We start from the raw sequence: 216489 nt of genomic DNA, 5'->3' as shown, positions 1-216489 counted from the left end.
GAACTGAACTGAACTGAAAAAATGCCAATGAAGACCACGTCCTTGGCCATGCCTCAAAAAAGTCAAAGGGCAACGACAAAACACTGAAACTTGACAACAATGACACATACATTGTTTAACTGACCCTGAGGAAAAACAATCTTTGGGGACCACACCCCATCTCCAACGTGCAGGCGGCCATTTTGAATCTAGTTTTAGAGATATCCAAAATCTCATATTTTTTCTATTTAAAAAAACCCAAAAACTTTTAGTACAGTTTTTGCAAAAACACTGTCTCCCATAACATATTTCCTTGTTGTACAATTATAAATACACTCGAGACAAAAATACAAAAGAACAAAAAAAAAAAGAAGAAATAAATAAATAAAAAATGAATAAGAACAACAGAATTAAATACCTGCAGTTATTAAAAGAATAATAGTAATTATATACTATATCTATACACACACACACACACACACACACTTTTTATCAAGGCACACATTTGCAGTACACACTCCAAAAAGTGCCATCATTGGGTCCATTGGAAGCTGAGTTTTGAGGATCAGTGTTAGTCTCAATATCCTAATGCTAGCTTGTGTGTGTAATTGCATGTGTGAGAGAGTGGTTTAACAGCACAAATCAGCTCACCTTTAAAGATGCCTTATGTAACTTTTTCATCCCACTTATCTATATGATGGCATGATTTTTGCCTGGAACATTCCTCAGTATTAGGGCTGTAGTCGACTAAAGGAGTAGGGAGTTAGTGCAAAGTGAACTATTGAAAGAAAAATGCAGAAATGTGTGTGTGTGTGCGTGTGCAGCAGTAGATCTCCCTCAGTCAGCGCTGTGACCATAGACTGAGAGAAAACTCTTTCCACAAACGGAGCACCGGAGCGAGGCTTTGGTTTAATGGGACTAAATGCAGCTAGAACACTTCACGTTTGTTTTTACTGAGTTCACGCGCTCAAAGAGGTAGACAGAGCTGTGATGTTCCATGTGGACCTTTGTTGGCAGAAAAACAGCCCATTGTCTTTTACCTGCACCAGCCAGGTGAGGGAAGGGGAGGATCCACGTCCACAGAACAGGATCACGACATAGGATCAGGACATAAGATCAGGACATAGGATCAGGACATAGGATCAGGACATAGGATCAGGACATAGGATCAGGACATAGGATCGGGGCACAGGATCAGGACATAGGATCAGGACATAGGATCAGGATCAGGACAGAGGATTAGGATCAGAACATAGGATCAGAACATAAGATCAGGACATAGGATCAGGGCACAGGATCAGGACATAGGACCAGGACATAGGATCAGGACATAGGATCAGGACACTGGATCAGGACATAGGATCAGGATCAGGACATAGGACCAGGACATAGGATCAGGACATAGGATCAGGACACTGGATCAGGACATAGGATCAGGATCAGGACATACTATCAGGGCATAGGATCATCAATGTCTAATTATCTATCAGTCTATGTTATGTTCATGTCTTTCTTCCTCCATTAGGCCTCCTGAGGTCATTCTGGGATGTCTTTTTGATGAGGCTGTGGATGTGTGGAGCCTGGGGACCATGATGGCCAGTTTACTGTTTGGGTTCCAGTTGTTCCCTAACACCTGTGAATATGATGTAGTAAGTCACTAGAGCCAAATGTAGATGTACAGGTGGGACATATTAACAAAAATGAATATCTTGATTTTTTTTAATTTTTTTTTTATTATCGATAACAATAACAATATATAACAATATATTTTAACAATAGATCAGGACAGTGCTAAAATGTGCCTCTAAATGTCTTGGTTGAGGTATATAATGTTTTATAAATATGTGAGTCTGGTCACAGGTGAATCTTCCTGTTTTCAAATGGGCGTGATTGACAGGTGGATTAGCCAATCAGGGGATAAAGGCCATTTTTAATACTTTTAATGATGCAAAATTAGAATATATATATCATTTATATCTCCAAAACAGCAGTTATGTTATGACTTATTTTTGAATATATCTCCCACCTCTATGTCGACAGTAAATCATGTTATATTAATGTTTACAATCCTAACATGTCTTTCTCTTATAAAGATGAGAGTCATTATCAAACTCCTCGGCGCACCATCCGGAGTCTACCTCGATCGCGGGATGTACACAAGCGATTTCTTCATTGAAGAAGGACGTTCCTGGAAATTTATAGTAACTAACATTTGTTCTTGTTAGACCCAAAAATAGAATCACATCATCACATGTAAAACAATATATTTGGACATCACTTAACTTTCAAAATCTTTTTAGACTTATGAAGGAATGTTTGAGGAATACGCCACAGAACGGTTTGGTTCTCTTCATGAGATTGTGGAGGTATGTAATAAAATGCAACCTGCAAATGAAACCTGTAAATGTCAATACTCATCTGTCGATGACTTGTTTCTAGACACAGTATAAGTTGTCTGACATGGAGGAGTTAGACGCACCGACAGTCCTGCTCCGTCAGATGCTGGAACCCAATGGACACAGCCGAATTACTCCTGCTGAAATCCTCCAGGATCCATTTATCTGTGGCCAAAGGTAAGTTCATAAAGTCAACTGAAACACCTTCAAATAAGTACACCTTAACAACACAGGAAAAGCAAGTTTATTTGTACAGCACAAAGCAACATCATCCAGAGTGTTTTACAGAAGACTTTGGTGAGCAGGCTTTGGTAGTTTAATAAGAGAAGAATCAAGTAACCAAGTAAACCACAGAAGTCTATTTACTCATATATGGGGCTGTTAAAATGTGTCTTTAAACTAATTTATTCAATCTGCAAGTAAACTACTGAAATATAATGTGATTAAATCTGTTTTTTTCTATAGTGTGGAAAGTGTGGTGAGGAGGACGTCTCCCGAGGTCATCATGGTCAGTCCAGCTCGACCTGAAAACACATATACTCTGGAGCAAGACGAGCAGCAGAGTGACAGGTGAGGCTTTGGTCTCTTATTCATTTGTGACACAGTGGCAGAGTGGTTAGCACTCAAGCCTCACAGTAAGAAGGTTCAACACGTAGGGCTTTCTGAGTGGAGTTGCATGTTTTTTGCTGTGTCTTGGTGGGTTGCCTCCGTGCAATCTGGCTTCACCACAAAACATGTACAAGATCTGGAGATAGGGCCACTGCTCCTGACAGGCTGCTACAGCGACCATTAAGTCTGGGTCAAATTTTCCTCTGTGGCAGATGAAATGTGTCTTAACCTTCAATGTAAAGTTCATGTTGGTGTTAGGACAGTGACAAGCCAGTTATGATCATGTTAAAACCTGTTCTGTACATTAAGTTCATGTCTAACATAATTTATGTTGTCCACAGTGTTATAAGTGGGTGTGTACCATTCTTTGACTCGGAGGACGTCGTATCAGGGAGTGTAACCTCAGAAGAGAGTGAAACCACACCTGAACCCACAGTCCTGAAGAGGTCGTCAGAAAATGCTGCTCTTCAGGATGTCGGCCACCAGCACTGTAACATGTGAATTTATACCTAAATAATTATAATTAATTAGTGTTACAAAATATGATCTGCAAGACCTTGACACCTGTCAATCTATGTTCTTTCAGCTCTACAAAGAAGAGGAGGAGGTGGAAAAACAAAGTGTCTCCGCTCTGCACAGGACCACCAACATCAAGTAAGACTCTCTTAGCTTTAGCATCACTGACTATGTTCACATGCACATCTGATCAGTATCTGATTTATGGAGGTATCAGATTACAGAAATTTTACAAAAAGAAGTGTAAAAAAAACAAAAATGAAGAGTTATTTCAAAATTACCTGTACTTTCAAATTACTCTAAAAAAAAAACATTGATTAACTACCACATATCATCAGTTTTTGATAATCAGTTTTCTCTTGGCCATATAAACAAAAACAAAAAATCTGATCTAAATATTGGCTTTTCTGATTTTACTGGCCATTTAATGTACCCACAGTTTACATTTCATTAATCCAATAACTCAGATAATGATGAGTTGTGCATGTAAACAAAGCCTCTGACAGCATGATGGGTTTGCTCATATATGTTTCTGTTTTAGGTCGTCCTGCCTGGCCAGAGAAGAGCCGTTTGCAAAAGATCTTCGCCTGGTTTAAACGGCTCAACTGCTTCTCCAGTAGGACAGAGGAGTAAGCCGTGTACTCCTCTGTTCAACCTTTTTCTCTTTTTTTAAATTGGCTTTAAAATTTGGAAACAAAAACAGTGAACAAAAACATGAGAGGGGGGTTTGAAGAACAAGGTGGCCATCAAAACTGACTGTAGTTTGCCCTGGTACAATGCAGGATACAGTCTGTAGGTGGTCACTTTGTTGAATCCCCCTTGTGGTCAATACAAGAATAAAATAGAGGGTTAGATAAAAACAACAGCAAAGGAAAAACTGTAGAAACCAACCCCAAAGCAAAGTGCACCCTGATCATTATCCCCAGTTAAAAGAGACATGTCCCAAACACAAGTGGGACTGTGTCTATTGTTTGGCTGGAGCTGATGCCGCCTGTCCGTCCAGGGAGTGGATCCCTCCTTCTGTGGCTCTCCCTGAGGTTTCTCTCTGAGTTTTTCCTCACCCTGAAGGAGGGTCTAAGGACAGGGGACAGGGGACACTGTAAATGACCACGATAGAATGATTCGGGCTTGGTGACGACTTAATTGGAATCTCAATTATTGGCACTTGTGCTAAGGGATTTCTCCAATTAGTAGTTACTATTTAATTAATTCTTAATTAAGTAGTAACTACTTAGTTTATATTTAATTAATGTGTTAATTAAGTAGTTACTTAGTCTGAATCATTCTTAATTAATTATTTGATCACCATGAATCAAGTCTTTTTTCATCATTCATTCATTTTAATAAAAATAATTTTCTCAAAAATCTATGTGTTGTTGTTAATGTAGCTGCTTTTGTATGTGACTCTTGGTTGCTATGCCGACAAGTTGATGTGATGTTTTATTGGTCAGTCACTGGTCTGTTTTGGATACTGGCTCTGTTGAGTTGAGACTGCTGCTGTTTTGCTTTTGTTTTAACCTGAGTTATGGCGTACACTAGTCCTTTTGTTAAGAAAATAAACAACCACCGAAGCTTAAACTAGAGGATATATATATGTGACATTAGATTAAAATGTATTGAAAATCACACATTTGACTTGTGGCTGTACCCGATTTCTCTCTGTGTAGTAGAACATTACAGATATATTGTAAAAGCAGCAGGTCAAAACCACTAAAGCATCATCATTGTTAAATCCTTACGAAATATAAAATGTAAAGCTTTGAGCACGTAACTGTGTATTCGGATGTGTGATTAATACATAGAATTTTAAACTTCCCTGCACCTCCACCACGTCCAGCTTTGCTCTTAGCAGACCACCTGTACATCCAGACCATCAGAACATCCAGACCACCAGCACATCCAGACCACCAGAACATCCAGGCCATCAGAACATCCAGACCACCAGAACATCCAGACCACCAGAACATCCAGGCCATTAGAACATCGAGGCCACCTGTATATCCAGACCATCAGAACATCCAGACCACCAGAACATCCAGACCACCAGCACACCCAGACCACCAGAACATCCGGACCACCAGAACATCCGGACCATCAGAACATCCAGACCACCAGAACATCCAGACCACCAGCGCATTCAGACCACCAGAACATCCAGACCACCAGAACATCCAGACCACCAGCGCATTCAGACCACCAGAACATCCAGGCCATCAGAACATCCAGACCACCAGAACATCCAGGCCATCAGAACATCCAGACCACCAGAATATCTAGACCACCAGAACATCCAGACCACCAGAACATCCAGGCCATCAGAACATCCAGACCACCAGAACATCCAGGCCATCAGAACATCCAGACCGTCAGAACATCCAGACCACCAGAACATCCAGACCACCAGCACATCCAGACCATCAGAACATCCGGACCATCACAACATCCAGACCATCAGAAAATCCAGACCACCAGCACATCCGGGTCCACAAGTCACAATGACTGCAGACTCTCCAGATGGAGCTCAGCCTTGGCACAGTCTTCTCATACAAGGGCCTTAAAGAATAGAACACGCTCCAAACAGACTGAAACTCCTGAGATCTGAAGGACTTCTCTTATGTTTATATTTTACAGATTCAGCATTATCAACACTCATTTGCATGCGGTAGCTTGTACAGTCATTTTTGACATCACATTTGAGTACTTTTAAATGTGTAAATGTGTGATGTTTTAAATGAAAGAATGGGAGAGTGCATGGTTTGATTATAAATGGACGGATGCTTGGATGTATTTTAATTGTTTGTAACCTGCCTGGGGACTGCAGATGGAAATTAGTGGTGTAAAGCATCTTTTCTTTCATCAGCTGAGTTTAGTGACTAAACCAATCACACTGTCTCTTATACCCCACCCCCAAGACCCCGGCTCCCGTCTCTCCCTCCCTCACTCTCTTCTTTTAGTCCTCCAGGCACTGTCCAGTTTAGCAGCCCTCTCCACTGCAGTCTAGTGGAGGGACTGTGTCCTAGTTCCAGTGGAGTCCTTTTTTGCTCCACTCCTTGCATGCTGGAGTAGACTTCTTTCGTTGTGGCGTGGACTCCTTTTGTTCTGGGGAGGAGACTCCACATTCACCAGGCTGAGGCTGTCTGTGAAGAAAAAGAGTCACACTACTATTAGTCATATTACATAGTTAGTGTATATTACAAAATATCAAAGTACTTCTACAACAGTTCTGGTGCCACCCAAGCTCCTCAAGTTGTTGTTTAAAGCTTTAAAATAGTACAATATGGCACTAAAAATGTAGATATCTCTATGGAGGCAAGTAGATGATGCCACCAGGCCAAGTAACACTCACAGCTCAGACTTCACAAGATGAATTCAAATTACTTAAAGTAGTGAGAGGAGCTCAGACTCAGTTCTATATCTTTTTTCTATATTGTTACTGGACAGAAACCTTTAACTCTGCTGTATCTGAGCCACTACCTTATTTTTAAAGCTCCGCATTACGCAAAATGCACTCTTAAGTCATGATCTTTAAGCCTCATTGAAAACATATCTGGAGTTGTGTTTTGTTTCATTCACACATGTTTGAGAAATCCTTTATTATTATTATTCTGTCTAGATCTCCAAAGCTCAAAATGCTCAGTTCCACCTTGTGATGTCATGAAATGGTACTTTTCAAGTTAAGAGCTACCTTTTACCTTTTGGTAAATACAGACTGAAAATTCCGGGGCTGAAATGATCCAAATGGTTCTAGTGAAGGTGGATGGACTTTGAAAACCCAGTGGAGCACTTCCTGTATTACTACATGACATCACTAAACGCTACATCAACCCTTTTTATTACTAGATTGTGTATATGATGTTTGAATAGCATTATCCACTGTGCCTAGTCCTTTTGGGCAGTTTTAATGTAAACTAGATATATTTGTAGCTTTGTGGTTAAAATGTATAAAAATATCTCAAACAGTAACTGTCAATTAAACCCAGGTGTTTCTGATTAGAAAACACCGGTGAGCAGAGTTTGAAGTGTGAATACAATCAGACCAATCACACTGTCATGTGTCCCAGACCCCACCCCTCCTTCCCCCTCACTCTCTTCTTTAGTCCTCCAGGCACTGCCCAGTTTAACAGCTCTATTTGAAATATGGTTGTGGGCGGATTTTAGGTGTCATGTCCCACATTAAACATGTGCGACTGTGTGAAACAAAACAGAACTCCAGTATATTTTTGATGAGGAAACAACATTATAGCATCAGAAAATAGCGTAATATATGTATATGGATGTGTGCTAAATTGTATATAAAATAAACCAATATTAAATCATATTAATAATGTTGAGGCCTTCGGGAACAGGGACCAGCTCCTCAGGGAGATAGGGGCCCTCGGGAGCAATGACTGGCCCCACACAGTCTATTACAGTTCAAGCTCTCCTTACAGAACAGCAGCAGGGCTTCTTCAAGAGGTCTGCAGGCCAAAAGGAAAAGGATGAATGGTTAGAAATGCAGATTACAATGACCAGGCATGTTCCATCGCAACAAAAGCATGTCTTGCTTTGCCTGGAATGTTCCACAGTATGTGTGTGTAATGTTAATGTCCAAGTTCAGCCACAAGATGCCAGCACAGAACCAACACGTCTTCCACCAAAATGCATTGGTTTCTAGGATACTGGAGTCAGCGCAGGAGACGTCGCTTCGAGCGCAACTTCATCAAAACAGTCTGCAGCGTCTCAGATCATCCCTGTCAAAAAAGTCTGAGGGGTCAAATTTATATTTTGCATTTTGTTGCCAAAGCGATGCCTCAAAAACCCATATTATTCCATTTTAGTGCATCTGCACTTTGGTCTTTTGATTTTGTTTAGTGACATGTACGGCCCAAAGCCGCAATAAAATTGACACAAGCGGCAAGTTAGTGCCACCCACAGGGAGCACTGGGACGGCCGAGGGCAAAGCGCAGCCTGCGAGGCCTGTTTGATGCCGCTTGCAGGTTTAATTATTTTTATTTCTTCTTTTTTTTTCTGTTAGGCCCAAGCCCCTACAGGGCGTAGGGCCTATTGTATGAAAGTACAATTGTTCCAAAAAGTTTGAAAGCGCAAATGTTGATTTGTACACTGGAAAATACTTTTTTTTTTTTCACTTACAAATTTCGTTTTATGCTCACAACTTTTACACGTACAAATCTGAAAATTACGCTCTCACAAGTTTTGAGACATTCGTTATGCCAAGTTGTTGCTTTGCCCAATGAGTCAATGTTGGCGATGACATTTTAGCAAGAACAAATATGCATATCCCATACCTATGGCATGGGTTGTTAGCATACTGGAGTCAGGGCAGGGGGTGCGCATGCACTCATCATTGCGGAAGCTATAGGCCATACGCCCTGTAGAGGCTCGGGCCTAAAAACATGAAGATGTGCCCAAATTTTTGACGTGTATCATAATGACTAATAATAATTGCATGTGTTGTAACTGTAATTGACAGAACTGAGGTAGACCTGAATGACCTTTGCATTTGACGCACCGTGCTGCAAAATTTTATTATATGTAAAATCACATCCAGTTTGATCTTTAGCAAATTGTTAAGTAAATAGCCAGTAGGTTTCATAGCACATTAATTTGCATCTGAGCAGCACCTTATAAATCACATGACCTGGCATTTAGAGGCACATCTCTAAAAAGTTAAGAACCAAACAGAAACACCATGCTTTTCAACTTCATCCTCTTTCTCCTGCAACTGGCCTGGTCTGCACAACTTGGCAAGTATGTATATATTCAGCGACACGTGGATTGGTACACAGCTCAGAAATATCACCGGACGTTCCATCTCGATCTTGCACCTATTAGTAATGAGAAAGACACTAGTCTCCTCCAACAACTTGCTGGCTTCTCTACTAACCAAATCTGGCATGTTTGATGCTAGTGTTTCTAGGAGGTTCGTGGGAATGTTGCTCCATGTGGTGAAGATGGCTTCATGGAGGGCATCCACTGTCTGGAACTGGTGTCCATTTTTGTAAACGTCCCTTGCCATCCAACCCCAAATGTTCTCAATTGGATTTAGATCAGGGGAACATGCAGGATGGTTCAAAAGGGTGATGTTATTTCTCTGGAAGAAGTCCTTTGTCAGGGGGTGTTGTGAACTGCAGCATTGTCCTGTTGAAAAACCCAGTGATTACCACACAGACGATGGCCTTCAGTCATGAGGGATTCCCCCTGCAACATCTCCACAGCCAGCTGCCGTTTGACGCCTCTGCACAACCTGAAGCTCCATTGTTCCACTGAAGCAAAAAGAGCCCCAGATCATGATGGCGTCCCCTCCACTGTGCCATGTAGAAAACGTCTCAGGTGGGATCTCCTTGTCATGCCAGTAGCTATGACATTCAGACATTTGCAACACCGAAACATAATAAAATAGCGGTCACACACTACTACATGGGGGGAAAAAAAACAAATTTAAAAATCCCCGTTTGTTTAATTGAAGTCTTGCGTCAGAGATGTATTAGATTGCGATCAAAATGAAGCTACAGCCTACACAAACAGGACCAGCAAAAAATGTTCACTGTTTAATTTATACATTTATTCCTCTCATTCTAGACAAATAAAAGGCTAATTTTGAGCATAAAAACTGTGTCAACAAATTTACCAAGTATTGTGCAGCTTTGGCCACAAGATGCCAGCACAGAACCAACAAATCCTCCAAAATGCAGTCTGTCTTTCTTCTTTTTTTCACCCACTTTGACTCAAATCCAATAGTTCAGTTTAGACCACTTAGTTCTTGAAGAATTTGATCATTTCATTTATACCAGTCTCCAATCTTTGCTCTACTTATTGTTAAACCAATAGTATTAATGCTATTTATATTAATTCTTTCAATCTAAGGCAACTTCCTGCGTTGTCATGGCAATCAAGAAAATCAAATTCAAATTTCTGGTAAAGGGTGCACCACCTGCTTGTTTCTTTGGACACATTATTGCTCTGATTAGAATGCTCCCCAGTATGACAGCAAACCTAACTATCTCCATAGAGACAAACAGCTGATGCCTCCAAGTCACATCTGTGGAGAGGCAGCCCTGCTCAGTTTTTAACTGAATTTTTTAGCACTTTAAAAAAAGCCATAATTTATAATGTTAAGATAGCTGAGTTTTTATACTATGTAGCTTTCCAGGAGACAAGCATGTAGCGGACTTCCCACCAGAAAAGTTACATAATGCCCTTTTAAGTAAACTGTACAAAAAATATTTACATTTGTATAACCCTTAAAAAAACATAATTCCAAATCACAGTTCTTCTCTTTATTGACAGATTTCCAGACATTTTTTCAGGGTACTCTTCTGATCAGCTCCATGTTGTTTTTCATCTTCATCTTCTGGAGACACAGTTTCTCTCGTCAGCTTCAATATGTCACTTCTGATCATCACCTCACATCACTTCTTCATTCTTCATTGCAGGACGAAATCTTGCCCCTCCAAACCAGTCACCATGGAAAAAGAAAGAGAAACAGTGGTAAGACACTGAGTAAATATTCAAAGCAGCTTCTATGAAATTATTATTATCTTCTTACCTAATTTTTGTGATCAGTTCTTGCACTTCACCTTCTGGAGACGTGTTTTTTTTCTCGTCACCCTCATAAGATCACAGGACCACAGCTGGTGTAACCCAGGTTAACATAGACTCTCAAAGTAAAAGCTTGTTGATTAAAAACAGAAATAAATACTTTTGATAAAAAGACAATAAATATGTGATATGGGTACAATTAATTTAAAAAAGTCTAAAATGTTTTATTTCATGCAGATATACGTTAAAAGGTTTAAAAAATGTGAATTAATTTGTCTTTGGACTTTTATTTTGAAACTCACGTAGCATGTGAACCACGTGACTAGCAGGAGCCAACGGATTGTTTTGGGTTTTTCCTATGCTAGACGAGGGAGATACACAGACAGCACATGCAGAGCTGCTGCAGAAAGGAGAGGAGAGCCAAAAAATTGTTTAAAGTTGAGAAAAGTGATATTTCTAAACTAAAGACTTGAGAAGAGAATATTTTGTTTTTCAACCTGTCCCTGTGTGGAAACGGTTTGATTTTTGTGATGAACGGGACTTGGTGAGTTTAAAATAAATGTATTTTATTTTATTTTATTTTGTGCAATGTAATCATCTTATCAAGAGAATGTGATGCAAAAGCAGTGAATTCATAGATTACTAGTGAGTCACGGTGCATTTAAAGCTAAAAAGTGATCAACTTTGCAAGTTCATTGCCCAGGCTTGTCCCCGTCGTGTCCGCCATTTTGGCGACCGCGTGTTATTAACAAGAATCAATTAAGACCGCTGATGATAATTTTCTGTATTGTAACACAATCCTAGCAATGTATTTTGTGTACTTATGCATATTTTATGTTGTCTATGATAGGCTTTTAAAGTATGGTTTGAAAGAATCCAGCTAAATATGAACTTTGAGAACCACGTTTGAGAACCACGTGTGTGAAACAAGATGGCGAGCCTCCCACGGACCTTCTGAACTGCATGCGCCAGGAGCCACGTGCTTTCTACTGGACGCTATATAGTTTTCATCAGAACTGGTAGGATTTACCCAAACTCCTGAACAAAGGACATTGGATTAATAGATAGAAAAAGAGACTTTATTCTGTGCAACACAGGGTGATTCAGTCTTTTGCTGAATTCATTTTAGTTTTGTACAATTTTACTTTTTTTATTTGATTGAAGAACGTTTGTAAAAGGTTATTTTACAATTACGGTTATTCTTTTGGTTGTAAACAATGTAACAAAAATGGTTCAAACTAAAAGGGTAATGTTGAACAGAACTGAAAAGAACTAGAGATGATTTAAATTAGAGTTAAATCAACCACAAGAAAATAGATAAGAGAACTTGATCTAAAACTAGAACTAAAGGTTGCAACCGATTAATTTAGAAACTCAAAACTGAAAGAATCTTTAAATCAAAAGAAAGCATTAAAGTGAATTACTTATTTTTACCAACTGTTCAATAAGAAGCCGGCAATTTAAATTTATTTCTCTGGTCTGTGGTTCTTATAACTCAGGTTCTTCCAACAGTTGCTCCAGTAGTCGTACCTAACTGAAGTTCATTGGTCCATAGAAGAGTATTGCATACACTTACCTGATATTCCCCTGTAGTTAACACTTTGAGGTGCTACACTGGCCCCTCCAAACCAGTCACCATGGAAAAAGAAAGGGAAGCAGTGGTAAGACACTGAGTAAATATTCAAAAGCGGCTTCTATGGAATTATTATTATCTTACCTAATTTTTGTGATCAGTTCTTGCACTTCATCTTCTGGAGACGTGTTTTTTTTCTCGTCACCCTCATAAGATCACAGGACCACAGCTGGCCCCTCCAAACCAGTCACCATGGAAAAATCGAAACGGAGACAGTGTTAAGACATTAAGTACAAAAAAACAGCTTCAATGGAATCATCATTTTCCTACCTTATGTTTGTTTGATTATCAAAGTCAAATACTTTTTAAGTTCAGATGAATTAGAATAAAACACCTAAATCTAATTATAGATACAAACACAGTACTTAATTAACCAAATAAAAAACAAAAACATGTACATAATGTCTCAAACAAAACAACAAAAAGGGAGAAACGGGGACTGTCCCACCGACCCACGAGTCGGTGAACACACCCAGACCTCGAGATACAATCATTTAGAACAGTGAGAATGACTATTTCTGAACAGCCTCCAGTCAGACTGTTTACAAAGATTTAGAATTAACTAGAAAAAAACAACAAAAAAACAAAAAGAGGAGAAACATGAACTGTCCCACTGACCGGTGAGTTAGTGAACAAACCCACATCTCCAGATACAATCATTCACATTCACAGTACAAGTCAGTATACGTACAATCTCCAAAAAGACTGTTTACAAATGCTTACAGTAAAATATCTATTGGATTTGAAATGGTGCATTACCATCAGACAGTACAGTTTGTCCATGTATTTTTATTATTCATCCACAATTATGTGTGGAGTCAACATTTCCTCTGTATTTTAACTCATCACGTGTATTAGGTATTAGTTATCTGCACAATATTTGCGCTTACACTTTGTATAAAGGTTAATATTGTGTGTGGATTACTACCTGCTCAAAGAAAAATAGACTGTTAGAATACCCCAAAGTCACATTGGTAATACAATGTAATATGACAACTACTACTGTCACTACAACAACTTTTTTTTTTGTTTTTTGGGTATTTTTTGTATCACACAAATACTAATTAGTCCTTAGTAGTTGTACTATAAAGCACACTGTCACCTCTAACCCTCCTATGCCCAGAAAAGCACACATTTAAAGTAAATGCAAGGTGTACTATGCAGGACATTCTGTCAAACTTTAATATTTAAATTTTGTGAATCAACTAGTACCCACTTTTTCAATACAAAATAACCTGAGGCCCAGTCACATAATACATGTTATGTGTGCCCATGGGCTCTGTCCCTATGTTTAAGAATCGCTCAATGAGATCACAGCCAATCACAAAACATATTTTGTCATCAGGGTTTCTTAAGTTTTTATGAAATCCTATATAATAATCCTTGCATTTCTTTATTACTTAAAAACTAACGTTTCACCTCTGACCCTCCTATGCCCAGAAAGATGTACTATGCAGGAATTTCGGTAAAACTGCAATACTCAGATTCAATTCAGAATAGTAGTTACACAACTCAGTAATTTAAGGTGTTTGTTGTTTTATGAAATCCTACATAATATTCCTTAACTTCAATCTACTTCTTTTAAAAATCAATCAAGAAATAAATGGGATGGTGGGCCTGGTGGAAAGTGGTTAATGTCGCTGCATTGAGTCAAGCTCTGAATCTCAGAGGCTGAGTTCAGTCCTCATCTGACTCAGTCTTGGAGTCTTGAAGCTAAACCAGAACCACTCTCACCTCTGACCCTCCTATGCCCAGAAAGTACAAGAAGTGCTATGCAGGAATTTCGGTAAAACTGCAATACTCAGATTCAATTCAGAATAGTAATTACACTAAACTCAACAAGAAGAGGTTATGTTTTTATCATAAATGTTTGTTGTTTAATGAAATCCTACATAGCATTTCTTAAATTCAAACTACTCCCTTTTAAAATCAATAAATCAAGAAATAAATCAAGAAATCAATCAAGAAATAAATTGGATTTTGGGCGTGGCTGAAGGTGGTAAATGCCGCCGCAGTGAGCCAAGCTCTGAGTCTCAGAGGCTGAGTTCAGTCCTCGTCCGACTCGGAGTCTTGGTGGAGGTGCCAGTAGAACCTGAAGCCTCCGGACGTCCTAGCAGAGGTGGAGGGGCGAGGCTCGGGGGAGGAAGCTGGGTCGGAGGAGGAGAGGTGCGGCCGCTTGGAGCAGGGGCCTTCACTGTCTTCATCTCTGCTGCGCTTGCATCCGCCGAGGGGAGCAAAGTCCAGAGCGGGACCCGCAGAAGGAGAGCAGGAGGAGAAGCGCAGCCGCTTGGAGCAGGGGTCTTCTTCGTCTTCATCCCTGTCGCGCTTGCGTCTGCTGAGGGGAATGACGTCCAGATCAGAAACCACAGGAGGAGGGCAAGGAGCAGGAGGAGAGCAGGGTGCTCGCTGCTGAGGAGAGGGGGTCGGGGCACGACCCTCTGGCTCCACAGCTTGAGCAGGAAGCTCCCTCCCATTCACAGGCCACAACTCCAAGGCTCTGAGGAGATGACGCTCCATTTCGGCCACTTCTTCGTCTTCGTCCTTCTCCTCCTCTTCCTCTTCAGAGAGACTCTCGGAGTCAGTCGTTCCAGTCCTCTTCATCAGGCGACCCAGGGTCGTCACTGAAATCCTCTTCATCAGACGACCCAAGTGCAAGCCTATAATCACCTAGGTCGTCCTCGTCCGAGGAGTAGAGGTCTGGACGCTCCTCCTCCAGAAGGTCTGGACGGTCCAGAGGGTCCTCAGGCTATGCAACAGGTTTGACAATGTTAAACACCCTTTAAATTGTAGCTAGAGTAAGTCTACCACAGGACTACTACCACAGGCTCTAATGACTACTACAACTACTACTACTACTACTACTACTACTCACGGCTATACTGCTGGTGTAATGCGTAACAAATGTAGTCTATGTGTGCAATGTTTCATTTTTTTCAGATAATAATCATTTTATATTTAATCCAATTACATAATTATCATGATCTTATATTGCAATAACTTCATTGCGCAGTGGGAGAAAGGAGGGAGCTCAGAACCAGTCTTTATAACCTCCCTATACCACCTAATGACCTGTGCTTCCTAACACGTCGCTGTCTACGTCTATGGCTACTATGCACATTTTGCACATCAGGAGTGGCAAGATTGGGCCCCTTGTCTTACTCTGATAAGATTTTGGATCTCCTAGGCCAGCCCAAAAGATTTAAAAGTGGTGCACATCTTTTGATATAATTACAAAAATTCCAAATATTATATAATAGCCCGTGTCTTCAGAGTCAACAGACATTAAGTGTGTGGCAGTAACAACTCTCAGGGGGTTCAAGACTACAGAAAGTTTGGGACTCATAATCTCTTTGGGCGGTGCTATGTGTTTTCTTAAAGTGCTTAGAGTCTGGCCTTTCCTCCTTTGCACAGTCAGCTACATAGACATTCATACTAATTAGCCTAACTATATGGTATGTTAAAGCCATCTAAAACAAACCCCACAGAGAAGGCTCAAATTTAAACAAAACAACAGCGTTGCTATGGAGATAAAACATAGCAACGCTAAACTTTCTATTTTATAACGGCTGACCGGCACCATTTTGTTTCACAAAAATTCACTCCCGTCCTAATGAATTTCGACGCCCACAAAATAAAACACACCTGATTTCCCATAAATGTGACAATTCTTGATTTAGTACTGAAGTAGTAACTGAAATCTTCCAGTAAAAGTCTCAACTTATCAAATGTAGCTGTCAATTTTCATAAACTTTGAAAACTACATTATGTTAGCAGCTATGTAGCATGTGGATACAACTGTTCTTAACTCATTAAGTATTTGGGCTATTTTGTTAATAGTTATCATAATGGATCAAAATTGATCATAACTGATCATAATTTAATGATATTTGATTTTACCTCCAGGGAGGAGATCCAAGACTCCATGGTGTGGCGGGTGTAGCGGCGTGCCAGGGCGGAGTAGCGAGCCATAGCGATGAGTTTTCACACTTTCAAAAGAAAAAAAGTGATATCAGAGAGTTAGACATGTCTTTGTAAGTATGTTCTCTTTTTGAGTATAAATGCACGTACTTGAAGGTGATTTTTGATGTTTTATATTTAGTTTTAATATCTGCTAGACTTGAGAAACAAATTGAATTAATGAAATTGGACATCAAGACCATGAAAAACAGAATATGGGGGGAGGGGGGGATTTATTTTTGACACTGCGTGGAATTATATCCTTATGAGTGAAAGGTTTAATTTGAGATAGTCTCGCGCTGTCGCCATTTCGTGTTCGTTGCCGCGAAGATGCATTTCAAATTTCAATTTGGATTTTAACATGGTGGGCTGGATTTTGGACTTCTTAATTGGGAGATCACAGAGGGTAAAGGTGAATGGGTGCCTCTGATGTCTTAAATTCTTCTACAGGATCTCCTCAGGGTTGTGTGCTCTCACCACTTTTATATATTTTGTATACAAATGGCTGTCGCAGTAATTATGTAAATCGACATATATTGAAATTTGCAGACGACTCTGTCATCAGTCTTTTGCATGGTGACGAAAAGGACCATGGCCCAGTTGTTGAGGACATGGTACAGTGGTGTGACAACTCTTTTTTAAAACTAAATGTCAGTAAGACTAAAGATATGTCTATTGACTTTAGCAGACAGGTCACAACTCCCAGAGCGACTGTTATCAAAGGTCAAGAGGTAGAGCTAGTGGAAAATTATAAGTACCTGGGAACCTTGATTGACCACAAACTGAACTTTAATGATAACACAGACATGCTGTGCAAGAGAGGTCAGCAGCATCTGTTCTGCCTCAGAAAACTGTCGTACTTCCAGGTGGACAGGACTTTGATGACTTTGTTCTATAAATCTTGTGTTGAGTCTGTTTTAACTTTTTATATGTTGTGTTGGTATGGGAATCTGAATATCAAAGCTAAAAAATCACTCAGTAGAATTGTACATTTGAGTGAGAAAATCTTGGGGCCCAGCAGACTTCTGTCTGAGCTGTTCTCCAGACAGGTGAGAAGGAAGGCTCTGAGCATCTTGTCTGATGATGCTCATCCTCTTCATGATGAGTTTAGTTTTCTTCCTTCTGGCTCTAGGCTCAGGTTTCCTTCAGTGAGGAGTAATAGGTACAAGAACTCTTTTATTCCTGCGGCCATTTTGCTTTTAAATGCTGCTCAGGGTAGAAACCCATTTTAATCTTACTTACCGCTGTGTATTTTTCCTGTTCTATGGATAGACAAATATGTACTGGTTTTTCTTGTGTCCTTTCAATGTTTTTATATTGTTTTTCTCTCTATTGTAAAACTAATTGCCCCATGGGGGACACAAATAAAGTGAAGTGAAGAGTCCCAATTTGCCAAATGCACCATTCGAACAGTACATCTAACGGTGCATTTGGCTAATTGGTACACGGCCTCAGTCTCTGCAATCCACGCAAATGTAGTGTTGCACGGGTCAGGTTTTATTTTTCAACCGCGGGTCCAGCAATTTGGCATTCAAAGACACGGCCCGTGCGACGGCATTTTTTTCAACCGACCCACTTTGCGTCAAAGGTTGTGTGAGTGCCTGGATGCTTCAGATTGATGTAACCGAAGGGTCTGAACAATAAAACATTTGAACAAATGTTAACAAAAACTGGATTTGAGATTACGTCTTCCCTTCGCGCGCGCCCTCTCTCTTCCCTTCGCGCGCGCCCTCTCTCTTCCCTCACGCGCGCCCTCTCTCTTCTCTCGCGCGCGCCGGATCAGATGTGGAGAAAGGCAGACACAGGTACAGCTCTAGAGGACAGTGGTGTTTTATTCTTGTTCAATGCTACACGGGCATGTTCTCTGTATGTTAAGCTGCATGTTTTATTACAGTCTGACTCAAATTCATGGAAAAATGAGCTTAAAGAGGAACTGACTTTTGACGCGCTGTGCACGGACACGCGCGGTCAGCAGCTAATAAACGTTAAACTCTGACCGGTTCTTCAACAAATATTACGTAAAGCAGCTGTTTTAAATTAGGTTTGTGGAATATATTTTATGGGGAAACAATCCATATGAATAAATAGGTTGAAGGATTTAATAAATACTTCTCATGCAAGAGAATAAAAGTGGTCAATACAATTCATTTAAAAAATTTTTAAACTGCAATTAATAGTGTACATGTTTTTTTTTTAAATATGATTAATTATGTGTAAAATGTATATCATTTTGCCAATTTCAACCCCCCCCCTGTTTAATTTACAGGAGCCCATTCCGCACCCCACAGCTGGTCAGTTCTCAGGAGGTAAGTGTCACAGTTATGGCAAAACATTGGTTTCCTCTAATGCATTCCAGAGAGTGCATCATATCAAAAATATTTCAGCAACAAAAAGCCCTTAAGTGTACCAATTGTTAAAACTGGTGTACCCAACTTTATTTTCTCATAAGTACCTTTTGTTTTCCTTCCCAGTTTTTTTGTAAAACTTAAAAAATAAAATAAAATAAAATAAAAATCTGACATCTACATGTCCATCTAATAATTTTAGCTTTTTTAAACTTGTAAGAAAGTGTTCAGTGATTTGCTGTATTATTCTTTGAGCTGAGAAATTATAATATTTATTTAATTATAATAAATAATACGCCTAAAATTACACTCTGTTACAAAGTACACACATTTAAAAATCTTCTCAAAATTGTACAATAACTTCAAACTATTCAATCCGTGTGTGTATTAGTACTTGGATCCTTTCAACTCCTGATTTTAAGAAAATGTTTACAAAAATTACATTGAAACTACCACAATTTCACACAATTTGAGAAAGTATTCCAATTAAAAACTAAACAAATATTGTTTGGGACATGTAACTAACAGTTTAAATTAAATTTGATGCTTTTTTTCCCCTCTTTTTTTGCAGGCTTCAATGGACACCTCTGCACGGAGACTGTGTTAAAATTGCTGATGATTCTCCTCGGCGACCCCGTTGAACAAATGATAAAGGAACAGGATCAGGTATGATAACAGAATATGTAGGAGAATAAAATCTTTGTCTTGTTTTATATTGTCTGAAGCTCCTCGTCTTCTAAAATATAAAGCTGGTTATGAAGTTCCAATGTGTGATAAAAGCTCTTCTGTTTATTTAATTAATAGAGCTTTTATTTTGACATATTATTCCATTTGTTTTATTATTTCAGGCAAAATAATATATCCCTTGAGAATATAAGATTTCACAACCTTCATCAGAAAATTACATAGTACAACTTTAAAATGTTTGATCTAGATTTGAATAATTATAGCTGGTATTTAAGGCAGTAGTAACAATGTTTGCATTTTGTAAAACCAACTTCACTAGAACTTTCAATTACCCACCAGCTCAATTTTAACTACTGGGATTCTACATTGGCATTCTACATTGTAGTGACATCACATGAACCCTACCATGGAATTGGTTGTTGTATTTGATGAATATAGGTTATTTCTTGTCAATGTTGAACCTGATGATTTCCATTAGTGACTAGACCGAAGAACTCCTTGTATTATAACAAAAGTCTTAATTTTAGCAATATTAATTTTAACTGCCCACCATCTGCATTACTGTCATGTTGTTATCCCATAGATTATTTCACATGAGCGCAACCCATTTGCTGTTTAGCTGTCAGATTGCAGATTTATTGACCTTTATGGTTATTTTGTGTGATTACTGAGTTTATCGACGAGAAGCAAACTGGTTCAAAAAAAAGGGTAAAAGTGAAATTAATTCAACACTATTCAACATTTATGCATCCTAAGTAGATTTCTCCATGTCTCCAACCTCCCCCTGGTCGTGGAACACTGGACCAGCTCTATACTCTCCATCGGGTCCTCGAGGGCTTATGGGAGTATGCCCAACCAGTCCACATGTGTTTTGTGGATCTGGAGAAGGCATTCGACCGTGTCCCTCGTGGTGTCCTTTGGGGGGTGCTCTGGGAGTATGGGGTCCGGGGCTCTTTGCTAAGGGCTGTCCGGTCCCTGTATGACCGGAGCAGGAGCTGTGTTCGCATTGCCGGCAGTAAGTCAGACCTGTTCCCGGTGCATGTTGGACTCCGCCAGGGCTGCCCTTTGTCACCGGTTCTGTTCATTATATTTATGGACAGAATTTCTAGGCGCAGCCAGGGACCGGAGGGGGCCTGGTTTGGGAACCACAGGATTTCATCTCTGCTGTTTGCAGATGATGTTGTCCTGATGGCTTCTTCGAGCCAGGACCTGCAGCAGGCACTGGGGCGGTTTGCAGCCGAGTGTGAAGTGGCTGGGATGAGAATCAGCTCCTCCAAATCTGAGGCCATGGTTCTCGACCGGAAAAAGGTGGTTTGCTCTCTCCGGGTGGGTGGTGAGTCTCTGCCCCAAGTGGAGGAGTTAAAGTATCCCGGGGTCTTGTTCATGAGTGAGGGAAGGATGGAGCGTGAGATTGACAGGCGGATCGGTGCAGCGTCTGCAGTGATGCGGTCGCTGTATCGGTCCGTTGTGGTAAAGAAGGAGCTGAGCCGGAAGGCGAAGCTCTCGATTTACCGGTCAATCTACGTTCCTACCCTCACCTATGGTCATGAGCTCTGGGTAATGACCGAAAGGACAAGATCGCGGATACAAGTGGCTGAAATGGGCTTCCTCCGCAGAGTGGCCGGGCGCACCCTTAGGGATAGGGTGAGGAGCTCGGTCACACGGGAGGAGCTCGGAGTAGAGCCGCTGCTCCTACACGTTGAGAGGAACCAGCTGAGGTGGCTCGGGCATCTGCTCAGGATGCCTCCTGGACGCCTCCCTAGGGAGGTGTTCTGGGCATGTCCCACCGGGAGGAGGCCCCGGGGAAGACCCAGGACACGCTGGAGGGACTATGTCTCTCGGCTGGCCTGGGAACGCCTTGGGGTCCCACCAGAGGAGCTGGAGGACGTGTCCGGGGTGAGGGAAGTCTGGGAGTCCCTGCTTAGACTGCTGCCCCCGCGACCCGGCCCCGGATAAGCGGAAGAAAATGGATGGATGGATGGAAGTAGATTTCTCACAAACTGTAAATCTGTTCTAGTAATCTGAAATTATAATTCAAGAATTTGAACGCAACCGAGCTTGGGACCGAACACAAATATCGAACCTTGCAAATGTTCGTAGAGCTACATTATCAAAAACAATACAAAAAGGCTCTGGAACAATAAACTGCTGGGTCACTCTTGTAAATACATCTGTCAAACTTCAGAGTCAGAAAATGTTTTGATTAATGCAAAGTTCTGCATTTACCTTTTTCAGAAAATGTCAATGGATGGAAAAAAAAAGATGCTAATTAATGAACTTAATGTTCCTTTAAATTGTCTACTAACACTTGGGATAAATTTTACAGTAGCGATGCAGCAGATTAATATTGGATCATTCCACAGCTTTTTTTAGATTGTTACTAATGTAGCTTGGTCATTGGGCGTGGCTTGCTGGACATGGTTTGATTTACTATTGTAAATTCTTTGGATGCAGTTTGAGGCTGACCATAAAAATTAGATTATGTGTGAATTATATTTTGTGCTAATACTCACCTTTTGCAGGTACAGCAAGATGATGACGACGACCAGGTGACTATGGCGGTCATTATAACACCTTCAGACATCAAAATAATTCTGGAAGGTGAAGCAGTCATGACGAACCTCCAGTCAGCGATTAAAGGGGTCGTCATGCTGTTTGGACTCATCTACGCCCTAAACATGAGGTATCTTAAGTGCGAACGCACATACGAATTTGTTCAAAAAGTGCTTCTGGGACTGGAATCAAAAAGAATAAAGTACACCAACTCGGTGTCTTGCTGCATAGCGAGTAGCTGTAAAATTGTAGAAAGCAAATGAGCTGTTTGTTCAAAGTTACACAAAATGTAACAGTAAATTTGTTTGTTCGAAGTTACATTTTGTTTAACTTCGAACATTTACAGTTACAGTTTGTGTAACTAAATTTGTTGGCTTGAAGTTGCACAATAAGCAAATGTTATGTTTTTTGTTGCGGCTAGCTGTGTTAATTTTGAGCATGCAAGTGTTAGTAAATACATAACACATTGATAATTTAACTTTTTATTAAGAATATAGGACAACAATATTGAGGATGGAAATGTTTTATAAAGGACTTTAATTGTTTAAAATTTGCTCAGTTAATGTTGCCCATTAAGGTAACATGATTTTCATCTTGAACCAATTCTTAGTTGTTCATAATGATATTACATTGGTCTAACTCATTCTAAGACTTTTTAGATGTAAATCGGTTACGATATAAATTGTAAGTTGAACCAATGAACCTCATTAATTGATTAAATGTACATTCATTTAATTTAGAATTTTAAGTTGTATAAATGCATTACAATTATGTTCATTTAATTTTATATTTTTAAATTGGCCCATAAATGCCAATTCATTTTTTTTTTTTTTTTATTGACCCAATTCAATTTTAAACATTGAACCAATTTATTTTCTATTAACTATTATAAATTAAACAAATTTAGTTTGACCAATTTAATATGTATCATTATGAACAGTTAAGATTATTTAGATGTAAATGATTATGATATAAATTATAGGTTAAACCAGTGTTTTACTTTTTTCAGTGTAGGAGTGAAAATGATGGCATTTTTAATGCCCTGAACCTTGTCATTAAAGACTATTGCAAACTTACTGCACGTAGATGTATAAATTTGTTCTAACAGTAGTGCAGCTGGAGGATTTATTAATCTGTTTACCGTCGCAAACAGGACATGAGTTTTTACTGCAAGGGTCAGTAAGGTCAGAAAATACCTCTCCCTTATGTTTTTTATATATATATATATATATATATATATATATATATATATATATACACGTGTGTGTGGGTGTGCATTTAACTTTTCTTTCACCCTGGGGACAAGCAGATGGCACAACTGGCCCAGTTACGAGCCAGATCTGTGGAGACGTGACCCCATTCTTAACAAAACGTTTTTTCAAGGTATTTTTTGTTAGCAATAAAATGTCCATAGTTATATAACTCCATAAAGGATAAGCATAAATCACTCACATTGTGTAGATTTTTGAAGGTCTTCAGAGGGTTTACTGTTATCCTCCACATCAGTACAGTGACTGAGGGCTTCCAACAGCGTCTACAAAAAAATGCATTACAAAATCTATTATATGTGATATGGTTCAGAGGAAAAATTCTTGAAAGTGAAAAATAGTGTGAACAGAGAAAAGAGTATTTACCTTCAGAGTCACGGGTTGGGTTGATGTCTGGGATGTTCCCCACACAGCGTCTCTTTAGAGAATCTGGAGAAAGTACAATCACCAGTCCTACAGAAAAAAGAGCATTATTAGCAAGATTATATATTTTTTTCATTTGATAAAAACATGAAGTGCTGAGGATGGAAGTGACATTTGCCTAAAGGGAAGTGTAATTATAATTTATGTTTAAACTGATTTTGAATCTTAGCTTTAAAACCTGGGTCCGATGTGCACTGACTTTATTTTGAAAAGATGGGAGAACTGATTTTCAAACCACTAAGGGAGGAAATGGGGATTTAAAATGTTACCATGACTTGAATTTGCTACAGCTCTCATAAACCCTGGACCTAAACTCTCTTGTGGAAGAGGCAAGTTCAGTATACATTCTTATACTTACAATACTAACATACTTTATAGAGGGGAAACAAAACTTTACTGTTAAAGTTGGGGTACTCATCTTTAAGCCATTTTTGTTTGTTTACTCTTTAGATTCTCAGTCTTTGAGAATGATTCTAAAAACTCTACACAAACAAATATTGATCATGAATTAACAAAGAAGTGCTTAGAAACCTACTGTCAGAGTTGGAGTTGCTGGACATGGCTGCAGTTTCATGACGTCTCTTCTCATCCTGTGGTCTGGGGAATGAACCACAGACTGCTCTGAGCAGGTGGGATCATCAGGAGCAGGGTTTGGCTCCTCACAGCAGGAGGGGCCCACAGGGGTAGAGACTCTGTCTCTTACCAGAGTCTCTTACCATACTTAAGGTCAGAGTCATGGTGGAGGTCACTGGACTCGGCCTCAGTCTCATGACGTCTTTTCCTTCTCACTGTGGAGACTTTAGACTGGACCACAGACTACACTGAGCGTACGGGGCTCTCAGGACCAGGGGCTGGCTCCTCACAGCGGGAGGGGCCCGCAGGTGTAGAGACTGGCCCCACACAAAGTCTCTTAATGTACCTAGAAAAGGAAGCACTGATTAGTTATTCTGATTACAGTTTTATTAAAAGGTTTTTGTTATCTAGGCGTGTTCTAATCAAACAAAACAAAAAGCATGCCATAGAGATGTTATTGCCCTGCCTGAAATATTAACAGTTCTCTTTTAAATTTATCCCACGGTAATACATACTCTAAACCAGTGGTTCTTAACCTGGGTTCGATCGAACCCTAGGTGTTCGGCGGAGGTCAAGACACGCACCCGACTCATACGATTAGCAGACTGAGAGCGTCTCCAGACGTTGGCCCAATTCAACAAATGTACCCTTTGATGTGTCCATCGAAGTACCTGCCCAACTTAAATGAGCCGTTTGAACACTGCTCACACCTCACAGACCCAGCTCACAGTCCTGCGTAAAGACACAGCCCTGATTTTCAGACGCTGTGCGCAGGAGCTGGAGGATCAGGAGGACGTAACTTTCGCTCGTCCCTCATGACACGCTAAAAAGCTTGTCTGTAGATGTATAATGAAAATCCTGATAGGAAATCGCCACAGAAATCTATTTGATGTAGTAACAATTTTATTATATCTGAGATAGATCTGCTCTTGTCTCCGCAATGACGTATCACGTGTAACACATCAGACATGTCGCCCAAAAGTAGAGCCACAAGCGAGTGTTAAAAAGCTCTCCAAAGACTTTTGTTTTGGCTCATCTTCAAAGGAGAAAAGTCCCACTGAGGAGCCAGAAGAGGAGACTACAACCTCCAAGAAAAAGGAAGTTAAATTTAAGAGACAATACCAGGAGTCCTACTTAAATCTGGGTTTGTCGCCACAGGTGACTCATGCGCAGAGTCCACTCTGCGTAACATGCGGAAAAAGCAAATGAGGCAATGAAACCTTCAAAACTGCTTTGGCACATGGAGACTAAGTACCTGGGATTAAAAGATAAGCCTTTAGAATTTTTTTGAAAGAAACTGTGGAGCAGACTAGACATAATCACACTGCGGGTGTCATTGTCTCTCATCACTCCTCGATGGGACCACCTCATCCCAAAGACACAAGTGCAGGGCTCCCACTGATGCAGCGGTTTGGTGAGTTGTATTTTTTATGCACTTAACTTATTTTGCCATATTTATCTGCCACGTGTAGAAGGCTTGTCCGTGAAAATAAAACCTACATTATTCTGTTGCATTATTATAATTATATACTATGTTATCTTCATTTTAGATGTCAAAAAGTATTTGCGGCTCCCAGTGTTTTATTTTCCCTGGAAACTGGGTCCAAATGGCTCTGCGTGTTAAAGGCCGACCCTGTAGCGTGATGGAAATTAGGTGATGGGTGTGTGTTAAAATGTTAAAAATAATAAATAGCATAAATACAATAAGTTCATTGTTGAAATACATAAGGTTCAAAATTTAAATAATTTCAGTGTGGTAGAATTAAAAAAGGTCATGTCTTTGTAAAAAGGTATATATGTAATTTGTTATGATTTCATGCATTTTATTGGTTTTATTCTTTGAACACAGTGATGTTAATGCACGATTCATTTTGTGCACCAGTAAAACATCCATATGTCTTGAATTTGAAAAAAAAATATATATATATATATATTTCAATAAACAAGGGTTCGGTGAATGTGCATATGAAACCGGTGGGGTTCAATACCTCCAACAAGGTTAAGAACAACTGGTCTAAATCATCAGCTTTAATGTGGTCTCTGTATTGGTCTGTTGTGGTGAAGAAGAAGGAGCTGAGTTGAAAAGCAAAGCTCTCATTTACCGGTCAATCTACGCTCCTACCCTCACCTGTGGTCATGAGCTCTGGGAAATGACCGAAAGGACAAGATCGCGGATACAAGTGGCCGAAATGGGTTTCCTTCACATGGTGGCTAGGCGCACCCTTAGGGATAGGTTGAGGAGCTCAGTCACACCTGCAGAGCTCGGAGTAGAACCACTGCTCCTCCATGTTGAGAGGAGCAGCTGAGGCTCCTGGACACTTCCCTAGGGAGGTGTTCTAGGACTGGACTATGTCTCTCGGATGGCCTGGGAATGGCTTGGGGTTCCACTGGAGGAGCTCGCGGAAGGGTCCGGGGTGAGGGAAGTCTGGGAGTTCCTGCTTAGACTGCTGCCCCCTGCGACCCGGCCCCAGATAAGAGGAAGAAAATGAATGGATGGATGTCTAATAATTAGATATTAACTATAAGCCGTTTAAACCGTTCTTTCTTACTACACTGTTTTTATTTTAAAATATAAAGTAAGCAACCTGTGTTGAAACCATTAAACATATCTGGTGTACAAAACAAGATTATATATTGAATTCAAAGCATTTTAACTCATATAGTTGCGGTTTGGTTGGTAATATTAAAGGAACTATAGGTCTACGTAAGCATGCATCCTGTTTGTGTCCCCACATACAAGGTAAACATGTTCAAAACAAATAAAGCTCTGATAACAACTGCAATATAGACTTATTCTTAATTACAAAAACACTGAACATGATGGGGCCAATTTGTTGTTCTCAAGACAATTATCCAGTCACAAAGCAGAATGAGCCTCACATGAGCCTTTCATTTGTGTTGCCAGTTTCAATGATAAAATCCAGTTGATTAAAGCCTAAAATGCCTCTCTCTGATCTGAATGGTCACTACCTAAACCCCAGCACCTGCAGCCAGTCACGAATCAGTGCTAGTGCAGCCTCAGAATGAATTCTGAGCTTTCGCAGGAGTGTTTCAGTTTTATGCAGCTAAAACCTGGAACTGTCTTCCTGAAGATGTGAGACAGACCTCTACTTTGACAATGTTTGAATCCAGCCTCAAAACAGTTCTGTTTAGCTGTGCACTGAAAGGGTTTTATTCTGCACTCTTCTCTTTTAATGTTCATTTTATGATTATTTATGTTTTGATTTATTTTTGTACTGTGATAATGCAATTAATGTCTTTCTTATTCTGTAAAACACTTTGAATTACTTTGAGTACGAATGCTGTTACACAAATAAACTTGCCTTGCTACATGAGACATGTCCTGTCCATAGACTGAGGAAAACTGCAGGTTTAGGCACTGTCACCCCAGGTCCAGTTGTGATTGTAGCACTTTTTAAAGAGCGCTGGCTACATACAGTTTGTTAAAGTGAATACATATTTTTGTATTAATTTCATTTAACTTTATACTACTCCTACTCCTACTGCTAGCACTAGTACTAGAACCACTACTATAAAAACTAAAAAGACAAGACAAATTAACTTAGTGAGCTCTTTATGTTACAGTTTACAGTACATTTACAATACAATCTCCTCTTCAAATTTTTTCACAGGAACACATCCAAAAACATTACTCCAACTTTCCCACATTAAATACATCCATCTTATTTCACTTAAGAGACTTCACTACAGCAAGAGCCCAGGCAAACTCATAACAACCCGCCCATCAATAATGATAATCTTTACAACATTCAGTACATGAAACCATCTGCTGTTTGGCACTTAAATATACAAAAAAAGGCTGGAGAGAGGTTTAAAGGAGCAGCACTATGTGTGGCTCTGCGGAAGGGATTTGAGCAGCAGACAGGACTACGACACAGATTAGCGCTCCACATACATCTGACGTCTGCTATATCGTGATCGTCATCCTTATCAAGATCATTCTAAAGCTGTTCAGGAAAGGTTCATTTCTGTCCTGTGAATGTGACTTTTTAGAATAAATACTTGCTCAAATGAAATCTAGATTGATACTAGTTTTAGTATCTGTCTTTCAATACTTTTGGGAACCCTGCTGTAGATTGAAGTAAAAAACAGTTATAACCAGAGGTGTAGATGGGCCTGTATCCAATGGGGGCGACCAAAGCTGAGCAGAGACCAAAGGTGCATCTACTCTGGGAAATGCCCTTATTAATGGTTCAATAACTTAAAATGAATTTTGCTCCTAAAGTTTAAGATTGTGGTATGTTCATAAACCATCTAAAGAATCACTCCTAAACTGCATTTTGCATGCTCCGCTCTGCCTCTTGTGAATACATTCTGCATTCATTTGAAATGCTCGGAAATTTGCTTGATTAATGTAACATTTACTTTATTTCTTTAAAAACTGTCAAAACAAATAAAAACAAATAAATATAAATCTTAGAAACACGTAATTTTCAAGTAATTCTATATTTACATGGTTGCTAATTTACACAGCATTTTGTGCTAAAAATAATACCTCTTTGTTCATTATATTATTACTTAAATTTGCATTCAAAATTCAATTTTCATTTGGAAATTCCTGAAGGCCCAAGAGTGGAGTTTAGTCATCGCAAAATTTCCATTTGATACATTTTTAAGTATTTGGATTTTGATCTCCAGTAAATTAAAACATTGATAAACTGTAATGCCCTATAAACCCTTTATATTTCTACATATTTCAATGACAAATACATTTATCAGTGATAAATGGGTTAGTCATTACCTATAAAAAAACAAAAACAAAAAAAAGTATCTTTTCCGTCAAGATATTTTTTACACTTCTCTCCATCTGTGATGTGCAGTACTGAGTAACCAGGAGCGAGGCGGAGCTAGTGACAGACGTCTCTGTGGTAACACTGATGTCATCTTCTCCAAATGTGTGCAACTCCGCTCTCGAACAGGAAGTCTACAGGAAGTAAGGTGAGTAGCTCAGCGCTGATTGGCTTCTGAGTCAGGTTCCTGTTTTGTGATTGGCCAGCCAGCATGGCACCTCTCCACACCTGGACAGAAAGAACAAAAAAGTACTCAGCGTTAATAATAATTACTGTAAACTAATGGGACAGGTATGCAGGGGACAATAGTGAAATTTGGTGTCATGATTATCATGGCCAAAATAATTGGATTAACAATTATATCATAATAATTACCGGTATTATAGTTGCTGACAGTTTTTGGGATATTAATCATTATAATTGTATTATTATAACAGTTGTTTAAATTTGGAACCTGTTCATAATATTTGTATAATCCCTCAGTTGCCCAGGTCTGATCCATAGCAAAAGAAAAATAAAAACTGGACAAAGCATTGTAGGAGTGAAAATGTTTCCCTGCTCATCCAAGCAGTTTCTTCAGTTCTGGTCAGATTACTGGTGGACACTGTCTTACAGAAGCTAACTACACTCAAAAGACCTATTGTTTACAGTTCATTCATTCATTCTTTCTTTCTTATTTTTCTTTTGCTATCACTGTTCTAGCACTGTACTCTGTTATAAGTGAAAACAATCTCTTCTTGATCATTGGATCAAGAAGAGATCATCACGAGAAGTAGGTTTATTCTGCACACTGGTGACATAATGGCCATGATCTTTGTTGGTGATTCTAACAATTATATAAAATGTCCCACGAACGATTACTGTCAACCCTTTTTATCATGATAAATGATATTACTGTAACGATTACTGTTTATTGTCCCATCCCTAGGGGAGGCAACCTGTCTAATGCCAGACTGATACGTGTAGCAAGTAATTATCTAGGATGGCTTCCAAGAGAAGAGGAAGGACTTAAACACTTTGAAGTCTGCTGTGGTTCAGTAAGTACATTTTCCATTCATTTTTCCTTGTCAAAAAATGAAAATATTAAGATTCCAAAGGCATCACAGAGGCTAATCAGCTACGTAGTAACTAACACATTAGTTTTAAGTCCAAAAAGCATGTTTAAAACTCAAGATTCTGCAAAATGCTTTAATAAGTTCACGGTTTATAAAGTTTCAGAAACACACTTTAAATAAAACTATAGGACTTGTAGTTATTGAAAAAAATGAATGCGAAATGTACTTCCAGAGTGTGAATTCTGAAAACTCTTATAAAACTATTATAGCTCTGACCTCTCCCTGACCTTTGACCTTTCACTGGGCTGATGTAAATAGTGTGATTTCCCAATTTGAATCAGAACTGAATTTGCACCAGAATTCAATAGACGTGTGCCAAGTTGCTTTAACTCACTTGCAGAGAGTAAAATTATGAAAATATACAAACTGAAATGACAAACAGTTATGGCTCTGTCCTCTCTCTGACCTGTGACCTCTCTGGGCTCATCCAGTTATGTAAACAGTTATAGTTCTGACCTCTCTCTGAGCGGGGGCTGGCTGCTGAGGAAGCTGAGCTGCTGCTCCAGACGACACACTCTGAAGGCCAAGTAACAGGAGGACAACACCAGGACCAGCACACTGCACCAGGACAGAAATTTACACAAAGACCACCAGAGGGCAGCACAGGTTCACAATAATCTCTTCTGAATCTCTACAGGCTGTTTTAAGAGATGTGTTACTGTTCAGTTTGTGGGGTATTGTGTTTTATAGATAAATATATAATCAAATACATGTGCTGAGGTTCACTCACAGCAGGACGAAGAGCTTGAGGAGCTGGTATTCTGTGTGGCCTAGTTCAGGCACTGGTTCAGTCAGGAGGATCTTCTCTGGCTCCAGGCTGCTGTCTGCGAACACAAAATATAAAAGGAAATATTTAGAATAAATGGATAAACATTTACATTTCAACTACAGGTACAGGTAAAATGTGTGTGTGTACAAAATAACAATTCTAAGGAAACTTGTGTGAAAAATATCCTCTTTATATAGATATTTGATTGGGATATACACTGCCTGGCCAAAAAAAGTCGCCACCTGGATTTAACTAAGCAAATAAGTTGGGGTTACTGCAGTTGGTCAGGTCTAGGTTCAGCAACAGTCTGTGCTCAAAGAATGACGTCAGCTGACACCTGAATATACTGAATGACCAGGTTATTCCATCAATGGATTTTTTCTTCCCTGATGGCACGGGCATATTCCAAGATGACAATGCCAGGATTCATCAGGCTCAAATTGTGACAGAGTTGGTTCAGGAGCATGAGACATCATTTTCACACATGGATTGTCCACCACAGAGTCCAGACCTTAACCCCATCAAGAATCTTTGGGATGTGCTGGAGAAGACTTTGTGCAGCGTCAGACTCTAACATCATCAATGCAAGAGGTGAAAAATTAATGCAACACTGGATGGAAATAAATCTTGTGACGTTGCAGAAGTGAAATCGAAACAATGCCACAGTGAATGTATGACGTAATCAAAGATACAGGAGGAACAACCAAATATTAGACACTGTGATCGTTTTTTGGTGGCAACTTTTTTTTGGCCAAGCAGTGTATGTGTATGAGTTCAAATTCAGTTCACAGAACAAATCAAGGGTTTAAACGCAGCAAAGGACTATGTAGCTCTCTCCGATTTGTTAGCAAGCTACAGCAGCAAAATATTGTGTGACCGATTGTATTCTAATGTAATGGTATTATTGAGATTATGATTCTACTTATATTTGCAGTACAAAGTACTGCCTAGGATCACTTGGGTCAATGCAGAATAAGGTTTGAGGGCAAAAAAGAATTGGCCTAAGGGCCAAATTTGGCTCCCAGGCCAAGCTTTTAATGTAATTTTTAACAATATTTGAGACAATTTTTTTTCCAGAATATCACATTTTCACATCTGTAAAATAATGTAATGTTATAATTCCTATATGATACGTGTACAGACCAGTAAGTGTATGCGTGCTGAAGACAGTGGGAGCGGGGCTTAGTCCTGGAGCAGAGTTTCCCAAAAGATCTGGCAGTGAAGATGATACATTTGACAGAGACGGCTCCCTCCTCCATTTGAGCACCTCCGGAAACTCATCCTGCACAAAACACAAAACATTTTATACTGTACTGTATATGGTAGCCACCTCAAATGATACAAAAAGAGGGACATGTTTTTGAGTGTGACATGGAGGGATGAACACAGGAAATTAAAGCACATAGATTTTTTTGTTTTTATCAATCGTAACAGAGTGAGTTTGGAATAGCAAAAGGGGACAAAATTTTGCAATCCAGAATGCCAGTAAACCCAGAAAGTCTTGATTTCTTTGCCAAAAAATATCAGGTTTTTAATGTAAATTTCACTTTTTATACACTTCATGAAGCTTCAATAAAAAGTGGCATTTACCTAACATTACAATTTTAACATGTGATTTGGTTGAACTGATAAACTGCACTCATTGAAATAGTATATTTCTTAAGGTTTTTGAGCCCTTTCACAACACAAACACATGTCTGGCGTAGAGTGATGATGCAAGCAGAGTATTTGGCTGTTTCCTGGAGACCATTACTGTGGTGACCGCCTTTGCCGCTCTCATTATGTAAGCGTCGGTTTTATTAAGACACAAAAACACCCTCTATCTTCTTCTGCTGCTTGTCCATAGTTTAGTCACCCTCTCGCAACAGAAACATCCTTTAAATGAGCTTTATTATTAGATTTTACATTACAGTGATGTTGGGTTTTACGTTGTTTTTACACTGCGACTACTTAGGTTGATGTAAAAGAGCATTCGCTCTGAGATGATCTCATCCCATCTCATTTTGGACCACAGTAAATGGCCGATCCAAGAGCGCTTGAAACAGGAGGTCTCAGAGCAGCTCCACCAGCACTCTGGAGCGGGGTGAGTGTCGTGAGAATGAGGCAGCAGAGCTGCTGTTTGTCATGTTCAACTGACAATGGAACAACTTAAAATCAGTTGTCTCCTCCTGGGTCTGTCTGCGCAGGTGATCCTGGGTCTGTCTGCGCAGGTGAGACTGTCATAACTTCTCATAGAACTCCACAGATCCACAGATGTGTGAAAACCACCTTAGTCAAGATTCAGTCAAATATTTTAGTTTTAGTCAATGAAAATGTCACGCTCATTTCATCAAGTAAATCCATAATAGTTTTAGTCAACAAAATAATGTATTTTTAATTTAAAAGATAAATGGTATTGCATTGATTCACGGGATACGTACAGGTGTGTTCCTTGGATGTTGAGTTTGTTTATGATGTAGTTTAGGCTCTGGGACAGAAATGAGTCCATTCACTCCTTCCATTTATTTATGTTCAGTTTTTATTATTTGACAAAAATGTCAATACGTTTAGTCAACTAAAATATCAACTTTAAGATGTAGTTTTTGTCATTATGATCCCAGGCAAAACAATAACATCACAATAGAGACAAACAGGTACCGGATCCCCCTACCAGAAAAATTACACAGTGCACCTTTAAGATCTTATTTGGTATGACTTCTTGGCACGTGCGGATCACTGAGGGTGTTACCAATAATACTAATATTCAGGGTTTCAGCAGTATACTATTATATGCAGAATTTGTGTGTTAAAATTTGCATTTAATTTTAATCTTTTGATTAAACTGATTTTTGTCAAGTTAGGTAATAGTTAATAATTTTAGTTTTTGCCCACTTTTAATTCATGTGATGATATGATGAAAATGTTATGCTAATTTAGTCATCTAAACCTACATTAATTTTAGCAAACCCGTTCATGTGGAATGTTGCAATTTGAAAGATTGCTGATTATGTAAAAAAAAAAAAAAAAGTATTTATATTTGACTCATGCTTGAAATAAAATGAAACATTCAATCAGGGTGAGTTTGTTAATGGTCTTCTTTGGGACAGAAAAGTGGAACTGTTTCCACATGTTCCTTTCATTTATTGTTTCTCATCAAAAATATCTTTTAGTCGACAAAAATATCTACTTTTGTTCATGGTTTTAGTCGATGAAAATGTCTGTAGTTTTAGTAATAGTTCTGATCATTATGATTGGTTTTGATTTAGTTTTTATGTAGTTTAGTGAAATTTCAGTTTTTTGCAGTAGGATTGAATAGTATATTTTTACCATTGACAATGAACTGGGCTCCTCCAGATACTGCTTCAGACTCAGACTCTTCCCGTTCACCTGAAAAACACATAAACACACGTGCCATTTAAACATCTGTGCAGTCATCAGATAATATTTACATTCTGTGTCATCACTAGAAGGTTTAAAAATGTTATGAAAATTAAATATACTCAGATGACTATCCAGTCTATTTCAGAATTATGAAAAATTAGCAAATAGCGATTATCAATAAAAACTATATAATTTAAATGGGAAAAAGTCCTAAATGATGTTGCATAACAGGAAGCTGAAACCCATAAATATGTATCATGTAATTAAGTTAAAAATACATAACAGTAAGTTCCATATTTAAACAACTAGATGTATACTCAGTGAACAGCATAGAAAAGAACAGCATGGCTATTATGATACATTGCAATTACATCATGCTGGAAGGTTCTGCATGTATAACTATGGCGGAATGTTGCGCAGTTACCATGGTGACACAATTCACACATTAGCAAACATGTTAGTTTTAAGATTTGAAACTCAAGAAAAAACACTTTTTCAAGAGCCTGTGATCAATGTGAGTGTTCATGGTTTTTTTCATGTTTAAGAGTTTGATTTTCAATGAAAGGTGAGCGTGACTGAAAAACTGTTGGCTAATGCTAGCTAGCTTGTGACTATAATGTAATTTGAGGAAGGTCTTCTTTACTACTACAAAATCAACTCACCTGTTGTAACTCCTACTAGATTGTGTTAAAACAAAGCTCAGATTAAAGTCTAACTGTAGTAAGAGAGCTTCAGACAAACCAGTGCCCCCCAGTTAGCATCAATAGTATCAATAGGTTTTCCCTGCACAATCTGGTGGTATAATGGTGATTTATCATTTCGATTATAGATATTTTAGCATATTGTCCAGTCCCTGTGTCTGACCTGGAGGTGAGTGCAGATCCGCCTGAGCACGTCGTACACACTGTCTCTGGAGAGCAGCGACACGAACACGTACTGAAACACAACACACATACACAGAAATGTATAAAAGACAAACTGTTACCATCAGCAGTGGGAACTGTGAACAATATACAAATATAATAAATTGTTTACAAAACGTTCTGTTTCCCATATAACAGTTGTCATTTCTCATAATCACAGAAAACTCAGACAGAACACATTTTGGTGAAGGCCACATTTCTCATTTCTTCACAACAGCCTCCTTCAAACAGGAGAGCAGGACATACCCACTCCGGGAGGATTTTAAATGAGTATTAGACTTTACATTTGATTCTGCATTGAATTTTGCTGTACGCTTAACCCGACTGTACAATAAAGATGTACAGAGTGATTCCTGCACCTGTTCTTCACACAACAGAACAGAAACTGACAGATCAGCATTTACAACTTAAAGGTGCACTGCAAAACTTTTTCTGGTGTAGGGTCTGTCTGCCACGTCTGCTCGTCTCCATGAAGGTGTTATTGCTTTGCCTGGAATGATCCACAGTATGACATTAAACTTCTCTATCTCCATGGAAACAAGCAGGTGACACCACCAGGCAGATGTGTGGCGATGTGTCACCACTCACAGATTTCAAGTTTTTCAAGGGATTTTTCTAGCTATAAAGGCACTGTGATTTTGGGTGCAAATCTATGTCCTTTGAAGGCATGTTCCACAGTATAACATTAAACATGTCTCAAGTCAGATCTGTGGAGAGGTGAGCCCACTCACAGTAAGAATGCAATATTTTTGGAGAAATAAAAACACCAATAACTAAATTAATTCAAAATAGATGCATTTTATGAAATGAAAATACAACTCTCTGTATCACAAATGCATTTTATGAAAATTCAGGCAAACCAAATACACCTCCATGGAGACAAGCAGATGGCACAACCTTCACCAGAAAAAGTACATAGTGCACCTTTAAAAAAATACGGTATGTAAAGTATAGAACAAAGTTTAGAACGGAGCACCCACAGGAAACCTACGCAGACAGAAAAAACATGCAAACTCCAGGCAGAGAATCCCCAAGTGGGAATTGAAGCTGGGAGCTCAAGAACTGACCTTCTGACCCGTATCTATGGTGATGGCGAGACCATTGGGAACCAGTCCTGCAGTTTTGTGTTTCTTCACCAAACGAACAGACACCACAGGGATACAAACCTTCAATACACAGAAATACAAAAGGTTAATAATAATAATAATAATAATAATAATACATTAGTCTTATATAGCACTTTTCCAGACTTTTTTTTAAGATCACTTTACAATTTGGGAAAAGAAGAAACATCATGATGAATATTTGATCTGATTGGTCAAAGCGTCACAACAAGATGAAAAAAAGAATAAAAAGCACAAACATCCTTCACTCCACAAATGCAAAAAGCGCTTACCTACTGTCTTTTGGCTAAAATAGGCTGAAGTACACCTGTCTGCGTGGCCATGTTTGTTTTTGTTTGTTTGGGCGATTAATATTTGGTTTCCGCACAAACCTCAGTGCTGCCGTGTGTTTGGTCTGAATCACTAGTGGATTGGACCATTGCAGCAGTGAGATCTGGACCAGATTCTCATGAGTTTGTGAACTCACAAATATCAAGATAATTAATCTTGCAATGTTGACTTTTTTCATCCACTGTAGAAATCTATTTTAAATCTATTTATTTTCATTATGTGGCCACAGATCTGGACTCTGGACTAAAGTTGGACAAACAGAAGTCTAGACGCAACACAAACATTTGAACCTCTTCATGCTGAGCATGGAGAGGATACATATGTTTAGGTGGAGGTCAACCACACTATGTGGAGGTGATAAATGTACAAACAAACCAATGACTTCAGGAGTCAGGTGGTGCAATGGTTTAGTCACGGTTTCAACTTTGTTTAGATCTATATTTGTCCTGATTTAGACCTGGTTTTGTCCTGGTTTACACCCAGTTCAGTATAGAACTTGTTTAAACCAGGGTTGATTGTTTTAAATATTACTTGCCCTAATTTAGTATTGATTTGGTGCTGAATTAGTATCTTCATTTCAGGTTTACATCTGTTTTGGCCATCATTAAATCGTTGTTTAGCTCTTATAGAGTCCTGATACAAGCCTGGTTCAGCCTTGGTTTATGTAATGTAGTTCCACTAGAGTCCTGGTTAAATCCTGGTTAGTCACATTCACTTTTAATTCTGGTTAAGTCCTGGTTAAGATCTGGTTTGGTTCTGTATTAGACTTGCTTTAGTCCAGACCAGGGGTGTCAAACACATGTTCACTGAGGGCCACATCAGCAAAATGGCTGCTCTCAAAGGGCCAGATGTAAAATAAATCGAACTATTTTTTTTAACTTGTAAATTAACTGTTTCTGTATTTATTACTTATTCAATTACAAATATTGCATATGCACTTGCCTAGATGTAAAAATACGGCTGTGTAACTGTGTATGTCCTGATAAATTGAGATTTTAAGACCATCACACCGATTTATCCTATCGAGGGCCACATAAAATGATGTGGAGGGCCACATTTGGCCCGCGGGTCACCAACACGGTGCCCGCGGGCACCCGGTCGCCCGCAAGGACCACATGAGTCGCCCGCGGGCCTGTTCCAAAAATAGCACATCTCATAGAGAGCTGCGTCTAAAAATTAATTTTGTTCTGTTGCTATTATTTTTTTAATCACACTTGTATGTATATAGATTTAAAAAATACTATCTTAAAAATACTTTAAGCCTTAAAGTATTTTTAAGATAGTATTTTTTAAATCTATATACATACAAGTGTGATACTGCCCATAGGTAAATATTGTGCGCGTTAACCTTAAAGTTTAAGGTTAACGCGCACAATATTTACCTATGGGCAGTAAAGTAGAGCTTGTGGGATGTGGAGAGTAAGCTAGCGGGCGCTGTATGCACTTTCGTACCCCAAAAACATGGCAGAAAAAAGAAAGAAAACGTATCTCTTTCACAGTGAATGGGAAGAGGAGTTCTTTTTTACGACTGTAAAAGAAACCTGCGTGTGTCTGATTTGCGGGACGACCGTGGCGACAGCAAAACGGCACAATGTGGAGAGACATTTCAATACGTGTCACAAAAGCTACCATGATAAATATCCACCTGCAAGCGCCCTACGGGCAGAAAAAGCCCGTGAGCTAAAGACCGCTCTGGGTAAGCAACAGTCTTTTTTTACGAGGCCGGCCAAAAACTCACAAAAAGCAACCGAAGCCTCGTTTAGAGCTACACATTTTCTGATCAAGAAAAAAAAGGCATTTACAGATGGAGAAGTTGTCAAAGAAGCGATGTTATTAATTGCTAACACTGTATTTAAAGACGAGAAAAATGGAAGCGACCTAATCTCCACTCTTTCCGACGTCCAACTGGGGGCATCTACGATGGCAAGACGAGTATCAGCTATGTCCAGTAACTTGGTCGATCAGTTGGAGCAGGATCTGGCGAAGTGCAAGTGGTTTAGCCTCCAGTGCGATGAGTCCGTGGACAGCAGCAGTACAGCGCAGTTATTGGTTTTTATCCGGATGGTGTTTAATGATTTCTCCACAAAAGAAGAACTCCTGACACTACTGCCCTTAAAGACAACTACGAGAGGAGTTGACATTTATAACACGGTGAAGGAGTTTTTCGTGCAGAAAAAGGTGCCATTGGAAAAGCTGGTAGCGGTGACAACAGACGGGGCTCCTGCTATGGTCGGCCGACAGACAGGTTTCATCGCTCACTGTAAACGTGACCCAGACTTCCCCAAATTTCTGCATTACCATTGCATCATTCACCAGCAGGCGTTGTGTGCGAAAGTGATCGGCTTTGGGCACGTGATGACTCCCGTTGTGAAAATCATAAACAACATCCGCTCCAAAGCAAAGCAGCACAGGATTTTCAAGGTACTATTAGAGGAGATGTCAGCAGAATATGGGGACCTACTGCTACACACAGAAATCAGATGGCTCAGCAGAGGACGAGTTTTGCATCGTTTTTTGTCTCTTTTGCGTGAAATCAAAGAGTTCATGCAGTCCAAAGGCGAAGATGTCTCACTGCTAGAGGACACAGAGTGGACACTTGACCTTGCATTTTTGGTGGACATTACTGGGAAACTAAACCTCCTGAACTGCCAGCTGCAAGGCAAAGGTAAGACTGTTGTCGATATGATAAGTGCTTTAAATGCATTTAAAGCCAAAATGAATGCATTCTCTGCAGATTTACAGAGAAAAAAAGTTCTGCACTTTCCCTCTGTGCAGTCAGTGCTGAAAGACAATGCTTCTGCATCTGAGACATTTGAAAAAGTGGCAGAAAAGTACATTGAAGTAATAAACAGACTTGGGCAAGAGTTTGAGAATAGGTTTTGTGACCTTCATCAGCTTGAACCATGTGTGTTCTTCATTTCCAACCCTTTCATGAATGGGGACACCACATGCTTTGCTGAGCAGTTAAGTGCAACGTTCAACTTGGATGCTGGACAGGTGGAGATTGAAATTATAACATTGCAAAATGATCTCCATCTCAAAGCCTACCAGGCTGCACCAAACTTTTGGCGCCTTGTTGACACAGAGAAGTACAGTGGAGTATGCACAGCAGCCATGAAGGTTGCCAGCCTGTTTGGCTCAACCTATCTCTGTGAATCAGCATTTTCTGACATGAACTTCATCAAAAACAAACACAGAACACGCCTCACTGATGCACATCTGAGAGACTCACTCACAGTTGCAGTGTCAAGTTACACACCAGATTACAACACACTGGTGAACAGCATGCAATGCCAGTCTTCCCACTAACCAAGGACGGATACCAGATGTAGTCAGTGACAACATGGTAGTGCCATGGCAAAGTTGAATTAAAATATTGAAGAATTGTGTTCAATTTAAAAGTGTGTTCATGACATTTAAAAGTTATAATTTTGTTAAACATAACACAGACTTGGCCATTAGTTCAAAATGTGAAATAAAAAATGTATTACATATTTAAAAATATGTAAGTTGATTTTGTTTAACATTACATAATTGTTAACTTTTTGAAACATGTTGCAACATAGTTCATGATTTGTTAACAGGGCATGTCAGTGGCTTGTGCAAATGGGATATTTTTTGCTAAAATGTAGTGATGTAAGTGATCATCTGAAAATGTAACAAATACTGTGATTAATAGAGATAAAGTGTTGAATATTGATATCTGTTTCCCACCTTGTTGTCATTTTTGATAATCATTGTTAGAAATCATTAACATGATCAGTGTCTTTACATAGGTGAGTATTACTAATCATTATAAATAATGTATAACTAAAGGCAAACTGAGCAAATTTGTTATTTCAGAAGAGCGTATCAAACTGGTAGCCCTTCGTATGATTCAGTAACCGTGAAGTAGCTCTCAGTTTCAAAAAGGTTGGTGACTCTAGACCTTACTTAGAGTGTGTGTTCACACTTGTCCTGGTTTAATCCGGGTTTAGTCTGGGTTTGAGTTTGATTTGGGTTTAGTATTAATTACTTGGTGTGGTCCAGTTCTAGTCCTGGTTTAGACTAGTAAAGATTCTAATCCTAGTTTAGTTTTTTTAATGTGGTGTGTATGTGTTAAAATGTGTTAATTCCCTTTTTACCGCCTTAAAAAAATAAATAAAATAAAAATAAATAAATAAATAAATATATATATATATATATATATATATATATATATATATATATATATATATATATATATATATATATATATATATATATATATATATATATATATATATATATATATATATATATATATAATTTTTTGTTTTACTGTGGTCCAAAGTAATTTAGACATTCTGAATATTCTAATTATTCACAGTGATGAGCGCTTTCCACAACTTTCAGAGACCAGAGTGGAGTTGGACAATTGAACACTATAATTAGATTCAGACAGTACATTGCTGACTTATATATATGTACTGGTCTAGAGCAACAAACAAAGGTTACTGATATACAAGGGAAAAATTGGGTGCAGGGCAGTTCCTGGTTTATCCCTGGTTAAGATGAATGTTCCCAGTGCTATTAAAATAACTAAAAGTGCTAAATGTCCAAATATACTGTTACTTATACTGTACATCTATGCATTTTTAATAGACAAACTAAGAAATTACTTCAGTAAATGAATAAGATCCTCAGGTTTTGACCTCTCACCTTGATGTCTTTTCCAAACAGATTTGCATAAAAACACAGCCAGTGTCTAGAGATATACAGACGTCCCTGAAGGAGGATGTCCCGCAGCAAGGCACAAGAGTAAACTGGAAAAAAATATGTAAAAATGAATACATTTATTAACGTTTGGGTTTTAGATGTAAAATTTGGGCACTAGATGGATTTAATCATTTAAAGGTGCACTATGTAACTTTTCTGGTTAGGGCCCACCACCTGCTTATTGCTATGCCTGGAATGTTCCACAGTATAGCATTTATGCGATTATATTATTGCTCAAAAGTACATAAAAAAAATGCATTATAGTGGGTAAAATCACCTCTCCATGTATCTGCCCTCTGGAACATACTATATTACTATACTATAGTAATAACATCTCCATGGAGACAAGCAGTAGGCGTAGGCTACCCTCCACCAGAAAAGTTACACAGGGCACATTTAATAGTTCAGTTTTTTTACGGGGCATTTATTGTGAAAATATATTTGTGTAGTAATAGTTGTAGTAGTAACAGGGATATTTGTAGCAGTAGTAATAGTTATAGTACTAGTAAGAGTACTACTAGTAGTAAAAGCAGCAGTAGTAAAACTAGCATAACTAGCAGTAGTAGCAGAAGTAGAGGTAATAGCAGTATTTGTAGAATTAGGAAATATTCTTAGGAAAATTTCCATCCATCCATCCATGGATGGATGGATGGATGGATGGATAGAAATAGTTATTATAGTATTATTCGTAGTAATAGTAATAGCAGCAGTAGTAGAATAGAATACCTTTCATGAGGATCTCCTCTTTGGGAACAGTCTGGAAAAGCTTGTGATACTGAGAGTTGTATTTACTGACCGTCTGTAACACAAAAAGTAACATCTAGTCATGTGATTAAGCAAAACATCATAACACATTTTAAACACGTTTAAATAAGTTTATTTCACAGATATACCTGTCTATATGCAATAAAGTCAAGGCTTTCAAAGACAGTTTTATTTATAAAACTGTATTTTTGAAACAAATAAAAAATAAATAGCTTGTTTCTCCCAAGAGCTGAACCAATCCAGTTCAAACCCACCTGAATAATCCCTTAAGGTTATATTACAGTAAGTGAACTTTGTTTCAAGGAGGTTTTATTTAAGACCCCAGTGTGGGGCATAAGAGGCTTGTGTTAGCAGTAGCATTAGCCTAACACTGTTTATGAATGTGGCAGATTAACAAAAACCTTGCAGTGTTCAACAGATTTGGCCCAATCACAAAGCAGCATTTGGAGGGTGAGTGCTGTGACTATGGAAACCTGGGTTCAGTCATTTAAGGCAAGCACTACTCGGATCAGATAAGAAGATAATCAAAGAGGCCAGACCAGATGAACAATACTGTGTGACAAATGGGGATGTTAATTTTATTTGGTTAATTGATTAACTGATTATTCTGAAATAAAAATAATACAGAATACAATGATTTGCAAATCTTTTTCAACCTATTTTGAACTGAATAAACACAATATGATATTAATGTTCAAACTGATAAACTTCTGCAACACGTTCCAGTAAAGCTGGGACAGGGGCAACAAAAGAATGGGATAATTGCGGAATGCTCAAAATAAACCTGTTTGGAACATTCCACAGGTGAACAGGTTAAATGGATATAAAAGGAGCATCCCCAAATGGCTCAGTCATTCACAAGCAAGGATGGGGCGAGGTTCACCACTTTGTGAACAACTGCGTGAGCAAATAGTCCAATAGTCTAAGAACAACATTTCTCAACATACAATTGCAAGGAATTTATGGATTTCATCATGTACGGTCCATAATATCATCAAAAGATTCAGAAAAACTGGAGAAATCTCTGCATGTAAATGGCAAAACCAACATTGAATGCCCCTGACCTTTGACCCCTCAGGTGGTACTGTAATAAAAACAGACATGAAAGTGTAAAGGATATTACCACATGGGCTCAGGAACGCTTCAGGAAACCATTGTCAGTTAACACAGTTCGTCGCTACATCTCCAAGTGCAGGTTAAAACTGTACCATGCAAAGCGAAAGCCACATATCAACAACACCCAGAAACACCGCCGGCTTTTCTGGGCCCAATCTCACCTGAGATGGACTGATGCAAAGTGGAAAAGTGTGCTGTGGTCTGACGATTCCACATTTCAGATTGTTTTTGGAAATCATGGACGTCGTGTCCTGTGGGCCAAAGAGGAAAAGGACCATCTGGATTGTTATCGATTCAAAGGCCAGCGTCTGTGATGGTTTGGGGGGTGTGTTAGTGCCCATGGGTAACTTGCACATCTGTGAAGGCTCCATTAATGCTGAAAGGTACATACAGGTTTTGTAGCAACATAGGCTGCCATCCAAGCAATGTCTTTTTCAGGGACGTCCCTGCTTATTTCAGCAAGACAATGCCAAACCACATTCTGCACGTGTTACAACAGCGTGGCTTCGTAGTAAAAGAGTGTGGGTACTAGACTGACCTGCCTGCAGTCCAGACCTGTCTCTCATTGAAAATGTGCAGCGCATTATGAAGCACAAAATACGACAACAGAGACCCCAGACTGCTGAGCAGCTGAAGTTGTACATTCAGCAAGAATGGGAAAGGATTCCTCCTGCAAAGCTTCAACAATTAGTGTCCTCAGTTTCCAAACTCTTATTGATTGTTGTTAAAAGGAAAGGTGATATAACACAGTGGTAAACATGCCCCTGTCTCTGCTTTATTGGAACGTGTTGCAGACATCAAATTGAAAATGAGTGAATATTTGAATCAGTTTGAACATTAAATATCATGTCTTTGTAGTTTATTCAGTTCAATATAGGTTGAAAAGGATTTGCAAATCATTGGATGCTGTATTTTTAGGTTTTACAAGACATGCCAAGTTCATTGGAATTGGGGTTGTAGAAGCTAAACTAAAGGTGCACTACAGGTGGGGGCTGCTTGTCTCCATGGAGATGTTTAGAACTACTGTAGCAATATTGTAGTCCAATTGTAGAGCTGGTTTAGCCCTAATTTACCTGGTTTAGATGTGATGGTACTTAAAAGGCAGGATATTTTCTGAAGTGGTCCTTGGCGTGAATTGTTTGAGAATCACGGACCTGGCACCTGTTTTATTGCTTCAAAACCACAGTATGTTACTTGTTTCCATAGAAATGTTGTTCCTATGGCTATAAAATTCCACAGTATGGCATAAAACATATCTATCACCAGGGAGAATGTTCCAAAGTTTGGTTTTAACTTTATATTTCTGTGGAATCAGGCAGGTGACATGTCAGCTCCAGAAACTTACTGTAGCTTTAATTGTGATACCTGTATCAAACACTGATCTGGTCTAAATAACAAACAGCTCTGTCCACCCGTCTCTGTTTGACTTCCTGTTCCTGTCTGCAGCAACAAAGACCAGCTCAGGACCAGGCTTCAGTGTTTGAACTATTTGGGTCAAAAACAAACTCGCAGAGGCTCACAGCGTTGTTATGAAGTCCTGGCCCACTAAACACTGCTTCAAACTGGATATAAAACGTTGGAAGGAGCAAGGGGACTGTTGTTTAAATAACCATTGCACAAGGTTTATATGCAACTGATAATTAAACATGGAAAAACAGAAGCAGTTCATTTTAAACAGTTTGCAGTGGCCCAAAGTTTTTCCTCACTTACCTTATGCATTCAGAGCATCTTAATTATTCACCACACTGAGTTTATAGGCACTTTTCACAACTTTCAGTGACCAGACCAGTGTTTTGCTGCCATGGTAATGCTCCTCTGAAAATAACTAAACCTACCTTTTCATACAAAAATCTTGTTCTAAAATGATTGGGATTCTTGTATTAATTTAGCAGTTCATTAAATTTCCTCTCTCAAATATTAATGCTTTTGGAGTTGTAGAGAGTGCACTGTGAACAGAATTCTACTTTTTAAACATAGTAATTGCAATTGCTACACTTTATTTACATAAACTAAAACTCTTACCATGTTACTGAGCTACTGTAACTCATTTCCTGGTGGATCAATACAGCTTAAAGTCTAAAATACTTTTTGCCTTTGCTCCTGTTTATTCACTTATCTCAGTTTTTCCGCTTATTCCTCTGCAGTAACGTAGACTTAATATGCCCTCTGTTACCATACTTTAAAGTTACACACTAAAGACCTTTCACACCAGCTCCTCACTGTCTGCTCCTTTATTTACTTCTGGCCCTAAAAGTGGTGTTCTGGCTGACCCTCAAGTTTAAGACAAAAATATATTTGAACAGTACCTTGCATTTTACCTATAAAGATACATTCTGAACTTTTCTTCCCAACACGTTACTTGTTTTCACTGAACTGGGTCAGAGGGCGTTTATGTGGAGACCAGACAGACTGAGGAAACTTGTGCATTGGGTTTACACAGACTTTAAAGGGCTCCTGCTGACATGTTATGGTCCATTTGAACACTGAGGGAGGCCTGTTATTGTGCACGAGGAGCTAGCATCACGTTTAGCCTGATACAAGTGTATGTGTTCCAGTATGGATAAAGGTGCACCATGTAACTTTTCATGGTTGACTCCATGATGTTAATTTTTTTTGCCTGGAATGTTCCACAGTATGGCATCAGAGTTATGCATCATACATTTACTTAATTTACTTAATTACAGGTGTTTTTATTGCTCCAAAATACCTTGCCTTTGCACACATCTGTGCTGTAACTTGGCCCTGTGGCATCTGCTTGTCTCCATGGAAATAGATACGTTTTATGTTATACTATGGAACATTCCAGGAAAACCAAAAACATCAAGAAAAGTTACATAGTGCACCTTTAATATAGATTACAATTAGTTTAGAGACATACTGAAAATAGTAACATTCATGAGACCAATACTCCGGGAAAAGGGCTGGTACTCCTTACCACAATGATATACAAAAAACACTCAGTATTATGTAATTTTCAACACAAAGGAATAGTTTCTTTAATATTACCATCTGCTCTTTAGTTTTAATAAATATGAAGACTATAGAGAGAGTACTGCATTTTCCGGACTATAAGTTGCACTTTTTTCATAGTTGTCCGGGGGTGTGACTTACACTCAGATGAGACTTATATGTGAAATTATTAAAATATATAATTTCCTTTAATTTCTTTTTTTTTTTGAAATTATAAAAATATATAATTTCAAATATTTGTTATTGTCACAGTGGCACACTCTAGGCTTGTGTACGAGTATGACAGCCACACAGAAGCGATGCTTCATCTACCTTGGTTGGTGGAGTTGTTTAGGAGTGACACAGAGGATGACGAATTCAGTAGATTTAGTGATTTGGAGTGAGATCCAGAGTAAACTTGTTAGCTTGTTTTTTATGCTTTAGTTCTCTGGTTAACTGTTAATATCTTACGTTAACACAACAGACACGTATTAAGTTCTGTCTATGCTTCATGTAGCTGAATAAATATAAATGTGTTACATTAGAGTGCTGTACTGATATTCAGTCTGTTGTTCTCTATTTAATTGTTATTATTATAACTTGCATTTGAAGATAAAATATCTGTTCTTGGTCTCAGATTTTGTATAATAAATTTCCCCCAAAAATGCGAGTGACGTATAGTCTGGAAAATACAGCATGTGTTTTTACATACCGAGCCTCTATAGCACTTCTTCACATCTTCGTATGAGAGATCATCGATGAACTGCAACCTGGAGGAGGAAGGAAGCAGGAGGAAAAACACACATTTTACTCAAGATTCAGCCATTTTTAATGGAGTCCTCAGGAAATCCTTTGTCAGTGGAAGCATGTGGTTTGGAGCAGAGGTCACACTTTGGAATATGAATATTTTTTAATGAATCAAAATTTGTGATAATATGAAGTAAAACAATTGTGGTATAAATTATAATATATTATTGGATTGCCTAGAATGTTCCATAGTATGGCATTAAATTTATCTTTCATTTATTCAATTTTAGGTGTTTTTATTGCTAAAAACATAGCTTGAAAATTCGATTTTTAAAGTGAGGGACTACCCGTACTCATTTTTCCCATATATTTGAGCAAAAGTCTTGCCCCAGTAAAGATATTTTATAAGCAGCTCTTGAGGTCAAAATATGTCTGCTGCGTGCTGTCTGTATCTAATTATGAAGTGCTTAACTGTCAGAAAATCAGGAAGTTCACATTAGCAGGTTAGTTGTTGTTTGCTTTGCCACGGAGGCAAAACTGCTCTGGTCTCTGAGAGTTGTGAAGGTGCTTATGAACTCATTGTGGTGAATAATTATGCTCAGAATGCATAAGATAAGAGAGGAATAAATGGACTACTACAAGTCATTTAAAACTAACTAAATCTGTTTATTCACACTTTTAAGACAGTAAAAATCAGGTCTTTAGTCATACTCTGGAACATTCTAGACAAAGCAATTACATACATCTCCATGGAAACAAGCACAAAAGTTACCATACCATATATTTTCCAGGACTTGGGGGCAGCGTGAGAACCTGTCTGCACTGATGTGAGTGTAAAGTGTTTTGTTGGAGTTTGTGGATTTAACCCGAGGCCTCACTCTGCTCCACTGAATTAAGCCTCTGAGATTTTCCCATCATCCATTGCACCTCTCCTGCTGCTGCGGCGCAAAAAACGTGAGACCCACACACGTGCAACCTATTCTGATTATGTACAGAGGGCGAGAGAGAAAGAAGGAGAAGGAGAGAGAGGGAAAAGAGAGAAGAAAGGGGGAGTCAGGGGAGAGAAAAAGAGAAGAAGGGGGGAGATAGAAAGAAAGTAGAGGGAGGCAGAAGGGGAGAGAAAGAGAGAGAGTACAAAGGAGAGGGGAGAAAGGAATAGAAGGTGAATGGGGAGGGGGTTCTGTGTTCATACCTATTAACTAACAAAGACACAGAAGTCTTGATCACGGTTCAGTTCTGGCTTAGATCTATATATTTTTTTGTTATAAACTCATAGTACTAGTACAAATGTATTTACCAAGTGTATTTTGTCCTGCTTTGCTAACTAAAAACATTCAAACTATAAATTTGATTTGATTGCAAGTAATCTTTCATCCCAAGTGAAAACAACTCAGAGCCTAGTTTAGTCTGGTCTGTTCATGGTCTGGTTCTGACAACTGAACTTGTCCAGGTTTAATCTAAGCTTCCTATTTTAGTCGTGGTTTAGTTCTGGTTTAGTTTGGGTTTAATCCTGCCCTGGCCCAGTCTAAGTCTTTATAATGTCCAACCTGTATATATACAGGCTACAGGCTGTGCATTGTCTGTGTTACTTTGAAGAGCTGCCAAAAGCGATTCACACAAACTAATGAGGAGAGACTCAGCACCAAATATGGCCACATTCAAATGAAACACCCCAAACCACTTCCTATCAAAGACTGTAGCTTTAGAGTGGGCTGTAAAAGAAAAGTTCACTTCTGTCAACTGGACAGAAAGTTATTAGAGTGAAGACATTTCTGGATGAGCTGTCAAACGTCTTCACTCTAATAATTTTCTGTCCAGTTGACAGAATTGAATTTTTCTTTCACTATGGATCATACCTGGACGCCTGAGGGATTACACAGATTACATCTTTAGAGTGAATTAACAACATGACATATGAACTAGGACTGCAAGTTTAACCACAATCTAATGATTCATTTAAGTTGCAAAAAACAACGAGCACAGAGCAACAAACTATTCAGATTATCTCAGATTACTTATTATTTACAAAAGCTGTTGACCCTGTAGTTTCCACCTCTACAGAAATGTTCTGAAATACACTGGATTGGAGACACTTGAGAATATGTCAGCTTTATTTCAAATGTTAATGCTCCTAGACAATGTATGTTACACTGTCAAATTAATCTTGAATCCTGTCTGCACAGGTGAGCAACCAGTGTGTACAGTCCTCACAGTCCAGCCACAGGTGAAAGAAAAGACACCAGGTATAGAGGAGTGTGCATATTGATGGGGCTCTGTTCCCTTGAGGCACGTTGTCATAGAAATAAGTTTGGCAATCAGCTGATGGACTCTCACATGGTGTTTGGGGTTAATGACACATGGTGTATGTGAACAAAGCCAAACCAAAAGTAAAGTAAACAGATTTAAATCTAGTGTGCACTGGGGGGTGCTCCACAGAACCACAAACATGTGAAAACCACCATAAAAGTGGAATCTCAAACATTAATGATCACAATAGAGGTCCCTCATATTTTGTGTATGTTGTATATTGTTGTAGTTCTCTCACCTTAAAGGCAGGGGGCAGTGTGGATCATCGTCCCGGAGCGGCTCGACTTCATGTGGGGGAGGTGCACTGAGGTCCTCACTCGGCTCCAAAGACTCTGTCATCTTCACAATCTGCAGAAACAATCAAACTAATCATGAAACTCACCAATGTAAATGCACTCTCTCCCCTGCCATTTCAACTACGGAAATGCACAACTCCATCCATCCATTTTCTTCTGCTTATCTGGGGCCGGGTCACGGGAGCAGCAGTCCAAGCAGGGACTCCCAGACTTCCCTCACCCCAGACACGTCCTGCAGATCCTCCGGTGGGACGCCAAGGCGTTGCCAGGCCAGTCGAGAGACATAGCCCCTCTAGCGTGTCCTGGGTCTTCCACAGGGCCTTCTCCTGATGGGACATGCCTGAAACACCTCCTTAGGGAGGCATCCAGGAGGCATCCTGAACAGATGCCCGAGCCATCTCAGCTGGCTCCTCTCGACGTCTGGCTGAGCCCCTGACAGAGGGCAGAAAACAGGTATTTGAAGCTGCTGGTGCCTCTGGAGTCCTGCGAACATCAAGGTGTAGGTTCCTCCAGAAGATTGCCACCTTTAACCAATGCTCACAAGCAGAAGTGGGCCCAGAAATACATGAATACATGTTCACTGATGAGAGTCATGCAACCCTGGATGGTCCAGATGGATGGAATAATGGATGGTTGGTGGATGGCCACCATGTCCCAACAAGGCTGCAACTTCAGCAAGGAGGTGGCACAGTAATGTTTTGGGCCAGAATCATGGGGAGAGAGCTGGTCGGCCCCTTTATGGTCCCTGAAGGTGTGAAAATGACGTCTGTAAAATATGTGGACTTTTTGAAAAAATACTGTTATCATTGGGAGGTTTGTTCAATAACATTCAAATTGTACTCTAAAGGTGAAAATCATGATGACTGTCATTATATTGACAATTTGGCAGAGAAAAATATCATTTGTATAATCATTTGGAATGCAGTGAACAGTTACAAGTGTTACAAGTTAATAGAAAGTATAATCATCATTAATTGATTAACTAAACTAAAACAAAAATTGTATAGAATTTTAATTTATGATCGAAAATGAAATATACAATATACATGCTATAATGTCGTTTCCTCATCAAAAACATATCTACAGTGGTGTTTTGTTTAATTCGTACACGATTAACAAACAAATCCTGAATATTTAGTGGCATTCTTCTCTCAGACAGAATACACTGATCCACCTTGTGATGTCATTTGGCAATACAGGAAGTATTCCAGTCTAAACTCCATACAATGTATAATAATAACACATAACACTTGTATAGTGCTTTTCATGACACTCAAAGATGCTTCACACAGGTCAAGACAAAACACAAATAAAAGAAACAGATGAAAAAAAGCAGATGCAATTATGTGGAGGCACTTTTGAACAGGTGAGTTTTCAGAGCTTTTTGAAGATACTGAGTGGATGAGTCTCTGATGTGTTTGAGCAGAGAGGTCCAGAGGGTGGAGGCAGTTTTCACTAGAATCATTTGGATAATTTGAGTCCTGCATTTTCCAATCTCTACTAAAGAAAAGTTAAAAGGTAGCTGTTAAATTGAAAACTGCCACTTCATGACATCACAAAGGTGAACAGAGCATTTGAAGCTTTAAGGATGCAGACAGCCTGATAATGCAGGATTACTCATGTGTGAATGAAACAAAACACATCTCCAGGTATGTTTTTGATGAGGTAACACAAATCTAACATGGCTAAAAGCTCACAAGAGTCAATTCTGTGTAAAATAGGCACTTTAATATAGTAAAATATAGTAAAGTTAAATACATTTTGGGCAGCCCTGCTCTAGTCACAGTGTAATTAGACAGGTAGCAAACATACTGTATATTATCAAATGATCAATGGCCAATGGAAATAACTAATGCAAATTCTAACCAATAAAACTACATTTATATTCCTGACATCTCGCAACTTCTCCCCAAAAAACTGACAGAGGTCCCTGAAATGGATTCAAGCGTTTGACGTCCAAAAATCCCCCACGGAGTCCGGAGACACTCGAACGCATCTAAACCAAATCTATGTCACGTGACCTTTTTCTCCTCCTGTCACCATGGAAACGCTGTCAAAGACCCTCCTCTGATGAAAACTATAAAGATGAGTGCAGCTTTGGAGATGGATTCAGAGGAGATAAGAAAGAGAAGGAGAGAGAAAGAAAGAGGGACAGAGAGGGAAATAGAGAGGGTCAGACAGAGAGCAAAAGAGAGAGGGAGGAAGAGAGAGAAACTAAGAGAGATATGACAATTTACAGGGTTGTAGTCTCCACAGTATACAGATATACATCTTATTTTACAGTATTTTAGAGCTTAGATATGGCAGTAAATACTATATTAAATTTAAATAATGAATTTTGTACTTTTATTTTGTAATTAAAGCTATCTTCTTCTTCTGAAAGCTCACACTTCACTGTGATTGGTTAAAACCACCTGTCACTCACTCAGAGCAAGATCAAGGTAGAACAATAGGAGCAGTGTGTGGGGAAACGTGTCTGAAGCACTGAATCCCAATTGATACTTTGCAGTTCATCAACCTTTCCTGGGGGGGTGATGCTAACTGTAAGCACTGCTCTATCTGAGGCTTGTTAGACTTTAATCTGAGCTTTATTTAAATACAATCTGACCAGAAAAGCTAACTTAGCTGGAACTACAACAGGTGAGCTGATTTGTGCATTTAAACGAGTGTCTCTCAAATAGCATTGCAGTAACAAGCTAGCATTAGTCAACAGTTCATCACTCTCACTTTTTTTTGTTGAAAATCAAACTCATAAACAGGACCATGAACGCTTCACAGGCTCCTGAAAATGTGCTGTTTAAATGCATTTTGTATTTTTTTTTCTTTTCAGACAATCCAGAAACCTTTTTTGGCAGTGTTTGCACTGCACACTATAGTGCATTATGTCTCTGGCTAACATTCTGCCAATACACATATATGTAGAACACCCCCAGCGTGAGTCACTGCAAAGTATCAATATGACGAGATCACCAAAGAAAAAAAAAAGAATGAAATCATCCATTTCTATTGCCCTATGGCCTTTGCCATAGTCTTCTCTTTAAAGATGCCCTATGGTGGGTACATCACTTGCTTGTCTCTATGAAGTTTTTTCTTTGCCTGGAAGGTTCCACAGTCTGGCATTAAACTAATTTATCTTGGATTTATTCAATACATGTGTTTTACTGACAAAAATTATGCATACTAACTGTGTGAGTGGGACTGCCCCTTTACAGATCTGACCTGTAACTTGGCCTGGTAGTGTCACCTACTTGTCCTCAGGAAGCTAGATACGTTTAATGCCATACTGTGAAACATTTAAGGTAAAGCATTAACATTTCCACTGCAAAGGCTGCAATTTCTGAAGTACCATAATTTTCTCCACAAACAAAATATCCTGACTTATTCAGCATAAAAACAACTGACCCTGTAGTTTAGAGTAAAATATGTTCTGAAATGGGATTCTTTAGTTTGTCAATTCATATTTCAGTCTTTGTCAGTTCTCTGGACCTGTTTAAAATGTGAACTTTGAAGGCAATCCTATTATTAAAAAGTCTTTGCAATTAGATATTTTGTTAAATCATTGAGCCATACATAGAGCACCTTTAACTGGGAAACACTGGAACCTGTTTATCTCAGTGTGATCCTGTGGAAGCTGCTGTTTGTAGATTAGTTTAGATGGAGGTGAAGGCCACTGGAGCTGCTGTGTCTATAACAGTAAAGTGAGTTTATAGTCCAGCAGCAGACGTCACCAGCCAAACCACATTTAGCTTTAGCCGCGTGCTCCTGTCTGTTTAGTCAGACACGGCCTCTCTTCCTCTGTTTACACAATGTCCAACCAGGGCCCTGCAAGTTTAGAGAGAAAATCCAAAACATAAATCATCAAATCACAGTTATTTAGATCAGGGATGTTCAAACTATGGCCTGGGGACCCAATGCAGCCCTCAGGCCAGTTTTTCTTGGCCCTCAGGCTTTCTGATGAATGGGCCCCACATGTTAAAATCGAATCAAAATCTCAATGCGTGTAAAAAATAACCATTAAAGAAGGAGAGAAAGAGAAAAAGAGACAGAGAGAGAGAGAGAGAACAGGGAGCGGTGCGACTAGTCTAATCTGTAAAGTCCCTGCAGTGAGTCCAGAGGGAGAGCAGATTTAATAACAGTCCACTGAGAGGAAACCAGCATCTATGGAAACACTGAGGAATAACTGTGAGGCAACAGGGGCTAGACCAGGACTAAACCAGGACTAGACCAGGACTAAACCAGAGACTAGACCAGGACTAAACCAGGATTAGACCACAACTAAACCAGAGACTAGACCAGGACTAAACCAGGATTAGACCACAACTAAACCAGAGACTAGACAAAGACTAAACAGGACTAACTCAAGATGACAATTAAAAAATACTGAAACTGAACCTTGAGATGGACCAATATGTTTTTTTTGCAGATTGTTTAAAAACCAGAGCAGCTAATGGATGATATTTTTTGGGGGTAAATTGTTATAGATTCACAAATTAAATGCTTTAAAATTGCAACAAACAAAATCTAATTCACTGCAAACTCATATGAAACATTTTGTGCAGTACCATCTTCACAGTAAAGTATTCAAATAATATCTTTCAAACATTGACGTATCGGTTGGTGATTTAAGGCCGATTACTGATATGCTAAATAGTGTAAATATGTGGGCGCAACCATGAATGGCTGAATCACCTCCAGAGAAAGGTGAGCCCAGCTGTATGGAGTGTTCAAACCCAGATCCTGTCACATGACCCTGTGGTACATGTGGTCAGATGTTTCCTGATGGTTAAACCGTCAGACAGTCAGATCCAATGCAAATCACAGGGAAATACAGTGGAACTCTTAAATAATGACACAGCTCACAGGGTTATAGGGTCATGGGGGGAGTAGGGGACAGGTCAGCGTGATCTGCAGCCGGACACAGTGCAGAAACACAACCTTAGATTTGTGTAAAAACATATTAAAATATATCATGTTTTCACCTGTTTGTTAGTATTAAAAGTATGAATCATTGTTTCACATTTTATTCATTGTAAACCGTAATATTGATCTAAAATGGCTTGATGGTAGGAACAGGCCCATCGATTTCCTATTTAAAACTGCACAACTGTGATGCTGCCAACTATTAATACAGAAAAGGTATTAAACACAGGAAAAAGGAAGAGTAAACACAGAATTCACTCTCAAATCTTCAGCTAATCCTATCCCTACCTTCTCTTCTCTGCTGTTGGACATTTAATTTGTTGTTATTTAAATAAAAAAATAAGTCAATTAACACAAAGTTTCATGGACCAAGACGCCACCGAGCCACTGAGAACTCAAGCTTTGAATGGAGAACAATGTGGGATTACTCAAACATGCACGAATCAATCAAAATACAACTCTGAGTAAACTATAACATGGATAGAGGCTCATAACATCAATTTTACAGAATATATCCCCTTTAAAATGGTCTATGGTCTTTAAAAATGCACTATATAGCTTTTCTTGTGTAGGGTGTGCCAACTGCTCGTCTCCATGGAGATGTCATTGCTTTGGCTAGAATGTTCCACGAACACAGACTGTATGGTATTTTAGTCATGAATAAATGTGAAAATAGATATGTTTACTGCCATATGGTGGAACATTCCAGGAAATAACCCCTGACACACACATATACATCACAACTGATAAGGAAATGTTACATAATGCAGCTTAATAATCAGATTTTTAAAGAGCCATGTGTTATAGCTATATTTCTTTTTTTTATACAGAAACACATGCCATAAAAAACTCACAGAATGCATCATGTATCATCAATGCATGTATCATGATGAGGTTACATAATTTGCCCATTTTTTCTTTGTCCTCATCTCACTTTGATGCACATAAACCAGAGGAATTTTATCCCATTAACATCGAGCGCTTTATCCAGGACACGGCAGCACGTTTGGAGTTAAGGCTCTGTTCAGAGATTTAGCTGCAGAGAGCTGGTCCACTGTGGCTAAACGTGCACAACATCCCGAGTGAGGGAAAGAGAGAGGGAGAGAAGAGAGGGGCGGAGAGAGGGAGGAGAGAAGGGGGAGAGGGAGAAAGAGGAGAGAAACTAATGAGGGAGAAAAACAGGAGTAAGGAGGAGGACAGAAAAGAGAGGAAGAGAGAAGGAGAGAAGCAGAGAGGACAGAGAGGGATAAGGAGAAACAATGAACAAGAGAGTGGAGAGAGCCAGAGAGGAGGAAGAATGAAAGAGAGAGAATGAGAGAAGGACAAGAGGAGAGAGAAGCAGAGAGAGAGAGAGAGGAAAGAGAGAGGAGAGGTGTAGGGGGAAGCGCTCTGAATGAGGTGTTTTGTTTTGGACCAGAGCAGAGCAGAGGAGCACATGGAGGCAAAGTGACGGTGGGACGTCCCAAACGGGAACAGTTTAAACAGTTGAGAGTCTATTCAGAGGAGCTGGAGCGAGAGGGGCCAGTGTACAGCCAGTGCGCACCAGAACACAAAAGAGAGACAATAAGACCAGGTCTAGTCTAGATCAGGGCTGCGGTCCACTGAAGAAATTCTTGGTCCTGTCGATCTGTCACGATAACACATTTTGAAGTGCGATATATTGCTGAAGTAAATAGAGATGATAAACTATAATATTTTAACTAAACCATGAAGCAGATTTATCCCCCAAAAGTGATTCTAAATGTACAATGTTGTTAAAAACATGAACTGCAGTAAATAAATGACAATGCAACAGTTAAGTAGTTAGTCTGTATCTATAATGAGTCATAGAAGTTCACAATTCAACCTTCTACAGCACAAATCTCACCACAGTACAGAAAAATAACTAAATATGTCCCACTAGTGCAAAAAAAAAAAAAAGTCCCTAAAATGATTGATCCATCTGTCATACATTGAACAACAAGTCAACATAGTAATTATCAAGACAGTCATACAAAACTATGAAATATCTCTATGTATTTGACCCAAAGTGCACTCACAAGACTACACCTGCACGGGAGTTCATACAGAAACAACTATATAGACTGGAAAAAGTACTAGGACGCAATACATGTATGTATATATATATATATATATATATATATATATATATATATATATATTTTTTTTTTTAAAGTAAGATTAAACTCATGATTCATAATTTTAATCTGTTTATATATATATATATATATATATATATATAAACAGATTAAAATTATGAATCATGAGTTTAATCTTACTTAAAAAAAAATAAATAAATAAATATATATATATATATATATATATATATATATATATATATATATATATATATATATATATATATATATATATATATATAAACAGATTAAAATTATGAATCATGAGTTTAATCTTACTTTTTTTTTTTTTTTACAAATAAAAACACCAATTCTTCAGGTTATTCTTATTGCATGACACTTTATTCTTATTGCACAAATTTTATTATTTAAATGACTTTTTATTCTTATTCTTAAATTCTATCCCCGTGGTTGTGGCATCTTGTAACTAAGAGAATTTCCCTTCGGGGATCAATAAAAGTGATTCTGATTCTGATATATAGACTGGAAAAAGTACTAGGACGCAATACATGTATGTATATATATATATATATATATTTTTTTTTTTTTAAAGTAAGATTAAACTCATGATTCATAATTTTAATCTGTTTATATATATATATATATATATAAACAGATTAAAATTATGAATCATGAGTTTAATCTTACTTAAAAAAAAAAATAAATAAATATATATATATATATATATATATATATATATATATATATATATATATATATATATATATATATATATATATATATATATATATATATATATAAACAGATTAAAATTATGAATCATGAGTTTAATCTTACTTTTTTTTTTTTTTTTACAAATAAAAACACCAATTCTTCAGGTTATTCTTATTGCATGACACTTTATTCTTATTGCACAAATTTTATTATTTAAATGACTTTTTATTCTTATTCTTAAATTCTATCCCCGTGGTTGTGGCATCTTGTAACTAAGAGAATTTCCCTTCGGGGATCAATAAAAGTGATTCTGATTCTGATTCTGATTCTGATTAATCACTCAGTCACGAGCTTTCTTTTCCTTTCTGCCGCTGCCCCATTTAAACCCTTATAATCGAAATAAAATGATTAGTCGAATAAGACAATATCAACCGATTAATCAACTAAACGACTAAAGGCCAACAGCCCTATTATTGTCATCAAATGTGTCTTATACGCATGATAATAATGTAATAACTACTCTGAAGGAAGCCCATGTTTTGCCCTGATAATTGCTCTGTGCTCCTCCAAATCTCTGCACAGCAAAGTGGGACCAATCTCATATACCAACATGTTTTTTAGTTAAGACATCCCTTGTTTTGCTAAGCATTATGAAACATACTCCTCCACACTGTATCATGTTACTTTCGTATTTTTGGTCATGGTATAACACCATGAAAAGTTCAGACATTCCATTCCTATAGATTTACTCTGACATTCAAGACATCTACGCCTATGCAAAATTACACTATTATAGTGAGTAATCATTTTTACATTCACTTAATCTCAACCAACATTTGACCATTTTTTTCTTGCGAGATCTTGCAGCACGAGATCTCATCCTGTTCCTAGAATTTGTGGGAATACGGTATAGTAATAGCAGTAGTGGAAGAAGTACTTTTGTTATTAGTTTTGTTGAAGTGAAAGTACAGATAGCAGAACAAAAAAATACTCAAATAAAAGTAATACATGAAAAAATCGAATTAAGTACAAGTATTTAAGTACCTGTTTAAAATGTACTTAAAGAGTAAAAAGTTAAAGTATTTTTGCAGATTTTGAGATCTAATAAAGCTTCAAATACAGTGATTTTGATAAAGATTTGTGCTGAATTTTGTTCAACAGAAACTACTGAATTGATTGTTGTTTTTTCCTCACTGTTTTTGTCTGTATATTTTTGTTTGCTCAGATTACAAATGCATTAAAAATAAACCTCCAGCCTTTTCAGCAGGTCTTAGGCAATAATAAAAAAATACTTTTACTTTTTAGCCTGTGCAAAAATGTAGTAGAGTAGAAAGTACAGCTCTCAAATGTAGTAAAGTAAAAATAAAAAGTATCCACTTTAAATCTACTAAAGTAAAGTACAGACACCTAAGCTTTATACTCAAGAACTTTACTACTTTTACTTCCTTACATTCCACCAGTAATAGTAATATTTGCCTTGTACTTTCAAAATTTCCAAACCTATATTTCAGCATAGATTTTAGAGATTCTGTTTCACAATCAAAGAATGAGACTCGTCACAGTGATGAGACTAGAAGAGCACACAGAGAAGTTTGGACTGTACAACAACTATTACTACAAATACAAGCACTCCCACTAAAAGTACTGCTATTACAAGGTTACTACTATCGACTGGGTTGTAAAAAGCAGCAGTGCGTCAAATGAATTACTGTATATGTCTCTTCTAAGCAGCACACACGTTCACTGCAAAAATATAGTTAAATAAACACATTTACCTGAGAATTGCGCTGTGTCTTTAAGCAGGACACATGAAGCCTGATGCACTACACCTTATCTCACAAACATCCACATAAACGTCAACAATAAACAACAACGTTAAACCACAAAAAATATACAGATAATTAACATTTCATTTAAGACAGAAGTGTACATTTGGATTTGTGTTATTGTGCAGAGCCAGTGAAATGCGCTTTGCCTTTGCATTTATGACACCGTTAGCTTATCCACTGCACACACGCGGCGAACATCTAACTTATATTTCGGGATATGTCGTTACTTACTCGGGTTTAAGGAGTCTTTCTTTAGCTCCGCGGATCCACAGCGGGTCTTGGAGAAGGTACGTCCCAGGTGAGAGCATGCAAACCCCGGGTAGGAGGTGATCTGTCCCCGTGAAGAGCCGTCAGCTGCAGCCGCGGAGGAGAAGGTCGAGTTTGAGAAACGTAGCACACACAAACGGAAGTGCAAGTAAAATACAGGAAGTATACTTTCAAAATAAAAGCGCAAAATGTTAAATCCAATATTTCTGACAGTTTATTATTGTAAAATGCATGTTTTATGTTAATTAATGTTCATTATTTCCAGAAAAAATAACAAAAAATAACATTAAGACTGTTAAATTAGCATTTTGTTGAACTACTTTTTTAGCACCGTTCTTCTGTCCATTATGTAGCCTATATTTTGTATTTATATTCAAAGTGGATTTTATTAACATTTTATTTTATGGATTTTTATGGACAATGGCAATAAAACTCTTTTTGTAATTCTGACAATGGTGCATAAACACTGTATAATGTACTAATAATATAAGTTAAATCAGCCACAAAAACAGTGATCGACAGGTATAAAAAATATATATAATTATTTGTAGATTTGTATTAAAGTACAGTGCATTTATGGAGAAATCTTAACTTATAATTGTATCAGTAGACATTATAGTAGGAATTGGATGGTACAATTAGAAACATTATAATAAAAGATTTGGTATTTGACCTTACCTTAATCACAAACTTCAACATTGTTTCATAGCTTCTGACTTGCTTGCAGATTTGACCTTCACCATTTGTAGTTATTTTCTTTCTATATTTCTTAACACATTTAGACTGGCCAAATGTATCTAATATAAAGGTTGTCTTATCCATTTCACAATTTAATCAATAATGTGGTGCCTCTGCCTGTGCTTTTAACTGTCAAACACACATTCGACAGGTATTGAATCAATTTCCTTAGCATTATTCTTTAACATTTGTTGTGTAAAAGTCATTGTTGTAACATCTGTTCCTCTGAGATAAAAAAAAAAAGGGAGGAGGAACAACCCGCTGCTTCCTGTAGATTTTAACTTAAAAATCTCATCTCATCGAGGTCAGTTTGCACAAGATGTTCTGAACTCTGGCTTAGAAACACTTTACCCAAAATCAATAGACAAGAGGAACTGCTTTTGCCAGTGCAGTAGTCGATGTTGTACTTCACTACAGCGCCCCTCTGTGGTTAAACACTATTGTGTGTAGACAAACTTTCAAAGAACTAGATGAGACATTTTGCACTGAACTTCAAGTGGATCGGATTTAAGTTTATGGAACACTTTGTTGTCTCCATAAGGAATTTGGTTGGTTTGGTTGTCTACATTTGACCCGTCCTTCAATAGTGCTGGGGCAACATGTCAGGCAGAGCAGGGACCCATTTTCAGATCTTGAGCTAGTCTTGGTTAGGACTACCTAAACTGGAGGATTTGACCTATTGTTCATATTTTGATTCTCTCGCATCACAACAAAGTCTTGGTTTGAATCAAAGGTTGCATGTTCTCTCTGTGTCTGGGTGGATTTCCTTTGGGTGCTCTGGTTTCCTCCATATAACCAGAAGGCCTACTCATGAACACAAAACATGCTGAAGATCTGGAGACGAGTCCCCGGGCGCTGCACTGCGGTCACTGCTCCAGACAATGCCACTGATAATGCAGAGGTCACACTACTCCACAAGGACAAAAGTCTAAGTTCAAGCATGAGTTTAGTTGACTTAAACTATGACATTAAACCAAAATACCACATAGACAACAAGAAATAAGGAACAAGGAAATACAGTCTATGTAAAATAGACCTGATTTTATCTCTCTAGTTATAAAGTAATTATTGTCAAATATTTATACCAACTGAAATATTAAGGTACTAGGGTACCACCTTCAAGAATTCAATTAGATTTGGGTGGAACCAGGCCACAATAACCTCTCTCTAGGACTAAACAGAGGCTCGAATGGGTGATTTTATTGCAAAAACATGCATTTTTACTGAGCAGGCTTGCCTTTCCACAGCTTTAACCCAGTGGTTCTCAAATCTTTCCAGGAACCATCAGAACTAAACCAGGACTAAAAGGTCCTAAACTTCTTTGCAGTACTTCTAGGTGAAAACAAAATATTAACCAGGATAAGGATCAACTAAAGCTGAGAAAGATTCAGTACCCAACCACATGTACCACAGTTTGAGAACCACTGATCTAACTTAGAACAGAGCCTGATAGCTGTACCTAAGATTAATGCCTTACAGTGAAACATTCCAGGCAAAGCAATAGTATCTCCAAGGAGACAGGGACGGGGGATGTTTACCAGGAGTTACATTGTGCACCTTTAACTCTAAATTGACGTTGTGGTATTGAGCAAGACATTTCACACACATTGCCTCCAGTGTCTGTGCAGAATATAACTCACGCTGTGCATTCAAAAAGGTAGTTCATTGAAACTGGGCATCTATAAATTAAGTCCAACATTTGCACTAGTTGCAGGGTTTTTATTACATTTATACAATACACAAGTTGCACTACAGTTTTTAATTTATTTTTTTATTTTGTGTCAGATACCCTTCCTGTTACAGCCTGTAAAAATAATGTGGGTGAAATGTCTTGCCTATGGACTAAGGCTGAACGATTTTGGGAAAAAAATCTATTGCATTTTTTTTTTTGGACGAGCATTGCGATTGTGATTAGATTTATGTTTTAATTATAGGATTCTGTTCAAAGTTCACATTTTAAACACGTCAAAAAGACTGCATTATGAACTGACAAATTAATACAAGAATCACATTTCAGAACATGTTTGTACAGAAACTACAGGGTTAGCACTTTTTATGTAGCATAAGACAGAAGATTTTGTTGTTTGTGGAGGAAATGGTACTTTGCAGCCTTTGTGATTCGCTAATTGTGTCCATTATATTTGTGATTTCAATAACATTACGATTAATCTTGCAGCCCTACTGCACATCAGTAGTAATTATAAATCACTTGTTATAGGCATCAACTCCACAGAGCGTTTAATTAAAAGGTAGTAAATTATGACACAAGATGGAGGCACCAGCTACAGGTTTAATATCAGATCAACAACAGTAGAAAAACAGAGGCTACCAGACAAAATCAAAGAGTAGGAAATCCAAACAGCATCCAACAGGCTTAAAATTATTCAAATGTACATATATACACGCATACTCCACTCTCTCTCTCTTTCATTCATAAAACAGGTACACCACGACCACACAGCGAAAGGAGGCTTCTGATTGGCCAGTCCTCCTCCATCCACAGTGTTTCAATTATTTATTTATTTACTTCCGGGTCGCATGGAGGTCAAAAGGTCGCTGCTACTGCTCAGGTTGAGTCAAATGCCAGCACCGAAATGTGAATCTTGCTTTATTCATTCAAGTCTTTGAGAAAAAAAAACAAAATGGCGGCTTCATGACAGCACCAGGGTTGTTCTTATTGGTGTAAAGTCTATAATTGTCCGACCCGGAGCAGAGGGTACAGTGAGAACAGTAGGTTTGTTGGTAGGTCCACCTTAAAAAGTCTGAAGCCATTTTAAAATTGAGAGAAAGACTGGGCGTCCTGGTGGAGGAATCAAACCTATACCGCCGAGCTGAGGTCACGTGATCCAGTCACATGGTACGAGGGGCAGGAGGTCAGCCAATCAGGTAGGCCTAAGGGAGGAGACATGTCATTAATAATTGAGTAAACGATATTCTGAAAGTTAACATGGGCGGCACCATAGTCATTGAACAGCAAGTTCTATAGGGACTACAGAGCCGTTTTAAAGCCTTCAGAGAATCAGTGCTGTGTTGAATTGTTGGTCACCTGAACATAGAACATTTTATACAAAATCAACACTACTTTATGTCATATTTTAACAACAAATCTTTTCTAAAATTCTCCATTGAAATGAATAAGATTCCCATTTAACCAGAAGTGCCACCACAAAGAAAGTGCGGTTTAGTCACATTTAGAGGCGAAAGAGAGCGGTGCAAAGATTATTATGCAGAAAAGATTATTTGTTCTACATTTTAAGTCAAGTATGTTGAGAGAAGAGAAATGAGATTAAAATAAATCTTAGTAAGTTAAAAAGTAAAAAAAAAAAAACACAAGCTAGGCAAGGATCCAAACTAGATACGAAAACTATGTACTAAAATGGTTACTAAAACTGGATACTAAACCAGGAGCAAAAGCAAATATAAAGCAAAGCAAAATTCAGTGCTCGAGTCTGAGAATCAGTCTCGTACTGTTCATACGCTAAAGACTTTTAGCTGGATAAGTCTGTAATAAAGTTTGACGATAAAGAAGGGTTAAAATTTAGAGTTTAGACTTGAGGGACAAAAGAGCAACACTTTTGCAGCAGGTTACCCAATTTCCACATGAGGGCACTATAAACCACTATAACGAGCAAGAGTGAAAGGGAAGACTGCATGCTGTTGAACTGCCAAACTACTAAATGTTGATTCATATATTTTCCAGTAGATGGAAGTAACAGTTTGTTCATAGCATTGTAAAATTAATCTTTTAATCAATTTTCTTTTTGTTTTTGTAAGTACCAGTCGGACTAAACTGGAAACTGCAAACTGTATCCAAACCAGGTCTAAACCAGGACAGGTCCCAACTGCATAAAATCAGAAGTTCATCTTACCGGTCTCACCTCCGGGGAGGTGGATACATGGACGGAGCAGACGCTTGTTGACTGGCGACAATGGCTGAAGACGAGAGGCCTGAGGAAAGAAAAAACACTTAGTCAACAAACATGTACCATCTAATCTACTCTTCTATCACTCCCACTAACTCCATGTCCTGTTTTCACTACATGAATCTCTCAAACTTCAGCATCCTTCTACCCAAATATTCACACTTGATGGTACTTGAGTTCACACTGACCCTCTGTACCATATATTCACTCTCCTCTGTACATGTTCAAACTAGAAACGTTATCTAAAAAATTCTCTCTCTTTTATAATTCTATCCATGCTGACTTTAAGCAGGTATTTATAGGTAAAAAATATGCATGTATGTGATTGTAGAAATCTCAAAAATAACTTTTGGCTGAGCAGTGTCCATAGTCCACATCAGGTAGGCATCAGAGTCCTCTGATATACAAATTGCGGAATGCCCTTTTGACATGATAATTTTATTGTCCCTACCTGAGGCGTATGGCAGCTCATACTGTCCGGAGATCAGAGGGTACCCCAGGTGATGTGAGGGGATGATTCGCTGTGAGGGGGAGGACCTGGGTTGCCTGTCTCCCTCCCGGTCCCTGTCCCGTTCGTGGGGGGGTGGTTTGTCGGGGATAGAGGGGGACTTGCTCTTATATTGGCTGGCGTGCTGTTGCAGGAGGTCCAGAGCTTTGGCCTCTCCAGGGGGCTTCACGTTGGGACTGGAGCGTGGAGCTTTCTCGCCCTCCTCGCCCTTTGCTCCATACGGGAACGAGTAACCGGGAGGCAGGTACGAGCCTAAATATGGACAAAAAATACAGTAAACATGTTTAGCCTCAAGTCATGACAAAAGTAGACCACCACAACTTCAACCCTCAGAGTCTCAAATCATGATGGACAATTGGCTTTGTGCAGACTGGTGGATGGCTAGCTCACTTTTTTTTAAAGGTTTTCAATAAAAGTTAGCATTAGCTTTAAAACACAGTGAGCTAGCTAACGTGTTGCTGTGCAGAGCCTATTCATAGGTAAGGGTGGTGTTTTTTTTTTATATGATTAAACCAGAAAACATAATTTCAATATAACTTATTTTATCCCCAAAAGGCAATTTAAGGAGAATTTGAAAAAAAATATATATTAAGTTGAGACAATTATTGACATATTTTACAATAACCGAAACTGTCAGAAAATGCAGAGGAGAGAGAGCGAATATGAGGCTACATTTGCAAGCAAACAGGAGATCTAGAAAAAAAACCTATGTATGTAAAGAAGACATGAAGTTAGTTTGTGTGAGAGAGACACTGGTTATAAACCCAAACCAAAGCCTAGGTTCACCTTTGGCACACTCTATTCACCCACTGGCTCTCACCTGGATAGTTCTGCATCATGACAGAGGGCATGCCCCTGTATCCAGGATGGCTGGGATCATAGGCCTGGCTGTAGTAGGGTCCGTGCATGTAGGGCATGTACTGGTGCTGGGACAGAGGCGAAGAGAACTGCATGTGTGGAGCTCGGGGCTCTTTTCCAGACGCCCGCAGCTCCTCAGGGCCAACGGTCCGACTCTCCCCATCTTTAGGCTCCTCTTTTGGGCATCCCTCTTTGCCACGGGGCCTCTCCTCTTTGGACTTCCTGTCCCGTTCCTCTTTCCACCGCTCTTCCTCCTGGGGTTTGGGGGCGTCAGAGTATTTGTTTGGGTAAACGTAGGGCCACAGCCGAGAGTCTGGCTCCTAAAAAGTCCATAAACAAGACAACAGCTGAGTGTGGGAGAAATACAAGCCAATAAGACAAATGTTAAATTTGTTAATAACTGAATAATTACACTCCACTGTGTCAATAATAATTTAACGCAATCCCAGCATGCACCTTCAAACCTCATATTGGCAGCGGCTGAGAATTTCCATAGACACTAACAGCGTCGGCCGAAATTAACAGGCTTTATTGAAGTTTCAGAGTTGGTGGATTATTGTTGCACACTTTTGTTGGATTTACAAAGCTCCAAATTGACGACAGTAGCGGATTTCTGCAGCTAAACAAGCCATACATTAAATAAGCTATGAATGCATTTTTACATCTATATTGTTTTTTTATTTGGTTTTATTTGAATGAGTCAACCATAGTCTATTCAAAAGTGTAAGCTTGTGTGTCGATTTGCATTATAGTCTATTAATTAAGCAGAGAGTACTTTGAAGAGAAAAAAGAGATCCCAAATGTTTTTTGATAAACACTGCTAATTTGCTTAACATTAATTGACTGCTCAGAAATGTTGATTGTAGAAAATAAAATCACAAACTAGAGTTAAATACTTGTTTTTGTGTGTTTATTACACTGACATGAGTGATTTAGCTGCTAATAGGCTACATCTGCACATTATTTAGGACACATCTTTTCTTATTCATAAATTTTCCTATATCAATATCATTAAACGTTATAGGTACAGGGCTTTATAATAAAGTATATTTTTCATAAACATTTCCAGGGACCCTTTTTGATGATATAAGAAGGTGAAAAGTAAACCAGATGTCTAAATATTGCAGTTAAAGTGAAATCTGCACAATCTATACTTAAGCCAGGCAAGGATCACTAATGTTTAATTTGATTAGTTTTAAGATGAATCATTGTCTACCACTTAATTTAATAACAAAAAAACTCCAAAAGTGACAAATTCACCACAATATGGCTTCCCTGTCAAATGTATGTGGGCACAGGAGCTCAATACAGCAAACCTGTACTTACCTGTCTGTACCACAGAGCCGGCTCCACCCCCGCAGTGCGTCCTGGCTCGGCTCCCTGTTTGCCCTCTTCTTTCCCATGATGTCCTGCTTCGCTCAGTTTCATCTTTAAACCCTCCTGCTGCTGCTGGGGTCCACTCTGTGGCTTCTGCTCCTCCGCTTTAGCCATGATGACCGACTTCCCCTGTTCTCCACTCTCCTTACCTTTCCCTCCTTTAGCTCCCAAATCTGTCAAACTCGGAGCTCGAGACAGAGTGGGCGGGACTGTGGCTTTCACTTCCTGTTTTATGTCAGTTTTTTTCCCATCTTGCCGTTGTCGCTCATCATATTGTTGTCGATAGGCGGGGTTAGCGGCCGCGTTGGGGCTCTGTGATGCTAGGAGGTGGTAAGCTTGCTCAGGTGAGTAGGAATACGGCGGGACGTAGTACTGGTTGTAATACAATGGCTGTGCGTACATGTTTGATCTTTGCTGGATTACAGACTGTTGTTGAGGTCCTGTTTCATTTCCTTTCCTGTCATCTTGTGGCTCAGTTTTTAATTTCACCTCCTCTCCCTCCAGATCTTCCTCCTTTTTTATCTTAACTGCCCCCTCTCCATGTGCTGGATTGGCCTGATTTCCCGGGCTAGGGTTAGGGTAGTTTGGCGAATAGTACGCCTCGTAATTTGGATAGTACGGCGAATCTTTTGAGGGATTTTGTGGCGGAAATAACGTCTTTTTTGCAGCTTCTCTCGCACTTTGGTCAGGTTCAGTTTTAACCGTTTTAACCCCTTCCTTACCCTCCCCATCTTCTCCGGCATCTGAAATGTCCGAATACGCCGGGCTTCCTGTTTTAACCGACGCGTTATCTGCACCGTTTTGATTTAAATGCAGTGGATTTGGCGGTGCTCCCGGTTCACTGCGACTAGACACACCTATTGACGGACTTGGGGCATTATCAGAAAAACTATAAACTTTATCTGCCTCTGCTTTGATGCTAGCTAACCGACTTTGGTGCGTTTCCGATGAGCCGTTGAGCAAGGCATCTTCCGCATACGGACTCTTCCCATCTTCCGGTCTTTTCGCTTTGGGACTATCCCCTTCCTTTCCTTCTCTCTTTTTCTTATCCTTCTTTTTCTTATCTTTTGCTAAGGCTGGGCTAGTCGCGGGGTCAACAGGTTTAGGTTGTGCGCTTTTGAGCTGAGGGCTTTTGGGGATGGACTGTACCACTGTACCCATTGCAGGGGAGGAAGCTTGGAGGTTGTAGTTTGCCGGTGCGCCTTGCGGAGGAGCTGCTGAGACCGTAGAAGCGGGACGTCCCGGTTTGACGCTTTTTAATTTGTCATTCTTCCCCGCAGTGGCCATTTTCTTTGCTTTTCTATCGTCCATTCCATCATTACTAGCGTCATCTGTCAAGCACCCTCCCTCCTCTCCTCCATCTGTACCATCCGGCTCAACCTCCCCCGCTTTCTTCTTGCCCTTTTTTGCCGAAGGGGAGGGGGCATCGAACCCTCGGCCTTTTGGGGTGGCAGAGCGCGCTGGAGAGATGGCGGCCCCGTTACACGAAACATTATCAGGATGGAGGGAGGAATCGTCTCCGTATTCGCTGTCTGCGTCCTGGTCTAGCCTCACGTCCTGGTCGTTGTGGGCGCGGGCCTGATGGTACTTAAGTCCGTTTATGTGCTTGTATTTCTTATTGCAGTTCGGATGAGGGCAGTCGATGAGCACAGGGGAGGGACAGGTCCGGTCTACTGCCTCAGATTTACCTACAAGAGAAAAACAGTGATTTCATTGCTTTTGACATGACTTGACAATAGACTGTATTGACTGTCGCTTGTATTATGTTTTTATATACGATTATTTGCCATCGTCAAAAGCAAAAGGGAAAGGGTTTTAAACTTAAGACTTGTTGCACTGGCAAATACTCAACATTTTACAGCATCAAAGGGTGCAGAAGAACAGACTGAGAAATGAACAGACTGTAATATTAAAATTTGAAGTTTTAAATAGCTTTGTTAAAATGAAAACAAAACAATAAATGCAATATGCGCAGCCATGCTTGTGTCAAATATACGTTGGGACAGCTGTGGCTATAGAAGTATGGAGAGTGGGAGGAATGGAGGTCTGGAAAACAATTATACAAAAAACAATGCAATCAAATTTTTTAGTTCTGCATAACATTCTTGGTTGACTAAAAGGGGGGCGTGGCAAAAGCTCTCAAAACTATTACGCATCTCTGTCTGACACCAACTAAGTACAAGGAAACAATTTATTTATATAAAGACAGATTAAACTTGTGAATCAAGAGCTTAATCTGCTTTTTTCATATAAACACAAAAAATACCAAATCTTCTGCTAACTCATTCACTCATGAACTTATCTTGTCAGCGGTTGTCCCATATAAATCCTCAAAATCTAAATAAAATGTTAGTCGAGTAATACAAATTCTGGTCGACTTAAGACACAACCGCTTAATGGACTAAAAGATTACAGCTCTGACCTGTGGAGTTGGTCCTCATCCTCTTGGAACCCTTGGTGTCCTCTGAGCTGGACGTGGGCTCCATGTCTGAGGCAGGTTTGGTTTTTCTCTTAGCAGCGGAGGGGCTAGCTTTAGCATCCTCTGCCCCGGGCGTCTGGCTGCCTCTTCGGCCTTTGCTGTTGGCTGCGGCTCCTCTGGTTTTGCTGTTGCCGCTGGCTTTGCCGTCGGACGAATTACTGTTGTCATTTAGAGGAGTGTTGCTGCCCGGGCGCATCCTTTTGCCCCGACCACGACCCGTCCGCATCTCCACGTCACTGGTTGGAGAGTCACAGAACCTGGAGGAGCAGAAAGGTGAAGGTTTAGAATGATATAACGATAAAACATAATACACATAATGTACATAATGCAAAGTCCAATTTTATGAGTGTTGCTCAAAAATTTCACCTGGATAATTTATAAAATACTAGTCTTTGATACGTTATTTTAAGCAGTAACATATGAAATACCAAGGCTACGGTGTATAAAAAGTAGGGCAAGAGAAATATAGTTGATTAATTATTGATAAACCCTACAGTTACAATTTGTGTTTTTAAGATGAGATTCTTCAGGAATATGGACATAAGAGCCAGACTTGAGTTACATCAGAGACACAAACTCCCTTAGATTCAACACTTTATATCTAAAAGCAATAACATATTGGTCAACCAGAGAAACAGTTAACATTGTTTTTAACAGTTTGTTTTGTCAGACAAGAATCTTATCAGTCAGGCTGGTTTCTACCTTGGAGGGGCCCAATCATGTCGGGTGCAGTCCAGCAGAGTTCCCACGTATGTCTTATTTCTCCAGGTGACGTTCACGACCAACATACCTGAATTTAGAAAAGTACAGTAGATAAGACAGTGTCAGATATGTGGCTACAAAACACAATCTACCATCACTAGCGGTGGGAACAATAATATTTTTTAAAATGCATCATCGATTCTAATAAAACAACTCTGAATCAAAGCAGACATGGAATTTTAAGTTTGATTGAAGTCTGAGTCTGCAGAGAAGCTAAATAGATGGCATGAAGCACCGCTAACATTTTCTCTGTAGTAGATGTGCTATTATAACACCAATATTATTTCTCACCTCTAGCTAATCTAATCCCTGACAGAGACAATGTAATTGGTCTTTTAAATAAAGTAACTGAGTTAAATAAGTGTTTGCTTCAGCCTGCAGCTCTGCACATTTATAAATGTAGCCCCCAATTTGATTTGAATAGTAAAATGCATAGTAAAACGTACATAAAAGACCGGCTTGTGAGCGTCAGAAGCGTAATCGGATTGAATCGGGAAACATCCATAGATTCGCACCCCTAGCTATTATGATTTAACAAACTTAAAAAACTGCAAATCAAGTCAGATCTTGTCAAATATCAAGTTGAACAAATTTATATAAAAATTGTGCATTGTCTTGTCGCAGAAGGATGAATGGTGGTCAAAAAGAAGGAATGATCCTTTTCTCCATTTCAGTGCAGTCAAATAAAGAAAATGTCTTATTTGAACCTATGAAATGAAATGTGTTTTAGATTAAATCTGAGGTGGGATGTACACTAAAATTTAGATTTTTGGAGATATGCAAAAATAGATTTAGAGATCAACCAACTTTTTTTCCCCATTGCTGATACTGATGGCAGATATGTAAGATTTTTTATTATTTCCCCAAATGGTATGTAATTTACATTGCAACAAACTTTTACAACTATGTGCAATTGATAAAATTTCAAGTTTGAAATTTTAATATCGTGACAACATGCATCTCTACTGTGTCTCTTACCGTCCTCTGTCTCCTGCCACACGATGCCCTCCAGGTTGACGCTGGTCCCTGGTTCACATGGGCCCAAACACTCAGGTTCTGTGGCTAAAGCAGCGTCGGCCGTGTTCACTGCCACAGAACGTGATCGCACCATGATCTGCTCACAAGGAGACGAGATGTCGCTGTTACCCACCGCCGCCAGCAGGTGGAGCGGAGGGGGCGCGGGCGTGGAGGCCGGAGACTCCATCTGAGGAAGAAGAGACAGATTTTAAAAGGAGGAATTAGGCATTTTTATCAGTCTAGCCTGTTCCTATCGCTCATAAACCCTTTGGCACATGACTACTGTTCACATGCATACATTTTTTGGACCACTAGCACAGCTTTAGAACGGCTTGAGAACAGTTTTTCAGACACAAGTCAAGCAGAGTGGACCAATCAGCTCTCATCCTCAAGTAAGAAGGAGCAATGTAAGGCGGTATGACCCATGTCTGCAAAAGATAAAATGGATTCTAATTAGGAAGACAACGTGTAGCTGCCTGATTTGAACTCCTACAGAGGCTCCAGCTTTTTCAATCACAACATAACAACATATGCAACTAATATTATGGGAACTTCAGTGTGAGTAGTGACCAGCTACTAATTTTACATTTACATTGCTCCAATCTTTCACCAGTACCCAAAGTCCAGATAATTTGATGCAACACAAACAAATGCTTCATAATGCAACAAACAAATAAAGTGTTCACATGACTGAGTAAATGTTCATTTCAAGTCATAACAACAGTAGAGTATATGGTCTTAAAATCACACCCAAGAAGCCCGATTTGAAGCTGGGTGTAACCTGATGCTGACTGGACTGTCTGCACCTGTGTACTCTCCTTGTCACCTCCTCTCCCTCAGTCTCTTCAATCCTTTTCTCCCATCTGTCTTCCACTCCTCCTCCATCTCTCTCTCCCTTCCCCTCTCTGCCTTCTAACCCAAATCTCTCCTCCCCATCTCCTCCCGCTCTTCCTTCGTTATCTCTTCCTCCTCTCTCCTCCACCTCCCCCCCTCTCTCCCTCTTTTTGCAGATTGTTTTTCTCCAGTCTGATTTGAGGGGCTGGTCCCATAGGAACTGTAACCAAGGATAACCACACCCCTTTTTGAGCCCACTACACACAAGACAAAACCAAAATTATGACAAATTGAAAATATTTATTTCTACGATTAAACGTTGCTGAGTGAATAAAATAACACAACACAACAATGCACCATTTCTCAGTATAATCTTTGAGCATTTTTTTTAAATATAAATTATAAGAAAGTCTAGAAAACATCTGGCATCAACAATTTGGTTTAATCATTGTAATGAAAAATGCAACTGGAATGGTTATGATTACAACCGAAAAGCTGCAAATATTTCTGAGTTTTCTAATCTTTACATAGGCACTCATATGTGAAATCTGCAAAAAACTTCTGTCGGGTGTACACCGACGGCAAGTGCAGTTCAGGACTCACGGGTCAAACTGTTAAATACGCTCTGCAGTTCCCATAGTTGGTGTAACAGGCAGTCTGCAAGTAACCCACTCAAAGTACATGTCGGACCTGCCTCACAGTTAGTATAAATCTGGTGTTACACCTTTACAAACATGTTCTGAAATATGTAGTACATTTGTTGAAGCAGGAAAGTTCCACTGGAATTTGGAAAGTACAGACAGAAAAGCCCCACACTGCCTGGGAATCCAAATGGAAATCCAAAAAGGAATCTTCTTTTGTGAGGGTGAATGGATAACACTGTACACCATGGTCTGATTAGACTTATATAATTAAGTTTAGCCGCCTATCATTCTTAAAACATTCACTGTGAACCAAATTTAGTTTGCAAAACAAAACACTTTCACAATGCAATTAATCCACGTTTAGATATTTGTCCACGATTATCAGCCCATCAAAATGCAGTTACTTACTTTGCTCTAGGCATTAATGATTTAGAAAAATATCCAATTGTTTTTCTTCTGACAGACATTGCAACTTTGCTTCGATTTGCGATTTATGTTTTAATAATATTCTGTTCAAAGTTCTCATTATAAACGCGTTCAGAAAAACAAATATGGACCAAACAACCAATACAAGAATCACACTTCAGAACATTTGTACAGATCTAAATTACAAGGATAATGTTTATGTCGAATACGACAAGATATTTAGTTGTTGGTGGAGGAAATTATGGGAATTGCAGCCAGTTGCATCTATTCAAATTGCATTTCATTTCAACTGCAATTAGTCTTGCAGCCATTTGAGATCTCATTTTCAGGGAGAGTCCTGGCACCAGAGAGGAGCCTACTGTACTTTTTTGCGATAGGAGCAACAGGGGCAGACACTGAGAGAACACCCAAACTCCACACATAAAGGCTCCACTGCCTTTTAACTGAACAAAAATGAGAAGAAGAAAAACAAATAGCAAAACGAATCACAATTAGAGATTTTCCACTATTATTGAGCACACTAATTCATAAAGGAATTAGTTAACATCTATACAAAAATACAAGTTAAACCAAAAATCTGCAGTACCTCATTCTCATGTTGCTCCCCTCGCCACAGACCAGCCCCTGCTCCTGTCTGCTATGCCAAACCCAAACTCACTCCACATGAACCTAGCAGTGTGTGTGTTAGGCATGAGTGTGTGAAAACTGCTTCCTGGTTCAGTGGCTGCTGTCATGTCAATAGGAGAAACAAACCCCGAGCCTCTGATGTTTCATGTAAAATGAAAAAAAAAAAAAAAAAACTAAACAAAAACATGGTGGTTGCCTGGAATGCTGGGAAATCCCCTTCAGATCTGTTACTTGTGTTGCTGCAGAGAAGCGGGTCTTGTTCTGGTTACTGCGCTGTGATTGGCTAAAATGTGTGGTCTGGGAAACACCTTTGGATCCAGAATAGTAGTGATTACAGAAACCATGGTAGTTTCAGTCCCATATGTAGCCAAAACTGGGTCATTCTAAAAAAAAAACCTTTGCAATAAAAATTTTATATTAACATAATTATAGGAAAGTGCTGATACAAATTAGTACTCATAACAAAAACAAAAAACCCAAAAAATCTGACTCTCTTGATGACTAAGCAATCCTATTTTCCAATTTAATTGAATTATCCATGCATGCATGTTTCAGTTTTGGCGATCTCTCCCAGATCCTATTTGAACAGTCAGCTGCTAGTGCATTGCTCCGCCCACAAGCCATCCTCCCAACACAATTCTCCATAAATATACAAAAGCATGATACAAAACTGTAGCAACTTAACAATCCTGATGTGATGTGCAATACTTTCATTAGTGGGATGCACACCGACTAATGTGACAGTGCTCTGAAGGGGGACTTAACACAGGGAGCAAAGCGAGAGGTGACTTAGAGAGTCAAAAATCAAAGTGAAACTTATGTTAATGTGGCGTTTTCTGTGAATATAAAATTTTCAAAACAATAAAAAGGTAACAGTGATCTAAATATATGCAATTCATACCCCATCGAAATAAGATCCTCCTTCTTTAAAAAAGCAAAGTTATACTGTTGTACTTATGAATGGCAAGAATATGATAACTGAGTGAAATAAGTCTGAAATATTGTTATTCCTTTTCTTCAAAGATTCTGTGTCCACATGGATAGTTAAAGACTCACTGTGCAATATTTCAGACAAAAACTTGGCTGAAATAAAGACATTCAACTCATTTCTAGGTGTATTTTTTTTGCACAAAAAAACAAAAACATGCTCCCTTACAGACGCTTGTCTGTGGTGCAGTGTATACTTAATTTGATTTTGTGAAAATATTAACATTTACTTCTATGGAAAAGAGAAAGTCTATGAAGTTTTCTTCTCAAGGTTTGAAGACGGTAGTCAATGGCATCTCGAAAAGTCTTTTGCACCACTATGATTACAGAAAAACATGAACCCCCTGCCTCTCTCCGCCCCTCTCTCCGCCCCTCTGTCTCTCCCTCTGTCTCTCCCTCTGTCTCTCCCTCTGTCTCTCCCTCTGTCTCTCCCTCTGTCTCTCCCTCTGTCTCTCCCTCTGTCTCTCCCTCTGTCTCTCCCTCTGTCTCTCCCTCTGTCTCTCCCTCTGTCTCTCCCTCTGTCTCTCCCTCTGTCTCTCCCTCTGTCTCTCCCTCTGTCTCTCCCTCTGTCTGACGTCTGTGTGATCCCGGTCACTCCTCTGTTACAACCACAGCCAAACACTTTCAGGAATCTCAGAAATGAACAACAGCCCCCTTCCCTCTGTGTCTCTTGCTCTTTCCCTCTTTCTCCTTATAGTAGATGTTCTAAAATCTAAAACTCCTGTTAAATGTTTTTGTGGTTCTTTCTGAAGAGTCTCCTTGACAGAAAATGCCTAATAGGGATGTCCCAATCCAGTTTTTTTTATATTTGCAATTCCTGATACCAATCAGATACTGACTTCTCATTTTGTATTATTTTTATTGACACAATTTAGGCTGTGTGTTTATAAATAAGTATTCCAGTTGAATAAAATGATTACCAGTTACAAAAAGGCCTACTTAAAAATACCTTAATAATTAGGGATTATATTGTAAAGAAATGTTCAGAACATAGTGACAGAGACATTAGGTGATGTTTTTTCTCACTGTTTCTTATTTATGTTTGAGGCCTGTAAAAAGAGAAGAAGCCTGCCAGAAGCACATGGCTACTTGGCATATGTAAACACGTTAGCACATTTGGATTTTCTCCTCAGCCTGATTTGCCCAAAGTTTCATTTAAAGACTCTGTGAAAACATCGCAGAGGTAAAACAAATACTCTCTCTCTCAGTGATAATGTTTTAGCTGTTTTAGAGCCTCCTCAGCCTGTGTTTAAGCTGCTCTGGGCGTTTGCTGCAGGGTTAGCAGTGACAGCTGCGTGCAGAGAACGCTATACGCTGCATTGGTCTGATCTATTTACCAAATCCAAGTTGATACTCTAAAAGTGCCAATATCAGACCGGGACATTCCTAACATTTAAACATCCCGAATGCTTCTGATCACATATCACAGAACAGTCACTGCCACACTCAGACAGGAGCATGGCTGAATAACAGGCCAATAAAGGAGTGCTGCTAAAACTCCAAAATATAGTGCAACGCTTCAAAGTGTCCCTGTGGAAACAAATGAAACTTTTGTCCTACCGCACTAAAGAACACCCCAGTAGATTTAGTTATTAAATAATACAAGAAACGCTACACATGTGACCGAACCTAACGTGCTGTATTGATATAATTCACTATACCCACATTTAGCACTACTGCCCTATTTTACATAAATGAAAGTTAGGTCATTAACATCATTTTTTGGGCCTTGCTATGAATTTTTAAATCTCAATATTTCTATCCATTTGCAAAAATTTACCACAGCAGCAAGGCAATAATGGATATTGGAATCAGATTAAAAAAACTAAAAATAAAATCTGGCCATCACTACTGTCCAGTAAAACCCATCTTCAGGTATGTTTTTGCTGAGGAGCCTAAAAGCCAAGTTCTCCATTAAGACTTTTAAAGATTACATCTGTCTCTCTATGTCTTACCTTGTCCACTTTCTTCAGACTTCGACAGTCCCCGTTGTCAACCTCATCTTGCTCCGTCGTCATGGATACGGCCGTTCCCATTCCAGACTCCAGTGCCATGTTTCCAAGCTGCTCCGGCCCGGATAACTCCACAGTCTGCTGCTGTAAAGACTCCTTATCAGAGTTCGACACCACTACCTCCATTTTGTCCTTTTTAGATTTCCCTGTGACCCCGTCCTTCTCCTTTTTGACGGGTGGAAGTGTCCGGGATGCTTTGGACTTGTCAGTTCCTTTAGTGGGGGTTGTGTTAGGGGTAGAGGGTGCCGTTTCCCCTGGAGAACGTCCCTGCACCTCCTTCTTTGCTCCGTCTGATACTGGAGCGGGAGGTTTGACGGTCTCCTTGGGATTCTTGCGTTTTGATTTAGATTTACTTTCTTTTCCCTGAGCTGCAGACACAGGACTCACAAACTTGATATTGTCTGGTAGAGCAGCCACAGCACTGGGAGGGGCGCCCATGGCTCCTCCGTCTTTACTGCTTGACATCTCTAGCTTGTCTTTTTCCAGATCTGCGTCTAAGTCGATGATCAGATTGCCGACGCCGATGTCCCACTCATCTCCGCTGTCGTAGGTGTCCACCGCGCTGGAGTCCACTTTGCCGCCTGCACAGCCTCCGCTCACAGACATCGTCCCACCGGAGGGGCTCAGGGGGCAGGGCTTGTCCCGCCGCAGGAGGCCTTCTCAGGGCAGGTCCCCGCTCCTCCGCCCTGCTCCCCACATCTCCACCTGCACACAGAAAATAAAGCACAGAGTTAGAGAGGGCCTGTCATGATAATTACTATGTCATTTTATGGGTCAATATGTGAAAGATGGAACAATATATTTTGGTACTCAATATTTATCGCATGTAGGGCTGTCATAGTAACCGCATTCTGCTGTCAATCACAGCGCACAAGGGCTCAAGGTCACTAGCGTCCCTTCGGCCAGGGGGGTCTCAAGCAGAAGAGTGAGTGTTCAGGCTTTATGTGTTACTTACTGGAGGAGCGGCAGACTTGAATGCAAATCCACTCATCGAGCAGCAATAAAACAATGTGAAGCACTGGATAACCTGCGCTCTGCCCACAAGCTCCTCCCACATGAGTTTATGCAAGACAGCAATAGAATAGAATAATATCCTCGTAGCTCGTCTCTAAAAGTATGTTTAGTGAAGAAAAGTGGCACATGCTCATCTCTGTCACTCATGCATGCTTGTTCTTTTATATTGCTATTTTTCAAGTACAACCCCAATTTACATGTATTCTGGGCCTATGTGTTACACCATATACACCACAGTGCAAGGTTACCACAAGAGAAATTCTTTAACTGCGACAGCCCTAAGTGTGTGTACAATTTCTTCACAAAAATAGGGATGTTTTAGCAATTTTTTATGGAATAAGGTAATATTTGAGCAGTAGACCAACTTCTATAGCTTATTATTATGCATTTATGCATTTTAATGATATTAAAAAATTGTTTTACTGGGATTATCTCACTTTGTGTCAGTGGCTTAAAGAAACTTCAATATTATCGTTGATCACAATATTTCTCTGTAGCAATCTAGAAAGCTTCGAAACACTTTATTGTGACAGTCCAAGTATCACCACTGGACTGCATAATTAATGGCAATTGAATCAAAATGTGCAATCATATCCCTGATAGTAACCAGAACAAATATGCATACCACCATCAGTGCTTCCCATTAATATGGGACTGTGTTGGTCCTGAACAGTCTGAAAATAACCTGGACATTGTTGCTCATTGTATTATCTACTACACTGTGCAAACAGGACTGCTTAAAAGATTAAATACAGGCAATACATGAAAACTGAACCACGTTCTCAGGGCTCCAGATCTACGTTAGTCTGAAGCCGGTACACTGCTGTGCCTAAGATTTTCATTTGACATGATTTGAAAACTTGCTGCTTATTGAAGTAATTTAAGGACAATATATTACAATGGCTTAAACAAAAAGGGCTAAATAAATAACTTGGTCGATTCATACTCTATATTACACACTTATTAAAAAATTTAATAAAATAAATAAATACATATTATATAAAAGGTTTTATCTATTCAAAGTTGTTTATTTAATCAAATAACATTAAGAATTTACCTTGTCCAAGTAAAAAAAAAAAAAAAAACTTTTTAATTAGTAAAAACCCTATGAAATACATTCTGACTTCAAAAACTAATCAGAGTCTGTGCTTTTAAGGATCTTGAAGTAGTACATTACTTTGAATTTCAGTAGTCGATCCTTGATGTGTTTTGCCGTCTAGTTTTATTTTTATTTACACCTGGCATATCGGCTGCTTCATTTAAGTAACACAGTGTGGAGGATCTGCAGGTTTGATGCTGCTCTTTAAAGGTCACCACCGTGCAAGTTCACAACTATCCAAAAAGCCAAACTGATGATCTCTGAGGTGCATACTGCTCTGCACCAGAGTGTGACCTGAGCTTCCGCCGCTCGGACGGGCTCTAGCAGTCTGTGCAGAGGTGAGTGAATTAACACTTCTTTATTTTTAGATGCCAATCAAAATGATCATTTAAGTGTGTGTCCTCATTATAAATATGGATTCAATAATATAACAGGACATACAAGAAGGATGTGATGAAGAAAAATTGGTCACACACTAGAACCCTGGGTCTGCTAAAATAAATGCTTTGTGAAAAATAAATATTTCAGAACAAGAAAGCGTCTTTCTTCTGTGAAAACAGAAAAAGGTAATGACAGTATGAAGGTTGTAATAGATTTCTTTTGCCTAAGTGGATTCTGATGGTGCATATGGCAGCTTATATTATTAAATTTAAGATTAATATTAAATCAGTCACTGGGTCTACATGTCTTATCACTATCCTGTTGTGAACTCTGTATTTACAATGAAAGTTGATTAAGGCTAACAAACCCACCACTAGAGACCCCTTAGGACACTTATCATATGAATGAAGTGGAGGTGACCTTTGACCCTCCTAAGAAAGAGAGGGTTGTTGGAGAAGCCCTGAGAGTGAATGGGAGAAGAGGGGGCTAGTGAAAAACGGATGATAATTACGTGCTCTGGTTAACACCACAGGAAGCTAACAAGAAATACATGAATTTGTACAAGGGCTAACATTAGCATACACATTAGCATGAAACAGGGGGAAACTGCTACTGACACAAGGGCAGGGCTGTGTGCAAGAAGTGGGGTAGACTTTCTGAAGATAGAAGTAAGGCTCAACAACAAAAATGACAAAGTCTTGATGTCATTTAATGTCCTTGTAAATACAACAAAATACATAGAACATCTGAGACGCATGAGAATCTTCTGTTAATTTAGCTGCACAATGGAGCACAACAATTTGAAGTCCCCTCTGGTTCCAGAAGTACAATTTCTATTATTTTTCCCCATAAACTTTTCGAAAACTTCAGTTATTAAGAGTTCAAAGAGATCATGGGGGCTAACCACTTACGTGCTAACTAATATCTATAACATTGTTGTTTTAAGTCCAAAAAGTACATTTAAAATGCAAGATTCTGCTAAATGTTTTAATAATGGTAGAGGTTTATCAAGTTTCAGAAACTGATTGTAAATAAAATTATAGGTCTTGAGGTCATTAGTTCCCATGTAGATGATTAAGTTTTCACATTTTTAATATATATTTTTTTCAGAAGATCTAAGAAAAATGAATGGGAAATTTAGTTCCGAAACTGGGGGCGGGTTATCATTGTTGAGCTCCATATTTAATTTGGCACAATTATCAAATCACGGAGGCTCCAACTATTTAGATAATGGAATGAACAGAATAGAGATTATTAGGATATCAGTTCATATTTAGGTCTTCTCTCAAATGTTAAGACTTCCTGAAGTACTTTACAATGTGTACAGAATTTTACTTTTTAAACATATTCACAATTGCAATGTCATGTAAGCAAATTTGATATTTTAACCAAATATCAGTTTATATTTTAGCTCTCAGTAAATGTTAAAGGGCCAAACGCTTTTACTTAATCAGTCCTTCGGCAAATCTTTTCCATGATGGCAAAATACATTTCCAATCCACATTCACACAAACAAAGCCTTCTAGGAGCTTGCACCCTGCTGCCAAACTCTTTACATCACAAAACACAACAAAGCCGCTCCAGCACAGCTCCAATTTAACTTGTAAATGGTGTGGTTTTCTACACTACACTGAAAAGTGAGAGGCTGCTACTTTGCCAGCGATGCTTAAGATTGACTTCAACTAACAAATATAACAAAAAAAAGGTCTAAGTTATATTATTTACACATACATATACAGGGGCTGATATGTAGGGCTGATTTAGATGATTTTCACCAAATTATGTACTTTTAATTAAAGACAATCTCACCTACAGTCTACTTTTACCACAAAACTTCGACAGAGCAGTGTAGTCACATTTTGAGCAGTTTTCTTTTTGCTTTTAAGTGTTCAAATAAAGCTTTGTGTGTACTCTTTAGGCAGCAGAACAGCCAAAACAAAATATCGACCTGAGCTGAAAATTTAAGGCCGATTCGCTAAGAAGTGCAAATATCGGACCAATATATCGGTTGGTTGATATACTAGTCTGTCTCTTAACAACATTGATAATTTTTGTGCTAGTCAGCCCTAAATTGTACCCTAATTTCTCCAACAAAGTCTGCTCTGTTATCTAGCAGGGTCTTTAGGCCAGAAAAGCTCTCCAAAATTACAACACTGACAAACTATAAACTCTATCACCACTAATAATGAAAAGCACAGTAAGATTGTAAAAGATATGACGATGTGTCATTTGGGAACATTCAGAGAAAAGGCCTTTAATCTAAGCAAATGTCTGATTGGCTTCAGGCTGCGCAGGGATTTCCACTCTGACACAAAGAGTCCCTCTGAGACCAGAATTGGATCTAAATCCTGAGGCCATGTTTTATAATGTGTCAATAATGAAATGGTTTGTTTGAGTGATCAGTGTTTGACCGAGGAGAAGAAGTCCAGTCAGTGAGAAGAGGCTTTCCGAGTACAACCAGATCTAAATCAACACAATATAAGGGCTAATTTAGGGCTAAACATAGTTGGAAATCAGACTATGACAGATCTAAGATGAGACTAAACCAGGTATTAGAAAGCTTCAAATACAGCTGAGCAGTTTGGGAAAATTTTCTTACAAACATTGCTATTATCTTTGTGATTTATGTAGGACTAATTTAGGAAAATATTAGGATTGAATAGGATTCTCTCAGATTTCTCTCAAAGTTCACATTTGAAAACACATCCAGACAAATTGACAAAAAGACTAAAACACAAAGTGACAAAAATCACTTCACAAGAATCAGCCTCACCTGTTTAAGTACTACAGTGACAGCACAAGAGAAACAGGATGACAAAAAAGTAAATTAGAGATTGCAAAATAAACCAGACACATGAAATAAAGACAATTTCATCAAAGCACGGAAATAAAAAAAATCAAAGTGTTACACCGAGCTCTTTACTTTTAAACTGTCAGGAGCCAAGACATGCTGCTGCCAAGTAAAATGATCTTTGACATTTTCCCCTTTCTTCTGGACCACTACTGCGCCGTATTATCCAATCAGAAATCCCAACAGACAAATCATCATCCAATCAAAAGGCAGAATGGCTTGATGGTGTTGAAGAGGCTGACAGTCCAGATGGAGAGATCAGAGGGGGTACTTTAATCCTAGGCTAATAAAAAAAACACTTGTGAAAAACACTAGACTTTCACTGAGGATTACACTTATTTCATTAAACAAGGAACAACACAGTATCACTATAATTTCTAGCTTCCAATTTGGAAAATGCGCTAGTGCCTATACATACACATGCTGCCATACAGTATTTTGTATATATATAAAAAAATAAAAATAATCACACTGGCTGAACCAACAACTTAAAAGATCCATTATTTCACAACATTTATCTAGCCACAGCAGAAATCAGAGGCGTAACATTACACATTCTTATAAGAGGAACAGACCGTAAAATAAACCACAAATGTTTTTGACAGTTTCAGTATTACAATCTAGGGTTATAAATGCATTAAAAAAAACACACATAAAATAGGGCATACGTGGACCTTTATGGAGTAATTTTAGAATGGCTTTATCAGAACTAGTGTAAAATAGGATTATATTGCTTTAGATTGTATTGTATAAGTATCTGAGCCTTTTCCTTGGCATTCAGATTTGATCATTTTTGTATTGTGACAACACTAGCACAAACCATGTAATTAAAAAAAAGACATAAAAAGTTGGGAGTTCCAGTGTAGAAAGTCGTTAAGGAACATTTTGCACATAAAATTGCACCATTTCCTCTCTAATTAGAGTGTGACTAAAACATGACTTTGAGCAGAGGTGGGTGAGGTGCCATAAATGACTTCCTCAATATTCACATGATATTTTAACACTGCATCTGGACTGTGCTGAAAGGCGTCTGTAAATGTCTGAGGTTCAAATATACACCTGTAGTGTCCCATCAGCAGAACCATGAGCTCTCGTAATGCCTTCTTCGCCCTGCATCATTGAGTGCTCATTCTCGAGTTGTTCTTGTTAAAATGACAGAGTGGATCAGCATCTCTCCTCTGTGCTCAGCTAACCCTAATGCCACAGTTAATCAGAGGCAGGACGTCCCACGGCAGCAGTCTCTTTATATGGAAATGAGAGGAGCAGAGCCAGCTCTTTACCAACAGGACAGAGACAAATCTGACCCAGAGCTGATGGAAACTTGGACCAAGGTGCTTCACAACTCAACACAGACCAAACAGGAGGGGAGAGGGAGGGAGCAAAGGGGGGTCTGGGGTCATCAAGGATCAGTTTGTGTCTTTTTAATGGAGAGATCTACAGCCAGTCCTCTGTCAGTAAAAGCATGTGGTTTGGCATGTGTCAGTACGGGCGCATACACAAAATTATGGGCTCAAACACCAAGCCAACAATAAAATTATTAGACCAGGGCTCCAGATTGCGACCAAATGTCTGTGTGAGTATTTTTTTTTTCAAGCACTCGCACATGTGCAACTTGATTTATTTAGATATTTATTTGAGTACAAATTTACTGAAGTTAAATCATTTTCCTCATATATTCAACCATCTTTTTGTTCAAATAAAAAAGAAGCTCATAAGCGACACCGAGCTGCTCTGCTCACTTCCTCAGTGACTTTTTTTAGTCAGACTAGTAGACTAGTTTTCAGAGTGTAGTGAAAAGAACGCACATAGTAACCTTTGTAAACTCACTTTACGCTGTGTCTTCGCAGAGGACAGGGGCAGGGACGGTAGTTTCAGTGAGAAAAGTGAATCTAAGGCACCGAGTGTGTTAGCATGAGGCACTGACTGCACATATACAGGGTTGACACGAGGCCTGTCCTGATAATTACGATTTATCAAGTTATTGTTCAATACATTAAAGCTAGAACAATATATTTTGGAGCTCAATATTTATCGTGGGAAATTTTTCCTTGCAAAAGTGGGCAGATTTTTGTCATTTTTGTTATAATATGATAAGATCTGAGCAATACAGGGTTGAATAAGTCACTTTTATGGCTAACTAATGGTTCATTCTGCTATTTATGATAATGTTCATTTAAAATGGTTTACTGGGATTATCCTGCTTTGTTTTAATCCTGTCAGCAGCAGAAAGTAATTTCAATATTACCGTATATCGCAACATTTACGTACAGCAATATATTGTGCTTCAAAATGTGTTATTGTAACAGGCCTAGTTGTCACCTGTACTACTATTCACTATAATCTGAATGAGAGGGGGCATTGAGAGAAATATGAACAATTCTTATTAAAGTCTATAGTAAAGTGCATGTTTTTTTCAAGCCAGATCTGTTTTACAGATGACTTGCTTCTTGCTTCCTGCTCATAAAAAAAGGATAAACATGAATACATTCAGTCTATAATATTAACTAGAAAAAGCGTGATGAAAGCCCAGTGAATCTAATGACAAACTATTCAATTGCAAATTCACAGTCTGTAAGTTAACATGCCAATAAGCTTACCAAGAGAGAGCCATTCATACCCTATGAAAGCCAACCAGTAACCACTCCGTCACTGGGAAGGTTGTCAATCCAATTGTATAATCATATTGTCATAAAAGTAAAATTTGCACCATTTTAATTTTCCTTTCATTCATAATTGGTATACGATTTCCTGGCGACCTTTAAACAATCTTGCTGACACGGTTCTGGCCCATTAGCTCCGCACTCTTTGGACCGTTGGCCTTAAACCAGCGGAGACTCGAGTTACTCTTCTGTCTGGAATCTGTCCCGGCTGCCAACTGCCTTGTACAGCCAAGGTCCTTTTTGTGGATCTGAAGCTCCGATACAGCTATAATAAAGTTGTGAAACAGTGTGTAGCTAGTATTAAATCACAGCTTCATGGTGTTAGAGCCGCCCGTAAGTGTCTCGGTTATGTGTATTTTTACAAGGGAATAGTTGATAATTTGACAGAAGGTTTTCATTCATGTGTTGGGTCAAATCAGGAAACAGCGGAAAGCAGAGAAGGGATTTCAAAACTATTCATATGAAGTAAAATCTCAAGCAATTTCCTTTTGAGGTTTATATAAGAAGTTATGCACTTTTAGTACTACAAGAGCATTCACTAAAACAGAAATAAACCAGAATTTGACAAGGACTAAGCCACAAGTGAAACATTATAAGGGCTAAGCATGATGTGAACTAAAACTAATCAGAAAGGACCCAGGACAAAAATAGAACGGAAACAAGATGAACCAAGACTTAGGGACTAAACCACTTCTAAACAAGCAGTACATCTCAACTGAACAATGGTTTCACTTTTAAAACCGCACAAACCCTACAGTTAGTCACCATCGTGATTAGACACTACCAATATAAATTAAACTATCTAAACAACACCACCTGTTTGTCAAATGTTATCCCTTTACCTAGAATGTTCCACAGTAAGACATTAAACTTCTATGCATGGTGACCAGAAGGTGGCACTACCAGTCCAACTTACAGGTCAGGCCAGTGGAGAGGCAACCCCACAAACAGTGAGAACACAACTTAAGGTTGTTTTGCGCAAAAGAAAAATGGAATGCAAATAAATATAACATTTTCAAGGAGATGAGCAGCTTACCCTCTTGAATAAAAGTTACGCAATGGATTTTTAACGTCATCGTTCAAAAAAGATTCTATTTCATAAAACTAGTCAGACTCAAGGAAACTGTGTTGTTTAGTCATTGAGTCAAGATTTTGTTATGGTTTTCTTCACAATGATGGTAACGCAAAAATTTCATTGTGACAGTCCTATCCAGCAATCAGGCACAATTTTGTATCATCTCTAAAGTCAAATGCAGCTTTCCATAAACTAAATGAGAGAATAAGGCATATACATTTCAGCTCACCGTGAACTTTGACCCAAACTAAGCCAAAACAAGTGTTGGTGATGCAGAAGGAGCAGAGCTGACGACAGAATGAGACAGACTGACCCAGAGCCAGAGGTCGTGTTTACACTGGACTCCACTGACATCAGGCCAAGAACACAACAACAGCAGCTCCAGTAACAGCAGAGTGCAGAGTACTGGATGAGTGAACACAAAACAGTGAGATAATTGGCTTATTTCACAGATAGTTTTGGTTTGAATCATCCACTCAGTCTGAACCAATGTGATAATGATCAAAGGAAATTTTAGTCTTAATCGTGGATCCCCATTTATTCTTATCTTCCTGGGGTCCATATAAAACAAGACAATCACATCTGAAATACACAAATAGTTGATTAATTACATGTACACACATTTTGTTAAATCAGATAACATTTACTGTTAAGCCACAATGCTTCAAATTTCATGTTTTTTGTATTGAATATTTTCTATATCATCTGCATCCTTAAAGAGCACCTGCCTCACAATACCTGACCCAATCCACTAACCTTTTGTTTTTGTGGTACATGAATAGTAATTCACATTTTAATGTATTGCTCTATTTCTGTACAGTTTGCAATTTTTGCTCCACTTGAAAATAATTTATTTAAAATAACTGAAATATAAATGTATCACAAAAGGACAAAAACACCAAACAAGGAATGTACTGGGACAAAACTAGATTTAAACTAGCACAGAACCTATTCAAGTGCCAAATAATAACAATGGTGTGTTATTGTCTCGTAGTTCAATCATTTTGTATTCAATCTATATTTAAAATGCACAGCAATAATCCTTTCAAACATGTTTAAAACATGAAAAACTGAGAAAGCTACCACTTACAAGTAATTTTAATTGTATGTATTCATAGCACTGCTTTGCCTGAAATACACATAAACATCATCATTACTTGTCAGTTTAAAAACCTACAAACTCAGTAGTGCTATAGTCAACAAATCTGTGACATGCCTTGCTGATCAATTAGTCAACTAAAAAGGGACAGAGGCGTGAACAGCTGGAACAGCGTGAAAAGCTCTAACAATTCATCATTCTCATTTCCACTAGCACGGTTCACTTGGGGCCACCTTGGTGTGGAACAGTTGGGTAGGCACCCCCGGGCAAAGAGCGTTTCCATTACAATCAGCCAAGGCCGCTTTTGGGCGTGACACAGGTCTAGCAAGACACATCCAGAGACGTGACGTAGGCCAGTGCCACCAGGCGCAGGACAGCTTTAAAAACACCGGTGCTACAGGAGCATCAACACAGATTAACAGAGGCAAAACAATGAGTTTGCGGGGGTTTGGACTGGATATGCATCCACGCAGTCACTGGAGGACCCGCAGTATGCCAGTAGCAGTGTATGTAACATTTCTCACATAATAAATGAAATGCATGCAAAAAACTGACAATAAACCAAAATTTGTTTAGTGTTTACGCTAGCTTTAGCCTCATCTTACAGCACCAAAAACTTGGACTAAATGTCTTTTGTGATTCTCTGAGATCAGCCTTATGAGAGTATAATTCAGGTATAATTTAGATTTTATTTTAAGTTAATATTAGTTCTGCTGAAGTGTCGTCACTTATTCACATAGCAGAGCCCTGGACCCACAGCCGAACCTGGAGCATAGAAACACAACTTGGCTGGAGTTGCTGCTGGTTCTCCAAAGCCTGGAACCGGCTCTCGGGGGCGTGACTAGCACTGCCCCCTTTGGGGCTAGTACCTCCAGCGGTCCGCTTTGGACCCTCATCACCATAGGCCCCATACCGGCCCTATGGAAATGAGGCTTATGATCTGATCAAATATCTGACCCCAAATTTATATGCAGATAGGCAGATTAAACTCATGATTCACTCTCAGATCTTCTGCTGGCTCATTCCAGGCCTCATCTTTTCTGCTGTTTAATTGCCTAACCAACTTCAGTATTTGAGCCCGAAATAAGTCACTAAATCACAGCCTTTGTACAGAAGCAGTGGAGCAGGACTTCCAGTGTGAAACTACAGCACCTGAGAGCAGCTGCAGGAGTCGGGGGGGCCAGACCCAGGAAGGAAGTGAAAGTCCAGCCACAAAACACTAATGCTTTTGGATTTGGGTTTCTCTGTTGAAATCAAAGGGGATGTTCTCCATCTGTAGATCAAGAGTTTCAGTAGAAAGACACCTGAAATAATCTGTAACTGTCACAGTCAAATATGGAAACAAATCCATCCGCTTTAAGTAAGAAAAAAAACAACAACAGTGAAAACTGAAGTGAAACTGTCTCAGAGTTGAACCTGTCAGAACTCAAGATGGGTTCTTAGATAAACAAAGTGTACAGTAATTAGGTGTGTGATGTTAGAAAAAGCAACTATTTGATGTTGTGATGCTTGGTCATGGTGTTAGTAATCGTTAAATCATAATGTTTCTTCTTAATCGTTGAACTCAAATTAGATTAGAAAAAAATAATAATCTGTAGAAAATTGAATGTGCCTTTGTAATGGACCATAGACAGCAGTTTGAGCAGTTTCTGATGTGTTGCCTTTCACTGGCAGTTTATGATCTGTGAGTTCAGGTTCAGTCTGAAGGTGAGACGAGCGGCCGCCAAATACCAGTTTAACCCCGACTGCATCACAACACCAGGGCTATCTAAAGAAAAGGACCAGACCAGAGAGTCTGTGGCTTTATATCCAAAAGGTAAAGAGCTGGGCAGACAGGTTCTGCAGAGGAACAAAATCATTATAAAAGCTATTCAACTTGATGCTTCCAGTGAAAGGGTCAACATTGTGTAAATAAAATAAAATCATGCTGTTCTGTGTGGTAGATAATGTAACTGACCTTTGTCTCATAGGTCATAGAGTTCAGACGCTCCTCTCTGACCACTGACTTTCCACTGTGGAATGAGTCTGCAGCACTTTCTCAGTGGAATTCAGGCACTATGATTAAATAACACATTGAACAAGAGAAATCAATAATAAAGGACAAATGGTTTCAAAAGCATGTGATAGAGCGGAATAAGAAGGTTGCAGGTTCGACTCCTAAGCCTAGACAACCTGGAGCTCGAGAAGACTCCCTGAGTGCTGTACTGCAGCAGCTCACTACACCTAGCAGGTTGTTCCAACGGCACAGATTTCAGGGTTTCCCATTGATTTCCTTCAGTCTGTGGTAGCACATACACTTTCTATATTAATAATGCTGTTTCATACGATTTGTGGAATGTAAAATGCACTTATTGCCTACATTTCATATTTAAGCAGTCTTTTTTTAATAGTACATTAATGACAACATAATAAGCAAAAAAGTGAGATTTTCTCATGCCAATGTATAGGTCAGGTTCTTTTTAGACTATGGGGGAAAAAATTTGGACGATGAGGGCCACCATAGTCTCCTCCGTCAATGGAAAACACTGGATTTAAATCAACCGTTCAAATCCATTAAAATAAATAAAATCCATTGAATGAATTTCCCTCACGTGGGGACTAATACAAGTATAAAAAAGCAAATGGAAAAAAATACTATAAATTATCCATGAAGTCAGGAAATCCAGTAGAAAAACTGGAATTTTGTAACTACTTAGAATTTGTGGGGACTTAAAGTACTTTTATTTATGATAGGACTTAAAAGAAATCACATTTTAAACTATGACAAAAAATGCAAGCATTCCAGGCTCTAACAATGAAAATATGCAGACAATCAAAAGAGGTATCAGTAAGATTAAGAAGGCAAAGCAGCTTGCACCAAAGACATGACTACATCCATATGAATGTAGCATCATTTTTCTCTTATGTTTTAGCAAATCACTTTTTACTAAACAAGGGGATTCCCTCTCTGAAATAATGCTTTTTCCACATGCCAAAAACAGAGTAAGGCCCAACACCCCTCCGACAAGTATATACCCTTTGAAATAACACAATCCTATAATTCACGTATGAAGTGATATGATTACAATGAAAAGGGCCCATTTCTGCTTGTCCTAAATATCCTCTTCGGTTTTAGGTGAGCGGGTCATTTTTGGCACAAGAGCTCCATGAATTAGCTCAGAGCTAACTGTGGCTCAGGCGCCACAATTTTTATAATGCACAAAAAATTAAAACACAAATAAACATTTGACGAAGAACTACTGTAGAAAAACATGCCACATTTAAAGTACGAGCGGTAATATTGAGAAAAACACACCTAAAAACAGCGAGCAGTGCTAAAATAAGCGAACGGTTAGTAGCGGTGGTTGCTCTCGGCCCTGTGTCCTTTAGCCGAATGCTAACAAACAAGCTAATACCATCTGAACCACTCGATGTCTACTCAATGCAATAACAGCGACATGCAAAGAAGCAGGTGTTGTGCACAGAAATACCCATAGATTGTGTAACAGTGTGAAATACTCGCGTATTTGTGACATTTTATCACCCAGACACCGAGGCCCGTCGTGGCCCGCTATACAGCTAACGAGTTCCATTATCGGACGCTGTGTTGCTCTCTAGATTTCACAATTCCCTCTACAACTTTGTCACAGTTCTGGACACAATACAGCCATTATACGTGACTATCTGGCATTGTGAAACACATAGCGACATGATAATTGTTATGTAGTATTTACCGCATGACTATTTTTTATTAACGAAGATCTAGCAGCCCATTTGCAAAGTGATAATACTTGTCTCCAACGCAGCGCCACCAACCGCTCCAGGCAAGCCATGAATGAACCCATTATCGGACACGATCGTGGGATTTTCACATTGTACGCCACTTTTATGCAAATATAAAACATTTTTTTACATGTACTTACTCACTACGCCAAAAAGGTCAATTCGCACTTCGCACTTGCAAAAAAGACAGATACAGAAATAAAATGTTACAAATATTTTCCCAAATCACAGCCGTAAAGCCAGATTTTACACGTTAGAAGATGTTTTTGTTCAAACACATATCAACTCAACCAAAGGGATGTTTTGTCAGTAATACAGGATATATACCGTTATTTATACAAAGACAGAACTTGAATGGATTTCGCTGCAATAAAGTGATGTTATTCTTCATCAAAATGTGAGACAATTCATGAAAACATTCTAAACATTTCTAGAATCTGTGTTTTAGTAAAATAATACTGGAATAAAACGCTAGCTTGACCAGACGTTAATTCTAACTATTACCTTGAACAAAATCTAAGGTAAATGTATTACAATGAGAGAAAAACTGAAATAAGATGTGATTTAGTAGAAAAAACTAAGTAGACTGAGTTTTTTCTGCAATAGTTCAATAAAATACGGTTGTTTAATAAAAGAAAATATTAGTTTAAACGTTGGGGCCAGTTACTATGGTTACTATGGAATGATGTTGTTACGTTAAGATCCAAAAGGCTAAATGACATAATTCACAGTTTTAGATTAAATATAGACCAGAAGTCAAAACATCTTTAAAATTATAGTTATTTTAGTCATCAGTCACCGGTATTGCTCAGTAACAGTTAAATTATGTAACTGGTCATTCATTGAGGTCTTTCCCCCACTCAAGTTAAGCAAGAGTTCAGAGTTTTTTGCGCTACTACAGAGAGGTAGTTAGGCACAAAAGTACACTTAATAAATGCATATTTAGTCATTTACATTGTCTTACTATTAACCAAAACAAGTCACATAATTGAAATCAGTGTTATAATGGATAATTTCATGTTTAGGAGCTATACAAGACCAAAATAAATCAAAGTTCAAGCAGAAGTTAGCCTTGTTTCAATGCTATAGAATTGGATATAAAAATACCCGGATTTACAGTATGTTGTGTTGTTTGTTGTACTGCACTTGTTTGCTTCAAGTAGTCACTAAATGGCCACCAACTATCTTCCACAGTGATACAACTAGATATTTAAACGTATCCAGTCGGTTGTAGTGGTTAAATGTAATGAATTATAATGTCTTTACGCCCCCTTGTCCGATAATGGAAGCATATCCCTTAGCTCCCCGGTCTCTGCAGACAAAGGCAACACTAGCCTGCTAAGCTAACCCGCGTTTGAAAAACATACAGCTCCTAATCCACTAAGAATAGCAACCATACCTCGGCTACTTACCCCGTTAGAAATCCCTATCCGACCAACATTCATGTGCACTCCATAGGTTATAATAATCCAGGTAAAAACTGTTTATAAAAAGATCCAGAAGAGGAGAGTTGAACGGTGCAAGCTGCAAGTCAACGTGCTCCCAGTTCACTAGAGCGCAGCCATCATCGCCATCACACGGTCGGATCTACGGGAAAACTGGCAAAACAAGCGACAAACATCAAATCCCCGCGTCCATTCACCGCCTCCGGGTTCAACTACAGCGCGTATTAGTGTGTCAAAACTGGAGGTAGCATCCCATGAGTTGTTAAAAGAGCGATATCCTTGTTTGGAGAGGCGCAGACGGCTACATGGACAGACAAACAGGGAGATCCGTGAAGGCTAAATGGCGAGCAAAACCCGGAGACTGGAGTTATGGAGTCACTGGATCCGGAGTCAGGAGCGCACTGGACTGGAGTCAGACGGAGGAAGCAGAGGGAGGAAAGAAACAGGGGTCTGCTCTTACATCACAGCGAGGGGACGGGTCAGGTCAGTTTATCTGGGAGTGGGAAGCTTCTGTGATGGAGCCTACGGGATCTGAATTAGCATAATAATACGTCATCCATCGTAGGGTTGGTAAAAGGAGACATATTGCGCTTTTTCCAGGTATTTAATGTTAAACTATGACTTACATAGATCATTATTTTACATTCTGTTAATTATAAAAAGCAATATTGATGTAAAATGTCTTAATGATAGAAACAGGTGCATTGACGTCCTGTTTGGAACTGCAGATAATGATTTTATTGTAGCAAGCAGAAAACGTTTCTGTTTCTGTGTTTTTATTGTTGAAAAATTGCTTTTCAATATCTTTTTAAACTGTATATGCATGACCTGGAGTCAGAATTCTTTTGAATGATTGCAACTAAGTACAGATGGAGATAGGGGGTAGGTGAAAATACAATTTTTCAGAGCACTGAAGCCTCAAAAGCAGGACAATGGATTACTCCAAAATGCATGAATCAAATATAAGTTTGAGGAAGCTAATGGTGAGAGTACAACGTTATAACAGGGTTAAAAGCTCCTGAATGTCGATTTTACATAATATGTCCAATGAAATCACAATACAACAAATCAAAACATAAATAATCTCAAATAATCATCATAAAATGAACATTAAAGGGGAAAGGTGCAGAATAAAACCATTTCAGTCATATGCACAGATAAACAGAACTGTTTTGAGCCTGGATTTAAACATTGTCAAAGTAGAGGCCTGTCTCACATCTTCAGGAAGACTGTTCCAGGTTTTAGATGCATAAAACTGAAACGCTGATTCCCCATGTTTAGTCCTGACTCTGGGCACCAGCAGGAGGCCGGTCCCTGAAGTCCTCAGAGTGTGAGATGGTTCATGTGGCTCTAACATGTGGGAGATGTTCTTTGGTGCTGGTCCATGGAGAGACTTGTTCACAAGCAGAGCTGCTTTAAAGTCTATTCTCTGAGCCACAGGAGCCAGTTCAGAGACCTGAGCACAGGACTTAACGCTCTTTGGAGAGGCCAGTGAGCAGGCTGTTACAATACTCTAACCTACTGGAGAGAAATGCATGAATAAGTCTCTCCAAGTCAGGTTTTGTACAATGTTTTTAAGGTGGTAAAAAGCTGCAGATGTTACTGATTTGATGTGGCTGTTAAAGTTCAAGTCTGAATCCATTATTACCCTGAGATTTCTAGCCTGATTTGAAGGTTTTAGAGAGAGAGACTGGAGGTGACTGCTGACACTTTCTCTATGTTTCTGTGGGTCAAAGATGATGACTTCAGTCTTGTCTGAGTTTATCTGGAGAAAGTTGTTTTGCATCCACCCACTGATCTGTTGGATGCAGTGACAGAGTGAATCCACTGGTTCATATTCACCTGCTGCAGTGAGACATAGATCTGAGTGTTGTCTGCATAGTTGTGGTAGGACACATTATTGCTGTGTATTAACTGGCCAAATGGCTGCATGATTTAATTAGTTTAATAGCCTTTATTCTGGTTGCAATTGTGCAATGCTTCTAAATGAGTAAACTATCCTTCTTATACTTATTCTACCACTGAACCACGACTCTAAATAGCCTGTTAAGAGTGTATTAGTATATACTATGATTTCTTGGATAGGCTCTGTGCTATATTAAAACATTATATGTTCCACTAGTAAAGAAAATCTCAGGAGTTGCTTTCTATGTTATGTTGCGCAACTCCACAGACAGCCTCAAGAGGGCAATGACGGATAATATTTGTGCCTCATCTCACCCAGAATGACTATTGTTTGTTCATTTGAGCAATACCAGAAAAGATAATGAAGCAAATGTAAATGTCTATACAGATAAAAAGAACAAAAAAGAGACACAACACAATTAGTGTTTTGTTACTCAATCTGAATAATAATTGTAAAATCGGTTAAGTCTGATTCCAAACCAATGTAAAATTCACACAATTTTATCTCTCAACAATTACATTTCCAATAACATTTCTTAATTCTGACCACAATCCAACGCGTTAAAACCAGCGCTACAGTTTTACAGGTGCTAAAATATCCTGTTCAGTAATAATTAATGTGAACTTTATCTGTTTGCATTCAGATACAGAGGGGTTCATCGCCATGGAGACGACCCCCGCACTCCAAAACAAGCTTCATTCATTGATAAAAGGACATTCAATTGAGATATTTTGGCACAAGGGGATTCAGACTGTCTGTAGAGGAGACAGAGGAGAACAATGCATCGCTCATACCAGCCCCTTAAACCTGTCACAAACCGATACCTCCAACAGAAATGGGACCAGGAGAATTTCGACTACCATCGCAAGAAGGTCAGAGGGAGAAGTTTATTACAATCTTTTTTCAAGGTTTTACATTTTGGTGATGTTTATGATTTTATTTCCTGGTTGGACATGTGACAGATGACATGAGTAGAGGTAATTCCATCACTGTAATGTTCACAACAGCGTGTGTCTAAATTGCAAAATAGTGATAAATGGACTGATAAAAATAATGACACTTTTATTTTGTTAAATGGTTTAAACCGTCAGAAAATGTGCTTTGGGTGTAATTTTCTGTGTTAATGACATAGGTTGAAAGTAGAAACATTATGTTTTCAAACTCAGCTCTACTTCCTGTATTCTTGTACTTCTCTTCTCAACTTAAATTCCCCAAACTGCCACTTAACTGATGTAAAAGTCTGATAAATATTTACCACAAGTACCATCCCACCAAACCAACTCAAACCATGAAAACCTGTCACATGCATTTTGAGGCAATATAAGTGCTGAAGTAGTACCAGAAAGCTATTAATAACATTTCATTCTCAGGTGATGTCAGCTCTACCCGCGGTGGACACTAAAGGGTCCAAAACCCCCAGCCACGTGCAACTCAAGCTCAAGAAACTGCAGGTAAAACATACAAAAAATATGTGTAAGCAGATATTTTAAAATTATTCAAAATTAGACTAACCATGTGTAATCCAAAAATGCCATAATTCAGCTAAATCAGCTCATTCAGGTGCACTATATAACTTTTATAGTAGGGGGTCTGCAAAAAGCTGGTGTCCATGGAGATTACTTTGCCTGGAATGTTCAGTAATATGGTATTAAAGATGATGTTTTTTTATTACATTTTTTCAGAGCTCAAAATGCCTTGGAAAGCATGCATTCTTATATTATGATTACTTCGGCTGTCGGCTTCCAGACAGTATGAAATTGTCTGTAGATTTAAATAATTTTACTAGAAATTTGAAGTACATTTTAGATAATCAAATGTGTCCACACCAGTTTAGTCAATTTGTATTGTTCTGTCTCACTGTAAAATCCTGCACATAATTGATTTTTTAATTGGTTTGGACAGTTAGAAAGATACTGTATTGGACATGGGGACATTTATTGTATTTTACTGCTAATGGCAATGATAAACTGTGTATTTTAATGTGTGTTCACCTGCCCAGGGACGGCACATGGAAAGGAGCAGTAGCTAAATCTGGAACAAATCATCTTTTTTTTTTTTTTTTTTTTTTGTAAGATTAATGAATTTGTACGTGGTCCCTGACAAATAAAGAATAAAAAAGAAAGAAAGTTATATTTTCAGGTAAAAAATAAATATTGTGTGGATCTTAAAATAGTCACTTGAATCATAAAGGCTCATTTATGCTCCATTTTCATACATAATCTCGTCTCTGCGTTACAAAAGTTTAACATTGGAGACGTGTGTTTTTCATAGCTTGTGTGTATGTGTGTAGCTTCAGGATGAGCGTCTTACCATCATCGACAGAGACAACCGGTTACTGGCCTCCAGACTGGCCTCCATCGTCTGCTCCAGGGGCCTGGTAGACCACTGCAACCACTACCACATCAAGAGGTGAAGTCAACACTGTGTCTGTGCTCTGTTCTCATGACAAGAAGGGAATTAGGAATGAGGTAGGGTAAAAAAATAAATAAATAAAAAATAGAAATAAGGACAATTTTTGACCTTCCCTGAACAGTTTTGGTATGTCCTTTCTCGATTTATATCAGAACTAGTACGACCACATAGTAATATTAATGAAACAAGTATTTATGGAATTTAGTTGATATTAAGATTGCCAAAAGTATTCTCACCCGGACACTAATCAATACTAAAAAATATATATATACTCATTTAAAAATTACACAAATAACCAAACCTTTCCTGAATTATTATTATTTTATGTTCCAAATTACATTCAAAAACTTTTCAAATTGTCATTGTGGTATCAAAATCTTTATTGAGTATTTTTCATAGTATCAAAATAGTAGTAATAGTAAATAGTATCTTTGATTTTAGTATTTTAATATAACCGTAGTGAAGACGAGAGTTGCAGGTGTCATTTCAACCACATTTGACTCTTCAGTTGTTCTACTGTTTTGAATGGTTTATTTATGATATTGGCAATACCACTTTTCATTAATCGATCAATCTATTAACCATTCTAAAACCCAAATGAGAGACCCAGAGGAGGATGGACAAGCGAGGGTCAGATGGAGCGGTGGATTCACAGCAGTCCCTCCGCTGAGTCAACCTTTTCAGACTCATGATTGAAGTCCACATTGTCTTCTCTGTCTGAATCCAGAGTTTAATAATGTATGTGAACAGCTCTGCTCATTATGCGTTGAATTATAAATGGAGATGTGAGATATGTTTCATTAGTATTTACCTGGAGGAGGGTCCCATGGCTCGCTCAAAGCACAATGGGCTTCTTTTTTAATCAGTTATGTAAATGTTAGCAGAGTAGCCAAAAGTGTAATAAAAAAAAGTGTGCTGTTACGTCGAAATAGTATCACTCAAGTAAGTAGTTAGGGTTTGAGAAATGACCCTAATAAGAGTAAAAAAGTAGCTATGGAAACAACAAACCATATAAGAGCGATTGTAAGAAACACAAATGTTGAAGTCATTTAATATTGTCAACATAAAACTTTTGTGACTTACTTACAGTGGGAAGAGAAACCAAAACCTTTCCTCGGCTTCTGCGTGAGGTCCAAACCCTATATGAAACCCTGCTAAAGGAACACATTCAAAAATAAAAAAACAAAACTAAATATTGACCCTAAATAAAAATGTAATCTTTTTAAATTTCTAAATTTAATTCTTTGCGTTAATTCGACAGAAAAAGGTGGCATATTTGATTGTGTGTTGTTTATTTGTTGTCTGATGAGCCTGATTGCATAAGGGAAAAGTTTGAAGTTGTTCTAAATACTGTGAGATGGTTGTCATAAGCTGCCCCGGGCCTGTCTGACTGAAGTGTGGCTGCCTCTCTGTTCCCTTCTCCTCCACACTCACACAGTATATTCAGTACAGAGGACTCTGTTTGCTCTTGTCCTCAGCCTGAATGCAGACCGCCGCAGACAGGAGCTGCAGATCGTGGGGAGGCAGAATCTGGACATTTATCGGCGTCTCTCGTCTCGTCAGTCGGAGTACAGGAGGCAGGTGTGGCTTCAGGACTGGGAGAGGACCAGCAGGCTTAGAGAGGACATCTCCAGATACCCCCCACTGTCCCGGGACAAGCAGGTCAGAAACATGCCACTGGAAAAAAAAGAGGCTATACATTCATTCATGACCACACAAAAACGTTTGGAATTTGCTGTTGGTGAAGAACTTCAAACTGAGCTCAGCTTTGCCTGGTCAATCCCTGCTACTTTTTGTTCATTTTCAGTAGCCAGTAACCAGATAATTAGAGACAACAATCCAGCCACATTTGACGGATGTGTTGTTTTTTCTGTAGCTTCTTTACATAATATAAGAAAAATGTATTGCATCATTAACATTTTCAAAAAACAAATAAGGCATTTGATGTGTAAAAATGCCCAGTATTGCAAATATTTTAGTGATATATTAGTTACTTAGAAACTACAGGCTGTTATAATTATAAAGAAAATATCACAATGTGATGTGAGTATTCGTGTTGTTTTCCAGAGGAGCCAGAGGAAGGTGAAATTTGCTGCAGAGAATGGGCAGTCTGTGAGCAGCATCAGCACAGACACATGAGACCAACAAGACTAAGTTTAATCAAAAGTATATTTGCTTACTTCTTTAATTTATCTGTTCAATTACATATGTTAACAAAAAATCAGACATGTTCAGAGATGGGATTTTTTGGAATTACAAACATGTATAACATCTAGAAACCACCAGGGGGCAGTAAACCCATGTATTTTAAATAATGTGATTTTCTTACCAAAGATTGCAAGTTAATATAACTGCCAGAACAGCTTGATTGATTTATTTATTGATTGATTGGTTCAAAGTTAGTTAAGTCAGTGATTAATTTATTTTACAAAAAACACAATAAATGTATTTGTAGATTTTGACCATTCACTTTCAATGGTAATTTCTGTCATTTCAACAGTATTTCCAGTTAGATTCATTTCAAGTGAAAACAAATATTATTTAATCTTATTGGCTAATATTTTATTTTCTGTTTTTAAGTGGAATATGCATTTGCACATTTCTTCTTAACTAGTCAAAATGTGCTGAAATAAGGACACTCTTAATTCAAGCTGTTTTATCTTAAGAATGCTCCTTGCCTGGATAAATTGCATTGTGTAACCCATTGTAATATTATTCTGTCTAAACTCCAGCCTCTGGGTAGACGGGTACATTCTTCAGTAGATTCTTTGTTGTTAATGAAGTGAAAAGTCATAAACGAGACACAAGACCCGTCCTAATTGTGTTGTTGTCCATAAACTGTGTGCTCCCTGCTCTTTCATGTTGAACAAAAACAGTTTTTATCATAATTACGGTTCATATAAGTTCTGGAGAGGTGCCAGAGGAGCAGCCCAGGCCAGAGCTGCAGACGCTGGCTAAACGCTCCCACATGTACCCCCTTTCTCCCCCTGTGTCCCCCCATCTCTGCCCCGGGACAGGAACAGGGCTTTTCCATCTCACAAGACACACATATTTTACAACTACTACTACTATACTACCACTACCACCTCTACTACTACCACTACTCCCACTTCCCAATGTCCAATTTAGTCTGATCTCTGAAGCTAAATAAAAGGTTTGGGCCTGGTTAGTACATGGATGGGAGACCTCAGTACTAGGTGCCACAGTGGAGCAGCAGTGGCTCTAATGGAAACTGTTGTTGTGTCCTTAGGCAAGACACTTCACCCACATTGTTCACTGGATAAAACGTGTTTGAGTGTCCAAAAAAGTGCTATATAAATCAAATGGATCACTATAATTTACTCTTACCACTACTGGGCTACTTCTACAGACCTTTAGTTATTTTCCATACATTAATATATAGTATACATAAAAGAATGTGGCTATATCCAAAAGTAGTTAAAGCTTATGACTAATATGGGAATTTCTTAGTTCCATTACCCAATTCCAAAATAGCCGACTGTCCCTTCAAAAAAAGCCTCTCATCATGGTTCACACCCAAAGACACGAGACACATTCAACTCTGCAAACTGCATTAATCCCATTTTCATGTTTGGACTGATTCACGGCCTTGTCTTCAGACCGCGGTGGTTACGTAGATTTAGTATTTTTGGTTTTTATTCATCTTGCAGCTTCAGTGACCTCAGCTTTATTGTTATGGTTTTGTTTTTGTTCTGTTTGTTCTCTATTAAAAATATATGAGGATTTCATAGCTAAGTAAACGCGTACGGCTCAGAGGAGAGTGGACGGTAATGTGTGGGTAAGTCATTCTCAACGCACAACAGTTTCGTTTTTTTACAAGAAATATCTTATATGGCACAGTGTTTGTACATTACTCACAGCAAGAAGGTCCCATGTTTGATTTCCAGGTGAGCTCATTCTGTGTTGAGTTAAGCTACATCTGCAGTGTCTAGATCAGGGGGTCAAACTCATTTTCACAAAGGGCCACATCAACAAAATGGTTGCTCTCAAAAGGCCAGATGTAACTGTAAGATAAATGTCACTACGTTTTTATCTTGTTAATTAACCGTTTCTATATTTATTACTTGTTCAAGTTACAAATATTGCATATGGATTTGCATAGATATGAAAAAATGGCTGTTTAACTGTGTATCTAATGATAAACTGACATTTTAAAACAGTCATTCATACCTTTTAATTTACTTTGTCGTGGGCCGCATTTGGCCCATGGACCTTGAGTTTGACACATGTGGTCTAGATGGTGTCCTCCAGGTACTCTATACAGGTAAGGTTACACTACTCATTTCTCCAAAACATAATTAAGACTACTCTCATCTTTTGAACTTTTTTTTGCAGTGATACAAAAGATACTCCTCACACACTGTATGCATTATGGGCATCCTAAGTATTCACCATGATGAGTTTATAAGCAAGAATAGCTCAGTTGGTAGAGTGCTTGTCCTCTGATCTCAAGGTTGACAGTTCAAATCCCACTCCTGATATAAACATTGTGTGTAGAACTCACCCACGAGCTGGTGCCGTGATTCCAGCTCCCACAGATGAATACTGTCGTTATGTCCTTGGGCAAGACACTTAATCTTCTTGTCTCCAGTTGTCCCTTGAAAGTAGAAAACTGACAATTTTTCTCAAAACAGTAGCCTAAAGCGTACAACAACTAGCATTCTAACCCACGCTTCTTGATTATCAGACACTAAAACACTTTACTGTTCGATGCAGCGTGACATATTTTAACCTTGAGAAATACATTTTGTTCAAATACATGGGAGAAAAAAAGGCTACAAAGCAGTTATAGGCTACACGTACAACCTGTATTCCCTCAGACTCCTCTTCCACCCATCTGAACTCAAAAGTCAAACATCAAGCTTCAACATTTTATCATCGGTTTTATTTGGACTTTTATGTCGCTGTTCACATATTTTTCCACTCTTCTGTCCATCTCTCCGGAGTGCAGCGTGCATGGGAGCGTTTTATTCACTGCACTTTGACACTGCGGACATCAGGGAAAGAAAGCAAAGAAAAGAAACGTAACAGGTTCGAATGATGCTGAGGTGAAGGGGAGGTTAGCTACCTGGGGTCAATACAGAACAGTGGGACATATTTGATGTATTAAAATGGTACAGCAGCTCAAGATCTAGATCCTGGCAGGTTTCTCTAGGGGCAGTGAGGGATGTATCAAATGCAGAGGAAAAATGTAGTGTTTATAGATTGGGTAAGAAACTGTCAAAGTAGCATTCCATAATATCAGTGGTTAGGATGTTATGTTGTACACAGATATTGTCTTCTTCCCATAACTGAGAGAGGGACCATGGCTCCAATCTGAAAACTACAAAGGAGCGTTTGATTTGCCCTTCACCACAGCCTTGGCACTCCGTATCCTCTCTCATTCTCTCCAACCCATTCTCTGTTCTCCTCCTGTCTCTCCTCTCTCCTCCTCTTCTCCGATCTCTCTCTCTCTCACACACCACTCCTGTCTCTCTTCTTCCCCTCTCTCTCCTCCACACGTCTCTCTCTTCTTCTCTCCCCTGATCAGTCTCTCCTCCCCTCTCTTCTCTCTTCTCTCTCTCCACCCCTCCTTTTCCCTCTCCTCTGATCTCTCTGTGCGCTCCTCAGACTTCAGACTTCATGATGGATTATAACAGAGCACTTGTTCCTCTGCTGCTGCTGTGGTCCTGCTGCCTCTGCACACGTGAGTCGAAACAAAAAGAAAACTTTGACGAACTATACGGAGACGGTGTAGCAGGTGCAGTGATATTGTGGTACTTTGTGAAGTCTCAGAGGTATTTGGTTTGGAGAAGTGGACAGGAGAAGTCACAGGTGTTGTCATGCATGGCTGGAAAAACGTACATTTTACATATATTTTAAAAACAAATTAATCTCATTTTTACTTTTGTGCTTTTGATTTTTGCTACTGTGCAAGTTCAACCAGCTAAAGTCTGTCTATTTCTAAAGTCTGTGTACATTCAGTGGAGTGTAGCTAGTGCAGAATATGTAGACAAATACATGCTTTCATATTAATTTATTTTCTGTTCTATGTTATAATGTTTCCTCCTCACAAACACACCTGGAGTTGTGTTTTGTTTCATTCACACATATTTAACACACAAACCCTGCAGATTTAGGCTTCTTCTCTTAAACAGAAAACACTCTGTTCCACCTTGTGATGTCATCATGTGGTAATACACAAAGTGCTTTACTGTGTTAATAAACTCCATACAGCTTCACTAGAATCATTTGGATAATTTCAGCCCTGGAATTGCTTCTCTCTACTAAACTAAAGGTAAAAGGTAACTGTTAACTTGAAAACTACCACTTTGTGACATCACGAGGTGCAACAGATCATTTTGAGGTTTGTAGATGTAGACAGACTTATACTAAAGCATTACTCAAACATGTGTGAATGAAACAAAACACAACTCCAGGTCTGTTTTTGAGGAGGTAACAACATTCTAACATGCATTAAAGCTCATTAGAGTCAATTTTGTGTAATAGAGGACCTTTAAACGGATACTACCATTAATACAATTTGTAGTAATAGTAAGTAGGATCATAAGAGGGGGTGGTATTAACCTGAAGCAACCAGTGCTGTAGTTGTGTCCTTGGGCGAGACACCTCACCCACCTTACCTTTATATTAATGTTGTGTTTGAGTGAGTGGTCAGTGGTGGAAATTGGCAGCCACATTTCTATCTATCTGCCCCAGGACAGGTGTGGCCAGTGACTGTATATAAGCGGAGGGTAAAGGAGCATGGGTCTCATTAACCACAATGTCAGGAATAGTCAAGATAAGAACGATTAAAACATGAAATGCAATTAATTAAAGGCGCACTATGCAACTCTTCTGGTGGATGGTCTGCCAATGTACTTCCTTTGTCTGGAATCTTTCACAGTATGGCATTAAACTTATGTATCTCCATGGCTACAAGCAAGTGACACAGCAGGTCCCGCTCACTATAAGAATACATGTTTTTCAAGGTATTTTAGAGCCTTACAAACCTGTAATTGATTAAATGCAAGATAGATATGTGTAATGCCATACTGTGGAAAATGTCAGAAAATGAGAAACGTTACACAGTAGATCTTTAAATACATAAGCAAACACATACGGTTTGATATAGTGAGTATTGTTTTATCCATTAGTAATTGAGCTGCAGTTGTTTTAAAGCCCCACATAAACCAGTGCCAACTTTCCTGCGGAGCCCTCCTGTGACTTACAAATATTTACTAAGACCCAACAGTAGCCCCTCACACACACCTCAAATAAATAAATACATAAATACTGAGTCCGAATCCACGTGTGATGCATTTAAGGACCCCAGAGTGATCGGGACTCCACATGTGCTGCGTTTAAGGACCCTCGAGGGAGGAGGAAACACGTGTGCAGTGCAGGGATCAGCCAAAACCATCACTGTTTGTTGTTGCAGTAAAATGACTGGACTTCTCCTGCTGCTAAAGATCTGAAGAGTTAAAAAAAATAAAAGCCTAAGTGAACTTTAAAGTGGACTATTAAGTGTCAAAATGAAATAATGTTTTTTAGCTCAAATGAACAAGTATGCATTGGTTTGCGTGGATTTTTACATGGCCTTTCTGATACCCTTGAGTATTTATCAGAGTAATAGTAGTATGTGTACAGTATGGGTTTAGATAGTCAAAGTACAGGTCTTAAGCTACAGGGTACAGTATATTTGTGGTAGCAGTAATACTAACGGTCACCTGGTCCAGAGTTGAGATTGACAGGTTGATTAGCCAATTAGAAAAATGCATGGTATATTAGTATCCAAACCAATATGGCGGTTTACACATAAACTGTATAAAGAAGTGGACTAAGTGAGTGTGACGTCACCCACAGCTCCAGTCAAATGAAGCTCATTGAGTATCGTAGCAACCAAAGAGCCAATCTGGAGCCAGGCTGTTGAAGGTAACGTCTCTTCCCGCCTGCACGGCTGGTTTAGCAGGGAGTGTGCGCTTAGCAATGCTGTCAGTCAAACCTGTTGCTAATACTCTCAGGAGCAACAAGACGCCTGATTTGTCTGTTAGTGAAATAAAACCCCAGGATCATGTAAAGTGGGTTAATGTGAACGTTTTAAAACCCAAAATGATGAGTCTGACAGCAGCAGTTACACAGAGAGGTGCTACAGTTTCTCAACTGAAACTGAATTGGAGCCAGAGTCGTTGGAGCTGGAAGTGCACCTATGCAAGCTAGCCAGTTATATATGTCCTATTTATATATACAGTCTATGGGTTTAGGTGTAAAAAAGAGAAAAGAATACAACAAGAAGACTGAAAAACATCTGCAGAATCAATGAGTGAAGCACAAAAACCCTAGAATCGAAGTGAGAGAAATTTGATTTAGTTCCACATGACAGACGACCAATGAGCTGCTTCGTTTTCCACACGTCACTGAAATAAACAAACTCAACTGTTTAACATAACACTGCATAAGACCTTTTCAAGCATTTCGTTTTTAAACAGTTAGCTTAAAACCAGTTGTAATACCTAACTGTGATTTTGTCTAATATATTCATACTGCTTTTTCCCAAACTACAGTCTACTTGTTAATCTCTCATCCAAATGGCTTTGTCAGTGCTCAAATGTGCCTTAACTTTTCTAGCCAAACTGTGAAAGCTAGAACTGCTGTCACACTGATCCAATCTTTGAAAAGTGGGACACTGGACAGACTTCCTGGGATAGCGTCACTCAACACTGTCTCTGATTTTGAACGTCGTTATCTCCAGATTCAAATTCTCTGCCCAAAATGACTAAACTTCGTGCGCAACATCACCTCATGAGCCAATTTTATTTTCCATGATTTACGAATTGGAAAATGATGATTTCACCTTTTTGGATGATAAACTCAAACGGTTTTATTCAAATCTGAGAAATTGTGAACATTCCTGTAAAATCTGGTAATTTCATGTGAGTAAATTTGGCAAAGGACAAAAGTGATGAGAAAATATGGGACAAATTAGGTGGTCCTTAGGTTTTTCTATCAACGTGGCTTCATTCTCAGCCAATCATTACGACGATCGGATGTGATGGTTTTGATTTAGCCACGGAAATGGGTCATGAAAAGGACCCGGAGGAGACTGGAGAGAATAAGTTTGGATTTGAGTATAAAGACACATGCGGTATTCAAACTAACTGTACTAACTGTAATGCAAAATTTCATCAAGCCTTATTAAAGATAGACTCTGCAAACTTTTCCGGTCACCTGTTTGTCTCCATGGAGATGTTATTGCTTGGCTTCGAATGTTCCACAGTACATCAGTATGGCATTGACAACATATCTATCTCACGTTCATGTCATTACAAGTGTTTTTATTGCTCAAAAATACCTTGGAAAATTCTTATCATGAGTGGAGTTGCCTCTTCACAGATCAGACCTGTAACTTGGCCTGGTGATGCCTCCTTTTTTTTTCCATATAGATATATAGGTTTAATGCTGCAATACACTATACTGCAATACATTTCAGACAAAGCAATAACATCGCCATGGAGACAAATAAGCAGCAGACTCTCTGCCAAAAAATGTTACACAGTGGACCTTTAAATCTCTTAAACTGTTTATGAAACTTTGTTTTGTCTGGGATGTTTTAGAACTTCTTGATGCATGCTTGAAAAAGCAAGTTTATTTATCTGAGTAGCCATGAGAGGGCGCAATGATCGAAGTCGTTTTAATCAAGCTAGTTTTGTTTCACAGTGAAAACTCATCCAACATGGAAACATATTACACTTATACAGAAAATCCTCTTCAGCACCGAGTCACCAGCCCTACAGCTTCCACTTTCTTGTTTGTGTCTTTAACTCTCGAGAAACAGTTAGGGTCATGACCTTTCACCTGTGTGGTTGACCCGGAGACTGGGGTTATCTGAGGTCACAAAACTGCACCCTGACCCTGACCCTGTCCAACAAAAAGAGGAAACTCTGCAGACACTTTCAGATAATACAGATGTTAATGAGTCTGTCCCATGTGAGGGCAAAATGGAGAGTAAAAGTGTATTAACAATATAGTAATACTAAGTAACAGTAGAAGTAACAGTGGAAGTAACAGTAGAAGTAACAGTGGAAGTAACAGTGTAGTGAGTTGTAGTAACCCTTTATTATTGTTAAAGCCTGGAGCACAGTAGTGGTATTAATTAGGAGTTCTCCGTGTAGTAGAGTTGTCAAAAGTTGTAATACTAATACTTTACTATTTGGAACTATTGATATTGATCAAATTGGACCTTTCCTGAGTACTTCAAGACAACATAGTAATATATTACACAAAGTAATATTACTTTGCACTGAAAATTACATCATTGTTCAAAATTTTAGTGAAAATTGTATATTGTATATCCGCAATGTTACAAGTAACACTGCGGAGCAGTTGCCATAATAGTTGTAATAGTCGATGTGACAGTAGTAGTACTCCATGTTGCTGTAGTAGTAGTACTTCAACTATAGTTCATTTGCTCTTTCATATTTGTTAAAGTACTACAAAAGTCAAAAGTAATAGTAGTAGGAGTTGAAGTCTATGTAGTACTTGTCAGTAGCAGCATATTATAATTAACGTTATCTCATTTGAAAACTACCTTGTAGTTGTAGTAACACTAGTAGTCGCAGTGGCTCAATAGAATGAACTCCCATTAACTGAAAATGCTGCTTTTACAGTTCACTCTATGGGACAAAATGGTTTTATTAGGAAAATGTTTGGCATAGCGTCTTTATTAAGCTTAAGTTACTTATATAAGTTGAATGCATTATTGTGAGTAGGCCCATTTGTAGGAAAAAAAACACTTGATGCAGTAGCTCCATCTGTTTCTGATTATTAAATTGTCTGGAAAAATCAGCTTGGCATTAACCAGTGAAAACTTTAAAAATGTGAGCGATGCGTCTGACATCCAGGTCTGTGTCTCCAGAACGACAACATACTGTAAATCAACTCTCTTCTGGATCTGATCAGACACAGAACTTTTATGTCAGATTTTTATAAACACATCATGGTTACGTCTTGAAAATACATTCTCAGTTCATTGTCAGAAGAAATCAGTTGCACTTTATAATGACTACACCTTAATTATCCTTAATAAAGCATGAAGAAAGGCTTCATTCATAACAGACAAATTGTTAAAGCGTGATTCAGGCTTAGGACGTAGTTATGTAACACCACCATTTGCACTAGTAGTAATAAGTAAGTAATAAGTAATAGTACTGCTTGTAGTTGAGGTAGTAAACGGCTCTGTGCACAAAAGCACTCTAGCTAGCTCACTGTGACTTAAAGCTAACAGTCACTTTTTGTTAAAACCAGAATCATAAAATGAACGACCTATTAAAATTCAAATTGATTAAAATAAAGACTACCCAGCAAGTTTTATTTGTACAATACTAGGTTTGTAGTGTTGTTTTATCATGTATTATGCCTCAAAATTAGCATTAGCATTAGCATTGAGACACAACAAACATCTCTCTTTCGGGGTGTCCTCCAGTAAAGTATTCATTTTAGTTGTGTAGTTTTTAACATCCACCTGCAACTCCCTTAATATTTATTCATTTTAGCGTCACTCTGCAAAAACCTCACAGAGATCAAATTAGACAGGAAGTAGTGATGCTAACAGTGAGGCTGCCAGGTGTCGTTATGCACAGAGCCTATTGGAACAAAACTGGGACTAATCCCAAAAGTAATGTTTCATAATGATGAATAATTAGGGCTGTTGCTATAACGAAAATAACAAATTAAACCAAAACATTATGCGTAGTACATCTGTGTAGTGTATTAGTAGTACTTGTAGAAGATGAGGTAGGTTTTGTCATTGTAGTGGCTGAGTTTGTAGTAGTAGTAGTAAGTGATAGTGGCAGTACTAGAGTATTGGTAAAAGCAGAAGTAGCCTTGTAGTAATAGTATAAAAAATAAGATAGGACTGTGGTATTGCTGCACTGATATGCACTGATGTCTATATTCTGTCTATTTACAGAGCCCTACAGCTACAACATTATTTAAGATCTATTTGAGCCTCAGAACCTCACATAAAATTGAGTTAAAGTTCTATTTAAATTGAAGATATTTCTCCAAAACAAACCACAGAGGAGTAACCCGACTGTGGACTCACTTTAACAACCCCACTGTGGTTTTCTGTGGTGCCAATGGAGGAGCAGCTAAAATATGTTATGTAATAAAATACAGCAGACGGAACAGGGTCAGCAGGGGGCGACAGTGGTTTGGGTGTTACAGTATTTGTCTTATAACAGGAAGATAGCTGGTTCGATTTCAGTGCAGTCTAGTGGTGCTGTTCTCGTGTCCTTGTGCAAGACACTTTAGCCACATTGCTTTTGTAGGATGGGTTTGTGAGTACTGAGATTTAACCAAGTCAGAATCAGGGGTAGATCCAAACCAGGTCTGAGCAAAGCAAGACTAAACCAGGACTAAACCAGTTCTGAATCACGACTAGACTAAACCAGCACTAAAGCAGGTCTAAATCCGGACTTAACCAGGACAGCAGAGGTCCAAACCAGGTCTGAGCAAGGCAAGACTAAACCAGGATTAAACTAGTGCAGGCTAGACTAAACCAGGTCTAAACCAGGTCAAAACCAAGTCTTAACCAAAGTGGACGAAACCAGGTCTGAACCCAGGCTACACTAAACCAGGGCTAAACCAGGTCTGAATCAAGGCTAGACTAAACCAGCACTAAAGCAGGTCTAAATCCAGATTTAACCAGGACAGCAGAGGTCCAAACCAGGTCTGAGCAAGGCTAGAATAAACCAGGTCTAAACCAGGTCAAAACCAAGTCTTAACCAAAGTGGACGAAACCAGTTCTGAACCCAGGCTACACTAAACCAGGGCTAAACCAGGTCTGAATCAAGGCTAGACTAAACCAGCATTAAAGCAGGTCTAAATCCGGATTTAACCAGGACAGCAGAGGTCCAAACCAGGTTTGAGCAAGGCTAGACTAAAAACCAGGACTGAACCAGGTCAAAACCATATCTGAACCCAAAGTGGACTAAACCAAGTCTGGACCCAAAGCGGACTGAACCAGGAATAAACCCAAACTAGAACAAAGCAGGACTTAACCGGGTCTGAACCAAGGCTAGACTAAACCAGGACTAAATCCAATTTAGACTAAACCAGGTTAAAATCAAGTTGGAGGAGGGAGAGATTCCGGGAAACATGAGGCCTAGAGGAAGACCAAAGAGGAAGATCAAAGAGGAAGACCAAAGACAACAACCAAAAAGGAAGACCAAAGAGGAAGTTAGCTGAGTGAGAGAGAGCATCCAGAGGAGAGTGCATTTTAATGCTAACACTTCCTGTTGTCAAAACAAGATTTAAAAACAACCACAAGTGAAGTTTAGATTACCCTAAAAGCCAGCATAAAACACCATCAAAGTCTGCCGTATCTCTTGGGGAAACTTCAGCATTATCGAAACAGTATGTGAGAGTGAGATGGAGCGCTCTGTGGAGTCTGGTGGAGTCTAAGTGTACAAATATAATCATATATAATATAATTAGAAACAACTCAAATGTGATGGAACATGTGGAATCAATGAGATTTAACACACAGATGGAGCACGTGTGACATAAACATGCTTGGAAAAGTAGCATGGGTTTAACATTTGCACATTTTGAAGGGTGTTTGCAGTTACTATGGCTACTCCTATATTATACTGCTACCACTATGTGCCTTAAGTGCTAGTATTATTTCTAAATAGAAGTGTCATTATTGACAGTGACCGTGGCTCAGTGGTTAGAGCACAGAGTACTGCCAACCTGAAGGTAGGATGATCTATTCCCACTTGGACCAAATTATGTCATTGTGTCCTTTGGCAAAACACCCAAACTGCTTAGTATAAAGGTGGACCGTGAATAATTGGTGAAAGCTTTGCTTCTGTCATGGCAGCTGTGGCTACAATATTAGCTTAGCACCACCGAGTGTGGAGTGAATGAATAATGACGACAGTGGAGTTACTGTGTAGCACTTTGAGAGGCGTTGACAGACCTGAAAAGTGCATTACAGTTGTAAGGCATTATCGCTATTTTTGTATTTCCCAATAACGATACCCAGACGATGTTACGGCAGTCCTGGAATATATCAAAACAACCATGCAACAAAATAATACATGCTATATATATTTAACTGTTTGATCCACAGATATAGTAATAAAAAGCCTATATTAAAACATGCATCTAATAATCACATTACACATAAACAGTACTGGACTATGAATCTGTCCCTCTATATTTTAATGTGATTGAACTGAACCTGCTCCTTAAATGAGAGTAAACCAGCAGGACGTGCACCTGTCACATGACTGTGGGAAAAGTCAGTCTGCCTCCTGCTCTTTAGTTTAACAGGGTTCATAATCTGGTCCAGTCCAACATGGAACTGCTGAGAAAATAACATCTCCTATAAGACGCTCAAACTTTCACACAGTTACAGGTCAAATCTGTGGAGAGGCAAATCCCTTTTCACACTAAGAATGTGAATGTTTTTATATTTCTTTGGATCAGACAGTTAGAATTGAATAGATGCAAGCTTAATAAGTATAATGCCATACTGTGGAACATTCATGTCAAGAATGGCAGGCCTACCACTAGAAAAGTTACTTAGTGCACATTTAAACCTGAAACCAGACATCGTTTGTACTCTAAATTAACTTTAACCATGACTTTAAGTGTAATAAACATTTGATTTCACATGGCTCCTCACCACAGTTTGAGAACCACTATAACTTTAGCCTTTGTGGTAGACCTTTCACTTTACAAAAATCTGCCAAATCCAGTGTGAAGCCTTTTTCCCATAAAACCAGACCCTACAAACGGAGTGACATATTTTTTGTAAGCGTTAAGTGAAAAGGCAGTTTCCATGTTGGCGGAGCTCACTCCTGTAGGTGTAATGTGAATGACTTGTGTGGGAATAATGTCTTTGATTGTGTATTTCAGATCTGTGCGATGGATACAACTTTGACACTAAAAACTTCCGGATCTTCCAGGGCTCTAAGGATACACAGTTTGGATACACTGTGCAACAGCATGAAGCGGGAGGAAGAAAATGGTAAGAAGCTAACATGCTTACCTGTATACTTGTACTGTCTTCATGTACTAAAGTAACATTTGCTTTGCCTTAGTCCAATGATATTGTAAAAGCAGCTGATAGGGTCAAAATGAGACTGCTGTGTGAAGTCTGTATCTAATTGTAAAGAGGTTTATTGCCCGTGAATCAGGAAGTGCGCTGTTAGCATAGTAATTCTGGTCAGTATTCCCATGGCAAGGCAATTTTGATTGTATAGCACAATTTGTACACAAAGTAGTTCAAAGTGCCGTTTGGAGCCTGGATTTAAACACCCTGATGGCAAAACTCCTCTCTGGTCTCTGAAAGTTGTGAAAAGCATTTATAAACTCATCATCATGAATAATTAAGATGCTTGGAATACGTTAGGAAAGTGAGGAATATGTTTGGACCATTGCAAACTATTGAAAATGAACTAGGTCTGTTTTTTGATGTTTTTTTAAAACAGTAGAAATATCAGGTACAGTACATTTAAGATGCATGAATGAAATGGTCATAACTTCATAACAAAAACATAATCATTATATCTTAAAACTACAGTTAAATAACACCTTCTGCTGCAGATCTAAAAATCAACAGTTAATCATGTGGTTTGTAGCATTCTTGCCTTAATAACAGTAGTAATGGAGCAAACCCTGTTTCACTAGTGACAGTGGCAAACGTTGCATTCACATACAAATTCTAAGGCTGCCGGTTCTATCTCATCTTGAATCTGTATGTATTGTGATATAACAGTGTGTTTCTGTGACTGGTGCTGGTTCAGGAAACTACAGAGGGGCAGAGTGGCAGCCTCTTCCTGTTACTCTGTCCCAGGGCAGCAGTGGCTACACTGGCTTGCCTCTAGTGAGTGTAACTAAGGAGTGAATTATTTATGAATGGAAACAAAAATAAAAATATTTTGATTGTCTAGTAAAAGGAGGCCTACAAAAACAAACTAAAATAAATTATATACTGGTAAACGGTCATGGTCACATTTTTATCACATTTTTTATCACATTTTTATATAGCGCTTTGCCACCATTAAGTCACTCAAAGTACTCTGCATCAAGGAACCACTTACCCATTCACACAGAGAAACTGGGAGTGGGGTGGGTTAAGTGTCTTTCCCAAGGACACAACGAGAGAGCTGGCATCGTGCCATGGTTGATCAGTCTGACCACTCACCCAATGATGTTTACGTCAAGAGCAGGATTCAAACCACCAACCTTCAGATAAATGGACAAAAGCTTTATCAACTGAACTACTGTCTCATATACAATTGTCCCCTTATGAAGTAAATGGACTAAGTCCACCTAAATTCCACAGTGTCCATCTGTTCTTGGGTTTCATAGCAAATACTTCCTTCCTGATTTGAAGGATTTTGTGAGGACCCATTCAAAAGATGTAATATCTTTATTTTAATATTTTGATTTTAACTGCATTATTGCTATAGCAACAAAGAGCCGTGCCAAATCCTTCAAATCAGGAAGAAATCCTTGTGCCTGAAATCCATAAATAGACCTAGAACAGTATATCATTTTTATTACCATTCAAATGCCAAGTTTACTTAAAGGTGCAGGTAAAAATCTCAATCATTTCTCTCTCTCTCTTTTTTTTTTTTTTTTTTTTTTTTTAGAAAATTCCAGCATGTTTATTATCCTCCTTCAAAAGCAAAGATTAAAATCCTGGGAACATTTTGCGCTGCGTCAAAATAACTGACCCGTATCCAGGAAAGTGCGTGTTGTTGCCGTGAGACCGGATGGCACGTTTTTCCAGCCGGAGTTTGAGATCTGCCCGGGCTGTTTTTACGCTGTCTCTTTGCTATAAATTAAGTTTCATATTTTTCCTTTTGCACATGTGGATCATAGTGTCCTTGGCCTGGCTCATTCCTCCTCTCAGGTTTCTTTAAGAGGGAGCAGACATGTTGAAATATACTTTGTTTTTATACCTGCGGAGATAAGTGTCAGAATGGGTTAAATGGAACAAAATAAGGCGGGAATAGTTTTGAAATATCCATATATTAACCAGCCATAACATGACTAGTGTAATGAGCTGATATTTTGTTTTTAGTTCAGACATTTTGTTGTTCTTGTAACTGTTTGTGTGTTGTTCTTGTTTTTGTTATGTAACTGCTTTTGTATGTGACACTTGGTTGCTATAACGACAAGTTTTGGAGACCGGCTGTTGTTTTACCTTTGATTTGGTGCGTTTCTGCAGACCAAAACGTTACAAAAGATACTCTCTGCATTTAAGATATTGTTTTAAATATCGTCATAGTAAAAGTAATAAGATAATAATAAGAGGATGTCCAACAGTGACGTTTACATGCACACCAAAATTGTGATCATAATCTGATTTCCGGAGTTATCAGACAACTGAAATGACATGTAAACAGTCCCATCTGAGCCGAGTAATCTAATTTCTCTCAGGTTTTGACAGGGACAATTGTGCAAAAGGGCAAACTAATCAGATAACGCTAATGACTGAAAGAATTGTACTTTGTCTTCTCTCTAAAAATGAGGAAACATTCGTAATATGGTGATATGGTTAGAAGCTCATTCAAGTTGTTTTTACATGTGTCCCTTTTAATCTCTAAGTTTATTTGCTTTTTTTTTTTTTTTTTTTTTTTTTTTTTAACCAGTAGAAGGCAAATGCAAAAACTGTCCCGTCCTGTCACTCTCTGTGCTCTCTGGTATTCTTCTGTCAGGCCAAAGCTGGGACACCATCAGACAGCAATAACATAGATAGCGTCTAGTTTAAGTTTGACTGGTTGTGATGACTAGATGACTGAGCGTGGTTGCTGAAGATCAAACCCAGGACCTTCTCACTATAAGGCAGCAGCACTATGCCACATTTGAACCCGAGCTTACATAACCTGACTGTCTGAGCTCAGATGTATTGGGCTTGTGTCTCCTGTTATTTATTGTGTTTTGCATTCCTCAGGCCGATGTGGTTTGACTGATGCACAGGCACTTTATATCTGTTATATTGGACTGTTTCAACTCAACCACAAAGCCCACTGAGGTTTATGTGTTGGCTCCACGTATTGATGTGTTACAGTTATATTATTATTTTCTCCAAGAATTACAAAAGATTTTAGTTGGACAGCTTTCAAATGTACTTCAAACACGTATTGTGCGTTTACTAGCCCAGCCCTAGCCTCAGACATTATCACACACTAATTCCATGAATGTTATTCTCATTGACGTTATTTATTATTTTGAAAAAAGCTTTGCAATACAAGACAAAAAGAAACTCAAATGTATTCAATTGTAGAGCTTATCGTTTTGGTTTATGAATTACTATGTACAGATTTCTCCCAAAATAGCAATGTTTTTCAGTAGATCATGAGGATCTAAATAAAAACAAAAGTGCTATTCATTAAAAATAATAACAATGATAATAAATGTATAAATATGTACATGAGCCTTGGTGTAAGTAGAGTCCAGTGTGCCTTGTTGTCAGATGAGCCGTGGCGCTGGCTCGTCGCTCGGTGTGAGTGTAAACCTCCTGAAGCACAGTCCTGTCTGTGAACTTCAGGTGAATCAGTGGAAACTATGTGCTCTGCTCCTCAGGCTCCTCAGGCTCTGGAAAATATCTCACTACATATGTGTGCTTTGTTTTTGTGTGCGCCCCATTGAGACCCCATCTCTCTCTCTGTCACTTTTCGTTCTCCTTCTCTTCTCTCTCTCACACACCTTTCTTTCTCGCTTCCACTGCTATCACTGTTACTGATCTGGTTCAGTCTTGGTTCAGACCTGGTTGAATCCTGGTTTAGACTAAGTTTAGTCCTGCTTTAGACCTGGTTTGATCCTGGTTTGATCCTGGTTTAGCCCTGGTTTAGTCCTGCTTTAGTCCTGGTTTAGTTCTTCTTTAGACCTGGTTTTATCCTGGTTTTGTCCTGATTTAGTCCTGGTTTAGTCCTGGTTTAGCCCTGATTTAGTCCTAGTTTAGCTCTTCTTTCTTCTCTTCTCTCTCTCACACACCTTTCTTTCTCGCTTCAACTGTTATCACTGTCTCACTTGTCTCTCACACACACTCTAGTCTATCCCTTCTTCTGTCTCTCTCCCTATTTGCTCTCTTTTGTCTCCCCCCTCTTCCTTTCTTGTTCACTCTTCTGTCTCTCTCTTACACTTCTCTCTCTTTTGTCTCTCTATCCCTCTGATGCTTCTCTCTCGCACACTGTTGCCTCTGTACCTTCCCTCTCTTTTGTCCTCTCCATCTTTCCTTCCCTCTACCCTCTCTTCCTCTCACCTCATCCTTATTCTCCCACTCTCTTCCTCTCCCTCATCCCCTCTCTCTTTTCACTCTGTTTCTCTCTCTCGCTCACCGTGTGTCTTGGGAGTTGAACCCTCTGTACATTTGAAAAGGAGGCGTTTATGGTTTGAGAGTTCGTTATCAAAAATGCACATCTTAAAATAACGCTGCTGCAGCCTGTCGGAGTCTCGGAGTCTTTGGGCTTCACTGTTTGACATTTTGTGGTTAAATGTGTGAATATACGTTATATAAATATGTCTGTGGTTCATGGTTTTGGTAAGTTGATGAAATTATTTTAAATAGACTCAATAGAACTGTATAACTGCACAGCAAAAGACACAACTGACAACTGGACAAATGAGGGATTACACAGACTTTATGAACTGCACTTATCACTGTTCTTACAACCGAAATGTCACGTCTGTTCATGGGTTTCAGTTTCCTTTTGTACAACTTTTTAAGAACGTTTTCCCCATTCAAAAGATATAATCTGTGTTTTAAATGAATTGCCATGACAACAGCCCCAATAAGTCCTTTTCATGATTCTGAAACTCATGAATAGAGCTCAAGTCGCCAAGTAAAAGTATTCTTGGTTTAATGAATTGCTTGGCACTAGAAAAGCTCTCGAAACTATGAACAAAGACGTGATATTTTCAGACACTTAGAAACTACTGAGCATGTGCAGGTCATTATTTTACATTTGTTCATTGTAATCTGTGATGTTGATCTAAAACAACATAACGGAAACAGATCTACTGACATCCTGTTTGAAACTGCAGAACTGAAAGGCCAAATACTTTTTGAATAATCAGAAGTACAGAGTAGAGGGTGGGGATAGGGGGTAGGTGAAAACATACATTTATTGACCACTCAAGCTTCAAATGCAGGACAGTGAAGGATGACTCAAACATGCAGGTCCAGTCCTGGTTTAACCCTGTTTTAGTCCTGTTTTAGCCCTGGTTTAGTCCTGGTTTATTCCTGTTTTAGTCCTGGTTTAGTCCTGTTTTAGCTTTGCCGTAGCTCTGGTTTAGCACTGATTTAGTTCTGTTTTTATGCTGAATTCTCTCAGTCCTGGTGGTAGCTGTGCTGGTTTGAGGCATACAGTCATGTTCTTGAGTAGTCACAGTCCCATTGACCTGTGCTAACCTGACCTTTGACCTCAGGGTTAAACCTCTGGCACTCAGAGTTTATACAGTGGTTGAGTCTGTGTTTGTGAACGTGTGAGGCCTCTGCACCTCCAACAGGCTTGTTTATTTGAGCTACTGATACAATTTACAACTATATCCATATTTAAAGAAGACATAGTCGCAAGTTTGAGCTCAAGGGGCTCAAAGGCGCTCTACCAGATTTTTACTGTCTCAAAAATGTGAAAAATATTAACTAATTCATTTTAAACAGTTTGCCGTGGTCCAAAGTTATTCCTCACTTACCTTATGCATTATGAGCACCCTAATTACTCACCACGATGAATTTACAAAGCTAGAATGGTGATGGTAAAGCTAACAACAACTAGCATGCTAATATGCACTTCCAGATTATTGGAGAATAAAATGCATTGTAACTATGCAGCACTCAGCAGGCATATTTTGACCTCAAGAGCTTATGCAATACATTTGTAGTGGGTATTTGCTGTTCAAATACATGGAGAAAAATACAGAGCTTTTTAAGGAAACATATTATGTATAACTACGACTACTGCTCCTTTTGTTTTTGATTTAAGCATCTAAACTTTTCTTTGTCTATTTTGCATTGAACATTTTTTACCTGTGAGGCAGAAACGGAAACAACACAGAGTTTGCACAGTGATGATGGCTAAATGATAGAGCCACTGAAAACACAGGGACGTGAGCGTGAGAATGGGCCATTATATGTGTCCCATATCATTAAAGGTCCTATATTATGTAAAACTGACTCCTGCGAGCTTTAAGCCATGTTATAATCAAAAACACACCTGGAGTTGCATTTTGTTTCACACATGTTTGAGCAACCCTTTATTATTAGTCTGTCTACATCTCCAAAGCTCAAAATGCTCTGTTCCACCTTGTGATGTCATGAAGTGGTAGTTTTCAAGTTATCAGTTAGCTTTTACTGTTAGATTAGCAGAGATAGGTAAATCCACTGCTGAAATTATCCAAATGATTCTAGTGAAGGTGTGTGGAGTTTAAAAACACAGTGGAGCACTTCCTGTATTATGACATCACAAGGTGGAACAGAGTGTTTTTTGTTTGAGAGAAGAACTCAGTCTAAATCTGCAGGGTTTGTGTGTTCAACATATGTGAATGAAACAAAACACAACTCTAGGTCTGTTTGTGATGAGAAGACAACATTATAACATACATCAGGCCCTTTAAACATGTTATTCACTGTATCATGATGAGGTGTGTGTGAATGATGCATTGTGTGAGTCAAACTAATTGTATATAATTTTATCTACTGACACACTTAGTATAATTTGTGTTTATCGTCTTGGGCTAATGGCTCATTTAGAATAGTGGGAGATCTAGAGAAGCTTCTTACCGCTGTGGAAATGTGGGTGAAATTGTACTTAAAGGTTTGTAACTGTTATATTGGAGGGTCTGAATGAAGATATTGCTTTGCCTGACAGGTTCCACAGTACGGCATTGAGCATATATCTTGCATTTATTTCATTACAGGGGTTTAGAATTAGCCCAAAATACTTTGAAAAACATATATGCGTTTCTCTGTGTTGGGTCACTTCTCTATAGATCTGACCTGAAAATTGCTCTGGGGCCATCTTGCTTGTAAATTTAATGCCACACTGTAGGATATTACAGCAGAGTAAAAACATCTCCATGAAAACAAGCAGGTGGTGGTGGACTCTGGTGGAGCAGAAAAGTTATGTGTATGTATATATTTAGATCATACCAATTGTAAATGTGTGATTTGTTTCATTCATGTATGTGTCAGTAATCCTCAAACTGAGTCTGTCTCCAGATTTCAAAACATTGATGAAAACGGTCCTACATCAGACTGATCTACAGACAGTGCTTAAATTTATGCATTTTAGCTTTTTTGATGGAAGCTGCCAATGTTTCAGCTTCACACAAGTCACTTCACTTTTCAGTGTGGCAACAGATGCAACAGATGCAACGCTACAGCGTCCTCTGCATCTTCAATCTAAATCTGTACAAAATACAGGAATATAATAATGCAAATAACAAAGGAAGTTAAATATTTCTTCTCACATTTATTATAGTGAATGAATGCACCCCTCCCTCAACATTCTCTCTTCTTTCTCTTTCTTTTTCTCTTCTTTCTCTCCTCTTTCTACTCCTTCTCCCTCCTTTCTCTCTTCTTTCAATTCCTTCTCTCTTCTTTCACTCTCCTTTCTCTCTTCCTTCTCTCTTCTTTCACTGACCACTCAAGCCTCTCTCTTCCTTCTCTCTTCTTTCACTGACCACTCAAGCCTCTCTTCCTTCTCTCTTCTTTCTCTCTCATCTCTCTTCTTTCTCTCTCATTTCTCTCTTCCTTCTCTCTTCTTTTACTGACCACTCAAGCCCCTCTCTTCCTTCTCTCTTCTTTCTCTCACTTCTCTATTCTTTCTCTCTTCTTTCTATTCCTTTTCTTTCATTTCTAGTGAATGAACTCTCCACTATGACACTATTGTCGTTCACAGCAGTTTTCCCTCTTCTCATTCCAGTATAAACCTGTACATCAGGGTCTGTCCTTGTTAAATACAGAGTAATGTGCATATTTATCTTTGACCTGGATTATGAAGCCTCTACAGATGAGCACTTCAGTGGCTTTAATAATGATAATCTCCAGTGGGCCATAATCACCACACAGTGCACAGAAGCAGGAACAAGTGACTAATGTGTTGACTGGAGTTTACAGTTTATAGGCCATTACAGCATCTGCTCAGACGCACACAATCACATGCAGCTGTGTGTGAGTCCAGCACCTGCTCTGGAACTACAGGACACCACTGAGGTCAGAGGAAGTGCTGTAGTCCTGGATTAATCCTGTTTGATCCTGATTTAGTCCTGGTTTAGTCCTAGTTTAATCCAGTTTGAAATTCATTGAGTGTAGGCACAAATGTTATGGCAGATCTTGTTTCAACCTGATTTAGTCCAAGTCTTGGTTGAAATCCACTTGAAACCTGGTTAAATTCTAGTTAAATTCTGGTTTAATTCTGATTAAGCCCTGATTTAGATTGGGTTTTTCCTTTGTCCTGGTTCAGACCCTGGTTTAGTCTGAGTTCAAATCTATTTAAATCCAGAATTCCTGGTTTAGACCTGGTTTGCTGTTCTTCATAATTTAGTTATGTTTTCGACCTATTTATCCACTGGTTTAGTTTTAGTTTAGTCCCAGTTTAGTTCTATTGTAGTTCATGATTTCTATTGTATTCGTATCATTGAAGAGGGCAATGCATAAGTCTAAGTGCCCTGGTTGTAGCTGTACATAAGACCTTGTTTTGGACTGATTACAGCCCAGGGTGAGTTCTGGTTTAGTCCTAATTCAGCCCTGATTTAGTCCTAGATTTAGTTTGAAATTGTGGCACGATGCATATGACTATTTGTCTGTGTTAAACTTTGCCTAATTGTTCATGGTTAAATCCTGTTTTAACCTGTTTAATTTGTCAAATGGAGCCAGGACAAACTGGACCAGCTTTAGTCCTGGTTTAGCTCTGGTTTAATCCTGGTTTAGCCCTGGTTTAGCCCTGGTTTAGTCCTGGTTTAGTCCTAGTTTAGCCCTGGTTTAGTCATGGTTTAGTCCTGGTTTAGCCCTGGTTTAGTTCTGCTTTAGCCCTGGTTTAGTCCTGGTTTAGCCCTGGTTTAGTCCTGGTTTAGTCATGGTTTAGCCCTGGTTTAGTCCTGGTTTAGCCCTGGTTTAGTCCTGGTTTAGTCCTGGTTTAGTCCTGGTTTAGCCCTGGTTTAGCCCTGGTTTAGTCCTGGTTTAGCCCTGGTTTAGTCCTGGTTTAGTCCTGGTTTAGCCCTGCTTTAGTCCTGGTTTAGTCCTGGTTTAGTCCTGATTTAGCCCTGCTTTTGTCCTGGTTTAGTCCTGATTTAGTCCTGGTTTAGCCCTGGCTTAGTCCTGGTTTAGCCCTAGTTTAGCCCTAGTTTAGCCCTAGTTTAGTCCTGGTTTAGTCCTGGTTCAGTCTGAGTTCATCATAGATGTATGTGCTTGAGGGGAAGTGGTCTGGGACAGGTTTGAGTTTCACAGCGACACATTAACAAACTAAACGTTGCGGAGGTGACTAACGTCTGTTCCCAGAAGCCCATCCCATGTGGAGATGTTTACTCCGGAGCAGACTAATTACTGGTTTCACAGTAAAAACAGTGGGGCTCCGGCTGCTGACCTTAGACCGCACCGAGACGCAGACACTATGAACAATATGGATGTCATAATGGCTGGAGAAAATGCATTGTTTTTGTACATTGTGTTGCAATATATCCCAGGTCCTACTATGCTAAACTCAATTTTTAAGTTTTATTTTTATTTCTTCATCAAAAACATAACTCAAAGGTACACTATATAGCTTATCTATGGGGACAAGCAGGTGACACCACTAGGCTAAGTTACAGGTCAAAGCTGTGGAGAGGCAAGCCCACTCACACTAAGAATGTATGATTTTTAAGGTATTTTTGAGCAGTAAAACAGATGCAACAGTCCATACTATTCGTGCGTTTCTGCTCCCTGTTTCTAGGATATTGAGGAACATTGTATGCAAAGCAATAATGTCTCCATGGATACAAGCAGGTGGCTGACTCCTCATCAAAAAAGTTACAAATGAACCTTTAAAGTCAAGACACTACCAGAGACTCATCATATTTTGGGCTCTTAAACTGCCTTCACGCCTCAGCTAACCAACTGAAGTACTAGCTGCTACTGTTTCACATTTCCTTGTGGTAAAGCCAGAATGCTACTGGCATTTAAACTGCTACCTGAAGTTTAAATTCCCCTCAATCTGATTCACAAAGACTTTAATGACAGTGAGCCGTGTGTTTTATATCAGTGAATATGGCTCTATCAAAGGTAGGACCCTGCTGTGACCTGCTTCCTGTTTATTAAACCATAGTCTTTGGTGTTAATTCCTTTAATCCTGGATGTACCGTAAGCCTGTGATATGTTTGTGTGTGCTCTAGGCTGCTGGTGGGGGCCCCCTTCGAATCCACTGGGAAAAAACAGACCGGTGATGTGTTCAGGTGCCCTCTGGATGTCAGGAATAATGTAAACTGCTCCAGACTCAACCTGGGTAAGTGGCAATTTTGTCTACATGTAGTTTCAAAGCAGTCTAATAGGATTTTAAGTTGTATTATAAGAGAATGTGTAAGGTCACAGCAAAAGAATACATTTTACACACGTTTCAGCTCTAATTCCTTCCCATATATTCACTATCCTTCCTCTCTTTTTCCTTTACTCCAAAGTCTGGTAGCTCCATCTTCATCTATAAAAGTGCATATATATATAATGCTAATTTTAAATATTTCTTGCCTCCCATAGGTAAACTGTCGCTGGATAATGTGTCCGAGAGGAAGGATGGAATGAGTCTAGGGATGAGTCTGACCTCTAACCCCAAAGATAACAGCTTTGTGGTGGGTCTTGAGAATCATGATGCAAAGCAAATAAAATTTCTCTGCTTATGTACCAAATGTTTGTTCCTGTTCTCCTGGTCTGCTCCAGACGTGTGGGCCTCTCTGGTCTCATGAGTGTGGGAGCTCCCTCTACAGCACCGGCATCTGCACCCGAGTAGGACGCAACTTCAGGCTGTCGCACACCATTGCCCCGGCCCTGCAGAGTAAAGTCATTCATTTACTCATTCATGAAAGATTAGACTAAAACATGAGTCTTATGTTGGAGTTGTTATGTTGTGTTGTTATATTGAAGGCACAATGAGATCAGATCAACTGATCATCATTATGCAAAAATAAAAATAATAATAAAGTCTGTGCTCAACAGTTGTGGCTGTCACCACTCGCTTCCATAGTTAACATGTCACTTCAATCTGGAACATTCCCAAGAGCTTTGAAAACTGTGATTATCAAGGTTATCAAGCCTCTCCTAAAGAACAGCAGTCTTGATGCCACAATATTGAACAATTACCGACCGATCTCAAATCTACTGTTTTTAGGGCAAAGTCCTTGAAAAAGTAGTTTACCAACAGCTTATTAACTTTCTCCAAATGAACAACTCCTTTGATGTCTTCCAATCAGGTTTTAGACCCCACCACAGCACTGAGACTGCTCTTATCAAGGTGACAAATGACATCCGCCTGAACACTGATGCAGGCAAAGTCTCAGTCTTGATCGTGTTAGATCTGAGTGCTGATTTGACATTGTGGATCATGGGATCCTCTTGCAGAGACTAGAGGACTGGGTGGGCGTCTCTGGTACTGCACTAAACTGGTTCAAGTCCTGTCTAGAAAACAGGGAGTACTTTGATGAGATTGGAAAATGTGTCTCAGATAACATGTCTCTGAGCTGTGGGGTGCCATCATAGGTCATATCTGTGGAGAGGTTGAAGCCAACATCTAAAACCAACATGTTGTTAAACGTGTTTTTTATCTATTCAAACAGATGTTCATAAATAAATGCAAAATAGATATGCTTAATGCTATACAACCACTACTACTACTACAAATACTACTACTATTAAATAAAACCAATCAATCAGTCAAACAGCAAAAACAGAAACATGACTTTACAACAATATTATACCTTTTAAATACGTAACATCAGTTACGACATAGATGAAAAACCTCCATCAAACATTGTACACTTACTATTCATGATGTAACAAATAAACAAACAAACACATAAACTGCACTTCTCTTTTTATGGGTAAAGTGAATCTTGGGAATTTTACTTCCAGAAACACAACACCAGCATTATGCCATATAACTAACCTGTGTTGTGTTCAGGGTGTGAGACGTTCATGGACATCGTGATTGTGTTGGACGGTTCAAACTCCATCTACCCCTGGTACGAGGTGCAGGACTTCCTCATCAACGTCCTCCAGAAGTTCTACATCGGCCCAGGTCAGACGCAGGTCGGTCCCACTGCTCAAACATCTCATATTAAAGAGAAAATCCAGAGGGCATGAAATGCTTTTACAAACTGAACGTAGTAGGTCAACTATAACATACATATGTCATTATTTTAATTATTTTTCCAAAGATCTATTGGCCTCAAAATAGAAATGCGATCACTGACTGCAGCTCTTCATAGTGGCATCTGACTGTACACAATATTTACCAGAACACCAGGTGCCCGGGTGGTTAAAAGTTCATAAAATTAGATGCACTGTCATCATCAAATAAACAAACAGAAATAACAGTTTCATAGGTTCAAATGCAAACATGAGGCCTATCTTTCTGAATCTACTTCACCCCTGCTTTGATGTGGCTCCCCCTGCAGGTGGGAGTGGTGCAGTACGGCTCCTCTGTGGTGCATGAGTTCGGTTTGGGGGAGTACCTCACGGTGGAGGACGTGGTGGAGGCGGCTCGGAGCATCGACCAGAGAGGAGGAGAAGAGACCAGGACGGCTCTGGGAATCAACGTGGCCCGGTAACAACAACTGTCTGTTATTTAATCATGAAGCTAATTGGAGGCACTGCTCTGTCTGAAGCTCTGTTACAAAAGTTTGAGTTTAATCTGAGCTTTGTTTTAATCATAGTCAATGGTTTTAACACAATCTGACCAGAAATAATTGACTTAGTTGGTGAGATGATTTGTGCTGTTCCTTTCAACAACATTAAAGACACATTAGCACGCATTAGCCAACAGTTTTCATTTAGTCACACCATGGATCTATTTTTAAAAATGTGGCTAGGATATTGCCAGCTTAAACCTTAACGAGTTCAAATCGTCTACAGCCCAGAAAGTATTTTTCCCATAGAGCACAATGTAAACACAAACTGGTGGTGATCAGCTGATTAGGAAACCATAGTTTTTGTAGTTATGTATGCAGAGATTATTATTGACTATTTTCAGATTTAAAGTTTTTCTCATTTCAAAATCCTTCAGTTGACTCCCTCTACGCCACTCTAGCCCCCTTTGTATGTGTACCAAGCCGCTAAAGACTAAACTGGCACCACACCACCACGCGCCACTGAGCTCGGACCATTCACTTAAACCCATGGCCCTTTCCAAACCCCAGGGCCCTGTCCAAACCCCAGGGCTTGAGTCACACTTCAGTTGAAAACATCCAAAAGGACCATAAATGCTTTGCTTTAGGTTTCAGAAAAAAGTTTTAATTCATTTTGTATTTAAAAAAAAAACACATGGTTCATTCACCTGAGTTTTCAGACTATGTAAAACTGGTGTTGTGCTTGTGTCCAGGAAAGAGGCGTTTAAACGAGGGGGGCGTCCCGGAGCCAAGAAGGTGATGATCGTGATCACAGACGGAGAGTCCCACGACAGCCCAGACCTGCAGGACGCAGTGGGCCAGAGTCACAAGGACAATATCACACTCTACGCCATCGCTGTGAGAACTACACTGTACACACTCCAGATTCTACTGATACTTTGCAGCTGATGACATCAGCAGTCCCTGGGGGTGTGATGCTAACTGAAGGCACTACTCTGTCAGAAGCTTTATTAGACTTTAATCTGAGCTTTGTTTTAACACAATCTGACCAGAAAGAACTCAGTTGGAATTACAACAGGTGAGCTGATTTGTGCTGTTAAACAAGTCTCTCACACATAAAATTAGTCACAAGCTAGCTAGCGTTAGCAAACACTTTTTCAGTTTTTGTTGGAAACCAAACACCTAAACAGAACCACGAACGCTCACCACAGGCTCCTGAAAATGTGTTGTTTAAATCCATTTTTCTTGAATTTTCAGGCAATAATACAAAATTTTTTGACAGCGTTTCCCAATGTTTTCATTATGTCTCCATGGTAACTGCTGAACATTCCACCATAGAGATACATGTAGGACACCCTCAGCGTGATGTCACTACAAAGTATCAATAGAGGTTATGCAGATGACATCACATTAGGAGTGAGTGAAAAAAAATGAAGAAATGTCAATGACAATTATGACTATGTGCTATATAAATGTGCTATATAAATGTGCTATATAAATAAAGTTGAATTGAATTACATTTTTCCTGTAAGAGCTCCGAACACATCTAACATGTGAAAGAGCTGCTACACTCTAATAACTCTAATAACTAATAAAAGTCTCCAACACTCTGTCAGTAGAGTTTATTTGACAGAACTCAAACGTGAACATGCTCTGGGCCCATGATGTCATGGGGACAGGTGCAGACTTTCTCCTCTGGACCAGTAAATGTGAACACGGCCTTTTTCTCTGTGGTTCTTCAGGTCCTGGGTTCCTACAACCGCAGAGGCATAAACCCGGAGGCGTTCCTGAATGAGATCAAGTTCATCGCGAGTGACCCGGACGAGCAGCACTTCTTCAACGTGACGGACGAGTCTGCGCTCAAAGACATCGTGGACGCGCTCGGGGAGAGGATCTTCACTCTGGAAGGTGAGAGATACTGGGCTTAAAGGGGAGATGAAATGGAAATGTGACTTTTATGAGCTTTTAACTGTGTTATAATTGTGTTTTGTGGTCAAACCTTCTTGTCAAGCTGTTATAGTATCACTTACCAACACTGAGTATGAAGTAAATGAATAATGAGTTGTGATAAAGTGTTTAAATCCATTTTGTATTTTTTCTTGAGTTTTCAGGCGATCTAAAAATGTATGAGGCTGTGTTTGCTAGTGTGTGCTTTGTGTCACCATGGTAAATGCTAAACATTCATCCATTGACATATACATACAGTACACCCCCACTGTAAAGCATCAATTTGAAATAAGAAATCATTTAGAATAACTTCTTTCCATAGCTAAACAAAAAAAAAAAAAAAAAAAAAAAAAAACACAAATTCTGTATATGATGTTAAGTGTGTAAAGGTGGTGTCTGCTGCAGGGACCAGCAGTCAGGGACGGGGCTTCGGTTTGCAGATGGCCCAGGCTGGATTCTCCTCTCATGTCGTCAAAGTGAGTTCATTTAAGTAAAATTTTATATTATTTAAATTTACCAAACCTTTATCCTGAAATAAAACTGTTAGCGTGGCTTACTCTTTCCTTTGTACAAGTCCCAAACAGCATCTGCATAGTTTCTTTTGAGTAATTATCCTAAAGTAACTTTCCAGAGCTCCAGAAATCTAGTTTTAACTCAGATTGTGCATCTTGAATTTCAATTTCATCCTCGTCCCGTTGAGATATTTGTTACAGAACGAACAGCTCAGAAATATGTCACTGTTGGTCCAGGGCAAACTGCGCTCCATCAGAAACCTGCAGAAAAAAGACATCTTGGAAACTCTGTAACGCACAGCAGATGGTTTTGTTGAAAATGTAACACTGCCAGGACCCCCCTCCCTCCCCAACTACCCTTTCTCTCTCTCTCTCTGAGTCTTCTGTCGGTTTCACTGTACTTGTTTCTTCATTTACAAAACCATGTAAGAAATTATTTAATGTCCCAAACCTTGATATTGATAAAGGCAAATATTGGTGATTGGCCATAGCAGCATCGTAGCCAAAGCTGTTTATATGTGTAGCACTCTTAAATTGTGCAAATTATCAACTTTGAACAGCCAAGAACTCTAACTTTTGTTACATCCAGTTTAGGGAAAAGCACAGACATCTTCCCCGTCCACAAATGCGCCAGACAAAACACTTACGGTATGGCTATTTTGGCTATTTAGGTCGCCATGTTTGTTTTGATTTGCTCGGGCACTCCATCTTCGCCCACCACAACGCTGCGCTGTGATTGGTCTGAACCACTGGTGTCCGGGACAATCGCACCAGTGGGAACATACCCTTCCTTCCCTCTTTTCCCACAAGCTCACATCACATTCATTTCAAAATACCGCCTGGGGACCTGTAGGCAGAGGCACAAATCGTCACCGTAGTGGGGAGTTTCCTGGACCGAAGTTTTGAAAGTGTAAAATTCATCAGATTAATGTGGAAAAGTGTGCTCAGAGGATCAGGTACAGCGCACAGGTATTTCACATGAGGTAATAGGAGCAGGAGCAGCACATGTTATAAAATACCAAAACGCTACATCTACAAATCAAAATAATCCCTCAGTGGATTCTTTAAGTTTCCATTGCTCTTTCTGAGACATCACAGAACATTCTCTCCACCCGAACGTCAGATCCTTTTGATTCAAGCCTTACTTAATCCAGGCGTAGAGTATCCAGTAAATGCGGCAAGACGAGTCATTATGAAATCATGCAGTGGAAACACAAGTGCTCGAAATATTAACAGGTAGCGGACCCCCAACCTGGACAGCTGTAGTGCACCTTTAAGAATTATATTATCCAACATGGCCCAGTCAAGTCACAGTAATTTTTCTCACTTTCCCAACACATTCCTAGTATTTTATTATTAGTATTTGACCCGCTGATGTGGCCGATAACTGATCTTTGCAGTATCGATATGCTTTTAAAATCGATTTCAAGGCCCACAAATGTATCTTAGTAGTAGTTAACAAATGAACGTTTCACTTTTGTAGAAATAATAACAAAATGTATTTATCTGGGACACAAAATAAATCGTTATATGTTTGTGTCTCATGCATGTAACACTCTTCTATTTCCATTTTGTCTCTGTTCAAAAAGACCACACAGACGACAGCCGAATGGAAATAGTCGATGGAATAAAAATCACAAATGCTGCATCAGTTAAAAGGAAAAATCATGTAGTGACTTTTACAATAGCCACAGTCCAATTTAGATCATTGTTAACTCAACGTGACAAAAAATGTTTTATAGAGATGACATAATCAAAATGTAAAAAAAATCTAATATTGCAGATTTTCACCAATAACACATTTTATCTGTAAATATTCCTGATCTAGACCCTTCAGTCACCATATTTTAACCTTTATTTGCTTAAACATGTATTATAAGCAGGAGGTGGGTAGTACTCAGTTACATTTACTTGAGGAACTTTTTAAAGAAACTGTACTTTTCTAGCAGCATACTTTTACTTCTGCTTGAGTATTGAGTAAAAGTTGTAGTTCCTTTTCCCTCATTTTTGTGTCTATCTTTTGAAAACACCAGATTTCGTTCATAATTTAATGTTTTGTTTGTCTAATTATATTAACTTTAAATTATTACTGTATTTTCCGTATTATAAGTCACTGTTTTCATAGTTTGGCCAGGGTGCGACTTATACCCAGATGCAACTTATATGTGAAATATGTGAGTTTTGGCTACTCTACCTATCTCTGGTTATAAAAATGTAAATGCACAATAGAAGTAACACTTGGACCAGTCGACTCAATATTGGCTGTGTATTTGAATCCTAAAATGATCATTAGTTTCAGCCCCAGCCACATCTACTGCATTATAATGTATTAATGTATCTCTAGTGTACTGTCGTCATTGTCCCTGTACAACTATTCCTCAAACTTGGTCCTCCTTTGAACAGATTTACTCTGGATTTGGGCTCCACACGGGTTTTCCAAATGCTCTCAGATACATACCTCAAACAGACCCCCGCACTGGCTTCAAATCTTTTACAGTGATTTATCTGGACCAAAATTATAACCATACACGCCCTGCCTCCTCCCTCTTTTGTCTATAGGAGCAAACTGCATTGGTTTAATTACGTTTATGACTGTCGTTTTATAAAGAAAGTGAGAATACATCAGGAGGGTTTGATAAGACTCACAGAGGAAAATGTCGTGTATTTAATATATATGGGTTCATTTAGGGTAGTGATTTACTGGGAGGGCGGGTTTTAAAGCGGTTGCTGGATTCGTTTGGTGATAAACATTTTTATAAAGAACAAATGTGGATGAATGCGTTTGATATGAAGAAGAAAGGTTCCTTGTTTTATCTTTACAGAGCAAGTTCTGGAAGTAAATATCCCATAAATTTCTCACATAGACTTTGAAATAGAATGAAAACATAAATAAATCAATCGATTAATGAATTAAAGTAAATTAAATTGAAAGAAAAAAAAATTAAATACAATAAAATCTAATCTAATTAAAATGTGTATAAATACTACAAGCCTTGATAGCCAAAAAACAGACTCATATCAAAGCACGTTTTATTTGCAGAAGATAAAACTGGACTTGGTTTTAATAAAAGTGACAGTTTGGTCTGAACACTGAAATAAGTGGCTAAAAATCTGTTTAATGACATGAACTCGAAAAACAAGAACATACAAATTGTAAAATGTACTTCAATATTGAACTCGACTCCACAGGACGGCATTCTCCTGGGAGCAGTGGGGGCGTACGACTGGACCGGAGCTGTTTTAAAGGAGACCAAACAGGGCAAAGTGGTGCCTCCAAAGTCCTCGTATCAGGACGAGTTCCCAGAAGAACTAAAGAACCACGGGGCTTATCTGGGTAGGAACCTCCACTCTCTGAAAACACCATAAACGTGCTATACTTACAGAAAAGCTCAAGCTTCACATCTGTCACTGATCAAAACTAAACTGTAAAGATGCACTGCGTAACTTTTCTTGTAGCGTGTCTGCCATTTGGAATGTTACACAGTATGACATGACAGGCATCTGTCTTCCATTTATTCAACAACAGGCATTTTTGAATAACATTCTTACTGTGAGCGTGGTCGCCTATCCATAGATCTGATCTGTAACTTAGCTTGGAAACACCATTGCTCATCTTTATGGATATATATATATATATATATATATATATATATATATATATATATATATATATAAGTTTACTGTCACAGTGCAGAACATTCTAGGCAAAGCATGATCAGTATATGCTTCCACGGTTATTTGATCTATTTTTTCCTCCTTTGGGTTTATCATTATGTAGAATGGCCTTATGGCGTAATCTCATCGTAGATCTGGTTTAGTCCAAGTTTAGACCACGTTTAGTCCTAATTTAGACCAAAGTCTGACCTTATGTTCTGTGGTACTTGGTGTAAACCCGAGCTCTTGTTCTGCAGGGTACTCGTTGAGCTCTCTGTCCTTGGCTCTGGGCTCTCAGCTCTATGTGGCCGGGGCTCCTCGTTTTAACCACACTGGAAAAGTCCTCATCTTCACCCTGAAAAACACTGGGAACCTCACCGTCCTACGCTCGCTCCCAGGGGAACAGGTACACAGCAGCTATAGGGTTGTCTCCACGGGGATGTTATTGCTTGGTCTGGAATGTTACACAGTATGGCATTTAAGTGTTAATCTACCGAATAATTACATGTCTTTTTGCATGTTTAACTTGAATTCATTGTGGGCTCGCCTCTCCACAGATACAGACCTGTAATTTGACCTGTTAACATCACCTATTTGTCAAGCACAGCTCCATTAAATGTTGCATGTCTCTATGGGGATAAATATGTGTAATGCCATACTGTGGAACAAGCAGGTGGTGGGCTCAAACATGGATCTGGTTTAGTCCATATTTAGACCTGGTTTAGTCCACAGTTAGACCTGGTGTATTCCACATTTAGACCTGGTTTAGTCCACATTTTGTCTACATTTAAACCGAGTTTAGTTCACGTTTAGATCTGGTTTAGTACACATTTAGACCTGGTGTATTCCACAGTTAGACCTGGTTTAGTCCACATTTAGACCTGGTTTAGTCCACATTTTGTCTACATTTAAACCGAGTTTAGTTCACGTTTAGATCTGGTTTAGTACACATTTAGACCTGGTGTATTCCACAGTTAGACCTGGTTTAGTCCACATTTAGACCTGGTTTAGTCCATATTTTGTCTACATTTAAACCTAGTTTAGTCCACGTTTAGACCTGGTTTAGTACACATTTAGATGTGCCTTAGTCTACATTTAGACCTAGTTTAGTCCATGTTTAGACCTGGTTCAGTCCACATTTAGACCTGGTTTAGTCCACAATTAGACCTGGTGTATTCCACAGTTAGACCTGGTTCAGTCCACATTTAGACCTAGTTTAGTCCACATTTAGACCTGGTTTATGCTACGTTTAGACCTGGTTTAGTCCTGATTTACTCCATGTTAAGACTCGGCTGGATTAGTAGGTGTTAAGTCTTGGTTTAGTCCTGGTTTAGTCCACGTTTAGACCTTAAGACCTGGCTAGTTTAGAAGTGGTTTAGTCATGGTTTATTCATGGTTTAGGCCTAGTTTAGTCCTGGTTTAGTCCTGGTTTAGTCCTGGTTTAGTCCTGGTTTAATCGATTTATTCCTAGTTTAGTCCTGGATTACTTTGCACGCTGCTGAGGTGGAAACTATGTGCACGTGTGGGACACATGGAGTCTGGGATGATCCAGATTCTTGCCCAGAGGATCAGAGGCTCATTGAAACCAGATGGAGAGAATTCACTCTAAAATGTTTGAATCAATATTTTATTTACTTTTGAGATACAGACACAAACTAAAGCATCGAGAGACAATATCTGAGTTATATTCAAAATTCATTTAGGAAACATTCAAAATAATCAGTTAATTCTGTGAGTACATTTCTCACTGTGGGGATAATATTGCAGTTAATAGGTCTGATATTTGCCTTGTGGAAAAAGTCATATTCAAACAACAACACGGTGACTGAGAGGAGAATTACATCTGTAAAAACATTGACTTGGGATTCAGTGACACTGAGCAGGGGCCAGGAACAATCACGCACAGTAGCAATGCTCGTAGTAAATATAGTAGTAGGAGTAGATATAGTCAAAGTTGTGGAGATTTTGGCCCAAGGATTTATAGTTTGAATCCTGTTAAAGGCATTGCAGACTGTTTTGATCTTGTTGTGAGCCTTACTTGTTTGGATGTGAGGTTAGCATCCATTTATCCTGTATCAAAAACATACCTGGAGTTGTATTTTGTTCCATAAGCAGGATTTAAATTAATTATTATGTGTTCAGGTAGAAGTCGTGCTCAGTTTTTACGTCTATAAACCATCGCCTCGTTCTCGTTTCCATCAAATTGTGTTCGTTACAACTGCATGTGTGTATTAGCATGCCGGTCACGTTTCTTAAATAGTTTTTTTCATTCCCACTGCAGCCAGTAGATATCGTACAAAAGATAACCTTAGACACATGCTGTACTCTGGGAATATTATCACAAATTCAGCACAGTTATAGCAAAAGAGCATAAAGGATGTTTTTGGGGTTCATATTTTGCATTTTGTTGTTATGTGTTCAGCATTATTGCCCCTAAAACAAAAGCTGTGGTGGTTTGTCCCAGATTGGTTCATACTTCGGGAGTGTCCTGTTGTCCGTGGACATAAACAGTGATGGACAGACAGATGTCCTGCTGGTGTCTGCGCCCATGTTTTACAGCTTGGGCAGGGAGCAGGGCAAGGTCTATGTCTACGGCATTAACAATAAGGTGAGGCAAACTTCTGATTCAGGTTTAATTCACCTCTAAATCAGACTAAACTACCTCTGTGCTGCTGTCTTTGGTGTAGTTATCGTTTAACCTGCAGGGGGCACTGGAGCCCTCCGGTCTGTCCCATAACTCGCGGTTTGGTACAGCACTGTCTGATCTGCCCGACATGAATGGAGATGGTTTTAAGGAGCTGGTGGTGGGCGCACCGCTGGAGGACGAACACCAGGGGGCAGTGTATGTGTTTCACGGGCAGGACAAGTCCATCCAGCCACAGTTTAAACAGGTACATTTAGGACACATATTAAGCAAAGTTGACTTTTTTAAGCTTTTAATCATGTTATAACATTGTTCCTCCACAAAAACATACATGGAGTTGTGTTTAGCTTCATTCACACTTGTTTGGTGAATCCTGTTTAGTAAGTCTACTCCCTCTGAACCTCACAAAAACAACAATTTCTCAAGGTTGTTACGTCACTGGTAAAAGTCCGCAAGTCTACTGCGATGTCCAGAAATTATCACCAGACTGATTCTAAGTATTTCTGTTGTCAAATCCCGTTCATTACAACTTCATAATATTCAGTAACAATACAATATAATGCATAATACTTGTGCTTGTTCTCCCTGTGTCAAGATTTAGTCAAATAATTGTTTTAGCTTTTGTTTTAGATGAAAATGTAATGCTAATATAATCCATAACAATTTTTGTCAGCCAGGAAATATATTTTTATTGAAGCTGTGGTAGAGAGATTGGTAGATTTATATAGTCATAGTTTTTATAAAATTTTTTAGTTTTAGTCATCCAAAATATTGACAAAATAACTATGATAAAATAGAGTATATATAAGAAAAATATACACATTAACACTATATAATCACTACTGTCCAGATGAGCATGCAGATAACCGGCGCCCTCTTCTGTCTCTGTAGAAGATTACAGCCTCTGGTTTCCGCTCCGGGCTGCAGTACTTTGGCCAGAGTCTTCATGGAGTCCTGGACCTGAACTCGGACGGACTGGTGGACCTGTCTGTGGGGGCCCTGGGGGCCGCTGTCATCATCTGGTGAGTTTAGACACAATCACAAAATTATAAAACTTTGTAAAGCTTTTCCAAAACATGATAAAAGTTGCATTATGTGGCAATTCTGGTGAAGGTTCGGCCACCTGGTTGACTCCTGGAGATGTTGTTGTTTTACCTGGGATGTTTCAGAGTGTGGAATTCAGCTTATCCATATCTTCATGGAAACAAGCAAGGAAGCAAGAATACATGTTTTTCAAGATATTATTTAACAATAAAAATATCTATATTGCATACAGGCGAGTTTACAGTCATACTGTGGAACATTTCAGATAAAATAATGAGCAGATGGTGCCCCCCAACCAGAATTTTAACTCTAAGTCAAGGATGAATATTGAAGTTTTAGTGTTTTATTGTTTGCTTGCTTGCACAGGTCTCGAGGGGTGGTGCGTATCCAGGCACGATTGACCTTTGAACCTGAGAAGGTCAACCTGTTTAACAAAGACTGTGTGCGCGGAGGTCGAGAGGTCACGTGTATGTCTGCTACTGTGTGTCTGAGTCTGGAAGCGCGCACCAGCAGCCAGGCCAGGACCGATGTGGGTGAGTGCGACTGTGCTGTGACGGAAATACCAACTATATTCAAACTACCTCTGTCGCTATCTATGTTGCCCAACATTCTGTAGCAAAAGAAGGTTGAAGTTTGTACATTTTTTAGAGTGAATACGTTTTACCACTCCTCCATATGTGAGATCTGTAAGGCAGGCCATTAACTGTGTCAGAAAGAACTGAAGAAGCCGTTTGGATGAGTGCTGACAACTTAAGCCCAGTTGACAGAATTCAATTTTCTTTCTTTCTTTGCTATGGATCCAGTCCCAATTCTTCGTCCAGGACTGGGGATTACAAAGATAACAGTGTTTTGTGTGAAGAAATTATTTTACTTTCTAAGCCCACCTCTACTTTTATGTAAACATAATATATGAAAGCCATAAATCATGTACTGGACTGTTGTAGATCTATAAGATGTAAATGCATTCTCTCCCTGATCTGTCCCTTGTCCCGGAGCAGCGGCCTGGTACAGTCTGGTGTTAGACGAGAAGAGGTTTCCTCCCAGAGCCGTTCTGGACGAATCCTCTCGGACTCAACCGCGTAACCTCACTCTGACCACCGGGGGACAGCGCTGTCAGAGACTGGGCTTCTCTGTACAGGTAAGAACCAGAATTAAAAACTATAAAGGACTTTAAAATGTAAAATATTTTGCTTGAATAGGAAACAGCAGATTATGGACGTCCGATTGCAGCGGTGCTGGAGATAGGGCTGAGAAACAAAGAGGAAGGAGCCATTTTGGATCCAGACTGGCCCACAACTCTGAGGGCCGAGGTGAGGAACTTACTTATTGTTTTAATTGTTTACTCAACTTTTTCATCTTTATGCTAGAATAGAAATTTCTTTTTAATTTCTGACCTTTAAGTCTTAATAATTACATATATATTAAGTTTGCGTAGGATATAAACTTGACATCACCACCCCCTTTTAGTTCTAAAGTGAAATAAAATCATTCATAAAACTCCAAAAATGTTGCGTTCCCCACTGGAAATGTGAAAATCTAATGCTGGCATTTCATTCAGTGTGTCTTAGATTCACTGTTCTGTTTGTGTTTTGCAGCTCCCTTTTTGGAACGGCTGTGAGCAGGAGGACAGCTGTGTACCAGACCTGATCCTCAACAGCCACACGGACCTCCTCACTCTGCAGTCAGTAAAGCAACACACAAAACTAATAATCTGAACTATTCTAATCATCACATGAAAGGTACAAACAGATACCTGCATTACCCAAACTTTATTCAGCCACAAGAATAATACCACAAATAATAAGATGTAAAATCATTTCTATTTTTGTGAAATTTGTCAAGATGAAACACTTTGAGATGAGATTAGAAAAAGGAACAGGGTGAAAGAGAAGGTAAAAACAGAACCTCAAGTCACAAACATCCATGAACCAATCCAAAAGCCAAGTTTGAGGACACACTGTTAAAACATGCTTAATGCTCATTAATGCTGCATAATACGGCCTCTTTAATACCCTTGTGTTTGTGCCACAGTGGCTTCTGCAGCTCTGTGGAGGGGGCGGTGTGGTCTGTGTGTCACCAGCAGAGGGAGTCAGACACGCAGCAGTACGTGATGGAGGCTGGGAGGAGGAAGGTGGTGGTTGTCGCTCACATTGAGAATCACGGAGAAAATGCGTACGGAGCGACACTTCAGATCAGCGCATCAGAAAACCTCATCTTCAACAGCCTCATCGTCAAGGTACAGCGCTCGTTTAAAAGTGTACTGCGTGACTTTATTTGAAGGAGTGCGTGTCAACTTTGCGTTGCCATGGAGATGTTCTTGCATTGGTGATGAGCAGGTGATGTATCCTCCGCTAAAAACTCATCACCAACTGATCATTTGTAGATGCTCTATGGAACTTTTTTCATGGAGGGTACATAACCTGCTAGTTGCTATGGAGATGTTATTTCGTTGTCTGGAATGTGCCACAGTAAAACATTGTCTATCTCCATGGAGACAAGCAATTACAGTTCAGATCTGTGGAGAGGTAAGCCCATTCACAGTGAGACCTGTTGTATGTTTTTAAGGTATATTTAAGGTATATAAAAAACATCTGTAATTTACAAAATAGCTATGCTTAATGCCATACTGTGGAACATGTCAGGCTAACAATAACATCTCCATGGAGACAAGCAAGGGAGGAGCTTCCATCAGGAAAGTTACATCATGCACCTTTAATTCAGTTCTGTTTAATCGGGATGAGTTTATTTGCCAAAACAGTTGACAGTTATACAGATATACAAATATACAGTTATACAGTTATACAAATATACAGTTATACAGTTATATAAATATACAGATATACAAATATACAGTTATACAGTTATATAAATATACAGATATACAAATATACAGTTATACAGTTATACAAATATACAGTTATACAGTTATATAAATATACAGTTATACAAATATACAGTTATATAAATATACAGTTATTCAGTTATATAAATATACAGTTATACAAATATACAGTTATACAGTTATATAAATATACAGTTATACAAATATACAGTTATACAATTATATAAATATACAGTTATACAAATATACAGTTATCCAAATATACAGTTATACAGATATATAGTTATACATTCATACAGTTATACAGTTATACATTTATACAGTTATACAGATATACAAATATACAGTTATACAGTTATACATACATATTGCCAGTATTGTTGAATCCACACACATTTTTAGAGGGCATCCATATTTGTACAGCTCTTTGTCAGTGGCTGATAGTTGGCTGACCTCTTCTGCTCAGGACCAGTCTGACATCCAGATCGAGTGCTCCTCTGAGGACAGACTGAGCAGTGGGAGGAGCTGTAACATCAGCGCCCCCTTCATGAAGTCACTGTCTCAGGTCAGAGCTTTTCAACAACAAAGTCAAGTTGAAAAATATACTGGAGATTTTTTTACTCATGTGTGTACAAATATACAAATATTATACAAATATAAATATTATTCATGTACTGTGTGTACAGTCGTTACTCTGTTGTATTATTGTAGGCCTTTTTTGTTCCAGGTCTCCTTTAACGTGGAGTTTGAGCTCAATCGATCTGCGTTTCTGGAGCACATACGAATCGTCATGGCAACAACCAGGTGCATCTCAAACACTCCTCACAGAGCCTATGTTACACTTAATGGGCTTTTGTGCTTCGAAATACTATGATGTGTACTGTTAACTCATCAAAACAATATACACCCTTTATACATTTGGAAAAATATAGTGTTTTTTATCAGAACCTTTTCATTATTTGTATGATACTTTATTCATCTTTAATCTACATTAATCATATGGCGTCAGTGGTGGAAAGTAACGAAGTACAAGCAGCAAAGTACAATACTTACGTAGAAATTTTAGGTAACTGTACTTTACTTAACACATATAACTTTTTACTTTTACTTCACTACATTATCTGTACTTTCTACTCTACAGATCGCTACAGATTTTTGACCGGGACTGAAAAGTAAAAAGTATTTTTCATATGATTTGAGGGGTGATTTTTGGTAACATCTTGACTAAAGTTTTCGAGTTTAAGCTTTGACTTTGAGCAAACAAAAATAAATACACAAAATTCATTTTAAAAAAAAGAAGAATTTGATTCATATTGTAACTGTGACCAAAATATGTGTCATTTTTTAATCAGTATCACTACATTTAACACTTAACACTAACAAATTAACAACACTTTTTCATGCAATACTTACTGTTGCTTGAATAACTTTTTGCCTTTGTATCTCTACTTTTATTGAAGTAACAAATTTGAGTACTTCATACACCACTGTATAAGAATAAAGTCCTTTCAACTGAACAATCATGATTTTTGTGGTTGCGTAATGGCACCTCCAGCTTTTATTACAAATGAAATTGTCTTTATTTATTTATTCTAACAGAGAAGACACTAAACTTTGAACTTCTTTTTGTTTTTTTGTTTTTTGTTTCATGTGGATAGGTCCAGTAATCCCAGAGATATTAGTCATAAACCGGGTCAACAGAAGTCTGACCTGTCTCCATGACAAACTATAGAGATGCTTTGTGAACATAACCTATTAAAGTGAGAGCTTTTATAAATATAACTGTAACTGTGACTTTATGTTTAGTGATGGAGAGGACGGGTTTCCAGATGACAACATCAATCAAATCTTTCTCCCTTTAATATACCAGACAGACCTTCTCTTCACCAGGTCAGAGAGAAAAAAATATATTAAAAAATGTCTACTATGTCTACTTTTTAAATATTAACTTATTTTGTCAGTAAATATCCTCTTTGGTCTTCCTCTTCACCTCATGTTTCTTGGCAAGTGTCGTCTTAACATCTCTCCACCCTTATACTCTGTCCCTCCTCTGTACCATATACTCACTGTCCCTCCTCTGTACATTTTTATATATTCAAATATTTCTGAATGACGCTTGTGTTTCTTTTGGCAGAGACACCAATCCTCCACGATTTGAGATCAAAACTCCATCATCTTTGAACAGAACTGACCACCCTTTCAACCTCACATATTACGTAAGAATTATTCAATACCTCTTTCCAGTTTCAACACAGTGATATCCGTCTCTGAGAAGTGGGTTTGCGGTGATTTTGGACATGATAATTGCAACACAAACAAATTTCAATAACGTACCGTGCTTAGTATTCATGCTAATACTAATATTCATTCATATAATTACAAAATAACTTCAACTACTACTTCTACTTCTACTACTATTGTTGTTTTTTATTGTTTGCAGTTGCAGAACCTGGGCGTGTTCCCTGTGGAGGGGCTCTTGTTCAGGGCAGAGGTTTGGTCAGTGACTCCACAGAGGAACCACATCGTCCACGTTACAGATTACAGTATAGAACAGGTACTACTAACATGTACGGCACTAACGTCTTTTTGTATTTGTTTTGTGAATCTTAAAGTTGTTGTCTTCGTTTTCAGGCACACGGGTCATGTTCAATGCCTCAGATTAAACTCAACAATCACATCAAAGAGGAGGACCTGTCTCACGTTCCACTACTGGTAAAGCTAGTACACTTTAGTACTCCCTCAAGTATTACGTGGAAACTAAAGACTTGAGGTATTTTCTCACCTTTAGCTGAAAACTGGATTGTGGTTTGGTGCGTAGTAGAAAGTATAAATGTGTTAATATTTCCTAACAAGGTAACAGCATGGATCTAAGTAGCAAATATACAAAGAGGAGATATGATGCTACACATGCTACTTCATCCAAACCGATATTGTTTTATTACTGAACCATGTCAATTGGTTGTTGTGATTGGCTAAAACTCATCTGAAAATCCCTTTTCCCGAAAAATTTCAGTGGGTGCAATTCCAAATCAGTCTGTCTTTTGTCAGGGTAAGAATTTTCCACACACACACAGTAGAAAACAGAGTCCATCTGTGTTACATTCCACATTTGTAAAGTATAGTCTCTTCATAAAACTCTTATTCGGTCCAAAATAACAATCTAGAAGGCAGATCTTGTTCAGTTTCAACTCGTCTTCTCTGAATCTGGGTTGCAGCCTGCGCTTTTTGTTGAATCAGGGACGCACGCACAACCACGCTTTGATTTCCCAGTAGAGTTTTAATAAATGAAAAGGAAATAGAAGTATATATGTGGTGTGGCAGTATTATTTAAGTGTGTTGTGTTGATCACATGTGCAGAACCCCAGTAACAGCGGCAGTGTGGTGGTGCAGTGCAGAATGACTTTACCTGTGTCTAAAGAAGTCCGCATTTCAATATCAGCACGACTCAACTCCACCACTCTGAGCAAGGTGAGAAAACATTACAACAGCTATCGAGGAAAAACAAAAGACATATATATTTTTGTGTAATTCATAAAAATTGAATGAAAATGAATCCCCTCCTGCTTAAAACTATAGTGTTAAGCAAAATCCATTTAACATCTGTCTTGTGGTGTTATGATACTAAAATGTCAGATTCAATTTCAATACTGAGGAGAAGGCTCAGTACAAATTTTGAAAACTTTTATAGACTTTTTGTACTTATTGTGTGTTGTTTTACATAACATACTGTAACTGTCTGATGCACTGTGCTCTTGACAGTCTCTATTACAGTTACTCTTACTTGAATAGTCGTTCCCTGAAATACCTATTCACTGTTTCTTGAGTAATTTCACTCATTTGTACTTGTGCTTGAGTAATATTATTTCTGATTTAGCTGTAGTCTGTTTTTGACTCCTCTACCCTCCTCTGTTTACTCACTACTGTTTCAGATTGGGTTTAAGTCTCTGAAGATTTTGACGACTGCTTCGATTCAGCTTGAGTCGACCAGCCCCATGTTTCTGCAGGAGGAGCGGCCGGTCAGAGAGGTACATTTGAACCTATTGACTTTGTGTGATAAAGATACTTGTCTTTGTGTAACTCCTCAAATTGACAAGTTTCTATCATGTGCATGTGCTGCCATCTGCTGGTGTAGGTCAGTATTACAGACTGTGCTGTAGAACCATTGGCTACTCAATCATGATCTGTTCTATTTATTTTATTTTAGATACCTTTTTCATTTATCTTTATTTACACAGATAGAGCCCAATGAGAGCACTCAGACTCTCTTTATCATGAGCGCCCTGTTCAAATACAGAACAGTACGAACAAAACAAAACAACTAACTGCATAGGTCCATTTAAAACATGAAGAACAGGAGCGAAAATATTTATCACCAGATTATTAATGTTCCTTTGTGGAAGATGTATAAAAAAAAAATAGAATAATGCAATTATTGTTTTGGAGACATGCAAAATTTGAATATCTTACTGCATAAACTTCAACAAAATCGAAACTAAAAGAGTGAAAAACACAGATCACATTATTGACCTATAGGATTATGAAGACATCTGAAAGAAAGACATAAGGTGATATTCTGATTTATATTTTTTTTACAGTCCGTTCTCATTTTGTGCTACACTTGAGCCGAAAACCAGACATTTACAGGCGCACATTAGCACATTTGAATATTGCCATCTGGATAATGTTTTAAAAGAACAAAAATCAGATGTGCATTTTTGTCAATATTGTCCACCTTTTTAATATATAAATATGAACTACGGTAATCCAATCCATTTTATTTGTACGGCATATTTTCAGCTGATGTCATCAACATTCCCTGGGGGTGTGATGCTAACTGTAGGCTCTGCTCTGTCTGAGGCTTTATTCGACTTCAATCTGTGCTTTATTTTAACACAATGTGACCATAAAGAAGTGACTGAGGTGGACCATGAACACTCGCATTGATCACAAGCTCCAGAAAAATCCATTTGGTGTTTTTCTTCAGTTTTCAGCCATAATCATAAAACCTTTTTTGTGCATTGTGTCACCATGGTAACTGCCACCATTAGCCCGATGTCAATGCAAAATATCAAGAGTTCCCAAAGTGCTGCACAATAGTAAAACCAATAATAAACAGATACAAATCCCCCTGTGTTATTGCGTTGTTCAGATCGTTCTGGAGCTGAGGAGGCAGGAGGAGCACATTGTCCCCATCTGGATCATCGTGGGCAGCTCTCTGGGGGGTCTGCTGCTGCTCGCTGTGCTGGTGCTGGCTCTCTGGAAGGTACTCACAATAGAGGCTATGCACTGACATCATTATATTGGTAAAATGCTCCTCAACGTTTCGACTGAGTGGCACAGAGTCAGAACAATGAGCCGTGGAACAGACAAAAAGAGTTTCACACAACTTTGCCACGCATTAATGAAGTTCCAGAGGCTGTGATGTGATCTGCATAACCTCTACATGTCACATATTCACATTTACTATTCAGGATATCCATGGGGTTTAGAGTGCATAGTTGCCATAGCAATTAACAATTCAAAACAATATATTTTTAATGTACTTTTGACTGGTGAAGAGTGTTGATTTGGCATAATGCTGTTTTCAACTGACAAATCTATTTAAGCGCAATACTAATATTAAAGCTGCACTGTGTAACTTCTCTAGTGGAGGGTACGCTACCTGCCTGTATCCATGACGATGTTATGGGTTTGCGTGGAATGTTCCCCTGTACATGTATGGTAACTTATCTTTTCTCCTTCATTTTATTGTTAAAAAATACCTCAAAAAACATGCTTTCTTACTGTGAGCGGACTCGCCTCACCACTGATCTGACCTGTAACTTGTAACGTGGCCTGATGATGGAGATAAATAAGGTTAATGCCATACTGTGGAACACTCCAGACCAAGCAATAACAGATCCACTGAGACGAATAAGTGGCAGATTCTCCACATGAAAAGTTACATAGTGTTTGTCGGTTGTTTTTAAGTTATAAATTAAAGTTTCATATGGGAACTTTCTTTAGTGGAAAATGAATATAAAATGAAACATCAAACTTAATTAAAAATAAGTTCAATCATGTTCAATTTCAGACGTTACTACGATTTAGCATATGATCTTTTTAACCTGTGATCACTGTTATATTTGTCCAGCTCGGCTTCTTCAACAGACGGAGGCGAAAGGAAGAGGAGGAAGAGCCCATGTCCAATGGGAAATCACCAGAGGAGCTTTAACAACGCCACCATGTGGAGTACACCGCCACTGCATTTATTAGACCCTTATTGCCTCCAAATGTAAAGTACAAATGAGTTGAAGTGGGCCAAGTCAAACAGCAGAGGACTTAAGGAGTCAATTAAGTGCAGCTCACTCAGGGACCCTCTAAGCCCCGCCCCCTAATAAAACCAGCCAATCACAAGACTGTTCGATAGTATGTGTTATTCAGGCCTTTTGAACATTGGGCACCTTAGTCTTGGTATTTCCTGAATAATGACCAAAAATAATGTGTGCATCTTGCAAATTAGAAAAACTATGTAAAATGTGTCTATGTAAAAGGCCAACAGAGGGCGCCAGGACTGCATCTGCTAGCACAATCAAAACTATGAAATTAATAACAATTCCTATGTTTACATGGACACCAAAAATCTAATTATGATGTGATTTCTGTAGTCAGATTATTGGACTGTCACGTGAACATGTGATGGGAGTGATCTGATTTCTTTCTGATTGTCATTTTTTGCATGTGTTTCCTTGTCAAAACCGGCACAAGTGTGAACAAACTAATGCGGCAAAGAAAAAATGAAAGAGAAAATGTTAAAGGTTGAAAGTCTAATTTTAGAATTCGTTGTATTGTGTGTTCCAGATACAACAGTAAAAATCCAGTCGTTCACTGATACATCACCAGGTGTTTTTGATCAGTTTCAGAGAAGCGAGCATAAAAAAATCAAATGGCACAGTGGAGGCAATGACTAGATCAGTACAAATCTGATGAATGTGTGGAATTTAAAAAACAGAAGCACTTTTTGAATAATCCATATATGGTCAATTTGAAGTTAAATTCCACATTCCACATTGTGATTGTAACATTTTCAGACGACTCTCATGCGTGTCTTATAATCACTAACATTCTCACTTGCATCTCACAGTGAAGTGAACACTACCTAAAATGGCTGGCTTTTTGTAATTATTTCCAGAGCTTATGGGGATTGTAAGGTGTTTTAAATGTATTGTACATGTTTTGTAAGTTCTGTATCTGATGCACTTTTGATGTATAAACTTGAACATTTGTAAATACACAGACGTATGGAGCGAGTGCTCTTGTGCTTCTAAATAATGTGAGATGCCATTATGACTGATGGACTTTTATATTAAATTTACTATTAAAATATGATTCAACCAAATGATTCTTATTTTTTAAGTATAAATGTGGGGTGAATTTCTAATACATTTTATTTCCTTGACTGCAGACAGCTCACAGATTATATTTCATTTCATTATGGCTCTATTATGTGATATATTTGGCAGCAGAAGTGTTTTGTCCTCAATGTAGGAATAGCACAACAACAAAATAATGAAAATATGTATTGGATTTATACAGCATCTTTCAAGACGTCCAGAACATTAAGTGTTTAAGGATCATTGACTCCACACACGGTGCTGGTGATCCTCCTCCTCTATCAGCTCCTCTAACCTCCACATCACACACACACACACACACACACACACACACACACACACACACACACACACACACACACACACACACACTTTCCCACTACTACATTTATACAGGCAAAGTTGGTGAAGTGTCTTGCCTGATTTGCACCTGATTTTATCTTAAAAATGTGAAAAACAGTAACAGCTCATTTTAAATGTGCGCAGTGCAAAAAAATCCTACCCCAGTATTGTAAAAGCAGCATTCAAATTAAAAACATGTCGGCTGTGTACTGTCTGCATCTAACTGTGTGTAGTTAACATACTAGATGTAGTATTACAGTGGAGGCAAAACTCCACTCTGGCCTCTGAAAGTTGTAAACAGAGCTTATACACTCTTTGCTGTGAATAATTAGGATGCTCAGAATGTTTTAGGAAAGTGAGGAATAACTCTGGACCACTTTAAAATGAACTAGTTCTGTTCTGCTTTTATAACAGTAACACTCAGATGCATCACATTTTCGGGGAGACAAGCAGGTGGCACAACACTCCAGGCCTTTTCAACATGTGGCCCGAGGGCCAGATCAGGCCCTCCAAACTAATCCAATCACTAATCTAATCAGGTCTACTTCCCAAATGAAGAATAAAGAATGACTATAAAAGTTAGAACTAGTTTAGTCCTCATTTAGCCCTAGTTTGATTTTGGGTTAATCCTGATTCAGATCCATTTGATACTAGTTGAACAGATGACTGGTTCAGTACTGGATTAGCAATTTTTGTATTTAAATTTTCACAGGGATTTAATATAGCAGTTATTTTATTATTGATTATTGAAACAGATCTAGTGAAGATATTTTGTGCGACACCAAATTGTGTTAAAAGTGTTGATGTGTTGTGCACCTACCAACAGGCCTGCTGCACACCAAAAAGTTACACAGAGCACATTTAAAATGTGTGTCCTTTAATTACCATGAAATATAATTTTCTTTGTTTCCTGAGGTCTCTTCCGAAGTTTGCTGACAAAGATAAACTACTTTAGTTCGTGGCCCATTTGTGATTGTGACATTAATTCAAGCTTGAGGATGAGCAACAAGAAAATAGAAATAAACCATAAACAAAAGTGTCCTCATAAAAACAGGAGCACAGCAGCAGCGCCTTAAGCTTCAACAGAACAATAATGGACCAATTTATGTTCAAAGTCTGCGAGGAAAGACTGCAGAGACCAAAACAATAACTCATTTATGTTCACTTTCAACTCTCTTCAATGAAGCATCAGATGGAAGGTTGTCTGCTCACAAAGACAATGATGGTGTAAAATTTTAAACTTTGTGGCTGTAAGAACTCTGATAGTTCTGTTTTAAATAAGTGATTTACTTAAAGCTAGTATGTAACTTTCTGGAGGTGGTCTGTCACCTACATGATTCAATGGAAATAGAAAGCTAAAGCCATACTACGGAACATTCTCCATGGCGATAGATGAGTTTTATGCCATACTGTGGAAGAACAACATTCCCATGGAAACAAGCAAGAAGTGGCCCTCGTCCAGGCCAAATAAGAGTCAAGTTTATGGAGAGACAATCCCACTCACACTGAGGATGTACGTTTTCAGTACAATGAAATCAACCAAAACGAAAAAAAACATGCTCTCAATTTAGTCTAGTTGTTCACAAAAGCTGCTTTCTTTTATATGACAAGAACATATTTGTTACTTTTAAGACTGAAAAACTATTTTCAGAGAGATGTGAAAGTTCAGGTAAGGCTTTGATCAAAACCCACATTTACCTGAGAAACAAATCAGTGTGTGCTGTTTGGAGCAGTTTCGTCATGTGTGTTGACATTGTCTGAATCAATACTCCAAGTGGAGACTCTTAAACCTGGTTTTCAAATGCAAATAAGAACAGCCTCTGGGCCGCCTGATGGCCCAAGTCTGATCTGAATAAGGACATTTGTAAAACTTAGTTTCAAGTCAATTCTTTAGGAGCCAGTAATCACCAACTAAAACTAAAGTCAATGTTTTGAACCAGATTATTTCTATAAATATACAAAAGAAAAAGCACAGCTCGTACTGGGTTCTGTCATGGTTGTATTTTAATACATACATGAAGGCAATTTTCACATTTGCATGTAATGGACAGACAGATCAGGGCACCCAAAATCATTGTTTATCATTGTTGTTTAATGTCTGTGATTGGCCCATTCAGATCACACGGTCTACAATGAAAATGTGCAAAGTTCATTATAAGCATAAGGTGATTATATCTCATAAAAATAAATTAACTATGAACTCTATGGCTGCCATAAGTTTGACATATTTTACCTTCGATTTTCAAAGAAAACTGCATCAAGTTTGAAACGAAGGGAGCCTTACAATAATAAAAACAGAGTTAAAATAATTAGAATAAGGTTAAACTAAAACCTGATTGGTTACAGTGGACTGATGAGAGGCACATTCACTCGCCACAGTCAGATGGCAGCGACACAGAGCTAAGGCAAAACAACAGCATCACCAGTTAATACTTGGAATAAAAAGAACACTTTCTCTTTTATAAAAAGGTTAAAATGTGTAATTTTTAATCTGTGCTCCACAGCACCATTGGCCTTGTTAGAAAAAGTTCCTTTAGTGAAACTCCACAAACTCCTCGAGGGTTTTGGGGATCTGGTTGCGGTAAGTAATGTGGTGCTGCCTGACAGCACGCGCAGCCAGACACTTTAAACTCATTTTCATCTGAGTCTTGAGCAGGATCTCAGACACTCCCGTCGTGCTTTTGTCCAGAGGAGTTTTCTTCTGCTTATTGGCCATGTCCGTGTGTGCGCCTGCCTCCACCAGGTTTATAATGATGGCGTGAAGCGTCAGGAAGTCACTGATTGGCCGGTTGTACTGCACAATAACATGCAGAGGCGTGTTGCCTTCATGGTCGACTGCGTTGACCGCAGCGCCGCAGTCTAACAGCAGTTTGGTGACCTGCGCATTGGGAAAGCTGCACACGTCATTGGTGTGGAAGTCGTCCACAGGAGTGGAGGAGCTGATGGCCAGATGCAGAAGAGTGGAGCCGTCTCGAGAGCGTGGGTCCAGTTGGATCAGGTCATAGATGTGCTTGTTCATGCGCGCACGCTGCTCCTCGCTGCAGTTCGTCTTGGTGGAGATACAGGCCAGGTACAGGAAGGTGAAGATGTTAGACTCGTAGTTGTCCAGAGCCTGAGGCAGCTCCGCCTCAGTTGCAGAGTCGACGCGGCTGACGCTGCGCTGGATTTCCAGCACAGAGCAGCTCATGACCTGCTCCACAGACACAGCGTTCAGAGGCTCTCGAAGGTGCACCATCTGAGAGAAGACCTGGGCAAACCTCAGCAGGTCCTTATGAGTGTTTCTGTTGCCTCTTTGCCGCAGCCGCAGCGCATGCAGCCACAGTTTGATGCAGTGGTCAAACTCCATGCTGTCAGCATACACCGCTCCTCTGTAGATGATCGGGTGGGACACATCGATGTTGTCTGAGCCTAGAATCCTCTCTCGGATCATCAGCCCCTCCATGTGCAGCGCATCCCGGTCCACACGGATGTTCTCCAGCTCCTCCAGAGTCTCACACTCCCTGCGTCGGCCATACGCCTCCACTGGAGGTAGCCTCTGCTTCAGGATGAGCCGCTCTGGGTCCCTGTGGCGCTCGGTCATGGCAGCGTGGAGGTAGTGGTATGTTTTCTGGATGTCGTAGTTTTCTCGGTCATTGGCGAAAGATGCCCCGAGCAACTCCAGAGCCTCAATCCTGCTCTCAGGGTCACAGTCTGCGTGAGCCAACAACAGCTCCACAACATCAGCCTTACAGCTCTCTGCCGCCACCTTCAGGGGGGTCATGCCATGTCCATTCTCCACTATAGCAGCCTGTCGACTCACGAGCTCCTTCACAATGTCCAAATGCCCAGCCTCTGCGGCAAAGTGCAGTGCTGTGGCCCCACAATGAGCCTTGGCATTGGGGTCGGCTCCTCTCTCCAGCAAAAACCGCACCACGTCCGTGTGGCCCTTGTATGCAGCGATCATCAGACATGTATTGTTGTATTTGTTTGTGATGTTGATGTCGGCCTTATGCTCCACTAGGTAGCGCACGATGTCAAGGCGTCCGTCGAAGCAGGCGGCTCTGAGGGGGGTGGAATTAGTGATGGTGGTGTGGTTCACATTAGCCTCATGTCCGACCAGGAGACGAACCACCTCAAAGTGTCCTGCTCCTGCCGCACACCACAGGGCTGTCGCTCCATCAATCACATATCTGCACACACCATAAACACAGGGTTAGATCGTTCTGAACAACAGAGGAGGCAAAGGGACTGATCTACCAACAAAACATTCACAAACAGAATAGTTTATGACTTAAGTGAGTTTTTAAAACCTAGAAGAGCAGGTGCCAACACAACCAGTTTGCACTTGTAAATTATTAATCAAATATATCATTAAAAACATATGAGGTATCTCAAAGTAAATTAAACACTGTCACCTAAAAATACAGGGACACAGAGTGGAGAAGAGACACTGCAAATTCTGTCCATATTCAGATAAAATTAAGGCAACTCTGTTCATATTCTCGGAGCGTTTTAGCGGAAGCTCTTGGCTGTGAAATAGTAACAAAAAGCAGGTTTAACCACATCACTGAGAGGGAGGAGCCCACAGAAGGTGATTCAGTGAAAGCTTTGAAGGAGTGATGTAATCAAAAAAACAATCACATGAAAACTACAAAGGCTGGGTTAAAATAAATATTACAAATAACTATTACTGTTACAAATTACAATATCTAAACATACAGTATAACTTTAATACAGTATTGCTTGCATATATGGAGGAGACTGCTTACATACTGCAAACAGCATAATTACCATCATACTTGTGGTTCAACAAGAAGCCACACATATCAATTGTTATACCAATTCATTTAGCCTACATTTTAATAGAGCAATTATCACAGCCTCTTTTACAGTTAAATGTACAGCTTTTTGTACATTTTCTCCACACGTTTAAGTGTACATGGATAATGATCAAAAGGACTGTGTAAGTACTTAAAAGCAGGAGTGTAGTAACATCTTCCCCTACTCAGCCGAAACCACAGCCTTAATTAGAAAATAGGAGGGAGTGTCTGGTCAGGCAACTTAACTAAGTACCGTACTCCCTTTGAGCTGGCTGAAATCGATTTGTTTGATACTACAGATAGGTTGCCAATTATTTAACTTTGTTAGGTTATTGTTAATCTCCAATACAAATTGATTGGGTCAATGTACAATATGCATGACCTAAAATAAACTTCTTATACTGTACTGCGCTTTTTATGACTATTTAATGGCATGTTGTTATTGACACTTATATTGCCTTTGAAGGGTTCTGCAAAACAGTGTCCCGTTTATATGTGTGTATAAAACTGACAATAATTAAACTCTGAATGTTGATACTGAACTGACCCGTCAAAGCGCACGGTTCCGGTCTGCTCGGTGTCCACCCGGTAATGATCCAACAGCAGCCGCACCACCTTCTCGTGCCCGTTTCTAGCAGCGATGATCAGCGGAGTGGATCTCTGTCCGGACAATTGGGTCACATAACTGAGCAGGAACTTGGTCTCTGCCTCCGAGTGGTTGAGTAGCAGCGCGGCCAGTGTCAGCACTCGGCCCTCGCTGGCTGCTTTGTACACGTACCCGGCCAGGGACTCCATCCGAGCCGCGGCTTTCTCTTTCTCAAACCGCTCCAACAATGTCCACCCCGCAGCGACCAGCCTCCCATTAAAACATTAAAACGAGCACCAAAACCGACATGGGAAATGTGTAGAAACGTGGGTTATCCGTCACAGCCACGATATTCCAAAACGTAGGCTAATGGGGCAGGGTTTACAGGTGAATGTTCCCGAAATAGCCGCTCGGTTTCGGTGTCAGCTGAGGAGCTAGCCCCGGGTTAGCTTAGAAGGCTAACAACTACAAAAAAAATAAAAACAAAACAATCCACCAGGCGAAAGCGTCCGATCGTGCTCAGATAAAATCCGGAGGTTGCTTCTCAGAGTATTAAAATAGCTAGATCGGAAGAAGTAATGGTACAGAGTTTTTTTTTTTTAAGTACAGATTTCAAAAAGCAACACTTTCGCTGGTTTGCGGCTGGTGGTGACCTGCCGGAAGTAGATGTTCGACGGAAAAACACCTCCCCCCGAAACAAGCAGCAGTGGAGAGAAGTTCCACCCCCCTTAATATAAGCTTCAGGTGGGTGGGTAAATACGTTATGTAATGATACCAAAACAAACATAATTTCTCTGTGCACTGTAAACATTTTTTATTGTTTTAATCTTCTATATATTTTACATAATTCCCAAAACATTAACAATCTTTCCCATATTTTCTATATTTTTAAACTTTATTGATCCAACAGGGACATTACTTGAACACAGTAGCTCAAACATTACAGTAGAAAGAGCAAGAAAAGTAATGATAATAAAATACCGTCACATTTATGTTATATTTATACATACTTTACATCAATTCATGCATTTGCCTAACTAAAACAGATTGCACATTGAATTAAGTTGCATTTATTCATATAAATATAAGAAACCCCTTTGATTATTACCTAGCGAATCCAGAATATTTATCAGTCTGGTCTCCATTCCCTCTGTCATGTCTCAAGCTAGAACCAAACATGGTCATGCAATCAAAGGAGCTCATTGGTCACCCATCATTTTGAATACAATTTCTGTCACCTCATATTAATAGAGGTTAGCGCTCCACTCATTTATTCTGCAGAAATCTTTTTCAGTTAATTTTTTTCCCCTTTTTTCCCTCTTAAGCAGCCATATTTGTTTAATACAGACAAATTCTACATTTCCCTGATTGGCTAATCCACCTGTCAATCATGTATCTGAACCAATGACTAGATTCTGATACACACTATTCACAAGATGTTGGAGAATTCTGGATTCCTGGCCTTTTGCATTATACTTCAGGCCATAGACTATGACAAGGTACATGGGACATTGAGCTATCTCTGAGTACACGAAAATACCTCTGAAAATACCTCTTTAATTTTCACAGCATGTCTCTACTGAATCACTTTTGGGCTTTTAGTAAGCCCATTAGACTGGCGGAGTTGGTAGACTTTAAATCAGTCTTTAATAATGTAGTTTAACATAACATTTTCAAAATCCCCCCTCAGATAATAATCTCTTTGAACTCTGTGGCAGTGAACACAGCTTCCCGCTCAGAGCCTGGTTTGTCCTTTGCTTCATTCATGAAAAACCTGCAGAGAATTTACAAAAAAAATGTCAACTTCTGAAGTTCCTTAACTTTTTTGCTAAGTTAATGTGATTGGAAAAAAGTATTTCATTGACCTAAAGCAACTGAGTTTAGTTTTATATTGTTTCACATCTTACTTCTCTCTTCATTCTCACATTTTTGGATGGCTTTTTATATTTCTCAAATTCTATTTAAATAATTTCATATTTAAAATACACCGTGAGCTTTCACAGCATAACACAATTCAGCCTGATTTTTATTGTTACTTTTTTGGTCCAAATGTTTCTTTGAATGTTTATTTAGAATTACTACATAAATGGCACTTTCTATCACACACTTAAATCATTTATATTGATATTTTGTGTTTCAATTTAAAAGGAAATACTTTCATATTCTTGAGTGTCATTTGTTAATAGGGGCCCAGAGGGATCTTCAGGTTGATAAGAAGGGCCACTATGCTGCAGACTGTAGCAATGGTGTAGGCTATAAGAACACTATAGGCAAGGTTGGTGAAGTGTCTTGCTCAAGGACCCTATATGAACGATATGCGCTGTTTTGTAAAGAGCTAATGACAATATGAAATGTCAACTGAAATGAATCACTAACTATCTGATTTGTGGGCGAACACTCTGCCACTAAGCCACTACCTCTGTAACTATTCTGAACACGGTGTTAACCTGCCACTGACCAGAATCCACTTCACCTGACGGCCATATTTGTTATGAAGATGAATTTTGTCCGTACCAAAACTGTAAGTATTGAGACTGGATGGCTGCCCATAACAACACATTTTTAGTAAGTGCTGAGTAAATAAAAACAGTTGCCAAGGACAGACTCGGCACAAAGCCAAATACTGAATTTAAAATATGCGGAAAAGCTTAAAAAGTACTCTCCAGCTGTCTGCAATCTGACAACTTTCCTTGAATAAGTTATAGTGTATTTTTTGTTTCAATTAGAGAGAAAAGATGTTGTAAGATTACCTCATTCCAAGTGGAAAATGGTGGTTGAATACTTTTACAATCTCTATAATTAACATCTCAAGTAACACTGATTTAAACCTGGCCTCTTGATCTCATGCAGTTACAATACCTCACGCAAAACCAATATATGACATTTCCATATCAAAGCATCTTGTCTCTAGTACACTCTGAACAATAGTTTCAATCATTTAAATCCATATCCATGAGTTTTAGAATGATGAAAATGTAGGACCTTTGACATCACAATTAACAATTACCTCAAATGGGAACAATGTCAGTATTAAAGTGGGTGTGTTATGCAGAATGTCTGGTCCAATTCCTTCTCCCAGTTTTAGTGACATTTTATTTATAAGGAACCACGGCAATAGACGGCCTCAATATCTCACTTGTTTGTTGAACTTTGATACGGCAACATTTAATACAACTTATGATTGTCTATGTCTAAAAATTGGCCACACTCGTACTGAATGAAATGAGAAAAGATTTTAGTTATTTTGCTTCCCCTAAACAGAAAACATTTCAAGGACAAGCAAAACTGGATAGATTGAAGCTACTAATGCACTTTAATAATGTGGTGATAAATATTTATAATCACACCTGCTGCTGTTTTTAATGTTTTAAATGGGCCTATGCACTTCTTTCTTTTACTTTTGTTTGCATTTTTGTGTGTTTTATTCATGAATAAGAGCGTCTGGTACTCTCATTAGGCTGTCCCTGTGTAAAGAAAAAGAAAAACACATTTGGCAAGACACTTCACTGACCAAACAAACAAATATGCATGGATATTTCATTGTCATTCGCATTTGACCCAGTAGTGCCCACCTGGAGCTGCACTGTGAGACCTTTCCGCCACCTGCTTATCTCATGGGATGTTTTTTGCTTTGCCTGATTTGTTCTAGACTATGGCATTAAACTTTTCTATCTGTTTTTATTAGTCAAAAATACCCTCACCTCTCCACAGATCAGGGAGTCTTGTCGAAAATAGATCAGTTACAGCCATACTGTGGAACATTCCAGGGAAAGCAGTAGCATTTCTATAGAGATGATATGGTGGCAGACCCTCAAACAGGAAAATTATGGAGAGAACCTTTAAATCAACAAAGTTCTAAAAATTCCATGTCATCTAAAGTTTATTATTAGTATCTGACAGCAAAACTCTGCTCTGGCCTCTGAAAACTGTGAAACGTGCTTATAAAAACTCATTACAGTGAAAGATTACAATGCTAGAAATGCATTAAGAAAGTAAGGAATAAGTTTGTCCCACTTTTACCTGTTTAATATGAACTAGTTCTGACTTTTATGATTTTAAGACACATCACTGATATATCTCCTTTGCTCCTCTCGCCCTGATTTGCCTTGGTCCTGATGATTCTCAATTGGAGGCCTGTCTGTTCACCCCCGCTGGAGCCTAAGCCCTCAGCGTGCGTTCATAGTCAGATTAAAGCTAATGTTAGTGAAATAGGCAGGTTGGACAGATTATGGGATTATCTGCTGACACATAAACCCCAGGATCATACTTTCTCTCCTGCCTGGAAATACATGCGTGGGCTCGTTTTTCTTTCTTTGGGGCATTGGCGACTTTCAGCTCCTCCTGAGGAAATCTGCATCAGGACAAAAGTGACAGTGACAAGGTGAAGAGGATTGGACGGAGCTTCGGTTTGCGCTGGTAGAATTTTGACATCGTGTGGAGAAATGCAAGCTTCAAACAGAAAGAGGCATGCTGCTGCATTTTTGGCAAGGTTTGTGTTCATTTGAATAATCCTCTGGCCCAAGATTTCTCATTAAGTTATTTCATGGTAAAGTCCTGCATTTAACACAGTAAGAGGACGACTTAACTATCCATCCATCCATCCATCCATCCATCCACCTATCCATTGTCTTCCACTTATCCGGTGCCAGGTCACATCAGTCTAACCAGGGACTCCCAGACTTCCCCCACCCCAGACACTTCCTCCAGCTCCTCCCGTAAGACCTCAAGGCGTTTCCAGGCCAGCCCAGAGACATAATCCCTCCAGCGTGTCCTGGGTCTATCTGGAGTAAGAGATGCTGTGTTCCTTCACGCATCATAGGGTTAAAATCTCTCTAATGTATTAATCATCCAAGTTACTGGTCAGATCTGTGAAGAGGTGACACCACTCGCAGTAATAATTCATGTTTGTCAAAGTATGTCCTTAGCAATACAAACGCCTAATTCAATAAATGCACAATAAAGACTAAGGTAAAACCAGATTAAACCAGACTAAAGAATGACTAAAAGCATGAAGGACTAAACCAGGATGAAACTCAAACTATATGCAGTAAACCAGGATTAAATTAGACAAGAAAACTAAAGAAGTCAGGACTAAAACAGGACTAATTTCAGACTAAAGCGATCTAAAAATACTTAAATACTTAAAGGTCCTATATTACACAAAATTGACCCTTGTGAGTGTTAATCTGTGTTATAACGCTGCTATCTCCTTTGTTTCATTCACACATGTTTGAGTAACACTTTATTATTATATGTCTACATCTCCAAAGCTCAAAATTCCAACTTGTGATGTCATGAAGTGGTAGTTTTCAAGTTAACAGCTCCTTTTAGCTTAAGTTCAGTGGAGTTTGGCAATTCCAAATCTGAAATCCAAATGATTCTAGTGAAGGTGTGTGGAGTTTAAAAACACTTCCTGTATTAACACAAGATGACATCACAAGGTGGAACAGAGTGTTTTCAGTTTGAGAGAAGAACTCAGCCTAAATATGCAGGGTTTGTGTGTTAAACATGTGAATGAAACAATAAAACACAACTCCAGGTCTGTTTGTGATGAGGAAACAACATTAGAACATAGATCAGAAAGTACCATAATATGGGCCCTTTAAAGGAGCACTAACAGTTTTGGTGTGGATTAATGAAAATGTTGGATTTCCGTGACGTAGATACTCATACTTTGCAGTGTGTTATTAATATTAAATGCCCTCAAACACTGCAGTTCACTTGTAACTCTGGACAATGTAAGAATTCAATCTGAAGAGGAACCAGGAAGTCATTTATAAACAAAGGAGTAATTATCATCCTGTGGCTTGCAGACACTTTATTATTTTATTGGCAGTGCTTCGCAGAAACATTCACTTCCCTCTGAATCGTTGTGCGGCAGTTCCAGCCATTTGTCACAGCTGAGAATGAATAAATGAAAAACAAAGCTTAAGTAGAGAACAGCAGTAATATGTATCAGTGAAAATATAGAAACACATGTATACAGAATGTTTACTTATTTTGGGTACGGTTTGTAGCCTATTTATTTAGTTTTATTTAGCTCAAAATGTCCATCCAGCCATTTTCTTCCACTTATCCAGGGCCAGGTTGTGGGGGCAGCAGTCTAAGCAGGGACTCCCAGACTTTCCTCACCCCAGACACTTCCTCCAGCTCCTCCGGTGGGATGAGGGAAATCTCAGAATGTGTTGAACTCAAATATATTCAAAACTATTATCCAAAATCAACTTTTCAAGCTTTTAATCATGTCACAATTGTTCTCTTTCTCATCAACCCACTCCAGATGATTCATGCATGCTTGAGTAATCTTTATTCTCCTTCAAGACGTCTTTGCTACGATCGGCACCGGCGTAGGCCTCTGTGACGTACTTTTCTTTGTTCTCCGATTTTTCTGTCTTAATCAGTGATACAAGAAGGATTTGACAAGGTTTTTTTTTAATCCACATCATTTTCCAACCTTTTTGGTCAATATGGTGATTTCGTTTCTGTGTAAACTCCGCACACCCGACTGGGTGACAGGTGTGTAGGAGGTGAAGCACTTGTCTAAAAATTAAAGAAAAACTCCCGCACACTGTCTCACTCTTAATGCAATTTTATTCCATACAACGTTTCGGTCGTTCTGACCTTCTTCATACCTGAAGAAGGTCAGAACGACCGAAATGGAATTTTATTCCATACAACGAAATGGAATTTTATTCCATACAACGTTTCGGTCGTTCTGACCTTCTTCATACCTGAAGAAGGTCAGAACGACCGAAACGTTGTATGGAATAAAATTGCATTAAGAGTGAGACAGTGTGCGGGAGTTTTTCTTTAATTTTTAGACAATATGGTGATTTAAAATATTAAAAATAACAAGGATCTACAGGTGTCGTAACTCTGTGACTGACTCCAAATTCTATCACTTTTTAAAAATCCAAATAAAATAATTACAATGATTTAAGGTCATATAAGTTTTTTTTACCCACATATTTCTCTCTCTCTTTTTTATTTTTTATTTTTATGACACTACAATTATGAATGTTCTGTCTTTTTTAAAAGAATACAATTTTCAACATTTAATTACATTACTTAAAATTTCTTTTATTATTTATTGACAGTATAACAAATGTTCTTTCAAGAAATAAAATCGAGGCACACTGCTGGACACTGTTTATTATTGATTTTGGCCCTGCTCATAACAGCTGACTCAACACTTTCTGACTTTGTGAATTACTTTTCCAGTCTTCCCTTCAGGGTCAATAATACATAATTTATGATCAAGTAACTCTAGGAAATGTGTGCATGGAAAGGAGAAGAGAGTAGGAAGAGCTGAAGAAAACCAGGATGGACAGGATTAGGACGTGTGGGGTTTGAGAAACGTCTCTTAAAAGATGCAACTGATTTTATAATGTAATATTTTGTGATTTAAAAAAAAAAAACGTGATTCTGTACAATGCTGATTGTAAAAGACATTCTGAATCTCAATGAGACTTCCTGGTTAAATTAAAGGTGAACAAAAAATGAGAGTGTCTTCACATGTGCTGTATAAGTGTTATGCATTAAATATGATGGTTTGCTCCTAGTGCCGTTTCAGCCATAAAAACATGCAGCCAATTACCCGAACAGAAGCATGTAGTGACTCGCTAATTAGTTCCTATAGCTCTCACTGACCCTTTAGCACACTGTGGCTGAGACAGGCTTTTAAAAAGGCTAAAATTTGTTAAAACTAATTTAAAAACCAGTAACACCACCTAGACTTGGGGCCTAGGAGCCAAATTAAAAACCACAAGTTAAAACCAAGGGGCGAGCAGTGAATTTAAAAAAGAGAATACAAGTTTATAGTGAATATATTGCAAATAAAATGTTAAAGTCACAATAAAACACTTTACTGTTAAACTTAGTCCAACTGAAAAGGCAAACATGCTCATAAACCAGGCAAATGGAGAGGGAACTGGTTGAGGCTCCAGATACTCCTCTGCTCTGCTGGCTCCTCCTGTTCCTCCTGCTCCTCCTGCTCCTCCTGCTCCTCCTGCTCCTGTAGCCTCTGGTCCTTCTGACACTGCCACTCACAGACTGACAGGGGAGGAGTATGAGTCTGAGCGGCTATTGAGAGGCCACCCGTCTGCCCTGGTTGTCTCCACCTCTGTCGTCTGTGCTTAAGCAAAAATAAATAAATAAATAAAGTTCTGTACAATTAAAATAAACTGCAAATAATCCAAAATCATATCAAACACATATAAAATAGGCCACATTCCCACAACAGTATTCACATGCAGGATCTTGCCCTGACTTTGTTTACAAGCTGTAGCCTAATTATGGGTTGTTAAGACCTTGTTGTAATTTGGCTAACTCACCTTCAGCACTATTAAGTACCTGATTAGCCTGTGATTGGCTCAATCGCTCACTATTTCAAAGGCGTGTGTATACCCCTGTAAACAACTGTCGTCTAATTCCACCGTTTCTGTTCAAAGAGGGACTCTCTTACTTCACAGAAATAGATTTCGTTAGCTGTTTCTAAAGATCCTGTCGTGCTTAAACTTTAAACCTCACCATGTTCAAAGGAGTGGTTTGTGGCTTTAAGATGAAGGTGGATGCTGACACAAAACAGAGCACAGTGTATTTACTGTAGCACAGAAGGCTACAATGAGCATTACATTGGGAAACCAAACTACCATTACACAAAAGACTGTATCAACATAGACACTCACATTCTGGTTTGCAATCTGTGGTCCATCTTCATCTTAAAGCCATCTGGACAACCCAACATTGCAAAACAAACAATACAAACAAATAAAGACTTGTACATAAAGTGCTTGTGCTTCCCGTGTCCAAATAGGACTCCCTACAGGTTTAGCATTTCGTTATTGGGTGGGATGTTCTATGTCCCAAAGCCCTAAACTTGACCAAATTAACTGTTCCTAAACCTCCAACTTTAACCTGAAATAATTTATGTCAAAAATAAACATTTGCTGAAAAAACAGGAAAAAAATTGCCCTAAACTCCAGTCCCATAATGAAATACCGAACATTTAGGAAGCCTTGTGTCCAACCAGGAAGTGAAATGATACTAGGGAAAAATATGTATAATATAGTTTAACCTGTCATACACACTTGACTGATTTGATGTTTCCACAGCGTTGGTGGTGGTGGGAGGCTGGCTGTAGTCTCAGAGGTGGATGTTCTGCCTCAGTTCCACCTCGATCTCTGGACTCTCTTTCTGCTCCAGTCCTGGACACTAGATCTGGCACGGCCCATCGTCATGGTAACTGCACCTCTAATCAACTCGGTGTGGGCCACAAATGCACTTGCTCCGCTAATCAATCCGGACATCTGTGAAAAAGAGGGCCCATGCTCCTCAGCACCAGCTCTGGGCCAGTGGGTGAAGCACTAACCAGATCATTAATCCCTGATCATTAGGGCTTATTTTCACTCAAACGCCTGAATAAAATGGTCTCCGATTCAATCTGAAGCTGTGTCTGGACCCTTTGGAGTACAAATGAATAGCTGGATTCTTTGTGAAGCCGAGACTCTGCAGTTTTGGCTTCTGCTGTCTGGGTTAGTCTAACTAGGACGCCCTGGCTCGCTAAAAGTAAAAAGAAAGAGCTGAAAACTGAGATGAAAAATCATGCTCAAGAAGAATTGTTTGAATGAGATAATTATAACGCTATGCACAAGAAAATCATATTGCAAAGGATCATTTCTGCAGTACCTAAACTACCCTAAAGTATCTCAGTACCTAAGCTACCCTTGTATTTGTATGTTTCAGTGGGTGTTTCCTTTTGGTTGGTTTCCTCTGAATCGGCCCGGTCCAGCGGAGTGCCTCCACCTGCTCTACTGCTGCAGCTCTCCGCTCATTCTCTTCAAGGTACTTCTTATACTGCATACTGCTTATACAACACACTATATTTATCTATCAAAAACGTTCACTCTCCCAGTTATTTGACCAAAAACTGTTGTCTCTTGTTCATTTTTCATTTGTTGTTTGTGTATGGCTTATTTTGCTATACAATTGCAAAAAAAGCAACAACATATTACTAAAATGTCAACTTGTGTGATTTTCCAGTTTCTTGAGCGCAGCCCGAGGACGTTACCTGACTTCCTGGTTCACCTGGGCATCACTGCGGTTGCCATGGGAACCACAGCTCACCTGGTGATGGACTCGGTGATGCTGCGATTGGTCCAGGCGGGATATGAGCTGCACCTGCCAGTCAGAGAGAACAGGGTCATGAAAATCCTCACAGCGCCAGGACTGGTCAGTCAAGAAAGAACTATTATTTTATATTTTTTAACAATTTGAATTCATTATTTTTGGTTGCTCTCGTCACCTGGCCCCTCTCCTCACCTGGTCTTTGTTCAGACTCACCTCAGACTGCTCTCTGGTCTTCTTCTGTCAGGACAGCAGTAATGTAGATAGCATCTAGTGGTGAAATGTGAGAATACAACACTGGTATATCAGCCAGTCTAAACACAGATGGCAGCTTTAAATTAATAAATGCAAATATTGACCTTTTTCTGCCCTTATCCAATCCACTTTTCCATAAATGCCACTAAACGGCACTTTCTTTGTAGTAGCACTTCTGGTTAAGCGAAAGTCCCGTTCCTTTCAATGGAGAATTTTGAAAAAGTTTCAGCGCTAAAATATTATATAAAATAGATTGGTTTGTGTCAAATCTTCAATGTTTATGTACAACAACTAGTCAACACTGCACCGATTCTCTAGGAAGCTTTAAGACGGCTCTGTAGTCCCTATAGAAATTATTTACTGTTAAGATCAGCAGCACCATACGAAATAATTCAACCCAAATAATGATGGCGATGCCCACAACACATTCTGGAATAAGGTGAATAGTTGCCGTAGTGTGGAAGTGGAAAAGTTACATTGTGCACCGTTAAAATAATATTTTGTCTCTGCAGGTTGATATTTTCGAGCTTCTGGGTTACTATGACGACACAGTGGGTCATGTGATGTGGTGAGTTGACGTGACATCACAGCATCGGTAGTCTTTTACGAGCCCACTAACAAGTCTCAGGTTTTATGGGAGTTTTCATGTTCTCAGGGTGGGACTCCTTTAGATACTCTTGTCACAATCCAACAGCGATGTACTCCTTATCTTGATTCTTCAAAGCTAAAATTGCACAGTAAAATGGCATAGACGTGTGACGTGGCATGGTAAAGTTTGCAGATGCTGGCTCCCATCATTCTGGAGCAAACAGTATAAATAAATCTAAAACTATAAATGCAGCTATTTTAATCTCTTCTATATTTGAGTTCTGTGTTTGGAGCGGATCAGAGTGATGCTTGTCTTTGTGAGAGGCTGGACTGGAGTGTGTTTTTGGTGATAAGGAAGCACAGAGACAGACAGCAGACTCAAACACTCCTGGTAAAATGCCAAAACACATCACATTTGCTTCATTATCAGCTTTTTAGGTTAATCAGAAATGACAAGCCTTTTTCTACCAACATAAACTTCAACAAAAATACACATAAAGTCAGAAAGAAAACTTGTACTTCTCTCCAAGATGTTATTGCTTTGTCTGGAATGTTCCACTGTACAGTATTAAACTTGTCTATCTCCATGGTGACAAGCAGCACCAGCTCAAGTTACAGGTCAGATCTTTGAAGAGGCGACCCTGCTCACAGTAAGAATGCCTGTTTTTCAAAGTATTTTTGAGCAATACAAACACCTGTGAAATAACTATATGTTTAATGCTGAATTGTGGAACATTCCAGCTAGAACAATAATATTACGTATACTTATTGGTACTTCAGTGAACATTTTTACCTAATGGTGAGACGGTGTAATCCCTCGTTTGTCCAGGACTGCTTCAGTGTAGAGGCCGTTTCAGTGCTAATCATCTGGACACTGTGTTTGCGATCAAGACGTTTCAGCTCCCATCCAGAAACAATCTTCAGTTTGTGGTCAAAACGTATTCTTCACTTTCCTAATACATTCCTAGAACCTTAAGTATTCACTAAGATGAGTGAAGCATTTTTCCAAGGCCATAGAGTTTTGTACCTGCTAACAACACTTACCCTGTTTACAACAACTAGCCGGCAAACAACGATTAGCCTGCAAACAACACTTACCCTGCTAACAATAACTAGCCTGCTAACAACAACTAGCCTGTTAACAGCAACTAGCCTGCTAACAACAACTAGCCTGCTTACAACAACTAGCCTACTAAAAGCGTGTTTCCTGGTTCACAGACAATAAAAATAGGCGATGGACACAAACTGAACATAACCACTTTGACCCATTGCTGCACTATTGTATTGATTTTATGGTATTTAACTGTGGAGCAGATATGGAGTACTTGCAAATATGCATTTATAGGTTTCTTCTTTCTCTTTTCGCAGGTCTGTCCCATACTTCTTGGTGCTTTTCCTTTACTTTGGTGGATGTTTCTGTCATAAAAAACAACAGCAGAAAATGCCCAGAGCTGCCTGGATCCTCATGCTGCCAAACGCACTCTACATCTGGTCAGAATAATCACATTTTTTTCAATAAAAGTGCTGTACCTTGCAACTGTATAAAAAACACAAAAACAAAAAACAAGAAAATACGAATTAGATCATTTTAAACAGTTTGCACTGGTCTGAAGTTATTCCTCACTTAATGCATTCCTAACGTCCTAATTATTCACCACAATGAGTTTAGAAGTACTTTTCACAACTCTCAGAGGCCATCACTGTAATACTGCAACTGTATCACTGTAACAACTAGCATGCTAACAGCACACCAGCCTTACTTCCTGGTTTGTGCACAATAAAAACGCTTTGTAATTAGATGGAGAAAGTAATTTGACGGAGAAAGCATATTTTTATTATTATGTTGAGCCCAGAACTACATCAGGTATAATCTAGGACTTAACCAGATATATACAAGGATTAAACCAGAACTTAAAGGTACAGTAGGCATTTTCTGGAGGTGGCACGTCATCTTCATTCCATGGAAAAGTTAAAACTATGCATCAGAACATTTTCCATGGAGATAAATATGTTTAATGCCAAACTGTGGAATATTACATAACAAAATTTCCATGGAAACAAATGGAGCAAGTAGAGGCACTACTACCAGGAGAAACAAGAGTCAGGTTTGTGGAGATGCAAGCCTGCTCTAGGGCAATAAACACAAGCAAAATGCAAAGACATGGTTTTCTATTGTTTGGATATAAAGTTACATACTGTGGCTTTAATCCAGACTAAACTTGCAGAGTGCAGGTCATATTTTGCCTATGTTTTGCCTATACTGTAGTCCACATAGTACCTCTGAAAATAACTTCAGAATGTATTACACAAATATACCTCTGTTCTACTACAATAACCTTGACGACTTAATGAATGTCATTATATAAACATATGAGGCACAGTGAATATCCAAAGTTATTAAATCTAATGTACAAAGCAGTGGGTCGTTAGTCTTTAACAACGCATGTCACATAAGGACGGCTGCGGTAGCTCCTCGTGCTAATTAGCGTGTTAGCGTGCCTCAGGTGACAAAATTTGCATGTTGCTTTGATTCATGGCTTTGTTAAACCTGCAGCGTTTTTAACCGGGCTGGTGCATTGACGTGATTAGACCTCTCAAGAGAACGCACAACGTTTGTATCTGTTTTAGCATTATCTTAAAGCCCTGGGTATTTACCTAACACCTGCTTGGATGTATATAGCCTATAGGGGTGTATTTAGGCCTAATTGGCTCTGTGGACAGCAGCGCCTGGCAACCTCACTGTTAGCATCACTACTTCCTGTCCAATTTGATCTCTATGAGGGTTTTGTAGAGTCATGCTGAAATGAATGAATATTTAAAGATGAGGCAGTGACAGGGAGCAGCGGGTGAATGTCACAGACGACACTACATAACCACTGTGCTTCAAAAGAGAGATGTGTGAGTCTCAATGCTGACGCTAATGCTGATTTTGAGGCATAATAAATATTAAAACAACACCACAAACATGTGACAGAAAACATAAAATAGCAACATGTGTAGTCTTCATATGGCACAGTTTCTAAAGGGCAGGGCTATGATTGGTCTAAATGTAAGATTCAAGTTTACAGCCCCTTCATTGGCCTGCTTGTCTCCATGGAGATGTTATGTTTTGCCTGTAATGTTCCCCAGTGTGCGTTAAAGAGCTGATCTAACCAGTAACTTGGTCTGTAGCGTCATCTGCTTTTCTTTTTTGAGATGTGAGTTTAAGGTTTAGTGTCTTAAAACATTCTAGGCAAAGCAATAACATCTCCATGACAACAAGCAGGTAGAGCACTTTCCACCAGAAATGTTACATAGTACACCTTTTAATAGTCTTTTTCCATACTCCCTTTAGGCTGTATGTGATAAAATGTGCCTGTAAACATCTTGGCTGAGGTTCAAATAGGCTACGGCACAAACCTTGAATGAACTGTAGAATTAACCAAAAAAAAAAAAAAAAGATTCAGGAATATGATTATATACACTGATTTTTGATTGTTTTAATTATAGATGTTTGACTGAGTATTCTAATTTTGCCATAAAACAACACTGTGATACTGTCCATTCTTCAGTGTCCTTCGTTGACATGTAAACACACCATCTGTCACTGCTGCAGCACACATCAGCATTAAACAGGTGCTGTAGAGCAGTGTCCTCTGTACGGGGGCTGAGGAGGGTCTAATTTCACTCAGGTGTGATCTGTGGACTCACTTGTAACTGAGTCAGTGTGAGAATGTGCATTATGTATGAGACACTACACAGAGACAGGACTAATAAGGACTCTTAACAAAGTCCAGAGTGTGGTCTTTGTTTAAAACTACACTAAAAGAAGCTTAAGCAAAGTTGACTTCTATGAGCTTTTTCCCAGGTTGGTTTTCTATGACATACAAAACATTGACTCTATTTGCCGGAGTACCTCATTTTGCATCAATTTTCAGGTTTAAAGCAGCCTTTTTTAGATACTGAAGTGAACCTGAGGGCACAGCCAAAGAGACTTTTCAGCTCAGACAAGTTGATGAGAAATAAAAAAAAAAAAGGGACATGGTATATTTGAGAGCAGACGCCCGAAACTTGTTAACGTGTGGCCAATTCCATTCAGATTTTTTAACTCTGGCGCCTGACGTCTATGACTGTGTCCCTCATAGACGTTGCGCGTAAAGCAGACACCCCTGACACTGCGGTCTGAACGCAGCATTAGTTGAAAACACATCATTTACTCATTTACAAAAAATCCTGAGTACGACATCTTTAATCTGTACTTTGCCCCTGTCCTGACCCCTGTGGCAGGTTTGTGGTGACTGAGAGGCAGACCTTCATCCTTTTCCTCTTCACGTGTTTTGCCATGGTTGCTACAGTGATGCAACAGAGGAGGCGGGGCTTCGTCACTAACGGCAACGGCCTCTTCATGATCCTCAGGTAAAAAAATATTTTATCTCTGTAAAGGCCCATTATAAAGTTATGGAGTTAATTTGATTAACTAAGATTCAGGAGCATCCCACACCTCCACCTCCTCCTGCTCCTCTCCAGCGAACCACGGTTCAATTACCTCTAATTACCCAGAAGCCCTATTTATACAAGCCTGTCCCAGCAACACTATTGATCTTAATAGATTCTTTTTCCAGATCAGCGTTCACCTTGGTTTTTCTATTCGACGGTATGGAGTCAATGCATATACTTTATTCAAATACAGAAAGTACTGTGCAAAAAGTATTGAGTACCATGACAAACTGTATGAAATTCAAATGGGGAAAATGTTTTGAAAGCTGCTTCAGGATCATTAATCCAGATGCATGGCCTTATGAAGCAAGAGATTTAATTAGGAAGAAAACAAATAAAAGTGTATTCCTCTGGGAGCATTAAAAACATTTTCATTGATGTTGTTTAGGGTATATTTCCTGACATTTCCCTGTAAACAAGTCGTTCATTATTAACTTGACATTTTGAATGACTCTTAAGGTATAGATTTACACACACAGCAATGGGATGATTATTTGGCTCTTAATCTGATTTATGCCAGTCATAAACAAGAAATAACTCAAGAAAGGTTTCATTTTGTTTTAGGCTGTTTTCCTTAGGTCAACCCTCTTCTCTGCGTCCTCTTTTCTCATACAAATGAACTCAATGTTTTCAAACTTCATTTGAGTGTTAATGATCCCAAATTATGCAAACTGACTGCAAGATTTTAGCCATGTTAGGGTGTTGTTACCTCCTCAAAAACACACCTGGAGTTGTGTTTTGGTTCATCCACATGTTTGAGTAATGCTGGATTGTCTCCAAAGCTCAAAATGCTCTGTTCCACCTTGTGATGTCATGATGTCAAGTTACCAGCTTTTATCTTTTACCTTTTGTTTAGTAGAGATTGGCAATCCCAGGGTTGAAATGATCCAAATGATTAAAAATGCCATGTAGCTACTAGATAAGATAAAAGCTCTTAAAACAATCTGCTTGCTATTATAAAAAAAAACAAAAAAACAAAACAAAAAAAAAACACTATGAAGGGGCGAGACCAGTCAGTTCTGCAGTTTTGAACAAGAAATAAATGGCCCTCCTTCTGTTATTAAGCTTTTGTAAATAAATATTGGGGTTTTCAATGAGGATAATATGTCTTTAAAATATAATCTTATACTCCACAGTTTCTCCATTGCCCTGTTGCTTGTTATTCCCTGGTCGTCCTGTTGGTGGCATGATGAGGTTCTGAGGAGGAAACACAGAGGTCTGCTGTTCATCCCTCAGCCCAGAACTGTCTTCAGCCTCCACTTTCAGAAACTCATGTTCTGACAGAGAATATCACTCCGATGGACACACATGGACGACCAGCACTTCAGATAATGTAATATAGTCACCTTGTTTTAATGTTGTTTATCAAAACCAGAGAAACATGCAAACTTCTCAGAGAAAGGCCCGGGATTCGAACCTGGAACCTTCTTGATTTAAGGCGAGAGTCACCCCTTTTTTGCATGTTCTTCTAGTGTTTGATGGATCTCCTCTGGGTGCTATGAAAACAAACCAAACCAAAATACATTTAGTATTTTTTAGGACAATAAAGTAAACCTGACATTGTGTGTTCACTTCTCATGAGCCTGAAATGCTCTGTCTCACCTGCTGATGTCACGGGGTGTTTTTAAAGTCCACACACCTTCAATACGTGGGATTTGAGATAAAAGAGATTTGCGATATCTTAAAATTCAACAGTTTTAGTTTTGTGTCACTGGTTATACAATCATTAAATCATTTCATTACGTTCCGATTATGGTCTCCATGGTAACTCACATCAGATTTTGTGATTTACATGTCATTTGAATAATCTTAAAGGTCCAGAAATCAGATCCTCATCAGATTTTGCAAATGAACATAGCCACCGCTGTTTCCATAAGCCCCCACCACTACCTTCTGTTCCATTTCTGTATACTCTCTTGGATTATTTATTCTAATGCACGCACACACATGAAATTAGACATGGAGTTTTAAATATTTATTCTTCTGCAAGACCATCCGTTGGCAAAACCTTTACCTCGACGGAAACGCTCAGCAAACACACTTCCTGAGCGTTTTTTAAATAATTGTTTACAGCCCATAAAGACCTCCAAGCACTGTTATTTTAGCATTAGACAGAACACAGTGGAATTACAATGACATATCTGTGTTTTAGCGAGGCCCTTTCTCTCTCCAGCCTCAACTGTTCACATTTCTTAAAGGAACATTACATGAGTCATTATTTACCTGTTCCAAGTGTATTTGTCCAATGCTTGTATTTTCTACGTTATATAAGCCGCATCCTTCACACTAGATAAACTTCATACTTACCACTTTGTGCATGCAACTAAAAAATACCATCACTTTTTGTTTACTTTTTGTGTTCTGGTTCTCAAACGTATCTAAATTATCCAGTTATAAAGTTTCTCATTTTGGGTTGCCAGATCTGACGACTAAAACCAGTTGTCTTTGGTATATTACAGATAATGGAAATCCAGGTTTAGTTGTGATTGTTAAACCAGTAGCACAGTACATTCGACATATTCAAGTTAATGTTTAGCATCTTAAAGGCCCATTTTCCATGCATATATCTACAAGTCACACTTTTTTTTCTTTTCATAGTTTGGCCAGGGGTGTGACTTATGGAATTATACTCCGGAGCGATTTATAGTCCGGAAAATACGGTATATAGTATAAGCTCTTGAGGTCAAACTATGTCAGCTGTGTGGTGTCTGCATCTAACTGTGACATCTTTTATTGTCCGATAATCAAGAAGTGGGCGTTAGCATGCTAGTTGTGGTTACCTTTACTGTCACGGCAAAACTCTGCTCTGGTCTTGTGAAAAACGTTTATTGTGGTGGAGAATTTGCTCGGAATGCAAAAGGTAACTGAGGAATAACTTTGGACCAGTGTTTCAAATTAACTAGTTTCATGTTTTTAAGACGGTAAAAATCGGGTATACTTTTAAAATCTGCATTGGTTAAAAAAACATGGAAACTGTGATAATGTGACGACACAATCCCGAGCTCTATATTGATCTGACTATACATTACTGGCTGCTGGTATATGCAGTTTGTGATATTGACTCTCAAACGCAGACTCCCCTCGGCCTGAGCTACGTTTCCTGGCAGTGAACAGCAGGTGGCACTGACAGGATTAATGCACTGCTTTTTAAATCAGGTTTATTATTATCATATATGTCGCACGTCAGCAGGAAAATCCCACAGAAAGCTCGCTCATGCATACTGTCACATGGACAAAAATAGCTGCACCTCTCAGGGCTGGGTCCTTTTCTCACCGACCGAATGACATCACGACACACACATGCACAGATAACAGCCAGCGGAATATGCTGCAATGTAAAGATATGTATGTGTAAAGTAAATAAAATAAATAAATGAAATGCATGTACAGCAAATCTTAATCCGCTTACACAGTGGGTTAGCATTAGCATAGGACATGGTATTTAGTAGACCACAGTGGCTGAGCTAGTGAGAAAGTTGAAGGTAGTTTTTTCGTGTAAACAACAAAATATTCAGTGTCCACAGGGTTATAAAACATGCTAACCCTGTAGTTTAGTTTTTACAAAGTCCATTTTAAATAGTTTGCAGTGATCCAAAGTTATTCCCCTTTTGGTTTATGCATTCTGAGCTTCCTAATTATTCACCGCGATGAGTTTATAATTGCTTTTCAGTGAGGAGTTGTGCTGCGATGGCAAGCTAACACCATTTAGTGTGCTTACAGTGCAACATAACACTTCATAATTCGATGCAGACAGTACACAGTGGACTTATTTTGTCCTCAGGAGCTGCTTATACAAAATCTATGCAGTATATATGTGCATTGGGGAAAGACTGTTTGCTCACATGGGAAACAGGGTACAGGATCCTGTGCGCTGTCAGCTGAATCTTTATTTAGAATCTTAATGGCAAATCACGTTACAGTTTGTATAATTGAACAGAGTGGCTCAGCCCGGTGGGAGTCAAAGAGCTGATTTATGGCTCCAAAGCACAGTATCATGTTTTGTACCATATTTTCCGTAGTATAAGTCGCACTTTTTTTTTCATAGTTTGTCTTCGTGTGCGACTGTCAAGATTCCAGTCTGCCTCGTGTTTTGTGCTGTTTTCCCCCTCCCTTCTGTGTCAGAGCCTGGAGCTGGGCGGAAACTTGGGCTGCTCCCGTGCACACCTGCAACTAATCCACAATCAAGCTACACCCGGGGAGGACGAAGGGACTGAGAACCTGACACTCAGCGCCAGATCGTCCACAGTGGTACAGCTCTACTTGGCTCATTCTCATGTTTTTGCATTTGACACTCTTTTCTAAGTTGGATGTTTTTCCTCCTCATCAGATCCCATTCCGTGGACCCGCTCAGCTCCTCTGTCTCCGACCCAGCTTTCCAAAACCGTTAGGAACCTCACACCCTCCAACCCAGCTCACCTCTACCGGTTCTGCTCACCTCGTCTCTGACCCCGCTGTCCACGATCCTGCTCTCACCTCTCTGATCAATCTGCCTTCATTTGCACATTTCTAAGCTGTAAATAAACACTTTTAAACTATTCCCCGAGTTCTGTATCTTTGGTTCCCCTGTCAGTCGTTACAACAGCGACTTATATGTGAAATTATTTAAATATATCATTACAGATCTTCGTTATTGTCTGTATTGTATCTACTACTCCTGCGCCATTGACATCTTAAAATTTTAACATTACGGAAATTTAAAAGACAACTGAGAAAGACTGAACAAAAATGCCCCCTAAAAAAAATCGTATTCTGCTAAATCTGAGTCATACCAGACACATCTATCTATGCTTCATGTAGCTGAATATATATAAATGTGTTACGTTGGCGTGCTGTACTGCTATTCAGCCTGTTGTTCTCCATTTTATTATTATTATAACTTGCCTTGGTCTCGGATTTTGTAAAATAAATTTACCCAAAAAATGCGACTTGTAGTCTAATACGACTTATATATGTTTTTTTCTTCATTATTATACATTTTTTGGCTGGTGTGACTTATACTCCAGAGCGACTTATGATCCAGAAAATATGGTAACTGTTCTTACTTTATGAGTTGCTATTCCCATGATGTTTGCTCTATTTCAAATCAGATTTAAATGCAACGCTGTAATCAAACTCCTCTGGCAACACTTGGGGAAAGACACCGAAGCCTGGCCTTGCCCTGCTCAATATTCATGTTGTGTAAATAAACCCACAGGAGAGTACTTCCATAGTGTCGGAGAGCGTCCCGTCTCCACCGTCACATAGTTTGAATTACCAATGCTCTTAAATATGTCCAGCCAATTATTCAGTTCAACAGCTGTCGGCAACACTGCTGACTCATTTCCAACAAAGTAATATAAAAATGTATTGAAAAATGCCACTGTATCCCATGATAATTAAAGAATGCAGTAATTAAATGCTAACACCCTCACTGTATCCTACCAGGCCACTCGTTATTCCAACAATGAGTAACCGTGTACTTTGCCAGCTCTGTTAAAATGTATTATTCATGTGGAAGAAGAACAGATGTGAGAAAACCATTCCCAAAAGTACAATGTAATGAAACACTGACTTCCCTCTCCTGAATCGGGCAGTACAAAGTGGAGTCACATCTGGGGAGTGTGTGATCTGTCGTACTGAATCATGAACGACTTTTCCCTGGATGGAGTCAGATTGTAGTATAATCATGTAATCATTTTGTCTTTTCCTCACAGTTTACACTAAAAACGACACTGCACCATATTAATTTTAAGAGATTTCTGAACCTTTAGGAGCAAAAATAATAATTAGCTGCTTCTCTGTCTAATGGGTAGAATGAGAAGCAGCTAATTATGATTTTTTTTGTTCATATGTCTGTGCCTGGACTATATGAGCAATGAAGTTTCTAGTTATCTTGGTCATTTCGGTAAAACACAATAAAACGTAAATTCAAGTGTTTAAATGCTCTATATTACATACCTGGAGCTGTGTTTTGTTTCATTCACACATGTTTGAGTAACAGTTTATTATTATATGTCTACTTCTCCGAAGCTCAAAATGCTCTGGTCCACCTTATGATGTCATGAAGTGGTAGTTTTCAAGTTAAAAGCTCCTTTTACCTTTAGTTCAGTACAGATTGGTAATTCCAGGGCTGAAATGATCCAAATGATTCTAGCAAAGGTGTGTGGAGTTTAAAAACACAGTGGAGCACTTCCTGTATTACCACATGATGACATCACAAGGTGGAACAGAGCATTTTCAGTTTAAGAGAACTCCTAGAGCTTAAATCAGCTGGGTTTGTGTGTTAAACATGTGTGAATGAAACAAAAACACAACTCCAGGTCTGTTTGTGATGAGGAAACAACATTATGACATAGATCAGAAATAGTGTAATATGAGCTCTTTAATGTCTGACATTCCCAGGAGATTCCCAGGAGATTCCCAGGAGATTCCCAGGAGATTCCCAGGAGATTCCCAGGAGATTCCCAGGAGATTCCCAGGAGATTCCCATTCTCTGTTCTTATTCATTTTCATCATGTTATTTATGTATTTATTGCTATTTTATCACAGTTTTGGATTGTGCAGATCATGTTTATATAATCCTTGAATGTAACTTCCATCTCAGTCGTGTCATTCCCTGTACCTCCTGTCTCCGTTCCTCTCTCTGTCCACTCCCTCTAACGCTCCTGTTACAGTGCGAGCACGGATCAGCTTCCCCCCCTCCGCAGCCTCCGCCGCTCAGATCCCTGCACGGCACAGATAACATGGTGAGTTTAAACAGACCTCTCAACACGTCTCAACCTTGAACGGCCTCCTCCTCTGGCGTTGTTTGACTTTTGCTGTTTTCTTCACTTTATCCCAGGCAAAGTTCCTCACACAAGATCAGATCAATGGTAAGTGAAGAGAATTATGAGCTTGAGATGATCCACAAAACGTGAAAAAGACTGTAAGAAAGTTATGGATCTAAAAGACTACTTGAATTCATACTTTTTTACACTTTTGTCCATCTGGTTTACATTTTCATTCAATAGAAAAATATGTTACTTTGAAATAAGACAATGTACTGGACCAGTCAGATACTCCTAAACTAAACAAGTGTCTAAACTACTCAAAGGTTTCATGTTTGGGCTGTGAGCTCCACGCTAAACACGTCTGAGTAATTATGTCATCTGTCTAAAGGAAACGAACAGAACACTAAAGTCAAGATGAATGTGACTGAAGCACGAAGTCTAATCAAATGAAGAAACTCACAGCACTAGTGATTACATTTTAAATACTGCAGTAGTTGGTAGGAGGTAGTAGTTGGTGGTAGTAGGTGCGATTGGTAGTAGAAGTAGTAGTTGTTGTTGTTGGTGGTGGTAGTAGTAGATGGTAGTAGTAATAGTAGTTGGTAGTAGTAGGTGCTATTGGTGGTAGTAGTGGTAGTAGTTGGTGGTGGTGATAGTAGCTGATGGTAGTAGATACAGTTGGTGGTACTAACTTGGTAGTAGGTAGGAGTATTTGTAATTGGTGGTAGTAGATAGTAGTTGGTTGTAGTAGTAGTAGTATTAGTAGCAGTAGTAGTAGTATTTATTCTGACATAGAAAGCAGCAGGAGTGAGTTAGTGCCGTTGAACAAAGTACTTGTGTTGCCCTTGTGTTCCTCGTGAGCAGATTAGTACAGCTGACCTGGTTACACTCACAGCTTCATACAGGAGCTTCATTCTTTTGGGTTTCACTGTATTTGGCAAAGCAGCAGTGATTAAAAGCTCATATTCTTTCATAGAGTTTAGGGATATTTTTGTAGTAGGGTCCTGCCCTGTCTCAAAAATGATAATACGAAATAAATATAAATAACACTTACACTTGTATAAATGTACTGGTAGCTTTAACTGTGTCATAGTATTGCTGCTAACAAAACAACAATACAATGAAAATAGACTTATGAGGTGAAACGAGATCTGACGCACTCACACGATATACAGTTATTTTGTATTTCTTATTTCGACACCGACACATTTCCTCTTGGTTCTTCATCAGGACACGTGTGTACTGATTGGGTTCTGTGGGATATGCTCAGTCGCCGTGGAATTCAGGCTACTATAAAATATACGTCAAGGACAACAGAAGAAATCCATGTTCAAAATGTAGAAAAAGTATGTGCTTGACCACATGTTGATATTGATTCTAGCCTGGATTTAAGATTTGAGTTAATGATACCCCCAGCCGTCAGGTGTTGGACCCTGGGGACCCCCTGCATGCCTGCATTCTGTGAACGTGCTGCTCTACTGAGACTTACACACACTTTCATGTTGGAAGCAGCAGAACCGTGTAAAGCTTTTGAGCATTATCCTGAGTTGAACTGCACCAGTGAAGCGCTGGAGTTATGTGCTCCTGTTCTTGTTCGTTTCGCTGAAGAATTTGATATTTGTTGGATTTGTTGGAAACATTTCAGTTCAGTGAGTTATTGACACATACAACCATCGGAGCTTTGCAGTAGTGGATTCTTGATGACACATTCCTCAGCATGTTTGAGAGGTTATCATTTTTAAATTAGGCAAGGTAAGTTTGTTTCTATAGCACAATTTGTACACAAGGCAATTCAAAGTACTTTACAGTATAAGAAATACAATTATGGTAAATATGGCAAATACAATTAAAATGATGGTATAATTTAAAGAAAGATTTACAGAGCTGGTTTAAGTGTGATTTAAAGGTCCTATATTACGCAAAATTGACTCTTGTGAATTAAAATATATGTTAAAATGTTATCACGTCATGAAAAACATACCTGGAGTTGTGTTTTGTTTCATTCACACACGTCTGAATAACCCTTTATTATTAGTCTGTCTACATCTCCAAAGCTCAAAATGCTCTGTTCCACCTTGTGATGTCATGTAGTGGTAGCTTTCATCTTATCAGCTACCTTTTAACTTTAGTTCAGTAGGGACTTCTGTGTAATCCCTTAGTTGTTAGAAGGAGAGGCGCAACTATTCCTTACACTGCGGGTGTGTCTGGAAAACTTCAGGGAATTTTCGGACAGTTTGAGATTCCGGTCTATTTCAAATCCACAAACACTTTAAGACAAAAACTGGTTCACCCAAAGGACAAAACCCAGAGACATAAATAATGTCCCAATGCTAATGCTAATTTTGAGGCATCATAAATATTAAAACAACGCCACAAACTGAAGTATTCTACATATAAAAATAGTTGGGTAGTCTTTTAATAATTGACATCACAAGGTGGAACAGAGTGTTTTCTGTTTGAGAGAATAACTCAGCCTAAATATGCAGGGTCTGTGTGTTAAACATGTGTGAATGAAACAAAACACAACTCCAGGTCCGTTTGTGATGAGGAAATGTTATAACAGATTAAAAATTAGTGTAATATGGGCCCTTTAAAAGGACTTTGTGTAACGATGAATGAATGAATTTGATTTCAAACATGCAAACTATAACCACAAGTCATCTCGCAAATAACATCACAAGAGCTGTCACAAGTCAAAAGTGAAATACGCTGTACTGAGGCTGAAGTTTTTATGTGTAAAAATGAGTGGGAGGATGCAAAACTTAAATCTCACGCTCTTTCCTAATTAGAACTTTAAGTGCATTTGACAGATTCATATATTTTTCTTACTATAATTTGGTTTGGTGGGATAGTACCCGAGGTAAATATTCATCATCATTTTACATCAACTAAGTGCCAGTTTGAAAAGAAAAGTAGAAAACAAAAAGTTGGAAAATACAGGAAGTAGCTAGAGTTCTAAACTTAAAGTAGCTGTGAGTTGTAAAACAGAATCCGTCTACATCAACCACAAGGAAGCTGTTTTAAACCCTCCTGAACAAAATAAAGGTGTCATTTATCTTTATTAGTCAAATCATAACTATTGTGTAATTGTAGACAAGTTTGATCCTTTGTTTACATTATGGTGGGTAGTTAACCTGTGTCCGTGTCCATCCAGGAAGCCTCTCTCTCCGTTACTGCTGCAGTGAGCCTCATCATTTTAGCACTGAAATGTTCGTATTAACCCTATAGCGTCGGATGCGATCGCCGCCAATAGACTCGTGGGTGTGGACTTTCCATCACCGTAACTCAACCAAATGTGCTTCATGTAAATTCAAACGGCGTCTCAAAGCAGAAACATGGGGCTCTTTAAATGTCACTGTCATTACGGTAATGTGCTTATGTTGTCCCTCGAAGATGACCAATCAGAGCGCAGGTGCTGCCGGAATTAACCAGTCAGTTTTTGTTTTGTTTTTTTGGCCCAGCATTGCAATTTCAGTTATGTTTGGATTTAATACAGTTGTTTAGCCCCATCCAGGTTCTTACGTCCCTAAGACACACTGGTAAACTTAATAACTGCAGGCTAATCCCCAATTCCCGGGGGCTATAACTGTCCATACATGAGAACAAGATTACCTTAAACTGAAAGAAAAGTTCAAAAGCACTTCAAAACAATACAAAACAACATCCGCGTTATGTACATTTTCTTAAAGCCAGTACATTACATACAGTAGCTGCGGTCATGTCCTGATTAACACAGTCTGAAGCGAGTGTTATGTTGCTGCCTTTGGGTCCACTGGCTCTATTTATAATTGGATTTTTTCTGTCTTTTAAAGAGGATTATTCACCCCGGAGTAGACCTTATGCATTTATTCTTATGCTTTAGTGATGCATTTGGGGTTTGTTGTTTAAAAACTGTAAAAAAATGCTTGCCGGTGGTGTGTGTGGTGTATTTAATTACTGCTGTTTATGCAGAACATATGGAGCTGCTGATGCTGTTGGTAGTTAAATTAGGTAAAGTCTGTCTTAATTAACTGGAGGATTTAATCTGTAGTGCATGTTTTGGGTTATTTGTTTTACTTTATAAGGATGTCCTATTGAAATTGCATCTTATTCTCTCAAAGGAGTCCCGAGTGCACAGTAAAAACATGAAACATTTACAGTTAATAAAATGCATAGGAGTGATGGGAGAAATCAGAGTGTCCAAAGGGAACTTCCCCAAGACTCAAACCCAGAACCGTCTTGCAGTGAGGTGGGTTTAACAAGCATCAGCTGCAAAGAGATGGGATGCTAAATATTAAAGGTCGAGGGAGTGTTCTAGGTAGAATTAAAACAAGGAAAAAACTTACCTTTGAAAGTTTCCTTAAAGGGCCTGTACCATATTTTTTCCCATGTATTTGAGCAAAATGAGTCGTCCCCCAGCACAGATATATTGTATAAACAGCTCTTGGCTTCAAAATAGATCATCTGTGTGCTGTCTGCATGTAATCTCTTTGCCCGTGATGGAATTCATTTAAATAGAACTGGGAAAAAACTGCTGAGTGACAGTATCAAACTAACACTGGAGTCTGCACCTATCAGACCTACTGAATGACTACTTAAGCATAGGGTAAAGAGCGTCTCAGGTGACTCTTTGACAAAACCAGCGCCCCCCTGTTTAGATTCATTAAAACACATTAATGTGCATATTTCATGTAGAATATCTCGTAGAAATGAAAGAAATTATCAGAGGTCATGTAACTTGGTTGACATCAATATTACTAATAATGACAAACCTAATTCTCAGGCGTCAAATCAATCCCAATCAAACAAAATAAAGCTATTATCCCTAATAAGTTAGGCATATTTGATATGCAAAACTTCAAAACAAGGAAGGGACTGGGAATTATGCACATGAATGTGCATAGTATTGTATCTAAATTAGATTACATTAAAGTCTGGGCAGGTCAAACAGATCCAGATATATTTATATTTTCTGAAACCTGGTTATCAAATAAAATAAGTGATAAGGAAATCAATATTGAAAACTATAAAGTTTTTTGCTGTGACAGGCAGGTCTAAAGGAGGTGGCGTTGCCATTTATGTCAAAGATCACCTGTCTGTGGATCTTCTATTCTCCTGTACAAAGCCTAAATGTTGAGTATCTGTTTGTGTCTGTTAGTTACGCAAATGATCCTGATAAAAAATTGGCTATTGCTGGTATTTATCGTGCCCCTTCAGCCCCTATAAATGCTCTTAATGATCTGTTCATGATGCTTTCTAAACTGGAAAATTATGAGGCCCTGATAATGGGTGATATAAATATTAACTGGCTGGAGAAAGAGTCCGAAACTTTGAAGGACCTATGCAATGGCCTAAATCTTACACAATTAATTTCTAATCCAACTAGACCTGACCCTACAAATTTGAATAAAGGCACACTCATTGATGTAATCTTAACAAACAAACCCCATAATTATGAGGCAAATGGTGTTTTTCCACTTGATTTTAGTGACCATTGTCCAATTGGATGTATCCAAAATACAAAAATGAAAAAGACATATCCATGTGTAAAGGTCAGAAGATCATATAAACATTTCAATGAGCTCCTTCATCTCTGACCTATATTACAGTGAGATCGGGTTAACATCAGCATTCCTTGACCCTGATATGGCCTTGAACTTTTTTATTGATACATTTAATGAAATTGTAGACTGGCATGTGCCTAAAAGAAAAATTAGAATGAAAAATTGTAATAATCCCTGGTTCAATTCAGAAACTGCACAATTAATTAGAGAAAGAAATGCTGCCTGGAAAACCGCTCACACAACTAGGTCTGAGTTGGATTGGGCAAGTTTTTGTCAGAAGAGAAATATCAGCAGTTAAAAAGGCAAAAACATCCTACTTCATGTCTGTGTTGATAGAGAGCCATGGAAATCCGACAAAGTTCTGGAGGACAATCAGATCCCTCTCTAAACCTAATAATTATACCTTACCAACTGATATTTTATTAGATTCCGGTATTATAAATTCTAAAGAGGAAATATGTGATGCTTTCAATAGACATTTTATCTCTGCATGTGATATGTTGAACAATGATGGTCCTTCTGATCTTGATTATATTGAATCTGAACCTCGGACAGATAACCACATTTTTTCTTTAAGACCTTTCAGTTACATGGAGGTCTTAAATGCTCTCCGCTCCATAGACCCAAAGAAGTCCACGGGAGCTGACGATCTCGATCCAAAACTTCTTTTATTAGCTGCCCCATTCAACCTCTTTTACATATTTTTAATTTGACAATGCAAATGGCAATTATATCGGAATTATGGAAAACAGCACATGTTTTGCCTTTACATAAAGGTGGAACAACTAAAAATGTAAATAATTTCCGGCCAATATCTAAATGACCTTGTCTTGCAAAAGTTTTAGAAAAGTTAGTTTCAAATCAAAAGTTACAGGTTATTTAAATAATTGCTCCATTTTGAAGTCTTATCAGTCGGGTTTCAGAAAAGGGCATTGTACTGTCACGGCAACCACAAACATTTTAAATGACATTTTATCAGCCCTTGATGATAAACAAGATTGTGTAGCTCTGTTTATTGATTAACTAAAGCTTTCGATTCAGTGGATCATGGAGTCCTCCCGAACCGTCTGAAGCAGATTGGATTTGACAATGCTACATGTAACTAGTTCCAAAATTATCTTTCAAACAAAACCCAGGCAGTAGTAGCCAATGGTTTTAAATCAGATTTTTTAACTTTAAGTAAAGGAGTGCCCCAAGGCTCAATTTTGGGCCCCCTACTTTTTACTATTTTTTATTAATTCTATTGGTCACAATTTAAAAGAAAGCCACATACATTTATATGCAGATGATGCTGTTTTGTATACAACTACTCCTTCTGCTGATCAGGCACTTTTAAAACTGCAGCAAGATTTTAATGAAATCCAAAACTCCCTCATAAATCTTAAGCTGTTTTTGAATGCAAGTAAAACTAAGTATATATATAAAAAGACATTTCAGTAACATGCAAGCTACAAATCTTTACATGCTAAATGGTACGTCCATTGAAAGAGTCGACACTTATAAATATCTTGAGTTTTGGCTTGATGAAAACTTATCCTTTAAAAAACATATCTCAGAATTATGTAATAGTTTAAAATCTAAATTATCATTTTATTGCAGAAACAAATATTGTATCTCAATGAGTTACAGAAAAGAAAAAGTGCAAGCGACCTTCCTGTCCGTATTGGATTATGGGGATGTGGTGTATGTGCAGACTTCAGCCTCTGCTTTGAAACCACTGGATCCACTATTTCACTCGGCCCTTCGTTTTATTACAGGGGATGGATTTGTAACTCATCACTGTACGCTCTATGAAAAAGTGGGTTGGCCATCACTGTCTGTTAGAAGAGAACAGCACTGCATTAAGTTTATCTATAAGGGATTACTTCAAAAACTGCCAGAATACCTCACCTGTTTGTTAATTATTGATACCGGAACATTTAACACCAGATCACATGATGCATAAGGCTAAGGACGAGCCAGAACTGAGATGGGAAAGAGGCTTTTAGCTGTTTTGCTTCACAAAAATGGAATATGCTCCAAGGAAAAGCAAAACTGGACACATTGGTGACACAATTGCCATTGCAATTTAATAATCTGATAACAAACTTTTATTTACACACCTGCACTTGTTATTGATGTTTTTTTATGGACTTATTTGTTTTGATTGTTTTTTCAGTTTGTGTTGTATTTTAAACAGGGCACCCATGAAAAAGAGAGCCCAAGTGCTCTCATTGGGTCCCCCTGTATAAATAAAGATAAATAAATAAATGTAGATAAAAAGCATTTTAGTGTCCCCATAATCAGGAAGTGTGCGCTCACCATGCTAGTTGTTGTTAGAATTATCTGAAAATTGTGAAAGGCACTTATAAACTCATCATGGTGAAGAATTAGAATGCTCTGAATGCCTAAAGTAAGTGAGGAATAACTTTGAACCACGGCAATTTGTTCAGGTTTTGCTGCGTGAATGTGCGATTATGTGGAGCAGATTGGAGAGGTAAGGAGAAGCGAGACTGTAGAGAACCTTGAAAGTGTACCTGAGAATTTGAAATTAATTTAATGAGGAGAGAGTGCAGTTGGTGAAGGACATGGAGAGATGTGGAGAGAAGGCAGGGATCTGGGATTTATGCAGCTGAATTCTGGACCAGTTGAGGTTTACAGAGGGATTTGAGATAGCGCTGCAAGAGAAATCACGATTGAAAGTTTAATCTTAGCAATTCTCAAAGGCTGTAATTTTTAAAGTACCAATTCATTTCCTCCTCAGTCAACAAAATCTCCAGTCCAAGTCTTATTCTCCATGAAGATCAGCTAACCTTGTAGTTTAGATGTGTACAAACATGTTCTGAAATGGGATTGTTGTATTAGTTATTGTGTTATTTCAATCTTTTTGACAATTTCTCTGGATGTGTTTAACTGTGAACAAAATCCTATTACAAAAACATAAACTGCAAATCTAATTTCAGAAAAATCACAAGATATTATTAATCCCAAAATCAATCAGTGACTGCCCACCCCTTTGTTTCGGAAGTATCCCTAACCCTAAACCCTAACCCTATGTAAATATTATTAAAAGACCTATACTTTTATTTAACTGTTTCCGAAATAGTATAAACCACTAAGTTATTAAAGAATTTTGCAGAATTTTAAACATGCTTTTTGGACTTAATAGTCACTTTATGGAAACTCTTCATATTTTAATTTTTTGAAAAGTCTATGGGAAAAATGAATGGAAAATTTAGCACAGTGGATTCTGAAGTGGACTGTTGAACCCCAATTGAGAGAGATTTAGGAGTGACTTACGATAGTCGAGACGAGAAGTGACAAGGCTGCTGACAAGGACACAAGCAGAGCGGCAGTGAGGCGGAGGCAGAGGCGGTGGAAGTTGTGTCGATAGAAATAGGCAGAGTAAGTAATGTGATGGATGTGTTTCTGAAGGGAGAGAGAGGCGTCCCATTCTCTGTCGAGCACTTTCAGAATGAAGACCTCACTTTCCAGTACAGCCTTTCACTCTCCTGGGTAAACAGCACATACATCGGGACTAATGGGCTGAATCTAACTGGAGCCACCTCTACCATACGGCAATACACGGAGAAGAAAAGCCCACAGCAATGACACATCTATAAAAACATGTGTGAGTCGAGACAAAATGGCTTTTAAAACTCATTCTACACTCTACATTTATGAGAGGTAAATATCTTTGTAGAGTAATGTCTGCAAAGGGACAGGTTCTGAATAAAAACATAAAAAGGCATATTTAATTATAATCAACTCCAGCAGTCAAACAAAAAATCTCCAATAAAAATTTTACATGTAATCTATGTTGTAATGAGGGCCATATACCATTCTGTCCAAGTAAAGTATTTCTGAAAAGTGTTCTTCAAATTTTATTCTGTTCAGATATTTGATATTTTTTTCTATTTTAATGCCGTAAAATACATTTCTGTAAATAATGAACACAAATCAGGCTGTAGATTTCAATGCCCGTTACTACTTAAACCACACAAACTAAATTACAATAATCAACTTTTTTAAAAAAAGGAAAAAACACCCAATAAATGCATGGATCTGACAGAGGTAACAAAAAACACATCAGAGTTGACAAAAATGAGAACACTGCTGAAAAGTGAACACGTGTTTGACTCCAGATGGAAACAGAGGCTCCACGTTTAACACTGACTGTACTTCACTAAACTAATGCACCAGCACACTGCCCATAGGAGCGAGTCCTCTGTGCCTCCTCATCCACCCCTGTATCTCATCTGCATTCAGCCTTTCACCTCCTCCTCCACTCCAGGGATGCTCCAATGTTTCTCTCCTCTTCTTTCCCCTCTCCTCTGCCCCTCCATGAATTTTTATTCTTAGTAATTTTACATATTTACTTTACCTTTGACCTTTTGAAGCACAAGTGTCACAACAAGACTGTGACAATACTGATTAAAGAGATGAAAAATGTAAAAACCGATCTATTACACATTTTGGTTTGGAAAACTGGGAATTAAAGTTGGTGGGTTTGTCAACTCTGTCACACATTCAGCTCGATGTTATAAAATATATGAATATATATATGAATATATGACACTTAAATCATGAAATGGCAATATGATCCATTTCTAAGCTCACAAACAATATTTTACATTTAAGGGCTACGAGTGGATTTGTCAACTCCATCAGTGAGCAACTCTGATGGAGTAAAAAATGCAGGTTTTTCTCTTGTTAAATATACAGTATATGGTACACTGCAGCTCATTTGTTTTTGTTTCATATGTGAGCAGCTCTGATGACCTCACTAAAGACTCCAGTAGTGTTTGAATAAATGTGTCACACTGGACTGACAGACTTGACATGTCCCAGCTGTGGTAGCACGAGTTTCAACATTGTTGGGTCTGAAATATAAACGTGACCAGACTGTGTGAGGTAGTGCTTTTTTCAGCACTACCTCATACAGTCTGTGAGGCAGTGCTGAACACAGGGACAGATTTAAATCATTAATTTAGCGCCTGATTTAATCAGGTCAGTGAAGTGTCTGACGGAGTTCACAAAAAGACAGGACATTTTGACAAGCTGAATATTTAAGAAAAAATAAAAATATTTGTATTATTCATTTATATATATATATTGAGTTTTTAAATTTTTCTTGAGCAAATGAACACTCTTGATGAACAACCCTGGACAAACAAAATGATAATGGCTTCAAAATTTACATTTATATTTATGTCATAATTGTTCAGAAACATCAAAAATACTTTTAAATAAATGGCTCCAGATCTCCCTTACATTTAACTTGAGAATGACAATTATGACCTTTTGAAAATATTTTATCTACAAATGACTGTGTTTTAGTGTTTTAGAAAGAACCAGTTTTGTCCTGACTCTCAAGAATCACAGATAGAAAAATATAATATAATATAATATAATATAACATTATACAATATAATACAATATAATAAGTGTAAAAATTGGGTTTTATGCAAATAGATCTTTGAGCTTTCTATTACTTTGTTCTCTCATCACAAACATAAGGATGAAGAGGGTTTAAATGTCATCCAGGCATGTTTGAGCAATTTAGTGATCTCTCCCAGGCCATACTCTCCTTATAGTTAGCTGTAAGATTCTGTACAAGGCTCCACCCACAAGCCTACGTCACCCATGCTCCCACAAGACAATTCTCCATAAATATACACAAAATGATACAAAACTACAAAGCAACTTAACAAACCTGATGTGATGTGAAGAAGTTTCATTAGTGGGATGCAGCTGATTGTGTTGTGATTGTGCTCTGAAGGGGGAGTGACTTAGCGTGGAGAGCAAAGAGAGAGGGAGTCAGAGCATTCATTAATAAAGAGTAACATGGTGATCTAAATATGTTATGTTTTAACACTTATTACCCCAGAGAAGTAGCATACAGAACAGACAGCATTGTTCCATTTAAAATAAACAGTGCCATGCCCAGGGGTCATCGAGCCCAGGGACAGACTCTTCTCCTTTGTGTATGTGATGTGTGTATTATGTATGTTCTGTTTTGTTCAGTTTAATAAAAATGATGATTAAAAACAGTATGACACCCAGACTCTTGCCCTTCTGGGATGTCGACACAATGCAGCTGTCAGTGAAGAGTATGCACTGAAATGTGAATAAACCACAGCTACTACAGAACTAAAGAACTGCAACCCTTTACCAGCCACTAGAGGGCCCTATAGAGCATAAACTGGGAACCACCACTGAAAGAGCCGGGACTGTTCAGAGTGTGTTTGCATGTACTTACCAGGTTATATGAGACTGCAGTAGGATGACCACATGACTTTTGGTTGTCCTGTATGTTTTGTTGCTATAGTAGTTATATTATGTGTGATATTTGTGTGAATCCCTCCACGTCCCTCCACATTCAAACACTTGTCCCTCTTTTTGTATGTGCAGACTTTAAGGAGTGCTTCTCCCTGTATGACCGCCAGAGGAATGGCAGAATCCAGGCCTCAGACCTGATGTTGGTCATGAGGTGTTTGGGCTCCAGTCCCACCCCCAATGAAGTACACCGCCACCTGCTGATCCACAACATAGGTACAGCTCACATGTGTGTACATGCACAATGAGGAAACAGTGATAGTAGGGCTAAACCATTTGGAAAAACATTGCAATTGTGATTCGATTTGCAATTTATGTTTTAATAACAGGATTGTGTTGAAGGTTCACATTTTAAATGCATCAAGAACTGACAAATAAACTGAAATATGAACTGACAAACTAACACAAAAATCCCATTTCAGATCGTGTTTGACCATGTTTGAAATGATGGTACTTCAAAAATTGCAACTTTTATGTTTTGCTTATTGAGTCCATTCAAATTGTGATTTTAATTAAACTAGATTTATCTTGCAGCGTTAAATCAGAGGTAAAGGACTTGTCCCAGTGCAGATATATTGTATAAGCAGCTCTTGAGGTCAAAATAAGTCTGCTGTGTGCTCTCTGTATCTAATTAGAAATACTTATAATGTCCAATAATCAGGATGTACTTGTTAGCATGCTAGTTTTTACTACTTTATTGCAGTGTTTTCTGTTTTTGAGTAGTATTCTCATTTTTATATATTGACTGTACACTGGGACATGAGAAAAAAAAATCTGATAATGCACATAGTTGTTCAGAGTCCTCTTCTCCAAGAACTTAGTTCAATCTCTTCTGTTCTAGTGTTGTCAAGGTACTACAATTTCAAATTTGATTTCAATACTAAAGAATAAACTTGGTACTTAGCACTGATTTCGTTACCACAGTGATAATTAAAAACACTTAGAACATGTTTTTCGTATCGATACTTGCTCAAGTAACTGTCTAGTTTCGATACTCGTTTTAATATCACTTAGTATCTGATGTTTGATACTTTTGACAGCCCTCTTTTGCTCTGTATTTACTTCACAGTATTCTTCTTTACACTGATTTTCCTTTGACACATCAAAAGTATTTGCATGAAGGATTTTTCTGGACACAACCTTAGAACAGATGTTTAGACAACAAAGCACAAGCAGCACACTTTCATCCCAAAATGCAACAGCCAAGTTTCGGGCTGTTCTGGGTGAGCGATCAATCCCATTCAGTGTTAATTAGATTGAGACTGCACAGAGCTGTCTGGTTTGATCACAACGTGCTGCTAAAACAAAGTTAGCATGATTATGTTTAAGGTTTTATACAAAAATCTTGCCTAAAAATTTGGTGAAGTTTATCATTTTACTTTCTGGTTGGACATGGGTAATAGATGTGACAAATGTAACCTAGCAACCATAATGTAAACAAGGGCCAAAATGTGTCTAAATTACACAATAGTTATGACTAGACTAATAAAAATAACTGATAACACTTTTGTTTTGTGAAATTAATGAAGTTTAAAGTGAAAAATTGCTTTCTTTTGCGTAAATTGTTGCTGAATTTTAAAACTAATTTTCGGCATTGATGACACTCAAACTGCTACTTGACTGATATTAAACCGTAGATATTTACCACAAGGTAATAAGCAGAAAAACATGAAAAGCTGTTATATGCACCTTAAAGCCACAGTATGTATTTTTTTTTTCAGCAAAGAGCATAAAAAAGGGCTTGCATCTCCACAAACCTGGTTCTTATTTGACCTTTTCCTGCTTGTTTTCCATGGAAATGTTGTTCCTTGGCTAGAATATTCCACGGTAAGCCATAACACTCACTATCTTCATGCAGAATGTTCCGTAGTATGGTTTTAACTCCCTATTTCCATGGAATCGTGCAGGTGATTGAGTTCATAAGGGGCCATTTTGTCAAACCAAACCTCTGACTTACTTGATGGAAGCTAAAACTATTATAATTGATGTTCAAAATGAAACCACATTATTTGCATTACCACAAGCCTATTTATATCTATTCCCCTGCTTCATGTACAACATTCCCTGAGTGTCCTGACTGACTCCTCAGCACTAACCCAGATGTCCCGTATGAGGTGATGCTACTGACCTGCGCCTCAAGGACTCCACTCATGATTTACTGCTGTTGTGTTTTCTGTGCTTTACATATCACACGTTTACACAGTTTGAGGGTGGAGGAGTGACACTGCAGCGCCCCCTGTGCTCAGCTGTGGGAGTTGATTTATGAACTGCAAGAACAAACAGGGGGAAGGAGGGCAGAGGAAAGACACACAAAGAGACATGATGGTAAACAACAGGAGCGGAGCTGTAGGGCAGGCTTCACCAGAGGGACACGAACAGTTTCATCTGCTGTACTCAAGTTCTTTGCAGTTTTATGGACATATAAGAAGCAAAATATATGTTTAACCCAAAACTTGAAAAACTCTACTGCATGATGTCATCAGGTGGTAATCCAGGAAGTGTTCCTCTGCATTTTTAAAGTCCATACATCTTCACCAGGCTGCAATTTTAGTGCTCAAATTGGCTTCACTAAGCAGCTGACCAACTTTAAAGGTAACAAAAATAGCTTATTTAACTCCCCTCTCAAACCATTTCTTTTCTCTGGTTAAGATCTGAACCTCACTATCATCAAAGGAGTGGTTAGTGTCTTTAAGATGTAGATGTACAGCAGACTGGGGTCCAGAGGAGCTCTCTCGATGGTGTTGGTACATTCTATTATGAAGTGTCTGTTCAGTTTCTCCAGTGTAACGCTCACTGCACTCTTCACTACACTGAATGGAGTAGACCACATTACTTTGTTTATATCTCAGGGTTTTGTCCTTTGGGTGAACCAGTTTCAGTCTTAAAATGTTTGTAGGTTTGAAATAGATAATAATCTCAAACTGTCTGAAAACAGCAGGTATTGGTCAGTGTGTGTGGGTTTCCTGAAGACTTCTACCTTATGCACTGACATTATTTTATATGAAAAATGCCTCCACGTTCTGCTGGAGTGTCCCTCTGTTGTGTTGTGTTGCCCATAGTACTGAGAGGCAGAACTATGGCCAACACAACAGACTAAATGTGTTTTTTTTCCTTTTTATTCCCTCATTTTTGTCCATGGAGCTGTTGTTTTCACTCCACAATAATGATTTCCTCAACTCGTGGACTCATAAACATCTTATTTAAAAAGAGAAGAGCCTGAGTCTGTATCAGTGACGACTGTGAGTGTAGCTGCACTGTCTCTGTTGTTGTGCTTGTGTCTGATATATGATGATAATCTATGACACCTGTGGATCATTTTGTTATAATTTGCACATTTTAAGTCACAATATTCATCTAAAACGACTCAATAAAAGAAACAGGTCCGCTGACCTCCAAAAGAAAACTGCGGTGCACAATGGGAGTTGATGTCGCCATAATCATCCTCACAACAAAGAGCCGTGCAGCTGTCGGCGCCCCCTATGGATAGCTGCACATCACACTAGCGAACTGTGGATTTTATTTTATTTTTTGTTTGTACCAAAATGACAACACGACACTGCTGAATCCTATCACTAATTACATGCATAGGTCACAGTTGGCGTTTGCCGATAGCGGTGAAAAGGGCTTGATCGGCAATATGGGGTCTTGAAAATAAGTAATTAAAGATTGCTCAAACATGCACAAATCACTCCAAATACAACTTCAGAAGATAAATGAGAAGGAAACAACTATAACTCGGTCCAAAGCTCTGAAAAGTTACTAGTACTGCTTTTCTAGTGTTGACTTGATTTTGCAGCGTCGTAGACTTTTATACTTGTGTTAAACTGTAGCAGCTTTTTCACGTTTTAGATTTAGTGTTTTGAGCTTTTATAGAAGAAAATGTCATCACTCACCATTGACATTCATATAGCTATAGTTCCAAAAGTTGTCATGTCATCTGCACAACCTCTAATGCTAGACACAGTTCAGGGCATACTGTGGAACTTTTCAAAGCTATAGCATCTCCACGTAGACAAGCAGGTGGCAGACCCTCCATTAAAGTCACGCAGTGCACCTTTAAAGCTCACAGTTGGCGGGATTCACTCTTATCTCTTCCTAAAGTTTTGTAAAGTTCCATTATAAAGGACTATTTAATTGAGCCTTGAGAATTTCAAACTTTGTAATGTAACATTTGTATTCCAGGCGTCAGTCCAGACAACTACACAGGTCAAGAGAGCCATTCCCCTTGTTCGAACTTGTACTTAAGCTAATTTATAACTGTCAAACGGCTAACACGTCCCATAGCTTTAATAAATTCCTCTTTGCGTTTGGCTTGTGGGCAGTTTCTTAGCAAAGCCATTTTAGCCATTAGCATATCCCCAGGTCATTTTTAATTCTATACAACGTGAATTAGCGCCGAAAGGGAGCGCTTGTAGAATGTCAGCACTCCTGTATGGCTTTTTGCAATGTGTTGGTTAAATAGTTCAAAGCGTCCTTCTCTGAACACGGCAAGAATGTTCCAACAGGAGCAGGAATTTCAAATAGGAATTTCATGAATGACGCTGTAGCTGGAATGACAAGCATGAAAGTGGCCTTAGAATTGTGTTCAGCGTGCACCGTCCTGGGAATATGAGGTTTGATTCCAGCTCTACGGCGTGTGGTTGCTGTGTCGTGCACCATGTGTGTGAATGGGGTGTGTGAGTGTTTAGTCCTAGTCATATGTGCGACTGGGTTTAGCTTTCTGTTATAGGCAATATTTTGAGGACTTATCACCATTTAAAGATAACATGCTTTTGTTTTAAATTGTTAATCGCTATGACTACAGTCCGAATTAAGGGGGCGCTGCAGCTGGTACAAAAGTATAGCTTACTTAGCCTCCTGCAAGTGTCGGTATAACAAATTAATAATAGATGACCTCACACCTCTGAACGGGACTAAAGAAAGATTACTATTACTTCAAGTTAAAGGAGCTGTTTTAAATTTTTTGCTTGTCTCAATGTAGATGTCACTTAGAATGCGTCATTAAACATTAAACCTGTATTTACTGCATTTATAGTAGGCCCCCCATCCACTCTCTCCAAATCTAACAGCTTTTCAATCAACATCAACAACTCAACTGTCCATCCTTCCCCTCAGGTCAAGAGTCTGGGTGTCATCCTTGACAGTACACTTTCCTTTCACTCACACATAAATAATGTCACCCGGACTGCATATTTCCACTTACGCAATATCTCTCGTCTTCGCCCCTCCCTCACTCCTCACACCACTGCCATTCTAGTCCACAGCCTTGTAACTTCCTGCATTGATTACTGTAACTCTCTTGTCTTTGGTCTCCCCAATAAATCCCTCCAGAAACTGCAGCTTCTTCAGAACTCTGCAGCCCGGGTCATAACACGGACCCCCACTATCCACCGCATCACCCCCGTCCTACAACACCTCCACTGGCTCCCCATAAAATAGAGAATTAACTTCAAAATACTAATTACCACCTTCAAAGCACAACCCAGCCCCTTCATACATATCTGACCTCCTCCACATTGCTGCTCCTGCCCGCACTCTCCGCTCCTCCTCCTCTCTCCAGCTCACTGTACCCTCTGCCCGCTTTCAGCCGCTCTGCCCCCCAGCTCTGGAACTCTCTCCCTCCTGATCTCCGCACCTTGGACTCTCTTCCACTCTTCAAATCCAGACTCAAAACTCACCTGTTTAGACTGCCCTACCTCTTGTAACCAATCACACATCTTTTATCAATCAGTTTTTTTGTCATGTTTTATTGTATTTGTATGTTTTTATCTCATTTTTATCTTGTTCAGTGTCCTTGGGTGTTTTGAAAAGCGCTTATAAATAAAATGCATTATTATTTATTCAGTTACATGTGCTTTTACAGGTTGCAAAAATCTGCATTCTGACAATAAGTAGAGTCACTTCTCCACAGATCTGACCTGTCACTAACCTTAGGTCACCTGCTTGCCTCTATAAATGAGTTAAAAGACATCGTAATGATATGATATTTGTGTTTAGTTCAGAGTTGACACATTTTGTTGTTCTTTTATCTGTTTATGTGTTGTTAATGTAGCTGCGTTTTGGTTGCTATGCCGACCAGTTGACGTGAAGATTTTATTGGTCAGTCACTGGTCTGTTTTGGAGACTGGCTCTAGTTGAGACTCCTGTGGTTTTGCTCTTGTTTTGCTGAGAGTTACAGCCTACAGTAGCCCTTGTGTTAAAAAGAAAGAAATAGAAATAGAAATTTGGCGTATTTCCTTACACCAATTTATCATTTTAAGGCCATACTGTGGAACATCCCAGAGCAATAACATCTCCATGGAGACAAGCAGATGGTAGACTTTCTATACCAGAAAAGTTGCACTGTTCATGTAATGTCAGCACGCAGAAATCCAACGCTTTATCCGGTTTCAGTTTGAATAGTTTTGCCTTTGTTTTTAATATTCCCCTTGTGTGCACAGCTCTTGTGTCTCGTCTTTCTAATACATTTCTAATCTCTTCCGAGCAGACTTTATGAAGCGAACATAATTAACAGCACACGGATATCACCACTGCCGTGTTCGCTTTACATGTTTACCGATTACACCACGAGCTGCTCCTCTGTTTGAACTACTAATTCAGAGCCACAACATTGTCTTTGCTTTATTATTGCCACTGACTCCTCCCACACTGACCTCATTTTACCAAACGCACAAACACAGCCCTACAGTGTACTGCCATCTCAAAATATATGCACTCAAGGGTACATGTAGTATGAGTAATGTTACTTCAAAATAATATTATTCAAGTAGAAGTGCAAAGTAGTCCTAGAAATTACACACGCAAGAGTAAAAAAGTATTTGGGAAAAGTACTACTCAAGCAACTAAAAGAGTAACTGTGATTTATAATTTAGGTAATGTCATTGGAAGGATAAAATAAATAAAAACAGACACAAATCATATCTGAAGGACCTGCAAGAAACACAAATGTTCAAATCATTTCAAATTATCAACATGAAGCTTTTGTAGATGTATTCACAGAGGGAATTAAGAGTACTTTTACTAAAAATACCTCTCACTAGGTGTAAATGTATGCTGCTAGAAAAGTACAATGTTTTTAAAAAGTCACTCGGGTAAATGTAGCTGAGTACTACCCACTTCTGATCTGAATACACAAGTCTGTAGTTGTGATAATTAAAGCGAGGTGAGCCCTGAGGTGGAATCAAACTGATGCCAAGGCTAATTAAATTCAGATGTCCATGTTCCAAACAAGGTTAACTTACATCTTTTCCATTTACCTCATTAAAACTACTTTTTTCCCAATTAAATAATACGTTTATGGTACAAAAAGCCTAGATTCCATTGCACGAAACCCCATATTTCTTTCAAAAACCTTTGGAGTGAATGAAACAAAACACAACTCTATGTATGTTTATCTTCAATTAAAGGCCCATTATGTAACTTTTCTGGTGAAGGGTCTGCCGCTTGCTCGTCTTCTTCATGGAGATGTTATTGCTTTGCCTGTAATGTTCCACAGTATGGCATTAGGTGTATCTATCTCCAGGAGGACAAACCAAATTACAGGCCAGATCTGTAATGGGGTGCAGGTATTTACCGTATATTAACAATAAATATTTTTTTTTTTTTTAAATGCAGTTGAATAAATGCAAGCCAGACAAATGTAATGCCATAGTGTGGAACTTTCTAAAGGAGGTGGAAGAGTCGCCACCAGAAAAATTACAATTAACAGCAGTATAATTAAGGGTTAAAATCTGAAAAGATGGATTTGACAGAAAACAAGACTTTTTAAAGCACTTTTAAGGACAAATATGTTCAAAGAATCACCAGCAGCTGCTCTCTACAAACTCTTTTAAAACATTTGATTGGACTTGAGCCTGAGCTGTGCTGTGACACTAATATAATCCCTGTATTTTTTTTCTCAGAGCACGGAGGAGAGCTGGACTTCTCCACCTTCCTCACTGTCATGCACCGGCAGCTCCAGCAGGAGGCGCCAGAGGAGGAGATCCTGGAGGCGCTGAGGATGGCCGACAAAGAGCAGAAGGGCTACATCCTGGTGTCGGAGCTGAGGGCCAAGCTCACCTGTCTGGGGGAGAGGCTGACAGACAGGGAGGGTGAGCAACCACACCACCCACGCAACACAACAGACCATCCCTTTAAGTCTGGTGTAGTAGGTGACACTGGCTCCGCCCACACATCTTATTGGCACTGCTGGGTTTCAGATGACATTCTATGATATTTAAAGGGCCCATATTCTGTTATTGTCTGACATGTGCTGTAATGCCGTTTCCTCATCACAAACAGACCTGGAGTTGTGTTTTGTTTTAATCACACATGTTTAACACATAAACCCTGCAAATTTAAGCTGAATTCTTCTCTCACACAAAAGGCACCTTGTGATGTCATGTGGTAACAGGAAGTGCTCCACTGTGTTTTTAAACTCCATACACTTACAGTAGAAGAATTTGGATCATTTCAGCCCTGGAACTGCAAAACTCTACTGAACTAAAAGTAAAAGGTAGACGTTCCCTTGAAATCTACCATCATGACATCACAAACAGGAACAGAGCATTTTGAGCTTTTGGAGATCTAGACAGACTAATAATAAAAATGAAAGGCCCGGCCACCAGGCGCTCGCTGCCGAGTACCCACCCCTTGCCTGGCTCCAGGGTGGGGCCCCGGTAACGCCAGTCCGGGCGACGTAACTGGCCTTGTTCTACTGCTCATCATATGTTCTGAACCACTCTTAGTCTGACCCATCCCCCAGGACCTGTTTGCCATTGGTGACCCTACCAGGGACATGAAGCCCCCGATAACATAGCTCCCAGGATCATTTGGGTGCTTCAACCTCTGCACCGCGTTAAGGTGGCAGTTCAGGGAGGGGCCGGGAGGAGGGAATATGTCTCTCAGCTGGCCTGGGAACGCCTTGGGGTCCCACCGGAGGAGTTGGAGGATATGTCTGGGGTGAGAGAAGTCTGGGAGTATATTACACTATATTACACAAACTTGACTCTTATGAGATTTAAGTCATGTTATAATGCTGGTACCTCCTCAGAAATATAGCTGGATGTTTGAGTAAGTCCGTCCACATCTCCAAAGCTCAAAATGCTCTGACGCTGTAATTTTTAAGTGAACAGCTCCTTTTACCTTTACTTCAGTAGAGATGGGCGATTCTAGGGCTGAAATCATCCACAGTGGTGCACTTCCTGTATTACCACATGACATCACAAGGTGGAACAGAGTGAAGAGAAGAAGTAAATTGGCAGGGTTTGTGTGTTAAACATGTTAATGAAACAAAACACAACTCCAGGTCTGTTTGTGATGAGGAAACATAACATAGATCAGAAAATATTGTGATATGTGCCCTTTAAGTCCAATGTTTCCATCTTTCCATGACTGAGTGTACACACCATCTCCTTGTCTCATGATGATGTAATGCTTTGACGATAATGTTCTGTGGTTTGGCTTTTGGCAGTGTCAGTTTTCTGTTGAAGGATTCTCCACCAGCTCTAATCTCCTCTGGGTGTTATTCTTTGCCTGTAATGTTCCACAGTACGACATTAAACTTGTCTGTATATTTGGAATTAATTCCCTCTCACTCCCTCTCTCCTCCTCTCCTCTTTGTCTCCTCCTTCCTCTCACTCCCTCTCTCCTCTCCTCTTTGTCTCTCCTCCTTCCTCTCACTCCCTCTCTCCTCTTTGTCTCTCCTCCTTCCTCTCACTCCCTCTCTCCTCCTCTCCTCTTTGTCTCCTCCTTCCTCTCACTCCCTCTCTCCTCCTCTCCTCTTTGTCTCTCCTCCTTCCTCTCACTCCCTCTCTCCTCCTCTCCTCTTTGTCCCCTCCTTCCTCTCACTCCCTCTCTTCTCCTCTCTATGGTTCAGTTTTCTCTGAACAATAGAGAACCTCTCTCCTGGTCAGGTTTGTGGAGATGGAGCATGTTTTCCAGTGCAAAATACATAAGCAAAATGTATTTTTGTTTTTATGCTAAAAAGTTATGTACTGTGGCTTTAATTTATCACAAGAGGGGAAGAATAAAAGCTTATTTTGACCATGTTAAAGTTGTTTCCCCTTCTCTAAAAACAGTATTTAGAGTGATTCGTGCATATTTAGGTCATCTTTATTCTTCTGCATTCAAGACGTCCTTGCTGCGATCTACCCCCATTTTCACTGCCGCTGGCACACGCCCACTCCTCTGTACGCACTTCATTTTCCAATTTTAGTTTCTTAATCGGTGATAGGCGAAGGGTTCGGCAGCATCGCGTCGTCATTTTGGCACAGTAAAAAAAGCAGCTGTGTCACTTACACTGAAGCACATTTGCTTTGTTGCCTTGTGTTCCAGTGGACGACCTGCTGAAGGAGGCAGGAGTGGGGGCAGATGGGAGAGTTTACTGTGAGCAGTTTGCCAAAGCTGTGGCTCGATCCTGCTCCAAGAGATGAACTGGACACATGTTGTGTACAACACAACTCATGTTTTACACTCTATAGTATTTATTTGTATCTATGTAATAAATATGTGATAAACACAGACTCACAGCTTTCACATCATTATGGTAAATGGTCACATTTACATAACGCTTTTCTAAGTGTACACAGACACTCAGGGCAAGGTGTGTTAAGTGTCTTGCACAAGGAAACAACAGCAGTATTAATCTGTGGGAGCTGGAATCGCACTGATGACCAGTGGGCCAGTGGATATGACCGCTCAACCAACAATGTTTTTTATGTTGGGGATGGGACTCGAACCCCAATCTTCAAATCAGGGGACTGAGCGACTGCTGTAGACAATGATGATGTCAAACTGCCAGATAGAAGAAATTATAGATGTCTGTCCATAGTGGAGTGGTCTATTTATTTGAATTAGGACAGTGTTAATCAGTGTGACAGTAATTAGCATTAGACACACACCACACACATTACTTTTTACATTACACAACACATCTGAGACATTACAAAGAAAACGAGAACAGAGGCTGTTTACATTAAAAGCATGAAACATTCCAACATTCATATTTATAGAACCATGGACCAAAGCATTATTGGACCACACATCTCCAGCTCTCTGTCTTCTGCTGCTGCCTTTGTGGAGGGCGTCCGGCCAAATCAAACGTGCTTAATCTTGATCCGTTCATGTCTTATGCGGCTGTAACAGGAGCCTGACAGTTTAATGTTTGCGTTTGTCCTGGATTACAGCTCATTTACATAAAGCAGAGCCATGATGCCTTCAAGGACCTCGAGACGTTCGGTTCACCCTCCAGTTTTTCCACTCGGTACGAACAGGAAATGACACGTGTTTACAGAGATAATGTACACGATATAACAGGTTTACTGAGCACATATGTGGTCACATATAGAGGCCTAACAAGGGCTGTTTAACTGGACTAGATCAGGCTTTTTATGTCATTGATTTTTATATTTAAAGCAGACATATTGTGCTTGTGTCTATATAGTTATTATCTATGATCATTATGTCATAATTTGGACATTTTAAATTGTAAAATTAATCTAAAACTGACTTCTACATTAGAAAACGGCAGTGTCCAATGGGAGCTGACGTTGCTGTAAACATAATCACAAAAAGCTGTGGAGCTGGCGCCCCCTATGGATGGCAAAGTTAAATCTGTCAACTGGACAAAATGTTTGTAGGAGTGAAAAAGTTTCTCTGCTCATTGACGACGCTTCTTCAGTTCTGCTGATCTTCTTGCTGGTGGACACTGCCTTTTATCTGTCTGAAGGGAGGAGCTAACTACACTGAAACTGTAAACAGCTTTTGTTTACAGTTTCACCCTGATGGCCATCCATTCAGCCTTAGTGGCCCTAGCTAGTTCTATTGTTCTTTTTGTTTCCTTTGTTTCCCTTGTTTGCTTTAGGTCTGAGGATGAAGTTATAGATGAGGGACATGTCTCAGGCCTCCAGTCCTGTTTAAGGAAAAAAACAAAAATTGCTTCTTTAACTCCCTGCTGAACCATTTATTTTCTAAGATCTATACCTCACTGTCTTCAAAGGAGTGGTTAGTGGCTTTGAGATGGAGATGTACAACAGACTGAGGTGCAGAGGAGCTCTCAGTTGTTGGTACATTCTCTTATGGAGCAGCTGTTTAGTTTCTCCAGTGTAACGCTCACTGCACTCTTCACTACACTGAATGGAGTCGACCACATTACTTTGTTTATGTCTTTGGATTTTGTACTTTGGGTGAACCAGTTTCTGTCTTAAAGTGTTTGTAGGTTTGAAATAGACCAAAATCTCAAACTGTCTGAAAATTCTCTGAAATTTTCAGACAGACACATCTGCACATCTGCACTAACCTATTCCTTACACTTGCAAATCAAAGATATACTGTCAAAACCAGACTTAGAAAGACTTATCCATGCATTTGTCTCCAGTAGGTTAGACCAGTGGTCACCAACCTTTTTTGCACCATGGACTGGAATAATGTAGGTTTTATTTTCACGAACCGACCTTCTACACGTGGCAGATAAATATGGCAAAAATAAGTTAAGTGCATAAAAAAATACAACTCACCATCAGAGGGAGCCTTGCACTTGTTTCTTCTTTCCTTCTTGCTCACCTTTGTTTCTTTCAAAAAACTCTAAATCGTATCTTTTAATCCCAGGTGCTTAGTCTCCATGTGCCAAAGCAGTTTTGAAGGTTTCATTGCCTCGTTCGCTTTTCCCGCATATTACACAGAGTGGACTCTGCATGTGAGAGTCACCTGTAGAGACAAACCCATATTTAAGTAGGACTCCTGGTATTGTCTGTTAAATTTATCTTCCTTTTTCTTGGAGGTTGTAGTCTCCTCTTCTGGCTCCTCAGTTGGCCTTTTCTCCTTTGTTAAAAAGCTCTCCAAAGACTTTTGTTTTGGCTCATCTTCACTCGCTTGTGGCTCTACTTTTGGCCGACATGTCTGATGTGTTATACGTGATACGTCATTGCGGAGACAAGAGCAGATCTATCTCAGATATAATAAACTTGTTACTACATCAAATAGATTTCTGTGGCGATTATCTATCAGGATTTTCATTATATATCTAGGGACGAGTTTATTAGTGCGTCATGAGGGACGGGCAAAAGTTACGTCGGAGAACATGTGGTTGCTGATAAACTATTTCCTGTTTTTGTGTGGCCCGGTAGCAAATGCATAACGGACCGGTACCGGTCCCTGGCCCGGTGGTTGGGGACCACTGGGTTAGACTACTGTAACGACCTGCTCACTGGCCTCTCCAAACGAGTGTTATGACAGAACAGTACATCCAGAACACTTCTGCTCGGGTCCTGACTAGAACCAGGAAGTACTTCACACCTGTGTCCTGTGCTCAGGTCTCTGGCTCCTGTGACTCAGAGAATAGACTTTAAAGCAGCTCTGTGTGAACAAGTCTCTCCAGGGACCAGCACCAAAGAACATCTCCCACATGTTAGAGCCACATGAGCCATCTCACACTCTGAGGACTTCAGGGACCGGCCTCCTGCTGGTCCCAGAGTCAGGACTAAACATGAGGAATCAGTGTTTCAGTTTTATGAAGCTAAAACCTGGAACAGTCTCATGAAGATGTGAGACAGGCCTCTACTTTGACAATGTTTAAATCCAGGCTCAAAACAGTTGTTTATCTGTGCATATGAATGAAAGGTTTTTTATTCTGCACTTTTCTGTTTTAATGTTATCCATATGATGATTATTTATATTTTGATTTGTTTGTATTGTGACTTTAATGTCTTTCTCATTCTGTAAAACACTTACTGAGTTACTTTCTGTACTGATTGTGCTATACAGATGAACTTGCCTTTTTGACCTCAAGAGCTTTTTGTACCATATATCTGAACTGGGGCAGATATATTGATATGTTTTTCAAGTACATGGTAAAATACATGGATCTGATAGTGTCGCCTTTATTATTTTGCAGTAACAGTAGTGTCGCTGAGTTGGTCTGGTCTGTGCTGGGTTACAGTGGAGAGTGTGTGACCTCGGGGTTTGCACAGAGCAGAGTGTTACACAGTATTACACAGTGACTCATGACTTCTACTGACATGGCTCCTCAGGCTCGCAGCTAAAGCATTACATAAGTTTAACAGTCAGAATCCACAGAGTTCACAGACTTCACAGAATAATATGGGAATGTGGAGAGGATCAGAACTGCAGAGGAAATTGGTTGTTAGGGATGGGTCATATATCGTTATAGAAGAGGAACGGAGCCACAATCATCACAATAAAGTAGGGATGTTAAAAGTACAGGTTTTAAAATCTCACAGTACTATTACAACATACATTTCATGGTATGGTATTTATTGCGATTTTGGAGATGCTAATTGTTGATATGCTACATTTTCCAGCCTTGGCAAGCCTTTAGTGTTGTCATCACTGCCATATACCAAAGGACAGTTAACTTTTTATGTTGTCCACACTGAAATAGAGCACAGAATTATGTAGTTCCTTCTGCCTTTTTAGCTGGTGCTGCATTTAAGAGCCTTGTCATTGGTCATACTATGGTTATTGTTATGTCCCTAATAAAAAGTGCAATAAATTACACTATATATGAGAAAATACATTTTGTTCATTATTAGTATGTGCATTTATGTATTTGACCTTTATTTAACGAAATCCCCATTGAGAGCATAAACAGTGTGCGGCTCCATTCAAATGAAGCTCACCTTCCGCCTGCAGCTGGTTTAGCAAGGAGCGGCCGCTTAGCAACGCTGTCAATCAAACCTGTTGCCAACACTAGTAAGAGCGACCTCGGAGAAAGAAGTCGCCGGATTTGTCTGTTATTAATGTTCATATCTTGAATCAAAATACCAGAATCATGTAGAGCGGGTTAATACGAACATTTTAAGACCAAAATGACGAGTCGATGGAGCCGGGAATGGGCCCACGATCACTTATTTGGAACGCGGTGCCTAGCAGATTATCTATGTCCATTTATATATACAGTCTATGATCGAGAGGGAGATGGCATCCAGTTATTATTATTATCATTTTTATTTTGGTTTGTAGGTGGTTATTCCAGTCAGTGACACCAACAAATCCCTGGCCTTAGTATCATGAGCTAATTTAATAAAAGGATCACATCTTGGGTCTCATGTGAGAGGAGAAAGAGTCAAAGCTGCCCTGTGGCTCTTGGGAAAAAGGCTGTGAAAAAAACACTACCATGCAACCCTCCAAACCACACAACGCCTCTTTGATCTTCCTATAGACCCTCTGCTCACTGCAGCTCTAACCCCAGCACCATTTAAAATTAAAGCTGCACTGTGTAACTGTTGTGGTGGGGGCTTCTCCAGTTGCTTGTCTTAAGAGACGCTATCAAAAAGACTTCAAAAAACATGCATTCTTACTGTACATTCGAGGAAAAGCATTGAGACCGGCAGATGGCTGACCCTCCCCCCAAAAGTTACATATAGTTTACATTTTCACCCCTCTACACACGTACACGCTCTTCATAGAAATCCATTTATTTGACAACTGCTGTCATTTGGGACTGGCAGTATCCGACCAATCCAAACTCCTATTCTCTCTTCTCATTTATTCACTGAACTGCAAAATCTCTTTTCAATTTAAAATCTGCAAAAAGACACAGTTTTCACTTACTGCACAAATCACCCAGAGTCACGCAGGCGCACCACTTTTACCTTCATCAGTTTTATTATAGTTTAGATGGAAACACAGTATTATCCTGTCACACCAGCTCTGTCAGGAGGAACAAATCATCACTTATCCAAATGGATCTGAATTCACCCGATTAGACTTATCCCTGCTGCACGAAACTTCTTCAGATTCTACTACTAACAGTGAAGTACAACTGATAACAAATACAACTACTAAAAGTCTTCTAATACCTACTACTACTCCTACTACTACTAGCCATACCTTCTTGATACTGCGTCTGATCACAGAAGCTAAGCAGGGTGGCGTCTTGTTTTATGCTTGAATGCTAGACTGCTGGGAATACAGTAGGGTAGCAGTGGCTTTAGTGCATACTGTTGTTGTGTCCTTAGGCAAGACACTTCACACACCCTTCACCAAGATTTTTTGTAGAGCACAATTCGTACACAAAGTAATTCAAAGTGCTTTAGAATAAGAAAGACATTAACATCACACTACAACAAATCAAAACATCAATAATCACAAAAACATCTGGAAAATGCTCTATATAAGACTAATGCACTACTACTACTACTACTTCTGGTACTACTGTTACTACTACTATTGATGCTGCTACTGTTACAATTACGGTACTACAACTACTTACAGACACGCTGATTGTAGTTTTACGTTAGTAGTAGAGTAGTTAGCCTGTCATCTGCACTAGTCTACCCTCTGACTCTGTACCATCTATTAACTTCACATAATAGATAAAGACTATTCAAAATCCAGATACTACAAGATAATACTGCACTCACTGCATCAACAAGTACTTTATTATTGTGCCCCGTCTAACAAGACAACCTCATTACAGATAAGGACCCAGGGTGAAAGAAGAAATGATTTCAAGTTGAAATGGCTTATAAAACAGCGTTACACTGAATAATCGCTCCATTCTGTTAAGCGTTCCTGAACAGGAGATAAGAGGAGCAAATTCATAGCCAGCTGGTATACTGTGGTCTTGAAAACAGAGACTGTTACCATAGCAATGGACAATCCAAAATGAAATAATCTCAAAGTCAAAAGTCCTGGAAATGGTGTCCAGAGAAGGAAGTATTTATGTACCTGGAATCCATGAATAATTCACACCCCTAGTGGTTCTTAAAATCAAGTTAGACTGGTGTACCTCATTATTAGCACAAAGTATTTAGATTTTTGCATGTTTGAGTCATTCTGTACTTTCCTGCATTTCAGTCTTAAGTCCTCAGAACACTGCAATTTTCACCTACCCCGTGTCTATGCCCACTCCTCAGTCCTTATTTGCAATTCTATAAACAAACTTCAGGTGATACATCTAGGGTTCAAAGGTCACATAGCCATTTTTCAACAATAAAAGCACTAAAACAGAAATGTACTTCCTTCTAAGATGAAATGCCATAATTAAGAGCCCATAAGTCCTGCAGTTTTGAACACTCGATAGAGATATTTCTGTTACTATATCATTTTAGATCACTGTTGCAGTTCATAATTAACAAAATGTAAAATGATCTACATATGTTACAGTTTAATACACCATATGTCCTCGGTAATGAGATCAGCAGTGACTAACTCTCGTCCTCGTCACAGGAGCAGCACCAGCGACTGCTCTGGGCACCACTGAAATACTAAACCAAGCAGATAAAAACAGCTTTAATCAATGCATTTTTAATAGGCTATGAGTAAAATATGGTTCATGACCCATTTTTGGCTATTTTAAGATGTTTTATGTTTGAAATGATTGAACTACTCATCATAAGTGTATTACTTTTTGACCCATTTTAGACTATAGTGAAAATGTTTAGAAATATCTGTTAATCTGTCTATATTTGTTACAATTGAATGGAACTGGTTACAGCCGGTCCCTAGAGATCTAATTACTCAAACTAAGAAAACATACCTCTTCAACCCAAGCCAATACTTCGTTAAGCATTAAAATCACCATGAAATTCTCCATAATAATAATCTAGATCAGAACAGTGCCTCCAGTATTTTATGAGAGTAGAAAGTAAAATTGTACAACGACCTGGATATTAGAACACATTAGATGGAGATGTTAAATTGAATGTTTTTTAAGTTTAAAAGAGTTTCAGTAAAAGTTTCGCTCACTAGGTCTCAGGAACAATGACTAAAGCCTCAGTTTTTTCCCTGTTTAAACTGGGGAAAGTCTTAAAATCCAGGTAAAAAGAGCATCTGCTGACCTGGTGTCCTGTGTTAAACAGCACAGGACCTAAAATGGAACCCTGGGGAACCCCACATGTGATTTTATGGACCTGGGAGGAGCTTGTTCTATCTGTGAGACTGGATGTGACCCATTTGTGAAAAGCTGAGTGAGAGGTCGAGGTGTTTCAGGTTAAAAGAATCATGTGGTCTGATGTGTCCAAAGCAGAACTTAGACCCAACTCAATCGACATCGTCACTTTTCATCATTTAATCATTTAAATGTTTTACAAAGGCACAAAGGTCTCTGTGCGGTTTCACCCTAAAACCAGACACAATCTTTTAAAAAATAAAGTAATTCTCAAAAAAATCATTAAGTTGGATAATATTTGTGATCTTTTACTTGAAAATGACTGATGGTTTCCAGTTTCTGTAGACAAAAGACACTAAAAACTAAATCCCTCTGGCTACATCATAAGCAGTATAATATTTCCACGATGTTCCAGTGTGCAGGTTTGAGCTGATGTAAGCCAAACTCTGAACCTTCTGGGACCAAAGCGTGAATGGGACTTTCACTCAAAACGGCCACACCAGCGCCTGCTATATTACCCTTTACACACTGGGGAGACGTAAGAAGACATTTTGTAGTTTACTGAAATAATAAAAAGTTAAAGGTGATTATACTCGGTACATTGAGTTCTGGGAGCAGGAAAAAATCGGAAAGTGAATTTTCTGCGTAACTTTTTGAGCTGTTAAAACTTGCTGGGGATTTTTTGTCAGAGCCATTTTCCCTACAGAGGTGATGCACTGACATCATTTTATTAGAAAATGCTCCTCGGCTTTCACACTGAATGGCACCGAAATGACAGAACTATGGGCAGCACAACACACAAAATGTTTCTTTTTTATCCCAAAGTTGCTTTATACAGCAAAATGGAAAAAAGCAGTGTCTCCGTTGTTGCTGTGACTGTGCAGAGCTTATCTAGCTTGTTAGGCAACAATAGGAAAGGATAAATGGCACTTGAACTCGCCCCACAACAACAAGAGAGAAACATTCAGTTGATCTGTGTCTGTATAATGTGCATGTGTCTCCAGTGTCCCTGTGCTTTAACTCTTCACTGGACTTCTGCTCTGTTTACTTTATTGTCTTGCTTTCAGTGATATAAACAGAATATTTAGCAGAATTGTAGAGTTTTTATATTTGTTATTACACTGTAGCAGCCCTTTCACATTTTAGATTTTGTATTTTGACTAACTAACTTAACTAAAAATTCAAAATGTTGTAATTTATTGATTACACTGCATTTCCAAGAAGTGTCCAAAAGGTAAATATTGAACCTGAACCTGAACCTTTGTCTGTATTAAATATTATTGACCTGTAGAATATGGTGAAACACAGCAATATGTTCAGTTCAATAAAAAAAAACAAAAAAACAAAAAAAACAACTTTATTTAACCCCAAGAGGCGATTCTGTTTATAGTCCCAGATCGCAGCATAAAAAGACTACACACACACGCACGCACGCACGCACGCACACACACACACACACACACACACACACACACAGATCCACCCCCCCCACACACACAGACGCACTGATACACACACGCACTGATCCACACACACACTGATCCACACACGCACTGATCCACACACGCACTGATCCACACACACACTGATCCACACACGCACTGATCCACACACGCACTGATACACACACGCACTGATCCACACACGCACTGATACACACATACACTGATACACACACGCAGTGATACACACACGCCCTGATACACACACACACTGATCCACACCCCCCCCCCCACATACACACACACACACCCACCCCCACATGCGTACACACACACACACACACACCCCCCCCACTGTTCATACACATGTCTCATGCTCATACTGAGGCTGTGCAGAGGACATGATCAGAGTCAGTGGTGAGTTATGACATTTTCTACTGTAAAACCTAAACACACAACTCAAACGTGAACGAGCTGCTACATTCTAATAGCAAATATAAAAGTCTACAACTCGGCTAAATATTTAGTTTATGCCTGACGTCTACAAGAAAATCAAGTAGTAGTAGAAAACCACTTAAGAGGGACACGGCAGAGTGCACTCACATTTATGACTCATACACACTTTGGCATCAGACACAGTTCTAATAGCTTAAAAACACGCTTGCCTCTCCACAGATCTGACCTGCAGTTTGACCTTGAGGAGTCATGTGATTGATAGAAGGGTTTCCATGGAGATCAGCGTGTGTCATACCCAACCAGAAAAGTTAGTCAGTGCACATTTAATTATACTGAAGCTAGGTCAGAACAGTCTAAGGAAAATAAAACACATGCTACGACGCTACGACGCTATGCTAAGTGAGGCTTGAAGTTATCACATTATGCAAATACAGGCCATCGTCAGCTGCACCAGTCACTTTAAGTTTGAGTATGTATCGTATATATCTGAGCACCAAAAGCCTCTTGTTTCCGTCGCTATGGTTTCCTTGGATGTGTTTGTCAGTAAAACAGCAGCTACTTGACGCGTTGATGTGGAAAAATCCCATTGACCTCATTAACCCGACGTTTCTCCTTTTTAGTGTCCATGTCCTCTGCTCTGTTTGAGCTGCGAGGGAAAAGTCACCGGGGCGTAGCACGGAGGAGCAAAGTTCAGACTGGAGGATTCACGACATACTGCAGCTGTTTTAAAGGGGCACTATGTAACTTTGCTGGGAGAGGGTTTGCCAACTGCTTGACTCCATGGGATTGTCTGTTTATTTTATGGTATTTATTACAAGAAAAATTTATTGATTGGACATGAGGATGTTTATTGTATTTTCCTGCTAATGTGAATGATGAAGTGTTTGTCTTTTAATTGTGTTGAAATGTGTGTTTCAATGTGTGTTCACTGTCAAGGGACTGCACATAGAAAGCTGCAGTAGCTAAATCTGGTACAAATCATCTTTTCCTTTGTACAATTAATTAATTTGAACGGTCCTTGACAAATAAAGAAAATAAGAAATTGATTGAACACAGTGGCACCAGGGCAGTGTTCCTCCAACCTGAACATCAGAGGATTGATTCCTGCTCAGGAAAGGGAAAACTCTGCACCCACCGGTATGAAAGTGGGGTGTGTGAGTGTTGGTGCAGTTCGGAGATTGGCAGCCTCACTTCTTCAGTCTGCTTCATGTCAGCTGTGCGTGTAGTTATAGCTTAACACGAAAACCACCACCACCGAGTGTGGAGTGAATGAATAATGAGCACAGTGCAGCGCTTTGTGAGGCTTCATTAAACCTGTAAAGTGCATTACAAGTGTAAGGCATTATTTATTTATGTATTTTTACTAAGCATTGATAATCTCAAGGACACAATGCCTCAACCGACCTGTAGAGGCAGCAGAACTCTGTCTGTTGTTTTCAAAGTCATAAAAAGTTTCCACCATTACCAGAGCAATTCACACTTTAAAACTAAATATTATATCTTTTGAATGGTGAAAATTGAGAGCTGAAACCATAGGCTGTGTGTTTTAAACAGGAAGTGAGCATGGACACACTTCTGGCTCCATCGACTCTGGCTCCAATTCACTTTCTATTACGCTCTGTAACTGCTGCTGTCAGATTTGCCATTTTGGTCCTAAAATTTTCACATTAACCCCTGATCCTGGTGTTTTTTATTTTGCTTTTGTGTTCATACATCACGATATAAACATTAACGACAGACAACTCAGATGGCTTCTTTCCCCAAGGTCACTCCCGCTCGCTTTTGCAACACATTTGATTGACAGCGTTGCTAAGCGCCCGTCCCCTGTCAAACAAGCGGCAATTCAATAAGAATTGTGCAACAATTTAAAGGGCCTGTGCCTGCTTTTTCAAACAAAATGTGTCTTGCTCCAGCACAGATGTTGTAAAAGCAGCTCTTGAGGTCAAAGTAACTCAGCTGTGTACTATCTGCATAATTATACAGCATTTTATTGACCAAGAATCAGGAAGAAGTGTGCATAAAGTGGGTGAGGAATAACTTTGGACTATAGCAAGCTGCTTGAGATGAACTAGCTCTGTTTTTCACAGAAAGTAGAAAACAGAAAGACAGTAAAAATCAGGTAGAGCACTTTTAAATACAATACTTGAGCACCTTGTTCCGTGTCTGTTTGCAGTTTGTGTCGCTGTTGTCGTCCGAGGAGGAGCAAAGTCCACTGGTGTATTTTATAGTCTCTTTAACTGCCTTTGGGACAGCGTGTCTCAGATGGTTTATGTCTTTCCAAAGATCTGGGTTTATGAGGGTTTACGAGCACACAGCCTGGACACAGAACAGCGGGGAGTGAGGTGCTTAAAGCTTCTGGTGTAGTGACAAAGATAATATTTTAGTTCAAAAAAGCCTGAAGGGACTGCAGGTGGCCCGGTTAGCTTATGGTCAAAGCTTTTAGCGCTGTTGGAGAAAATCGCAATTGACTAGGCCTATTTATTTTTCTATAATTGAAGGTGTTTGCATTGACGGAAATATCCAAACTTATCATCCACAAATGTTGAACCTTCTCTTGTTTCAAACTGGCTCCACAAATGTATCGTATGAGTTTCATGGTTTTAGGGCCTTTCAACTAATAATTATGTCTTCGGTGTTGGATAACAGCACCTTTTTCTGAAGTTATAAAGGGAAATATTTGACTTTAGTTAATTTAAATCAATAGAGAACACGTTGAACTTTATGGCAGCGTTTGTTTCATGTGAATAGGCCCAATAAATACAAAGATATTAACCATGAACCAGGTCAACACATCTATAAGTAAATCTGAAAGTATGTTTTATTTGTTGGTTCAAAGTAAATATGGTATTTTTATATAGACATTCAGTTGGTAATATGTGTTAATATTCTGGAAATGGCAGCTTATGACAACTCAGAGTCTCTTTTTAAACCAGTGGGAGTTGATGTTTTACACCAATGGACAAGCACTTGACAGGTTCATGTGTAAAAACATATTTGAAAAATGTCTTGGATTTGTTCTGCAGGTTCTACACTCTCAGTTAAACTGAAGTTGGGAGATTATACGAATAAGAAATTATTATATTTTCTTACACTAAAAACATTTGACCTTTGAAAACTGTAACTAGATGACGCCTCATTATTTCTTCATGTATTACGCAAAACTGACTTTGACTTTTTACCAAAACTCATTAGAAACATATCCTGAGTTGTATTCTGCTTCATTAATCCTGTTTACAAGGTGGTTCTAGTTTAGACCTAATTCAGATCTAGTTTAAGGCCAGTTTAGACCTGGTTTAGACCTGGTTTAGGCTTACTTTAGATCTGGTTTATACCTGGTTTAGGCCTGGTTTAGGCCTGGTTTAGGCCTGGTTTAGACCTGGCTTAGACGTTTTTTAGACCTGGTTTAGGCCTGGTTTAGGCCTGGTTTAGACCTGGTTTAGGCCTGGTTTAGACCTGGTTTAGGCCTGCTTTAGGCCTACTTTAGGCCTACTGTAGGCCTAGTTTAGGCCTAATTTAGACCTGGTTTAGACCTTGTTTAAACCTAGTTTAGACTTAGTTTAGGCCTGGTTTAGACGTAGTTAGGCTTAGTTGAGACCTGGCTTAGACCTTGTTTAGACCTAGTTTAGGCCTAGTTTAGATCTAGCTAGACCTGGTTTAGACCTAGTTTAGACCTGGTTTAGACCTAGTTAGACCTGGTTTAGACTTGGTTTAGACCTAGTTAAGATCTAGCTAGACCTGGTTTAGACCTTGTTTAGACCTGACTTAGACCTTGTTTAGACCTAGTTTAGACCTAGTTTAGACCTGATTTAGACCTAGTTAGGCCTGGTTTAGACCTGGTTTAGACTTAGTTTAGACCTGGTTTACGCCTAGTTATACCTGGTTTAGACTTAGTTTAGACCTGGTTTACACCTGGTTTAGACCTGATTTAGATCAGATTATTCCAGACTCAAACCAGCTCCATGTTAAGTGTGAATGCTCCATAGTTCAAATTTCTAGTGACATTTTCTAGTGATACTTTATACAGAAAGACTTAATTCATAATGAACTGTTTATTAAGAATGATTCAGGCTTAGTATCTTCTTTAGGTATTATTATTAGGTATAAGGTATAAATTAAAGGTGCACATACTTTTTTGTTAGAGGTCTGCCTAACCTGCCTGTCTGTCTGTTATGAAGATGTCATTGCTTTGCCTGGTATGTTCCACAGTATAGCATTAAACTTATCTATCTTGCATTAATTCAATTGCAGATGTTTTTAATTCCAAACAATACTCCTTACCACTGTTCCCTCTAAGCTGTGTGCGTGCGCAATTGCGCACTGCTGACACGGTCTTTTTCATAGATCGTACAGTGATGAGTTACAAATCCACCACCTGTAACAAAGCGAAGGGCGGAGTGAAATAGTGGATCCAGTGGTTTCAAAGCAGAGGCTGAAGTCTGCACATACACCACATCCCCATAATCCAGTACGGACAGGAAGGTCGCTTGCACTATTTCTTTTCTGTAACTCATTGGGATACAATATTTTTTTCTGTAATAAAATGATCATTTAGATTTTAAACTGTTACATAATTCTGAGATATGTTTTTTAAAGGACAAGTTTTCATCAAGCCAAAATCCAAGATATTTATATTTAGTGTTGACTCTTTCAATGGATGTACCATTTAGCGTGTAAAGATTTGTAGCTTGCATGTTACTGAAATGTTTTTTAGAAAAAAAATCATATACTTAGTTTTACTTGCATTCAAAAACAGCTTAAGATTTATGAGGGAGTTTTGGATTTCATTAAAATCTTGCTGCACTTTTAAAAGTGCCTGACCAGCAGAGGGAGCAGTTGCACACACACTGCATCATCTGCATATAAATGTATGTGGCTTTCTTTTAAAGTGTGACCAATAGAATTAATAAAAAATAGTAAAAAGTAGGGGGCCCAAAATTGAGCCTTGGGGCACTCCTTTACTTAAAGTTAAAAAATCTGACACATACGTATTTGAGCAGCTTATCAACGTCATTGACAGGCGTCCTCATGGGCCACTACCAGAGTTTTAGCCGATGTGGCCGATGTGGAGTGAAGACTCTCTAATGATGCTAAGTGTTTAACCCCTTAACATTCCGACGGCCCGCCCTCGGGCGCACTGTTACGCATTGTTTTGCAGCAGTTTTGCGTTTTAAACATGACGAAATGGACAAAACAAAGGAAGTACACGATCAAGGACACTGTGGATGTTTGTACAAGTTAAACTAGAGGCATCTCGGACCCTGAGCGGTTCGTGGAACTGAGTGAAGATCTCATGGTGGACTCAGGAGCAGAGGACCTTATGATTTGATGGACTGGATTCTGTTCCTGATCGGTAAGTGTGGTTTATTCTGCTATTGACTTAATTGTGGGTCACATGTGTATCATGCGTAATCATTAGCATTAGCTAATGCCAATCTGCGCCCCCCCCCGAACACCACCAATCATCACGCACACACCACTTGGGTGAAGTGTCTAAGGACACAACAGAACTAAGGACACAATGACAGAAATTGGTCCGAGCGGGACTCGATCCTCCAACCTCTAACCACTGAGCCACTGTAACAGAAGGACTGTCACACTGTACAATCCTGTATGGTGTGTTCTTAGTTTCCAGTGTGTGTTTGTTCACTGTTTGCAGTGTGTGTATTTATTTTGACCCATAGCACTTGTTTTGACTATATTTTATATACAATTATACATTTTATATTGTGTTTTGATATGATATATAAATGTACAGTAATAGAGCAGCTGTGCAGATACAGATTCCTCTCAGTGTGTGTTGGTCATTGATACTGTCACTAGTTTATGAGTTGTAAAAATCAAATGATCGTGTCATATACTGAAAAAGAGTGAACGGACTGTCTCCCAGACACAGTAGGACAATCTCACTCAGTCACAGCAAAAGCTTCACACAATGGCTTATACTCATAATACAAGTCAGAGCTTTATCATAGAAATGTTAAGTGTGTTTTCAACATTGGAGTTTACAGTTGTCTTGGTTTGGTTGGAAGTTCATGTTTTGCCATAGTTAAAATTAAATATTTATACTTCCAATAGCATTAACATACTACACAGGTCATGCGCAAGATTTTTGTCATTTTCATTGTATAAGTGGCTAAAGCACTTAATTAAAAGTCTTATAACACAAATGTAAATGCGGTAATTTGATTCTTTTAATAAACCATTTAATTTGGATGGATGTGATGCAGCATGACCACAGTGCACACGTCTGATGTCGCTCACAGTCGTCCATGGGACAGCTCAGGGAGTTTGTGTGTTTGCTCAGACTCGTGAAAAATGTCAGCAGGGGTCACCTTTCCACAGATCCCACCTGTAATTTGGCCTGCTGGCGTCACTTGTTGGTCTCCAAGGATATAGTAAATTTAATACCAGGCTGTGGAACATAGAGTGCCATTTGAAAAAGTCATCGTAGGCTTGTAGTTTAATCTTACTATAGCATTATTATATATATATTATATTTTTAAAAGCCAAATATATTTTACTGCTAAGAAAATATGATTCCAGCCCCACTTGATAAAATCCTCTCTACATTATTATCATTTCTAATATCTCTAGATGATCGTAAGAAAGAAAACCCTATTTGTTCATAATGAAGTCTTTCGTCATACTTAAATCATAATTAAAGGCTAATTACAGGCTAATTAGCTGCAGTAATGGTAAAGCGTTAGATATATAGATCACACATGCAAAGCTGAGGCCGTGGCCAGATCCAGCCCTTTGTAAATCTTTATTTGTCCACACAGACATTTGGTTCAGAACAAGAGTCTGTGCAGCTGATAGTCAGTCAGGAGCAAACCATAAGAACAAAACAAGAAAAACACCAGTAAAAACAATGTAACAAGTCAAATGAGCCATACAACAACATGTGACACTGAAAAGAACAGCAGTGTGCAAAAGACTGGCTTTGAGAAGAATCACAACGTCCAGGAGAGGGGAAGTACTCATCAGAAATATTTAAGTCATACAATGCCCTGTGTTCACATTGGTTCTTCATGATTTGGTTTGGTTCTGTTCCAGTCCAGTTTTTTTCTGGTCTAGTCTTGGTTTAGGTCCAGGTTTAGTTCAGGTTTAGTCCTAGTTTTGATTGTGACTGTGTGAAGAGTGAACACATCCTAAATATTATGTCTCCATGTGCACGTGTTAATGTTCTGAAGTGCGTGGGATCCTTGTTTTCTTTAGCTGTGCACGTCATTTCTCACGTGTTACTGCTCCTGGATGGGTTTAAGACGGACACTTTACTCACAGTGATAAGAAAGTCCTAAACTATTTGTCCTTTTGTGAGTTAGATAGCAATTAGTTCCATAAATGCTCATAGCTTAAAATCGTTCAAACCTGTCTCAAGTTCTCAGTCTTCTGCACAGTACTGCACACAAAAAAAATAAAAAAATAAGAAAAGTTTGGCCCTTCATTTCTTATAACTTTTTGGCACCAGTTAAAATAAATAAACACATTCACATTGAAATGAAAAGAGTTGTGACATTGTGCTGTGTCTCTAATTACTCTTATGCATTGCTGTGGTTAAAATGAACATTTAAACAGAACATTTAAAGCTATAGGCGGCATGGAGGCAAGAGTCACTGCTCCGTATTCATTATGCAAAAGGAAAAACCCCAAAACAACATCGAACTATTTCATAATTCCATACACCACGAACTTACTCAACTTAACCCAAAACAACAACATTTTGAAGTCATTTTCCTGCCCATATCTTAAACACACTTTTCCACTCATCACCTTGAAAATAATGTTGCTTTGCCTGGAAAATTCCACATTAAAAGTAAAGTTACAGGTCAGATCCGTGAAGAGGCGACCCCGCTCACAGTGAGAATTAAAGTAACAATACGTATTCTAGCAATATAAACCCACAACATACATTTAATGCCGTACTGCGCTCATTCCAGGCAAAGTAAGAACATCTCCATGGAGACGAGAAGGAAGGCAGACGCTTACCGGAAAAGTTACATAGCATACCTTTAACGACAGGCCTATATATTGTGTTTTAATCTGAAACAATTGAGAATAAAGTTTGTAGAAGTGAACAGAGCACCAATACAAATGTGAATTAAACCCAGGCTATAATACAAATACCTTCTACTGTTTACTAGATATTACCAAAAATATTATAATTCTTCATGAAATTAGAAAATAGTTTGAATCGATCAAATGTACATTGACATGAGCTGGTTCATTGTTTAAAAATATTGTTTGGAAAAGTACTGTAGCTTTTAGGAAACACCAGACACCAAACGTAAGAGTGTGATACAGCAGCTCCACACATTCAGAGCTGATCTATTTTCAGATGTAAAATGCAGCTATATGGCACGACATTCAAATGCACACATTATATTTAGAAGAAAACACATGTGCGGGGAGGGTGCATTATGTCAAACAGAATGAACCCAATGGTCAGCCTGAATAAGCACAGGGACAATGCTGCTGACAGGGACATCATCTCCATTCATTTTAACACATAGTGTCCCAAAACATTTTCTAAATTCAAAGTACATTAGTTTGTGTATACAATATTAGGCCAGATGCCCTTCCAAAACTGTCCTCATGTTCTCTGTGCAAAATACTGAACAGTTCCTTAAATGCAAGTCAATAACTTTTCATAACAGCGAGTGAACGTTAGTGATACAGTAAAACAGTACATTTCACAAACAGAGGTGGGGAGTGCTCTACTTGAGTCACTTTTTGAAATTGTTCTTTTCAGGGTGTAGTTTTCTGAAACCATACTTTTATTTCTACTTGAGTAATATTTGGTTTGAAGTTATTTCAGTTTTGGTGACAATTCTCACTATGAGTAAGTCGCCAAAACTTATTATAGTGAGACATGAATTGATCTGAACATTTGAGCTTCTTACTCCTCACCTTCGTTTTAGTCTTTTTTTAAATTTTTATTTTTTACCAGGATCTGTGAATGATTTAATTCATATTTTGAACACATAAATTATAAAACAGATTTGTTTAGCTGAACTAAGACCTGTGTATGAGCTTTGTATAATTACTCCACTTTACTGCTCGGTGTGCTTTCACTGGGCCTCGGTGAATATTGTGATATTGATTCACTGATGGATTCACTGACTGATTGATTGATACTCTACCCACCTCTGTTCATTAAGGAAAATCTCTGGGGATAACAGAGGGGCAGTAACACAGGTTTCATTAAATTGTGCATTATAAGCCCGAAAATAACAGCAGACAATGTCCAAAAGGCCCCTAGTTCAAAGTACAATGTTGATAGCAAAATACACTCTGAAATAAAACTCATAGACTTCTATTCTTTTATAGCTGAGCAATAACCTTTAGTGACTGCTTGAGTGAGCTGTACTGCCTTAACTGGAGAAATGGTGCCACATCTGAACTTTTGAATCATTTGCAGAAAATGATTGTGGTTGCTTGTTTGTATGAGGTAGAACATGTTTCAAAGGTAAAAGTCATCAGGACATGTCAAACAAAAGTCAATCAAATCAAATTTTGGAAAAAGACTTTCAATGTTGAAAAACAGTGCCCAGGTGACCACCTCTGAAACGTTTCTACCTTTGCACAAAATGGTGTGGCTGGTTTGAAAACAGGGCGATCCATCTCCTCGTGAACAAAGACAGATCAGTGTAAACGTCTGTAATAAACCAGTGAGCAGCACATGTTTGTTGGACAGCAGCGCGTGTCTTGTGTGCAGACAGACGTGGAGAGGATGCTGAGATGAGGGACAGCGCTCACATAGATTTTCCTTTTAAGGTTTTCATGGTATTTTTACATTCACGACTCAAGCTTTACATTAGAAACACCAGTCACAACAAACACCGAGACAATCCACAAGACGACGTCACAGCAGCGCGCGCCTGGATGAGGGCTCCACGTGCCTCGAACCGGGTCCCGCTTCTTTTTTTTTTTTTTTTTTAATCTTTTAAAGTATAAAACCAAATTAACATTCCCAACACAAAACAACGTGCGCTGTGCCATGTGCAGTCCGAGGACGCACGGTCCACAGGCGCTTTTACGCACGAAGTGTGCCACGCAAACACCTGATCCCAGTTAAATCCGTTTGAGGCAGAGACGAGAAGTATTTGAGTCTTCGCGTGCGCTTCAGTCTGTGTCACGCGCATGAGGCAGCAGTTTCACCCAGGTCTTTAAAAGTCACTTTGGGAGCGCCTCAGTGTCGCACGTGAGCACAGACAGACGGCAGTTCTCCGTGTCCACGTGATGCAGCGGGATCACAACCTGCGTGTCCTCTGGCTCCGCGCGCACTGTGCCCGAGAAAGGCCGCAGGGGGCACGTGCCTGCGCCTGGAGGTGACGACATCCTCCAGAACAGATCCTTCAACTTTTTTCGAAACTCACGGCGCATGAGGCAGTACAGCACCGGGTTCAGGCAGCTATTGGTGTGCGCGAGGCACACGGTGAGCGGGTGCACGTACGTGTGCACCATGTAATACGTACGGTCCCAGTTCACAACATTAAACTTTACTAGGACCCCCCAGAAAGTGATGGCGTGATTTGGCATCCAACATATAAAGAAGGACAGCACCACAATGGTGACCGAGCGCGTTACGCGCGAGCGCCGCTTCACTTGGTTGTTGTTCATGCTCCGGGTGCGCACGAAACGCAGCAGCATCAAGTAGCACACAGTGACGATGAGCATGGGGAACACAAAAGCCACGAGGATCTTCTGCAGGTGGTACAGCGCGAGCCACGACTGTCCATCAGGAAACCCGAGCAGACACAAGCGCTCCCCCGCCACGTTACGCACAGTGGAGAACACAGCCGTGGGCAGCGAGGCCACTGTGGCGGAGACCCACAGTCCCACGATCACCCACCGCACAGGGCACACGCGCCGCCGTGTGCGGTCCTTGAGCGCAGAAGCCACGGACCAGTACCGCGTGACACTCATGGCTGTGAGGAAGAAGACGCTCGCGTACATGTTCATGACAGTGACTGACAGGATGATCTTGCACATGGCGCCGCCAAAGGGCCAGCTGAAGTCCAGAGCCGTGTCCACGGCCCAGAACGGCAGCGTCAGTACGAACTGGAAGTCCGTCACGGCCAGGTTCAGGATGAACAGGTTGATACTGGAGCGCTTCTTGCGCCCGCGCCGCGCCTTCATCAGGAACAGGACCAGGAGGTTCCCCACGAGCCCCGCGGCGCACACCACGCTGTAAACGATGGAGATGAGGATTCGCAGCGCGGGAGAGCCATCCGCGGGAATGTCTATGTCCTCCAGGCTGCTGAACCGGTTTGGTCCCGCCGTGGAGCGGTTCCACGAACTGTTATTCCACTCTGTCATCTTCCGACTCACTGGGGTCCGCGCGCATCACCTCACACCAGTCTGAAGAAACTTTGGAGTCTTCATTTTGTCAGAGCTGCGCCTCAGTCCGCAGCTCAGCGGGAACAGAGCCCCGTGCGCGCGCAGCGCACTTTATGTAGGACAGTGGCGCGCGTGAGGCGCGTGCCTGTCCGGGGACGGTGCTGATCCACGCGCGCGCGTGTGTGTGTGTGTGTGTGTGTGTAAGAGCGAGAGAGAAAGAGAAAGAGGGAGAGCGAGGGAGGGAGAGAAAGAGGAAGGGGAGAGAGAGAGAAAGAGAGAAAGAGGGTGAGAGAAAGGGAGAGAGAAAGAGGGAGAGAAAGACGGAAGCAGAGGGAGAGAGAGAGAAGGAGAAAGAGAGAGAAAGGGAGAGAGAAAGCGTGTGTGAGGGAGTGGGGCGTTGCTGTCCACACATGGCGCGCAAAGCACAGACTGCAGGCACTTGTACATGTGTCCATAGTTCTTCAGTCACACTCTGTGACAGGGTCATCACAGACGGATATCACGGCAGTGTTTCATTAAAATCCACATTTAATCTGACTCACTCTGTTTAGATCACTGTAATCACCTGAGTCTAAATACAGCTAAATACAACCACATGCATCTGAACCAGGCTCACACTCCCACATGAGTGTTAATGTTGCAGACCAGAGGAAAATTATGGATGTATTAAAAAACGGATGTTCAATTATGAAGCAGATAATTCAAAAATCTGTCAAATTTGTTCCAAGTTTCCAGGACATATTAAAACCTCAGCATTTGTCCTCTTCTATTCATTGCTTCCTATGTTTTGTTTTCTATCTTTGTAAATGTCACTTTTAATTCCACACTTTTAGTTTGAAATGAGCAGAGACATGTTGAAGTAGGTTTAAAACTCCAGAGGTTAAAACCCAGAAGACTCCTGGTCTCAGTGTCTGTGAGCACACGTCTGACCTGCTCCTCTTAGCTCCTGTCAGCTCCTGTAGATTTTAATTAGCATCGATGTGTCCCAACTCCACTCCCTCACCAGCCATTTAAACTACTCCAACACAAACACCACTCCACAAACACTCTTCAAACAGCACATCAGGTGCAAAAAAGCTCTGATAATGACAGTGCGATTGTCTCAGAGCGTACACTTCTGAGCAGGTCTCTCCCTGGGCACAAATAGAAATGAGTTTGCAGAAGCCAGATGGCCCAAAGCTGTGCTTTTCCCATCAGCTTTTGCTCTGATCCAACTGCACGGTGCAGCACTT

General features: G+C 39.1%; 8 protein-coding genes across 9 annotated transcripts; 4 read left to right on the top strand and 4 right to left on the bottom strand.

Annotated features, from left to right (window-relative positions):
• Positions 1–28037: 28037 nt before the first annotated feature.
• LOC117371936 (GRAM domain-containing protein 2A-like) lies at positions 28038–59755 on the bottom strand. 2 transcript variants are annotated; one of them, XM_055222751.1, is made up of 12 exons: positions 59621–59755; positions 49770–49879; positions 47190–47247; positions 42374–42446; positions 41591–41694; positions 36524–36622; positions 35398–35469; positions 34480–34539; positions 32317–32455; positions 31135–31228; positions 30861–30962; positions 28038–29517 (listed from the first exon to the last, which is right to left on the bottom strand). In XM_055222751.1, the coding sequence occupies exons 2-12, from the start codon at positions 49868–49870 to the stop codon at positions 29469–29471; spliced, it is 951 nt and encodes a 316-aa protein (XP_055078726.1). In that variant the 5' UTR covers positions 49871–49879; positions 59621–59755; the 3' UTR covers positions 28038–29468. The 2 variants fall into 2 exon arrangements, with proteins under 2 accessions (XP_055078726.1, XP_055078727.1); XM_055222752.1 differs by having other exon boundaries at positions 29363–29517; positions 59617–59755.
• Positions 59756–62666: 2911 nt separating this feature from the next.
• LOC117371935 (zinc finger protein 609) lies at positions 62667–92641 on the bottom strand. The gene is made up of 10 exons (XM_033967609.2): positions 92202–92641; positions 76792–77553; positions 71280–71505; positions 70242–70329; positions 69483–69796; positions 67010–68748; positions 65646–66003; positions 64769–65077; positions 64264–64342; positions 62667–63286 (listed from the first exon to the last, which is right to left on the bottom strand). The coding sequence occupies exons 2-9, from the start codon at positions 77452–77454 to the stop codon at positions 64269–64271; spliced, it is 3771 nt and encodes a 1256-aa protein (XP_033823500.1). The 5' UTR covers positions 77455–77553; positions 92202–92641; the 3' UTR covers positions 62667–63286; positions 64264–64268.
• A 2194-nt stretch (positions 92642–94835) lies between these two features.
• On the top strand, positions 94836–98691 carry si:ch211-284k5.2 (uncharacterized protein CFAP97D2). The gene is made up of 5 exons (XM_033968289.2): positions 94836–95012; positions 95511–95591; positions 96431–96549; positions 98031–98214; positions 98620–98691. Exons 1-5 carry the CDS (start codon positions 94920–94922, stop codon positions 98689–98691), a joined length of 549 nt encoding a protein of 182 aa, XP_033824180.1. The 5' UTR covers positions 94836–94919.
• A 3474-nt stretch (positions 98692–102165) lies between these two features.
• itga11b (integrin, alpha 11b) lies at positions 102166–144413 on the top strand. Its single transcript, XM_055222506.1, has 30 exons — positions 102166–102259; positions 111481–111592; positions 121951–122060; positions 122309–122400; positions 122489–122603; positions 123726–123853; positions 124222–124370; positions 125145–125289; positions 126135–126300; positions 126745–126815; positions 130041–130185; positions 130763–130911; positions 132970–133113; positions 133193–133396; positions 134041–134171; positions 134560–134726; positions 135192–135331; positions 135393–135503; positions 135789–135874; positions 136225–136429; positions 137502–137600; positions 137763–137839; positions 138842–138925; positions 139170–139251; positions 139476–139589; positions 139667–139747; positions 140393–140503; positions 140965–141060; positions 142185–142298; positions 143169–144413. Exons 1-30 carry the CDS (start codon positions 102196–102198, stop codon positions 143247–143249), a joined length of 3573 nt encoding a protein of 1190 aa, XP_055078481.1. The 5' UTR covers positions 102166–102195; the 3' UTR covers positions 143250–144413.
• Positions 144414–146731: 2318 nt separating this feature from the next.
• On the bottom strand, positions 146732–150821 carry fem1b (fem-1 homolog b). The gene is made up of 2 exons (XM_033968015.2): positions 150097–150821; positions 146732–148919 (listed from the first exon to the last, which is right to left on the bottom strand). The coding sequence occupies exons 1-2, from the start codon at positions 150342–150344 to the stop codon at positions 147284–147286; spliced, it is 1884 nt and encodes a 627-aa protein (XP_033823906.1). The 5' UTR covers positions 150345–150821; the 3' UTR covers positions 146732–147283.
• Positions 150822–159372: 8551 nt separating this feature from the next.
• On the top strand, positions 159373–166860 carry cln6b (CLN6 transmembrane ER protein b). The gene is made up of 7 exons (XM_033968287.1): positions 159373–159492; positions 159880–159978; positions 160177–160365; positions 161028–161083; positions 162472–162594; positions 165370–165498; positions 166716–166860. The coding sequence occupies exons 1-7, from the start codon at positions 159373–159375 to the stop codon at positions 166858–166860; spliced, it is 861 nt and encodes a 286-aa protein (XP_033824178.1).
• A 5497-nt stretch (positions 166861–172357) lies between these two features.
• Positions 172358–194598, top strand: LOC117372598 (calmodulin-like protein 4). Its single transcript, XM_033968423.2, has 4 exons — positions 172358–172430; positions 184262–184402; positions 192088–192276; positions 194501–194598. The coding sequence occupies exons 2-4, from the start codon at positions 184327–184329 to the stop codon at positions 194596–194598; spliced, it is 363 nt and encodes a 120-aa protein (XP_033824314.1). The 5' UTR covers positions 172358–172430; positions 184262–184326.
• A 17487-nt stretch (positions 194599–212085) lies between these two features.
• Positions 212086–215324, bottom strand: rxfp3.3b (relaxin family peptide receptor 3.3b). Its single transcript, XM_033968786.1, has one exon. The coding sequence runs from the start codon at positions 215234–215236 to the stop codon at positions 214091–214093; it is 1146 nt and encodes a 381-aa protein (XP_033824677.1). The 5' UTR covers positions 215237–215324; the 3' UTR covers positions 212086–214090.
• Between the last annotated feature and the right edge of the window lie 1165 nt (positions 215325–216489).

Source organism: Periophthalmus magnuspinnatus, chromosome 6, assembly GCF_009829125.3.
Source record: "Periophthalmus magnuspinnatus isolate fPerMag1 chromosome 6, fPerMag1.2.pri, whole genome shotgun sequence".
Taxonomy (NCBI): domain Eukaryota; kingdom Metazoa; phylum Chordata; class Actinopteri; order Gobiiformes; family Gobiidae; genus Periophthalmus; species Periophthalmus magnuspinnatus.
This window is presented reverse-complemented; position numbering and strand designations above follow the sequence as displayed.

What these genes read in the sequence shown, in the direction of transcription:
- LOC117372598 (XM_033968423.2), top strand. Translation starts at nt 184,327, where the DNA reads ATGTTGGTCATGAGGTGTTTGGGCTCCAGTCCCACCCCCAATGAAGTA. An exon ending in CCTGCTGATCCACAACATAG is followed by an intron (nt 184,403 to 192,087) that starts GTACAGCTCACA and finishes TTTTTTTCTCAG; the next exon opens with AGCACGGAGGAGAGCTGGAC. An exon ending in GAGGCTGACAGACAGGGAGG is followed by an intron (nt 192,277 to 194,500) that starts GTGAGCAACCAC and finishes CTTGTGTTCCAG; the next exon opens with TGGACGACCTGCTGAAGGAG.
- LOC117371935 (XM_033967609.2), bottom strand. Translation starts at nt 77,454, where the DNA reads ATGTCTGTGAGCGGAGGCTGTGCAGGCGGCAAAGTGGACTCCAGCGCG. An exon ending in GATGAGGACCAACTCCACAG is followed by an intron (nt 68,749 to 69,482) that starts GTCAGAGCTGTA and finishes TTTCTCTTGTAG; the next exon opens with GTAAATCTGAGGCAGTAGAC. An exon ending in TGAGCTGCCATACGCCTCAG is followed by an intron (nt 64,343 to 64,768) that starts GTAGGGACAATA and finishes TTCTTTCCTCAG; the next exon opens with GCCTCTCGTCTTCAGCCATT.
- fem1b (XM_033968015.2), bottom strand. Translation starts at nt 150,344, where the DNA reads ATGGAGTCCCTGGCCGGGTACGTGTACAAAGCAGCCAGCGAGGGCCGA. An exon ending in GGAACCGTGCGCTTTGACGG is followed by an intron (nt 148,920 to 150,096) that starts GTCAGTTCAGTA and finishes TGGTGTGTGCAG; the next exon opens with ATATGTGATTGATGGAGCGA.
- LOC117371936 (XM_055222751.1), bottom strand. Translation starts at nt 49,870, where the DNA reads ATGACAGAGTCTTTGGAGCCGAGTGAGGACCTCAGTGCACCTCCCCCA. An exon ending in AGAAGTGCTATAGAGGCTCG is followed by an intron (nt 42,447 to 47,189) that starts GTATGTAAAAAC and finishes TTTGTGTTACAG; the next exon opens with ACGGTCAGTAAATACAACTC. An exon ending in GGATCTGCACTCACCTCCAG is followed by an intron (nt 34,540 to 35,397) that starts GTCAGACACAGG and finishes TGTGTTTTTCAG; the next exon opens with GTGAACGGGAAGAGTCTGAG.
- cln6b (XM_033968287.1), top strand. Translation starts at nt 159,373, where the DNA reads ATGGTAACTGCACCTCTAATCAACTCGGTGTGGGCCACAAATGCACTT. An exon ending in CTCCGCTCATTCTCTTCAAG is followed by an intron (nt 159,979 to 160,176) that starts GTACTTCTTATA and finishes GTGATTTTCCAG; the next exon opens with TTTCTTGAGCGCAGCCCGAG. An exon ending in TCCTCACAGCGCCAGGACTG is followed by an intron (nt 160,366 to 161,027) that starts GTCAGTCAAGAA and finishes TTGTCTCTGCAG; the next exon opens with GTTGATATTTTCGAGCTTCT.
- si:ch211-284k5.2 (XM_033968289.2), top strand. Translation starts at nt 94,920, where the DNA reads ATGCATCGCTCATACCAGCCCCTTAAACCTGTCACAAACCGATACCTC. An exon ending in AACCACTACCACATCAAGAG is followed by an intron (nt 96,550 to 98,030) that starts GTGAAGTCAACA and finishes TCTTGTCCTCAG; the next exon opens with CCTGAATGCAGACCGCCGCA. An exon ending in CACTGTCCCGGGACAAGCAG is followed by an intron (nt 98,215 to 98,619) that starts GTCAGAAACATG and finishes GTTGTTTTCCAG; the next exon opens with AGGAGCCAGAGGAAGGTGAA.
- itga11b (XM_055222506.1), top strand. Translation starts at nt 102,196, where the DNA reads ATGATGGATTATAACAGAGCACTTGTTCCTCTGCTGCTGCTGTGGTCC. An exon ending in TCTACGGCATTAACAATAAG is followed by an intron (nt 133,114 to 133,192) that starts GTGAGGCAAACT and finishes TCTTTGGTGTAG; the next exon opens with TTATCGTTTAACCTGCAGGG. An exon ending in ACTCCACCACTCTGAGCAAG is followed by an intron (nt 140,504 to 140,964) that starts GTGAGAAAACAT and finishes CTACTGTTTCAG; the next exon opens with ATTGGGTTTAAGTCTCTGAA.
- rxfp3.3b (XM_033968786.1), bottom strand. Translation starts at nt 215,236, where the DNA reads ATGACAGAGTGGAATAACAGTTCGTGGAACCGCTCCACGGCGGGACCA.